The 288,358-nt window shown below is 42.9% G+C and overlaps 3 protein-coding genes and 2 long non-coding RNA genes across 12 annotated transcripts; 2 read left to right on the forward strand and 3 right to left on the reverse strand.

The window, feature by feature from the left end:
* Nucleotides 37,064-43,270, forward strand: LOC110396921. The gene is made up of 3 exons (XR_002437366.1): nt 37,064-38,262; nt 39,268-39,410; nt 43,155-43,270. It is a non-coding gene; the product is annotated as an uncharacterized LOC110396921 (long non-coding RNA).
* On the reverse strand, nt 39,843-44,907 carry MCFD2 (multiple coagulation factor deficiency 2). 2 transcript variants are annotated; one of them, XM_021392823.1, is made up of 4 exons: nt 44,777-44,907; nt 43,605-43,753; nt 42,738-42,897; nt 39,843-41,528 (listed from the first exon to the last, which is right to left on the reverse strand). In XM_021392823.1, exons 2-4 carry the CDS (start codon nt 43,742-43,744, stop codon nt 41,397-41,399), a joined length of 432 nt encoding a protein of 143 aa, XP_021248498.1. In that variant the 5' UTR covers nt 43,745-43,753; nt 44,777-44,907; the 3' UTR covers nt 39,843-41,396. The 2 variants fall into 2 exon arrangements, with proteins under 2 accessions (XP_021248498.1, XP_021248497.1); XM_021392822.1 differs by lacking the exon at nt 44,777-44,907 and adding an exon at nt 44,020-44,154 and having other exon boundaries at nt 40,012-41,528.
* TTC7A (tetratricopeptide repeat domain 7A) lies at nt 44,182-212,311 on the forward strand. 7 transcript variants are annotated; one of them, XM_021392818.1, is made up of 20 exons: nt 44,182-44,200; nt 45,193-45,356; nt 46,709-46,877; nt 62,737-62,867; nt 64,572-64,693; nt 72,541-72,619; nt 75,734-75,894; nt 76,330-76,393; nt 85,523-85,660; nt 86,096-86,179; nt 97,145-97,249; nt 107,586-107,703; nt 112,581-112,638; nt 116,582-116,654; nt 122,896-123,056; nt 155,358-155,474; nt 158,862-158,959; nt 163,791-163,925; nt 174,964-175,166; nt 208,632-212,311. In XM_021392818.1, the coding sequence occupies exons 2-20, from the start codon at nt 45,207-45,209 to the stop codon at nt 208,851-208,853; spliced, it is 2,388 nt and encodes a 795-aa protein (XP_021248493.1). In that variant the 5' UTR covers nt 44,182-44,200; nt 45,193-45,206; the 3' UTR covers nt 208,854-212,311. The 7 variants fall into 7 exon arrangements, 5 of the variants coding, with proteins under 5 accessions (XP_021248493.1, XP_021248494.1, XP_021248492.1 ...); XR_002437364.1 differs by lacking the exons at nt 44,182-44,200; nt 174,964-175,166 and adding exons at nt 44,256-44,597; nt 161,381-161,510 and having other exon boundaries at nt 208,632-208,762; XR_002437363.1 differs by lacking the exons at nt 44,182-44,200; nt 208,632-212,311 and adding exons at nt 44,256-44,597; nt 161,381-161,510 and having other exon boundaries at nt 174,964-175,101.
* On the reverse strand, nt 101,051-104,262 carry LOC110396922. The gene is made up of 2 exons (XR_002437367.1): nt 103,472-104,262; nt 101,051-101,940 (listed from the first exon to the last, which is right to left on the reverse strand). It is a non-coding gene; the product is annotated as an uncharacterized LOC110396922 (long non-coding RNA).
* On the reverse strand, nt 248,705-260,734 carry CALM2 (calmodulin 2). Its single transcript, XM_021391909.1, has 6 exons — nt 260,595-260,734; nt 256,458-256,488; nt 251,990-252,133; nt 251,808-251,914; nt 250,810-250,945; nt 248,705-249,586 (listed from the first exon to the last, which is right to left on the reverse strand). Exons 1-6 carry the CDS (start codon nt 260,595-260,597, stop codon nt 249,558-249,560), a joined length of 450 nt encoding a protein of 149 aa, XP_021247584.1. The 5' UTR covers nt 260,598-260,734; the 3' UTR covers nt 248,705-249,557.

The raw sequence follows: 288,358 nt of genomic DNA on the forward strand, positions 1-288,358 counted from the left end.
AGATGGTTATCTGGACCTGCAAGGGGAATGTAATCAGCATCAGGGATTAAATTTGCCATTAATACACAATGATCTGTTTACATCAGCAGAATTACATCTGTGCTTCCTCACAGATAAATTTCTTCCAAGTTTCCACTACCAATGTTGTCATCCTTGCACTGCGGGTTGTGGTTCAAACTGGTAACAGAAGCCCTGGAGGATTTTGCTGGAGCAACGCTTCAGCCTTTGTGCCCAACATTTACTCCGGTGTTCGTGCCATCCTGTATTTTAAACAATTTGTCATCATCTGTTCATTTTCTGTGCTTGCACCAGAATGAAACAGAATGAAAGGGAAAATAATTGTGTTCATTGTTTGTTTGTTTTGATGGATGAACGCAATAGTATGGAAATGCTTACATATATGTATATGCACACGCATATTAATGTCAAAGGAATGTTATACAAAAGGGTTGCTTTGTATGGCCACCAGAAAGACCACTGGTATGAACAAACTGGTGGGGAAAGACTCGCTGAGAATGCGTTCTCATAAGCAGGGAAACTGTTGCAGCCTGTAGAAGTAAAACAAAACCTCTGATTTACGAGGACAGAGGAATTGAAGAATTTTATTCTTCTTAGTTTTTCTCCAGTGACTTTGACAGTTCCTCTGGGTTTGAGGAGATACAGATTTTCAGGCTGGCAGAGTGCAGCAGACTAGCTGTTCTGCAAAGCTGTCACCGATCTTTGATTTGTATCTTCAGTATTTTCCTTTTTGGACCAGTTAGCACCATTAAGCTCTTGCCTGTCCTGGCTTGGTACGCAGCAGCCTGTTGCCTCTTGGGTAATTTGAGGAGGGCTTGTTCTACCTCTTCTAGAAGTGGTTATGGTTCCTCTTCTTTCTTAACCCTGAGTGAGTGAGTTCTAAGACCTAGAGAGTCGTTAGAGTTGTGCCTGGACCTTGTGCCAGTGTACATGTTGAGCACCAAGCACTTGCCCTACACTTTTGTTAAATCTGTGTCTTTTGCAGGTGAGGGACTGAGCGTGTCAGTTCGGGTTGGTGCTATTGGTGAGAGTGGATCTTGCCTGCCTGAGTACCATGAGCCTTTCTTCCACCATAGCATTCAGCCCTTTTCTGTAACAATGTCAGTTATTTATATGCTTGAAAATGATTTGAAATGATTTAAAATAATTAACATGGTAAAAACTGTCTAGGATTTATAATTTGGTATGAACAATTTAAACTAATTTTAGCAGGATTACGTGGAAACATGCTGGTGGTTTTTGTTATCCATGAAGCAAGTACAATCACACTTGGCCTATCTTGCAGGGAAATCCTTACATGAAAAGAACTAACTAGCATACGTCCAAATAACTGAGATAGAAATGTAGGTGACCACTTTTGTGGGTAGATTTTATGTGAATAATTTGAAGCTGCATTTGTTGAAGACAATGATAACTTTTTGAATCTATCAACAAAAGCAAGGATTTGGAGTCTTGTTCTTCCTGGAGTACTTCTGCTCCCTTATTCCTAGGGAACAGGAGAGAGAGCTAGCTAGCATAAATATCTTTTTCATCCCCACTTTTCCTATTTGTTTTCTGTTTCTTCTTTTCTCTATACCACCCTCCTCTACTGAGCAAACTGAATGCTAACACTTTACCAAGGCAAATCAAAGAGTAGAAGACAAATCTCCAAGCTCTGAGATTATTTAATGTTAAACTGTTATCAGAATAAGCTTTTAAAAAAGAGTGTTATCCTAACAGGTCAAGCACATAAAGAATTTCTGGCTGAATCTGTAAATCTCTGCAGGGCAATGTTGATCGTTTACCTGAGATATGTTTTATCTTCTGCCTACCAGAGCATATTGCTGGTATGCAAGTAGACTGCTGTCATATGGCCCCAGATAGCTGCTTAGTATAGGAGTTCTACAGATCCTTGGGAGGGAAGTTGTATGTGGTTGTTTCAGATAACATCAATTATCCTTGTAATTTGTTTGAGGGAGGTTGAATTACTTGTAAAACCATTTCCACAGTTACTATTTTTCCAAATTCTGCAGCTATATTAACAATATTAAGGGAGCCACATTTTCTCATATTCACTCTCTTTGCTTGGGTAAAGCACTTGCTGAGATGAAACATTGATATGAATCTGAAGTAACTTTAGGGAGTTTTTTCATAGTAACACTATTTTAGAGAAACTCCTGGAAATGCTACCTTATGCTGCCTGCTTCTTTATCTTGCTCAGAAAACAAGAAGAGGAGCATAGGAGAGGAGACAGCACTGCTGAAGTAGGATGGGAAGCAGAAGTTTTCCGGTGTGGGTGGAGAGCTGTGGGTCTGCAACACTAACATAGATATTGGATGAAAATGAGTTTTAGTCAGCCTTGTAAATATTGTCATAATTCCTGCAACCCACATGGGGTCTTGACCCTGAATTTGGGAATGACTAGATCTGTGCTCAGGGAAAGGAAGTATCTCATGCTGCCTAGGCCAGCCCTTCCAGTGACTTGTAGGTGACCTGGCGTAATTCACTGGGACTTTTTGATGCAATACAGGCTGGGCTAGAAAACTCTCACTGCTCTCCTCGCAGAGTGACAAACCTTCCCTGTCCTTGCAGAGTGACAAATCTTCTCTAGCCTAAGGAAGCAGGCAGCATGGGTGAAGGTGCTTCTCCTGGCACAGGTGTCCTTTAGTTTTCTTAATGTTATCAGTTTACCAGTTGTGCTTGTGTTATAGCTTCCCTCTGGGAAGGGAGGGATGTCCCCAGAGGTCTGGCACATCTCTGCCTCCCAAAGGAAGATTTGGAGTGAGTGATGGTGGGTCCCACAGGAAGCCATGGCAGTCACGGGAGGCCCCTGAACACCTGAGCCTGCTGTGCTGGAGTGAGGGCAGCAGAAGGGCTGTGCAAGGTGTGCATGCCCTGGGCTCATGCTGCTGAGGTCAGGGGAAGTTATACTCATGGCAGAAAGACTTGGTCTTGATGCATTTGAGATTAGGGACGTTGCACAGTTGTCTCCTTACAGGAACTCTGGCCTTATCCAGTGCTGTGCTGTGTGTGCCAATTAACCTTTTGACAGAGCTTGCTTGCTTTCTTGAACAAGTCCTGCTACCTTTCTGCTTGAAATGGCTAATTACACAAAAGAGAGCTTTTTAAGCATTAATAGGATTTTTGAAGATCTTGACAAAGAAACAAGAGTCCTTTAAATGTCTGCCTTCTTGCAGCAGTGAGGACACAACCTTGGGAGTTATTTAAAGTAGTATATTTTTAATTGCATCTTCTAGCTGAAAGAGGCACTGGGATCTTCTGTATAATACCTTTCAAGGTGACCTTTGCACAGCTGTGTTGTCTGGACGAGCCACAGCGTCACTGTTAATAAGGGCATTCACTGGAAAAACAGCGTCACCCGTGTTAGGTCTGTTAGCTCCCTGTAGAGCTGCAGCGCTTGGGAAGGTGTTGGTGTGGCTGTGCCAGGACACCGTGGTCCTGTGGAAGGCGCTGGTGAAGTTGCTATCCTTCTTTGATTAGCCTTAGGTCTTCCTTGTGTGGTCTTTGGTGGAGGAGAGAAAGAGATGAAAACAGGTGGGAGCTCCACTTCTTCCCTTGCCTCGTGCATGCTGAATGCTGTGCTTGTTGCTGTCCTGTGGTCTTCAACCAGAAAGTCACTTACAGTGTTCTTGGGTGTAAAATCAATGTGTCTGTTGCTCCAGAGTCTATAGCGTGGGCTTAGAGACTGACCTGGAGGCAGAGTTACCCCTCTCTATTAACCAGTTTTATGTACCCAAGCTACATCAGCGCTGATGTATGCCAGTGAGGGAGCCTGGTTTTCCTCAGCTGCTGTTTTTAGCCAACTATTCATCTCTAGTTAAGGCCATGGAGAGGTAACCAACCGAGAACAGTGCATTCCCATGCTTTGTAACCTCTCCTACAGAAAATAAGAGTCAGCATTAGGCGAAGTTTCTGACCTGCAGGATCCTGGCTGCTCTCTGACCATGCTTCCAGCTGACGGCTGCCATAGGAGCCACTGGGAAGTGAGTTGGTGAGTGAGCCTGGTTCCTGCTGACAGGTACCTTGCAGCCTCTGCAGCTGGCAGCCTCAGCGCCAGGCATGGCTCTGAGCTCCAGGGCTGAAGGAGCAGGAAAAACAAACAGCGCTCACATAACGGGATGTGACTGCCTTGCTTCCATGATTCATATCCTGAGCTGCAATCCCCTGGACTGGTGCAGCCCAGTGGCCCCGATCCTTGGCCCACTGATTTCTCTTTGAGGTCCAGGAGGCTTTCTGATATTACTGCTATTTATAAGGAAACTACTTCTGGCCTGATTTTTCTGAAATTCCAACCTCTGGCTCTCTCCAGAGATGAAAATTTCTGCCTCATTGAGGGCTCTGAAAGGGGCTTTATAGCACTGGCAGTTTTACCTAGGATTTGGATGTAAAAGTCATTTAAAGTGGAGGCAGCCTCATCTCATAGCATTTCCTGTGGCACTGATCTAAGCATTCATCAGGGAGAGATGTCATGAGACTTCTGGTGGAAGGTTCATCCAGCATGCGCTTTCACTTTGTGCAAATATCTCCTTTCCCCCATACCCTCTTTTCCACAGGCTTTTCATCCATCTTTGGCATGTTCCAGCTGCTGAATCATTAAGGAATTTTTTCAGGGTGCTTTTGGAATGGGGCACCTTTGAGAGCACCAGTTTCATGCTAGCCTGCTAACACATCTTACTTTCCTTCACAACATCTGGGTGCCATCCAGGTAGACTTAGGTTCCTTTTGAATAACCAGAAAATTCTTAGATGCTGCCATGCAAACTTGTCTGCCATCCTGCTGATCTTCATGAATAATAGTCCCCACTATTTATGGAGCAGGGAACATGCTGAGAAGGATGAAGGTGGATGATGCTTGTCATTGATGCCTGCGAAAAATGAGTGTTTGTGGTATATTCACCACATCAGAAGACAGCAGCTTTACCTGGTGCATCACTATCCAAACTCAAGTTCTAAAACAGGCAGCTGTCTTTTCCCCACATCTCTGAAACCTGGAAAACTGAAAATTTATCCATCTCCCTGAACAAAAAGATAATGTTTTTGCCATTTTTCTAATTTATTGCTCTTCTTTCAGAGAGACTAAGACCCTGCAGCTCCCAAGAGTTTTCTTTGCATCGGACAATGGTTTTTATAGCCTATTTCCTTTCCCTCGCTAAGTTTAGCTCCTGGTTTTCCTTTGTCTTATCCCACAAGCAGATCTCACAAGAAGTTAAGCTACTTGTGTATTCTTTCAGCCTGCATCAAGTAGTTTATAGTAATAAAGGTTTATATCAAATTGATGGGAAAAATATCAAGGAAAAAAGCAAAATTCCTTTCTGAAGCTCTCATGCCATTGAAATGCTCACAGCAGAAGGCTGGATGGAGATGCTAACCCAGACCAGAGATGGTGCAAGGGCAAATCACACAGTCTGTAGGGCTGTGGGGTCTGCCTAGACCCCTGGAGAAGACTAGAGCCTTGATAAGGTGATTGTATCTGCAAAACAATAACATGGGAAAAAATTTTGGTTAACAAAAAAGTTCAAGAATGCCCCAGTGTGACTGCACAGCATGGGCTGAAAACAAGCCTGGAGCAGAGCAGCAGATCAAAAAAAGATTTGAGCTCTCCCACCATTTTGCTATCTCAGATAATCTTCTTCTATGACATTAATTTCCTTGGGCAGAAGATTAAGCACTTTTGAATGAATTATAGTGATTTTAGTTTCTGCTGTCCTTGCATATTACTGCAATTATCTGTGCAGTCTCTCAGTTGCCCTGCTGCCATCACAGAGCCTGAAAGGTTAATAATGGTTCAACTAAAAATTGCTAGGTCTGTTAAGTGTGTGAGGTATGTCAGCAGCCCATAGAATGAGCACCTCTCATATTTGTATGGAATTAAAATCATACACGTGCACAAACAAGGTCTGGTCACCACTTTGCAGGGACATTTTGTGGTAATTTTTAGATGAAACTTCTGCTGTTTTTTTTTCCACAGGGTAAATTCACTTCCTCTGGCAGTCTATTTAATGGACAAGGGAGCATCTTAAACATTACATGCTGCATTACTGAAGAAAAATGTGTCTGAACTGTGGTCAAGGTGTGATAAACCAAGACAACGTTCAGACATCCTAACTACCACGTGGGCTGAATAGGTAAAGCAAGGATTTTTAATTCCAAAAGCAGAGATCGAGCAAAGAAGAGCTTTATTAATTTTTCTCATGCTATGATATACACCCTTTTCAGATTGCACCCCTTGAAAGCAGTACCACAGTCTGGACTAATACTAGAAGCAGCTCTATCAGATCTTACTAGAGGGCCCCATGTTAGTATTGCAGCAAGTCACTGCGCTGTGGGGATCTTGTTTTTGCTTGGCCCCAGCACATGAGGGGTATCCCAGTTGTGCTGTCTGGAGGCCCTCAGCCCCAGGAGGTGCTCTGACACTCATCAAGGGTTTCAAAGTTCTGTTAGTTGACACTCTAAACCAATCAAGTTTAACAAGAGTCTTTCCACTGACATCATGGCTATGATTTATACCCGTAATACATAACGCATTGTTTCGAATGTGAGACTTAATGCCTTCATCAAGCCTGCAGCTTTCCAAGTCAAGTATGAATAAACAGAGAGAGAGGAGGGGAAAAAAGACACAAACCACAAGACAAGTTTAAAACATTTCTGCGAATTCATTAGAGGCAGATCTTGACTAACGCCAAGAAGCAGCGGGAAGGGGTGTCTTTTGTCTTGGAAATGGGAGTCCACAGGTCTCCTGCAGCCAGAACACCGCATCAATGTGTTAGCTCCTGCCCAGAGAGGAACATGAGCCTTGCATGCAACACTTGTACCAGTAAGAAGGTTAATGGACTCGCCTTCGCTGTCAGAAACCTTGCCTGCTTACGTTAATTAAATCTGTCAGCCCCTGTATTTTCCATCTATTTTTAGTCTGCTTTTCTAGGGAACTGAGGCTTATACAGTCACAGTGGCTGTCTGTCCATCTGTTGGTTCCCCCTGCTCCTCCCAGTAACTTTCAAACTGTCAGCAAATTTCAGCCAATCTGGAAAGACGAAGAAGCATCTCGGAGATGATATGACGCTTATGAATTTCATGAGGACTGCTGGAAATTTGACAAAGACTCGATTAATGTCCCCTCAAGGCAAAGTGGTGATCACTCAGCCATTGCCCTTTCTGTTTGTCCCGACTAAGCGATGTACAACAACCATCTGCCCCACCGACATGTGAGTGGCTTTCAAACCAGCTACAGCATGTGCTGCCTCTTGCTCAGCCCAAAGCAGTGGGAAAGCAGAGGTATTGTGTGAGATGTGACTGGGGCTTGCAAGGGATGTGAGGTACTGTGGGGTGTCGGGTGGGAAACAGAAATCAGTGAGAGCACTGTGGTGACGATGGCAACGAAGCAGGGGTCTAGAAGGTACTACATACAGCTCTTCAGGGATGTGGCTGTTTGAAGGAGTAGCAAACACCAGAAAAACTGGGAATGTTGTGGCAAGGGCTGAGGGGTGTGCAGTGATCCTGAAGCTGAAGGGAAAAGATACTGGGAAAAGTGCGGGTTAAGGTCGGTCGCAGTACGAGGGGCATAGCAGCAATCCATTGGACACTGAGTAATGTTATCTCAGCTGCTCGTAGAACAACTCACTTTATCAAGCCCTTTGTTGGCAAGGTTAAAATAGGGAATGATTGAACTTATTCAGAAAATATGTTCTTGTGATTTCTTTTGGGCTTTGCAATTCTGCTGATAGAGATAGCAGCTCTTTTTCATTATATGTTATGGTCAGAAAACATACCTACCTCCTGTGTTACTCACAGCACCCATTGGATTTCTTCGATTCCAGAAGTTCGTTTTTCTTAAAAGGATGATTGTTTTGCTGTGCCCACACCACTGAGACAGAGCTGCACTGATTGAATAGAGGCTTTATGAGTGTTCTTTGTACTGTGTGAGGAGGAGCCTTCTTTACAGCTATGTGAAAGCTTACACTCACTTGGATGGCAGTCAACATGCCTTGGTAGATGAAGCATTGGCTGTCTGTATATCGTTAAGGAGCTCGAAGAGTCAATTCAGTCCAGACAGTAAACAATGAATTGCTGACCCTTTCAGCTCTGCTGGGGCTAAAAAATACCAGTGCACACATCTGAGCCCTATCACTGGAAACACACAAGGATTAGATTATTTTGGTGACAGTTGCATTTTTATTGTGAATAATCTGATGGGAGCCTGATGGTGTCCAACGCATCCATTCTTGCCTTGTGATTCTTTTGCCATCTGAAATTTTGTTAGTTTTAATGACATGATTATCCTTTATATATTCAGTTAAACGTGTGGGTTGGATTTTTTCTTTTTCTTCTTTTTTCTTTCTTTCTTTCTTTTTTTTTTTTTTTGAGTTATAATTAATTTCCCTGAGAGGCAGCAGCTTTAATGCTTGGGTAGTTTTCTGAGAAGCTGGGACCGACAGAAGCTTTTGGGAAAAGACAATTCTATGTCCATGTTTTTTTATTTGGTATGCTTTATTTCAGTCTTTGTCTAAGCTGAAAGCTCTTGTTGACTGATAGAAGATACATTGATTCAGTGAAATTAAGCAATTTCAGTCCTCCCTCCCAAACAAAAACATACAAAGATCTGAAATATTGACTGAAAGTAAAGTTCTCTTCTAAATTTGTACAACGTACTTAGATGGAAAAAATGAACACCCGTTCCCCCTATCCCCAGGGCACTAACTGGCCCTGACCTGAATTTTTTTTGCTGAACTTTACTGGAAGTTTATCTCAACAGAAAATTTTGTAATAGACGTGTACTGTGCAAGAGCACAATATCCTACAAAGCAAGAACAGTATAGGTTATTCATTATCAAGGCAATTCTAATATGGTGAGACTACTTAGTCGGTGTATCTTGAAAAACTAAAGGGGAGGATAGGAGGAGAAATGATTATTGGCTTGTAAATGACTGTGTAGTCTTCTCCTGTTTTCCCTGCTCCATGGTCTTAGGCTGACCATGTCTGACTCTAAGACTACTGCACCCACACAGATGTGGAAGGGCTCTGTAGTGGTCTTATAAGTGTTATCCATCAAAACTTGTGACAAATCACACAAGTGGTTATCTTAAGAAGCTTAATACATGTGGTTATGTACTGATTGTGATATGTCCTGGTTTTATGCCATTGTTAGGAAAGAACAGAGAATGATTTTCACGAGCTTTTCGGAGGCCTTGTGGTAGAGATGCACAGAGGAAGGGGCTCCCTCAGCACCAGTAGAAAGAAACTGTGATTTTGCCTGTAGGTTATGGTATCATTGTGAAGCCAAAAAAACTGAGAAGATAGTTTGGAGAGCATGTGAAAAGTCTTGTATATTCTGCCTGTGTGGGAAGTTTCATTATTATACTGAGGTGGTAATGGTGATTATGGTGGTGTCACATCTCACCCGCATCCCCTTACAGTGGATGCTGGGGAGCATCTTCTTCAAAATAAAGGGAAAAGAAACCATCACTTGTTTGGAGTTACTCTGCCCATCCAGTTTCTCCCAGCATCAAGCTATGCCAGGGCTGAGAAGCCAGGCCTTCATCAATTCTGGGAAAAAGCAACTGGTTTCTCTCCAAGGAAGACCATAGCAGGTAGAAATGGAAAAGTCTTGGCAGGTCCCTTAGTCTCTCTCCCTTTTTACAGTACTTTTGAGAATGATGCGTCCAAGCTAGTTTAGCCTGTCTCTTGCAAAGGACTTCCAATCCTCTAGTCTAAATGGAATGTTATTCCCAGCTGGAAAAGCTCAGCTACTGGCACGGTCAGAGTTATAATTGGTTTGTACAGATTTAGTGCAAGTAGAAAGAAGAAAGAAAAAAAAGAAAAGGGAAAGAGAAAAAAAATCCTTTGCCATTCCATACTTGTTATTTGTCAAGTTGCATACGTTGTCAGTAAAGCTGTGCTCTTGAACAGTCAGGAGTCGTGTGGCCCCAAAAAACTATTGGTAGGAGTGAGGAGACACAGTGTCTGTTGCTCTGGCTTGGGCAAAGTGTGCTACATAGTTTTCATTTTCTGCATGCATGATTAAAATTAAAGACCAAAAAAAAAAAATCTTGGCTCTAGGAGTGGGAATCGCGCAGATGTGAATTGAGTGGAAAGCTTATTTTTTTCGCTGCTATGTCACCACTTCCTGTGACCTGAGGACAGATTTGTCTCAGAGTTTTCTGCAGCACAGGCAAAGATATGAGTTATCTTTTTTAGAAATAATGGGAAAAAATACAGTGTTCAGGGTCTCATTATGTTCTTTCTGTGCCTGATTTTGGGTGGATGCAATAGCTTTCCAGAGTTCCGGATCCACTGGAGATTTTCTCCCTTCTTGTGACATTGATCTGATGGTCTTAGAGGTCTTCTCCCACCTTAATGATTCTATGCAGTGTTTTCTCAAACTGCCCCATGCAGCCTTTCCTAAAGCCAGGGAAGGTGCACACACACCATGAGCCCTGTGTGTCATGTGGAAAATGCACGAATGAACCACATATGTATTTGCATGCTCCATTTGGTCATGAGATTCACCTATCACGGAATTGTCACAGAATCTTAAAATGGCTTAGGGTGGAAGGCACCATAAAGCTCATCTAGTTCCAACCTCCTGCCATGGGCAGGGTTGCCACCCACTACATATTCTATCTTCCTCGCTTGTCAGGGGTCTTATGTGTGTGTGCGTATCGCCAGGTGATGTGATCAGACATATGTCAGCAATACACATTTCCTGAAGAGGAAAGTGAGCAGCCAGGCAAGGACAGTGCATGTTCCTCAGTGCTGCAGCTCTGCTGAGGGATGGAGAAAGTCACTGGCTGAAGATGCAGGCACTTCGCATGGAGCCTCAATGCAAGGTTAGTGGGGTGAGTAGAGTTTCACTTCCAAAGAGCAACATTCACATTTTGGTTTTGGTCAAAGAGGGGATTATATTTAAGGGGTTTTTAATCCCTTTGGAAGCCTTCTGGTCCCTGGGGATATCACTGCTTAATCTTGCCCCAGTCCAGTGCGAGGTCATTCTTTCTCAGGACAGAGCTTGTCCAGGGACTTTATGGGATTTTGTTTGCTTGCTTGCTTCTCAAGTGAGACTGTTTTCCAACTTAATTTGGAATTGTTTGTGAAAAGTGTGTGCTTTCAGGAGGCTGTTGAGAGATTTTTGGTGCAGAAAAGGTTGGACATCCTCCCTTGAGGTTAAAAGGTGCATGGCACCAGAAAATGCAGCACAGACAGGAAGCCAGGTGTGCAGTAGGGGATGGGAAGCATGAGGGACCGGAACCACAGTTGTCATAAGACTTTCAGAAGAATTTCCAAATTAAAATATTTTGCTTTTTATGTGAGTATCACACATTTCTTAGTCGAAGGAGGGAGGAAAGTGTCTGGCAGCGTGGGCCCTATAGCCTATCTCCCACACTGAGAGGCTTGATTAGTCTCCGGAAAAGGAATTCACCCAGATACATAAGGAATGACACATACATCAACCCTGCATGGACCTTTACATTTCATCTACAGACTGAGCAGTCCCACACTTTTGATACAATGGGAACCTATTTAGTTCAGCTCCAGTAGCAGCACTGGATTACACATTACTAGCTTGTTAGGATGATCTGCCTAAAGCTTTAGGCAAGGGACACATTTCTTAAGCAAGAATGGGGTGTTAGAATGATGCCAGCAATAACAATCTGTAAATTACAGATGAGGTTCATTGAGTGAGCAGTGTGTTATCTCTATGAATGTTTAAATTTTTGCACATTTTGGCAGTTTCTTTAGAGAAGGCAAGACCTGGACTGTCAGCACTGATTTTAGTTTTGCAATGTTATGTCCTTCTATTTATAATGGACTTGAAAGAAGTCCTGAAGGCAGTGTGCCTTGTCAGTGAATTAAAAATCCACTCTTACCTTCAGTGTTTGCTTTGAATGTTTTTTATGGTTAATGAAAGATAGTCTAAGCAAGAAGGAGCAATGCAAGTTTCCCAGGTCTCATCAATTCATTCATGTTTCCTTCCTATTTGCAGACAAAAAGAAATATTTTGTATGAATGGCTATGAAGCTCTATGGACAGAAAAGTGGGTCGTGCTCTGTCGCTAAGGGGGTTTCCCTTCTACTACCCTTGGATATTAATGTGGAGAGTCTGGCACATCTTATTACAGAGCTCTGACCGGGTTTCTAGTTGGAGAGCTGCCCAAGGTTCCTAGTCTCAGGAGACATGTCATTGCAAATATAAACCAGGCAAGCTCAAGTCACTTAATAAGCATTATATGCTCCTCTTATTTAGTTCTCAATGTATATCTCTGGGCAACATTCAAACTCTCCAGTGCCTGCTAATTAGTTTGTTTTCTTATACTTCGTTGAGATTTGGATTGGCACTGAGGCCCAAAAGGGAAGAATCTAGCTGTCAAAAAGTGAATGTCTATAGCAAGCGGAAGGTGTGGATGGAAACCACATAATTGTCACACAGCAGCTATGACATAAAAGATGCTGTTGCTTCCGTACCGTTTACCATAAGAGAGAATGATATTTTTGGAGGGCAGAAGATGTGATTACTGGAGACAGCTAAATGGAAGCTGTCATTGTATGCTCCATGCACTGAAATGGAATAGTGCACAGGAAAAAGGCTGTTAGAAATATTTTAATAAATATCAAGTACATGGATGAATAACAAAAATATCTCAGCATTAGTTAAACATGGCTGGCTAGGCTGTGCAGCGTTGCTCAGCTTGGGGAGCACAGGATTCAGAGTGGGCAGCAGAGGTTTTCCTCCTAGCTGCAAAACTAGCTTTCTCTAAAATCTTGGCAAGTAATATTTTCCTCTGATTTCACACCCTTTGGACCAGGTATGGTCAACATATGATAACAATATGATCAACAGCATTTCCAAAAATACTGCTTTTGGCTGGCATAACTCCCAGATCAGTGTCAGATATTATTTTTAAGTTATAATAGGACCATAGATAGCTGTGGTAAGTGAGGGATGATAGTCAATCACCACTGGATTCGTGCTCCAGGCCCTTTACGGGGATGGCAGACTTTGCAGCCCACATAGAGACCGGGCTTCTCTTCCTGCGCCTGGGACTTGCTCTGCCTGCAGTTGTCCCACTTCTCCCAACACAGCAGACTTCTGCCCATGCTCTCAGCTTAGAGCAAGTCTCCCGCAGGGAGCCTGAAATACCTTGGTAACAAACTCTGGGGTAACCACTCCACAGTACATTAGTTTTAATGCAGTTTGTTTGGACTTGATGATCTTGACGGTCTTTTCCAACCTGAGCAATTCTATAATTCTATGATGACCATAAAGAGTAATTCTAACATGTAGCATCTCTGTGCACACCAGCACTGCACCACTGGGTGCCTTTGCTCTCCCTGCAGTCAGTACACTTGGTTAACTCCACCCAGCTGCTCTTGCAACATCTTATTTTCCCTGTGACACTTCAGGGAGTCAACCATGTCTTCAGAAGTGCCCTTGAAAATGTTCAAGAGAAGTAAGTAAATCTATGCTTTAAATAGGTTACATTACCAAAATTGACTTGAATGATGAAGGAAGAGAAGGAGTGTGCAAATGACTAGTAGATGGTGAAGGACAGAGAAGAGGAGGCTGATGTACAGCTCATTCAGCCCCCATGAGTCCCTGGTTGTGCAGTGAAGGACTGTGCTGCTTGTCAAGCTGAGGTACAGAAACCAACACCTTAAGACTCCCTGTAGCCAACAGAGTTTCAGGGAGGTGGTGACAGTCATGTGTGTGACAGACTTTTCCAGTCCCCCTTGTGTAAGCACAGAAATACCAAGCTATAATCTCCAGGCCTGCACTGGAAATACAGCAACAGCCTTTTCCCGGGATGCAGTGGGAGGTGTGGGGGCTGCCTCCTGCTCCTTTTTAGCAAGAGAACATCTCTACAGCTCCCCATACCACCTTCTGCAAAATGACAACCAGCATATGACTTGGGTTTGAAATCCTTGCAGCTGATGGAAAAACAATTAAGATCTCATTAAAATTCTATGTAGGGAGCCAAGAAAAGGAAGATAATGTCAGAGGAAAGGTGATACGTAGGACAGTATGGAGAATTCTCTTAAGTTAAGCCTGTCATTAGACAGGAGCACAGAAGGTGCTAATTGTACAGTGCATTTCATTCAATCCACAAAGAATAATTAACACTTTCCCTTCTACCTTTCCTTTCACTGAAATGAATGGATTCGGTACATATGCGCTCTTCTTAAGGCAGGAGTTGTCATAGTCTGGCTCTGAGTGTGCAGAGGAATTTTACTGCTGGGTTTCTTCACCCATTTAGTCATGTGAGGGACTGCTGATTTCATTAATCTCTTTGTGGCTGTTGCTGTTACAGAAATTATTGACCTGAGATGCAGAAGCATTGGAACAAGCGTGCCCTTGCTTACAGGTAAGCACAAAGCTTACATACTGCCTTGAATAAGGAAGGACTTGCCAGAGGGAGCTCCTACTCTGGGAGTGTGGGTGGGGATGGAGCACGATGCAAACAGGCACCGCTTTATCCCGTGTGCGCCGTCAGCAGCCTGGCAGGGTGCTGAGGATTTTTCCTTAAGATCTATTTCTAGGCTGACCCAGCTGTTGACCGAGAAACCAAAGCTCTTGCAATGGGTGGACTCTGACCTGCATTGCTGCCCTGACCACCATCAGCCCTGAGCAATGTTATTGTAGCAGCTGTCTTGCAAAGCAGATCTTAGCCATACCAGGCTTGCAGATAGCTTCCTGACCTCCCACACTCCTCATGAAATTTAACTAGAGATGTTAGTCTTCACTTCCTTTTAAACTGGAGTGAGATATCACTGCAAGTTACAATGCAGCTGATGTTCTCCACTTTATTGGTGACTGCACTTCAGAGCTGGAATGAATGGATCCGTGTCCATTACAGCTTTTCTACTTCACAGAAATAATTCAGATTAATTAGCAAAAAATTACAAAGCATTCTGATATTCCTGTCAGAAAATGCTATGTCTAAACATACATAATAATGTCACTTTACATCCTCTGATACTTTTACGGGAGTCTCTATAAGAGAAGTTGTGCTTGCACAAGCTATTTACTGAAGTTCTTCATCCAAATTCATATCAAAGACAGCCAAACAAATTCTCTACTCTCCTCCCTCAGTCTAAGTGTCTTCAAGGTTTTGGGAAGCTTGCCTTAGGATTCTGTGTTCTTGATGCCTATAAGTGGTGTAAGTGCATGGTTGCCTGAGGCTCCCTGGAGCTGCAGTGCAAATGAGGGATCTGCACAGTGACACAATCACCCTGTGTCCTGTGACTCTCACTATGTGCATTGCACCAGTGTGCCTAAAGGGTGTCCTTTCACCCCACAGTAGCTGTGCTTCTTGTTGGGACTCTGGGCGTACAGGAGTAGGCAGTGAAATACCAGCTTATTTTCAGGTTAGTAGACACCTGCATTTACATAGCATGTGGGCTCTGAAAGTGCTAAGCCTAGTTCTTTCAAAATGTTTGCATGAGCTCTTGAGGGAAAGGGGTACCATGCTATCACATCTTTTTGTCCTTTGACACAACCTGAGGCAGCAACATCCCATCTTCAATCCTGACATTTTCACCAAGCTGAAGCATCCTTGGCTGCCAGGGACCAGGGGACGTCTACACACTGACACCTCCTCTGGCATGTACAGTCCTTGGTTTCCCTGTTAGCCCCGTGGCTAGGCCGTTTGTGTTATACTGTTTCTGTATGCCCTCTCCTGACCCAGTTGCACCCAGTTGAAGTTGGCGCACAGGTAGTCTCTGACTGAAGCTGGGTTCAAGGGAGAAAGGATAGAGCTCAGTGGCCTAAACAGGGATGTGTCAGACATAGTCTCTCTCATTTCTCAAAACACTGAGGCTATTCCCATGCTAAGCATGACCAGCTGTACCTGAGGTCACTTACAAAGGTCTTTGGGCCATTCTACCTGTGGCTATGTAGCCATTACTCTGACTTTGCCCAATTTATATTTTCATTTATAGACTCTTCATCACCCATCTGTGAATCTTATGTTCATCTGACATGAACCAGAAAGCTAAAACATAACTAAACACAATAATCAGGCAGGGAAAAGAGGGGAAGGAGATTCCTTTGGTGCTTTGCTGAAAGCTGATGTGGATATGGTTGCTGATGGTGTAAGTACTGACATGCCGGTATGCCCAGAGGGACAGGAGGTCACCAGCTTCCAGCATTTCAGAAGTGTCACTGATTTTGCATGCCTAACAGAAAAAAATTCTCATGCTGGGCACCCAAATCTACAGGCTACTTTTAAACCTTGTTTTGTTTTTCCTGGTTGAAATGGAAGAAACATTTCTAATATGCAGTCCATTCTTAACAGGCACATTAACTTAAAAGTTAATCATAGTTCTGGCCCCAGATGGTTGCCGTGCATCTGTTCTTCCATCTGTGGGAGTCTTTAAGGATAGCTGTCCAAATAAGTGCTTAAAAATTGTATCGTATAAAGGCAAAATGAGAAGATAGCATCATCCAGAATGATCCCAAAGGAAATTTTAAGTTTCAGTGGTGTTTCAAGCCCTCAGCAGTGCCCTGTGAATGTCACCTGAATGCAGACTGTCTTATGGCATGCACAAGGCATTACTCGTAGCAGGTGTACTCTGAAGATGCACTTACCTTTTTTCATCAGGAAAATGTTGTAAGAAATACAATTCCTGCATTGCCATAGACAGAAATCTTACTACTCAGTAATTTGTAAACAAATGTAAGCAAAATGTATTTCAGCCATATTATATTTATTATATTATCTATTATACTTCATTGATACTTGGTGTGGTTGCTGGTAAGTATACTTAATTTGTGTTTTGGTTTCAAACCAGCCAGTGATTTTTTCCATATCAGAAGTCCCCGATAAGTCAAGAAGAATGGTGCAAACTATTTACAGTCTCCTTCTGTCCTCCCTGTAATCCCAGGCAAGATAAATATAGAAATCTCTAGGGCTGAGATGTGAGATACACTACTGACGAGCAAATGTGGAACAAGCCTCACTCAAAACATCGTTAGATCAACTGTTGAATTAAGAAAGGAGATGGAGCTAATTGAAGTCGTGCTTAGGGGAGTCTTGCTGGGTCCCATTCAGTATTGCAGAGAGTCCAATAATGATGCGGTTTGAGACCATGGGAAGTTGAATGTGATATGAAGCTTGATCCAAAGCTCAGTGAAGCTGAAGAAAATCTCCCACACTCCGTGAATATTGCATGTGTTATGGGACTTCCTTTTTTTGAAGCACAATTATCTCAAATGCAGAGGCACTGGAATTCCACTAAACCTTAGCCTTATCCTGCATGAGGGTTATGTCGGATAAGAGAGGGGAAGGAGGTGCTTTTCTTCTCAAGGTGAATATAATGACAAAGTTGTTTTCTATATTATTTCCCAAAGTCATATCCAAGGGGACAGAGAAATCAGTAAGGCTGTTTATATTGGGTGGTGAGACAGGAGGAAGGCAGGATCCCATTACGCCATACTTGCAGTGAAAAAGCATAGGAAGAATAGGGGGAGATGGACATGCCTTTTTGCCTCATTCTCACCAGTTCTGCTCATGGGAAGAAGGCCATCACAGGCAGTCAGAAAAGTGCATGTTTGTCACGGGTTCTAAATGTTCCCTTTTTTCCATAGCAAGCTGTGAGCACTAAGTTTTGCACTTGAAAGCTTTAATCATGGTTGTGCTTTACAACTACATGTATTAAGGCCCTATAACAATAGTTTACAAACAGGAATCAAGCATTTTTCTTCATGGTCACAATAATCAGTGGTGTTTAGGAGCAGTTCTACCATCGCAGAAAATCACTGCTGCAGCCTGAAAAATCCTTCTCTTTCAAAAATGACTCAAAGAAGATCTGCTAAGCATGTATATGCTTAGCAAAACATATGGCAGAAGTCCATTGAATAATAAGCAAAGAAGCTACATAGAAATCCAAAAGAAATAATATGCCAGCTGGGAATAAATACTTTGGTATGTGACACCACTGGGGACAAAATGTTAGGGCAAAATGTGGGCAAGATGTGTAAATTATACTGTGAGGAATACTACTGTGAGCAATACTATGGGATAAGCATCTGTGTTTGTAACACTGCTAACATTACTAATGCCATACTCAGCAATTCTGTATTAAAATTGGTGTTTGTAATTTAACACATTGTTGGGACTGATTTATGATTTGATTCCAACTCCTAAATGAATTGCAATTATTCTGTCAGTTATTAATTGTGTAAATTGATGTGCTGGAGTTTATCTCATAGTATCCAATCTGTTTTTTATGGCTGCTATTTTATTACTCTGTGATTGGTCTAAGATGGGCTATGCTTGCCAATACTTAGCGATTAAAAACATGTTTTAATATATTTCTTGGCTTAAAAGCAAGATTGGCGGCAAGGGTTTTTTCATTTATAATTTGAGGGTTTTTCCTCTTCATCTTCCTAAGATTTTTTTGTTGCTTTCTAATCTGGTTGCTTCAAGTCTGTGTAATATTGATGTGTTTAATATAAAAGGAATAATAATAATTTTCCCTGAATATGTCACAACAATCGGTGATGGATCTTCTATTTAGGCAAGAATCCAAAGAGGAACAGTACTCCTCAGTGAGCAGAAGTGTCACCAGAGCAACATCTTAGCACTGCTATGAGCATCTTCTAATGGGGTCGGGGGAGAGAAAGACTTTGTCCTTTGCTAGCACTGTAACCTCCTGCTTTGAATCTCTTTCTCCTGAAGGGATGTCTGCTATAGTGAGGACAGCAGTCAGATCCAGAATCAATATCACAGATCAAGAAAGCCCTGGGAAATAGGGTACTACTAGTCTGCCTTCAGCAAAGTGAGAAGAATAGGACTAGCTGCCCAATTTAAGGTCGCTCACCCTCTAAAAAAGCATTTGATCTTAAAGATGTTAGGTATCTCTGAGGAGGAGAAAGTTTTTAAGCAAAGAATGTAAAAAACAGAGCTTTTCTAATTGTCATAGCAGTGACAATCTAGAGCCAGTAAGAGAAATAGGAGGAAGAAAGCTACCTGGTTTTAATGTGCAGCTGGAGCAGATAATCTCAAATCTTTCTGGACACTGTGCTCATGCTAGAGCATGGACTCAGTAGCTTGTTCACTCTGGATGAAGTTCATCCAGAGTGCACAAGGCCAAGTGGCCACCTGGCTGTGCTGCTTGATGATCCTTAGCAATAGCTTTATTATGATCAGTGGATACTCTGAGGAGAACAGTGGGGTGAGCCTCGTGCACAGAGTCCTCCCAAGTGCAGGCTCACCATGAGGCATGGCAAGCTGCTGGCACTTTGTACAGTTTTCGGCTATCCTCCTTGGGCTAGTGGTGACAATATCTGGCAGAAAGAATTACCTGTGTTCCATCTTGCAAGGATCTTGGCCTTTCCAAAGGTTCTGGAATTTTCTACATGGGCTCAGACTGAACTGAGCCTGAGTCAGCTTGAGTTGAGACAGATTATCTTGTCATCCAATGCTGGAGATCATCATCTTCAAAGCACCGTAGAAGGTGCTAGACTAAGTCTGTGACCCTCAGTCCTTTGTGAGCTTCTCAGAGAATTGCTAATGGTGAGCTGATGCTTTAGGTCTTGCTAGTTTCCATGTACTTTTCCAGTCTAAAGTCTCAGAAATCCATGTGTTCAGCAAAGCGTATAAATGGCCTTGGGCTTCACTGAAATATGAAAAACTTCAGACTAGATTAATGCAATGCTGTGTGAGCCTTGCTTTACTCCTGTGCCTCTACCCCAGTCATCAGCCAAAATTTATGTGAGAAACAGGACCCTGATGTCAGCATAGGGTGCCTCGTGATTATTTCATGACTTGGGGTGAACTGCGGCTTTGACTATGAAGCCTCATATGTTTGAGCTGCCAAGAAAGGAAAATACACTATGCTCTTTCAAAAGGTTGCAGAGTTTACTTATTATCTTCTCTCTGGAACTGTGTGTAAATGTAGTAAAGTCACTCAAATGCTTTCCAGATCTTCTGTGGCATGGAAGCATCCTCAAGACTGTAATGCAGGACTTGTCTTATTGCCAGAATTATTAGTTCCAATGATAATAAGTTGATTGATTACTGCCATCAACTCCTGGCTGCAAGAAATGGTAAAGAAAAAGTATTTCAACTATTTATCTAATGAAAGGAAAGTATACAAACCTTTCCATTCTGGGATCAAAATATGGGTTGGGACAGTCCTGAAAACTTCACTGTGGAAGATTCCATATTCAGATACTGAAAATTTATTACAAAAATATGAAGACATTGTGTAAAACATGATGAGTTCAGTGAACCTAATCTTAGTGGCTCAGAGATACAGAATAAGCCTGTGATTAAGTGATTGGGAGCAGCTCTTTAGGTAGGTGCTACTTATCTTGTGCCGTTTTGATGTCTCCACTAGGCCTGAACATGTTATACATGACATTTCTCTCAGAATAGATTACTGCAGTAGCTTTTCCCCTCAGGACATGCAAACTTCATCCTACTAGCTCCACCATAGAAAAAAATTCCTGATAGGAACAAATTCCCCAATGGGTACATCAATACTTGATCATAACTGCAGTGTCAATAAGCAGAACATTGAGAATGTTCTGTAACTCTTTCATATCACCAGGCATGCTTTCATTTACTTGCGTTTATAGATCTTTTTTATATGGGGAGGAAATGGGTAGGAGTCTCATATTTTGTTGAAAGACAACAAGACATGAGAATATTTATACCTTGTTTATCTAATCTGATGCAGAGTAGCATTTCAGTCCTAAATGAGCTCATACTCTTTTGCCTTGAGCCAAGGCAGTCTCATGAAAGGAACGCTGGCATTGCAGAAATGTTTCCCACTGGCACAAGCTGCCTAGGAAACAGGCTGAGGAACTGTTAACAGAGAAAGCAAAAGACAAAAGAGTGAATTTGAAATGTCTGGAGGAGAGAACAGCAATATGCCCTCTGCTGAAGGCTTCATCAACTTTGGCCTGGGCTTTCTGTCTCATGGAAATTTGGATCCTGCTACCCAAATGGCTGGTACGTGCATTTCTTCCAGAAAAGTTTGCCTAATTGTAGGGCAGTGTTGATTTCCTGGCTTGTTTGAAAAAATGAAGGCTCTGTTTCAGGGATAAACTCAGATCACAGAACTTCTGCAATCAAAGTAGTGAACTGAGAGTAGCTACTGTAGGGGATGAGGGAAGACTGCAAATCATGAAGGAGAACGGTAACAAGTAGAAACCTGATCATCCTGACTGAACATTTTGGAGATGCAGTAGGTCGTCTGAGGATGGAGAATGTGAGGAGACTTTGATGGTGAATGGGCTGCAAGAAGAACAAGCCCAGGTACAAAGATGGAGCCGGATTCTTCTAGGAGGAGCACAGTGACAGGACAAGAGGCAATAAGCACAGGTTGCAGTGTTAAAGATTCTCATTAGTTATTGGGATGTTTTTGCTGAGGATCGGTCAGTGTGAAACTCTGACTCATGACTAAGCTGGAGTGACTGAAGAATTCAGTGTATTTCATGACAGTATGTCAAATTTTACATGGACCTGGCAGCTGCAAACTTTTTATTTCCTCTAGACTGAAATGATTTGCTGGCTCATACAAATAAATGCTAGTATATTTATCCTCTCCAGCACTGGCACCTGATCCCTTTGACACTTTCATGATGCTTTGGACCAGGGCAGGAGATTGATTCCCTTGAAAACTGCTTTTTCATGCAAGCTCTGACCCAGACTTTCAAAGCCTCCAGCTCCCTAGCTGAACCTTAACGTGCAGGTCAAAAGCTTCAGTAGCAGCCAAATGGATCAAATCGACTGCTCGGAACTACACCCTGCTCTTGAGGGTTGCTCTGGGGACAAAGTTGTCTGTTGCTGCTTCTTTGCAATGGTAGGCTCTAAGCTGTAGTGGGGGAACTGCTGGATTGCTGTTTGTAGCAGTATACTTTGGAAAAGCAAAATTCAAGGAATATCTCTGGTGCTTCATTTGTGTGGGGACATGGTCACAGATGTCCACAGCTGATACTACATTATGACTGGGACTCTGATGTGTTACACAGAATTACAAAATTGAGAGCAAGATCTTCAAGAGTTAGGTTCAGCTGTAGATGTGTTTTGTTAACAATATAATCCATATACAATGGCTTCCTGTGGCTAAAGAAGGAGACCTCTCATTAGCTAGCTGGACAAGTGCCAATAGCAAAGTGCACACGTACTTTTATCCGGACAAAAGTCTACATTTCAGTGTATTCAAAATACAGAATTGTATCTTTCCTTTGCATCTCCATAGCATAGAGAGGAGTTTGGAGGTAATAACAATAGCACCTCAGATTGCTGCAGCAGCTGCTTGTATGTTTGTGCCCCAAAATCATGGTTTTTTTTTTGTCTTGGCATGAACAAGTGCATGTTTGTGCAGCATTTGCAGACTGATTACTCCTGTCATGCATAGCCTGGCAGAGACAGGGTGTTTCCTAAATGAACTGTCATCTCTTCCCAGCTTATGAGTGAAAGGCTAAACATTAAGCAGAGACTAACAAGATTCCAGTCCTGAAGCACATTTTAATTCTCAGCAGTTTGTGTTCTGCCATATATCCCACACTATCTCTTAAGGGAAAAAGCAATATAATTAACATGGGATAGATTTGGTTCAGTGTACTCATATTTCATTATGAGTATTTGTCATTGTCATAGTATTATGTATGGTTTATTTTTTGTTTGTGTTGTTGTTTGAAAAAAGTACTATTTTAGAAGATATGTTTTCAGAAGCCATTGGATTTCAGCTATTTTGGATATGTGGAGTGAAGAGAGGAGATGTTAAGTACTAAGAATTTTAAAACACAATTTTTTTCCCATTACCAGCAGGAACATCCTCATCTGAGTCCCATTAGAGAAGTAACTGCCTTCATTAGTAAAATAAACCAATATATAATCACTACCAGTCTAAATGCTTGGGCTGAATGACCTAATTTAGAAACTTATCTATGCTGTGTTTGAGTAGAGTGGCCTTTCTCATATTATCTGAGTAAACAGAACAGATGCAGATGCTTGCCAGGGGTTCTGAGTCTCACAAATTGTTTCTACAGACTAGCTTAAATATGCCTTATAAATTCACCAGTCTTCACTTACTGTACTCAAGCTTCAAAGCGAACATGAAGGCTAGAAATGCAATATTAATACTTACAGATCCAGCTGCTATAACTCAGAGCACTCAAACCACAAGAATGACTCAGAAAGAGAAACAAGAATAGCACATAAATCATCTCTTTTATTAATAATTTTCCACTGGCTTTACCTGATCCTGTCTTCCTTCAGTGTCTGAGACATGGTGAAGACAATCATCTTGTTATCATTGCAGAGGTGTTTTCAGTCTCTTACAGATCTAACTATCTAAGCGAGGAACACCAAGGCTGCCATAGTTCTCTCCAAGTCCATGCTCACCCCATGAGCAGCTGAGCATCAATTCAATTTTTCCAATTGCCTTTTTATTAGTTTAATTAATTTTCCTCCTCTTCCCATCATCAAACACACTCTCCCAGATGACAAAGCGGTTCTGTGCTGGAGGAAATAATTTCTTCTCTGACACAGAAAAGGTTTTAAATCAAGATTTTCTAAGTGCCTGGTGATTACGGGGTCCTCAATATTTCAAGTGCTGAGACTGAAACATTGTAAAGTGACAGAAAATACTGTGTACTTACGCTCTGATCCCTGATGCTATTTATTTCAGGTGTCCTGAATTGGCATAGAAGATGACCATCATTTTTGGCCCAGACCTTATCTCAGACATTCGAAACTCTTGTTCCCAATCTTCTACTTCTTGCCCAGATCAGAAGATTGGCTGAAAGGTGCCTGCTATGAGGTTTAAAACAAACAAACAAATACTTGGATCTTTAAAACTGTTCCCTGTTTTCTGAGCTTTCCTGGTTTATGTTTTCAAATGTAATCACATGGAAATCTGATTGTTCTTGGCGTTTGGATAGAGAAGACTTCCTGCCTATCTAATCTACTAGGCTAAGGAGATAAAATATTGCACAGCTGAAGGAGCTTTCCTGAATGGGATATAGCTACAGTAATTCAGGCCAGGTCTTCTGAGCTCACCTTAACTCTCTACAGCCATCCTAACACCAACAAGCTGCTACACAGGCAGGGCTGCAGATCTTCTGCACTCATCCAATCTCCCTTCTGTCTTTCTGCACAGCATCTCCTGTGATCACACATGCAACTGCATTGTGCTCAGCTGCTGCTGCTGTGCCCAGCCATTCCACAGGGTCCATTATCTCCCTTAGCATCCCACTGGAAGGGACTGGGGGAGGTAAGGGCCATGCTTCACATGAGAGGTATGAATCATGTTACTCCTGTGCTCTCCTGCTTAATATTATCCATATATTTTCATACTTTAGCTTTGCTACTTAGTCTTGTTAGAAGCTGAGGATGTTAGCACAGACTTCCTGTCTCCCTGGACTTGAGCACCCAAAGGCACGGTGACTTTTTACCAAGCATTTCTCAAAGACTACTGAAATCCACTCAACGCTCTCACAGAACCCACAGAAATACATGCAATCAGCCCTGCCAATTCCCTGCAGACTGCAGACAGCTACAGACAAGATTCCAAACAGTTAATTTCAAATAGGTCCTTGTCTCTCATCTCTGCACAAATTCCCGTCATGTAGCATTACATGTAAACAACTCAGAAACTTAATGACATGCCTTTCAGTCAAAAACTGGTATGGTTTTTCCATCTGAGCAGATTAATTGCAGTTTGTAACAATATAGAATGAAGCAGTCTCATTAGGGTTGCTATTGCTTTTCAGGGCTTTACGTTTTATGTGAATGTAAAGCCAAAATTCCTGCTGGCACAACTTTATTGACTTCTGTGCAAAAATAAAATACTCATGTAAAATCCATAGTACATTATTCTTAGCATGCTGTTACAGTAAATAACTTTTATAACTTTCTGTAAACTAGATGTCAGATCAGATTCCAGTCCCTATGGAAATGGTGTTGTCAATGAAGTTGGGCAATTTATTTTAAATTAGGAATATTTTGCTGTGGAGGAGACACTTCTGAGTGAGTCTTTTAGCACTTTGTGGATTTGGGGGGGTTTTGTACTTCCATTTCTCATGGCCCATCTTCTTCCCAAATACGCTGCTCTTAAAACTGCTTGTCATTCCCTCTGCTTTCATTGCTATGTACTCTTGAGTTCTTCTTCTATTCTGTTTGCAGGCATTGCTTGTGTTTGGTAGCTGTCCTGTAGATCCAGGCTGAGGAGCTCTGCAGCACAAACCCTGCTAGCTGTCAACGGGATTAGCGTGAGGAACTCCCTGAAACCTCTCTGAATGCATGCCTTGCTGAACAATATGTCTCTCAAAGCTTTAGGATGGGGTTTACCTCTTCCTTTTTTGGTCTCCAATTCCTTTTTCCTCTCTCTCCTTCTTCCTCTCCTTTTAAAAGCAAAATATTATAAACATTAATTCAAGAGGATAGAAGCACATTTTGGTTTGTTTTTTTTTTTTTTTTGAGAGAGAGAGAGAATGGGGTGGGGAATCTCTGTGGCAAGTATACTTATGCCTAGCTGCTTGACTCAGTCTCTCCCTTCAAAATGTTTGTGTATTCTTGTCTGTTGGTCTGTCAAAACAGCAACAATAATTTTCTTAACTTGCTGTTCATTTTTCGAGTTTGCAGAATGCCATGATCAGGGATGACCACTGCTCAGAGAGGTCTGAAGAGTTTTGTGATGTTTTGAATCCCATGCAACCATACCAGAGGGGCGGAATTTTTTGGTGAGTGTGAACTTGCCAGTGTAATTCCATCCTGTCTGTGCTGCTGGACTGAAAATGAAGGTCACAAATATTCTATAAAAACTGTCAGTGTCTGGTTGTTTTGTTATCAGGATTCCAACAGAACTTCACTTTTACAGGACTAGTGCGTTTTTTAGAATAGGAGATATTTTTAATGTAATACTTGCGATATATTTTAGTATTACATTACTGCCTGACAATGACAACCAAAACAGAAGTACTGCATGGAAAAGTAGCCTATCTGCATTAAACCATCATTCCTTAGGCACAAACATAGAGTTCCTATCTCAGATTGCGTGCTTGCATGTAGCTTTTTCTTGCTATGAACAACTTCAGATGAAATACTACTAAATTGTTGAATAATTGTATGCAATTGTAATACCAATTAATTGAGTGAGTTTAAATCCTTTGAGTGATGAATATTGAGGCATGGTACACTATGTTCCTTCTATGAGAATGCTCAGCAGTTCACAAATCAGGGGCTGTTGGGGTTATAACAAAGCATCTGACAAATCAGGTTTTCATAAAACAAACAAACAAAACGCACACACACTAATTCATTCTTCATAAAGACTTTTCAAAAGGAAACATCAATGTCAGCTAAATATTACTGGTCATGTGTGCAGCTGGATAAAGTCAGTTCTTCTCAACTGCAGTATGCAGATCATGAGGGAACTGGTAGTACCAAAAGAAAATTATTTTCTTTAACTGAGCTTTCCCAAAGCAATGTGAGTTAACACACTGTGAGTTGGCTGCATGTGGAAAAAGAAGATATATAACCTAAATAAGAAAACAACAGAAATCAAAGCTACGAAGGATTTTTTGAAGCCGCTGTGCTTTCTAAACCTTGTCAGGTAAGAACTGTTCCTTGCAGTATAAACCAGATTTACCCATAACATTTATTTGTTGCAATCAGTAGTTGTATGTATCAGTAACTTTGAAAACATGAGGTTAAATTTCTTTTCTTCAGATTCTGTGTTGTTGTCTGAATGGGAAGTGGATCATTAATGGAGTACAAATAACCTCCACACCTGGCTTACACATAGTTTCACCAGCTGTAGCCAAATGTTTGGTGACCAAACCACACTGTGAAGTCCCATGTGAAGTAGACATGAATGCAAGTCTGCACTGTGAAATCCTCGATGGTGGGCAGCACTCAGAGCTGTCCTCAACAATTAGTCCTTTAGGACTGCAGAGGCAGTAAGGACAAAGAGGGCCACTAAAATGATCCAAGGGATGGAACAGCTCTCCTATGAGGACAGGCTGAAGGAGCTGGGGCTCTTCAGCCTGGAGAAGAGAAGGCTGCGATGTGACCTGATAGCAGCCTGTCAGTATCTACAGAGTAGCTAGCGGAAAGAAGGGGACGGATTCTTTAGCAGGGTTTGTGGTGACAGAACAAGGGGAAATAGCTTCCAGCTTAAAGAGGGTAGATTCAGGTTGGATATAAGGAAAAAGTCTTTTAAAGTGAGGGTGATGAGGCACTGGGACAGGTTGCCCAGCAATGTGGTTGATGCCCCATCCCTGGAGACTTTCAAGGTGAGGCTGGATCAGGCCCTGGGCAACCTTATCAAGCTGTGGATGTCCCTGTTCATTACAGGGGAGCTGGACTAGAGAACCTCTAAAGGTCCCTTCTAGCTCTAAGGATTCTATGATTCTACAGGTGGCCCTTCCTCCCCTGTACAGTAGAGCAGACAAAATGAGTTAACTTGGTAAGCCCAAGTTTCAGGCCAACACCTTTCACAAGCAAATAATATGAGAAGGGCCCATCTGAAGCAATTGCTTCTGTACCCTCAAAGGAGAAAGTGACAGAAGAGAAGGGAAGGAAGGAAAGAAAGAAAAACAGAAGTAAATGATCATTTCTGTACTAATTCACAGGTCTGCTTACCATCAAATCTAGCATTGTGGTGTTGACATGAAATAGAGGCAAAGAATGCAGAAAATAATGGGTTTTGACCCTAAAGGTTGAAATACTCACAGGTTTAGTGTTTTGAGCAAGGCAATGATCCAAAGCCTATAAAGCCAGAAGAAAAACAGCCTTTGGCTGCAGTGGGCATTGCGTCAGGCTTTCATATGACTAACCATCAGCAGACTTCATTAAGCCTAGGAGGAATAAGACGCTCTGTGTGTTTGCAACTTTTCCTTCTGGTGAGCAGAATTTCCCACCACTGAATGCAATGGAGATGTCCTCACACAACTGGTGGAAAGGGATCTAGCTGTGCTTTGCAACTGCTACTTCTCACTAAGCCATCACAAGAGAGAGAATTAGTAGAGACTCCCTTGTCACATACCCCAAGTCTGAACTCTAGTTTATATTTAAACAAGCACAGGAAAGAGTTGAGAGACTCTAAGACCCCAGTGAACCGGGGATCACTTGTTCTAAATTGGAAGGCGAATGTCAAAAGATCAGATTACAAGTGTCTACCAGCCTGTTTTCACTGTGTGGTGGGTCAGCTGGAGTTCAGGCTCTGCAAATACCAAGGAGGTGGTTCCAGAGCAGTAAGCACATGAGCAATTCCTAGCACCGGTGGTCTGAACTTGGGAAGGATTTCATAACATATCTGTAAGCCAAAGCTTCTCCAACTGTTAATTTAATAAAGAAGAGTGAACCACTGAGTAAGTCCCTGGAAGATAGACTAAATCAGACTAATTTGTTATATAATCCCTTTTTAATGTGGAGAATTAAGGTGACGGCAAGATGGCTGTGTTTAATACTCCGAATAATTACTGGCAGTCATTGACACTGAAGATGGGAGAGAGCAAGTTAATTTCTGCTTGTTGTTTTCAACACGTGCCAAACTCTTACTTCACACTAGCAAGGAAAGGCTAGAAGTTGTGTATTCCATATGCATGAAGTAACAGTTGGCACAAATCACTGAGGGGAGAAAAATAAGAACCACCAAAGCCCAGCAACCCAAACTGTCACTTGCTGACAAATTTTTGACTCTCACTGCTGAAGAAAAAATAACATAAAGGCTTCACGCAGAATATTCCACCTGAGTAAACCCAAGTTTCTGATCTTCTTTGAGGTAACTGTTTTGCTGAGGAAGCAATGATAGCCTCAGGTGTCCAACCTTCTCCTTTCCCCTCCTGGGAAGGACCATCACAGCCAGTCCTAGAGTGGGATGGGAATGAAGCAGTGGAGGCTGATGAGAATGCCTTTCTTCAACTGTGGGCATGAAAGAACTACTTTCCATTGCTAGGAATGGAGGTGCTGGGTTAACACCAGCTTTGTTGGTAACGATGTCTCCCTGCCTGGGACAACTCTACCATGTAGATCAAGGGAGTTTGCATCCTCCCTTCCCTGGCACTGCTGGTTTTGCTGCCAAACAGCTGGAGACAGCACAAGTGTCCTCTGACTCTACAAATGGTGTCATCATGTAGGCACTTGGGCTATGGCTGCCAGATCACTGGGAGTACTACTGGGCCCTGATGTTGCTGCCCACTCTCCAGGGCACCCCAACCAATCTGGGCCCCACCTCAGCCCCAGGACATCAGCTTCTGACCTAGAGAGGCTACAGCAGGGCTGGGCTCCGGCTCCTCACATCCCTACCCAGCCCAGCCATAGGCCCCACTGAGCTGAGCCTATCCACACTCCCATGGCCTGTTCCAATGGCCCACGGCCTGTGTGATGCTCTGGCAATTTGCATGGGTTACATGACTTTTCTTAGGTGTCTTCTGTATGAGAAGACATCCTGTGCTTGTTGATGATGGTCTAAGTTTTCCCTGTCACTTTTGGAAGAAAATATGCAAATAAACAAATGTTTAGTGAAAGTCAAAATATGTATGATATAATGTGATATAACGTAAAAGCATTAGGTACTGTTCCTCTGTGATTTCCTGCCCCCTCACTATCCTGTGATATTTCCCTTTCTCCTTTTTCTCTCTAACTTGATGTCTGCTGGGGATGAAACTGTGCAGCCTGGAAAGTAAGCAATGACACTGGGCAAATACATATCAAGAGTTAATTTCAGCAAGTTTCATATCAATTTTTTCCTATTTTGTTGATGACTTGTTGATGTACCTACAAGCCAAAGCTTGCTTGTTCAAATCACTCTCTCATTTTATTTTTAAAGTAACTGATTTTGCATTTTGACACGTTTCTTGTTTTCAGACTGTGTTGATTTTCTGTGTGGTTCACTCTAGGCTTCCTACAACAGACAGCTTATTATCTTGACTTGTGAAAATCATACTTGACTTCTGGGAGACGTCTATCAAAAGGAAAGAATAGACTGAGAAACTGGTACTTTCGATCTAATTATCTGGGTTGGTGGTTGTTCAGTGAACCTATTAACTGCTTGAAGTGACTTGCATCTTCACAGGTACAGTATGCACAATCATTCTGTGCACTATTTAAATGGGAAATGCTACAGCTATTAGGTGTCCCAGTCTATTTTCTCCTCTGGACTGTTGGTTCCCAAATGCATCTGGTTTCACTCATGCTGAACAGTAGAGCCTATCTTGCACCTTCTGAACTAATGACTCTAGGTGAATGTTCCCAAATCCCCTTATCTCTTAATCTTCAACAAACCACCTCAGTTCAAGGTTTATGCCTTTCAGTGAAGCACTCAAACACACTCTTAGTTCTAAGCACATCATTCCTGTCATTTCATTGAATAGGGATGGATTTAAGTGCCTACTTGTAGTCTATGGCTTGTCAGCACTTCAAGTTTCCTGGCCAACTGCCAGATAAGTTAAAAGTTAGGAACCAGCCCTGACAGTTCTGCACCTTGGTGGACGGTGAGCTTTCTGGTAGTGACAGGCAACACCGTTCAAGCCTTTCATGATACTCCAGAGTAGAGATGCATAGGACCTTGGACCCAACTGCTTGCTGGGAATGGAAGAAAGGTGCTCCCCGAAAACCTAATTGTGACCTGGAAAAAAAGGGAGAGGAAAATATTTCCCAACTTTCTCTGGCTGTGGCAGCATACTCTACTGGGGAAAGACACCATCAGTGCAGCATGAGCCACGCCTTTGTGCCCTGGCTTTAAAATCTTGCTTCTACAGATCAGATCTAGTGGAGTCAGCTGTGCCCTATCCCTTTAAAATCCAACACCACCAACACAGTCAGCCCACACAAATCTGTTCTCTTCTGTGTCTTCCCCCAGGATCAGCTCACCCTTAAATCTCAGGAGTACATATGTGTAAGGACAGCTCAGGAAATGGAGAGAGAGGAAAATCATCATTTATAGTGTTTAGCTTCTGACTGAAGTCTAACTTAATGAAGTTTGAGCGCTTTGTCCATAGTGGGATTGAAAGCTAATAAATAACTCATTGCAAACATAAGAGAAAAATAAATAGGTCATATTCATGTGAATGGCAGAAAACATCTTTGGATGTGGTGCCAAAATGAAATGGAATTCACACCAGTTGCAACACAGATGAGTTTAGAAGGAGTATGTGCCTTGTGAGTGAGGTGTTGTAAGGTCGGTAGCATGTAGTAATCCATCTCAGCCCTGGTAGGTCTAAGCAGCGTGGTTCTGCCCTGTGTCTGCAGTTATCTTCCCGTGCCATCCTGGTTAGAAGTGTGACCAGCATGAGTGGCTTTATCTGAGGCCTAAACCAGGCTCCATTGTTGATAAGTTGCATAGGTAATGAATTTGTGGGTGAGGGATGCAATCAGCCACCCTGGAAACCATATTTCTGAATGTGGATGATGTCTTTTGTGGCACTGCTTTGGATAGCCATGTTGTGCAAACTCCTGGCTCTTTAAAGATCCAGTGAACTAATAGACAAAAAACCCCACATCGTATGTCATTCTGAGAAAGAATACAAAGATCTATTCATCACTCCTAGTGCTCACATAACGGACAGATTAAATCACTCTCTGGCTATGAAGATGACAGTGGCCCAATAGCTACAGCTGTGCAACAGTTTCCATTAGAAGGCCTTGTTTCTGATTGTTTATGATTTTGCCAGGCTTCAGCTCCTTGAGCTGAAATTTTCCCTGCCATATGTCACCACAAACTGAATTTCTGTGTGTGGAAGGGCCGAGATGAATATTCATGGCATTTCCAATCTTGTGTATCAGTGAATAGTCTCTCAGACACCATTTTTCAGAGATAAACTGTACATTTGTCTTTTCTTGAGTGATCAGGAAAAACATCTGAGGCTTGATGCTCCCCAGTGGTCAGTGCTCAAACTGAAGCTGGAATAGCAGCTAAACAGCCTGGGTGCAAGAGGTTTCATATCCAGGTCTCTCAGCTTGGTAGATAGACTTGACAGTTTTAACCTTTTCCCAAATGACCAACCCTCTGAGGCTGTACTTTGGTATCCTGATATACTTAGTCCAATATTGAAGCCCGTGGTGCATTGGCAGAAGTTGCTTCAAGTGGACTGAGATTACACTAATAGGGAGTAGAATTTGGGAGGGTGGCATCTACTGTTTTGTGGTTGAGCACATCCTCGGTTTGGGTATGTATGACTGCTTATAGCTCTCCTTATCTTATTCTTTACCTTCTCCACACTTGTCCATGTGTTGCATTCCTGACCTACGTTCCTTGTCAAGTGGCAGCAGGATCATCTCCATGCTGATCTGAGCACCAGTATGAAGCTGCTATCTCAGGAGATGAGTGAGCTTGGTAGCGTTTAGGAAGAATTTCTTCTGGTCCAGGGAAACTGTTTTTCTCCTGCACTTTCAACCAGTACTTGTGATGTCAGCAAGAAGAGCTTTCAGGCTGGACTGAGATGCCTCCAGATTAGTTTCTTATGTTGGGAAGCTGTTTGGTGACCAGCAATGAGTGGCATGGATGCGGGTCAGAAGTGGCATCAGGTTTAGTGGACAAAGTAATTTTGAGGATGATATACTGTTTCTGGGTGTAGTATCTGCAGATGGAGCTCAGTGTGCTCTCTGATCTGCAGCCAGTATACGCCTTTCTCTTTCCCTAAGCTGTTTTTACTAGAGGGAGCTTTACAAGCCCCCAGAAAGGACCTCTAACTTCCACAGGAATCTGAGAAAGCCTGTGTTAAACTCCTTAGGGGAATTCTCCCTTAGCCATTGCACAAGCTAGAAAATTTCCAGATCTCGGTAAAAACTGTGTGAGTGCTGTTTTCCCAAACCAGGCATCAATGTGAATTGTAGGAGCTATTGGATAGGAATTACCCAGAGGCAAATTTTACGAGCACCCAGGATATTTTCATTTAACTACTCATACCAGAGGACATTCGGATGATGTAGAGCTTGCTCTGGGATACCTAAATCACCATTAAACTAGCTACTCTGGGTCCAATTAGTAACATTGTTCCAGGAACATGGTGTTCAGCGTGGCCTGCAAAAAGTATAAGTTGCTTACTTTACTCAGCATTTATAATGGATTTTGCTGTTGTGCTCTGTTCTGTAATGCCATTAGTAAGGTGTTAGTGTCTTAGCTGACTAATTTAAAGTTAGCTGGGTATCTCAGTGACATGTTGCAGTCTTAATAAGGCCTGTGGTAGAGACACATCTGCAGTCAGAACTTGTCATCATTCTGCACTGCCAACATGGGGTAATAGTCTGCAGAAATCCTGAAGCCAGACCATAGGAAATGAATCTGGATCCTATAAACATTTAGTGGGAGGAAGCAAAAATATTTGCATGACCTGCCAGGACTTTTAATCTCGTAGGTTGGACGTCACATGGGGGAAGTGGTCTTTTCCCTTGTTGATAATAAAAGCACTTTATATTTTTGCTGGAATGGAAAGATCATGCATTATAAAGATCACACTGAACAGTATTCGGTAAACTGCAGATGTCCTTAAGTTTCCATTATAAACTTGATTTTATTCCTATTCTTGTCTCTGCCAAAATTAGCCCTATACACCTACAACTTCACAGGCATAATCTTATTCTGGGACAGATTTTTTGGAAGAGTTGAAGGAAACTGGTCAAGGTGTTTAAGAGATATGACAGCTAAAAAATGAGATCATCTGCTTGGAGATTTTCCTAAAGACTTTTTGACTTGTCATATCCTGAAAATTCATTTGCCTAGAGTTTCAGAAAAATATTTTAAATCTGTTGATCTTGGCCAGAAATGGTGCCTTTGAGTAGTTTTAGGCTGTCTGGTGACAGAATTATTTGGTTACTGAAAGTGATTTCCGCCTTGGTGTATGTATACGTGTTATGTGTTCTTTGGAGATCTTAACTTCACTAGTCAGTGCCAACATGTTCATAAATTTATGGTGGCAAATGTGAGGTTTCTAACCAACTCTGCATGCATCCTAAACATATACGTTCCTTCTCTTAAACCAGTCTTATATGCACGCCCTGCTTCCTAAAATCCTCACCAGTGCATTTCCTCACTCCCTCTCCAGTCCATGCTAAGGCTGACAGCATGATTTTACAGTCACTTCTGTAAAGTCCCCAAAGAGATCTCCCAAAGGGACTGGTATTCAAATCTTATTCTTCTAATCTCAGTTCTCTTTCCTGGAACAAAACATCATACCTGCCATGATTTGTGCCAATATGTCAGTCTACAATGGCTGCAAGCCATAGATGATGACACTTAAGTCAATAATTTTGTGTTTGTGGCTTATTTCTGTTTTATGACAAAGTAAGTTCTGAGGCATATTGTTGTGCTTCTTAAAGCACAATTTATTTCAAAATACAGGCTTTTGCCTTCTCAAAATTGGGTAATTTTAAATGTGGTTCTTGAAGTGTGACCAAAACCAGAAGTAAACAGAACTGTTAGATAAGAAGCATGTGATATCTAGAAACAGTATAGTTGTGCTATACTGCTGCATTAATGTGGTTCTCTGGGATCACTGCTGCATCATGCACTTAGCTTACACTGAAGGTCATGGCTTAGCAACGTCAACAGTAAAGTCTGCCCAGTACATATCACTGACTGTGGGACATTGCCCATGTTCCATAAGACCTGGTTTGCAGTGAGTAGTGTTGCCTGACTTCAACATTTAAGCCTTGATCTTTCTGACTTCAGTGGTTTTTTGTTGTTGTTGAAGTCCCTGAGCCACAAATTGCTGGAACCTGTGAATGTATTTGTGAGAAGTATGACCATATGCTTTCTCTGTTCCTTATTATTCCATCAGCATCTGTTCTTGGCCACTATTGAGACAAGCTGTTGGGCTAAATGAACCTTTGCTTTAACTCAGTGTGGATGTTCTTCCACTATATTCTCAGTCTCAGCAAAAATACTTCACTATTTGCTAAAAACAGGGCTAGGAGTTCACTTTCTCATTTAAAAAACTCTTAATAGCCTTTTTATTTCTTTTTTTTTTTTTTTTCCTTTTCTAAGAAGCAGCTTTAGTATTTTTGTGCTTTGGAGCTAGGGCTCGAAATCTAAGTGAAACATTATCTTAGAGTCATGGCTATCTTTCCATCCCAACCTCTTTCTGACTCAAAGAGTCCACTTCTGGATCTTGACAATCACACCTTGAATGTGCTCAGTAGAAACTTGGCAGGACTGTGCACTTGGACTTAGTGGCAGTGGGCATACTCTGCCAAGACCGAGCAGGAGATTCCTGGTTGCAGACTGCTCTGTCACACAGCACAGGAACTGAGTGCAGCAAGACTGTCCTCCCAGCTGTCCTCTGCGACCGAACAACTGACTTTACTGTTGCTACTTGAAGACTATTAATCTTTCTTTTTAAACGTTATTCCTTTAGGAAACAAAAACAAAAACAAACCACAAAAGAACCACAATTTTTTGCATTTTTTTCTCGTGTTTTCTGGACTTGTGTCTGTTTCTGTCGATCTCCTCTGGCTTCTTGCCATCTAGTTCATGTCTTTCTTGAAGTGCAGTGCACAAAACAGAACTCTATCTTCCAGCTGAGTCTTTAGCAGTGAGGATAAGACCACAAGGACTCTATTCATTGTCTTTAAGACTCTTTTAGACATCCCAGTGTGATATCTGTGTATTATGCAAAAGCATGGCTCTGCCACTCGTGTTCACCTTGTGTTCCACCACTGTCCCTAGATTTTTGTCTTAAGAACTAGACAGATGAGTATTTCTGCTTAAGCATGACATTTTACGCTATTGCCTTCCATCCAGTTTAGATGACTTCTCTAAATATATCAAGATCATTTGAATTCTGATTCTGTCATTCATAATATCTCCACTTGTATGCTTAATAGTCATACTTCTGTTACACTTCTTCATACTTTCATCTTCTACGCCTTCAATGAAAGCATCAAATAAAACTGGATACGGGACGAATCTCCACAGAATTCCTTGTAGAACACATCTATTTTGATATTTTAATTATACTGTGAATACTACCATCCAACCAGACTTGACCTCCTGCCCCTTCTCACAGCAGTTTCATTTAAATCACAATTCACTAGCCTGTTTATGAGGAAGTATTCCAAAGGCTTTGCAAAAAAACGTAAATTAAATAAATAAATTCAAGTTATATGACACTTATGACCATTACTTCACCCTCCCTTTAAGACTCCTGGAGTGAAGCTAATTGGGCCTAGGCAATTTGAAAACATCTACCTTAATGGGTTACTTTCTAGGCAGGTTTCTCTTTTTTTAGGCTGAAATTTTAACACATTTTTTCCTTGTGCTCATTGCTTTCTTGCTGCTGACCTTTTTAGTAGAAAGGGCAAACCATTAAACTCTGGTGCCCTTTACACCCTCTGCTGACAGTTTCCCTTATCTTTCTTTTGTTTTTCTCTTATAACTTCACTTATAAAATTCTACCACTTTTAATGTTTTGCTAGTTGCATCTTGTGCACTTCGTCTTTACTGACTGTATATGTGAGTACACACTGGGAGAAGAATTCATAGAGAGCAGGCCTGTGGAGAAGGACTAGGGGGTCCTCATGAACAAAAAGCTGTACATGAGCCAGCAGTGCGCCCTTGCAGCCCAGAAGGCCAACAGTATCCAGGGCTGCATCAAAAGAGGGGAGGGCCAGCAGGGAGAGGGAGGCGACTGTCCTGCTTTCTTCTTGTGAGGCCCCATCTGGAGTACTGTGTCCAGGCCTGGGGCTCCCAGCACAGGAGGGCTTTGGAGCTGTTGAAGCAGGTCCAGAGGAGGGCCAAGAGGATGATCAGGGGGCTGGAGCACCTTTCCTGTGAAGAAAGGTTGATGGAGTTGGCCCTGTTTAGCTTGGAGAAGAGAAGGTTCTGGGGAGATCTCACTGCAGCCTTCCAGTGCTTGCAGAGAGCTTATAAGCAGGAGGGAGACCGACTTTTTATGCGGTCTGATAGTGAGTGATAGGACAGGGAAGAATGGCTCTAAACTAAAAGAGGAGAGATTTAGGTCAGATGTTAGGAAAGTGTTTTTCACTCAGAGGGCAGTGAGATGATGGAACAGATTGCCCAGAGAGATTGTGGATGCTCCCTCCTTGGACGTGTTTAAAGCCAGGTTGGATGGGGCCCTGGGCAGCATGAGCTGGTGGGTGGCAGCCCTGCCCATGGCAGGGAGTTTGGAACTACGTGAGCTTTAAGGTCCCCTCCAACCTAAGCCAGTCTATGATTCTCTGATTCTATCATATATACATATGCACTTATGGATGGCATATTGTGCTAGGTTCTCCACCAGCTGACCTAGTTTCTTCTTTACAGATATATCTCTCTCATGCTTGTGGTCAATTAAAATGTTATAAATTAGATGACTAGTGCTGAATTGCCTTACATTCCTCCAAACTGGTATAGCTTGCAATTGGTTTCTTATTAGCATTTGTTGAAGGAACTGACAGCTCTCTGTAATTTGTTTTTCCCCAAAATTTGCCTTCTATGAGATCTTCCCTACCCATTCTCTGGGTTTATTAACACCTGCCTTCTTGACATCTATTGCTGTCAGTCACTGGGATTAAGTGGCAGAGGTTGACACTGTAGAACTGATTTCTTGTAAAATGTCATATCTGACAGTATATTTTGAGTTGTATGTTACACTGCCCTCTACCTAAGAGCAAAACTGCCACTCAGCTGAGGAAGGTAGTGACAATTATAGCATGTATTAGCTCTTAAGATTTAGGATGTGTTTCAGAATTTAGAATGAAGAACAGGACGAAAAACGTGACTGAACTTAAACCTTCTGTAAGGCATAAATAACTGCTCTTATAATAGATCTCATTCAGTGCAGACAGCAATCTGTGCCAATGAAACATTTAGAGCACAAACTCTTTATGATGGTAAATAATGCAGGCTAAGGCATGAAATGATCCTTGTCCTAATTTGTTGGCTAAAAACTTAGAATTGTTTCATGATGCAGTGGGCAGACAGTGAAAATGTCATGGGGGAGATGAAGAAAGTAGTAGACTGTACTTCAAGCAGAAGTTTAAGCCTAGGATCAGCTCACACTGTAAGCATGCCTCATAACGAGAGATTCTTACTAACATGAGATGCAAAAAACAGTAAGGCTTCAGGTCCTAGTAAAATAACATTCTTTAATGTTGTTTGAGACCACTGTCGATACCTCAGTGGTCCCTCTCATAGGTCAACTAGCGATAGTCAAGCCAGGCCTGGTGCTCGCTTCATAAAGCCTTCCTGTTACATCATTGTTTTTAGTGACCGTATTGCACTAGTTGCTTTACTGTCACTTCAAGCAAGTTTGAGCCCCTAAACAATGAAAATGAATTAGCAGTAACCAGTCCTGGGTATGCATCATACTGGCAATGTACTGTTGTTAGAAGACAGAGGAGCAGGCCTTGATGGTATTCACAGTAGTGGTTGATACTATAAAGAAATCCATGTATGAATCACTCCAAGTTGCATACTGCCAAGAACAAGTACACAGTGTTGATACGCTATCTAGTGGCTGTACAGAGGATAACATTATACCTGAATTACTGTTTCCACTCTCGTGAGTTGCTAGTATTAAAAAACGCGGTGGATGAGATGAGGATTTATAAATGTAACTATTTTGTAATGAATCTAAGAGATTTTGAGGTTATTGGTGATGAGCCGAAAGAAGATACTAAAGTTTGTGTGAGTTTGCAAACAAAACAGTTGCCACAAGCATTTTTGTCGTTAATAATTTCCACTCTTAAGACGTTTCTCCTTTTGACTGTGATCTAAGCAGACTAGTAGCTAATAGCTCCATTTATGACTGGTTTGAGAATCAGTTCGAGTATTTTCTTTAGCTGCTAGATCAGGCAGCATTGTTAAAGTCAAAGCAGACAATCTAGATACTAACTAAACTAGACAGCATACAGTAATGCAAGGCCAGATGTATTCTCTAATGGGGAAAACTAATTCTAGTTCCCTGAGATCATAGACTTGGAAGAGGTGAAGACTATGCACAGGCTTCTCCTAGTTTTCTGTTTCTGACAGGGATGCAGTTAACATTCAGTAAATCAAACACCTCTCCTGCTTTACAATCCATTTATTATCCTAACTGACACAGTCAGTAATGTGCTTCAGAAGGTAAAGCAGCTTTTTAGCTGGTGAGTACTTCTGTTGTAAAGGCCCTGTTTTCTATATTATATACCTAAGTTGAAAAACACTGTATGTCCATATGACCTGTACCAGCATATTTAGGGTACTGCAGAAGTTACAACTAGCACACAAATTACTTAAAATACAAAAACAAAAAAGAAAAAAAAATGGACTCAACCTTTTATCTTTAAGTGCACTTAATTAAGTGGACGTATTTGTTTTAGGAAAATGACTAAAGACATGATGCTGCAGGTTTCAGCTTGGATACTTCAAGGACTGTACATCTTTCTAGGAAAGCAGAAATTTTACTTAAATCTCTCTTCATGCATCATGAAATGAAAGGTGCCAATTTTGTTCTCCATTTCTGGTAAGCAATTTCTCAATTTCTACAAGCTTCTGACTCCTTAAAAACATGTTTAAATTATTTGGTGAAAAAATGCTGTCCACATTACCTGCATTTATCATTACTCCTGATACAAAGCTTCCCTTGCCACATAGGATAGCTGTTACTAACTATGTACATAAATACAACATTACATAAATACATGCCACATAGCTGGTTGCTAGACTAAGTTTAAGCATTTACAGCTTAGTCTCTAAGACCCCTGCATTTGATAAGGCAACCATGATTTTTAAGAGCTGGACATAGGTTTCTTGGTCCCATATAAGTCAAAAAAAGCTTATAAAATAAACATGTAAGAGTTGCCAGGTCTATGAACAACCTTTAAATGTTCAGAGCTGATGATCTTAACCTCCTCTTGTCTCCCCTCCCTTCCTACCCACAAACAATTCTCTGTACTTTCTTCAGATGCAACTTTTACTCCAAATTTATTACCATGGAAATAATAATAATAAAAAAACCAAAACACTGTTTTTAAGACAGCTGCTAGTAACACAGATGGGCTTTGTATTGGAAAATCAAGCACATGCCTCACTAGAACTTCCCACATTAGATGCTGGCTCTGAAGTGTTAGAATCCCAACTTCTTTTTATTGCTTGTACAACCAGCACGACCCTGGCCACATAGTTATTACAAAAAAAAAAAAAAAAAAAAAATTAAAAAAAGTGTCCAACACAGGATCCATTGCGCAAACATTTAAACGAATGAAATAATTTCTTTTACAAATGTGTTTCTCTTGTATAAGAATAATTTTGTACAGAAAATAGCTCTTTATGCATTTTACAGAAATGCTAACATTTAGATTCTCTATTCGTGGACAATGTTTGAATGCAATTTAAGATTTCAGCTATGCCTTATAGTTACCAAATACCAATAAAGCAGCAGTACATCATTGTCTAATATCCTTAAACTGCTTGACCTAGCAAGTATTGAGTCAGGAGAGTGAAAACATTCCTAGAACCATGTTTGTTCACAGACATTCAAGTATCTTGAAACAGTGATTAAATACCTCCTGAAAGTAACACTGTAATTTATGTGTAAAGAAATATGAAATTAAACCTCAACAAGGCAGCATTACTTGCTCACAGATTATCCTGCTGGCTAATACTTTCAGAACCAAATTGAAAATTCAATATTGAACTGGTTTACAGTTAACGTGACCTTCAAAATGGGATAGCAGAAGGTATTCTAGTAAATGTTATGCAGCATTAATACAACATTGCGTATGAAATAAAAATACTTTCATTTTCTTAGGAAGAGACCACGGAAGGTAGAGAAAAATTTAGTAAAATACAATATAAAAAGTAAATTTCTGAAAGATGAGAAGAAACTGAAAATCATGTATATTTATATATAATGTGTAAGGGTACGCTAGCAACTACGTATATTTAAAAATACTCAGATTCTTTGAAGATGATAGTGTAAAAGCCCATGTGATATCACAGGGAATTCAAACACAAACCACCTTCAAACACTTTTCTTCTACAATTGCTGTTTCAAGCACCTGTACTTGTACAAAAATTTCTTCTTGATATACAGCTTTATGCAGTCATCCTCTTTTCTTTCTTTCTAGGTATTTCATAAGTTAAAACAGAAGATGTAAGCAAACAAGTTTTATATAATCCAATCAAAAAAAAAGGAATTTAGACTGTATTTGATTGTATTAAGTATTAGCACAGAGCTCCTTAAGAGTTTGCCAGCTGTAGCGTATGGAAATATTTTGATGCTTCCAGGATTTGAGATTCAAATATGTACCTACATTTAGTCAAACATGGCTATCACTCTGAGATAGCCAGCCTCTTAACACATACAATTTGCAAACAAATTCAACTGGGACTGGTGCACCTCCGCTCACTAATACCTCAGCACAAAGGTTGACATGATTAATAAATCACATTATACCGGGTCACATTTCCATTCAGTTAGACGGAGAAACAAGGCCCCTTCAAAACCTCATTCCAGTGATTTTGCAAATTCTGCATAGTCAATGTATCCGTCATTGTTCTTATCATCATCTCTTAAGACGTCATCTATTAGACTAATTAGCTCTTCTTCTTTCATTGCCTGGGTATTCTCACCACCTTCCTACAACGACAACAACAAAAAAAAACAATACAACACAATAAACAGTTTAGCAGTGTTTCCCATGTAGTGGCACATTTGACAGATTACTAACAACTAGTTTTTGTTAAGCAGTTCATGTTTGATATTTAACGTGGCATTAAGTTTTATGTAATTATTTATTTCAATATCAGCAAATTTTACCAGACGCAGGCTACTTAGCCTAGGTTCTCTGTCTTTCAAAACAAGTACTTTGTATCTGCTATATCCAGTTTACATTCTCGGCCAAGAGACCTGAAAGCTAAATAGCACAATGTGCAATGATAGTTACTAATCTAACAGATGTATTCTTAATTTGAATCTTGATGTAGAATGGACAATAGAGTTCCTATACAGCGTAGAAACACCTTGCTTCACATCAAAACTTGCGCAACACGCTGATCTTGCAGGAGAGTGAGTAATGAAAAAAACAGCATGTTAAGTACATTGTAGCTTAAAGACGGTAAAATTCTTAGTATCAGCTCTTGGGAACAAAGGGGAATACAAAGAGGGGCCCTTGCACAAGAAACAGCCACTATTCTGTTCTTGATAGGGTTTTTTTTTTTGGCCAGAGATGTACATATGAAGTTACATCTTGAATTTTAATTTTCAGAAGGTCATTGTGAGATACTGTGTTAGCATTATTTTCCCAAGGCAATTGTATCTCCATTTGTCCTTAAATGTTCATAGCTGGGAGGTAAACTTGTTTAGAGAAAGGTAAGGAAAAAGGCACGCCATGACTGGTTCTTGTTACACTAAGATTGTGCAAGAGGTCTCCTGCACTTTGTGTATCCATAGCAGTAACATTTTGGAGTTGAAAACAGCAGCCTTTGGACCTGCTATAGCATCACGACATGCTACTTCTGTAACCCTGTTTTAGCCTAATTCCATTTTGGATAATTTCCCTTTCTCCTCTCCCCATCTCTGCCTATCAAAGTATCTTTTCTGTCAAATCACTTCCACTCTTCACTCACACTGAAGTTTACACTACAACAGAATCTTATTGAAAAGTGTGATGTGAAATACTGTGATGAAGCCAGGACTTTTATAAATTAAACCAAAAGGGAGAGAGTCTCATTTCCATGCCAAACTGTTCTACTGTAACTGCCCTGAAGGTGTATTGTAGATGCTCTACATTAAGCTGTTTTTCAGAACTGTTTTCTAAACACACAAGCTATTACAATACTCATCTACCTCTTTGTGGACATGTGATATAGCAGTAGCAAGCTCTAACCCATCTAGCAAATTATTGCCATCGTAATCATGCATTTTGAAGTAATGAAGCTGCAGCTCTTGCGGAGACATCTCAGACTCTGGTTTTTCAATAACACCTTCCAAATGTTCCATGATGTGGCTAAGGAAAAAAAAAAACATGACAAAACACAGCATAACAGTTAATTATTAATTCTCTGTTTACATCAAATTTAGTCTTAGATCAAGCAGCCAAGTACATGGCAACTACATATCTCTAAAACACCCTGCACACTCCCTGCTGCTGAAAGGTAGTTTTATACTGAAATGAAGAAGGTGCAAAGGTTGTTTGCTACAGCTGCTGTAGTGGCCTCTGGTATCTTAGATAGCTACTCTTCTTTCTTTTGGCCTGCTTAACAGATTATGGAACCAAGCGAAGCAGTGCCCTGAATCTCCTTCTGGCTGTCTTCCAATGCCCAGCAACCGGAGGAAGATCGCTCCCCGTCAAACATGAACCAGGGAATGTTATTTGCCGCTACCTCTCTTCTGTAGATGAAGAAGCAAGGAAGAATAAAACTCTTCCCTACTTCTTTAAAATACAGCTTTGTTTATATTATGTTGATCTAAGTAGGCAAGATGTCTGTAAGGTATTATTTACACTGCTAACAGGGCTAAAGGTCCAGAGAGGCCTTCCCAGACCACACAACTCTAGTAAACTTACTGAGCGAGTGCCTCATCTCCGACTCCATCTATTCATACAACACCCTGAGGACAGAGGGTGCCCCGGGCTGTAACCCAGCTCACGGAACACGACTTCAGAGACAAGCAAAGCACTGAGAAGCTGACACTGGCAGAGCGCAGAACACCTACTCTTTATCCTGCACCAGGTTCTTATCGAGGCGGCTGTGTGAGGGCGGGCTGCCTGCCGCGAGCTCCTCAGCCTGGACAGGGCCGAGGCACGCGGCCACCAGGCAGAACAGCAGAGGGCTCCTAAAGCTCCCGGGTGTCATCGTGGCCTCCTGGAAAAGGAAAACACACACACACACACCCCTCAGATGAAAACGGGATGGATCAGCCCGGCCGAACTCCGGAATACAGCCCTGCCCGCGGTGACGGGGCCAAAGGTCGCGCTCAGCACCGCGGTGTCTGCGTCGATCCTGACACCATGAAGGCAGCACGGCCGTTTACATTTATCCCCCACCCTTCCCGGCGCCCAGAGGAGGGAGCCGTCACAGAGGCCCTGCCAGTCGGCACCGCTACACCGCGACCCGGCCGCGTTACGCACCCGCCGGCGGATGGCGGCCGCCGCGCCGTGCCCAGCAGGTGGAGCCGCCCCGCGCCGGGCCCGCCACCATCTCGCCCGCCCCTCTGCCACTGCGCAGGCGCGGCGCGCGCGCCCCCACCCATTGGCCACCCCGGACGTCACCGCTGCCGGAATTCCACGTGGAGCGCTCGCTGACGGCCAGGTGGAGCGGGCGGGAGATGGGGCGGGGCTTACAATGAGGGGCGTGACTTACTTACAGCGAGGGGCGTGGCTTGAGGGGAGAGAGGCGGGGCCTGCCTCGCAGCCCCTTGCCTGCCCGACGGCGTCCGGGGGAGCGCGTTGCTCCCGTGCTGTCTCGCCTCGCCGCGTCTGGGCGGCCTCCCGCAGGCCGGGGGCTGATATCGGGCCGAGCCGGGTCGGGCCGGCGCGCGCTAAGATGGCGGCTAAGGGCCCGCTGTCTCACGTGAAGCTGGAGGGGGAGATTGAGCGGTGCCGGGCGGAGGGGCACTGGGGGCAGCTCCGGCTCCTCGTGCAGCAGCAGCTGCTGCCGCCGTCACGCACCCGGCGGAAGGTGCCGGTGGGGGGCACGGAGGAAACGGGTAAGCGGCCGCGCTCGGCGGGTCGGAGCCCTGCTGTGGAGGGAGCGAGCGGGGCGTTCCGTGCGCGGGTCCCTGTGCCCGGCCCGGCGGCGGGCTGTGCTGGAGCACCGCGCCTCTGGGCTCCGAACCGGCTGTCTTCTGAGGCTCCTGCCTGGGCTAAAACGCGGGCTGCGCCTCACCTGTGGGAGTGCCGCCGGGGAGCGAGGCCGTGCCGCCTGGAGCTGGGACCTTCACGTGCTCCCTGAAGTATAGCAACAGTTTGGTTGCTCTGAAAGCATTGCCTGTTGGTTTGCAGCCATGTCACTCTAGCACAAGAATGAATAGTGCTGTCAAAGCTAAAGGATCCTATCGGGGGAAATTTTCAAGTTAAAAGGAAGTGTCATAAGGTTTCCAGTAGCTCAAAGTTACTGCAACTTCCCTTTCCTCTCCCCTCACCCCCCAACTAGTTCTTTCTGTCTCTAGGGGTTACTGTTTCTGCGTCTTGAAGGTGGTGTGTTCTTTAATTGCTAATGTCATGCTAGTTATATTACAAAAATAGTCTTCTTAAATGATCAGCAGTAAGTGATGTTCCTTGTTGATTGGTATGTGCTTTCAGAGGACTATGGGAGCATGCTGCTTGCAGAAGCTTTGCTGGAAGAATGTTTGAAGGAAAACTTTGCCAAACTGAAGGACTCCATTCCACTGACAGAGAGGGGCGAGCCAAAACTGAGCGAGGCAAAGCAGCATCTGACCAATATCTTAATCAGAGGAAAACTGCGAGTAAGTGGGCTCTGTCGTCGTAATTCCCGTTAGTCTGGTGCTTTTCTCATGCACTTGTTAGCCTGATAGGAGGTGGTGACATTGCCTTATCATGTCCCTCTGTGTACCATGGTATATTTATAGGTATTACTAATGTACTGGTAATTCAGTGCCCCCTTGCATTGTCTTCTGTTGGATGTAGTGCATCCAAATGGGTGATGTACTACAAATATATAGTGTTTATTTTTGATGAGAAAGGGGTGGAGCTCTCTGTAGTGTCGGGGCATGGCCATAGAACAGTGTTGCTGGGCTAGCCCATCTGCAAGACCTTCTGCTGCTCATGGGCTGAGAAGCAGAGTTTCAAGTCTGCATGGATGGTTGCTGGTGTCCTTGAACACATAGTTGCAAAAATAGTTTTAAGAAGTCTGTGAATTATAACAGTCTGAAGTTCTGGACTTGTATTACCTTCAGTTCTGAAACTTAAAGGCTAGCTGTCCTGAAAGCTTGTGTTATACTCAGATTGCTTGCTGTGGAGCACATGCTCAGTGTTGGTTTTTTTTTTTTTCTTCCCTGGCAGTGTTCCTTGTTAACTTCTTGATAGTCAGTATATTTAAAAAATAGAAGGTTAGGGAAGGAAGCATAATTCATCCAGTTCTGTAGTTCAGCCCCAGTAACAGACAGAACCACTGAATTTTCTCAGGTTTTGTTGTTAAGTTTGGCTTCAGGAATTGCAATTACTCTTTCTTCCTTAGTGATAACTTAACTACTCATGTAGGATTGAGCCTGTGTTGACTGCATGCGCTGAGAAAAGGAGGGCAAGGGGTTAGGAACCACTTCATGCTTTCTGTGGCATGAGAAGGGCCTGAACACTGGTATTTTACTGAGATTTTTTTTTCTTCATCAGTTTGTATTGATATTCTCAATCCTTAGGAAACCAGTCAAATCTTAGAAATGGCAGGCATGCCTTCTCTTTCCCTACGTTGAGAAAATCTGGGAGCTTTCCTGCTCTTTAGTTAAATGTACAGAGGAGAGGGTAGCAGTTGACTAAACACTGTCTCCCTAGTTTTAAAGCAAAGGAGTTACGTGATGTGTATGTGGCTAGTTCTGACAATGGTGGGCTTTTATGTGTTAGCAGTGGCTGGTGAATCAATAGCATAGGGTCAGGTACTTTAGAGTAGTTCACTGATCTTTGTGGTTTGCTGCTCTCACTGTCATATCCCAAACATCACTGGACACTTAAATCCTTCCTACTCCAACCTGTGAAGTTAGCAAGGTTAAGAATAAAACATTTTCAATTTGTTTTGAAGTACCTCATTTTTGCTATCTGGTATTATACCATGTATTCACTCTTCTTTCCCCCACCTCCTTTTCAGCCTAAGTATATGACAGAAGCTATGTTGATCCTTGGAAAGCTTCATTATGTAGAGGGATCCTACAGAGATGCCATCAGCATGTATGCAAAAGCAGGAATTGATGACCTCTCAACAAAAGATGAACCTTTGTACATGCTGCGTCTGGTGGCTGAAGCCTTTGTTATTAAAGGTAAAGGATCAAGTGTGCATATTTGAAGTGTGCTGTTGAGGTTGAAGGTACATTTCCAAGATTGGAACAGAATTAGGGCAGTGCTGTACCTTTAGAAAATCCTACTGGCTGTGGTCTGTGTAGTTTAATTTTAAAGGCATTATGGAGTCTTAGTCCATGGTATTTAAAATTGGCTGACTTGCAAAGAAAAGCTTGACGTTGGAAATCGTGTGGTAACTGCTGGCTGCGAATCAGCAACACACCTATGCTTGTGCTTTTGGAAAAATCTAAATCAAGCTTTCAGCTTAATTGGGGCCTGTGTTTTCTCTTGGAGTTCATCCACTTGTTTATTTCACAGAAATCATTAATATTTACAAGGACAGTGTTACCAAGTTTTAAACTCTGGACTAATGCAATATTTGCTTTCAAATCAGATAGTGTGTTTTTGCAGTGTATATCACACAGTGTCAGACCTGATGTACAAAAAGGAGTCTCCTTTCCTTTTTATTTCTACAAATCTTGCACTGAGAGATCTTAATGCAAACTGCCTCTGTTGATAGTGAAAGTGCATTTCAGTTTTGAGTGGATGAAAGGAAGGCTCTAGTTGGTTATTGGCTTGGGGGGGAGATCAGTAGCCTTCTCCTTCATTTGCTTTCAGTTTCTTTATAAATGTTGCTCAAGTACTGCTACCTATCTACTGCTTTCTACTCTTTTCAGCATGTCCACCAGCTAATTAGGTGAATGAGAACTCTGTGATGATCAGATACCTTCAACTGGTATGTAAAAGAGTGATGCCAAATCAACCCAACATACTGTTTGACTGGGCTGCTAGTATTACTGGTAATAATTTGGGTGTTATGTGATCTCACACATCTGTTCTTTTTTTTTTTTTAAAACCTGTTTTTGCTGCCTTGCTTGCTTCCCTTATGTTTGCTGTGGCACTGGTTGAATCTGCTTTGTTAATGAGCTTTTGTGGTGTAGGACTAATTTACCTGTAACTTGCACTAATGCTTGCATGGTACAGAGGAGTGAGTGACTACTAGTCCAATTATTGTAGGGTTTTTTGTTTGTTTTTTGAGACCGACTAACAGTGCACTCAGCCTTCCTGGGAGTTGGCTAAGGCCCTTGGTGAGATGTGAGTATAACAAGGTATGCACAAATGTGATGGAATAACATTGTTCCTGGAAGACTTCTGTGACAAATGATGACCGGGCTTCCTTATGAAGATGCTGGAGGTGGAGGTGTTTACCTCAGAGGATCAGGCTTTAGTTTTTTTTTTTTAACAGTTTAGTGTTGAATACAAATATTTTTTTTGCACCTATGTGTGCGTATAAACCATAAGGTGCTCCCACCACTGCAAAGTTATCTCTTTGCAGTCCTATTTCACAGCGTTTGTCCTCCATGATGACTTTCAGATTAGCCAGGATATCAGGGATATATAGGAAGTCACCTGATGTTCTACCAAAGCTTTTGACCAAAATGTACAGCGGAATGGAGCTTGCTCAGCTTACTTTGAAGAAAGTACTCACTCCTAGGATCATAGTTTCCGTATTCTGTGTGCTTGATGTACCAGTTCTACAGAAGCAGGTGTTAGAAGCTTGCACAGGAAACTGTCACAACGGTGGCGTGGGTTTAAATTTTCTTTTCAAAATGTGTCTGCCCAGGCTACAGCTGCAGGACAAGTAACAGAGTGTGAATTTGCATTACTTAAAATTTGCTTATATGTTAGTATAAATACTTTTGATTCCCTTTTTGCCCATTTGGTGTCTGTGTAGAAATTCTGTCGATCCATAATGCCTTTGATTGAACTACTCTTAGCTTATACAGGCTGAGACCTTCTCTAAGGTCGCTCTTGAGCATCACTGACAAGATTTCTGCAGGGATCATTAATGCAACAATCCAGAAAAGCTAGAGCCCTATCTTTATTTTCTGTCTTTATTTCAGGAACTTCAATTCCCTGCTTGATTTTTCATTCTGATCTTTTGTAATGGGAGGAAGGGGTCAGAATACCCATGTTCACCCAGTAATGCACCAGAGCTTATCAGTTCTTAGTATAAATGTGAAACCACCTTGGTTTTTGTGTGGGTAGTACTGTTCTCAAAGATAGTGCTGGAAGGGTCGCTGAAGAAAAAGAGTCAAATCAAAGGCATTCACACTTAACCATTTTAATGTCGGAAGCAAACTAAAATGCAGTGAGAAAGAGATGGATGCACTGGCAGGAGCTGTGCAAATCCAGCATGTGGTAGAAATGAAACATCAGACAGTAAAACTGAAGTTGCTCTTTTAGAGCACCTTTTGAATTCCACAATACTTAAGGTTAGACACTGAGCTAAATCTGAAGCACTTCTGAAGATTGGTGGCGGGTGGTAGGTTGATGTTGTGGTAAGAAGTAATACAAATCTGCAGCCCTACAAATTGAACTGTAGAAGTTGAACAGCTGGATAAGTTTTCTTGCTTGCCTTGCTCTATAGGCTTCCAGCCAAGATGAATTCACCCACTAAATCCTGACGTTGTTTATGAATACTAGGGCTTGAGCTACTGACAAGTTAAAGGATAAATGTTAGGGTAAGCTTCTTTCAGTATGTAAGCTGGTGGCTTCTGCTTATCCTGTTCCTAAATCTCAGCGTTGATGGGAGAGGAGTGGCATGTCGTAGTCCTCGTGCTCCACTCAGTGCCCACAGTAACAGTTTGATTCTTAGCAGTGACTATTAACCTCTGTTGTGAGTTCATGGGTGGTTGGCCTGTACATCTCTCTCTCCTTCCTCCTCATCTTCCAAGAGGTTAATTCCTGCTTAAAACCTCTACTTGGTTCACAGTATGGCAGGTAATTGCTGTTGCAAGCAGTTCTGCCTGTTGCTGGAAACCATATTGAGTAGTAAAACTTGCTTGTATATTGCTTCTTATTCATTTGGGATGCATTGTGGCTTTGTTACTTGTGTTGTCCATTTGAAACATGTGGGCAGAACTACAAAACTGCTCATGTAAGTGTAAGCCCGTTGGCTTACCTTCCCTCTGGCTGCACTTGCTGCAGAAACTCTGCAGTGATCCCTGTCTGCTCCCAGTGGATAGATCTCCCTGCTGTGGTAGAATTAGTCACAGCCTAACCCCTTTCAAAGCAAAGTGCATCTCTAGCCAGGACTTAAGCTCACCTAAATTCCCTGTTTGTAGAGAATAGGCATGTCTAAATAAATTAGTTTTTGTAGTTCTATGGTGTCTAATATCAAATATATTTCAATAAATTAGGGTTTAAGGTTCCTATATTTTTGTGTTTGGAAGTTGTCATTCCCTAGCTCACATCACTGATCTCTGCAGAAATGTGAGTAGAGTAATTTCTTGCCTGGTGATATTGCTGCTTCTGGTATTTGGCTGTCATGGTTTTGTGATTTTCGGTTATTGGTATTCCACATCATAACATCATGTAGTGGACATACCTAGTTCTCAGAAGAGAAGGACTACTACAGTCCCCACGGTACTTTGCTCCTTTGTTACCATTTTCCAGCCGGAGGGAAAAGATAGAAGCTCGCAGTATAAAAACTTGCAGATCACGAGACCGCGTCCCTTTTTCCGCCGTCTCTCGTCTTGGCAGCACCTCGCTCTCCAGCCGTCTTATCGTCGGCAGTAGAGTAAGGCCTACCTTGACTTTGGGACATTCTCTCTCTCTGTATTGGATTTATCAGCTTAAATTGTAATTATATTGTATTATAGTGTGTTGTTTTGCATTCCGATATTTTATTTAGTAAATTAGTTTGTTTCTCCTCAGATTGTTGCCGCTGTTCTTTGCTCTCAGGGCCATCTCCCTACCCTTTTCCCCTTTTCCCGGGACGTGGGCCCTTGGGTCCCCCGTCCCCTTTGTCACGGAATCGGGCCTAACGCCCGTAAACCGTTGACATTGGCTTTGTACAGTGAGCATCATTGAAATATACTTTATGTACTACTTTATGTAGACAAGGTTCAAGCAAAGTTCATGAAGCTGGTTGTACAGATAGGAAGTTTGAGTTGTAGAGAACTGAAGTGAGTTGCTTTCTGTCATGCTGTGAGTCAGTGGCAAAACTGAAGAAAGGAAGAAGAAAAAAGACCTCCCATAGCTAACTTGTCTGTTGAGTCAGTCATTTTCTGTAGCATTAGAGCCATTTTAAGCTGTTCTAGAGTAGGTTTTGTATATATATTTAAAAATATGAAAAAGATATAATGTGAATTACATGTGCTTCTTATTTAAAAAAAAAACTTTTGGATTATTCCTAATGGAATTGTGCTCTCTCTTCTGTTGCTGGAATACTTGGTGTGAGTGCGGGGAGGTGGTACACAGAGAGATCCGAAGCCTCTTTTGTTTGGGAGCTGCATGGTGCCCAGCCTTTCTTGCAGCCTGTTGCCAGCCTGAGTCATAAGGGCGTGGGGAGGGCTGACTTGGCATGTGGACCCTGGCTCTGTCATGACTGGCAGTTCTTTAGATTTCTGCAACACTTCTGATCGGGATGTGGAGTGTCAGAGCTGCTGCGAGGTGAGTCACCCCGTAGGGAGGAGTTCCCTGCATCCAGCAGACCTGCTGCCAGGACACCAGTGGACTTCCTATCAGCAGTGAAATAAGACTGCAAATGGTTTCTAGCTGCTTTCATGGGAAGTAGGGCATTAACAGTCCCGCTACCTCTTTGTCTTCCCTTGTCCATCCTTCAGTAATTTTTGTGTCGTTACTGCCAATTTCAGCTCATTGTGGGAGATCTGGTCTGAATCTCTGTACAGTCAGAAGCTGGCAGTGCTGGGGTGACTCATGGCCTCCTCAGTTGGTGCCTGATGTGGATGAAATGAAGGCCTGGTTCAGCGGTGGCTGGAAGGAGACTGCGGGGTAACATGCTTGTGGGAGGCTAAGGAGGGCTGAGGTGGATCCTTAGTACATTGATTTCTAAAGGCTTGAGATATTTGAAAACCTTAGAAAAGAGACCTACTGTATCAAAAGGTTTCAGTAAGAGTTCAGCCTTTTTAGATCTCAGGAAATTCCTTGTGGAAGCGACCGTTAAATGATGTTGTGACTGTGAGAAGCCTTGGTGAGTTTGCATTTTGTTACAAATGAACCGCAAATCTCGTGTATAAGATGTTTTTAGTCCAGTGGCTTGGAGCATTCTTTATTTTGTTCTTTACCCCACCTTAGCCATTTGAAGATGTTCAAGAGCATAATGTGACACTTCTGGAGAACCATAAGGTCATGACGCTAATACTTCTGTATTGAGCCATGCACGTGCTTCAAGCTAGCCACTTTTTTCAGAGCCCCTCCCCGAGAGCTGTGAGTTACACTGATGGTAGCAGAGCTCTGAGCCAAGCACGTGAGGGCTTTTCCTGAGCTTGGAAAGCCATGCAGGGTTCTGGGTTTAGATCAGCTTGTTGTGGGTTTTCAGGGTTTTATGTTTGTTTAGTTGCATTTAGGACAGTCTGCTGGTCTCACGTTTTCATGTTTTGTCTTAAGGTTGTGTCTTTTGAAACTTCCAAGATGGGGTCAGTATTGCTTGAAAGGATATTTTTCTGCTTTCTCCTCATGTAAAATCTCCGTCTTGGATTTGTGAAACTGAAGTGATTGCTTGCAGCTTGTAATAGTGTAAACTTTTAAGAAATAATAAACAGGAAGATGGGTCTCTTAAATAATTTGAAAACTACGCACTTGGTTTTAGCTATGCTTTTTAGATGGACCAGTTTATGCCTCATTTTTTTTAATCATCTATTTTAAAATTCCTTTGTGCTTCTTCATCTAATTCTTATGGCATTTCTTGTTGGTTTGAGAAGCTATTAAAAACATGTGGGTTTGCATTCAGTAAACATAACTCTGGTATTATCACTTTTTCTTTCTAGCTAATAAGGAGGTACTTCACCTATTTGTTCATATGCTTCAGTGAAGTCTTTGACATTTGCTTATGTGTCATTCACCATTTTTAATACTGTTTTCTACAGCATGACTAATTTCCTAGGTGAAATTTGTATTCAGCTGCATTTGTTAGGAAACTAGAATAAAATGTCCATTTAAAAATGGCTTTATTGCAAAGCTAACTTCTGATAAATCTACTTTTTTCTTGCTCATTACATAAATTAAGAAAATATTTTCAGTTAAATGAGTTTCACTTGAACAGACAGCGTTTGAACTCAATGCTTGTGTTAAGTTAGAAGTGGTAGACTTCTGATCATGTGTGCATTTTTTTAATACATAGATTAAAAGTGGAAAAAAATAAAGCCAAATGGGAAAGGTTAAATCAAAGCTGTACTGATTCATCAGCTTTGAAAAGCTGTTCATTAGACTAAATGAATGGAGTGAGATGAAGGGAAGAAAGAGAGGGGCTTGTGTTTGATTTTTATTTTTTTTTTCTTCCTTTGCTTCATGGAAGAGAACCTTTATTTTCAAGACTAATTTCAGCATTTCATCAAATTCTGACTTCAGTTTATTTGTTTTACTTAATGCTGCCCATCGCATACTACAAAGATGAGTTTTGTTCAAATAATTAAGTAGTGCATGTTGTGGGCTTAACTCAAACAGCCATATTTTTTAGGAGAATCTTTCCAAAACCTGAATTTCCACTTAGCTTCTCTGGTGTGGCACTTCTATGCGCTTGGTCTTTGTTGAGATGGCGATACCCAAACTATTGAGTGTACTGGAACAGTGGCTGGAGTAATTTCAAGTGCCAGCAGTTTGAACAGTTGCAAGTGCAGATGAGCTGAGTTTAGAAGTGCTATGTAGTTTTGCAGAGTCATAATCTATTTTGTAATCCTCTTTTTCAGAGGGAATTGCACTCCTAATTTCTTTTTAGTAGAAACATGTGTAGTCCAGGTGACAGTTTACAAAGATGTTACAGGCTAATTGTATACTTTCTCAGTTCACCCTTTTTTCTGAGGGCATAAAAGCTTGCAAGGTGCATTCTCCTTTCCTGGACTAGCATTTAGAATGTTATCCTGACTGCTTGATGCCAAAAAAAACCACCACCACCACATCTAGCCTTATGACTATGCATATTTTTGTGCTTGGTATCGTTCCATAGGCTGATCTTAAGAGTTCAAGTTCTCCAAGAAAAGCTTTGCTGTAGTGCATAAGATTCCCACATGCTCTCTTTTTGCTATGTAAGGATATGACTTGTCTTGACAAGTGAGACAAATGTAGAAGGGGATTATTGAAAGGGTGATGACACTTTTCCTTGTTCAAATAAATCATTTTCCTTGTCCTTTCTGGGCAGTAATAAGGGAAAGTAAAAGCATGTTGTAATTGCATGTGTCAAGATAAAGATGATCCATTCCTGCTTTACTGTTTGTTAGCCCTTTGACTGTAAGGAAGTCTTACAGTTCTGCTGTGATATAAAGGGGGAACCCAGCTCTTCCTCTGTCCGTTCAGCGCTTCTCCTCATCTTATGTACATCGTGCCTGCATTGCTGCTTCTGGCTGACAGAGGGGCAACTTGCTGTGATGTACCCATAGAGCAGAAATGGGTGGTAGGCTGTAAGGGGAAGGGAAAATCCTGAGAGTGTGAATTCCCTCCCTACTTCCCCCCATTGATTTCTTTATCGATATGGCTCAATTGACAGCATGGCCTGCTTACTGTAGGCTTTTACTTGAGGGATTCTAAACGATCTCTACCCTAATCATCCAGTTCAGACCAGGAGAGCTGTTATCTTCACATACACTGACTTAGCTGGGACCCTCATTCACTGCTCTGGAACTTGCCAGGTTTGCAGGTGGCAGTGCTGGCTAATGCAAGAATGTGTGGTGCAGTCTGACACTGCAAACTACATAACTGAGCACAAGGCATTTTGTTAGCAGAACTTGTTTTCACTTTTGCTTAACAAAAACTGTCTCTTTTAAATGCTGATCCACATCAGAGGAAGAGACTTTGTTCTGTACCTCATGTATACTTCAAAGTGCTACTGCTTACAATTATGTCAACTAGACAGGGAGCACGCGGTTTATTTGTGCTGGCATCAAGGTAGCTGTCTGATAGGCAGAAGCCCTGGTTTGTAGATGCAGGTGCTTTGTTAAGTTATAATTCCATTTTCTCTCTTCTGCTCGGAAAGTACACATCGAAGTGTACTCTGGTTCTGTGACTGCAGTTTTACAGAAGGACTTTCTCACTGGTGCTGCTGCCTGGCAGTGATGCAGTGAGCCCAGGCAGTACATCTCAATGCTAGGTCATCAGGACAATTACTCTGTTGTGCCTTGTCCATTTGGTTTTTCTACTTCTCCACTTCTGCCTGCTGTATTTAGACCAAAGAATGTAATTCTTCACCCATGAAAGTACATGGATGATGTTGACCAAGTCAACAAGTTGTGAGGGAATGCTGCTCTCATCTGTTTACTGTAGTCCAGCAGAGCCATCTCCTTCAATGTAGTCAGATGTGTCATGGAATGGAGGTGTCCTAGTACAAACCAGGGATATACAAGTGCTCCATTGGTGTTCAGAAAGAAAATATGTAGATCACTCTGAAAGTAATGCCTTCTATTTATTTTCCTGGAAACTACGACAGATACAGAGAGTGCAACAGTGCTATCTAGTGCAGCAAATTCTCAGCGGCAAAGCACTATTTTTCAACATAGCTGCCACCATTAGATGTGCGTTTTCCCAGCAATGAACAAGAGCCCACATGCTGTGCTCATGGAAATCTGCACCTATTAAAGCGATTCACTGTTTCACAGCTGCTATGTTGTCATCATTGGTTAAATGCATCACTCACTGCCTCACTATGCCCACATCCACTGTTTGGTCTCCATAAAGATTCAGCAAATGTTGATGAATGTCAGTGGGACCTCCACATGGAGGAATTCAGATGCACCTTTGCTTCATCTGCACTTCAATGTCAGATATCATTGTGTCAGACTGCCCTTCTGCTGCCATCTGTCGTACAGCAACAACATGTAGCAGAATATTGGCAGTAAGGTTCCCTCTCTACTGCCATATCATTAACACCTGCAGATTGCAGAAGTGGCATCACAAGAAATTTGTTATCAGTTGTAGGTAAGATTTTGCAGCAAAGAAGAGAAACCTAGAAGTGCACAGAGTGATCCAGGATGTTATCAGTTCAGTAGCTCTGTAAACACAAAACCTTTAAATAGTTGAATTTTTACAGTACTTTGCGATGCAGGCGCAAGTGAGCAGCAAGAACATCTTTCATACGCAAGCCCACTGGTTTTCTTGTGGCAAAGTGCTTAAAAGAGCTGTTGAACTTAAAGATATTTTAAAAAAAAAGGTGAGTGTTCCAAATTTGCTCACCTTTTCTGTGATGGCAAATGGCTGTCAGTAGCATGCTACCTAGCAGATATTTAAAAAAAAAAAAAAAAGGCAAAAACCCGGCATATTTTATCTGTCCATTCAAGGTAGAGGCAATGTTTTAATGATTGAGGAAGTAACTGAAACTGTTTTACAGCAGATGTTTGCAAATGTTTCCTTTTTTTTTTTTTGCTGTAATTGCTGAAAATGCTACCTACAAAAACTCTTATCTGTGCATAAATTTCTAACCCATTTAAAAATTGTCCACATAAAGAGTTTGGGTGGGTTTTGAAGCCATTTGTTGTTTATGTTATTTGCGTGACCAACAGATTGACACTAGGAAGGTGGAAAATATACTAGATGAATTTAAAATTAAGAGGTTTAGTCAGTGCAGCCGACAGTGCAGTTCTTCCCTTTGGATCTGCATGCCTGTCAGCTATGACAGCCATTAAAACTGAGCATGAAATTAAACCGAAGTTAGAACTGGACCTTTCAGTCTTTATACCAGTGTTAACCAAAGATTTTTTTACCAAAAAAAAAAAAAGCAGAAACATAATTCAGCTCACCGCTCTCTCCAAAAATAGAATTCTTATTTTTCTAATGACAAAGTATTTTGTACTGTTCATGAAATTGAATAATATTTTTCATTTTTCTTTATTTCATTCTTTATATTTTTCATATGTTTTATAATGTGTACTTTATAGTAGTTTAGTGGTGTGTATATAATTTATAAATGTACTTATTGGGATGCTTGCTCAGTACAATAAGGATGCGTGATCAAAAAGTTTGGAGACTGCTTTGTTGTCGGTTAAAGTCCAGGTTCAAAGATCTGCCGTGAAGCTGTAGAGTAACCAGCTTGCAGGCGTCACATCTTGATATGCTTGGGAAAGCAGGCGTCCTTGGATTGAGGTGGCTGACTTCTGCATTGCAGGGAGGTGTGCAGAGCCAATGTGGAACTAACTGGTCAGGCGAAGGTGACTGAGGTGGCTTCTCAGAGGAGCGCTTGCCATTCCCTGGCTACACATGTGCTCAGTCAGGAGGTTTTCCTGGTTTTAGGGGTCAGCTAGAGCCGTAAGTGCAAGTCTAAGCAGCTAATGTTCTCCTTTGCTTAATGAGAGTAACAGTGTTAGGATTGGGTTATTGCATCCAGGAGTGTAAAAGCTGGGAGTAGGTGTTGAGTTCTGCGTTGATGCAGCTAAGCAGGCTTGCAGAGGCACCTTACATTTTCCTGTTTCATTTTCCATATTGTGGGTCAAAAGGTCTTTGGAGGATTTCAGCTAAGGTCACTGGAGTTCTCTGCACTTCTGCCTTTGAGATTTTTAGACGAAAGATGCCCCAAGACTATGACAGATTGCCATGAGTATGCAAGGCTTTTTTGTGTACAGTAATTTGAAGCAATGGCACAAGAAGTTTGTGCTGCTTTCTTGCAAAACAAAACCTCTCTCCTCCTTCTCCCCTTCCACAAAATACAATATAAATGAATGGATGTATTCAAAACTTAGAGCTTCTAGGCCTTTCTTGCTCCACTTCTGTTTGCGTTGCAAGAAAATGCAGTTGAACTCATAGGTCAAATTGCTGAGAAGATGAGTGTCAAGACCCATGGTGTGAATTATTTAAACTGCTGTGAATTGTGGCAGAAATAATGCATAGCACTGTGTCTTGGTACGTCAAAACAATCCAGAGTGCTGCTTTGTATTGTTGTAGTTTAGGCCATTTGCTTTCCAAGACCTCATAGTGTGATTGCTTGGTTGAGGGCTGTGCTCTGAAGTTGGACTCTTGACTGGCAGAGTGGGACAGGCTGGCCATAATACCAATTGTATAAGGTTTTCGTTGTGCCTTTCAATTCTGCTGTCTTTGAAAAAGTGTTTAGTACACTGCTGAACTTTAGTTCGTGTGTGTATGTATTTGAGGAGCTGGTCTTGTTTTGGTGTGGGCTGACTTCCTAGAGCCATGCTGTGGTGGCTGCAGGCTCCCAGCAAAAGGCATCCTGTCTTGGGAGGGCTGTGGGATTGAGGATGTGCAGTTGCTGTGCCATGGCTCACACCCTCGCTTACCTTAGGACAAATTATTTCTGTTCCTGTAACAGCACTGCATGTCCTTAGCTTAGCTGCTGGCTGGCTTCTGTCCAGGATAGCCTGTCTGTGCAGCTATGAGCATGGGTGTGCCCTGCATTTCAGGCTGGGACTGATGCTTTTGGTAGAGTTGTAAGTCCAGCGTAAGCTCTTTTTTGAGTTCCAGTAGATGTGCTCTGGCAGCCCAGAGGGCCAACTATGTTCTGGGCTGCATTAAAAGAGGAGTGGCCAGCAGGGAGAGGGAGGTGGTGGTCTCCCTCTACTCAGCTCTTGTGAGGCCCCCTCTTGGAGTACTGTGTCCAGGCCTGGGGGCCCCAGCACAAGAAGGACGTGGAACTCTTGGAACAAGTTCAGAGGAGGGCAACTAAGATGATCAGAGGGCTGGAGCACCTCTCCTATGAGGAAAGGTTGAGGGAACTGGGCTTGTTTAGTTTGGAGAAGAGAAGGCTCCGGGGAGACCTCACTGTGGCCTTCCAATACTTGAAGGGAGCGTATAAACAGAGGAGGGGGAACGATTGTTTACGAGGGTGGATAGTGATAGGACAAGAGGGAATGGTTTTAAACTGAGACAGGGGAGATGTAGGTTAGATATTAGGAGGAAGTTTATCACACAGAAGGTGGTGATGCACTGGAACAGGTTGCCCAGGGGGGTTGTGGATGCCCTGTTCCTGGAGGTGTTCAAGGCTGGACTGGACGTGGCTCTGGGCAGCCTGGTCTAGTGGCTGGCAACCCTGCACTCAGCAGGGGGTTGAAACTAGATGATCTTTGAGGTCCTTTTCAACCCAGGCCATTCTATGATGTGCTTGACACAGATGTAATATCAGGCCACTTGAAAGCCTGCGTTAAAATGAAAGTGACAAGAACTGTGAGTAGATTGATATGTCCCTCCTAGTTATTAGGAGTAATGCTGCTATTTGGGGAACTAGTTTATGAATTGGAAGAAGCAAGCTACCTTAGCCTGCTCTTCTCCCTAGCAGTTGTGCAGTCTCCATCTATTCACAGAGGCTTAAAGACCAGCCTGGGTAAAGCCTTGATGAGCCTGTGCTGACCCTTCTTCGAGCAGCAGATTGGACCGTAAACCTCCCAGGACCCCATCCTGTGATCTCTGTTGCTGAGAATAAGTCCTCATGTCTGTTTGCAATGTATTTTCCAGTTCTTTTAATAACGTCACTTCAGAGCATTGGTGCCACGTGATATGTTTTCTTCCTTTGGGAAGGACTGGGTAAGATAAAACTGGAAATAAGCCTTTCTAAAATGTTCTCATTCAGGTTTCCATGAATGAAAGCAGTGTATTTCAGCTCTAGGAAGGAATTCGTTCAGTCTGTGACAACTCTTATATGCCTTATGGTGTGGTTTTTTTCTGGCATAAATGCAAATTAGCTTCAGAATGGCAGAAGAACAATCAAAGATTAGAGAGATAAGGAGCCAAAGATAATTTTTTAGAGAACTAGAGGAAGTGGATGGAAGCCTTTCCTTTATTCAGGGAAGAAAAGTAGTGCTTCTATACATAGAAAGCTGCTGCCTCTGAAGTAGGTAGGTAGAGTTTATTTTTTTATGAAAGATCTTTTTTTAACTTGAGCCATATTCACTGGAAAATGGTATCTTCTGTACATGAAGTGTTTTTGTGATATGTATGTTCATATGTTTTTTAAATCTGGGCATCTGATTTGTGTGAGAAAAATCTTAATGTAGGTAAGTTACAAGTTGGTGTTCTTAAAGTAACTGGTTTAAAAAAAAAAAAAAACTCCTTAACCAGCTACCCAGAAAGCATGTAGCTTTATGCTTTACCCAGAAGTTAATTCAATCTCAGCAGGAGCTACGCTTTGCTAAGTCCAGTGTGGCAATACTATGCACTTAGTGGTTTTCTGTGTCTTTTGGGGAGTTAAGTTGAATTAAAAATGCATGCAATTCTGCAAAGTTTTTTTTTTTTTTGCTGATAACTGGGGAATGGAGAAGAGTTAGTGGAATTTGTGCTGTCAGGGCTGGAGGGTATCCACACACAACTGCACCTCAAGAAAATCTGTAATTGTTCGGACTTTGCACTGTGAGAGCTGAACTGATGGCTGCAAAATAAGGAATTTGTTTTGTTTTGTTCTTCATTTTTGTCTGCTGCATTTGCTGTCTGCCTGCTCTGATTTTTCTTCTTGTATTTCTGTGGTGAATCTGGTTCAGATTCTGCAGAGGATCTTACACTCTGATAACATCAGGTCGGCACACACAGTATGAGCAGGAAGCGCTATGACTAATTTCACATCATGTGGGTCATTATTCCTTCTTGCCCTTTGCAAGTGGAAAAATGTGTGCAATGTAGCATACTGTCTCCTTTCAGTATGCTATGCGTTGCTCTGTGATTACTGTAGCAGAAATCTTTTTGGAAATGTTGGTATCCCCATCTTTGTTCTGCCCCACCTCTGTTTTTGTGGCTTTGCGGATGGGTATGTTTGTTGTTAGTCACTTGGTGCTGGCAAAGGCTGCTTGCTTTCCTCACCCACATCAGAGCTTAAAGATAGTAGCTCCTTGCAGTGGGCGGCAGCGTGTATGTGAATGGTTTTTGTCAGCCTGTTCTCTGTGTGACATCTCCCACGACAGCCGCCCCCACACAGACGGCTCTTGCAGCATCCTGATAAGATGCTGCATGTGTGCGGATGTCAGTGTGTTGTACTGGGTTTCTTTCAGGGTTCTCATCCCCACTTTGTACTTAACGGGTGGTGACTCTGAAATGCAACACTTTGTTGAATTTATTTTTGGTGAAGGTGGATGGCTCAAAATTCAGAGATGAATAAAACTGAGACAGATCTGGGAGTAATGTTTGTAAGTTGATGCAGCTTTACCACTAGATGTTTTCTCTTTCTATATTGAGTTAACATCCTCTTTTTCCCCCTCAGTACATAGCAGCAGGGTGAGGAGAAACTTTGAGATAGTAGGGAAAAAATCATGATGTAAGCCAGAGGCTTCAGAAATGGTCTGTAGGACAAAATCTGTTGGATTTCTGCTATACGAGGTGGCTGTCAGTAGAAAGGAGACAACACAGAATGGTTATTAGTGAAAAGCAGCAAGACTATCATCCCCCAGGATTTTCAAAGGTGCAGGATACTACTGTGTGCTTCTCCTCGGCAGATCCTTGAGGGGATGTGCCTTGGATCCCTGATTTGGGAAAGGGCAGTGGGGAGCCACCCCCTGAACTCTCACGTCTGGGGCTCCTTCCACTGAAGTAACTGCTCTTGTCTGCCTCAAATGCAGAGCATGAGATAGGGAAACTCCTAGCACAGTTACCAAGGGGACAAAACAGAAACTTTGAATGTGAAAAATAAACAAAGCTAAGACTGTCTAGGAGTCTCAGACTCCTCTAGAATGAGTGCTTCTGCTGCATCATTTATCATGGAATAGCCTGACTCCACTTTGCCATTTCACAGTGGTTTGCCATGGAGTCCTGAAGTGAGCTCTCCAGGGCTGCCCAGTATGTAATGCAACAAGAAAGGTGTGCTTCCTGGTATCGGCTGTGCCTCCTCACATGGGACAAATTCTTCTGGCATATGCTGTGATGGTCCACATCACTTCCTTGGAGAGCCTGTGCAGACAGCTTGTCCTTCAGACCTCTGTCATGAAGGCTAGGATTTTGTGTTACATCTTACAAATTTTTCATTAGTGTTGGATTGTTGTTATATATAAAATTTCCTGGGAAATGTGTACTAACAGATTTGCAACCTATGTGGACTACTGGGCATCTGTGCAGTTGTTTACTGTTTGGAGTCTCCCACAACAATGTGTTATGGGGGATAAGCATCTATATAGATCAGAATAAAATCAGTGTGCATATATATTTAGCCTCTCCAAAGAGATTTGGGGAAATAAAGGATATAGTAGTGGGTGGCCAGACAAGGACTGGACAGTAAGGGATTATTGTGTAGGGGCAGTAGCTATGGGTCTCTATTTACGTGCTGTATGTTTGTTAAAGGAGCTGGTTGATGATAATGTTTTTGTGGTACAAAAAAAAAGTGGTTTTTTTCTTCTCTTTGGAATAGAGGGTGTCTTTGTAGTTATTCTCATGTGCTTTGCCAAGAGCTCACTGTATGTCCATGTGCAATTTGCAAGGGCTCAGATTTTCCACAAAAGGCTTCAGATCTTCCAGTTCTGTTTTGGTGTCTTTCTCCAGGTTTCTTCCTCAAAACTGCTGCTATTGAAAGCTTCACTTGGAATAGTGGATGCATAGAAATTCTCAAATCCATTGCTAGAGTGTTTCTGAAATAGCACTTATATTGAAGCACCCAAAATCCATAGCCATCTTTGGAAATATGAGCCATAATTTGTCTGCTTGCTCATCCCTGACAGAGGATTTGTATGTCCTTTCTTCATAAAATGTTTGAAAGGCACTGGAGAAGCATGCAGTGGTACCATATGTTAGAGCAGCATGACAAAAATGCCTTGCATGTGTAAGAATTTTATTTTCCCGGGATCCTTTCCTAAAAGCCACTAAAACTAAGGGGAAATCTACATATGGAAAACTTTCCTGTCAGCAATTAAACAGAAGTATAACGTGGCCATGTTGCTGTTAGTGGACTCCAGTTAAGGTGCTGCTGTTTTGCAGGTCTGTCTCTGGAGCGCTCAACCAACTCAATTGCCTCACGTGCTCGCCTGTGTGAAAGGGAGGAAGAAGTCATGACTTGCTTTGAGACTGCGTGTGTCATTGCCCAGGTGTACCTGCAGGAGCTTGAAAAGGTAAGAAGAAATGTGCTCAGGGTGTTACTTGGTGGCTTGAGTAGAACATCCAGGAATTTTGACTGCAAAATGAGGGCGGAAACATCAAGTGATTATAGACAATAACGAGCGTGAGAACAAGTCTGTAGGACCAAGGTGTCTTAGCGTTTCTGTAGACTGAGTTTTTCACTATACGCAGTTGCAAAACAGCTGTTTGTCTGGTCTCTGCCGGTTTCTTTTGAGAATGACATGTAGAAACTAGTTTTGCCTGGGGCAAAGTACTGAATGCTTCAGATATGCTCAGGTCTTTATCTCAAGTTTAGCTCTTACTAAGAGGGATTACAGACTTTAGGTAGCAAGTGCCACCATGAAGGAACCGTAGGCATTTTATGTATCTGCCATGTAAATGATACACAGTACTGGATATTGAGATCCCTAACAAGCTGAAAGTTACTTTTTGGCTTGATCATAGCACCTTAGTTGCCAATGCTTTGCCATTTCCAGGTGAAACTGGAGGAACCTGGATCAATAGCAAGTAACTGCGTAGCCAGATGTTGGCTAGGGATGCTGAGTAAGATGGGTACTGACTTCTGCACTGAACTGTAATACATGCCAGTTCCTGGCTGGGTACATGCTTAGATATCTCTATCTCTGTAACTTTGCCTACCAGCATTTAACAGAGATGCACTGTAAGTTTTCACACTCTGTCCTCTGCTACAAGTTAAGCTTGACATGAGCAACACTGAGGCAATGGACATTATCTATTCTTCTGTGCTTTACTGGCTTAGACCATCTGACCAGATATTTCTCCTATCAGCAGCAAGTCCGCTGGTTTTGTTTTCAGTTGCGTTAAAACAAGAAAAATAATGGATTTTTGTGCATGTTGTAAGCTTAAATAACCAGCTAACAAGTTGTTTGGTCTGTTTCTTTGCAAGAAAAAGATAAATGACCTTTTTATTTAAACTGAGATGTAGCCTTTTCATTGCAGAAGGACCAATTCCTGCCAGTGCTGGGCACTGGAAGTGTTTTCACTGACAACTGTGTCCACCAAGAAGGGAAAAAGTTTGAACAATCATTTGTTCATTGTCTGGACTCAGAAGGATGCAGTATTCCTGATTCACACACTCAGAGTCCATAGGTCCTTTTCATTTCTGGAGATGAAATACTGCTTTGGAGGGTCTATGCAGTGCAACTTCCAGCAACGAAAGCTGTTTGTTAGCTGGTCTGGAAGATAGAGCTTCTAGGGAAGCCAAAGCAAGAAGGGTTTTTCATTTTGGTAAAACTGAAAGAGGAAAGGCTAAGATTCTGCCATCAAGGCTCCTTGTAGTTTATTAACTCTTACAAATATCTGTCATGTTAAGTGAGGTATCCCCACTTAAACATTGTGTTTCTATTTTTATGCGAAGTGCTGGCTCTGTCTGGTCAGAGTAGTACTTCTGAAGCCCTCAGTATTGATATGTAGATTTGTTTTATTAAGAGTGGAAAGTAGCAGATCTTGATGTTTCAAAGCTCACATTGCACACAATAAAATAAACTATACAGCAACTTTTGTGAAATAAAGTTGTCTTTGGAAGGTTTGTGGAATAGCTAATGAAGGTAGGTTTTCAAATAACCTGAAGAGGAATCTGATGACAGGAGCTAACATTTTATTATTGATATCTTGTGAAGAAGTGGCTAGTTCCAAGAGTTGTCTGTCTGTAATTCCACTGATTTCTCTCCTCACAGACCTTAAACAACACACATTCAAGGAGTATAAAGGGCAGCAACATGACATACTCTGAGTTTGAACTGTCCTACTTCCTGGAAGCAGCTCTACAGAGTGCCTATGTGACTCATTTAAAAAAGGGGTAGGTGGATGCAGATGTTAGGAAAAAAAAAAGATAATACTGTGTATTTTGTCTCAGAACAGGTGAGATTTATGTCTTCGTGTGTTCTGTTGTGCCTTTTTTTTTTTTTGCTGCTGTTGACTTGCTTCAAGTTTTCTGATATTCTACCCCTCCCACCCGCCTCTCCTTCTCATCCTAAGCCCAGACTCACAAGTAGGGTGGAGTACAACTGTTTTATTGTCTTGACTCAGCTCTGTTCCCTGTGGAGATGTGAGGAGTCTGACCATAGAGATTGTGTGGAATGTAAATACTACTGAGATCTTTTTGAATGTTCAGCCCCAAGGCCTGCTTTAGAGCTCTTGAGTTGTTTCTTTTATTTAGTTACTGAAGGTCTTAAATGTCTTGATCAAACCCCCAAATTTGTATGATTTAACTAGAAAGAACACTGGCTTTCAAAGGCCGTAGTTTAGAGTACAGTGACCCCTAAAACAGGCAGTATCTTCAAATCTGCTTAGCTGACGGAGAGATTGCCATGTGGAGAGAATGTCCTTTTACCGTATGTAAACAATACTTGTAAGAGTTCATCCTTCCGTAGTCCTGTGTTTGCAGCAGAGTACCACTTCTGTTTTTAAGGAATCATATACTGAATTTCTCACCATTCTGTAGAGCATAATTGGCCAAAGTTTTGTAAACTTTCTTAAGCGAACCATCTTGGAAAGTATTTCATTTTGGTGGTTTTTATAATCTTCACCCCCAAAGATATTTTCTCTCCTTTTCTTCACTCCTTTTTCCTTCTGAATGAAATGGAGAAGAAAGGGAAAAAGAAAAATATGTAGAGACGGAAAAGAAGAAAACGAGGAGAAAAATCACAGCAAAAATCAGTTTAAATTCTTCTGTAAGGAAAAAAAAAAAATATTTTGATTCCGTTGTTGGAGGAAGGACTGCTTCTGTTCTGTTTTTTCTTTTTTTCCCCAGTAATGATTTAAATGCATCTATGAATATCCTTAGCGTTCTCTACTGTTTTATTTGTAGCCAGGATTAACAGCCTTTGTGTACAGTGAAGTTGTACCTACTGTAGCATATCCATGCAGAGTGCCTTGAGCTAAGCCTTATTTAACCCAAAGGCTTTATCAGTAAAGACCAGGTGTCGTGGAACGACCCCTTTAGTCAACTGCCTGCAAGTTTATGTGTAAGGAAGTATGAGGTTCCAAGTACTAGGTGTAGTCCCAATGATACAGGGTACATATGTGGTTTTCCCTTGAGAGATGGTTGTTGACCATCTGTAGCACAAAGAGTGGGCTTTGCTGGCCCTTTGCCATTTTGGTAGCAAACAAAAAGCTCAGGTCTTGCCAGTAAACTCATTAACTATGTAATAAAATAAAATCTCATTTAGAACATATGGCACTAATGTCCTCTAGACACCTTTTGAATAACAAACTCACTCATGTTCACTTATTCAGCAGCATTTGAAATTCAATCTTCATCACTTCAATATATCCAGTGGGTTGTTTTAGCTATTACTGTGAGCCCTGCTTGCTCCCTTCCCACGTTATTGTAATGACAGCCTTTTAAAAAAGAAAAAAAAAAAACTCTATGGGAAAACAATCGGGAATCAAAATACATGTGTGAATTAAGCACCACTTTGATTATACACTGAATCGCTGCAATAGCAGCAAAATGTTCTCTGTAGCTGTCTCCTGATGAAAAAACAGCCTCATTACTGCTGTGGAGCTGACATGGTTGTGACAAGAACAAAGCCCAATTCGTTTTGCACCTCTTCCAGTGCAAATCAGAGGCAAAAGCCAGTGAAATTAAAGGACGGGAGGGAGGAAAATGAGACAAGTGGGAATCCCCTGTTTGTGCCCTCTGCTTGTGTATTAATGTGCCGTTTCTGCCACGAGAGGGCATAAGCAGCATTGGGATATATGAAGGAAAAGGGTGGGAGGGTGAGGGAGATAGAGGCTTTTTCAGATATTTCATGCGTAGATCCTAGGAGGTGCCATGCCCTTCCCCTGGGCACTTATGTACAAAACAGCACTTCCTTTTCTACAGGGGAGGTGCTGTGTCCCTCAGCAGATGAGCTGGGAAAGGGGTGGTACTGTCCTGCTTTGTTCCTGCTGGCAACCTCTTGGAACATGATCAGGCATCATAGAATCATACAGTGGCTGGGTTGGAAGCAACCTTAAGGATCATCTAGATCCATCCTCTTCGTCACTGGCAGGGTTGCCACCCACTATGTCAGGTTAGGTCAGGGCCCATCCAACCTGGCCTTGAATACCTCCAGGGATGGGGCACCCACAGCTTCTATGGGCAGCCTGTGCCAGTCCCTCACTGCTGTCTGAGTAAAGAATTTAATGATCCTTATGGTCCTTTCCGAGCCAAACCTTTCTAGGATACTGTGATCTGACTTTCCTGTGTACAACTTTAGACAGTTCTCTGAGGGGACAGTCGCCTCTGGAGAGCAAACAAGGCAGGAGGCAGCAATGTCCGTTCCTCTTCTAGTGCAGGGTGAAAAGAAGGCACCTCCCTCATGCACCCATGCAAAACAAAGGTGCATGCTGCTAAGGAGCAAGCTGTGAGGACCAGCAAGTCCTACAGCTGTGGTAGTCCTTCACTCTGTCAACAGACATTTACTTAAAAATACTATGTTCTGAAAGCACGTCTCCTGCAGTTGCTTGCCCTACTGCATCCTAAGAAAGCTTTATTTTATTGGTCCAGCATTGATGCTGTGGGTGCAGAATATAGGCAGATGTTGTCGTTCTGTAGGAAGCATCATTTTGTCTTTCATGTTAACATCCGCGTGGGATTCTGCTTTTTTTCTTTCTAATGTCAATGTTTGTGTGAAAATTAGGCTCATCTCTGACTGCCCTTCACTTGTATTGCATGGGTAACATTATTTTATAGTGTTCTGGATGGTTTGTTCTAAATACTCTTATTTGCTTACGGCAAATGGGATTCACCTGTGTGAAGTAACAGTTATTTCTGTGTGACACTTTTAATGGTACTTGAAGTATGTATGGAGTAGCAAAGGAAATGAAAATGGCAGGGCATTTCAGAGGAAGCGGATGGTTTTGGAAGCTCTAGGTGCTTCAGAAAAAAAAAATGGTTTTCTGAAAAGTAAGTATTAAGCAAGTAGTAAAAATCAGATTTCCTTATGATCCCTCAAGCTAGGGACCTGAGTTACTTTGGAAAGCCCTGGTGAAATTGTCTGCTGGGAAAGCTTACGCAGTTCTTTCGTCTTCTCTTCCCTTGTCATTTTTGCAGATCCCTCAGTTCTGTTTTTTGGAATTTTATTGGCTTCTGTTGCAAGGGCACTTGGAAAGAGTAACTTCATGTATGTGTTAGTTTTACAGTAGAATCTAATGAAAATTTTGCTATAATACAAATCTTTTTCTGAGGAATTTGTGTGGGCTGGCTTGTCATTTATCCTTTCTTCAGTCCTCCTGGTCTAGCACCTAATAAAGGAAACTCAGGACTCCGCAGCTATTAATTCACAAGTGAGTCTTACTGCCTACTAGATCAATCTACGAGGGCTGCTCTGGAAGCAATGCCTCCTGTTTTGTTATGTTGGCCCAGGATGCCAGAGGCAGGTACTGGTGGTACGACATTAGCAGTTGAACCTTCCCACCAATATCCCACTGCATGTTGTTGTCATGTGACAGAGGGCAGCAGAGGGGCAGTCTGACACAATGGTGTTTAACATAGAAGTGTGTCTGAAGGAGAGGTGCGTCATTGAGTTTCTCTATGTGGAAAAAATGGCACCCACTGACATTTATCAATGCTTGTTGAATGTTAATGGAGACCAAATAGTGGGTGCAAGCACAGTAGGATGGTGGATGGCGTGTTTCAGCAGTGGTGACAGTGGGTCACCTCTGCTGGTGCAGATTTTTGAGTGTGGCATGCAGACTCTTAGTCATTACTGACAAAAAAAAAAAGTGATTTGTAGCTGCAAGTATGCTCTATGGAGTAGTGTTATTGTGCTCTTTGTATCTGTTGCAGTTTTCATGGAAATAAATATGAGACATTGCTTTTGGAGCACCAACATAGATAAGTGCTAAGTTTTTTTGTTTAGTTGGTTGATTAGTTTGGGGGGTTTTGGCTGTTTTTTTTGTTTGTTTTGGTGGGTTTTTTGAGTCTAGCTTGTTAGACAGGTTGACACTGGGAAACACTAACGTGCTTTGTTGTAGTTAGTTGTCTTGTATCTTTCATAAGAATCTAAGGTCTAGTTCAGTGAGTGCTTTTTTTGCCTGTGCATGAACAGCTGCTTAAGGAGAGAGTATGAATTCATAGAAAGCTGGGAGAGATACAAAAGGAGCTGCAGAGAGGCCCTGGTATTGCTGCTGTTTGTGTGCTTTCCCCTGGAGAAGTGACTCTGCAAACTGCCATGTAGTCATTTACAGACGATCTCTTCCTTGTGTTACTGGCTATTTTCGCAGTTAATGGATGGGGATAAGAACATGATCTTTTGGGGCCCACTTTGGCTCATTATCTGTTTTTTTTTTTTTGACAATTTTGCACAGAAAACAATGTATTTCTTAAGTTTCTTGCCTTAAAATTTTGTGTAGCATTAACCAAACAATGTGACATAAGTATGATGTGACTATTTCCATTCATAGTCTGGTAATTACTCTATATTTTACAAAAAAAAAAACCAAACAACCAAAAAACAGTTCACAAAGAACAAAAAAACACAGCAGAAAATGTAACAAAAAAACCAAAAAACTGCACAGATTTTCATTCCATGCTGGACTAAGTCCTTACTCAACGTGCTCTCAGTTACTGTTTGCACTGTTGATTTTCTGTGTTCTATTTTATTAAATTAGCTGTACTTGAATTCTAAAGCACATTTCATCATGGCTTTTTAAATGTCTCTCTTGCCAGCTCCGTGGCTAAAACCACAGCAGTTCATTTAATGGCCAGGTGCTGTTTCCTTCCGTTTCCTCTTTGTTTCTTTCTGTGGCGTCTTAGCAGCGCAGTAGGGGCCTACAGAATCTTTTGGCTCATTTAATTTCCATGATCTAATGTTGGCTTATGATGCCTTGACTTGAACCAACAGTACCTGGGATTTCCACGTAGTCTGTTGAAGTCATGAGGTGCTCAAGATTGCTTAGTTACTGATCTAGACAAGATCAAGTGGATTTGCTGTGGATTGCCAAGGGTTGTGTTTACATCCTCATCCACTCATCTGCATATGCTTATTTCTGTTTAAAGACATACTGTTCTTTTTTGTGTTCTTCAGGTTCTGTTTTCAAAAATCACATCAAGTGCTTGCATTATGTACAAAAGGCATCTGTTAACAGAGCTGTAAGTTAGTTATTGTTATCAGTAGTACTCGTGCTTAAAGTGAAGTGTGTGCTCCTTGGCCTTCCAGCATCTTGGAGTGCTGAACGGAAAGGCAAGGTCCTGTGAGGTGGATTTGCCAGCTGCTGGCAGATGTGCTCTGTCTCCTGTGACTTCTCAATAATATTCAGTAACGTTCAGAACATAAAAGCTGCCAGAGCAAAGCCTCGGTCCTGTAGAACTGGTATGGCTGTCAGATGCTTTGTGTGTTTCAGAGTTAAGAGCTCAGAGCCTGGTGTGGCTATTCTCGGAGAGGCTGACCACTGCGTGCCTGTCTGACCTACCATGCAGGCTGCCTTTTCCAGCTGCCTGCCGTGCGCTGCTACCCCTGCGAAGGTGCTCTGGGTGTTTGTCTTGTGATCCGTGTTCAACCCCAAAGATTTGCGGAAGGGCAGCAGCTTCTCATTTATTCTTTCATTTACCTGTTTCATATTCCTTACTCTTCCTTTCCCCATCAGTTCAGAACTTGTTGGTCCTCCTGTGAGGCATTGACATAGTTTATGGCCTTGTCTTAAAGCTGGAAGTGAAATGGTGCTCTGATGGTCTGAGGAGGAAACTGTCTCTTTTTTTTTTTTTAGCACATTCTCTTGGTTTTTAGTCTCTAAATAAAAGCCAAGCGTGGAATTAATTGGCTTTGCAAATGATCACTAATCTTTTTGTTGCTAGTGAATGGAATTCATTGATGCTTTTAAGACAAATACCGTTATCATAACAAGAAATCTAAATGTATGCATTCTTGAAAATGTCATGGAAATGTCATGTACAGCCTTTTTCTTCTTCGTAGCCTCTTAAGGAGCTCAAGGAAGCACAGGAGAGGCCTGTAATTTTTTTTTTAAGTAACTGAGGGGAGCAATTGGGCAGGTGCTTTCTATTCAATTGAGGGAATGTCTTGTTTTTGATTCTTCAGCATTAAATAGCTTGTGAACGATTCTGTTGGCTTTGGTGTGACTACTCGTGTGTGGACGTCACCGTGTGCCTAATTGCTTTCCTTAGTTTAAGATCCAGAACTGCATGTATGTGTGTGTATTCTTCCCTGAGCCCACAGAATGCACCAGGTATCTTGGCTCTCAGATTGGAGCATTTGCTGAAGCTTTAATGTCCAGCTTATAAAAACTTTCTCGAGGAGGCTTTCCTTGAGAAATTGAGAACATCTTTTACTTAGGAGAGAGTGGAAAGGGGAAAAAAAAAAAGAGACGACATCTGGTAAAACTTCCATTGTTTTTTTCCTCTTGCCTCTTTAAATGTCTGTAGATCACCCACAACTGGGTAATTTTCACAATTCTTTTCTCCAAGTTTAAATCTTGGAGATCAATATTGGTTGGAAGGAAGGCCACACACGTTTGCATTGTGTGACTTGACGACTGCAAGCCTTAGGGTAGCATTTCATGTAGCCAAGACTTAAGACAAACAGCATCAACTTACATTTTTTTTCCCAGAAAATATTTTCTGATGTTTCTTAAAATGTTTACCATTGATTTTAGAGTACAAGAAGATTTGCAGTGCATGAAAGTAGGCATGAACACATTCTGTACAATTACCTTCAAAATTTAAACAGATTCACAGAGGTGGCTGTTATGGTGTGTGGCTTTTTAACAAAACCAAGATGCTGCCTGCACAGAAAATTTTCCTGGAATAATTTGAAGTGGCAATTTAATATACCAGAACTATTCCTGTCTGAAAGTCTTTAATTCAGGGCAGCATTGCTCCTTTTCTGGTGGCTTGTATTTCTTTGGATAGCTTCCACCTTTCAGTGAAAATGAGCTAAACTATTTTGTTGTTACTGTGGTGGTAGGGCCATCTCCTTAACCTGGAGGAGCTTACAAGCTTCAGGTGTGCTAACTGGTATGTCCGGTGTTTAACTGTTCCTCTCTCCATCTCTTTCAGCACTCAGACATGTGGTTAAGATATCGTTTGGCAACTAGACTGGTTTAATTGCTCAGGAGTATGCAGAGTAACGTGATTTTTTTTTTTCAGCCTAACCCTCTTTCACCGGAGGTTAAGCTGTGCTTGCAGTCAGCTACTCAACTTAGCTGCCTGGCAATAAACTCTTTAAACCACTGTAATTTCGTTACGTGTCTGGACCACCAGACACAAGATGCTTAAGCACCACCTAAAAGTCATCGTCATTTAAAAGAATCACGTAAGCTCGGTATAATTCATACCAGTCCAATCTGAGTGTATGAAGAGGAGATGTGGATGCTTTTAAGAAGAAGCATCTGCTTTATAAATATGAACTATGAAAAGCTTCCAAATGTCCCCTCTGTTCCTCAAATGTGAATGTGATCTTCTCTGAGGAAGCCATCTGGAGCAGACATGCTACAGTCACTGCCTTGTTCAGTGCCATTGTCCTCTGCCTCAGAGTGACTCGTCTCAGTACCGCACACTCAGTGTGAGGGGTTCCTTTGTTGGCATCTATGAATGTCAAGTTTGTTGCTCAGCTTTAGTGCACCATAAAAATATTTCCTCTCAACTGTGCTGGTTTGCTTTTGCTTTTTGTTTTATGGTGTTTTTTTCTGCCTCCCCCTTAGCAATATTGTGAAGGGAATGAGGAGCCTGCGAGAAGTATTACGGACTGTGGAAACAAAAGCTACTCAGACCTTCAAAATGGTAAGGGGAATGAATGGGAGAAGGGAAGGTGGACATAATGTGCTGTGCAGGAGCTCTCTGTTTCTTAACGATTGCAATAGGACAAAAATTTGTCCTCGCTTAATTGCTTGGATTTTTTTTGTTTGTTTTAATACTTCTGGGAGTGATATTTCTAGTGATGCACTTCATTCAAAGTGCTATCCAGTTGAAACCTCTGAGCCCTCAGATCTGGACATGTGGGTTACTTTTCTCTCACTCTCTTCTTTCGATTTTGCTTTTTTTTCCTCCCAGTACATTTTTTGGCTGTGGAATAAATAGGAATAGGAATGTATTTAGTTTGACAGTGCTGTCCCTTGTTTTCTTTCTCTCTCTTGTCAGCGTGTGCATGCACAACTTTTCAGATTTGCATGTAGCAGCATTAAGTACTTCTGGCTCTTGCAACAAATAAACAGGGCTTTTTTTAGACTAAAATGCTTCCGTATTCTTCATATAAAACTCCCTTCAATACAGTGTAGTGCAGAGTGATTATTATTTTTTGTGTTGTCATTCTATGTCCTGTTAAGCCTGGGTGCCTCTGATAAAGAAATCATGGAGAAAGTTATTTATGTGCCTCATTTACTGAGCAGTTTAACTTTGATGGCTCTTTCCTACCTCCACTTTAAGAAATTTTGTCATGAAGTTACTCAGGATGTGATGAAATCAACAGCATGGAGAATAGCAGTCTTGAACATGAATGAGAACTTTGCAGCCTTAGAAGCATTGACGCTGATACGGCTAAACTTGTTTTGTGTTTTGTTCAGCTTTTTCGGTGTTTTGCATAATACCAGAGTAGTTTGGAGAAGGAGGTACACGTGGTTTTGCTTAATGTTTTGAACATGGAGAGCACTGGGTTCCAGTGAATGGGACTGATCTGTGTGTGTCTTCCTTACATGCAAATGCAGAGCTGAAATGAAAGTGCAAACAAAGGGTATTCTGAGTGCATTTTTTCCTACGTTTCTCACATTTTTGGAACTTCTCTTCTAGAAATGAATCTTTTCATTGCCTTGGGATCACCTTCCATGCTTAGTCGAGAGTGCAGATGCATGCCAAAGTTTGTGCAGGGAATTAGAAGAGGTGACTTAATTGTCACACTCAAATGTTCACATCCTTTCCCAGAGTGAGATCAGGACTCGGGGGATTTTTTTGCTCATCTGTTTTATCGCTATGCTGAAATGAATGTAACCATCTGCTGTTCTTATACAGTGACAGAATGTGGTACTCAAATGCTCCTGTCCCAGTGCAACTGGGGAGAGCTATACAACACCCTCGGGGAAGAATGTTATTCCTTAAGGGGAAATTTGAAGATGTCCATCCAGTAGTTTTTCCTGGGATTTCCATTTTATTGGAAGTTGTGTTTTCATTTTCTTATTTAGTTTTGAAGAGCTGTCAAGAGGGCAAAAGGAAGAATGTGCTTAATTAAACAAATTTTTCATGCATGAAAATGAAACACACAATTTTCTTTTTCCTAATCTGTGGGATCACAGTGTTCTCCAAGCATAATGATGCTTTTTTTAGTCAAAGGCAGTAATAACGTAGATCACAGTCTTGGCCTGTTCTGGTTTATTTGGTCTTATTCAAAACAAGAGGGAAGCTAATTTACACAGCTACTGTACTGTACGTTAAAATCAAAGAAACTACAAGTATTTGGTTCTTGCCTTTTGAAAGGCTTATCACAAACTGTATTCCTTCTTTTGTGTGAAACAGTAAAGATCTTTCTGTTGCTGGCATAATACTCTTCCTTCCACTCTAAGACTGCAGGAAAAAATACAGGAGAGTTGGCTCCTCAGGGTAAAACTGACTAAATAATTACGCACCGAGATGATAAAATGATACTGGCTAATGCTGCAGTGCCCTCAGCCATTCCGCCTATGGTTGCTTGCTATAAAAAGCATAGAAAAGCTTAGTTAGAAACAGAAGGCTTTCCGTAGGTTGTCAGTAGGAGTGTGGGGAAGGTCTTGGGGTTTCCAGGGAGTTGTATGTGACAATATTTCTTTGAGGCACTGCCATACAGCCAAATCAGTTTGCCGTTTGCTAGGCACAGCTATGAAACTTGCCTTTATCTGATGTTGAAGGAACAGCGCATGCTAGTGTGGCTGCATTTTAGACTAACTCTGTGATTTAATGCGTGGTGAGGTAGATGAAAATAAAGAATCTTGCGTCAGAATAAGTTATTTTTCTGAATCTGATCACATGGATTTTTTTTTTTTACCTCAGGTTGATTTATTTAATCCTACAGATGCAACAGCTCAAGTGGAGTAATGTTTCAGTTTATCGATCATACCTATGCTGGTATTTAAAAGAGAATAATTCTTGGCAGGCTCATAGCATGTCATAGCACATAAATTGCACAGAAAATAAATATGCAGCAGTCAAAGAGAAGTTCAAAAATGTTTAGTGGTGTTAGGGCTGAAGTTTCAGACTACCTCTGTTCTGTGCTGTGTTTGCTGTGATGTAGGATACTGTGCTACTGAGAATTCCCAGAAGACAGCCCTTGTTTTGATTTCTGTGCTTGTTCACATGCTCATGTATTTACAATGAAAAAAAAAATTAGAGCTTTATTGGATGAATCTAAACAGAGACAAATGCCAAAGATAGTTTTGCAAAGTCAAGTTAACTGGCTGCCTTTTGGGCTCAACTTGACAGCTATAGATATTAACTAGGAAGCAAGTATTTAAGGACACTCAGTGGTCAGACAAGGGCATGTGACATTGCTGTCTCAATGTAAAGTTCCTAATCTTCTTCTCCCTTCCTGCCAGTATTAAAACAACAAAAGAGAGAGAAATAATACTGAGATGAAGCTGTAAAGAGCTGCAGTCATACCAACAGCTAAATGATTGCTCTTTTAAACCTAAGACAGAAGTAAACTCTGGGCTGAGACTTACTCACAAAATCTCGATGCTGGGAAATCACTGGAGTACCATTATACTCAAACGCAGTGACATTTGTGAGATTCTCAGCAGTCCGCATGGCAATCAGTTGTCTTCATTCACTAACTTGTCCCTTGTTAGGCCTTTGTGATACGTATATTGTTGTTAGGTGTGTGGGGTGTGTATGAAGGCTTCACTGATGCATCTTTCTCTGTTTACTGATCTCTAGACTGCAGCCAAACAGCTAGGCCAAGTGCTTCTCCATTCCTTAAGCGAAGACTGTTACTGGAGCCCTTTATCTGATCCTCTCCCTGAGTACATGAACAAGGAAGATCAGTCTTACATTAGCAATCTTCTTTGTCGGAAGCCCGAGCTATACGCAGATGAGAAGTAAGCATTTTTTAATTTTGGTTTATTGACAGAAGGGAAAGAGGATGTTTGAATGCTCTACAGTATTGCTAATTATGTTACTGATTGATGTAGTAGCTTTGTGAATTCTTGTTTTTGACTTCTCATCAAAAGGCCTGCTGGAAAAATAAAGCATTAAACCTAGAGTATTTGATTTCTTCCTTCGTCCAGAAAAAAAAAATCCAACCAAATAGCTGTCTTTGCGAAGAAGCGGAAATAATCTATTCATGGTTCAGAATAGCTCATCTTGGATATGTTTCAGAGCTTTTAATTGTGTAAACCTGCAAAAGAAGGTATTACCTAGCAAATGAATTATGTATGAGATGTTTCAAGTTACTGCTCCTCTTGTGAAATGAGAAAGAGAGGCTGATAGGATAATTCTTGACCTTCCTCAGAAAAATGTGTTCTGTCTTTCAGTGTTTACTGCCCTCAGGACAACGTAGAAGAGGCTCTGCTTCTCCTCTTAATCAGTGAATCCATGGTAAGCCAAAAATGAGTTTGTAATATTGATAGCACAAAACGAATATCTAGAATTTCCATGTCAAGTCTTCCGGTTGGTTTTGTTTACAGAATCTTCCCTAAATAAAGAGAAATGAGGATTCTACTAATGAACAGGAAATGCTATTTCTTCCTTTACTGGTGATACAACTTCTGTTAAGTGAAACTTCAGTGAAGGATTTGGGGAATTGTCAAGAAAAGGAAATGCCTGCATTCACCATAGCTGCATGCAGTTTCTCTACATTGCCTCCGCTTTGCTTTTTCAAGGGCTTTTTCTGCAGTTAGGTAGGGCTTTTTGTAATTAGAGACTGCTGGAGCTGGGGCTTGTAGAGTGCCAAGTGCAGTGTTACACTTCTGTTAAAATCAGAAGAGCTTATGTCAGTGTGGCTTGTCTGGGCTGATCTGTGTAGGAGGAGGATTTGGAGCAGCAATAATACTGACTGCTGCAGCCATCTCTAGGGCTGGACTTTGCAGTTGAACAGTCTTATGGGACCTTGAACACTACAGTCTTGTTCTGCTGAGGGGAATACAGGTTATCTCTGTTAGCCAGTAGCGCACAAAATGATGAACTGATCTTGTAACTGTTATGGATGAAGCAGTGTGAAAACGCTATTGTTAGAGCCTGGATTGCTGTGCTGACTTCAAGACTAAATAAGTATGCTTGTGTTTAAGTACTGTCTTCTATATATAGGAACTGTCTGGAGGTAGATGCAAGGCATTTTGATCTGCTGCATGGAAGGCACTTAAACAAAGATCTGTAGTGGAGTACTGCAGGAATGATAACAGACTGTTTTTTGGGGAATAGAACATCTGAGTCTTCACCTTCCTCTTGTGTTTACAGTAGGCTTGCCATTAGTTTATTATTTTAACTGCTTACTTTATTGTTTCTACTGCTGTAGAAGGGGGAATTTTGCTTAATTTATTATATAATGAGGCATCTTTTCCATTACACCGTTTTCTTGTAGGCTAGTGAGTTTTCTCATATACAGGTTTGTTGTTCATTTAGAGATTTTTGTTTTGATCTTTTTTATGTTTTAAATCTTCTGAAGCTTATAAAAAAAAGTTAACAAGAAGCACATTTCCAGTTGAGGACTCCCTTGTGATACAGTACTAATAAACAAATAAAGCATATTCCTTCCTGGAGAGAGTATTGGTGGCAAGTAATAAGGATAAGTTTCTGTAGGCCTGTAAGCAATGTGGTTGGTGATCCTAGGTTTTGGCTGGATTGGTTGTTCTTTTGGTATTACAATTAAGAACCTCTTAAAATTAAACAGAAGTTGAACAATTAAGTTAACCTTTTTGGAGCTGTCCAGCTTCTCTGACACTTTGATTGCTCTGTCAGAGCAAAACTCACCAGAACAGTGCTTTTTCTTTCTGATTTGTAAAGAGGCGAAGGAGCAGACATGTCACAATAATTCTTATGCAGGACTGTAAAGCTGAAGGTCTGTTCCACCTGCCTATTTCTGATTTTAGCCACTCCAGAATGAGCTAAGATGGGACAGTGTGGGAAGGAGTGACTGGGAACAGGTGAATATGTCAGCACACTAAGGGGACATGGAACAAAGACATGTCCTGTGCGAGAATGTTGATCATCAGAGAACCACAGAGTAAATATGTAAGAAATTGGCTGAAAGGAATATGGGATGTGGTAGGTTTTTCAAGAAATACGCATTTTGATCACCCCTTTATTTCTTTTCCTAGACGTACAAGGAGGGAGTGAATCATTGCTAGGCAGTTTGCTGCACCAGCTAAAATGCACCATACACTTCTGTTTGTCTCATGTTCCGAAGGTGAAGCTAACACCTGCTTTACCGGAATCAGTGCAGCTCCACAGAAGATGTTATGGGCATTACAAGAACTCTTCCCATAAGGGGGAAGTGGATAAAAGAAAATGCATTTAAGGTGTTGTAAGCCTCATCCTATGTTCCAAAAAACCTTCTCTGACTCTCAGTGGTGCTGAATTCCAGCTTATCATACTGTCTACGCTGTTTTCCTTCTTGCCTCCACTTCCATTGCTTTTGAGGGGAGCAATCTTGCGTGTTCTGATGGAATGAAATGAGAATAAGGTGGGAATAAAGTGCTCCTTCAGTATTTCACTCACTTAGAGCCTAAATATGTAAAAATCTAGTAGTGTTGTAGACTCTTCCATAGCCTTAAAAATGTTCCTGAAGGTTTGTTAACACTTGCAGTAAAAGCTTTTTCCTAGTGGCCCTCTCCTTAGTTGCCTGCTGTATTATGTCTGTCCTTTTGATAATAGGAACCTATTTTCCCGAGCAAAGACATCTCAGTAAACAATGAAAAACATCCGGTTATTGTGTTTGGCCTGCGCTCACCCTTTGTGCAACTGTTTTTTAGCTGCTGTGGCTGGCTGAGGAGCTCTCATGGAGGAATCTAGAAAAACAAATTGGGCACCCTGAATAGTACCATAGTCAGGGCTGTCTGTAGGGGAGTTAGAAGCCTCATGGCTACATTCTCATTCCTTAAGCACAGCCTGAGCTGTGGGTTGGACAGGTGGACTGTTTGTGAGAGGAGAAAAATGCTCTCCCTCTAACCTAGGAGGAGGCCAGCTCCTGCCGCCTCTCGCAAGCTCAGGCTGCTTTAGAATGATGGGTTCCAGTCATGCACTGGAAAAATGGATCATCCTATTTTTAAACTGCTAGTCCCATTTCTGACTGTATTTAACCCATCAAACCCAATGGCACTGTCTCTGGGGAGGGCTGAGTGCATGCCATGGCTGCACACGGTTCCTTGCCCTGCGCGGTGGGTGGGAGCGGTGGTGCTGGTTCTGCAGGTCCTGTCAGCACACTGGGCCTGTTGTGCTGCTGGAGGCAGCAGGGGAGGTTTGGCAGGGCTAGTTCTTAACCACAGTTCTGTTTGTTCCAATAACTGTGCTCAAGAGTGTTTGCTGTGAGTAGGTTGTGCTGCCCCTTAAGATCAGCTAGAAGTCTCTCAGAGCAAGGAATGGAACACTTTCTATTCCTTTTAGTGTGTATTTTTGAAGTAAAAGAAAAAAAAAGCAAAACCAAAAATATTCTTTATTTGTATTTAGGAAATTTCCCTTCTTGAATCAGAGGTCTAAAATACAGCCTAGAATCCTTTATTTAGGCCTTGGCAATGCTGGCTCCTACAGCTAGGGACTCTGGCTGGGTGTGGTCCACCAAACATACCAAGTAACATGACATTTTTTTAATTTTTTTGATTCTGTGTTCACTTAATTCATACTGGAAATAAAGCTCCTTGTGTCCAAAACTGATAAATTCTGTTCCTGTGTAACAAAGATTAGAAATGTCATCCCCATCTTATCTCTGATTTGAATTCGTAAAGGCGATTTGACCTTGGAAAGCCTGAGAGCACAGAGCAGATGGTGAGGGGGGAAGTAAGATATTGGGACTCATCCTGTTCTTTTAGCTGGTGAGAGCAAGCTCATGGTTCTGAGCATGCCTTTAAGGGACTAAGATTCAACACGTTTATTTTTAAACACAGAAATAATTAAAATCTATTAGCTCTGCAGTTCCTTACTTTATAAAATAATACCATCCCACAACTGAAAGAAAAAACTCTTATTGCCTTTATGGAACCTTTTTTTCCTTTCCTTTTTTTCTTTTATTATGACACCAAGCCTAGTGATGGTGCAACAGCTGCGCAACTGTCATATATTTCTTTGAAGACTTTTGGACTATAGCAGATGAAGGAGACAACTGGGGACAGGATTGCCTGTTCTATTCGTTCCTGCTAAATTACGGTGCTGTGCTTACAATAGCAAGGTTGACTGTCTCTGATCCACAAGGCAAAGCTTTGCAGTTTGGTCCTGAGAAGATGGATTGCCAGATGTTTCTAGTGGGAAATACGCCACCCCTATTAGTTTATTCATGAATAAATTGTCATTATGTGAGTTACAGAAGGTTGTGTAGAGCTTTTCTTCTTTTGCTTTGCAGTAGATTGTCTTATTTCTAGAATTGCAGGGAGGATGCAAATTCTTGGAAGACAACTCTCTAAAATGCAGATTACTAATAGTAGTTACATGACTTTGGTGCCCAAGACAGATCCCATAGATAACCCTGCCTTTGTTTGTCACATTATTCTCTCCCTTTCCTTTGCTTTTGTTGAACTGCTTTGGCTGAGAGAGGTCATACCTGTCTTGCTTTCGGTTGAGTTTTCCAGAATTAGTTCTGCTACAATACCAGCCATTAGAACATACCTGGTGAGAAAAATGACAGTCACATTTTATAATCAAATGCCAAAACAAAAGGAAAACGGAGAAGAGTGTTCATCTGTCCAAGGATAATTTGAATCTCTTATATACTTTGTAAACTGGCCGTGTGGTGGGGGTGGAAAATAGCCAGTAGTTTTTACTTATTTGGACTGCGATTCTCCAGCAGGTTGTAGTAGCTGTCTTTCTAATTGTCTGTTGTTGTGAATCACTGATGCATTTTTCTTGAAAGTGCTTACATTGAGGGAAAAGAGGAAAAAGTAACAATATGTAGAATTAATATGCTCACTCATCAACCAAACCCTCAGTAAGTTAGACAGGGATTGATTTGTTTTGAGGACGTGGCTGGCTTGCTTGCTTTGTCTTTATGCCTGCATTGTGCCTCCTTGATGTTCATAGAAATGAAGTTACTTATTCATTTTAAGTGAAGTTGCTGCTCATACAAACTAAGTCCTTTACCGTGCTCTGCTATGTTTGAGTTGTGAGTGAGAGAGAAACTCAGCCTTCCAGCCTCTTTGTATTATGGGCTTTTTTGCTGAGACAGTTAATGGGGTCTTGTAATCTGTGAGCTATTGCCTACCAGAAACGAGACAGATGCCATGCAGTTCATACAGACACTAAATTTTCATTCTCTGAGCTGCTGCTCTGAAATCGAGCAAGTTGTGGCATCTCAGTTTGAGCAATGGTGGGAGTAAGGTATTTCCTCCCTGTTCTGCCTGCTTCCTGTTCTCACAGCAGCCTTGCGGTCAACCTTGCATATTTTCTTTGTGTATGGTAGTGCGGAGTGTCTTCGAGTGCTATGTAGAGAACATCAGTAACTTAGGTGGCAAGTCAGTAGCCTTTTACATGTGAATGCATCTATGCCACTGTAAGGAATTCATTCATTTTGTTGGCAGTACAGGCAAAGCAGACAGAATGGAGACCCAAAGGATGTGGGCTAAGTATTTCCCACCTCTTAGCAGAGGCGTCAACTACCCGGTTTCAAAGGCTTGTTGTCAATCTTAACCACATAGCATTTGTTTTTCCTCTCTTTAATATTAGTATTGAATCACACCAATTACATTATTACAGTACAATTTAAAACATGCTGCAGTTCTGTATAGATGGGTTGCAGTGGATCTGGCAATTATGTCTCTTTTGAAAAGACACAAGTTGAACATTAGAATGCCCATGAATTAAGGGGCAGGCAGCAGGCACTCATTAAAGATTTTAATTGCTTTCTTTTTCTTATTTGAAACAAAGCTGGGGGAGCCATCTTTCAAAGTGAGCAATTAAAGGATACTTCATAGCTAATTGTAGTGTGAAGGGACTGCTACATGGAATATGCTCTATTGAAATTCATATGATTGCTTGATGTTTTATTAAGAAGCACATCTCTGTACGGTGGTAAAATTCAATTTTCTGCAGCATAAATGCGTATGTAATAACTGCTGAAGTACTGGCTGTTTGGATTTGCTGTAGCCCTTCTCCTTTCTAAAGATGCATGTAATAAACATAAATAAGCTGCAGTTATCATGTGGCTGTGGCATAGCAGTGCCAGTGACGTACAGCAAATCTCTGTGGATAGATGGGTTATCCCGATGCAGGTATGCTGTACATGCGGGTTTGAAAATGCAGGCTGTCGGTAGCTCAGCAGGGTTGTTATACAAACTGCCGATCTTCATAAAAGCAGACCTCATCCCTGCTGTAACATGGCTGGGTCTGTGCAGCTGCAGTGCCTGTGCTGGGCCAGAGACATTGTCATGGCTGAGCTCCGTGAGCTCATGGCACCAGCCGCAGCCAATTGGGTGCATGCAGCCTGCCACTGCTGGGAGGGTGCTTGCTGTCCTGTGTTGGTGTCGTGTCTGTAATGAGTCCCAAAATGTGCAAACACAATGCATCTCTGGATTGCTCTGTTACCCCAGATAGAGGGGGATTGATTTTATATTTTCCTCTGTGAGTACAAGCCAGTCCTGTTGGTAGTGACCTTCTCCGTCCTACGTATTCTTCTTAAACAGAGGGTCTCTTCTGCTGGTGTGACTCACCAGCTCTCTCCATCCTGCCTGTGTGCAGTGAGGCATGCCTGTGTGACAGTGGCAAAGGGAAGAGTCATACTGGGGGTGTCAAAAAATGTATTTGTAGCTCTTCTGATTCTGCTTGGAGTGGAGGAGGAAATAATGCAGTGGGACAAATCAGGGAATTGTTGTGTACTGATGCTCTGTTTGGAGATCAGCGTTGGACAAATAACCCTTTTTTCCAGTTGTGTTCAGGAAGATTAGTGTCCTGAAAGGGCAGAATCCCAGGTGTTGAAATAGCATTGATGGCTTGCACCTGTGTTGACCAGTGACTGTCAGGATTTCTGGCTGCCCCAGTGAAATTTACACAAACATAAAAAAAAAACAGAAAAAAATGGTGACCATGATTACAGCACCCATCATCTTGAGAAGCCAAAGAAACATTTGCATTTCCCTGGGGGGATTTCAGGAAGTGTTGATTCACACTTCCCTCCTCTACCCTCCTGTATGTAACATTGCAAAGGTAAATGGTACCCTGAGGCTTGGAATGATGATTTATCTTATTTTACGTACACACTCCATGCTCTTTTTACTGCTAATCGGTCAGTTTGTGATCAGATTTGTGTTATTTGGTGTTCTTTTTATAGCTCTGCAGTAACGTAAGGGTTTCTTGATTTTTGAGCGACTGGAATTAGCAGTTGGAGATCGGGCCATATTTACATAACCGTAAAAAAAAAAAAAAAAAAGGCTAGGATAGAAGTGACTTGATGAATTTGCTCAGTGGCAACTTTTATATGTGGAAGTAGAGTGATAGATCGCAGAGACCTTCTGTGGCATTGAGATTTGAAAGATGGAACAAAATAAGGTTTATGACCTTGTAGAGAATATTAGTCATGCCTATGCATATGTTGTTTTTAACTACTCTCTGCCTAGGTGAAGTACAATGTGTACGATGTGTTCAGTATGACTGCAATTTTAGAACATTACCTCCTAGTAATACATCCCATTCCTGCTTATTGCAGAATTAGAGCATGTTGTTGCATCTAGTACCAACATCTGTTAGTAGATATTAATGGGTACTCACCAGTTCTGGTTAATTTTCTGTCTGTGCTAATGCAGCAACTTAAAAATCATAGCTTGGTGCTAGATGGATACCCAAAAAAAGCTACAATTGATTCTAATGGGAAGCTGATCAGATTACAGAACATGAGGGTGCTATTTTCTATTAAAAAAAAAAAAATATCGTCATTTAACTGATGCAGAAAATTATGTTAATGCTATTGTATATATGTAGGAGAATTCACATGTCAATAAGGATTGTTCTGTATAAGCTCCAACTCTTTTTAAAGTAGTAATCTCACAATCTTAGAAGCATTCTGTACGTGTTTGTGGTTTTTTAAGAGCTTTTTAAATTTTTTAAGTAGTCCTGGAGTTAAATCCAAACAGATCTGGAACATTTCTTTAGTTATGCTAGTAAAGACAGATAAGCCATGCTTCTCAACTCTGGTTGCAGAATTTTCTCTTTGAAGTTGGTCTCATTGTCTTAAACAGAGTCTCACATATTCTTGTTCTGAACTATCTTTTTTTAATCACAAATTGTTTTTTGCAGTAACATGAAGATGAAACCACTTTTGTTGCTACAAGAGGTGGTCTAAGTTTTTGTACATGATCCAAACACTGTACTGAGTCTGACCTGTCAGTTTGACTTTAAATGCATTCGCTCTATGGCTCTTGGTTGTGATTTGATTGGTTGTCAGTAATTGTGTTTGCTGTTTCAACTCTGATAGAGTGCTTGGAACTGGGTACTGCACAGATAATGTAATGATGAAACAGTTACAGGTTAATCATACTGAATTATGTGTGGGCTTAAAGGGCTGTATATTCTGGAAATTTTTATTTAATTCCCATGTTTAACCTTTTTAGGAAAAAAAAAAGATCTCCCTGCAATTAAAGAGAAATAGATGTAAGTTTATAGTAGTGAATATTACAAAATAAACCTCATAACCTCCTTGCTTTGAGGTGGGAATGTTTTGTTTGTGTTTGCTTCGGGTGAAACTGCTGGCAGTCTCCTAATTTTTCTGATCTTTTAGATGTCAGACCTGAATGTTTTCTTATGTTGCACCCCATTCAGCTGGGAAGCCTGAGGCACTGTATCTTTGTGGTCAGTATGCTCAGTAGCATACAGCACTGCCTTTCTCAGAGATTATGCAGGCTGAGTGAAGGCCAGCCTGCATGTTTGGGAAAACAGAGTGAGTTTTCTCTTTACTCTAGGATCAAGATTTTCCTCATTGTCCTCAGAAAGCAGAGGCTGGGATCTTGAGGTAAATTTCAGTCTGTGACATATGATTTTTTTGAAACATCACAATTGTAGGCAATGGAATTAATAAAGAACGTAGATTTAAACAGGTCGTCAAAGAGGTAGTGAATGTCCCATCTCTGGAGACGCTCAAGGTCAGGCTGGTCGGGGCTCTGAGCAACCTGATCCAGCTGTAGGTGTCCCTGTTCATTGCAGGGAGTTGGACCAGATGGCCTTTAAAGAGTCCCTTCCAATTCAAACGGTTCTATGATACATTAAGGATAGCTTTGGATTTTTAATTATGGAGGATCTGATCTGCTAGGTCTATTTCCTAACTTTCTGATTCTGTGAAACAAACCAGATGTGGTATTCACGCAGATCCTTTGTGTATGTACAGCTTTCTTCTTGAGTTTACTTTGTGTGGGTAAAAATTAAGTCTACTTCTGTATAGAAACATCTTCTGTATTTTTGGATATTTTTAATTAAAAAAAAATTAAACCCAAATTTGGTGATTTTATTTGGCGTGCTATAGATGATAGGTAGAACTTCTTACGAAGGAGTGGGATCTCTTGCTGTGTTGATGTCTGATGCTCCGTTTGTATTTGTACCCAGGCAAACCGGGATGCAGTGATCAGCCGTGCCCCTGACCAGCAGGATGACCGTGCTGTCAGCCTTCGGGATGCTTCTGAAGTTTACGACCTTCTCAGCATCACTCTGGGCAGAAGAGGGCAGTATGTCATGCTTTCTGAGGTACCTCTGGCTTCTTTCAACTTCCACTTGAAATGTGCAAGCATAACCCATATATTCAGTAACTGGCTCTTCATCAGAGAGGTGAAAATCAAGCATACTATTTAACAATTAGTAGAAACAGCTGCAGACCTACGGCCACACAGGCCAGAATTGTTTGAGACATTAAGCTAATTTATATATAGGCACTTGAACAAAGCAGTCCTAATTTAAAGTGATGTTGTATGCTAGCAGGCCCCATTAACTAAGAGGAGGAAGATGATGTTATCAGAAAAAAAAAAAAGAAAAAAGAAAAAAAAACCCAAAGACCTGATCTTCTCCACAACTAGTTGTCACCACTTGTTTGATTACTGAGCCATGCCAAAGCATCAGTCTTGACAGAAGATGTATATTTAAACCAAAAAAAAATCTGACTGTTCTCCAACATTTGTTTCTCAGTGCCTGGAGAGAGCCATGAAGTTTGCATTTCATGAATTTCACCTCTGGTATCAGCTTGCCCTGTCCATGGTGGCTTGTGGAAAGGTAAAGTTCTAACCAAAGGACTTTAAAAGGGCAGTTCTTCCTCTAGTAGAATGCGTCTAGCTTATCTTTTTGAATGTGTTCAATTGTGTTTTGTGGGGGTAGGTGCCACCAGATAGTGTACGTGAAAGGACAGTGCTCTCCTTTGAGACTCTGACTGCGTTTCATGTCTGTGCATTTCATATATTGTACTGTTCTTTCCATGTAGTGTTTGATCTTCATTATCAGAGGAAAAATGAATTTTACACATGGCTGTGGATTGAAAAGCATTATATTCCTTTCTATTCCATGCTGTTTTAACATAAAGAGTCTTAGCAGAAGATGGCTACTGATGTCTCACTATCAGCAGCTCTGTGTCTTGGGGCAGTTGACTTAACCTCTCTCTAAGTTGTTTCTCCATCTGATCAGTCACTGTGTCACAGAATGACTATGAGTGGAAGAGACTTTAAAGATTTTCAAGAATATGTTGATGCTTTTTCTGTTGAAAAACAAAGGATGTTTGAATGCATGTACTTTGGTCATAACATAAGATTTTAAAAATTGATATAGTATTTGTCAAAGTTACCAGCAAGCCACTGATGTGCCTGAAGTCTGGTTGCAAAAGATAGGCAGAGGCAGTACAAGCTTTTGTTTATTACCCTTATAAGAGGAGATTTCCAGCAGGAGAAGTAGATAATAAAAAAAAAAATAGCTGGTTTGTGCTGAGTCTCTACCTACAACCTTTAGGATTTGTGAGCAGATTAATGCTCTGTGGTAAAAGACCATGTATAGCATGGTCCTATATTCCATGCCCATGGAGGTGTAGGGGGTCCAAGTGGAACTAGGCAGAGACCACCAGCTAACTGTCATCGGCCACGTGATACCTTCTTTTGGCCTTTCATGGCCTTAAGCTGAATTGGAAACTTTATATTTGTCTCCAGCTCTCACTTCAAATACAGTGTCATGCTTTTGCAAAAAAAATTGTCGTCCTGCAATGTATAAGTGGCAGTAAAGCTTGGAAGATATCTGAAGGGATTCCTTTATTTTTATAAGCATAGACGAGGCCTTATCCATAAGATTGGTTGCTGTTGGGTTAAGAAAATGGCAGACCAACAAGAGAAAGTTTACTAAAGAGCATCGAGGATAGCTAAGGGTATAGTTAACAAGACTGGAAAGAGGAAAAAAATTTTTTTTAACTATAAAGGGAGAGGGAAAAAATGATCAAGATCTTTCATCAATATCAAGATCATGTTTCCAATTAGGAGGGAAAAAAATGGATTGCAATACACTGGAAAAAGACTGCCTGTGGAGCTTGTGTGGAGCTTTTGTCACTGGGGATTTGTGTAACACCCTGGACAATTACAATTGGATATGGAAAATGATAGCTTGACTCACGTATAGGGAAACGTGAAGCCACTGGAGGAATAGTGGAACAATAAGCTTGGTGCCGTGGTGGTAATACCTTGCATTGGCCTATGGCAGGTGAGGGCTGTAGAAGTTGTGTGCAGCTCCTCTTGACATGCAAATGGAGTTAGCACATAGCTGCCCTCTCTGCATTTCCATATCCTCTGGGTACCTGATCTGTTGATATTCAAGGTAACAATGACTAGATGTGCAGTGATGGAAAGCACAGTATCTTCCCATAAACTCTCTTGAATTGTCTGGAAGGTTTATTGGCTTTAAAGGTTGTACAGCCTATTTCTGATGGCAAACGATGCTGTAACCCTTATCATCTGCTATAGAGCAAATGTGGATTTTAATTGCTGATTGTTACTCATCCAAAGAGTAACTTTGGCTCATTCTTAGGCTTGTCTGAAAAAGAGAAACGGAGCTTGATCTTTAGCTTCTAACAATTTGCGTGAGAAGTCTGTCCTTCTCCTTATATGCTTGCATACTTCCTCAGCTTTTCTAGAAGTTACTGTATACGTGAAGAGAACAGCATAAGCATCTATATCTCTGTAACTGTCCCATCTTTTCAGCTGTTCTATTATGTCATGTCTTTTTGCCTGAACTTCAAATATTTAGTAGGTAAAGTGGCCTGAGCTTGCCTGTTAATGTAAAAGCTCTCAATTTTCTGAGCCTCCTATGGGGCAGAGGGGATTCCCTCACACAGCAATCTGGTCTGTGCAGTATTTCACTTCTAATCCACAAGTATTCTCTGAGGATTCCTGTCATATACTCTGCAATGCGTCATCTTTCTAATGGGAGATACAGCATACATTTTTATTCTTCTTTGCAGCTTGATAGCAGAACAGATTTCATTTACATGAAAGTGCTCCAGTGTAGCAGGAGGAACTGATGATAACTGTGTAGTTTGCCTAGAATGCAAAATGCAGAGCACACATGAGCTTTTATAAGTGAAAGATCTATTTTCACCTGTCTCAGTCACAGCCAATTCCTGATCTCATTTCTTGGTAATGAAATCTCACATCCTGCAGTGTTACTTGTCCTGCAGTACAGCAAATCATGCTCACAAATCTTGGGTATGACAGGAACCCTTTTACCAACCTGCAAATGCTGGAACTTGGTCTTTTTTCTTTTTCAAACACATTTTTAGGATTTGCAAAATCTGATCTTCTTAAAAATGCTGTGAAAGTCTGTCTTGTCCTCTGTTCTATGCTGTGTCGAACTAGCCAAAAAATTGCCAAATGTAGACTCTAGTTTTTCACAAGTGATCGCTGTGAATGTCAAGTCAACCAGTTAAGCTCATTACTGTGTGTATGCTTGAGTTTATGCATTAGTTTAAAAGGGATGTGTCTTAATAAAAATAGGCCCGTCACTTCAGAAATTTCTTACAGGGCAGACAAGGCCTTAGGGATTCATAAAACAGTGAATGAGAAAGCTCAGAGAAGCATAACCTTCCTATTGTTCTTTTATCCACTTAAAGCAGTAGAAATAATGGAGTGACAGCAATTTAACTTGCCTGTGCTTCTCAGCAACTTGCATAATGAGAAAAATGGTGTCACCTGCTTTTCCTTGTTTTCTTTTTTGTTTCATTTGTTTTTAAGCCTGTTCTTGGGAATGCATGTATTGTGTATTTTCTGAACAAAAGGAGCACATTTCTTTTAAATGATTGAAATCCAGCTTGAAAATTGAAATACTTTTATAGAGAATTTTAAATGAAATGCTGGAAATGCGTAGACGGTGGCACAAGACATACTAACTGTATTAAGAGAATACGAAGATGTCCTGTGTCACCAAGTGTAGTTCTGGATAGGCAAGAGAAAAGTTTAAAGAACAGACTTGTTCTTCTGGATTGGTGCTAGAAAACGATACTGAACTCTGCACAGATGCTTTGAGTTGCTTCTGCTGATAGTAATCTTCATGATTTGGTGATATGACAGCCAGGAGTGGTGTGGGCATAGCAGCTCCCTGTGCCTGCCATGCACAGACAGACTGAGCCTGAGTGGTGAGCAGTGTGATAGCCCGATCCATCTGGCAGAGTCCTCGGGCTGTGCAATGAGCCACTGTCCTGCTGCCAGCCTAAAATGAGTGCAGTAGGTTGCATCTGCTTGTCTCGAGACTTTCAAAAAGTAAAAGTGACCTGTATTCAGCAGAACGGGAAAGGACCAAACTTATATTTACAGAGTAGAAGACTGTGTACAATGAGAATCTGCTGCTTTTCGGCAAGTATTTTGCACTGAAAGCCATGGAGATGACCAGCACACAACACTCTTCTGAGATGTCTGAAGTTGGAGGCAAAATTGTCAGGGTATAGGTGATGTATTGTAGGCAGGAGGGATGTGAAATAGGGTCCTTGTGCACTTGCAAGCATTTCTCTGGCCTCAGACCAGTTGAATCAGTTACATGTTCAGAATCAGTTACATGTTCAGACTCTTGTCCCTTTCTACACTTCACAGCCCCACACAGAACCCAACCCGAGTGTCCCAAAGTGTCACTGGAGCTCTTTGGAATTAGAGACTCTGAAGTACATCATGGGATTGGATTCTGATTTAGATCGACAGTACTTGATGGTCTTCTGGTTCTGCATCACGTGTCTTTTTTGTGCTACAACTGAAGGGAAAGGTGGACCAACGAACAATGCACCTTGTAAAGGCACACATAAAGCACTGTTGATGCTTCTCTTTTAAGAGAAGAGAAGCATCCAACCCAAGGAGACAAGATTTGTATTTCGTGACAGTGATGTGCTGTTTTCCCAAGGGTGGTGAGGGAGGATTCTGCTTCAGGAATAACTGAAATTGTTAGGTGAACAATGAATGTGCTTGGTCTATGAGTTCTGGGTGCCCTAACTGAACCATTCAACCTGCAGCAGTCTTAGTCATCTTTCATGTCCAGTGGATATTTATTATTAGTGTATTCAGTGCATGAAAAAATTTCATGCTCAAATTTAATATTTCTGCTCTATTTATTATTTTTTTCATTACTGACTTTAAAGCTTTAGAATTGTTTATATGTGTTTCCTGGCAGCAGAGGTAGGGAGTGATACAGTCTCAGACTTTGTAAGGGATGTCAGGAGTATCTGCTGCGAGATGATAGTCTGCCCTTGCCCCTCACCCCTTATACTCATTTAGGGTATGAAGAGCAGCACAGTGTGTGTGAGGGAAGAGGTCTGGAGCTGGTGGAGGGGCTGTAGGGAAGAGCCGCTGTGATGGGAGTCCAGTGGAGCTGGAAGCAGTTTTCTGGAGGCAAGGGCTGCGATCAGCAGGCCTTGTGCTGGGGCTGCTGGTGGTGTTCCTAGGGTGCCTGGTGCTCAGCTGTCCAGGCACTCATCCAGCACCTGCAGAACACCATCACGTCTGCCTTTGGGACGGCAATTGCGTGAGTCCAGAAACAACTGAGTGGTTGCTGATCCTCCTGTTCTGAATGGCTGACAGAAGAGGGTTTGAAGCCAGAAGTATGGCACTTTGCAAAACCAAGCAGAGAAACCTGATTTTAACTACACAAAGTGCACCTGTCTCCTCTTAGCCTTCCTGTGTTTGCTCATCTTTAAGACAAGAAGGAAGGAAGAGCTGTGCTCGTCTACCTGAATGGTTCTTAATAACAACACTTCAGGAAGTGTCTGGTGCTGTACAAAGGGAAATAATCGCATCCTCCTTGGCATCTGTGATTCAGCTGGTTTTCGGAGGGAGTGGGCTGCAGCTGTCCCGGAGCCGGGCATGCAGTGTCACGGTGCTCCCTTCAGCTGCTCAGCAGGGGAGATAATGCAACCCTACCCAGAACTTGTGCCAGCAGCACTTCTAGGGCTTTGAAACCAGCCTTACACAGACATCAACTTTGATTTCCAAGCCCTTTGAGAGTTGCTGATATGTGCTGGTCATAGCCAAATAGAGACTGCAAATGTCTGAGCTGCTCATATCTGTGTTGCACCCAAAAAAGGAATACTTCTCCTTATTTAAAACAGTGCAGCAGAAGCAGATATCTCTGGTAGCTGCAAGGAGCTTTGAGTTTGACTCAGCCATGTCTGTAATGCCAACATACAACTTTCCAGAAGGTTAGAAGGAAAGATATAAATACATTTGATACATAATTCTGCAGCAACAGCAGACAAATTTTCTGATTTAGACTGCTCCTTCTGTTGGTTTTCTTGCTAAGGCTTAGGCTGGTTGCTAGGCAACTGGAAAAAAAAAAGTAGTTCATTTCTCTTTGCATTGCAGGCAGGAATCTTGGGAGCAGCAGAGGCCTCGGATGGCTCCTTAAATAGCATTGCTGGGGACTGGAAGTTAAAATATTGAACAGTCATTGGTTAAAGATCCTGTTACAAAGGTCAGCCATCTCAGGGGTATGTAATAGTTTGATTTCTTTTGTTGCAAAAGAAAGATCAGAAGTGTATGTGTGCGCGCTGTAGATAGTGCTAAAAATGGAAAGATTCCTGCCTGTTGAACAGAGTACCTGGGTGGGCTGCGGAGTTGCCTTGAGGCTTAACTCTCTTTTCTTGACAGAAAGTGTGAAGTGGGACGTTCATCACATTAGCATGGACAAATTCGTTCTTTAAATCCTAGGATTTGAGAGGTACTTCCAAAAATGAATATTTGAAGCTGCTTGACTGCAGTATTCCAATTTGCAAAGCACAGGGTAAAAGAAAAGGGGAAGATTGGTCCCTGTATTGAGAGAAGTGAATGTCTTTGGGGAGTAATGTTTATACTGAGGGATTCACAGAACTGTTGAAATTCACTGAACAGCTAACATCAGAATAGCTAATTCCCAAGTTCTCAATTGCTGTATTCCTCTTATGTCATCTTCCCTTGCTTGTTCAAGGTCTCTTAAAGCTAGATGGCTATGAATCCCAGGATATGGGAAATACTTATTCTTGCATACTAATGAAAGACCTCTCCCAGCCCCCAAACATCGCCTTCCCCCCAGATCCCTTTCAGATAGTGTAGTTTTTAAGATTGGGCAGGATGGTTCTAGAAATAAAGTAATGTTATTTGTAGAGATTCAGCTGTGTACTGAGCTGCCTGTTGAATTGGGAATGAGGCTATCTACCAAGACCACCTTCTTGAGGAACGTTTTTTTTTCTCTCTGGCTGAAAGGTGTTACTGAAGAGACAAAAATCTAGAGTTTTGGAACCTTTGCAAGAGAAAAGCAGCTGTGTATGGTGTGTCAGGTCTGCTTGGCACAATTTATTGTCTAGAAATTCTTGTTCCTTTTTCTTACATTTTTTTATTTATCTTCTAAGTATGAAATTAGTTCTCTGACATCCTTCTCTTCTTGCTCTGGTATAGTGGAAGAGAAGAGGAAAGAAAGATAAATAGTATTGAAGTGCACTAGGAAATCCAACATCTGGGTATCATAGTGCATTTACCTAAATGGAATGCAGAATCTCTTGAGCCTTTTCTAAAAGCAAGGAAACTAGTAGTAAACTATTCTTCATTCTATACTGGTCATGTGCAAACATTTTTCAGGAACATGCTTTTGTACTTTGTTATATAGTTAGTAAATGGGGAAGAAGAGTATTTAGTATTTGAATAAAAGTTTTTTGCTGCTTTATTCCCTTATAGTATTCCCTTATAGGATTCAAAATCGTGGTAGCTTTAATTACTTAAGTGAGATGTCTTCTCCATCCATCTTCCCAATAGCTTCCTTGTGAATTATCACTGCAGATCAAGAATTGCACCCCATATATTGAATGCAGTGCATGGAGCTCTTTCAGAAGTTAGAACTGAAAGCAGCTATTTGTCACTGTCGGCAGTTAGTTCCCAGCAACTGCCTTTCCTAATTTTCCTCCTAAGCAGAAGGAAAATAGTGTTTGCAAATATATTAGGTGAAGAAAAATTAACAGAGAAGAATGGATTCCTACAGATACTGGATTTAAACATGAAACAGTAGTGTAATGTCCTTCCTCTGTGCAAAAACCTCAGAGCTGGTATATGAAGGATGAAGGTGCTCAACTCTTGTAATAGAGGTTCTTAAGTCCTTTATAGAGTTCACCTTTTCTTTTTTTTTTCCTCTTTTGTGGCTGAACATTGCCATTAAGACAGTATTTTCACTCCATAACCTGTTTTGAGCAATATGCCTTGCTGGACCTAACAAAAAATAGAATCGTCATGAATCTCCTTAAACCTGGTGAGGATCCCAAGTCTGAGAACTCCTGCATTAGACCTTCCATAAAAAAAAAAAATTGAAACCCACATGAGGCAATTGTTGGTGGGGTTGCCATTTCTTTAAATTCTGTCTTTTCAATGAGTTTGTGTGTTTGGAGGGATTTAATAGCCTTTTTCCCAGTGAGACTCCATATGAGACCCAGAGGCAAATCCCTTTTTTCCTGAAATCCTTGAGAACTGATTCCAGTGCAGTCATTAGAATCCAGCAATTAGAAATCCAAGCAGAATTTAATTTAAGCCAGGGTTTTTTTTTTGTGAGCTGCTCTGAAGCTCGGAATTATGAGCAGGAAGCACGCAGTCACTTGCAGTTCAAGCTCTGCTCTTCTCGACACATGCCCCACAAATAAATCTAATAATTACTGCCTTGTAGGGAATCTCACAAACAATGCTCTTGGGTGCCTGGTCCACCCACACTAAGTGAAAGAATATGTACATTTTAATTATCAGATTATTTCAGTGTTACACAAATGCTTTTTCACAGTAAATATTTTTACTAACCAGTGATGTCCATATCCAATACTGAGCGTATGATGATTGTTCCCCGCCAATTGGTGCCTGTAATGAATATCTGTGTTACATCTTAATAGTAAGTTTCTCATCAGCATCCCCTAAGTAAGGTAACATTGGGAGTGGGATATTCTTTCTGCAGTTATTCCTTGTCTAACAATTTCATCTAGTTATGACTTCTGCTGGGTAAGGTTTTCAAGTTGAAATGATGTAGATCTCTTGAATTTTTAAAACGTAGCTGGGTAGAAAGGTTTCATGTCACCCTGTTTCTGAAACCACTTCTGCTTCCCGTGTTTAATTGCAAATTTTATAAACTTGCTTAAAATGACCTATCTTTGTAAATGTTTTAAGAGCAGCATGGAAGCAGCATCTCTCCCTGTCTTGATTTGCATTCAGAAGCTCCTGAGTGCATGCAGTAAAGCCTCTGCGCAGAGAGAGGTGTTTGGGTGTGGACACAAGGCAGGATTTTCTGCTTAGCTGCATTCAGCAGTTGCTGTTGTGCCGTTGGCTCCTGAGCAGTCTCTGGGCAGCTTGCAGGAGCACTTCTTGGGGCTGTAGGGGCTGCAGAGCTGGCATGCATCCTGGCCAGCCTTACTCAGTGGTCTGCAGAAGGGCTCAAGAGCTCAAGAGGAGCTGGAAGGGAGCCAGACTGTATTGGTCCTCTTCTGGAGTGGTCCCTGAAAGGTTTTGCAGCTGTAGCTCAAATTAGAACAGACGTCTCACCGCTCTGATTTGTGCTGGCTGGCAGCATGGCTGTAGCCAGTACTCAGGTGCCTACTGCTTTCTCCTGCAGGGAACTGAGAAACCAGCACCCTGTTCAGTCAGTGTCCATTTTCTAAAAGCAGTGGCACTGGGCAGGGTGCACTCTGCATATACCTGGCCTTTCAATTTCAGTTTTGCCAGTGGGACGGCAAGGGTTGCAGGTGTTGTTCAGCTGCACACATGCTGGCTGATGGGGTGGCATGTGGTCCTGTGCTTGGGTTTTTGGTCTACAAACACCCATGGGCTGGAATGGAGGCAGGAAGGCAGAAAGATGATGAGCTGGGCGAAGACCCTTCTGGACAGCAACACGCCCAGTGGTGGTACTGGGAATGCCAGCTTCCTGCAGTGCAAGCAGCCTTCTGTAAGGGGAGGATAAGATGCCATTAAAACCTGAGATACCTACTTGTTCTAAACAAATAGGTGTCAGGAAGGTTCGTTCTGAGAGATGAGAGTCATCTAGTAACAGCAGAGTGTGTGTTTCTGCCTGTACTTCAGAACTGAATCACCCAAGTCTTTATTTCTGAGAGGAGTGAGGTAGCAGTTTAAGTTCCCATCTTTGCTCTTAGACAGGCGTCCTTCTGGCTTTGGACAAGCTGTTGAATTGTGTCTGGAACTGTAAAACAGCGGACATTTCATTACTTGTACTGATGATATTTGATGGCCCATGTAGGCGGGGAGCAGCCTGGAGAATGGAGGGCAAGCTTTTAGACCATGCTGCAGGTACCCAAGTTTTTCAAGCAGGAGGCTTCACACTGTGCCACTACAGAGCCTATATTCTCTGTTATAGAGCTCGTCTTTGCCTTGACTCGTGCAGGACTGCTGTACATCCCTTCTTCCCTTTCCAGGGCTTCCTTCCAAGCCAGTTCTTAGCCAAGCTTTGAATCCCTTAGCAAGAGCTGGACCTTCAGTTCTGTGGAGAAAGGAGGAGGCAGGCTGAGCCAGATCTGTACAGTGTGAGGGAGGGAAAGTGCTGATAGCCCGTGGGAGTGTGAAGCTGTCATGCAGAGCTGCCAATTCCTTGGGATTAGAGCAGACTCCAGACCCAGTGGTGTGCACTGACAGGAGCTCTGGTGGGGAGGGCTTTTGTGGGTCAGGGTAGGGGGGAGATGGCCATGGCGTGATAGGAGTAGCCATTAGTTTAGTTCTGTAAGCTTAGTAGTGCATTTACTGCTCTCCTGTAATGTAGAAAGGCCATGAGTATTTAATATGGCTGAGAGCAAAGGGGCACGTAGGAAGAAATTATGAGAAAATTTCCCCCTCAGTTCATGGATGAGAGAATTAAAGGAGCTCTGGGTCGTTAAAGATCAGAGTTGGAAATTTCAAAGAAACCATGTTTCCAGCAGGATGGGGTGGGCTATGAAACTGGCTGAGCTGAGCAGGCCTTCTCACCAGCCTCTTAGACCAGAGCTTTCCTTATTCCCCATTCAGCTTTCTGAAATATGGCAGCCATGAATGGCATTGCTGTAGAAAGCAGTGTTTATAGAGCACATTGAATATCAGAAGGGCTGTGTAACTGCTCAGCTTCATAAACACCATTCATGAATGGTAACCTAACACCAGGAAGAGTTCTATGGGCTTTCTTTCTAATACATGCTATTCAGGCCACCCGCTGAGCAATGCAGTGCTCTGCAATTGCCTGCTCCACCCTTTGCGTGGTGGGATCCCAGTTGTATTCTTTTATGTCCTGGAACTAGGGGAGTCAGAAAACAGTCTACAGAACAGATTACTTTAGCTCTCTGAATATAGTTGGCCTAAAATGTAATGTACTGGAGGATAAGCTCTTTATGATCTTCTTTGGCTTACTAGAAGATGATTGCACACAAGGGAAACTGTGGCAGAGTTCCTGTGAGTTGGAAGGGCAGAGTTAAAATTACCAGCATGTTAACAGCTTCTTGTGTAGTGCACAGATTGGGCTGGTTCTTTGGTATATTTCTTCTGAGCGTGGGAAGTGTGTGTTCATATGCGCACATGTATGTCTCTGTGTGGAGGTGAGAATAAAGTTGCTAGCTTGCTGCTGGTGTGATTTTTTATTTTTTATTTTTTTACTAAATATCACTATTTTGTATGTTTCACTGATATACTGCATGGACCCCATAACAGCATTGTCTAATCAGCCTTTTTTTATTTCTTCCTCCTCTCTCCCCTCTTCCTCCTCCAGTCAGCGTATGCTGTATCAGTGCTCAAAGAGTGTGCTAAACTGCGACCAACAGATCCCACCGTTCCTCTTCTGGCTGCCAAGGTCTGCATTGGGTCACTGCACTGGGTAAGCAAGCTGATGCAATTCTTATTATGCAATGTATCCAGTGCTGCAGTGGCAGTACCATTGTGTAGCTGGACTGGGGAGAAAGGAAATCCATGTTAAAAATCATACACACACACGTTTTCAATAAAAGAAAAACGCTAGCAATAAATACTGCAATAAGACCCAGGAATGGGTTTTGCTGGCCTTTTATCAAAAGGAGGGGAGAAAGCCAAAATGGCTGTTCTGGAGACTGCCTCCAGAGAATCAGAATCAAGGGTTGGATCTGCCACCCTGCTAGCCCCTGGAAGACAAACGTTAATAAGTGAGTCTGACCCTTGAACTCTTAGATAGCTGAGGCCTGCTGGATGACTCAATACTTTGTTCTTAAAGTTCCTGTGTCAGTGTTTTCTGTTCTGGATGTGTTAATGTATGCCCCAGAAGCAGAGTGGGAGTTGAAGTCTGTGCCTGTGAAATTCTGATTATCCCAAGGAACTGAAACATCTGTCAGTCCTATACTGTTTGGTTTAATTAATTGAATTGCAGCCTGCTGTTTTCACCTGTCCTCACCACGAGGTGTCCCTGCAGTCAGTGAAGGATTATAATTGCTAACACCAAGTAAAAGATACAAGGGGGGAAAAAAAGCATGAAAGAAAATACCAGAAGAATCAGCTCAGATTTTGGTGCCAAGATCTTCTGCTGCTTGCCCCAATCCTCAGCATCCCTGTATGGTGAAAATTGGTACTGAAATGAACTGAACTGAGTGATATCAATTTACATGACTGTCAGTGAGAACACTTGGTTATGTATGTTTTTGAATCAACTCTGATGATGGAAGTCATATGTGAGTCAGCAGAAACTGGGAAGCATTGTGTTCTAGGAAAAAATCTTTCAGGTCTGAGGGCTGTGGGGAAATCCTTGCGGACCTACATGACTTATAGAGCAATTTAGCTCTCTTGTAACCTTAGCTCAGTATATAAGTTTTGATGACTGAAAGTTATTTGGCAGCTTAAAATAAGGCAGTAAATATTTTTTTTTAAATAAAGCAGATACTTTTTTTTTTGATTCTTAAAGGTTTTAAAACAACATGTGAGCCAGTCATTACAGTTGTATTGAAGACTGTCATTAGCATCTCTGCCGATGGTTTCAAAAGCAAGATCAATTTAGTATTAGACTAAAACATCAAGTATGTTGAATTTTTTTCTCTGTGTAGGCTCTGAAGTTGGAGTTGTTTCATGGGCTAAATTCCTACATTCATCTGGAGCCATAGTGTGGGGGACTTGGAGCCTAAGAGCTTACCCTAGCAATTCTACTGTCTCAATGATTGCCAGGAGGGAAGAAAAAAAAAAAGCTGGCAGGAACAGTCAATTTAAATTTAAGGAAAATCATTTGGAAGTCAAGCTAGGTTTTGCCTACAAGCCAGAACTTTAGTATCTTTAGTATGAGAGACAAACTTGAGATCTCCTTTTTGCCCATAGTTCTTCAACTCTTCTGATTTCCTGCTCTGTGAACAAGGTGGGGGGCACTGGAGCCAATAAGGGAAGGTGCTCTGTAGGGCCTGATCTTACAAACAAGGAAGAACTGGTTGGGAATGCAAAAGGTAGGCGTAGATTTGTCTGCAGTGATCATGAAACGTTTGAGTTCAGGATGCTGAGAGGAGGGAAGGAAGAAGATTGCAGAATTGTCCATTCAGATGTGCAGGAAGTCAAACAAGAGTGGCAGGAGCATGGAAAGGTGACCAGGGAGGAATATGAAGACACTGTCCAAGTGAGCAGGGAAGAGCCCAAAGGCCACCTGCAATTGAATCTGGCTACCATTCAGATGGATGTTAATTGGCTGGAGAAATGGGCCTACACAAATCTTACTAAGTTCCACAAAGAGAAACCTGGGGAGGAATAATCACATGCTGGAGTGCCAACTAGCTGGAAAGCAGCTTTGCAGAAGAGGACCTGGGCGTTCTGGTAGACAAATAAAACATGAATCATCAATGTCAGCTACTTCTAAACAGAAATAGTGGCTTCAAAAAGGCTGTGGTCTCTCAATATTTGCTGGGCATATGACTTCTGCCTTAATTAGCCTTCAGACAAAATTCAGAGACGGTGTATTCATCTTGTAAGACTCCGTGCTAAAATCAAGATCCCTGTGACGATCTTACATTTAACAGAAATGGTGAAGTTGTAACGAAGGCACTCTGCTAGACGCTAGTTCACCGGTGTGTGTTAAGGTAAAAGGACCAGATTCCTGTAATGTGAGAAAAGAAATGTCAGACTGCTCCTTTTTCTTATGTTACCCTGGTGTTTATGCAACTCTTACTAGTGAGGGCAAAATCTCGTATGGTACCATTAAAGTCTGCTGGCTATGATGGATGAGAGTTGAATGCGCAATTATTAGCCCAAATTGAAGATGCTGCTTTGCCAATAAATAGGCAAAGGTAGAATTTGTTCTTTTCCTTGGTGCTTCTCCCCAGCATCATTTTGGATCCTCCATTGCAGCTGACAAAGAAAGAATACTTTGCTTTAGGGACATTTAGAAAAGAAGGTGAAACTGTACCAGTCACAGCTCTGTCCTCAGGCAATCCAGTATGTCCAGAATTTCTCATACGTGGCAAAAATGTTAAAGCAACAGTCTAACCTTCAAAAATAGAAGAAAGAAGGGAGAAGTGAACTGTTTTTGACTATTTCGAAGAAAGGGTTTTTCCCTTAACAGTTGTTTTTTCATTGCTTGGAATGCTTTCCAGTGTTTTTGGATCAGAAGTGGGATTCAGTCTGAAATACAAACATGTTTTCATAAGAGCATAGTTTTACTGCAGTTATTTAGAAAATAACCTTATAAACTTAAACCAAATCCAGTAATATTCCTTTCTCCTCTTCCTTTGTCTCAGTGGCCTATACTCTACCCTGACGCTAAACTTTAATGATACCATAGGATAGTTTTAATTAAGGGGAGCCAGAGAGAAATCCAAGCATCTTAGCATGATAGGTTTCTGCATTTCATGGTTAACGGGATGCTTCTGATATTACTGGCGAACTCCATTGTCTAATAAAAACCTTCCTGCTTAGCAGAGCTGTTTTTCTAAATGTCATCCTTACAGTAATTATTTGCATTTAAATTACATGGCAATCAAAATAGAATTTAATCATTTAAACTGGAAGTGAACAAGTTGCTCAATGGCAGTATAAATAGAAAGAAGGATAGATGTAGCACTGGAACAGTGTAATGGACAAATATCAACAGTAACAAATACTCAGATGCATCTTCCTTTTCAGAACATATAAAATGAATAATTTCTCAGTTAGGAGGTAATCTATGTACTTCATTGCTAGCTAGGCAGGAAAAGGGCAAAACCAGATCACTGTTCATACAAATGAAACACACAATTTATATGTCCTGCATCTGTCTATTGTGTGCCTTTGGTGTGATGCTGTATTCAGTTTGTTTATAGTGCATGGACTAGTTTAGTCTTATTTCAGTTTACTAGCAAAAAAAAAAGACAATTTATTCTGTCAGATAAATGCAAAATGGTATGGGGAACACAGTACAGTTCCTTTCTTAATTAATACGATGGTCATTTTAACTTGTTTTCCTGGCTTTTTATGTGGTATTTCCATAAACTCTGAAAAACAGGAAAAAAAAAACCCAACCCAAATAAACTAATTGAAATGTACCATTTTGATTTTGAACACTGAGGATACCCAGATCTCATCTATGGAAAAAAAATCACAGTGCAAAACAAATTAAAGTACAAATATGCATACATTCATACTGTGCCATGCAAATCAATGTATACCAGAGCCTGATGTGGAAAAGAACTGAGTGCCGTCAGCGTCTGTTGTGACAGTATGGCTGGTTTATTAGCTGATGTAAACTGGCACTACTCCACTGCCATATTACTAGCACCATGCTGGCTTACATCAGCAGATGATCTGTCCCCTCAACCACTAGCTTTCAGAATTTGGCCTGCTTTAAACAGCTCAGTGGAGTAAGGAATGTTTTGGTTGCCATTTTCAGAATTATAGGCTTTCACAAATTAAAGGAAAAAAACCCACAGAGTGTACAGCAAATCAATACTTAAGTTGTTCTAAAGCTTATGCCAATTGTCTTAGAGGACCAGAAAAACTTCAAAGTAGTGTACCTGTACAGACCACACTCGTCTGGCCAAGATGCAGTTGGACCTGTACTTAATAAAGCTCATCGCATACGAAGTTGGAGCTTTTATACTGTATTTAGCCCATTACCCTGGTGTGTTTTAAATATGTTGTTGTAGTGAACTCAAAATCGCTTTTGAGGTGCCATGCTGCCTGGCATTCCAGTTTGCCAAGGTTTCAGCAGAATGGTTTGATGAACTTCAACGTGAACAATTGTAGCAAGGGAACACAAAGGCCATTTATGTTTAACCAGCTGTGTTTTAGCTTTCCAAAAATCACAGTAAAATTTTGGACTGCTGAAATTCAGAATGTTATTTTGAATTTCCATAAAGTTCATGTAGCTTGGAGTGGAATGTTTGTACTGAGGTTGTCCTGTCTTGATCCACTGTCAATTCAGAGTGCCACTTCCTAAATGACTTGCTGCAGTTTCCTCCTTCACTTGGCATTCCTTCTCAGTTATACTGGCGAAGATTTTGAGCTGCAGCATGAGTTGTTGTTCTTAGTATTTTAAGAGCACGGTACTGGTAATTTTACTACTCATCTAGGTTCTTCAGGACTCTGTTGTGGCAGCTGTTGTAGGAATACAAAAAAACTTAACAGTTAGTGTCAAATACTGACTTTATCCATTTTATAAGTATTATTTAAAGGCATCTATGGTTGGTTACTAGGATGTTTTCTTTTGTGTGTCTTTTACTCCATTGATTTCAATGGAGACACATTTGAAATTTTGTAGATACCCATGGAGACGAATTAAAGTCCTAGGATAGGCTTGAATCTTCTAGGGCAGTGGTCAAACAAAGTGTAGGAAGACATGAGACATGCTCTTACTGTTTTCAGTGACCCACAATTGATACCAAAGAAATAGTATTGTAGAGTGAAACTTGTGTAGTATCCCATGATGCCAGAGTTATCAGCTAGTATGAATTTTTGGAGAGACTTCACCCCGTGGCAAAAACTGCAGCACGATAGGGTGCTGCACCTCACAACCACTTCCCTTGCTTCTTTTGACTCACAGATCCTAGTGTGGGAAAACTGAGATTGTGCTATCTGTTAGGGCAAAGGCAGAAGAACAGCAGGGTCAGGCCAGGCCAGGTCATGCACGAAATCTGTAAAGTGTAAGTTGTACAGTGAGGTCAATACACAATGGGGGTGGGAGGAAGGCTTGGAAGGTTGGCAGGGTGGAGATTTAGAGCTGCATGCTTCTGAGGTAACGGCTTATCGTTCATTACTCTTACAGACCGCTTAATCCGAAAGTGTTTCTCTCTCTCCTTTTCTCTGTTGTTGACCCTGTCATTACAGATGATAAATGATGTGCATGTGCTTGTACCCTGTCACCTAGGAGCCCTGGAGTTGCATGGCAATGCATAGGTTTTACTGTGGTATGAGTAACATTAAAAGATCAAATCTAGCCTCATTATCTGAGTTATTTTGCCTGCTGAGCAGACTCTGTAAAGAACTAACATCACTGTGTGGAGAGGCTACTGAGAAAACAGTGAATGGTAAGGAGCTGCTGAATATTTCTTCCATCTTTTAAAATATATTCTCACTGACATCACAGCTACTGTTATTGAGGTAATCCCAAGGATTTTAGATGTTAAAGGCAACCAAGAATTTTGCTGTTTATACCTTTTCCTTGTGAACTAACCACTCTTGATACACTGGAGGAAAGGCTCAAATATTACTAAGTGCAGTGGGCTGGGCTTATGTGCTGAGTAAGTTGACAGGCTTAGCAATCGGCAACGTTGAATAGACCAACAATAGAAAGCAGAGGAATTTTTATTTCCTGACATATGTAACATGATTTGTGTTGTATGCTGTAAACAGCTCTGGGACAGAGCTTTTCTGTTACGCAGCACCTTACTGGGCACTTTCTTACTATATAGTTTTCCTTCTTTTCCTCCTAATTTTCCCATTATTTAACTTTTCTTGTTCTTTATGTTGGCCTCCAAACCTACAAGCCTGTATAACAAAAGATAAAAGCCTAATCCAAGTAGTTAATAGTATATAGCTTTGTGTGAAACCCCTTCCTATAGGATTTGGATCTCTGAGATACTTGGGTGTTTCTCAGTCTTGTGAGTGTCCAAGCTCCCATTTCACTAACCTTGTCTGCTGTCCTAGTCCAGTGTCACTTGATGTGTTTCCTGCCTCCTCCCTTTTGCACTCCCCTTCTCAATGCAGTAGAACGTCATTTCTGTGCTGCAGTATAACATCAATTTGCTTGTCTTCAATTGTTCTAAATTCATACTGGTGGGAACTGAAGTCCACTTGCAGTCCTGGAGGGTGTAGATTCAGTGGGGTAGGGCTTGAGCTTTGCTAAAAAAGTACTGGGTGGTGGTTGGAAATCAGCTGGGTGGCGATAGGCCAGGGGACAGCACCTGCTGTTCCCCACTTGTCAGTGTGCCCCTGGGCTTGGCTGCAGCACTCACCTAACCTGCGGTCAAATAACAGGAGTAGCTGGAACAGCCACTCTCAGAGAAAACAACCCTCAGGGTTGTGCAGCTAACAACTGCGCTGTTGTCATCAAAGAGGATGGAGGAGGTAGAACGGGAAAAAAAAAGACCATCAACAACATAGCATTACAATCTTATCAGTGTCAGCTTGTGGTTTGGCAGCCTTTTTCTCTCCAGGTGCCAGCTGTGTGGTCCTTTTGTGGTGTGGGGGAAAGGTTGTTTAGCTAGTGCTTCCAAGTGCCTCCTGACAGGTAGTACAGCTTCAGTTCAAAATATGGTAAGTTCCCTTTAGCTTGTTTTCCCCAACACCTGCTTTCTGCCATGCAGATTTCAGAAGGCAGGGAGCCTCTCCCTGCAGCCCTTTACTCAAAAAGCTATTCAGTGTGAAGTATTCAGAAGAATTCAGCAAGAGTAAGGGCCAAATCAAAGACCCAAAAGACTTTGGGTTTTATTGCTTCTGAGGGAATAGCAAGTAATGATTCTAAGGGAATTGAATTCAAGCTGTTACCAGCATACTGCTGACCAAAGAAATTTGTTTTTCCACATTTTTGGGAGCTGCTGTTGGCACTGCTGGCAACCAGGTAATAGCAGTACTTGTGCATTTCCTAATGATGATGTGATGCTGTGCCGTCCCTCCTGTCTGGGGGACATGTGGCATCCTGTGGCCTAGAGTTTGCTAGCAATGGCCTGTAAGTTGCAGCAAGTTTTGATCCATGTTTCTTGCCCTCCCAATGGGGCACTGTGCCATTTTAAGTTGGAGTCGTCATTTGAAGTGAGGAAACTGTTTGAGTTCCCTTCGTGTTGAGGCTGGGCCCCTGATTGTGCAACTGAAGTAGGAATGGCTGTCTTCTCCTGCAATGCCTTCTATTTCTTAGCTGACTTCTGAGAGTCCCACAGAGTGAGACTTCACGTGCCTATCACCACATGAGGAGAGGGGAATGGAACAGTGGTTCCTGCTGCTTCAGGACATGTGGCACACCACAGAGCTGTAGCTGGGAATAGTCATACCTAGTGGGATCCAGAGGGATTGAGGCCTGGTTTGGAGGCTTTCAACTCCCTGTTTCCTGTTGTTACAGCAGAATGCAGGCACCTCATGTGAATAAGGATCCCCTTGGACACAGCTTGTCTGACAGATCTCAGCTCAGGCTGGCTCTTGGTGCTTCTGTCAATGAAGTGCTTAGAGAAGGATTTTTCACTGAGAGTGCGGGCAGGTTAGGGGCAGCTTGCACTGGGGAGTTGAAACATTGCAGTGGATGATTTGAATGGAAGGTTTTGCTTTTCATGGTTGCTCAGAATGATTGAAGAGTAGGCAAATGGGAGAAGAGGGTGCAGATGGCAGTCACAGCAGGACTGGCAGGGAAAGTGGCTGAGTACTGTAAGAAGGAAAAGTAAATGTTCTCATAAGCAGAACCAGCTGCTGGGCTGTGCTGGTGTTTACAAGGCCTTTTTTTTTTTTTCAAAGCAGCCTTCAGCTGACCAAAGTTTGCATTCATGAGAGCCTTTGTGGCTGGTCAAAGTGCCATTAGTGTTAGTATGAATAAATGTTTACAAGAATTGTTGTGCTAGAAGAGCTCTTTCAGCCATTCTGAAAAGTTGTGGTTTTAATTGTTCATACAAAGATTAATCTGACACTCACAGGTGGCCCTAGATAACTGGCAGGCAGGAAAACTGAAAGGTGTGCTGCTGATTTATGTAGTGTGGGCCATCGGTCAGGAACTAGAAACACCATCAGGTGACCATTCAGAGAAACAATGGAGCAAAATCTCATCAATTTTAAATGTCTCCATTTCAGGTCCAAACCTTTCATTTAAACTTTTTCTTTCCACAGACTCCACCCCCTACCCCCCTTCTTGTTTGCTAGGCATTAGAATTCCTTGCATATCTCTTTTTTTTCATCTGATGGAGACTTCTTGGCTGAAAGTGCATGTGAGGAGAAGAGGAGAAACAATGAAGAAATATAGTGGCAATTTAGCTGTTTATGGTAGCAAAAGAGGTGCATAATTAAATTTCTGGCTGCAGAGATTTCATGTCTTACGTAAAAGTTCCTGAGAGCTGAAGAATTTAGTTATTGTTTCATGGGAAGGGTTTTTTGTTCTGTTTTTTTTCCCCTCTGTGCCGAGTCATGGGACTTTTTCTTCTTCCATTATCCTAGGCTCTAGTCCAGAGCATGCTTTAGTATGTGGCAGGGAAGTCAGTAGAGCTGCCTACAGGATTAAAAAGTATCCTGGAACAAGCTTCAGTCTTCCTGTTGTGATTGGGAGCTTAAAAGGTAGCATCTAAGCATCACTGAAGTCAGCAGAATTATTTCCAGTGTTTGCAGTAGGCTTTGGATTATACTATTAAAAATGATCCTTGCAGTTTGCTTGGTGTTTGTGAGAGGTACTCCTTTTTCAATTAGTAGTTTTCAGAGTCATTATTGACTAGGTAATCAGCGACACTATGACATCTCGTAGTGCTTTCAGTGAAGAATTTGATGATAAAATACATGTTGGTCCTTGGATGACTGCTGGTCAATGACTTGTCAGAGGTTTCGGAATTTTTGAATTACGGGCCTGCTTCTAATTTAAAGTGTTGTGGCCTCTGGGAGCTGCACAAGTGAGGAAAAGACCCAAGCAGTGGAGACTGTCTATTCATCTGCAGGCTTTTCACCCTTTTTCCATTCACAGATCATCAGGTAAAGACTTCATTATGTTTGATGTCATCTAATAAATACCAACTCCTCTGTTTACGTAGATGCTAATTCATGTCATCACCTGAATGTCTGCAGGGGCTGTAAATAAGAGCTCCCTTGACAGGTGTGGTATATCAAGTCAATTCTGTTCTTAAGTAATACATGCACAGATTGCTGCAGAAGGGAAGTTTCTGGTCTGCTGGTACATTTTTAATTCCAGTTCCTTACAAGTTTTAGATGTCAAAGAAATATGAGGTGATGAAGTCTGACAAAGCTGAGTATTAAGAGAGCACACTTGCATTTCTACTGCAGTGTTTGCATCTAAAACAGCTGGATTTCAAACAAAAATGTTTCCTTCAAACAAAGTAATTTGATCCCAGAAAACTAGTTGTCCTGTCACAGAAGTTTCCAAAAGTAGGATTTCTGGGGTAGTGTAATGCTGTCTGGTTACTGGTTAAAGATCACTCTGATTTTGACTGACAGGATTTGCAAATCACCTTGCACACACATGAGGTATTCCTGTAGACTCTGTGTCTTTCAAGCTTCACGTACAGCTTTTGCCTGTGCCTGTCTAACCTTGACCTTTCCAGATATGTACAATCTACAAGTCTTAGTCTTTTCTACTTATTAAGGGTGTCATAACACTTAAGATTCAAAGTGAGGAGTACTATTTTAAGTTTTAAAGGCAGTGTGGAGCAAACCTAGGTCTTAAAGGAAGACACTTGATAGATCTTTCAATCTGCTGCCATAATGGAACATAAGTAGTTAGTTCACTGATATTTAAGATTACATGATTTCCCCGGAGGGAAATACAAAACTAAGATATTGTCCTTCCTTAACCTTAAACATCTGGAAATAGTTTAGGACAGGTGCTTAAAACAGAACCAAAACTTTTCTGAAAACTGTGGCTGTGCGTCAAGGTCTAGTAATCTGGCCTTCTGTGTTCTCCTTTCTGTATGTATGGTCGCTGAAGTCACTGAAAGCCCCGTTGTGAATGGCTCTCAGATGACTGTATGGGTATGTATAAAAGAATAACCTTATTGAAGCAGGTATAGTAGAAATACCTGTAATTCTCAACCTGTGGTCTTTTGCAGCTGGAAGAAGGAGAATACTTTGCTAAAATGGTGATAGACCTGGGTGAGGATGCTGGAGAGTCCCTAGCAAAGGGTTACTTGGCACTGGGTCTGACATACAGTCTTCAAGCTACTGACGGTGAGTTATCCTGTTTGTCAGCTGTGTTGTATGAAACATCTGTTCTGATTCTTGGGTGCAAGCAGTGGGAAATTTATTAGAAACTGTGCCTTTAGTGATGGCTGGATTTAGAAAGTAATCAGATCCCAAGACAAATGGGGACTGTTCACTTGCCCAGAAAACGGTCTTCTATGGTAATAAAAGTGAAGTTTATAAGTAAAGGAAGAAACACAAATCATTGCTTAGGAGATGTTTATCTGACTGTATGCAGTGATTCTTTGTGTGATTCATTTGGATATTTGTAATACATTTATTTCACTTATTTGCACAACAGAAAATGGATCTTTTGATCTATTTTCATATTTTTGTCACCCACTCCTAAATCACATAAAGAAATTCAGTCCAAGAACTGGAGGCAGAAATGCCTGACCTCAGTTCCTGGCATGATACTGATTCCCTGCAGAGATTCAACCTCTCTGCGATGTAGTTTCTTTCTCTGCTTAGAAGTAAACAAGATAAAAATATCTGTCTCATTGGTACATATCGATATTGACTAGATACAAATTACCGAAAGTAAGAATTTAATTTTTTAACACTGATTGCTTGGTTTTTGAGTGATTAGACTGTGCTTCTGTAGAGTTGGTGCTTGGTAGCCTGAAGGGCTGAAAGTCCTAGTGTTTGGGAGAGATCTGGATTTGACCTTCATCAGGCTCACAGCTGGGGACATCCTTCCTTTCTCTATGAATTCTAGCATAGGTAGAAGGCCTCCTAACATAGTTTCTTTAAATAATGGCTGAGCTGTTTTGTTTCCTAAGTAATTTGGCAGACCAGATATTGTGCTTTTGTGTCAGATATGTTCCACATAAACAAATTTCTTCAGGCAAATGAGCCTGAAACAAAGCTAAAGTGTCATTTTGTATGGTGTCATGGAAGTGCTCAGACCTTGCAAGTTACACCAAAATTCTACAAGGCGTGTGACTGAAGAAGTGGCTTGTGCTCTTCAGTTGTGCAGTGTGTTTTTTTCACCCAGTCATCAATCAACTCTTCTGAGAACAGCTTTTCAGCATGGAGGGAAACGTGCATTGTTGCTTTCTGTAGTTCTCCATGTCTCTGACTCTGAGTAGTTCCCCCTACAAAGATAGTGTCCTTCCCAATCTGAACTTATTTTTTGTTTTGTTTTGTTTTTAAATAGTTAATTAAACATTGACTTCTGCTTAATAGCCTAGTTCCTTGGGGCATTTTGCCTAGATTTTGTATAAACTGTCCCTAAAGCTGTATGAGATCCCAGAGACTGTTTTCAGAGATAGATTGTAATGGACTTAGGACAAAAACCTTTCTATTTATTATTCTCTATGTAAAGAAGAAGGTTTCTAAAGAATGGAGTTGTAGAGGCTTGTATTATGGTCTAGCTCTAAAAATACCTTGGAAAAGCAAAATGCAAGTTGGAAACTCTTATGGAAGAGAAGTCTTCCAAGTATACAAGTGTTTAGTTCAGAAGTTGTAGTAAGTGTTCCTTTTAACATAAAATAAACAGTCATCAGAACAGTTGCCTTGCAATTTTGTGCAGATTAGTCTGTGATTTTGTTGTGAAACACTGGAATACCTGCCTTCTCGTCCTCAAATCTCTAGCCAGTAAATCAATAGAGCCGCACGTGGAGTTATTTAGGAAAAATCTGAAGAGTGTATTTTCATCTTCAGGCTACATTTTATTAATTTTAATAAAATGAATCATGTCCTTCAAAAACATGGTAATCACTAATACATAACATCATTTTATTAGAAAATATCAACTTTGCACTAATGAGAGATTTTAAAAAAGAAACAACAACAAAAACACAACAAACTTGCATTAGTGAGGAATCAAGAATAGAACATGTTGAAAGCAAGACAACTACTCTGCTATGAATCTTGCTTCATAGTCTTATATCACTGTTTTTGCCAGTTCATAGTGATATATGAAGACATGCAAACATCTGTATATATATATTTATGATTTTCGTAGCTTCCCACTTAAGCTGATAGTTAATCATCATTTTCAGAGATATTCAACCAATTGTCTTAGAAAGCTTACAGCAGTAATATAAAGCTGCCTTCCAACCAAGGTTAGGTTTTCTCTCTTTAGTATAATTTCAGTAAATATTTACTGTCCTATGTGCCAAAGGCACTGAGGAGTTGTATTGGAATCCTTCCTTTATGACACTTTGTAGCAAGTGCATTTGCAGAAATGAGAAGATAGAATCCTACTGAATGGTGATTCAAAGAACTCATGGGAGCGTTCGACAGACTCATTTTACAAATATTAGATTTACTCCTGGATGAAATAAGATTTCCTGAAACTTGTGCTGGCCATAGCTATGTAGCTTTGCAGTGCTTAATGTCTAATTATGTGGTTTTTGAAAGAAGACTATGAAGTTGCTGAAAGATGTGTCCTCAGAGGAAGTCATTGCAGTAAACATGTTTCCAGTCTATTACCTATTTCAACATACTGCTCTTATGTCTGCCCTTCAGTACCAGTGTACTTGGAAGTTTTGTTCATTTTATGCAAAGGTAACTTAAATATGCTAAAAATGGATTCAGCAACTGCTGAGCTAAATGTGTTAAGGTGCAGCGTTCTTACAACACAGGCCTTCCAAATTCAGCTCCTTGTTTCTCTGCATTTTGTTTGAAAATTTTTGCCGTGTTGTAGTAACGATCAATGGCGCAGCCTGTCTTGCAGGCACAGATTTTGTGTAGAGATATGCAATTTCAAAAGAGAGGGAAGAACTTAAGAATTGCTGTTAAGAGCTACCTCTTAACTGTATGTGGCCTTTGTACTTGGGATTGGTTGTGAAGACTGTGTGGTAGAACATTGGAACAGAGCCTGTAAATCACATTTTGAGCTCAGTTTTTGTTTATAGTTAAAATCAAGTTGTGTTTCCACTAAACATGTTTAGTCGTCACTTCAGCTTTCGTTCTCTTGCATCTCTCCCAAAATCACTTAGTTGCCTTTTTATAAAAATGGAAAAACTCAAATTTCAATTTGTTTGGACAAATCGAACACGAATCTAGAGACAGACAACCAGATTTGCAACTTCGTTTCAACTGAATATGTAGTTCATTTTGTGGGAGGTGGGACTTGTATGTCCTCCCTCATCAGTGCAGACACAAAATTGACTGTAATTGTAGAATAATAACATCATTTCCACAACATATTGGTACTCTTACTTTCCAAGTTGAACAACCATTCAGTCAAGTCATACCAAACTGAACCCAAAAGTTAAATCTCTATCTTCCTCATTGTGTAATGTCTCTGGAACTACTCTGTTACTTATGTAGGGAATCTTGTAGTTTCCATAAGAAGCACCATCTGACATATTTGAGTGAATGTTTACAGCTGTGATCAAATCCTTTCTAGTGTCTCCTCAAGTATTTTTACATGAATGTCAATCTTGATTTCCTAAAATATTTTTCTGTAAGCTTTCCCCCTTCGTTATTTTTCAGTATTTGGCAGCAGACTGGAATGTTCAATTTAAGGATATTGAGTGAAGTGTTTCCAGCTTTTTATAAATACTACGTTTTGCATGAAAGCACATATCTTCAAATTTATTCTTTGAATTATGTATTTTTGTTCAGTTTTTACTATTTAGAACAGAATTTATGACGTAAGCTATTTTTTATCTTCATGATTTGAGAAATCCTGAAGATTGCTCTTCCTCCCAAATAAAGTTGAGGTTTAGAAGAGCTATCGAAAGGCATAGGAGTAAAAAAATGTCCAATGACTACAACTACTTAGGAAAAATAAATTATTTTTAATGTTTCACTTGCTGGCATGTTGGATAATCTAAAGAAACTTATTACCTTTGCACAGCTTGTAGAAGAACACAACTCTTTTCTTAACTTATGTGAATATTTGATTTTGGGGGGGTTTTGTTCCTGAAATATATATTATTTACTGTCTTTCTTTTCTGGAGCTTACACTGACTTGATATAGGAGGTGAAATATCTTCATAGGTGGATGTTTGTTAATTGATTAACTACTTGTGTGCTTGTTGTACTGTTGATCAGCAGCTTCCAAATTCAGAGCAGATAAAACAAGAAATAACTGCTGTGTAAAATCTGAAAACTAAGAACCAGAACAAGGCAGCCAACCAGTGTACTTCTGAACTTTATTGCTAGGTTTCCAGGTATTCTGGATTTGAGAGCACTGCTTCTCTAAACTCTTCCTCCTTTGATGATGAAGGTATTTTATGATACTCTGGTGTAAAAAGAGATTGATGGTTCTTGTCATCAGAGCTTGAATTAAACCACACATTGAGAAGTGAGCCTAGTGGGTAGGATCCTTAGGCAATTAGATGCACCAAGGAGGGCCTAAGTGGCTCATGCCATATCTGAAGTAACTTAAAGGTTTGTTGTGGTCCAAGGGAAATGTTGTCAAGGGATGTGTCCTGGAGTTGTAAATCTGGCTCCTTGTATTCCCTGTTCCACCTGCAACATCCTCCTACATGAAGATAGATGGTGTTGGAGGCACTCTGTATCTGAGTCAGAATGCCCAGCTAGTTACTGCCATTAGCGTGTACGCTGGGCTGGCAGAGGTCCTGGTATGCTTACTGTAGCTAGTTTGTCTCCTGCTCCTTGCAGACCCCTTCAGTGGCATATGTTAATAAAAATACTTCGGGATTTCAGACAAGAGAGTTTAAAGAGTTTTTAATAGAATAAAATTGAGAATTTTAATTAAAATATGATTTTTGTGCTGTCCATTAAAAACAAAGACACATTTTTGAGCCATGAGCACAGACCCCATCAGATTGCTACAGTTTTCATGCTTCTGATTTGAAATACTCTATGCATATGTAGCTGTTTTTTATTGAATCTGAAACATTGAATTCAACTCTTATATCTCATTGTATATTGCCCTGCAGCTACTCTGAAGAGCACTCAGGATGAGTACAACAAGAAAGCACTTCAGACTTTGGAGAGGTAAGTAAGAATCCTACTGATTCCTGCATTGTGTAGTTCCTTTGATGAATCCAGGATAATTTTTTTTAATTTTTTACTTTCTGTATGAGGTTACTCTGAAATTTTAAAAACACTTCCATAAATTTCAGCAGTCGCATGTCAAAAACATTCTTGTGGTGGTGAATTGTGGCAATTATTTGGTTGAAAATCCAAGGTAAGAGTACTTGTTCTGCCTCAGAAAACATTGTGCAGGTGTTAGGACAGTTAACATTGGTAAGTGTTGTTGTAGTAGGCGTGTCACGGAGCTCGGTCTGTAACGCGGAAGGTCCTTCCCCATATGCTTGTTATTGGTTCACCTACTTTGCTTGAACCTGTGTCGTAGACACGAGGGGCCGTGCTTCTTTGTTTTCATAACAAAGGGCACAACAACTCCGTGTATGGCTTTTCGGAAGTGACAGGTCAGAAGCAGGAGATTCAATATGATTGGCCAGGAGCCCCGTGTGAGCTTCTGGAACAGTCTAGTAAAAAGATAAGAAATACTATATAGTTCTGTAGCTTTTACCAATAAACACCATTTTGCTGCTCATCATATTGATGTTACGTGCAGTTGCTGGCCAGGGACCAGGTTTAGATTCTATACGTGCAAGAATAATACTAAAAGGGTTGCCGGAGTTCGGTAACAGCGTAAATGCTTACAGATCTCAAATGGCAACTAAATGGAAGCTTATGTGGTCTAAGTCTTGGACTGAAGTATCTAATTCTGGTTTTGTTGTGGTCATAAATGCATTACAAAAAGTGATGAAAAGTTGAATTCTCTGATATCTGAAGTACAGACATAGCAAGTTGAGCACTTTACTGGATCCTAACTGTTTTTCTGATGCTGACCAACAGGTTTTTCTTGCAGTGATTGCAAGGAGCAAGTGGGAGTAGAAACTTACTTTTGCCAAACTGAAACTATGAACGTGATTCTTGATATTTACCCCATGAGGATCTGAAAGATTAGAAAGTGTATATTTTAAAAGCCATTTATACAGTCGCTATTTAGGTCAGGAGTATACTTCAAGTCACACCAGTTCCCAGGCTCCAACGTAATACCTTCACTACTGCCCATTTTTTTCTGTAATTGCAGTGCTGCAGTGCTTTTAAAGTGCATTTATTTTTATGCTTTGACCTTTCCTACTGGCTGTGGTTTGTTTTCATGGTATTTTAACTCTACTAGGAAGCAGACAAGCTTCTAGTCAGAAATAAGGTACTCAGATTTCAACCAACAGGAGTGTTCTGACAGTAGCTACTAGTATCTTCCTATGTGCCTGGGTTTGGTTTGCTTTTTTTTCCCCTTGTTTTTCACCTCTTTTTAAATTTCTGCTAGAATTTCTCAGACTGTGGTTTGGCTTGTGGCCATCCTTATCGGTGGCCTTTTCAGCTGGAAGTTTGAATCAAATATTTTTCTAATGCATTTTGAGGAAACTTAATAGTAGTGTAACAACTCTCTCTCTTCAAAAGCATCATTAATCTCTTCTCCCATGCACCCATGTGAACTTTTCCATTATTTATTGTTGGAGAGGATATTGAAGATCTCACTGGAGCTTCTTGCAGAAGAGTTGGCTTATCCTTTATCAGCAGTTTGGAGTAAAGCTGGGCTCTATGTCATGGATTTTTATTTAAAAATAAAAAAAAGGCAGTGGGGAGTAGGTCAACTCCAACAGGTTCGTTCTTGCTCATACGCAAAGGTGTCATTTGAGAGGTGGCTGCCATTAAAATGGTGTGCAATTTATTCCCTGAAGCAACTCACAGAATCTCAGGGGTTGGAAGGGACCTCAAGAGATCATTGAGTCCCACCTCCCTGCTAAAGCAGGTGCTCTACAGTAGGTCACAGAGGTAGGTGTCAGATGGGTCTTGAATATCTCCTTAGAAGGAGACTCCACAACCTCTCTGGGCAGCCTGTTCCAGCGCTTCGTCACCCTTTCTGTACTGAAATTCTTCCACATGTTTGTATGGAACTTCCTATGTTCAAACTTTAGGTCATTACTTTTTGTTCTATCACTGAGCAGCACCGAGAAGAGGCTGACCATGTGCCTCCCACCTCCCTTTAGACATTTACAAACATTAATCAAACCCCCCTCGGTCTTCTTTTCTCCAGGCTGAACAGACCCAGCTTACTCAGTCTTTATATGGGAGGTGCTTCAGGCCTTTGATTGTCTCTGTGGCCCTATGCTGGACGGACTCCTTCCAGGAGATCACTGTCTTTTTTTGAACTGGGGAGTCCAGAACTGGACACAGTACTCCAGATGTGGCTTCACCAGGGCAGAGTAGAGAAGGCTCACTTCCCTTGACCTACTGGCCACCATCTTTTTGATTCACCCCAGGATTCCATTGGCCTTCTTGGCCACAAGTGCACACTGCTGGCTCACAGCCAACCTGTTGTTCACCAGAACATCCAGCTCCTTCTCTGCAGAGCTCCTCTCCAGCAGGTCATGCCCTGACCTGTACTGATGCATGTGGTTATTCCTCACCAGGTGCAAGACTCTACACTTGCTCTTTTTAAACCTCATCATTTGGTTAAACTAATTGTTCCCTTCTCAATTCTCCTGTCTGTCCAGGTCTTGTTGAATGGTAGCACAGCCTTCTGGTATGTTAGCCACTCCTCCCAGCTTTGTATCATCAGCTTCCCTTGATTTTTATTTCCAAATTCCTTGGTTTTTGTTTGTTTATTCTTGGCAAATGAGTAGTTTTGGCAGGGTTTCTAACCAATAGCCTTGTCAGCTCGTCATTTCTTCCTCATAAAGACTTTTGACTGTGGCTGTTTTGGGCAGTGCAGTGCAGGTGCAGGCTTTTTTGTCATCCTGGAGCACCACCCATGAAGAGGTCAGGAATGTTAACTTGCTATGAGGGACCTTCCTTTTCTCCATCTCTCCTATGCTCTCCTGCATGACAGAGCCAGAAGTGAACTCCTTGCATCTGCAACTCACTCAGCAGGGGAATAATTCACAGGTATCAGAGATGGGCTGCTCCATGGCATGAGCCAGTGGCCAATGTTGCTGCTAGGTTAGGTGCCTGAAACTTTGTCTCATAGTTAGCCTGGTTAAGGGCTTCTCTGCGGAGTGGTAAACTCAGGCTGCAGCTTCATGCTGAGCATGGCTGGGGAGGAACAGTTTTGCCCTGGCTGTCCATTCCTGCTTCTGGCCTTGCAGAAGCCACACTGAGTTCTGGAGGTGCTTCAGTCTTCACTAGCCAAGCACTTTCTGCAGTATGCACTATTGCTAGCCATTGACCAGAAGGTAATATCTGAGAAGCCCAAGCTGGTTTAATGGGAGAAGCCCTAGACTGAGATGCAAAGGCTTTGGTTCTCAGCCAGGTTCAGTTTCTGCCATCAAACCCTCAACCCTCCCACAGTGTCTTCCTTTTCCAAATTAGAAGCGTGCTGTCAACAGTTAGACAAGGAGCTGTAGGGTAGAAGATGCTTTGTGTTTGGGCACTAGCTGATATCTTGGGCTCCTGATCCTGCTCGTAGTCAAAATAGTAGCAGAAATAACGATTACTTTTCGGTGCCAACCCAACCCTCTCTTATTGTCTGAAAAGTGGTAATACAGGAACAAGTCAGACAGCTATCTCCCTTTGCCTAAATTACCTATAATAATGCCTTAAAGAACTTGTGTCATGAATTAAAAGCTACTTTCTCAATCAGATATGTAAGTTCCAAAACAGTTAATGATGTTTAATGAATGAGCATGTAAGTTAGATAAATCTTGACAGTTGTGTTTTTCACGTGTGTTCCTGTGAGTTCAGCTTATCCAGGTGAGCATCAGTGTACTTTTTGTCAAGTTTCAGTATGCTACCCCATCACTGGTCTAGTTTTCTATTGGACAGGACTGGGCTTTGTTCTGTTTGCATGTGAGTCATGGTAAAGGAGTTCTGGAAAGTATAAGCTAACAGTCACTTTTCTTTTTGTGTTGTGTTATTAAAGAGCGCGGGAGCTGGACCGGGAAGATCACCAAATCATCCTCTACCTGTCACTGCAGTTGGCTCTTGTCAGACAGGTATGTGCAATAATTAGCAACCACTGAGGCATTAAGAAGGTGGGAGAAGGACAGTCAAATTGTACAAGATCAAGCTGTGCTAAACAGGGTTCGTTCCTACCTTCGTTGTAATCAGTAACAATCAGATTTTGTGTAAGATTTTTATTTTTTTTAAAGCAGTAGTTCCACAGTGCTTGTGGCCCTGGGGTATATACTTCCCTGGGGTATACTTTTAGCCCTAGCTCCTGAGCGGTGCTGTTCCCACTCTGAGCAGCTTTGTCTGGGTAGGGTGAATGAGAGGTATTTATTCTTGTTCCCTGGATATCATGCTGTGTCCTGCCACAGGCTGCTCTTGTTACTGCCTGGTTCTGTATCATACCAGATCTCACGTTCTCAGCATTGGGAACTGGTTTATTCCATACTTGGGCACATTTAGCATTAGACTTTGACGGGTGCTGGAGCTCTGCAGTGAGTGGGATTAGTTGGCATTTGAACGCTGCTGCAGGTGTTAGTTCATGAAAATCAAACCGATCAGTAAATACACTGCACTGTCTTATTTCTCTGTCCCTTCTTTTTTAAAAGCCAAAGACTTTATTAGACTCATCTCTATTTATTAAATGCTCTTCTAGCTAGATTTCAGATTTCATGGCCTTTTCCTTCTTTGGCAGGCTTTCTGCTTGCTGCAGTTTTATCTTCTTAGTCCAGAGTCAAACAGTTGGATCCTTTTTACTTTCCTGAGATAATTAGGGGAGCTGTGTGTTCATTAGGTTAAACTAATTGTTCCAGGAGAGCATGCTCTTGATAATGTCACTTTTGTAACCCTTTAATAATGAGAGCGGTGCATTGCGAGGAAGGTTGCAATAAGAAAGGATAATTAAAATGGCTTATTTAACTTTGTCATCAGCCTACTGCCTGCTTTATGATGCAGTTTGCTCAGGGTCTTTGATTTAAAAATATCCACCTACCCCTCTTTCAACCACAGCTTCTGCCTCATAGGGAGGTTGTCTGATTTGCTACCCCTTTTGCTTCTTGCCCAGAGTAAAAGCATTACAGCTTTTCAACTGCTATTGAGAATAAAAATTCAAATATTCAAAGTAAAAGAGATTTTTGTGGTCATTTGTTCCTTCTTGTCTTTATCGGACTACTGCAATTTAACTCATTATCTTTTCTTTTTCTCCAGTTATAGCCTGTCTTTTTACTGCTGTTTCATGTTCATTGTTTCATTATCCCTTACCCCTCCTGTTCTTCCCTTCAATCTCTTGTCCTCAAGTTCACTTTATCTTTTGTCTTCCTCACCTGTATATTCTCATCCTTGACATTTTGCCAGTTGCCCCTGCTACCCTATATGTATGATCTAAGTGTGTTATGTAGTGTCTGCCTGAGCCCTGCTATGCTGCTCCTGCTCTTCTCCATCTAGTGAGATATAAATCTTTAACGTGTGCTTGGAGAGAGAGAGGAGATACCTGAGATATCTTTATTTTTAGACTGCTGTAAAATATCCTACTCTTCTTTTTCCAGTTTACTTAATGATAAACATTTGATAATGCATTTTTAATATGCTTAATTATTTAAGGTATCTAATATAGTCTCTTTCTGATTAATGGAAAGATAAATGATACTTTTTTTGATAGATTCCATTAACTATTAAATGTCACAGTTAGGGTTTCCATCAACATATGCTGCAGTACCATACACGAGATAATACCTGAATGTTATTCTCAGCAGTTGGCCTTTTTGTTTCTGTCACCAAGGTCGGTAAATGAGGTACCTTACCCAAATGAAAAATCTAGATATCGACTTGCATAGATAAGAGAGCATTTTCATGGAACAAAGCAAGAGAGGCAGATGACTGGTAGAGTGCCGAGTAAAGTTTGAGCAATTCATCTTCTTTGGAAGACTGAAATATTTCCAATAGCAGTCGTTTCTGTCAGCACTGGGCACGTGAAAGGAGAAATGGAAAAGCTTAAGCCTCCCTCCAAAACATGATGAGGAATTGGCAAGAAGGAGAATGGTTATAAAAAGTTTTCATGGAGTTGGCTGTGGAAGATGACCATTAACCAAAATGAAAGGTGGTGTTAACGCTTGATGTTCATGTTTGTGTGTATGACTCTGCCTTAAAGTACACCAGAGTAACTGTAAGGACTCCAACAGTTCTCAGAGAGTCTGGGTCAGTCCCAAGGCATTTTAAAGTGGATTTTTCAGCAAAATAGAGTAAAATATCCTCTTCTGTGAGGAGGATCTCACTTTGATTTTCTCTTAAAGTGGCAGCGCCATCACGCTGAGGTTAGCAGGTGCTGAGGTGGGTATGTCCAAGTACAGGTCTGGATGACGGTTGGCCAGGCCCATAGGCAAGCCAGGCTCCCAGCTGTGGGCTGCTGGTTCAGCTGCTTCTCCTGTTTCTGTGGTAACAGCATTTGGATCAGCACAAACAAGGTAGCCTGAAGATTTTAAAGCTTGCTGGTTTTAATGCCTTGCCTTGTTTTTTAGCAGGCCAGTTTCCATGGAAATGATTCTAGAGAGTCAGAGCTCTTGTTAACTTCAAGTGCTGATTCCATTCTCCTTTTGGGGATGATGTTGTTTTTGACCTCAAATGCCATGTAAATCAGTACTGGATACATAAAAACAACACATGGGTTTTCATACCATTTTAATATTTGATTTGACCTTTCTTTGCATGAAAATAGGAAGGCAAAGACAGCCGGGGCCAGCAGCTGAGAATTAGAGGTCTCCCTTATCAGTTTCATCTGTGGGCTGCCACCAGACCTGAAGTTTCAAGTGGCAATATCCAGAAAACACTTACTGCCTTCCTTCTAGTACATAAAAATAAGAAATAGGAGTTATGAGTACCAGAGAAAACATTTCAGCTGTCTTCTCTGCAGTTTTTATTCTGGTTTTAGGGAGGCGAGAGTGTTGGCTTTTCTTTGCCCCAGGGGAGGAACTCTGTTTCCATTCAGTGACTGCTAACAGGGATAGCTCTGCTCTCTGTTTCTCCCAGCTCTACTAGGACCTCCTCTGCTGAAGAGCAACATGCAGCTTTTCTGTTGAGGTCTTGATTTTTCCAGTGATCAAAAACAGCTTTCAGTGAGAATTAAGTAATGACACAGCTCACAGATTTGTTCATGCTTGCTTTCTGATGGTCTGCAGCAAGTCTGTTTTGAGCAGACATTCTTGACAGTCAGTGAAGCTTTATCTTTTCTATAATCCTTGTGCTATAAAGACAGATGGAGGAGATAGTTTTAGTGTTTAATTAACTGTAACTCACAACTGGTATGAAAATGTAAGGCCTGAAAACTCATTTGGATCAAATACTTATGAGCTCCTATTTGATTTAGCATTCTAAATATGTAAGTGCATTCTACCATTGTGAAATGGTAGAAAAACACTCATACTGTTTTCCTTTTCATACCTAGAGTTATAACATCCCAACGTTTTTAAGGAAGCATGTAGCATTATCAAAATAAATCCTATTATAAGGGGCAATCTGAACAATCCACATTATTTTGGTAGTGCTGCAGGATGCTATTTCTGGCTTACTGCAGTATTTTTGCTTCCTGATTGATGTGATCTGAACGTACATGTGTTCCATGCAGAATAGATGTGGTATATTTATTAGCAGAAAGATGAATTAGAGAAGGGTAGCATAGTCTAATTGCTGGCCCCACTTGGACTTGTGGTCCAGCTGAAATAGGATTACTTTAAGGCGTAGCACTTGTGGGGAATTTAAACTGGCAGCCTACCTCTGAGTTTCAGAGTACCATCTGTGCTGCCAGCTTCAATCTTTCTCATATTACGTAGTTACTTAAATAAATAAGCTTTGGCTTCTTCAATAGATCAATGATCTCTACTTTTGAAAAGAAGTTTGTGTTTGCTGCTGCCAAGTATCTTGTTCTTATTGTTCTAGAAATTCAGTTTGAATTTTGTTGTATCTGTTCTGTTGAAAGTTGCTATTCTGTGTAATACTTTCTGTAGTTGAAAAGAATCTCCTGAAATGATTAAAGGGTATTTTTTCTTTTATGTGTTGTCCACCGCAGCAGGAGAACTGTAGTCTACTAATGGTGTTACAGCACTAAGGATTTTGTGAGGACTCAAGTTAAAACAATTAGGTGCCAGGGAGCATAACTAATGTCCAAAACCTGCCATTCCCTGCAACTCTGATGGTACAAAATTGAAGAATTGTCTTCCAACACTGAAGTTAGATGTTATCATTGCAAACTCTTATACAGAACAGGGAAAATTATTTTAGATTACATCCATTTCAACTGCATGTGACTGCCTGTTTAACTGACAGACTTGTAGGAGTTGACTTTTGTGCTGCTTTGTGTAACTTTTTTGCACATTCACATGCTAGTAAGGTTGAGTATCATTATGATTTCTATGGTCCCTCATCAAAGATACTAGTTGCAGGTAGTAGTCTTCATCTGGTCCATAATGGCAAATTAGGATCATCTTCCAAAGTCTTTGAATCACTGAATAGAATCAGAATTAGCTGCATTTGGAAGGGACCTTTGGAGACCACCCAGTCCTGTCCCTGCGCAAAGCGGGGTTTGTTGGAACAGGTAGCTCAAGGCCCTTTCTGGTTTCTTCTCTTCTTTTTCTTTTTTTGTCTAATGAACCTGTGTGTCCTCAAACTTAAAATTTCTTAATGACCACTTTTGCAGGTCTGAGGTAGAGAAATGAAAAAATGAGAAATGTTTTTAGACCTGAGTGTAACAAAAGTCTTGATAGCAGCCTAATTTTAGTAAGCCAAATTTATACATCCCTGGTGTACCTCCTGGAGACTTTCACAGACTGGCAGACCTGGACCCACGACAGTCTCACGTCTGTTGTCCTGCATCCAAGTTCTCTTGTCATTGATAGTGTTTTTACATAGTAATGAGAAAGTGTCCTAGGAAGCTGCTGAAGGAACATTAATGATTTCAGTCAATATGTTTACTTTAGCTTTGCAGTAGGCTATAAAAACGCATGACAAACAGTAGTTCATTAACGCTGAGAACTCAGTTGTATATCCAAACCTGAACATAGGCCAAGACACTCAGCAGTGGGCCAGATACCAGTTTGGGGTTACATCTGTGGATCAGTCAATCCCTTACCTCCAGGCTTGCATGAAGTCACCAGTAATGCTGTAGTTAAGTACTTTAGCTTGCTTAAGCACAGTAAGAGTGAAAAGTCATTTGGACATTAGCACGAACACGATATGGACTGGTCTCCCAGAAATATGTCTGGGATCTAGATGTTCCACAAAGTTGTAACTGCAGGCAGTGTAATGGCTGCTCTCCATTGTTATGTGCAACCTCTTTTCCTGAGTGATATGTGGAGGTGGTGGCAATTCCTCACTGATGGTATGCCAGGCCAGAAGAACTCTGCAACGCTTTGCAAGATGGGAAGTTCTTGTAGTAGGAAAGAAGGAACCGCATTATCCATTCCTTGAGGAGAGAAAGGGGAAGAAAGGAGGAAAAGAAATCTATAAATTTTTCTGTTCTGCTTGCTCCAAGCTTTAAGGGCAAACACAGCTCTGGAATGAAGCAAATAAGAGTAACTTCAAAACTAGAGGGACTTAAAGAAAATTCTCTATGTAAAAATTACTGGTAACCAAAGGAAAGAAAATCTAGTAAAAAATTCCTTTTTGAATATATAGCTTAAGTTAACTTACTGGATCACTAAGATCATGTGATATAACTGCATTTGTTATAGAAGTTTTCTGCCAAGTGGGACTTGATTCTAAATGACATGCCACTGATGGGTCTAGACTACTCTTCACCTAGCTGCTAGCAGAGATATTTATTTTTCTGATCACATTTTGAATCTTGCCTCTTTTACCTCTAAGCACTCATACTTAATTTTTATGTGCCTGATCCAAATCATGAAGAGACAAAATGCAACTAAGATCTGTAATGCTGTCACACTGCTGAAGAGGCAGCTGCCCATCCTAGAAAACTGAGTTGAGAGTTGGGCCTGTACAGTGTGTTTTTACAGTGTAGAAATGCCATGGATTGATTGGATCTGGACTGCTGCTCCTGTTTGTAAGCAGTAATTTAGTAATGCTGCAGACTTTTTACTAGAATGTGTGGGTTTTCTCAAGCAATGCAGCCTGTTAATTTTGGCAAACTGTTCAGATAGTAGAACTCTTCCTCAGAAGATGCCTGAATAAAATTTCTTCAGAATTTCTAATGACTATACTTGGTCTTATCTTTGGGAATGAAATACCGTGTAGGACTGAAGGAGAAATATGTTTTCTTTTTATGTCTACCCCATTTCCTCACAGATTTCTGATGCTATAGAACATCTTCAAGAAGCACTACAACTGTGCAAAGATGACATGAACTCGCTACATCTACTGGCCCTCCTCTTTTCAGCTCAGAAGCACTATCAACATGCACTGGAAGTTATCAACATGGCTGTTGTTGAATACCCAGAAAGCTTTAGGTAAGAGTTATTACACATTCTCTTACATGATACATCCAGTCAAGAATGATCTTCATACTAGCTCTATTCTTCTTGGTTATACATCAGAAGCCTGTTAAATTAGGTGTGCTGCTGGTATGTTACTCTGCATGTAGGTGTACTGTAAAGCTAAAATATGTGAGGCTCAGTGTATTTTTTTTTATTATTATGCGTTCATAGTCTTTATACCTAATGCTTGTGTTTGCTTGCTTTTCCACTGTCTTTCTGTATTGTGCTCATGGTGTTTTCTCCCACATATATTCCTGTACATTTTTGCATGTAACTTTTCACACGTGGAGGAATGAGTGGTAGACACCTATGATGATGTTAGTCTGTATCAAAAATTGTTTTGTAATTTGCTGAACTTCCTGGTTAAAGAGAAAATACTATTCATGTATTGACCATTGGTTTGATTTTCATGTATGACACTATTTGCTGCAATAGTGCAACTGGGGGAAAAGAGCAGTTGAATGTCATAAACTGTAATAATGTGTAGTTGAAAAGATGGTTTGGCTGCCTGAGACCAGGTTTCAACCAGCACAGATTTCCTGGAGCAAGAATTTTCTACTGTTTCCACTACAGACACTCAAAGACAGCTAAGCCAGTGATGGGTGAGGAAGAGGAAACCGGTTATATGATGAGCAGAGTATTTGCTGTGTAAGATGAGGCAACTGGTGCATCAAGTCTGGGATCCTTTCTCCAGCACTCATAATTTATTTTTCAGGAGGGGGTCAGAACAAAGAAAACATGGTGTGCAAAATCAGCTTGATGGGCTGCTGGGTAGGTTGCTTTGTGATGTCTGGCAATCTGATTTCTCTAAAGCAGGAAATAACATCTCCTCTGCTTCTCGGTGCCAATCTTCATGGAAAAAACTTGCAAGGAATAGCTGAATAGTTGGTTTCTGTGAGAAGTGTGGCAGTGAAAACCACAGGTTCATACTTACTCCTAGATGCAAACGTGCTAGAATGTGTGCTCTTTAAATAACCCCTTTTTGCATATTGCATGAGGTGTTCTACATAACACAGCTGGCAATGGGGCTCATTTACAGGTATGCTGGGGTGCAGGAGCAGGGCTGGCTTTGTGCTCTGGCCTGTCTCCATGGGTCTTTCTCTAAACTCACTAAATGATGAGTGAGAGAATGGAGAAAGAATGTTAGAGTTGCAAGAAAGAAAAATGAAAGGAAAAAGCATTTATAAAGATAAAAATTGAAAAAGAGCAGGAATCTAATGGAGAGGGAAGCAAAAAGAATAATAGAATGCATATACAGTTTCAACCAAATATTGCAACTGTTTCAGACTTTGAAAAAGGATCTAAGTACAGCTTATGATAGGAGAGCTCTACTGCTTTGTGAAACTTCTTTGTAGGGAGAGAGACCTGATGCTATTATGTAGCTCTAGTTGTTACTGCCTTGAAGGAAAATTGTGGTAAATTGAACTACTGCATGGAATAACTACAGATTACCTCATGTAAACTGTATAGGCAAGTTCTACTGCATCATTTTAAAGCTATATTTAAAAGTGGTTGAATATTCTTCCCAGTTCTCATTGATATGAACCAGGCAACTGTGTAATCTGGTGCCCAAGGGTTCCTTTACAAATGACAACTCTTTTTGGAAGTGTAGTTTGATTGTATGTACCAATATACCAATAAAAGAAGAAGAAAGCTGCTTGAAGGGAACCTTAGAGCACTATGCATGGCAAAATATTGGAAGTATTACCTGAATGTATATCCTAAACAAAAGAGAGAATAATACATAAAAATTAAGTTCTCAGCTAGCCCAAACTGCAAACATCTACTTTTACTTGGTCTCTTGCTGTATGTAGTTAAGATGAGTTTGCTCCTGCTTTTTTTCACATTAAATTGTTTCATTATGTATTTTACAGAAATACTAATTCAGAATCACATAGTTGGTTAGAGCGGTTCTCTACACTGCATTGCTAAGCTAACATGCGACATCCTTTGGCATGAGCCCCGTAAGACTGACCCAGATGTGTCTAGAAGTGCCCCTTGTTGAAGTGTTTAAATTTACACATTTACTTGACAGTTCAGTGCTCTGTATGGTGCATAGTGAGCAGACATACAAAAGTTAGACTCTGAAAACAGTGAGGGATGAATTGAATGTTTTGGATCTAGCTGATGGAGAAGAATGTTCAAGAACAGCTGAATATCCAAAAGCTCTACAAGAAAGATGTAGTTAGGAAGAGCACTACTGCTTGAAAAACTGCATGTCGTAACAAGTGCATTACATTACAGTCAGCAAATGACTGAATTTGAGCACCTCCATGTATCTTCAAGCAAGACAGAAAAAGACTAGATAGAGGAAGAATGAGAGCTACCTAGGTTGGAAACATTGCGAGGGGGAGTGAACCAAAATACATACACTGCTAGGCATGTCATATTTGCCATTGCTGAAAAAGACAGAGATAATAGCAATCTTTATGTGGGAGATATCTCCTGAAAAATGGCTGACTTACAGAAGCAGTCCAGGAAAAAGCCTTACGTTTTTATATCCTGCTGATGTTGGTATGCTTTCAAAATAAGTCAGTGAGTACAATACTACCATGTGCATATTTAGGAGGAAAGAATCCTGCTAGCTTCAGGTGTTTTCCATATAAGTCACTGATGCTGATTAGAAGCCTTTCTTAAGACAAATTCCTTTGATTATTTTCCAACTCAAAAGTCAGTGTTTCACATGGGATTAGCTGAGGTTACTTCCCCAGGTTTGTCATAAGGATTGATCTTTTACCCGAAAGAAATAATGTTAGTGAGCATCCCTCACATCCCTCAGATGATCTACTTAAAATAAAGCACTGTTTATTTAGAAAGAATTTCCATTTTTAAAGCCTGTATTCACATCTCACAAAATGTTCCGCGCAGAAGTCTCATAGGTCTGATAGCCTGCAGAAGCTACCACAAAGACTGGATGACATGTTTTTTTGTTTTTTTTTGTTTTTTTTATCTTCAGATAGCAATATTTTGTCCTTCCTGTTTTACTCATGTAAAATTGGTTTTGTCATTCTGACTCTCCCACTCTTCCAGAGACTGTTTTGTTCTTTGGTCATCCTTTAACTCTATTTGGTTAGCTCCCAGCACTGGAAAAGAAAACAATTGTTAGAAAGTTGGAGATAGGCTATCAGTTTTACAGATACTTTATTGCTCCGTAATTGTTCCTGGGCTGCTTATCAAAACCTTTTCTGTCCTTTGTTGGCATGTTTTTTCCCTCCTACTTGGCACCCTATGCTACAATCTTAAGGCATAACTTCCAGCAATTTCTAGTCACTGCCCAGCGTGACACTGCATGTTTGGTTAAATGATCCCATCTTCATAGCATCTGATGCCTGAGTTGTAATGCTTTTAAATGAATAGCCTCTAATATACCTTTTCTTCCTAAGCTATAAATCACTATTGTGCTTACAGTCTCAAAACTCATTGTAAAGGGAAATAACACAGAACTACACAAAAAGAGGCAAGTGGGTTGCAGTTTGAGAGCAGTACAGCTGTCAATTGCAGATGCTTTTGTTCTGTCAAGGTACTTGATACTACAGAAACAATTACTGTAAGTGTAGTGCAAAACACTCAGAAGGCAAGAGATATTAAATATGTATCCTGGATACTACCAATAAAAAGGAAGTAAATTTTGCATGGAGAATTGCTAGTGATGGTGTTTTAGCAGAAAGCATTTTTTTTGTTGTTTTGGAAGGGGCGGGGTTCTTTCTTATGGTCAGCCTTCAAAATACAGTCTTCTAGATTGTAAGTGGTCTACTGACAGCAAACATCCTTGGTTTCATCACTACTGCATCGATTTCATTAAGGATGTGTAAAGTAATCTTCTGGCGAGATTTATTTGTCATAGTCTGTTGCAGACTTACTGTTGAGAGAGCAATTATGTGGTAGGTAAGTGATGTCACTGACCAGGTGCTTTTGCTCACTCCAAAACAAACAAAGCCAACAACATATAATCAAGACCTCAAAATGCATTATTAATGTGTCATCTCCAGTTTTTCTGTTACTTCTAAGGCTTTGTATTTTACTTGGAAAATAAACAATTCATGCTTGCTTTGGGCAACATATTTAGGGGCACTGGTGGAATACTACATATTGTTGACAAACCGTAAGTTAGAACTGTCTTTTTGCCTTTAATCTTCGTAGAGAATAAGGAGTCAGTTGTCCCTAAGTTGCTGGTTTGCAAACCTTTGTGTTATACCTAGTCTGTATTTTTATTTTTATTTTTTATTTACAATTTTTATGTCCGCATAGTTGTAGCCCATTCTCTACTATCTGTGCTGTAGAAGAGTTTTACCACTTTTCTCCTGAAAGTGGTGGTGGCCTCACTTAGCTTTCAAAGTATGACTTTGGAGAATCAGATCATCATGTTTATATGACTCCAGCTCATCATTATGCAAGAGGCAATGAAGCCTGGTACATCTTGTGAGCAGTCATGGTGATTAAAAACAGCTTGTTAAAATTCTCAGAATATTGTATTGTATTCTGAACTCCTCAAGGGCACAAGGCCTGAGGATCTAAAGCAGCAATAAATTCATATTTTTCTGTAGCATCTAATCATGTTACACAAGTCCTAGAATATTCAAAACTCCTGATTGCGGAGCTTTGTAAGTTGACTTCTTGTAGTGGTGTGTTCGCACTGTGGTTCATGAGAGTGACCCACAAATGTTTTTATCTCTGTATTGATGCCTTAGATGACAGTACAGAGGAATACAAAAAAAACAAAAAGGAATCTGTTCTTGGTATGATGTGACCGATCTGTGCTATGAGAATACAAAACATTTTAGGCATCTGTGATTCACTTAAACAAAAGAGATATATCAGAAGGGTTGTTTTGAGTTGAGTTTTTCTGTACTAACCACTAACATTTGCTTTTGTTGGCTTGTTAGGATCTGTTATTGTTTTAATTAACATTAAAAAAAACAAGTGATATATTGCAATAATCATGACTGTACTCTGGGGAAGTGGTAATGATACTGAGCATTTGTATGCTAGACATATAAAGGAAAGTCTTTAAGCTAGTCTCCTGGCTCTTATTAATGACACTTAAAGCTAAAAGAATTTTAGAAATACGAATCTACTTTTTTCTGTTTTGGATTTATTTCCACACTTTTAGCTTGTTTGGGTTTGCTTTTTGCCCTGGATAATTTTCTTTTCCTGGTTGAGGAGGAAACAGAAAGCACTCTTGTGTTATCCGAGGTCAGATTCCCCTTCTGGTGGGTTTTAAAAAAATACATGCACCCTTTTCTAAGGATGACAATCTTATCTAAGACAAAAATTCAGCAGATGATCATGATAGCCTTCTAACCACTGTGGCTTGGACAAATACACCCTTTGCTGGGTAAGGAGCTGGCTGGAGGGCCGGGCCCAGAGAGTGGTGGTGAATGGAGTTAAATCCAGCTGGCGACCGGTCACGAGTGGTGTTCCCCAGGGGTCGGTGCTGGGGCCTGTCCTCTTCAATATCTTTATTGATGACCTGGATGAGGGCATTGAGAGCACCCTCAGTAAGTTTGCAGACGACACCAAGCTGGCAGGAAGTGTCGATCTGCCTGGGGGTAGAGAGGCCCTACAGAGAGATCTGGACAGGCTGGATCTCTGGGCTGAAGCCAGCGGGATGAGGTTCAACAAGAGCAAGTGCCGGGTCCTGCACTTCGGCCGCAACAACCCCAGGCAACTCTACAGGCTTGGGGCAGAGTGGCTGGAAAGCTGTGTGGAGGAAACGGACCTGGGGGTATTAGTCGATGCTCGGCTGAGCATGAGCCAGCAGTGTGCCCAGGTGGCTAAGAAGGCCAATGGCATCCTGGCTTGTATCAGAAATAGTGTTGCCAGTAGGAGTAGGGAAGTCATTCTCCCTCTGTACTCAGCCCTAGTGAGGCCCCACCTCGAGTACTGCATCCAGTTCTGGGCCCCTCACTGCAAAAAAGACATTGAGGCCCTGGAGTGTGTTCAGAGGAGGGCGATGAAGCTGGTGAGGGGTCTGGAGCACAGGGTTTATGAGGAGCGGCTGAAGGAGCTGGGATTGTTCAGTCTGGAGAAGAGGAGGCTCAGGGGAGACCTTATCGCTCTCTATAACTACCTGAAGGGAGGTTGTAGTGAGCTGGGGGTCAGCCTCTTCTCTCTTGTAACTAGTGACAGGACGAGGGGGAATGGCTTCAAGTTGAGCCAGGGGAGAGTTAGGCTGGACATTAGGAAATACTACTTTTCTGAAAGAGTGGTCAGGCGCTGGAACAGGCTGCCCAGGGAGGTGGTAGAGTCACCGTCCCGGAGGTGTTCAAGAAATGTTTAGATATAGCGTTGAGAGACATGGTTTAGTGGGGTTATTGGTGGTAGGTGAATGGTTGGACTAGGTGATCTTGTAGGTCTTTTCCAACCTAGCTAATTCTATGATTCTATGATTTTATCTGCCAATTTAATGCAGCAGGAATAAACATCCCCCTAGCTGGTTTGTGTCTGTATATGCCGTGTGTTAGCATACATCTCAATTCATTTTACAATTTTATGGAGATATTTAGTGATATCTGGGGGTACTTCCATGCCCACACAGTACAGGTTTCAGAAAATTAATAAAAGACATTTGACAGAGCTTAGGGTGGAAACCTTCTGCAGACTTACTTTCTTGGTAGAGTACAAAAGGAAGGAGCCATGCTATTTTCCAACCTTAACAGCAACAGTTTGAGTCTTCTCTTGGATGAAAAAAAAGGTTTCTAGTAACTTTTTTTTTCTTCCACCTGAGTCAATGATTGCTGTCACAGTTCATTGAAGATCTTTGTAGAGAACAACAAGGCTTCCAAATACTGGTTTTTGTGTTGGAGAAGTAGCACAAGTTCTGCAGATGCATAGGCATCAGTTTCAGAATGCAGGAATATGATTTGAGACAGCATCCACAAGGTTCTGTACTTAAGAGCAATTTCTTTGTGTAGAAGCAGGAAATTCCATAAGGAAATGTCACTAACTTTGTGTTTTAGATTTCAAGTTCAGATTTTGTGGGCTTCCCTGTTGATTCCTGCTATGTGCATGTTGTTTTTAACGTTTTGTTGAAGGCTTAGTGAGTACTGATTAGCTAGAGAAAAATTAAACCTTTAAACCACTTTGTGATAGTAATAACTGATGAACTTACTCATGGATCTTAAAATTTGTGCTTCTTTGAAGGGTCAGGCCTTAACAGAATAAATTTTGACCACTCAGCACAGCTGCTTTTTGAAAGAGCAAAATGTCAGTTCTGTATTCATCTATTCACAGTTAATTTCTTTCCATTAGTTTCCTACCTGAATAGAGAGATGGATGTTTTTCAGTTCCTGCTGGCTCACTTTGGTGCGTTGTATATTCTGCCCTATCAGTTCCTGCCCCCACACACTTTTCTCCCTGCTAAATGTCATTTTCTTTCAAATGGCTGTAGGGTGTTCTGTTTTATATTCAAAGGAAGTGTTTAGGAGCCCTGACTGTCTATGTTGAATGCCAGAGTATATTGAAAAATAGCATGTGTGTGTTGATTGGCAGCAGTGAGCGAGGTTGCCACCAGGAACTCTGTTGGCTGGAATTTGGCTATGGTGTGTGCATACGTGTGTTATCCAAGGTGAGGAGGGGCTTGGTGATTGGGATCGCTGTGTTTCTGGTAGGCACCTTTTTGAACCTCAGAGGCACACCTGGGTAATGGAAACCAGAATGAGGACCTGAGGCTTTCTTGCTGCTTGGAAATGAAATGGAGAAACAAGGGACAATGGTAACGGCTGCGCAGGAAGCCCAGCTCTGACCTTACCTGCTGCCAGGCTACATGGGGAGGCTGCATATGATGCCATCTTTTACTAGCAGCTTCAGATATCAGTTTCTGCTGACATCATAATGACAACCTTTCTGAACTAAATACTTTCAAGGCTGTTCAATTATATACATGAAGGAGAGAGCAAGATGCCCTTGCGTGGCTATTTTTCATCTTAATGCATCTGGTGAAGGTGAAGGAAAAGGCAAAAGAAAGTATGTTGTCAAACATACAGATCTGATATCTGAAAGTGTTTCTTGAGGTTCCCGGAAGCCAATCATCAGAGGTATACAGGAAGAGGTGTTGGTTTTCTTTTTCTTACCAGACAGTTCTGTTTTTACTGAAACCTTTGAAAATGGATGAGTGAGCAGGAGTCTCATTTTTAGACTGGGAATTCATTTTTCGGAACAAAGAACATTATCTTTATTAGTGTTCACATCATCTTTATTAGCATTCACTGAGAATGACTGTTGCTAGAAAGCACAGGTGCTCAAATACATAACGGCATTGGTGTTATACTTAGCAAATTGCCCTTTGGTGTAGTAAATGACTTTCCAAGAAGTTTACAATGCACTCAGGCTTTGTTTTCTTACAGATGATTATTGTGCTCTGATCACTCAATGAACATGTTTTTTCATATCCAGCTGGAAATTCCAGACTTCAGTTATTTCTACTGTAAGGTCCTAGGAGTATTTATCTAATGAGAAAAGCACAAAACAGTTTGATTTTTATTATTTTCTGTGAAAAGAAGGGAGAAAGAAAAGTATCTAGACCTTCCAAAGAACTCATCAGGGAACAGAAACTATGCATAGCAATCTTTCAGTCACAAGTGTTTTTTGTCTTCTGAAAACAGAGAAAGCCCTGCTCCTCATTCTGTCAGAGTCACTGGTAATAATTGGTTCTTAAGTGGTAAGTCTGCTTCTGTTGCCAATATCAGTAATGTCTGCAGAACTCAGTATGTAAGCAGACACAGTCATCTTATTCAGTATTAGTCAATATTCGTGTTACTTAATATTTTAGTCTCCTTTAGGAAAGAAAATAATGAATGGAGACACTATAATGGTGAGAGAGGGGCTGCAGTATAGAAGTTCTGCGTTACCATCTTGCCTTTAAAAATTAAAATGTACAGACATATTCCTCAGTATGTGAACGTTTTACCAAAAAAAAAAACCCCAAACCAACAGATAATGTGAGTCATTTTAATCTTTGCCTTTTTCATTTGTACCTTAGCTTGAAGTTTTCTATTATGTATGTAGTTCAGGAGTAAATTTGTCTTATTACCGTATTTTTGGAGGAAGGGCAAATATGAGGATGGAGAGCTGGGTGATCTAACCTAATGTCATTGTCATAAGCAGAATACTTGCTATGTATTTTCTCCTGGAAATATGAACTGCTGGAAGTCTAGGAGTCTAAGAAATGAATGCAATGACCTCTACTCCATATGTCTCTATCAGCTGGAGAAGTGGCAGGAGGCTGGTAACTAGCACCTCAAATGAGGATCATAGCAGCAAGCAGTTGCATTGAAATTCATAGTGAAAGGACTCCTGGATATCTTTTTTCCTCTGGAATCTGGCCATCTGAGCATTTGCAATGATTTGAAGTTATTTGGTAGTTTTTCTTGCATTTTCTTAGAACAAAGTCACTGTCTTTCAGGTGTTGGTAGAGCATACTGCGCAGTAGGGCTCCAAGCCCAGCTGAAAATATAACATGCCACTGCAATGCATACGATGAATAGAAGAGACAGCCAGTTGGTCCTTCCACAGGCAGACAGGGGAGCTGTATGACTAACTAAAGGAGGAAGCCTTGCCTCTCACCCTGTGAGTTTAGCCAAAGAGTTGTTTTGTACTGTTCAAGAATTAGATATTTGCTGTGTTGGAGTATGGAACGGAAAAAATCATTTGTTTGGCGTACTATATTTGTTAAAAGTGGAAAAAGCAGTGAAGTAGAAATGTTGTAACTCAAGGTGAAACGGAATTGATGGGACATATGTGCTGGGTTTGTCTTTTAAGGTTAGCAAGCCTCCTTCAACCCTTCCTGGATTATTTGCAGAGGAAGTGTTTGGAGAGGTTGCTTTGGCACTGGGTGACAAAAATGGCACTTGTCATCTGCCCATCTCCAGGTGTGTGTGCCTGGTGCCTTGTCCCACAAGGAGAGTGCTCCCTGCCAAATTATGGTGCAAAAGAGATGTGCACCAGTTGCAAGACCCTCTGAAAACAGCTGTTGTGTGCAAGGGAGTACCAGTTGCATGGCAGATATCTGCACTGCTGGGACTCCTTCCCACAGGGATCTGCAGCCCAGCTCTTCAGGACAGAGCCATTGTGGGGACGTTGGCCTATTAGGGCCATCTACCCAGCTGTTTGCTGTTGCAGCCTTGAGTCTTGCGGAGCCTACAGGCTGCTCTGAGCTTTATAGCATCTCTTCGACTAGACGTTGCCAGTGACTGCAAGTTAAATGGGGCAAAGCAGTCAGTGGTAACAAGGGCTAGTTAGCTGACAAGAGAAAAAGGCTGAAGGTTCTCCCAGCTAACACAAACCAAATATGTTTGAGTGCACAGAGAACGTGCCTGAGGCTTAAAGCTCCTTGCAAACACTCCTGCTCTGTGCAGCCTCACCTCAAGCATTGTGTGCAGTTTTGGGTTCCACAGTGTAAGAGTATTACACTATTAGAGAGTCTCTGCAGGAGGACTACAAAGATGTGAACAATTTAGAGGGCAAGATGAATGAGGAGGGGCTGAGGATTTGCTCAGCCCAGAGCAGAGGAGGCTAAGGGGTGGCTCATGGTGATCTATAGCTCATCACAGGGAGCAGAGGGGCAGTGCTTTCTGGTGACAGCAACAGGGCCCGAGGGAATGGCACAGAGCTATGTCAGGGGAGGGTCAGGTGGGCGTATGGAAAGGTTCTGCACCAGAGGGCGGTGGACGTGGAACCACCGCACAGCCCTGGGCAAAGCTGTCAGAGTTCAAGGAGTAGTTGAACAGCGCTCTCAGGCAGAGGATTTGGGTGTTGGGTGGTGCTGTGTGGAGCCAGGGGTCAAACTGGATGATCTTTGTGGGTCCCTTCCAACTCAGGTTATTCTGTGATTCTGTGCTACGTATTGTTTTATAACAAAACAAAGCCCCCTCAGGAAACCACTGGTGAGTGGGGACAATGTTCACTTGAGATGGTTCATGCCACTGCCAACCAGCTGTGCTGATCTCACTCCTGGGGGGGGACTTTTGATCAGTGTGGGAGGTCTTTAATCTGTGCTCTTCCTATACCTCCAGGAGGAGGAGTTTCTGTGACAAAGAGTGACCAGACTCCCTCTGCTTTCCAAAGCTGTGGCTCTCTTGTGTGGAAAGGCTTGTTCAGAGCTGTGCACTCTTATATTGGGAGTTTATTGCTTGGAGAGGGTGGTTTTTTTTGTTTGTTTTTGGTTTTTTTTGCATCAGGATTCATTCACATAAAACTGCGTGTTGGAGTTGGGATACATATACTGAATTACCTTTCAGCGAGAAAAAGTTTGTCAGAAACTATACTAGATGGTACATTTTCCTATTCCTCTAGTGGTAAAGCAGGTGGAAGTGTTTAGAATTTCCTTTGTTGCCAGGGGTATAAACAATGTCACATCTTAATCAGGAGGTTGTACATTGTCTGTTTGGAAATACCAACTGGAAAAGGGTTTCATTTTTAAGTCCACTTAAGGAAAAAAAGGAGGGGAGGGGAGGGGTCAATATATGCATCCTTTTCAGCCTTCACACTGGATGATTTTCTGCTTTAACTTTTATGCAGCAGATATTTTCTGTACCTAGTTTAAATTGGCAAGGAACATAGAGAATCCTAAGTGAAAGCCTGCTCTGCCAGCTACCCTGGGGCTGTTTCACATCCTTCTCAGTGGCAACCAGCAATTGCCTGCTCCTTTCCTGGTCACCTACAGATGTCAAGAGTTTGCGTACTAGGGGCATGATCCTGTGCAAAACAGCTGTGGGGAAGAGGAAGGGAGATCCTGTAGGGATCCCTGTCTGTCTCTGTATGTTTGCTGGATGCCATCTGTAGTACTGCAGGGAAGGAAAACTTGCATCTAAGAACTTTTGATGCTAGAGAGTTGCAGGGTTTGGAAGGGACCTCTGAGATTGTCTATTCCAACCCCTTGCTGAAGTGGTTCTCTACAGCAGGTTGCATGGGAAATGTCCAGGTGGGTTTTGAATATCTCCAGAGAAGGAGACTTCGCAACCTCTCTGGGCAACCTGTTCCAGTGTTCTGTCACCCTAAAGGTAAAGAAGTTTTACCTCATATTCAAACATAACTTCCTATGTTCCAGGTTGTTCCTGTTGCCTCTTTCCCTCTCAGTGGGGACCACTGAAAAGAGCCTGGCCCCATCCACTTGATTCCCACTCTTTAGACTTTTGTAAGCATTGATAAGATCCCCTCTCAGTCTTCTCTTTTCCAGTCTTAACAGGCTCAGATCTCTCAGTCCTTCTTTATAAAGGAGGTGTTCCAAAACCTAATCACCTTTGTAGCTCTAAAAACATGTTCTTCTCTCTGTATCACCACAGATACTGTGTATTCCTTGGGTTTGCTGGCCCTATTTTGTGCTGCTTATCTATACTGTTTTTGAGCAAAGCTCACTTACATTTCTTACAATACTCTAAAAAATATATATATAAATTTCTTTCTTGCAGACGCAAACCACATTTGTATCAAATCTTAATTGTTTTAAAAAGGATTGAATTGCTATAGAAAGGAAGAGAGCATAGCAAGTTTGACTTACCCTTTCAGTTAGATTTTCTGGAGATTTAGAAACATACGCATGTTAAACTTCTGCCGTGCTTATTTGTTACTTAAGCCCTACGATGATACTGTGAAGGGTGGTAGCTAAATAAGCTACAGTTGGAGGGTATTCTATTCTGCTAATTAGCTGTAGCAGTTACACTGAAAAGTATGTTGATAATTCTAGTGTCTTATAAGAATGAAATAACTCCTTAAGATGCCTTACCATCTCAGAGCTAGAAACTTATCTAATCCTTACAATATGTGTTGTCATTGCATGTGCATTGGGTATTGATTTAGACTTTGCTTATTTCTCCACCTAGATCTCCTGCAAACTTTTGATTGTAGAAACTCCATTTTAGATACAGCAGTATCCAATTCTGATGCCATTTAATTGATCTGTGCACATGGCAGAGCTGGTGTCTCATTTTACAAGCACAGTAGTGTGTACAGTGAATCTGGGAATTCTTTATGTAAGCAGCATTGTAGCTGAACGATAATTTGTTTCTTTTTCTCTAACACAGTAAAGCAAGGAGGTATTGTAAAGTTGCAGTACCAGGAAAAGGTAGAAGTAGTATACACAAATTATGTATTCCAGCAGGTACTCATTATTTGCCTACATGAAGTACACCATTAGTCTGGGATTAGCTGGAAGATGTGGAAGAGACAGAAATCATGGTTTTAGGTGTCATTCTGAGCACTATTATTACAGGGAAGAACTAGTGAAGCAGTTCTGTATCCAAACAGCACCTTAAGGAAATCATGTTTCTTATAGGGTAGGGCAGGTGTGCTCTTCAGCACTGATGGGACTATAATAAGCTGTGAGATGAGTTGCAAATAATGCTGTGACTGGGAGAAAAAAAAAAGTGTGTTTCTGTATCATTAAGGACAAAACCTTATACAGGTTCTCACAAATGAATGAATAAATTCTGAATGTTTCCTCTGATGTGTGAACTCCGAAATTAACACCACTGATTTTTGCACTCTAAGAATAGTACAGCATGTCAGCAGTGAGGGAGGAAGGAAAAGGAAAATCAGAAGAAATATAAGCTTCCAGCCTTCCGTAACTTCAGAATTGCTTGAAGCTTAAGCTTTGGAGCGTACATGGTTGTGTCTGTCATTGCAGAAGTTAACTAAATAGCCCTGCATCAGCACTGTAGTAGAAAATTACTAGTGATTGGCTTTGTCCCAACCTGAGAGAGATGCTTACTGCAGGAAAACAAGTATACAAACAGGACTGTATTTTCTGACCTCAGCACTTGTAAGTGCTTATCTTTGCTTGCAAGCAGGATCTGTTTGGACTGATGGCCTTTTAATAAAAAGTATAGTGTCTAGGTTTCAAGCTAAGGAGAAGGAAAGCCACTCTGGTAAAGCTGATATGCCCTACCCAAGTAGGGGAAAAAATACACCTGAGAATAGTGTAGATGGCCTGAATATGACTGGAACATAGAAGCTGAGTGTGAGCATCCACTGACTACCGTAGAAAGTAAGGACTTGTCATCTCATCTCTGTTTCCATTGGGGAACTCATAAGCCGCTTTTCCAATGTTATACATAATAGCAGTTTGGCTGAAAATACTCCCCCGAAGAAAAACAAAAAATGCGAAACTAGAATATATTAAAGGCCAAGGGAGAGACCATATATATTTTTTTCTTACTGAAATTAAACTTTATCAAACTACTTCTATCAAAAAAGAGGCAAAACAAAAAGTCACAGTGCTGCAGTATGTGCCTCTCCTACCAGCTGCTGCTCTTCAAATACGTTACATGCATTTTTTCCATGAAATTCAAAGGCCTCTCAACAAATCTTATTAAACTTTATTGCCACTTTCTCTTGTACATGACAGCCTCTGCTAACAGCATAATTGGCTGGGGAGGAAGTCGCTGTGTGTCTTGTTCTGTGCACAGTCCCTCTAAATTCCTTCTGGCACTGACAACGGCTTTGGTATGTATTGCGAACAATGCTGCTTATGCTTGCAGCACTTTAATAGTGCCATTAAACTGCTTCTCCAGAGTACACAGTAATCATCATTAAAGCATGTAGAGTTTGGTCTTTGAATGGAGATTGAAGCAGGACCAGTAGTTTCTAAAGTTTAAGGCTGCAGTTGCGTGGAGGTTTTATATAACAAATACCTCCAGCCTTAGTCAGGGCCACTTGTAGTGAGAGTAACTATAGCAACAAAACAAAGTTTCTGGCTAATGGAGGAATATTTCCAGCCAGTAGGACATCAGTCTGTGATCCAGCTCCTGAAATACGCTTATTTATCAATTTTTTGTGGAATGCTATTTTGATAGTTACTGCCGTGTTTTCAAAGACTTCCTTAGAAATTTTCATTTCTTTGCTTTCAGTGTGGGATTTTTTTTTTTTTGCCTAAAATCTGTGGAGGGACTTGTTCCATTTTTTCCCTTTGAATTGAAACATTCTAATTGTTTATTTTTTAACCTGTTTTCGTAAAGAAATGGAGATAATGCAGGTGGGCTTTCTATAACATTAAACACTTCTGAAAATACTGTCTGATTTGAAACAGGTTTTAATGGAATGGTGACATCCCATTAACTAATACTGTTGCCCAAGTTTACCAGGAGCAAGTGGCTGCATGGGGTAACCCAGACAAGGAGATGCAGTGCTGGGCTGTGCTGTGCTTAGGCTGGCAGCAGAACAGAGAGCACACGTGTGGCGGGAACTGCCACCCGGCTCATGGCTCTACAGGGATGGACAGGGAGGGGGAAAAGTTGTAGGGAATTAAATGCCACTCGGGAAATGGGCAGTTTATTGCATTTAATGATGAGTCTTGTAAATACATATTGTCTCTGTGTCTTATGTGGTCATTGGCATGCGTAAGAGATAATAACAGAATGAGTAAGGAAGGTAATGAGGGATGCTGCAAGAGGTGATCAGTGCAGCCGTCCAAATTTGCACATGCTGGAGGTGCAATAAAGGCTGGAGACTCAGGAGAGTCCTCAGGTATCAACCTCCTTTGAAGATGAGGGAATCAGAGCTCCTCCTAGGTTTTCACAGAAATCCTAGCCTAAAGGTGACAGCCATTTATGTAATGGCAGAAAAAGTTATTATTCCATAAATAAAAAGGTCTCATAAAACTTCGGCTGAGGGCTTTTCTTCTGCCAAACCAATGTTATATGAGGAGCAGGAGTACATTTTTAAAGGAAGAATGGCATTTGCTGAAGCAAGCTGAAATTGTGGTACTGGACTCTGGCCTTGCCACCTCAAAGCTGTAGTGGCATTTGGACAGTCTGTGTGCAAGTGTCCTTATCCCAACTTAATAAACCAAAAAAGCACTAGTTTTTAAAGAGATCCTTGACCCTATGCTAGCTTGTCTGAATAACTGTCTTTTCTAAAGTTCAGCAATTTTCTGTTCAAGTGGCTGAGAGAGAGATTCAGTGTACGAACGTCCAATAAAATTATTATTGCACTGGAGTGTATCTCCTCTTTCAAGCAACAGCTTCTTGCTCCTAATAATTATCTAGCCATTCAGCAGCAAGAGCACCATGCAAGCAAGTGGAGATGTGGAAAACAAGGGGAAGCAGAGAAAAACATAGTCTGTTATTTGCTTTGTGAAGGACTAGAAAGTCTGTCTCGTGCACTTATGTAGTTTTATGAGGCTGTTCCTGCATAGAATCGTAGAATCATTAAGCTCGGAAAAAAACACTAAGATCATCTAGTGCAACTATCAACCCATCACCACTGTGCCCACCAACCAGTGTCCCTCAGTGCAACATCTACACATTTCTTGAACGCCTCCAGGAATGGTGACTCCACCACCTCCCTGGGCAGCCTGTTCTGAGAGAATTAGAAAGTCTAGTAATGCATCTTTTCTCCATGGTAAGAAAGATGCTGTTTGTCCACCAGTAAGCTTGAAGGAAACAGTTGTTCTCTTGCAAAACTGCATTTCCTAGATAGTATATTGCTATAGTAAACCATATCAACCACACACCCCAGCTCCTCTTTGTCCTTGCCAACATCCTCGTGATGCATCACATGTTTTGTGATCACTTTGTACACCAGTGAAATGCTGGGGCAGAGCGGAGCACCACTTTAACAGGGAATAGCATAGCAAATGTCAGATTAAGCTGTAAGGAAGAATAATCTGCCCAGCTCAAGTTGGTGAGATGGTTGTAGAGAGGCAGAATGTAAAGGCCAGTGCTGGAGTTCTACCGTATCATATGATTTAACACCTGCGTTCACATAAAAATGTGACATAGATTCTTTAATATCTTCAGTTAATTAAGACTTGGGGTTTACATTTCATCTAAAATGATTTAATGGTTCTAACAAAATATGGGAGCAGGTATTAAAAAGGATGAATCTTAAGGGGATGAATGTAATCTTAAAGACCCAAATAAAAGCAATTTAGTTCAATGTATGAAGGAAAGCTGACCAGATATTACTGAATCCATCTCTTTCATTTGATGGTTGGAATTTTTCTTTTACTCCCCCTAAGTCAGCTGCAGCACTAAATCCTATAATAGAAACCTTCTAAAATTAGTAGAACTGGCTGAGCTTTCCATCTTGCTGCACTGTTCTGGTTGGGATTATTAATGAAAACCTGAACTTTTGCCTTTCTCTCTCTGTTTTATAAATTAATAATAGAATGAGTTAATGCAGGCGGTAAGTTTCAGGCTTCATTTTATATCATATCAGCTTGTGTTGTTTTCCCAAGAGTATTTAACCTTGTGTTGTTCTATAGCAGCTTTAACAGTAGAGGGTTTTTTTTGGTTTTGTTTTGTTTGACATAACTGCAGAACTATGCTCTTGATTTCTGGCCCACAAATTAATGCTTGTGGATTGGACAGGTTCATCCCTTGGATTCTCTGGAGCAAAATTCCTAAAACTGTAGATCACAGCTTCCTTCAGGATTGTAATAGCATTAGCAGATAGCGTTGCAGCAGTCAGCAGTAGATCAGAAGCAATCGTGGTTGTCCCTTCCTTCTTATCCCAGCCCACTATGCTTGTAAAAAGTAATCCTAGGTGCTTTGGAACTGGTCTGCATTCTAAAATGTCAGGAAAAAGTGACTGAGGACCCAAGCAGAGATGTAACGCGGAGTGGTTATGTTGTTTCTTTCACTCCTGTAATTCAGACCTCCTTCCTGAGTAGCAGTAATAAGCAACAGAATTGGTCATTTGGCAAAGTGAGTTGCAGTATGATTTTTATTTATGGCAGCAAAAGAAAAATTTGTCACATGTCCTGAGGTGCAACAACCCATGGGAGAGGAGAGGGAGGAATGAATCCAGCCTGCTGTGCTTTTTCAGTTGCAGTTTTGCAGCATAGGCAGTGAGGACTGGTACACCTGAACAAAACCTCTTGTGTCTGCTGCTACTGGTGCTACCCACAGGGCCAGTGAAGCATGGTATCTTAAGGTAGGGGATGGTGGTTCACTGTGGTGCAGAGCTGTACCAAGCTGTGCCATGCAGCCACATCAATGCAATTAGCTAATTTAACAAGAGAGCACATGCAGCTTAGGGGAGAAATGTTTCAGTGGCTTAATCCGTTTCCCAGGGTTGTCTTTGCTGGAATAACTTCAACAGAACTATACTATGAAGCAAATCAAGTAGATTATGTTTTACAACTTAAGTAGTATCTAGATGATAACTTTTACGGGCTTGGAAATTTATGTGCTAGGATTGTTGCCATGCAGTGGCTTTGCAAAGGTGATATTTTTGTACTTCATGGGCTTCAGATGCCCATTGGCTGTAATCCTGAATATAAAGATCAGAATTTGTATCCCTTGGAAACAGCAAACCACGCTTAGAACAGATGGTAGTCTGAAATACATGGATCTGCAAGGTTTACTGAAGCAGACTTCACCAGATTTGAGTGAATTAAGTGCATGACGTTATTTACAGTTTTCAGTAGAGAAGCTTTAGGATAACTGGAATCACACTAAAAATCCTGCGCTTAGGCTGACTGGATAGCAGGTATTACCTAGAAAATAAGTTCGTAAGTGGAGAGACCTGACAAACAAAGCTGTGAGCTTGGCATAGAGTGGGAGCAGAAGGGAACTGGGGAAAATTTAGCAGGAAGGCCTATATCTATAACAGATCTGCCAAATGCAGCTACTGTGGAAGTTTATTGTAAATAAGGAACAAAGTGGAAGAAAAAAGCACAAGGAACAAATTCAGTCATGCCATAAGCAATCACAAATCTGACACATCAAGGAATCTGTCAGCTTCTAACAGAGATTGTGTTTCTCCGAATTTATCTGTTCTGTGTCTCATTCATGCTAGAAGTGCCCTGAAGTTCATGTGTCTGTGCTTTTAGTTACTTCTGCAGAGACTCCTGGAGAAAGATACTCAAAACTGTTGTCTTGAATACTCTGTACAGGAATTGACCTCAGAGACATAATTCACAGGACTGTACAGTTAGCATGTTCTAACTTATGCTGCCGTTTCTGCTCAGGAAAATGACTTGTGCAAGCTGATGCAGGATTTCCTTGAGCCACTGGGTAGCAAATATCATAGTTATCCTGAGGAAGGATATAGTTGCACGGTGATGGGATTGCACAAGTAAAATGCTCTCACATGCCTCCTGAGGCAGGATGGCAGTAGGCTGCACCAGCTCTTTATGTCACCCACTGACATCGTCTCTCTTCTAGCTGTTTCCCTGGGTAGCCACGCAGAGTGGGTTGCGGCTGAGTCAGAACCGCAGAGTACGTGGAAGCATTAATTCACTGCTGCAGGTTTGAGGAGCTGCCTCACCTAGGCAGCATCCCTACCCACCCCCTTTTTCCTCCCTCCAAAGGTGCTTTTATATGGTAGATGGACTTGATACTTTCACATGCTCATGCCCTTTCTCGTACCTGTAATTTAGCGTAATTATGACTTGACAAATGCATGCAGTGTGCTCTCATCACCGTTCAGTTTGGTACATGTATCTACTGAGGTTTTCATAGCTGGCTACTCCATTTCTCTTCTGCTTAGGGTCATCTCGTGCTGCAGCCTGATAAACAGGGTAATTACTTGAAAAAGGATTACAGCTCTGTATCTTTTCCAGTAAGGCTGAAGGAAGCTATTACTTCATATTCTGTTAAATGGCACGTGGTAATTCTAAACACCTTCTGGATTTCTAATGAAGTAAATTGGATCTGTTCAAGAACAAAGAACGCTGATTTTTATCTGTATGTTTCAAGAGTTTTTAAGCCCTTCTCTTTACAACAGGATTTAGTTAAGGACATATAGCTACAGTCAAGAAAAATAAAAAGTGTCACATTCTCCCTGGATGCATCTTGGTGCTGGGGATCTGATGCAAAATGTCAAATTTCAGGTGCACGCTATGTATTTGAACTGTGCTTCCTCTGGATGTCATTCCCTGAGGGAATTAATTATGGTAGGATATATCACATGCACGATGACAGGCTCTGTTAAGCCTTCCCGAGGCAAAGCTGCCGATCAGGTCAGTAAGTGCCTGAGTGCTTTCAGTTGCATTGGAGTGAATAAGGAGCTTTGAACAGTGACTTTGGGTATCCTTTCAGCAAGGTACTTCAGGACACAATAATGCAAGTACAATGCCCTTATTGTGGTGGGAGCAGGGAGGAACACTCGCCCCGTGTTTTCAATGTATTGGTTTAGAAAGGAAGGGAAATAGGAATTAAATTCTGTGCTCTGGGTTATAGTTGGCTTTCCTGATGACCTCATTCAAGAGGGAAAATAGAGGCATACATAAATGTGAAGTATTTTTTATGCCTAATGGTAAAACACAGGGCAGATATGATACTATTATACTTTGAGGTTGACATCTGTTCCTCCCCTTCAGACTTATTTCAAGGAAACACTGGTACATGCTGCTAGCTTATCAGAAGGCACAGATTATAAATACACGCATTTATCCTAGTATGCTCAGTTCTCTTATTCTGCAGAGAGCTCTGTACTGAATTACCAGGATACATGAAACAGAATAAATGCGGGGATTTCATTATGTCCTGACAGCACAAGCTGGTGCGAGGGAGCTCAGTCCAGCCCCTTTCTGTCTCCGTCTTGGTTGGATTTGAAGGTGCAGCATCTGCCCCCAGGCACCTCGTAGATCAGCTGCAGGGCTGCATCGCCAATCCGCGTCAGCAGCCCCGCAGAATAAGCCAGGCATTTCCATGAAGGGCTTCTCGGCACAAAGGGAAAGGGAAAATATAAAGCTTTTCCGCGTGAAAGGCTGGGGCTTGCTGTTTGTCATCGCTTCTGTTCCTTTCCTTTTTTCAGTTGCAGTATCCTTATGGAAGATCTGAACAGTTGTGGGTTTGTTTTTTTTTTTTTTGGTGAGTCACCGAGAGTCTTTTAAGCAGCTCATTTCTTTTTTTAATTTGCGGGCTAGAATTCGGAAAATCTATGGTTTATTTAAAGGGATAAGGGAGGAAGTCAGCTGGTACCAGCTGATCAAATTGCACTGACGCTGTACTTCACTTCTGGGTTTAACTGAGGCGTGCTGGTTTTAGGGAGATGAAGACAGCCTGCCTCAGCTTTTCTGACTTGAAACTTGAGTGCAGATCCCCAGCTAGTATGAAAAGATGAAAATCATTCATTTCAGTAGAACGGAGCTGACTCCCTTCAGTTCTCTTGTCCTGATTGTTCAGTTCCTTGTACCTGTTTCACTGCAGCTGTTAGCTCCAAATTATGGAATAGAGCTCAGTTCTGTAAAGCACTATGGTGTTAAAAATATATGAAGATCAATGGTTGCTAAGTGCTGGACCATTTCTCCAGAAAACAAAACGCCTCAGTAACCCGTGAATGAAGAATCACAAAATGAATCCGAAACCACTAATCCTGTCACCTGTACTGTATCAATGAGACATTTTTTCAACAGCCAAGACTATTCTACTCTCTTTAGTATTTAAACTGTATTTATGATTGGAGACTGAGGGGTGTTTTCAGGCTACTACTGTTAAGAAGGCCAAATGTTGCCATTTTTGAATGCTTAAAATGTAACTAACTATGCATGTTTTCCCGCAAGGATTTTTTTAATCACACATGCAGTGCTTGAGGTCTACAATACTGTGTCATCTTTTATCAGCACATCTGGAAGACCTGTCATATTGGGAAGAGAATAGGTGTAACAGATACTGCAGAAAAATAAACCATTAATCTGATTTAAGGTTCTATCTGCCATGGATTATCTCTTTTTTTTCTTTTTAAACCTTGGCTGTGTTTCTCACCTTTCTCTTGAGGTTTTCTGTTTTTGTTGGCAGTTCTTAGTGAAATTTGTTGGGTATCTCTGACAGGCTGAGAGACAATGCTGGTGTTTCTTTGTTAGTCAGGAGCAGTGACTCAGCTTATTTGTACAGTGTAATGTGCACCTGCTGAAGTCGTATGTGCAACACTAAAGTTTCCAGCAGAGCTGAGACATGAATCTTCACCTCTATAATAGAGCCTGCAAGATTCTGAACTCTATTTGTGTTCAGCGGGACTGTATGCAGCTCTCTCCTAAGAAAACCTTGTGCTGAAGTAGTTATCAAGGAGGCAAGCTGTGAATATGCGTTCTGTGAGTAGGCTGATGAGTACAATCAGGATTTTTTTTTAGGAAGAACATCTAAACTACTGTTTTATGCTTAGTTATATGTTTGTGTTGAGAAAACAAAAACTATTTAAGTTAAGCTGAAATGCTTAAAGGGCTTTACATGCAATGCAGTGTCTGTACATAGACTGAAGAAACTGGATTTATTTAAAAAAAAAATTACAGTTGATTAGACTGTATTTCCATTGTGTGCTTAAATCGTCACATCACAGAAGAGCTTGGGCTGGAAGGGACCTTAAGGCCCACCCAGCTCCAACCTCTTGGTGTGGACAGGGCTGCCCCCCACCAGAGGGCTGCCCAGGGCCCCACTCAACCTGGCCTTGACATCTCCAGGGATGGGGCACCCACAGCTTCTCTGGGCAGCTGTGCCAGCACCTCACCTAATTGGAAGCATACAGGGCTATTTGCTGTATGTCTTGAGTTTGGTTTTGTCACTGGATAATGGGTTGTAGAAAGGTATGAAGATAAGATGTCAGCCTGTTGTTGCCCATACTAGGAAGGTAACATGACGAAAAGTTGCCAAAGCTGCTGGTCTGCATGTTCTCAGACCTAACAGAGATTAAGACCTGACCTTGCAATTAGCTTTGTGCAGCGTGAAGAACAACCATAAAGGAACTTCAGTAATATGTCTGCAAAAACAAGCTGTGGTGAAGAAGCAGCCCACTGCTGCCATGAATGCAGTTTTATCATTTTCTTAAGGCAAAGTGCTGTGCAGCACCAAGTGGTAAGCACAGGTTTTGTTAGGTTAACTGAATCTCACTGGTAAAGGAGGGAGTGAACGTGCAGCAGCATGTTCCATAGCACTTCTGGCTGCTGAAGTCTAGCCCTAGGTCTGCCTTAAAGGTCATGTTCCTGTGTCTTCCTGCTGCTGTGTTCAGCTGGCGATGGTGCTAACGCAGAGTGCAATTACATCATGGCTTTGCTTTGCAGATGTAGACAAATATTCCTGCTGGTAGCAAAATATCCATTTCTTTCTCTCAGATTTTCTGCAGTGAAGTCAGCAGTTTTGTATCTAATTACCACAGTATGGGTTTGTTCTAGATTCTGTGGGGCTTTCTCTGAAGTAAAGGAGCTTTTATCTCCTTGCTTCACTCCTGTAACTTCCTTCACCTTTCCAGCATGCCTTTGCCTTTTTTTTCAGGCTAGCATAGAAACTTTCTCTCCCATAACTTGCTGAATGACATCTTCTCACAAAAAGTACTGTTTCTGAGCTGTCATACTATATGGTGGGTTGCCTTAGCCAGAACACAGGCTGAAACTTGCCCACATGTACCTCAGAGACAGTATCCTGTAGTGTAAATCCTTGGCTTTTGGCAGATTGATTTCTGTCGTCACCTCTATTGAGAGGCATGGACAGTGAGCTCGAAATATCAGTGGACAGGCTCTGGCCCCTCTAGTGTTACTCATGTTTACACTCTGTCCTCTGCGAGGGACTCTTACAGTCTTTCTCCTCAAAAAGAGTTTGATCTACCAAGGTCCTTAAGCACATGCTTAGTTTTAAGTGGAGGAGTAATTGACTTGTTGATTTCAGCAGGACTACTCATGCTTAAAGATGAAGACCTTTTGTAAGTGCTTCTCTGGAGCAACGCCAAAATGGAGTAAATCATATTGCCCCAAAGCAAAGTCATAGAAGGAGTGAGGTCTATTTGACAGCAGTGCATAATGTATTTAAAAAAGAAACAAATGTTTTTTTTAAACTAAGGATACTGTTTTCATAGTAAAGCCGAATTTTGTGTGGCTCTCATTTCCTAATACAGTGGATGTGTGATGCAGTTTTGCTGTTAGCTCCAAGCATCACTGATATGCAAGATTTTGTCAGGTTGGGTAGAGATGTTTAATTAATCCTGTGGGGAGAGTTCTGCTTTACTGTATTTTGTTGTATGATTTATACAACTGTGAGTATGCTATCGCTTCTTATTACTTTGACACTAGGTTAATTAGAAGGTATTTCACTCTATTTTAGTGATGTGACTCAGGATTCAGACTTACCTTCTCAGGCAGAAGACATGTACTTGGTTGCATTTTAAGGTGACTTGGAGGCTGATGTTGAATGCTACTTCAGTAACTGGAGTCCTGATGTCCTTTCCTCTAAAAGCTGCCTAAACTGCATCATCTAGAAGCTTTCCTGAAAAACACAACAGTTGAGAAGTGTAATTGAAGCGTCCAGTTCTGCAGTCTTTGGGGAGAGGAGGAATTGGCAGTGTAAAAAGTACTTCAGCTTTGTCCTGTAAATGCTCTTTTCTTGTCTGGCAGGATCTCAGCTCAGCAATTAGAGAGCCTAGGCCTGGTTTCCTTTTCCATTTCTGCAAATGGACAGTCTGGTGGTTGTGACAGCATGGTAACTCTCAGTTCTGCCCTTCCAAATTAATTCCCATTTAATCAGAACTGGCTGGATTTACCCAAGGGCACATCTGATGACATCCTGAAGGATCAGGCCCAAGAGATGAGAAAATGTTTTAAAAGTGACGATGGTTACATGGGGTCCCAACCTCCTTTCCTTCCTGTCCACAGATTACTCTGAAGTTGAGAGCACCAGCGTTAAGAGATTAAATAACAAAGACGGTAGGAAGATGATGATGAAGAACCTTTACAGAGGTCATTCCCACTGTCTGCCCTGCAGGGAGAAGAACTGAAGTGCAGGAGCTGAAGTGACTTGCCCAAGACTGGCCCTGAGGCTGTGCCAAACCAGGGAACAGAGCATAGCTCTTGTGTGTTATATGGGCCATATGATTGTGGCCCCACTGCCTGCCCTCAGTGCAATGCAGTGCACCGAGGTTTCCGGTACGCCCCTGAGATGGTGCTGCTAAATGCACATTTTTGTGTAGCTCCTGGCATTTGGAGGCTTGAGAACTGTCCCTTATTTTCCAAGGTGCTCATGCAGTGTCCAGTGCAATGGCAATTATTCCTTGTAGTTGGGCCTTGTCAGAGAAAAAAAAACAATTCACACACAAAAAAAACCACCTGCAAATTAAACCTCATTTTAAAACCTTTCAGAATGTTCCAAAGCAATGTCTAGTATATAGTCCTAATGGAAGAAGTTGATGTCAACACTCCGCATAGCAGGACTGTAATCTTCTTTTTCTGTTTAGTCTGAAGGTAGTAATTTGGCTGTACAGTCAATTAACATCAGTAAAGCATTGCTGTATCTGCATGATGGAAACCTCCATCCAGCATCTTGTGGCAATGAAAGTAAACAGAAAAAACGAGCAGCTTAGACCTGATGGCCCCAGGCAGGTCAGATAATCCTGGTGAGTTCTGCCAAACTGTGACTTTGTCACACCTGTGCGTGAAATGCAAGTGTTATGAGCAAGGTTGGTGCTTTTCCTTCAAGTGACAAAGTTGACATTTCTCTTCTATGTAACAATGGCATTGATAGTATCGAGATTGAGCCATGGCCCCGGTCTCCAGTTCTGTGTACTCATATCACCTGCGCTTTTGGAGAGCAGCTTTTAGTCAGACATTTCTTGTTTCCTGGTGAGAAGGTTTGTGGGGATCAGGGTAACGTCTTGGTTTTTACCAGCATTTCTGTTCAGCTGAGCCAGATGCTTTCATTCTCTCAGGAGTTTGCTTTCAAAACCAAAATGAGAAAAATTCCTTTGTGCTTAAGGTTTCCAGGTTTTGCTATAAACAGTTGTGAAAATTACCTTAGTCTTTACTCAGGCTAGATATAGAGTGAAATGCATGTGATTTTTGATGACACAAAATCATTTGCTTGCCAGTTCCTCATCAGAGCGAGAGGAAGGTGGAAGTTCCTTTCAGATGTATCACCCAAAGGATCCTACATAATACAAAGGGATAAAAGAGACCAGGGCTTTCGTCAGCTCTCCTAACAGCTAGCTCGATTCCTACGTTCTTAACAGAAAGCAAAATTTTGCGAATCTTGGCTTCAAAATGAATGATCTAATTGAAAGGAAAAGGAAAAAGAAAGAATGCTGGTCACCCATTTTTGTGCCCCGGATTTTGGAGTATAACCAGATATGGCTTACTTCTAAAGAAAGATGGAAACGAAGACTTTCAGTGCTTTCTTTTCCAGCAAATAATTGTGTTGTTTCTTCCAGTAGACTATTATTTGCTTTATTGTAGTTTTTTTAAGTGATGACCTGCCTGGGGTTAGTGGATTAAGGGGTTCTGTTGCAAGACCTCTTTCTAACTGTAAGTAGCAGTTTCTGGGTGGACTCTATTAATGTTGAATCATATTTGCACTCTGCATCACAAATGAACCTTAAGGAACTGAACGACCAAATAGGACTGGCTGCAGACATGTTTGTCTTGAGAAGTAACGTTTTGGTCCCTGCATAGTTTCCTTTCTACGCTATGTGCAGGAACTTTCTAGGTGCTTTTAGTTTGGGGCTAAGTCTCGAAAATTACCTTCATAATCTAAACATTTAAATAGGCAAGAATCTACCCCTCTGAAAGCTGTCCTCATCCTGTGCACTGCTGTTGCAGTTGTAGCTTGTGGAGCAGCAGTAACTGAATTGGTCTTGTGGAGAACCTGGGCTCTGAACAGGGCATTCTTCTAAAGGAGATGTCATCTTTGAATCTGCTTGTTTTTGTGGGCTGAGGCTTGTGGTTCTTGTCTTTATTTTTTGTTGATATTGGGGGAGAGGAGGGGGATAAATGGGCAATGAGCCCATTTGTATGTCTGTAAAAGTATATGACCAATTTATTTTTGTAGGGAAAGTGATAGATTGCATGGCACAGCATGAAGTTATAAAAGGAGGTTGCAGTCAGCACTGCTGGCATTAATTTAACTAGAGAATGTGCCCTTAAATGTCAGGAGACTGCAAGAAGCACTGAGTTATTTGAGAAGACAGCAACTTTGATGTTGATGCTATCGAGAAGAATGTAGGAGATGAAAAGCAGCTTACCAATTTTGCCATTTTTTTCATATTGATAACGTGACAAGAGCTTTAGCAGGTGCCCTGGGAAGGTTAATCGTTGTGGTAAAAGAACTTGAACTAATTGGCTCATATAGGTGACTCACAATTGAAGCTAAACTCAGCAGCTGATGAACTCAATAGCTTATTCGCTGTGAAGAAACTGGAGTTGCAGATACACTTTCCTCTTGTACTGGCAGATAAAACAAGACCAGACAATCTGGGTTATAAAAAGAATTCGAGCTGCAATTATATATATGCTATCTCAAAATGTAAGAATGGCCGTTCTTGATCAAACAAAGGGCTTCTCTGTCTTCAGCAAGGCATCTGGTGAATGCACAGGGAAAAGCATGCAGAAATGTGGCAGGAGGATGATCCTTCCCCTTATGTGTTATCCCTGCTTCTGTCCGCTGAGTGGTTCAGAGGCTTTCCGAGCCAGACGTTGCATTAGGCTGTGTTTAATGCCTCTGATGGGTCTGTCATCCATGAATTTATCTAATCCCTTTTTGAACCTGTTTGTGTTTTCTCCCAGAACATTCCTTAGCAATGGGTTTTGCATTTTTACTTTTGCACTGTATGAAAATATGCTTATTTGCTCATTTAAAATCCACAGCTTCACTGCTTTATTGGATATCCCCTATTTCTTCAATTAAAACAACACAGACTGCTTTTATTTCCTTATTTTCTTCATGCTATTCATGATTTTATAAATCTGTCATCTCTTCTCCCGGTCTCTTTTCCAGGCTGAGAAGTCCACTTACCAGCTCCGTGCACAAAAAGCATTCCCAAACTTTCATCATTCATCTCATTTTCTCTGTCCTCTTCCTAGATCTGTTAAATCAATCTATATTCTGTATCCACTTGAGCCTCCTTTTGCATCTGCTACCTTAATGGGGAAGAAGCAAATTTAAGAGTTCAGTGCTTGGGGAGCATCCTTGGGCCATCTACCCACTCAGGTCATGGCAACCCTAGGTTTTCACTGGAGCTGGAATGGTGTATTTCTTTGCCTTTCTTTATGGGAAAGGGCCACATGTAATACTAAGAGGTAAGGGAGGGTGAGCTAGGCTGTGCTGCCCAGTGGCACTTGCTGTTCCCACACCCCATTAATCTGTCACTGGGTAAACTGCATTTGCTATCCTCAGAGCTGCGACCAGGACTCTAGTTTCTTTCTCCAGGCATAAGGCTGTAAACACACACAAACAGACATGCACATGCATCCTGTCAATTAATGAAGGGCACACGCAGACTGCAAATATTAGTTGCAGAGGTTCAGTATCTTCATCCTAAGGTCGATAATCGTCTCCATGAATTGGGATGTATTACTGCTGTGCTTGGTGACCGAGTTTTGTTTGCCTCTTTTTCCTCCGTATGCAGATTCAGAAAAAAAGTCAGCAGTTGTGTGTGTAGGTGGGCAAAGTCTGGGTCAATAAGGAAAGACTTTGGGGAATTATGAACTTAATCTGGTAAAGCTCAGAGACATTGATTAATTAACTTCATTAATTGACAAGCTCTGATGAACTGGAAGGGCTAAAAGCAGACAGTGAATGACAAAACATATAGATAAGTGACAACATAATGCTCGTTATTCCTAATTTAGTCTCTCAAGCTCAAAATCAGTGGAATGTGTTGTTGTTTGTTATAGTATTTGTATTGTTTATTGCTTGTAATATGATAGGACATAGAGATCCCATTGTGGTGCTGTAAAAATGTATCATTACTACAGTTGAAATTAAAAACTCCATCTTAAAGAAGCTTTAAAATCTCTTAATTAACCATTTTATAAATCTGAATATATTTTTAGAGCATCAACAGAGTCAGTAGGTTACTACTAAACATAGCATCTCCCAACTTCACCCACAGATGTGCTCATAACCATTTCACTGTAATAGTGAAACCTAATTTTCCAAGCTTCACAAATGAATTTATCTCAACAATGTCAACTATGTACAGAGTTAATGTTGCTGGGATCGATCAGTATCTTTACTTGTGGCAGTTACTTGACCTTATGGCAGAGAACAGAAGCTTTTGATACTGTCCACATAAATGTTAGAAGAAAACCTGTGTTGAGAGGGAACTTACCGAGAGTAAGGGCTGGTTATTTTCCACTGTTGCTGTCCCTGAAATTGTGCACATTACAAGAATGACTTGGGGGTTTTTTGCTATCTTTTCCTATGCTTATGTACCAGTAATTTATGTATTTGTTTTAGCCCAAATCTCTCTGTTTTCATTTTCAGAGGCTAACAGAATTACCAATGACTATATTGATAATCTCAGGGCTATTTTTATATGTGGAATCTCTTTAAGAGTCTGCTCTGCTAAATATTACAAGCATCATACAAAAGTACAGTAAAATAATATTAAGAAAATACAATAAAGTGAGATCTGTGCATACATAACTTTTGTTTATGCCCCTGAGAGTTGTGTGCAGACGCTGATACAGCACAATACCCATTAGATTTATTTGTAGCAAGAGTGCTATCTCAGTAATAAAATGATAAACTTGAGATACAAATGATACCGTGCCACCTACTTCAGTGATTCTCTGTATTTTTATTTATCTATTTTTACTGTTACGAATCTTACTAGAAGCTGAGAAATGCAAACAACATATAGCACATACAATGCAATGATTTTCTTTCCAGCTTGCAACTGTCATGTTTAATTCCATCATTTACTACTGTTGTCAGTACAGCTTGATTCCTTTTGCCACTTGCGGTCTTCCTGTTTGCCTTCTGGTTTTGTTCATTATATTATTGCATGATAGCATGAACAGCAGTATTACACAGTCTAATTACCACAACAGCTAACTGTGCTTGGTATCTCTGAGATCTGGTATTGTTCCGTTGCAGAGACCCTTGTTAAAGTTGTGTTATTTCTTTCTGTTATTTTTTTAACCTTTGAGTGCCTGTGTCTTACAACTGATGATAATATTCTGCTGAAATACTGTTATGTTTTTTGTTAGGGATTTGCTCTTTTCCTGTATTTCATTAGTTGTTCTCGCTCTTGAGAAAGAACTTTGCATCTTCATCCAAAGAAGTTGATACGTACTCAGTGTAAAAGCAGCAGAATGATGGAAAGAAGAATGTAGTATTCATCTTCATAATGTTTATCTGTAACGTTTAAGTATACTGTGTAGTGATTTTAATTTCTGCAGATAACTAAGCCATCTATATCCATACAGATACAAAATTAAGGAGGAACAGTTAATGTATCCCTCCTGCATAGTAGTTTGACTGTTAACAGATTATTCATTCTTATATTCTTCTATTTCATTAATGTTAAGAGTGTTATCCTTTAGCATCCATGATTGTGGTGTTATTTGGGGGTTTAATACGAATATTTTCTTCTCGAGGCCCTGGGGTCCTTGACCAGTACTCCTCTGCTGCAGTGGATGTCATACATTGGTTATGAAGGTCTTTCACTTTGAAAGTTTGTAGTGGTTTAAAAATATTCTGTACTTGTAAAATAGCATAGATTGTTCATTGTATTAGGTGCTTGGACTAGTAGAATATTTGTCAGAAATGAATTGCCAGAAGAGGAATGAGTGATGGTGCAGGCCCATTCCTTCACAGAACAGCGTCCAAAGAATCTTGTGTGCCTCTCCACCAAGCCCATAGCTTCTGTTTGTCCAATATCATTGCTTTCCAGAAGTTATCCTGTCTTGCTGAAGAAACTTTGAAGACTACCAAATTTACTGTGTATGCAAGGTAGATGTTGCAAAGGTTATTTGTTTTCATAATTGCATGTTTACATTTACTTATCATCTCCATTTGGTAAGTTTCAGCTTCCAACAAAACCTTGAATCTTCTGATTTTCTGCTAGATCAAACCTCACAGTTAAGTACCTTTTCTCCATTACAGGCTGAAGCAAAATATTTTTTTTGCTGTTTGCTCACTGCAACCTCCCTTCAGGTAGTTAGAAGCAATAAGGTCTCCTCTGAGCCTCCTCTTCTCCAGACTGAACAATCCCAGTTCCCGCAGCTGCTCCCTATAAGGCTTGTGCTCCAGACCCCTCACCAGTTTTGTTGTCCTTCTCTGGACACGCTCCAAGGTGTTGATATCTTTATTGTAGTGAGTGGCCCAAAACTGAGCACAGTACTCGAGGTGCGTCCTCACCAGTGCTGAGCACAGGGGGACAATCTCTTCCCTACTCCTGCTGGCAACACTATTTCTGATACAAGCCAGGATGCCCTTGGCCTTCTTGGCTACTCGTGCACTCTGCTGGCTCATGTTTAGGCAAGCATCGACCAGTGCCCCCACATCCGTTTCTGCCACACAGTCTTCCAGCCACTCTGCCCCAAGCAGGTGTTGCTTGGGGCTGTTGTAGCCAAAGTGCAGGACCCGGCAATCGGTCTTGCTGAACTTAAATGAACTTAATATGAGGTTGCACCTGCTTTTGTCTCCTTCTGAAGTTGTTTGGATTCCTGTAGGCCCCACTCACAGAACTAGTTTTAAGGTTTTTAGCATTCACCTGCTAGTGTTATTATATCTGTATATACACATATATTGCATCTAGTGGATGGACGGCTAGCTCTGTGGAGCTGATTCAAAATAGATAGATCTCAGACTTTCTGAAAACATTTAAAGCAGAAAGATACATTTACTATAGTACATAAGAAGTAAATTCAGTGATCCTGGCACTTGAAAATGTAAAGCATGTTTGTGAAAGATAGTGTTAAAAGCCATGCTAGCAACAAGTGGTGAGTTGTGTCATTACTGAATCTGTCTTCTAACCTGAGCTTGACCTAATTCTGCTGAATTCCCATGGTCTGTGCAAGTATGTATTCTCTAGGTACAAGAACAGTAGCTATGCTTACACTATCTAGAACAGAACCATACCATTGCTATCAGCTGCCTTGCCTAGGGTCACAAGATGATGCCAGGTGGAGTGAAGAGGAAATATTTCCTTCCTGTGAAGCATTACATAATTGTTTGAGTGTATGAAGTGTGTTGGGTTTTTCCCCTACATATTGTATGAAATTTGTTATGTAAGTCGTTGTCATAGGAGGATGGCAGACTGAAAAAGCATTCTGGTTTCTGTGTTCTGACAGTTCCTTTAAATTTTGTTTTTAATGCTGTCCACAATAAAACGAGATTCAGTGTATTCTTCACCTTCACCTAGCATTGTAATGCATTGCTTTTAACACTGTCCTGCCAACTTTGTGACACAAATTTGACTGTTGCTGAAAAATACTGGTAATCCTCTCATCTCCTTGTTTGGAATCAAAGTTGAGCCAAATGAAATGTTTTGTGTTTCAGTGTTTTCTTTTAGAGCTGGACGTACTAAGAAAGCAGAATTGCTTGCTGCCAGGATCTTACTAGAGTGATACTGATTCTCAACGTTTATGAGGTGCCAATAAAACAGAAGTTGTTCTTTTTCATCTTGCAGCTTACTCTTCACCAAGGTAAAACTGGAATGGATACATAAAGGACCTGAGGAGGCTCTGGTGACATGCAGACGTATGTTGCAGATGTGGCAGATGGTATATAATGTTTTACAGCACAGGTAGGCTTTCTTCACTGTCCAACAAGTTCAGATTTCACAATGGGGATGTAGTTATCTTCTCTAATTCTTCTGATACTTAAATTACTTTGCAAAAAGGGTAACAAACAATACTGTTAAAACAGGAAACAGAAGTAGATTTTTAGCCATGATAAAAAAAAAAAAGCATTTAACAGTGCTGGATTATCTATGTTCTCTTTTTCTCATCTGCTTCCCCTCCAAAAAGACAAAAGTTTAGAAAGTGTGAAAGTTAATGGCTTGGATTTTCTTCCTTCCCTCTTCCTTTGTTTATTGTCACAGTCATTATCCCAGTGTACAGCCCTTCCCCCCCCTTGGAAATATTATCCCAACACTATACTTACCTCTCAGCTGTAATTTTCATAGAGGTTGTGTTTGGAAAATACAACATGCTTGACAGCAACAGTCATGGCAGCCAGTTGATGAAAGTGTTATTGTTCCCATTTGTGAGTACATTTACACAGGCTTTATAAACACCAGAATGGTGTTACAGAATGATGCATGTCTAGGTACAAGTTGTCCTTAAGGGATTCTTAGTAATTCCATGTTGGTTTAGCTAATGAGCAGCAGACCACACACTAGAGATATTTACACAGCACTAGAAATAGTCTCTTACGCACTGGAATCATTGATTTCCATAGGCCTTAGTCTCTTTAGCTGATGATTCAATCGAGTACTTCTCACATGAATAATCTTTATACCCACAAGTCGTCCTCATGAAACTGGTCAAATCCACACCGAACAGATGGAACTGGATGTGACTTACTGTTGTGAGGTGGGGTGTGCAGTCTTGAGACTGAAGGGATTGAGTTGGAGAACAGACAAATACTTGAAGCATTTGGATCTCAAGCTGTGCTTTGGCTGTTATATTTAAAAAAACAAGATGTGAGAGCTTTAGGGGCTTTTGATAAGCTTTAGCCATAGAAGCCTAAACAAAACAAATTGTTCTGTTTTTGCTTTTAGGACCTCTAATGTGTATATCATTGCTATTCCCAGTGGTATTTTTTGGCTTTCTCAAAAAATTTCTTCAAAAAGCATCTTGTATTAGGAAATAGCGCTTGAAAAGTAACAGAAATTAACTTGGTACCTGCAGTTTTTGACTGGATTTAGTGGTGCAGGAAGTACCTTTTTTTAATGCAAATTGCAGCACTATCAACTAACAAATATTTAAAATATTCTGGGTTGGGCTTTCAAAGGAACTGAAGGGGAATTCTTATCAGTGGGACTTGGAGGCAGACATTTTTTAGGGCCTCTTGGAAAAGAAAAGCCTGTTTTTATATGAGGTTGAGAGCTGTTACGCCCAAAACTCTTTACTAGTTCAATCAGTAGCTAATCGCCCACACAGTTAAATTGCACTTCAGTTACATTTGCTTGCATTGTCTGGCCCTGGTTTCCCAACTGCACAATTTTACTGTAACTTTGTTAGACTACAGAGGCTTTTAGGGCCCAGTACTTTCTCCCCTGGCAGGTATTCATGTGCCACGCTAAGTGCCCTTCTTCTTCTTCATGATGAACTGAACTGATGGTGCCCCTGCAGTCTTTCACAGTCAAGCATTTCCTTCACGAATTTTTGTGACCGTTTTATCTGCTGTCTGAACTACCTTTTAAAAACATGGGCACTTCCAGTGCCGCTTAGGGAAGGCAAATCATCTGGCTGCTGTGCAGTCTTTGGTACTTGGGAAGGCTCTCTTGTTTGAAGGCCTGGCACTGCTGCTTTCAAGGAATAGTTCACTTTCAGCCCTTTTTCAGAATAAACAATCTCCTTTTGTTGGAAGCTGCTTTTTCACAGAATACAGTCCTCTTGCCACTGACTGTATTGAGATGCATTTTGTTAGCTGAAGCTGCGTTGTCAAGACTTTTCTAAAGGCTGCTCTCCTGTTGTCAGACTTCTTGCCTGTCCTTTCTGTAGTAATCTAATGACTAAACCAGTGTTCCGCCATGTGCCTAAACACTGACCTTGTGGTGATAACTGCTGCATCAAAGCATCACCTTAGTAGTATTATAAAGCAAAGCTGCCACATCTGTGTGTAGCTCTGCCATTCCACCAGCATCCTCCAACCGAAGCAATGACACTTGTGTCAAGGATGGCTGAGCAAGACAGAGGTGCAGGAGTAAAAACTGGATTTTCCCTTCTATCTTTCACCACATAATAATTTCAAATGGGATATCAGTGTGGAAGCCAGTATGTAAAACGGAGAGGCCTAGTCAAGGCCAGAGATTTAGATAAGCAGTCAGTGGCCAAGAATTCATGGTCCACTAACAAAAACTGTAATGTTTAATTCTGAAGCCCTAGTAAGAGGTTAATTAGCTATTATAAATACGATCACCAGTATGACAAATGACAGTAAGTGGCTTTCAGTCTTAGATTGTTTGTTAGCAAGGGCAAGACTTGGTTTATCTTTTGCTGTTGTTTTCTGTGATAACAGCATAATCATGTTTAAAACCAAACTCCAATCCCAGGGTAATTCTTCTGCTAGAATAATACAAATCCAAGGGAATTCTATGCAATCTGTAGCATAGGACTAATTAAACTGGAAGATTGGGCATCCATAGCAATCATGATTCTGTGACAGCTCCTTTCCTGGAAGGAATATTATCCAAAGGCTGAGCTGCAGGCTTGGAAGTGCGCCAGAAAAAATAGCCAGGGCAGTCACTTTTCCTTTTGATATTTTGTCACTTAATGGATGGTGAGAGGAGATATCACCATCCATCTGATCCTAGAAGTGCGGCAGTCCTTTGGTGACAGGAAGGTTCGGGAGATCAGCACTAAGTGATTGTCATTAGATACAGGGTTATTGTCGTTTTGGAGTTCCCCTTTTGAAGAACTGCCTTAGGGATAAGGCATAGAATAGGAGGATAGAAGTCTAGAAGAGAAGCAGACCAAACAGGCTTTGTTTCATAAAGTGGTACTATGTGGTAGCTTTTATCTTCCTTCTCTGTTGAAATAGAACAAAAGTTGGATAAGAGGTAATTTTGAAATAAAGAAATTTGGAAGGTGGTAATTGATCTGTTTCAAAAGGATTAGTGCAGCAGAGTCGTGAATCAATCTTTCTACAGAAAAAACCAAGGGGCAGTGGTTGTTGGCTTCCTCTGATCTGGCTTTTTAGCTGGCAAGATGCTCCTCGTCCAGTAGTTGGCAAAGATTGCAGCAGTCAAATAAACTGACAGCAGCACACAGACTGGATCCCTTGCTGGGCACAGTTTCTCAGTGCCCGAATTTCACATCCATTACTGGGTAGATGTTAGAATGACACGTTCAAGAAACACCTGAAGTTTTCAGTTCCAGAAGACAGGTGAGATTATTGCCTGCTTTGAGGAGAACATTGTTTCCCTACTGAAAGGTGGCCAGATAACAGTTTTGTTTCTTTACAGTGGCTCTGAGAAAGGAAGCAGTGTGACTGAAACACCAGTGATCAAAAAGCATAATGGACTTCATCTCACGCTCCCAGATGCTCATGATAACGATTCTGGTGAGGAGATGATTTGTGCTTTCTCATCTTAAATACGTCAATTTTCTACTCATGTGCATGTAGAGAAACACTTGGGGGGGGGGAAAAAAAGCTTACTTTTAAAAACATATTTTAAGTAAGTCTCATGCTTTCAGGCTAGGGAATTAGTGTTTGTCCAAGAGTATTAAAACTGAAGTCATGTCCTCAGCACATACAGCTGAAGAGGATGACAAATTCTTAGTTATTAAGTATGTGACTTGTATTAAATCAGATGTGTTTGAAGATGTGGAAGAACTTATTTACATAATGGCGATGGAGCACTGGGACAGGCTGCCCAGGGAGCTTGTGGAGTCTCCTTCTATGGAGATATTCAAGACCCATCTGCACACCTACCTGTGCAACCTATTGTAGGGCACCTGCTTTGGCGGGGGAATTGGACTCAGTGATCTCTTGAGGTCTTTTCCAACCCCTGCCATTCTGTGGTTCTGTGTGTTTAGCCCCCATTTACACTCATCAATGGTTAAAAAAGCATTACAGGGTTAGGTCTTGAGTATGCAAACACTCAAGCATCAAAACGTTATTCAGTGTGTCTGCTCTTGCTTTTGTTCACAATGTCGAGCCCTGAGGGATTGTATTTATGACATTGTAATCTTACTGGTTCTATACGCATATATTTATGTAATTCTTAATCTGTTTATTCCCTTTTGCTTGTAACATCCTTTGCTGCAATATGTTTCTATATTTTGTGTAAGACTATTTTCCTATTGTATGTGTGAATCAGTATTTTTTAGATTTTTAGATTACTTAAAGAGAACAGAGAAAATTCAGCACAGATAGATGAAGAGGGTTTACCTAATGAATAAGGAATGAATAACTGCTGCTTGGCATATTAGAAGTGATGGAAAAGGGAACAAATGTGAATGTTTCCTGGTGGTTGGTGCAAAATCATTTGGGATAGTCATAACTTGAAGGTCACTGAAGATTTGCAGAAGTATACCTTATGATCCCTGATGCTGGGCAGTCAAATCAGCCTTCTCTCCCTCGGTTATCTCCTCTACAGTCCTGTGCTGGAGGCAGCCAGGCGTGTGTCCCAGTCGAGGGCCCTCTTGGAGGAAGCAGGAGATGAGAGAGCAGAGCTCTGCTCCAGCCTCTGTCCCTTGTGCCTCCTACTGCTGCAGCAAGAGGGAGGGAGGAGGCCTGGTGCTGGCTCCAGTTTCCATCGTGCAGCCTCCAGGGAGTGTGCAGCAGTATCGCCTCAATGCACAGTGTTCTGTGATCCCTCCGTGACTGAAGGGAGATTACTGCAGCTGGTCTGACACCGGCCTCCCCCTCGGTTAGGCCACAATGAGATTATTTGCTGTGCTAGAATTTAAGGTTTGCTGCCAGGAAGATTAATTCCTCTTTATTTTCTTCATCTTCCCCAACTGAAGCAGTGTTCTAACTAAATTCACTGATATCAGTCAGCTGTCTTGCTATTTCATTCTTTCTGTGATTTAGTCTTATCTAATAATGTTCTTGCCTCGAGTGATTTAGGCTGGGGAATTCTGTGTTTCTTATAAGCCCAGTAAATCTATGGAGGTGCATTTCTATTCTCATAGCAGTTTTTTCATAAATGTAAAATATTAAACTTAGTCCTTCTTGGTCTTATAGCAATGCTATAGCAAGATTATTTAGGTATGTTTTTGCATGGTTTCTGTGTGGAGCTCATCATTACAAAATATTTTTTTAATCATTTCTTCCAAAAAATGCGTAGAGGGCTTTGTTGTAAAATGCAAAGTTTATATTCTGTCTGGTGGAGCTGTTGAAAAGAGAAAGTGCACTAAAATAACAAATTGAGGTGCTATCTTCTTATGACATTTGCATGTATTTTCAGGCTTGACGTTGAAGTTCTGTGAGACAGGTTTTGTGGGTGGTTTTTTTTTTTTAGCCTATAAAGTTTTACATTCCTTTAGGAAGAGACATTTTGTGTGAGAGCTGTCACTGCTACTGGCGCTGGCAGCGTTCCTCGCTGCCCTCAGCCCACCCCCAGGGTCACTGGTGCATGCACCTGAGGGTCAGGTCTGGCTGGATGCCTTTCGTCTATAGAGGCCAAGCCAGCAAAGTCCTGCCCTTAAAGTGGGGGGGGGGGGGGGGCTGTGCAGAGACGAGGAGGAATAGCAGTAGCAAATATGTGGGTTTGGGCTGGGATGGAGCCTTTCCATCTATATGTGTGCTGAGAGCAAGGAACATATCGTCTGAGACCATGCAGGGCTGGGGACGGATCGGCTGATCACTGCCTGGTGTGGCTTGCTTCCTTGTTTAGGCTGAAATGGAAAAGAAAATAAACATCAAAGGACTGTGACATGAAAAGGAAGCCCAAGTTACTTAGCAATTTACAGCAGCGGCTCTTTGCGTATAACTGCCAAAGGCAGTAAATTGCTAAGTAACTCGTTCCCTTTTTAGGGCTGCGCAGGCTGAAGCACACACAGCAGTGGACAAAGATCAGTGTCACACTGTGGGCTCTCCGCCCCCAGCAGCTACCTGCCTGGCTAACAAGGAGAGGAGCAGCAGGCCTGTGCTTCTTCAAGTGCAAGTACCTCGTAGTGATGTTCTTTAAAGCCTTCTTTACGAGGGAGGGATGCTTCATTAGACCTGACATGGCTGTTCAGCCCCGCAGCAATGCATGAACCTGTCCAAACTGCACAGAGTTCCCTCACAGTGACATCATCCCCATGCACTGACTTGTAGGGAAAAGAGGATTTCCCCAAGTGCTGAGGATGTGAATAAGGCGCAGCCCATCTGCCCACTCACTGCAGTCAGAACAGCGTTAGGTACAGGTGCTGCACAGCTCCAGAAAGCCTCTCTGAAAGAGGACAGAATTGGCAGAGAAATGTAATGCTGAATGTTGCTTTCAGAGCACACCACCGTGATCGGGAGTGCTAATGCAAGAATCTGCTTAGGCTGACTACCAAGTCTGCAAAGCACGTGCAACATGTTTGAGTTTGCCAATCTAGGTCTGCCCTGACTTTGAAGTACTCCTAAACAGCATTGATAATTGTTCACATGGCACTTTTCATGTTACCTCTTCACTGTACAGATGCTGCCTGTGCTCTGGGTGGCTGGGGGTGAGTGCCTGTTCGTTTTCCCTGTGTTAAACAACATTCTGCCTGTGAGTTCCTGGGAGCCCTGTTGCAGAAAAAATTTTCCTAAATGGAGGGAGGGGGATGAGCAGGAGTGGGCAGGGCAGAGGGAGGAATTCCATACAGTGAAACAGGCAGAAGATTGATCTGTTAAATAAACTGTTAAATGTAATAAATTCTCCATACAATGAGGAATGGCTTTTACTGTACCGTTGAAGCCATAATTACTGCGTTACTGCACTGTCATCTCTTGGAACGTTTGGCCAGGAATGTCTTTGAAAATATGCAGGAATGTTAAAAATGCATCTAGGAGGAGCACATTTGCATTTTGCAAGGGAGCTGTGGGAGGCGCCTGAGCTGAGCACTGTGGACCTGTTTTGAAGTTCTGCTGCTGGAAATGAATGACATTAGTTAGCGGTGAGATAACGGGACAAGCATTTCCCATAGCAGTTTCAGGCTCTGGCTTGCAGTTGTGGCCTCTCCCTAGAGAGTACGCTCCCAGAGGCTTCAGCTTGTATGAAAGCTGTGCGCCATGTTCTGCCCAGGCTGCGCAGTCTTTGCAGAGCATCATGGGGTGCACTGGGACCTGCAGACACCATGGCCCCCATAGGTGATGCTCTACTGTCAAGGAGATGTGCTTTAGCAGCTCTCTCTTCAGCGCTCTCCAGCTGGAAAAACATGCCACTCCTCTTAAAAAGACTGCTTAACATATATATCCCATGGCAGGCTTTTTGCCCTTCTCTCCCCTCCCACGCTCAGAGCTCCCCCAGCTTCTCCAAATACCTGTTATGGTGCTATTTGGAGGGCTGCTGTGAGAGAACATGGGATTTTAGCTCCAGGGTCTTGTGGTCTACAAGATCAGCCCAAGTGCTTCAGTAAAAACAGTTCTCTACAGAAAGAGCTTATCAACATTAAAATCACATTAAGCCTATATATGCTAAAATATTTAGTTCGCAAAGCTTCACAAAGCCAGCTCTGAAGCCTCGTTTCTTAGCTCCGTGCTTTGTGGCAGTCCTCTTGGTAATCCCGCAAAAGGGTGGCTCACCAATATACTCCTGCACACTGCATTTGAGAGCATGGTCTCTGTCTGTACCTTCTTTCTGGGATCCGCTTTTGATGTGATGTTTTCTTCCCCGAGCTGTGGGTGCCGAATCCTTTATTCTTACATAAATGTTACAGTGCATACTAAAGGTTAATATAGTCGAAGCGCTGAACTCTCTGCTCCCTGAGGTTAAATGAAAAACCACGCTGTCTCTAAACCAATAGGACAATATTGATGTCACTTGAAATCTGTGCGTTCTCTGAATGCTGCTGACCTGCTCTGTACTTCTGCACTTTACATTACATTTTACATTAGTGAGCCACGTTTTGCAGTTGTATAGTGACGGTGTGCTTATAAAACAGGTTACTAATTAATATTCTTAGGAAATAACTTTATGATAGAATTCTGCTTTCCAAATAGGAAAATACAGTTGCTTCCTCGATGAAGCTGATAAGCAGACTTTTATAAAATTACTGTCTCTTGATTCACTTGCTTAAGGTGCAGCCCATGGGTAATATAGTCCTTTTTCAATAAAATAACCTTTTATAGGGCATATTTCTCCAGTTCAGAGTTCAGTGTAATTCTTACTACACAAAACTGACGTTTTGAAGACAATCAGACCTGCCTAGCTAGTGAGCCAAATATCCCAAAGTATAAAATGCACTGCTGTTCTTGTCTGTTTGGTCCATAGGATCACAGCGAGCCTCTTCCCTTGCTGCATCAAGAATGGAACAAGCTATATCTGAAATAACAATGCGGAGCAGCACGATGAAGCAAGGACCTATGCAGCTGTGGACAACTCTTGAACAAATCTGGCTACAAGCTGGTAAGTTTTGGTATTTATGGACAACCTGGAATTCCGTTACCCTCCAGTGGTGAATAAGATGACATGAGTATTAAAGGAAACCAGGGCTATTTCAACACCTTACACCAACAGTAAATCTGCCCATCTATCCCACTTGGTTTTTAAAATGCTGCTTGATTAAATCTTAACAAATAAAACGTTGGAGTAATGTGATTTTTCAGCTCACCTCTATTTTTCCATGACACAGAAAACTTCAAACATAACTAAAATATGTTTCTAAATGAGGAGAGGAAGCAGTTCTTCATTAAGAAATGTCATTTGATAGGAGCAATTAGTTTCATTTTGCTGAAAATGATTGGGCAAACAACCTATTAAATGTTATTTAGGTTGACAGCATTCCAGTTTTTCCTGAGTTTTAAGAGAAAATTATTAAACAAGAAAAAGTCCTGCAGTCATTTTATCCTTGGCCGCTTGAATCTCCCAAGGACTTGTAAGATTTGCACGTCACTTTGAAACAGACATATTGTAGCAAAGCTCAGATAGGGAAAGAATAGTGAGAAGGAACTCTACGCAGTGACGACCTCCAAACTCATGAAGGGGTTTTATATAGGGCCCTTGGCGAGGAGGAGAGTTGCACAGTACATTCTACCATTTGCATTTCAGGACTGGTAGAAGGAATTCTGACCCTGCAGTTTTGCTTTTAAGAGACACAGTTTTTCTTCCACAATTGGGCTCCACCGTTGTGCGCCTGAAATAACATTTGAGTGCTGTGATTGCTTCTTAGATGTCTCTGCTACCACTTGCAACAGGAAAAAAAGCAGAGCACACCAGAATGTTGCTGATAATTTACTGTTATGCATGTAGGAGAACCTGTCAAATTTTCATTTACCTAATCTACAATTGGCAATTCTCAAGTAAAACCCAGTAGTCTCACCGCTACTTCTCAGCAAAGATTCTTACAGCTGTTTTTGTGGGGTCATTTTCTACCAATTAGACCTCAGCTCTGGTACAGACTATGTGACATTCTGCTTCTTGCAATTTGGCTAACTACTAGGAAAAAATAATTTACCTAATGGAATGCATCATCCTTTAAGTTAATCACATGTTCTTTCATTTACTTATGATTTCACTGTTGTACTATGGTCCTCAAAATCGCTAGCAGGGTTCTCTTTTATTCTATTTATGCTTCTGGTTTAAAGGTGAAGAGGAGGAGGCTGGTGGGGTTGAAAAAAAGGAGGAGTTTATTGTGATGAGAAGTCAGGTGTCTGTTGTCCATCACCCTGCAGATAGCTGGGGGCAGTTCTTATTTCTGCTGCTGTGTGAAAAGACAAAAGTAATAAAGACTTAGTGCCTGCTGTGACCTAGCTGTGAATTGCTACAATTACTTTTCAGTGTGCCTTCCTCAGAGATGTTAATTCTTTCAGACAGAAATTATAAGCTGTAACTTTTCTGTCCCATTGGTTTATTTTAAACATTGTTTTGCTTCGTGTTTACTTTAACTGGATTTGAAACAGGATTGATGTTCTGACAATATATATTGTGACTGCTTTATGATTTCATTACTAAGGCCGGTTACTGTTATGGATGCAGCTTAGTGGTCTTGGAGGGTTTAGTGGCTCGAATAGCCCAAAAAAGCATCACTGACCCTCTGTGTCAGAATCTCTCCCATCAGGAAGGAGGGGAAGACAGGAATAGTTACAAGGTAATAACTTCCAAAATAGAAATATTTTGTAAACAACAGCTAAGGTCATCACATGCTCTTGTGCTACAGCTCACCACAAAATTAACAGCAGTGGAAAGCAACAAGCAATTAGCATAACCTTCTGATGCCTGCATCTGGAGTCACTTCATGTTTATGAAAGAGCCACATCAGTGTGCTGTAGATTCTATCAGGTTTAGCTGGGACTTGTCCTTTTTCAGTCAGTGACTCATCTTGTGACTCTAGGCAAGTTGCCTAGCTGTTTTGTACCTCAATCTGTAAATGGAGGGAAATGTTTGTCTGCCTTTGGGAGAAGACTTGCATGTTGCTGTTTCTACCATTATTAACACTTTAACCTTTGTAGTGTTAATCATAAATCTCTAGATAAAATCATTACCCTGATACTACAGTAAATTAATAACAAAGCATCTGTCTTTCACAGACATAAGGAGGATGCAGCCGGTCATGTCTCTGTGTGTGGGTGTGGTATGGATGCAGAGCACCAGGCTGTGAGCCTGTCAGCCTGGGCTCCATCAGAGCCATTTCAGGTCCCATACCCCTTCATATCCCAGGGCATGAAAACTGATGGATCCAGTCAGAGTTCTCTGGGCCTCCACTGGACAGAGGTGCACTAAGCAAACTATCCCACAGCTATATGAGGCTGTTTTTGCAGCCCTCAGCAGCCAGACCCCACTAAGGAGCTAATAAGCAGCTTATAAGGAGGACTGCTAGTGTGTGGTAGTCATCAGATGGTGCCGGCATAGGGGAATGGTTACAGCATCACCATCTACCCATAGCTGCAGTAGATATTCAGGGCTAGCCTGCCTTTTGCACAAGCATCCTTAGTCTCTTGGAACTGGGGAGCTTTTGTTGGCCTCTTGACGCATCTCTTAGCACATTCCGTAATTAGTGCGCAAGAACATGTGCAGTTAACTGCAGCTGAAGAAAAGGCTGTGAATTCTGCCCAAATAATGACCCTCTTTTGTGCTGTGCTAAAAATACTTGTGCGTAAGAGGGCATAGACTTGTGGTTTTCATCTGCAACTTTTCTGGGTTTATGGACAGCCATGTAGGAAATAATAAAGCAGCAGCTTTGGAAGTGCAACTGCAAAGTCTGCATGTGCTGCACCGTTGTGGTTGCTGCTTTTTGTCTTTCCCTGCAGCAGTGCTTCGTGAACTTCATCTTGGCCATTTGACAAGCTAACTTCTTGTAGCTTCTGGTAAGCAACAAGATTGATGCATTTATGGTCTCTAGAACAAGTCCTCTTCTCCTTTTTCACAAATCCACATAAAACTAAATTGTCACTGTTTATCTTATGTCTACCCATCTCTTGTAGGACCAGTGGGGAATGCAGTCATCTGCAGCAGGGAATTTAACACGTTTCTTTAGAGGGCTTCCATACCCTCCTGTCCCCTGCAGGCAATCACAGTTAGCTTAGGAAGAGTAAGGGGTCTGTTGTCTTCAAAGACCAGAGAGGTGGTCCTTGGAGCAGGTGTGCTTTGGGGAATACTACTAGGGAATGCTGTTCTCAAGCTTTCTGCAGCAAGGACTGTGATTAATATGGCTTGTCTGGTCCCTTTTAAAAATAACCCGCCCCCCCTGCAGCTTCTTGAAATGTAATGGCTTTTTAAAAGGAGAGAGTCATCTCATTAGGTTTTACATTAACAAGCCTAAACGTTATTCTTGGCCCAAGTCTGAAAGCAGCCCTGTGTCAGAGCCCTACTTCAGGGAATATTTGGAAAGGGAGCTGCCAGCAGTCCAGAGTTCTGCTGTGGTGCAGCTCCAGGTTAGATGATCTTTATGTGATCCATATGCCCATTTTCTCTCTTTTTTCTGCTTTTCATGACTGATAGGTTAAATCAGCCTTGAGAGAACTTCCATGGCATTGGTAAAAGCTTGTTAACACCTTCCACCTCTTGTTGCAGAAGGAGCTGCGAGGAGAATCCTAGAGATTACTGGTGATAACAGTGCTTCTGCTACCAAGACGAATGTCTGACCTAGTAGCTGTTCCTGTCCTTTTTTTCCTTTACGGAATTATGGCAGTACTCCTCCTTTCTGTTTAGAAAATACAATCATGCTGTTTGGCTAAGGAAAACATGTTTGGAATGGTTCCGATTTATGACCAAAACTTACTTTTGTTCTGTGTTTTTACAAGATCTCTTTTGACCTGGAGAGCAAAGCATGTCATTTCTGAAAGTAAATAGTGTTAGTAGTTTTAAACTCCTTCGGTAATGAGTGATTTCTTGCCTGAAGTATGCGTGAGTGTATTTCCAGGCAGTAATAACAGTATACTCTATTTATGTGGAGTATTTTAGAATGCTGCAAGTCAGTTTAATAAGAGTTCAAATACTCCAGCTCCTGTTGCTATATTATTTTAAGCTTTACTTTTAACTACAATGTCCACTTTGTTTGTCTTTGCCAGTACTTTGTATCTGACAGTTGAGCTTCTTGACTAGCCCAGTACTTTACCAAATATGGCCACTCACAGCAAAGTAGGTCTGGTAATTTGATCTTAGATTGGCTAAATGCCTGCTAAGCACAGTCTGCAAACCTCACCAGGTAGATCTAAAGCTTATTTCAAGGAGCATTTAAAGAAAAATGACCCTGATAACTGTTCTATGTAGTCACAGTGGGCTGGAGAGAGCTACCTGCTGGCTCCCTAACATGCTAGATTAGAAAAAAGATTCTAATGAACATGCCATAAACAAGAAATGTAAAGAGAGCCAGTGTAGCAGGGAACAGTGAGCTAATGGAAAAACATCTGTTCCCCTGAGTTATATACAGCAGGAATATTTTTCCCTTCACAAAATGCTTGTGATTTATTTATTTTATTCAGCGTGGGCCAGTTCCTGGGAAAAAGCTGTGTGAGAGGAGATGGGCTTTGTTCCACGAGAAAATGTCATAGGAGCCAGTGGGCTGGAATCTGCAACCCCAACTGGCCCATGTCCACAGCCGCACGTGGGCAGGGGCAGCCCAGGGACAGCAAAGGGAGCAGCTCACCAGCACAGCTTAGGTTTGCACAGCTTGCACATGTGTAATTAAATGCGCTCCCTCCCTAAGATTTTAGCAATCCTAATCCCCCCTCAAATTATAAACTCAGATATTAAAGATGTCTATCAGGTTTGGGAGACATCTTTCCTGATGTTGCAGAATAGCTGAGGTCAGATACTCTCCTGCAATGCAGCAGTAGTTGTGGATGCCATTCCAATATTTTACTTTTTCTTGGGTTTTTGCTTTTAGTGGTTTTTTTTTAAGTTCATTAAAATTTTAGAGCTCCCCATTTATTGCTTGGATTCTTGAGCTCCATAAGCACTGCTGATTTTTTGGCTCTTTACAGTGATACAGGGCAATGCAAGAAGCTGGAGGCTGGCAAGGGGCAACAGGAGGAAATGTTTTACTGTGAAGCTGTTGCTGAGAGAAGGCATACTGCAAAAGTGGTTGACCTACAAAGTTTACTTACTAGTAGGGATTAGGAGTGCTTCATACTGGAGGTAGAAATGATGAAGTGAGGTGGTTTGGTCCCCTTTGAAATTCTGCTGGTGGAGTTAGCAAGCCAGCAGTGGTTCCACTAACGGTTCTGGGTTAGCAAGCTCTGGCCTGGTCTTTTAGTGCAGGATAAAGATGACCAAATTCCCCACTTCTCTTCAAGGAAGCAGGGAGATAGTAGGTCTTCATACACACTCTGCAGGTTGGTTTTGTTTATTTTCTATCAACAGTGAACTAAAGAAGTCAAAAGCATTCTTGGCTTCTATCCATACTGGGCATTTTGGATTGCTTCCCCTGTTCCTGAGGCTTCTGGATACTTCTTGTTGCTGGAGCAGGATGTGAAGCTTTGCAGACTGATAATCCATTGGCATGGGTGGTCTTCAAAGCATACGTGGCATTTCTTAAAATCCGGGCCATGCACATGCTCACATTTATGAACGCTCACTTGTTAGAGAAGTAGACAGCAGCTCCTTGTTAAGCATTCTCTGGATCCTGTGCCAGTGGATGGAGAGGAACCTGCTGCACTGCCAGCGGTACCCACAGAATGGCACAAGGTACCAAATACTAACATTTTGCAGTTGCTCAGAACCTTTTGGGCAAGTGACAAAATATACTCAGTCCTGAAGAAAGCAGCAGGACAGTTATCCATATGAGGGACAGAAGACAGGAATTTATCCTTAACTGGGCTAGAATATGGAGATTTAGGAGTATTTCCTTTGACTATAGCCAGTAATAAGTGTTTTAAAAGGGCATACAGAAAAAAAAAGATGCCCATCCAACAGTATTTTATGCCACCCTTATCAGTGGTGGTCTTATTGCCTAAAACATGGTAGTTTCCCAGCTCTCCCAGGCGAGAAAGAACTGCTTTGTCACCACTTAGCAGTGAGCACCACCCCACTTCATGTAGAGGAACCACATGTCTTGGGGCAAGTTTTGTTGTATTTCAAATAATTTTTTGACTGCACCATTTAGCATAGAGACTAGCTTGTGATAGTTCTGGGTCTCTTCCAGAAATGTTTGCTCTAATGCTGCATTTGTAATTAAAGAAGCCCGTTTGGCATTTCAGCCCCTGGGAGACCTGCAGCTCGGAAATTTAAATCAGGTCCCTGGGCTCCAGTTAACTACCAACTTGCTTGCAGGGATGACTTTCAAGAATGTACATCTCCTGCCTCATTCAAAAGAGCAAGTGGTTGAGCTCACATGGATGGGAACGCGTGGCAGGTTCTGTTCTCCTTCATTTCTGTATTGAAGGCTTCATCAAATGAAGTGATTATAGTTGGGATACAGTGTGAATCTTCTATCTGATCTGCCTGCAAATTGCTGCATGCATGGTTGTGTCATAATAAGGGACGATGACTAAACGTCATCTGACAGCAAGAAAAGACAGAGGGAGAACCCTTTGTCATGGTAATAGCTCTGCATTCACTGATGAAAGAGCTGTCTCAGAGGAGTGGGTCTTTCCAGCTGGCTGTGGGCTGCTGCAATAACAAGTATTAATAGATCCTGCAAGCAGATGGGTTCCGTGGAACAAAAAACACCAAAACACCTCTCTACACATCCTCGCAGGCTGTCTCACCTTCTTCGGGTGTGAAAGGCTGCTCCCTAGTGTGCCATCCTGCTGGTCATCTGGCTGTGTGGCATTGGCCATGTCACCGCAGTTGTATTTTTGGGGTAGGTGAGAGCGGATGATCAGGCTGACACAGAACAGTGATGTGGAACAGTCTGCTTGTGGGAGTAAGTGCTGCATCTTGGATAACACTGAACGTGATTCACAAGGAATGAGATTTTAACTCTTGGGTGTTTCACACTGCAGAAACATTTCAAATCTATTTGATTTTGTTGGCTAGAATTACAGTCGTTGCTGCTTCTGTGGTGACAAGTACAATCACTCTTGACACTGCTTTGAAATGCTTAGGAAACAGGAATAGAGTCAGTGTTCAAGGTGATGGCAGACAACTCTGTTCCTCAGACTGGTGCTGTGATGCAGACATGACTAGATTACACTGCCTTGCTGGTCAGATGGACTCCTCAACAGAGCTCTGACAAATAATTTATCTTGGAGACAAAAAGAGGAGACTGACTGCAGGAGACCCAGCTTTGTCAGAGTCTTCTGTGAGCACTGTTGGTCTGTGTATCTGTTACTGGTCCTTGAAGACTCAGTAGATGATATACTTCTGAAAGTTCTCACTTGGCTATGGGTCCTTTCTATAGATGAGCTAAAGGTGCTAGCAGACACAAATGGAAGAAGTAGAAGGTCATGATAGGAGCCAGTGGCACATGTGGAAGGAGCTGTGGTCTGCTTGCATGAGCTGAGGTCAGCCTTAAGGCTGGTATATAAGGTGGAATTGGAGTCACAAGTCAAGACGAAGGAGGTTGAAACCACAAGAAGTGATGACAGCAGAGGAGTATGGACAATACTGCAGGAGAGCACAGGTGAGAGGCATAAGGTAGATCTGTGAACTGTGCGAAACGTAAGGAAACATGTGGATCTGGAAAAGAAGTGAATCACACTAGGCTGGTTCTTGGAGTCAGTTGCATAGCTGCTTGAGGCCTCAGTGGATGCAGGTTCAAGCATTAAGGGAACGAAAGGACACCATGCGCAGTTCATCCTACCTCTGTCTGTCCGCACAGTGAACTCTGTCTCAGCCCACACTTATGGCAAAAATGCTCAAATTCTCCCTGATAGTCAACTGTGCTCAGTTTCTGGCATTACTCCAGAGAGGCTAGTAGAGGAAGTAGTGCATCCAGGATGATCATTTTTTTGCTTTGTAAGCACTGGGGGAGAGCCTTTGGTAATACTTAGTTCAAAGCAGTATGTAAACTTATTTAAGCTTTTATCAAGATGATGTTAAGTAAGAGATAGCAAGAAAGCCTGTAAAGATAGCCTTTGAATTCAAAGCTGCAAAGAATGGGCAGCACCAAGAACAATGTAATCCAACAGCTTGAGGTTGATAAACGGCTTCCCTGAAGCAATGAACCTTTCATGGAGTAAGAATCCCAGATCCTGTATACCAATTTCACCCTGAGGAGATGCTGTCTGCTTTGGAGTGGCATAGAGCGCCCCGTCTCTTTGATAGTACTGCCTTGTGAAGGCTGCTTAATTGGTCAGGTTTCTATGTACAGCATGATTAGGTGATATGGGAAGATGTCCTGAGTAACCCAACGGACAGGAAGCTGCCATCTCAGGTAACATAAAGGCAGGCATTTCGGTACTTCCAGTACTGTTAAGGAAGTGGGAGTGGTAATCCATGATAAATTCATTGAATCCTTGGTTTTTGGCATTGATTTCTGCCTCTGTTTTTATTCCATGTTGCGTAAGCGTATCTTGTTCATCTGTAAATGAAATGAGTATGCAATAGCAGTAAAAAAATGAGTTTACAGAAAGCACATTTTTGAGCAGGCCTGAATGATTTCCCTCAGTGTTTATTTTTAGCTGGGTGGGTAACCCAGCTTGTGGCTTGTAACCCACAAGCACCTCTCATTCTTTTTTGATGCAAATTAGGCCTCCCACACCATTAAATCGTTTTTACTGACTATTGAGCCTGCAAAGAAATGGATTGAACTTTAATATGCTACATTACTGTGCCATAAAATACAATTTGTAGATCTTATTCAGATTCTGTGTTGCCGCACTTCCTCTAAATAATTGTTATTACCGAAGAAGATTTACAGGCACCGTTGAAAGAAAGAATAAGTACTCCCTATTTTCTATGCATTGAATCACAGGCTGTGCATGATTTCACATCTAAACCACCTTGCTCCTCATGCTTTTTTGAAATTAAACAAGTCACATTATGCTGTTAGTTGCTAATAGAGATTATAATGCAGCAGTAGCCAGAACTTCTGCTGCCTTCAAATAGTGCTGGGATTTCACCCCCTTCTTTTGCGCTGCTAGGGCTGTGCTAACTTTGCAAATGAAGTGTTTATCTTCAGGCTGTGAATCGTCACTTTGCACATCTCCATCCTCATTATTACCACATGTACAGCATCAGCTGCTGTGCAGCTCTTGGCAGGAAAATGCTCTGTTCTTTGGGAAGCACAAGTAAAACACTGTCCTCCCACAAACTCTTGAATAAGGCTGTGCGCATACTCAGCTTGACAAGATAGATGGCCTTCCTTTCTGCAGTTAGATGGCTGTACCCTCTTGGAGCCGAAGAAGGGGATACATACTGAGATTTTATAATGATTAACCAGACAGAAATGCATATGAGTCACTTTTTAAGTACATTGCTCTTACCAAGGAACTGTTGTGCTCATGTTGACAGCCTGAGAGAAGGACGTCTATCTGGAGTACAACTTTGGGAGGGCTAAGAAATATACCAGCTTTTTATCAACGTTGTCTCACCCTGCTGTCAGAAGGAGCACCTAGATCTGGGAGTTCGGCCATGCTGCCACCTCAGTGGACATCGTGGTCAGCATGCGAGCAGCAGAACTAGCTGTGCTCCCAGGCTCATGTCTGATGGGCCAAGGAGGAGCCTCTCCTGTTCAGGCAGGACTGGCGCTGGGATGCTTTCCTGCTTGCCTCTTGCCCAGCAAGCTCCATGTCAGCATGCCAAGTCCCCAGAGTCGTCTGGCCCTCCCAGCGCTCCAAAACTGGCAGTTTAAGAGCTATATGAGAGACCGAATTTTTCAAGCTACTTTACCCTCACAGAGACTTTCTGACAACACTCACTACTTCAAAAGTAAGGGCATTTAAGGTTGGGTCTAAATTCAGAATTGTTTATCTAACTCTGGAGTCTGAACTTGTCATTTCAAATTGAACTCTAGAGCTGTCGATACCTACTGCATTACCACATCAGTTAAAAAAATAAAATAGACTTTGAATTTTTCCAGTGATAAGGGATAGAATACAAACAGGTTATGGACTAAAGAGCAATGGCTGATGTGCAAAGAGGAAGTTATCTTATGTGCATACGTGGATATACACACACCTATATGTATCTGTCTATAAAAAACAATTTCCATCTTCAGTTATGTGTGTGAGTGAAAATGGAGTATCACTTCTAAAGCCTTCTGCTAGAATTAAATGCGTAAGAAATCCTGGGAAGTTCTAAAATCTAACAATGAAAAACACTGAGAAATTTGTTTAACTTGAGAAGAGATTTGATTAGCAAACAAATTGACAGTCAAACATCTCAGTATGCCTTTGTAAGAAAAATGCTAGCATCGTTGCTGAGAGATGAGAAAGCAGATTGCTGAGCAGTCTTTTCCAAAAGCTTTTTAATTTTCTGTAGAATATGTGCGAGGAGGTAAGTTTGTGAACATGCAATATATATAAGTCTCCGTGATATAAGCCTTTTGATTTTAATGGAGACTTTGAAAACTTCAGAGACAGCTATTTCATAAACTAGACAAGTAAGCAGAGGAAAAACACTTCTAATTATTTTTTAAAATATGGAAATATTCTTTTGAATAAGTTATTTAACATCCAACTTGGTCAGATGTATCCTATTACTCTGACATGTTTAAACTACTCAGTAGTCAGTAATGGCTTATTCTGTTCTCTTTTTCCACAGATTACTTGGAAACACGCATGATGGCTCCAAGTGGCCACCAGCCCTGCTTCCTCAGGGCTCAGTTCAGCACATGTTTACATCCTGACTGAGGAAGCACTCCGGTGTATCATTAAGGCCATCCTCTCTCAGCACCTAAAGAGGTCCATGAAAGTCTGTGTAGAGACTTTAACATTACAAAATATCCATTCACTGTCTCCACTTGTGATAATAAACACTAACCAGTCGTAGTAAGCACTGTGCAGGATGGTGACCTCATGGTTTAATGTGTTTAAGGGAGATGATACGCAATTAATATGAAGAAAGGTGTCTGAATTATTTCAGCTAATGGTAGGGTGTTTTTGTGTGTTTTTTTTTTCAGCTGAACTTTTCATGGAACAACAGCATCTCAAAGAAGCAGGCTTTTGTATCCAGGAGGCAGCTAGTCTTTTCCCCACATCTCATGCTGTACTGTACATGCGTGGGAGGCTTGCAGAGATGAAAGGCAATTTGGAGGTGGCTAGGCAATTGTATGATGAGGCGCTCACAGTGAATCCAGATGGAGTCGAAATTATGCACAGCCTGGTGAGTTTGCAGGGGCTCAGCTCCATTATAGTATGTACATTCATGATTAACTATAATAAGGTGGAAGAAGGTTCATGCTAGCTCTGAATTCCATTGACTTCCAATCCTTAGAGCAAGTGACTGTTTCAAGAATAAATGTGGTAGCCTGAACCTCTATTTTAAGACTGGATTGAATGTTTTTAACTGATTAGTACTTGGTCAGAAATAAATACTTTAATTGACAAATGCTGATAGTTTTGGAAGACAGTTCTCTGCTTTATTGTCCTTACTGCTTTTTCTACTAACTGTTGGGCATTTTAAATAAGGAATGTATTGGTGTTTGGAAGTAGATCTGAACTAAATAGCTATAGAATATAGGTATATATGGGGTTTGTAAACCTTGAGCCAGAGTCTTGTGTCTACTCAAAAGAAGACAAATTATGAGTTTATGATAAGCCTCAGCTTAAGACAATAGTTTTAACTCTAATCTTCTATAAGGGCAGTGACTCTACGTTTGATTTTTATGGGGTTTTCTTTGTAGCATTCCTGTCTGGCAAATAATTTTTTCTGCCGCACCGTCCCTAGAACAAACTTATTTACAGACGCAGGACCTATAGCTTTCAGGTTGTTGTTGCTATCAATCCATTATTATTATTGCTGTTGTTGTTATTATACAAGATGCTCTGTGGATGCTTAAAACCCACTGAATTTATGAAATCAGAACTTCTAATTGTATTTCATCACTGATGTATCTTGTTAACTATAGCCCTTATTGTGTCTCTCTGGGGTTTTAGAAGACCTTCTTGACCAGTTCAATTTTTACAGGAGTTGTATTTCCATGCAAAATATATAATTCCACTACTTTATGTCATTGCTAGCAGATCTGTATTCTCTGGCATAAATTTAAGCCCGATAAGGTTTGCAGGCAACTCCAAAACTGAAGGGCTATTAGTGCACAGGAGGACAAACATACAGTGAAGTGATGATCAAGAGAAAATAGTAGCACCTACAGGCAAGGGAGGAGAGAGTTGTAAGAACGTATATTCAGTGCAAAACCACTAAAAGAATAGCTAGTACATTTGTTAGGAGGAGGTCACAAGACAGTTATGCACATACCATACTCGTATGCTTAATGGGACAATAGTATTTACTTTGTTTTGATCCAACCTTTGCACAATCCAGAAAGACAGATTATGTGCTTTGCTCAGTTACTCTCATGATTTCAGACAAGTAACCAATATCAAAGCAGCCACTGAGTTAGATGCCAACATGGTATGAATATCTCTCATTTTTGTCTTATTTTATGAGCAAAGCCACATACTGTGTCTTCTCATTTCAGTTACTTGCAATTTTCTGAAACTATAGTCATTTGGAATAACATTTTCTGAGATGCACATCTGCTCTGGCCCAGTTTTCTTTGGAAAATGTCACCCAGCATGGCTTAACTCTTTCTGAAAGTGAGGCTAAAGAAGAGGCTTTAAAGGATTCCACAATGCCGCCTTTATTGTGCTGTGATGTCCCCACCTTTTGTCAGATGTGAGTGGTTTTCATAACATATTAATGTGCTTTTTACCATTCTTAAGAAAATCCTTCCAGCGTCATCAAGTTACAATCTTTAATAAACACATTTTGTATATGCTTAGTAGGTATGTATTTCTAAAACCTATGTAAATACTCATTCCTCTCAAGACCCAGTAAGTTCCACCATCTCTTAGTGCAGATATGGGAGTAAAATCAAAGAAGAGACAAAGAAGACAGAGAGATGTGGAATTTGGGTTTAGAGACTGAATTTATGAACAAACAGGGAAAAGGAAAGACAGCAGGCAGAGGATCAGGCCTAGCCAGCATGGGTTCGTGAAGGGCAGGTCCTGCTTGACCAACCTGATCTCCTTCTATGATCTAGTGACCCGCCTGGTAGATGAGGGAAAGGCTGTTGATGTGGTCTACTTAGACTTTAGCAAAGCCTTTGACTCTGTCTCCCACAGTATTCTCCTGGAGAAGCTGGCAGCCCATGGCTTGGACAGGTACACTCTTTGCTGGGTAAAGAACTGACTGGAGGTCTGGGCCCAGAGAGTGGTGGTGAATGGAGTTAAATCCAGCTGGTGACTAGTGATGAGTGGTGTTCCCCAGGGGTCAGTGCTGGGACCTGTCCTCTTCAGTATCTTTATTGATGGTCTGGATGAGGGCATTGAGTGTGCCCTCAGTAAGTTTTCAGACGAGACCAAGCTGGCAGGAAGTGTCGATCTGCCTAGGGGTGGCAAGGCCCTACAGAGAGATCTGGACAGGCTGGATCTCTGGGCTGAAGCCAGTGGGATGAGGTTCAACAAGACCAAGTGCCGGGTCCTGCACTTCGGCCGCAACAATCCCAGGGAATGCTACAGGCTTGGGGCAGAGTGGCTGGAAGACTGTGTAGAGGAAATGGACCTGGGGATATTGGTCAATGCTCAGCTGAACATGAGCCAGCAGTGTGCTCAGGTGGCCAAGAAGGCCAAGGGCATCCTGGCTTGTATCAGAAATAGTGTTGCCAGCAGGAGTAGGGAAGAGATTGTCCCTCTGTACTCAGCCCTGGTGAGGCCACACCTCGAGTACTGTGTCCAGTTTTGGGCCACTCACTACAAGATGTGGAGGCCCTGGAGCGTGTCCAGAGAAGGGCAACAACACTGGTGAGGGGTCTGGAGCACAGGCCTTATGAGGAGCAGCTGAGGGAGCTGGGATTGTTCAGTCTGGAGAAGAGGAGGCTCAGAGGAGACCTTATTGCTCTCTAACTACCTGAAGGGAGGTTGTACTGAGCTGGGGGTCGACCTCTTCTCTTGTGTAACTAGTGATAGGACTAGAAGGAATGGCCTCAAGTTGCACCAGGGGAGATTCAGGCTGGACGTTAGGAAATGCTACTTTCCCAAAAGAGTGGTCAGGCACTGGAATGGGCTGCCCAGGGAGGTGGTAGAGTCCCTGACCCTGGAGGTGTTCAAGGGCCGATTAGATGTTCCGTTGAGGGACATGGTTTAGTGAGAAGTCTTGGTGATAGGTGGACGGTTGGACTAGATGATCTTGTAGGTCTTTTCCAACCTTGGTGATTCTATGATAATAGTGACAGAGAGATAGAAGGATGGATATTAAAGTAGATACAATAAAGTAGGTGATGCCAGATATGGCTAGATAGATGAGAAGAATGAAACTGTGTTAAGGAACCAGACTGAGATGCTCAGGTTGAAAGAGTGGGCATATTGGAAAGTATGAATTTGAAGGGGTCAGTGCTATGAGAGGCATGTGGGAACATGAACCTGTGAGAGTACTTCTACTCCACAGCCCTTGGTCTCCATAAAATCTTTTTGTTCTGATATCAGTAAGTATTGGTGAAAATGACTTGTTTAACTGTGTTCCTCATCTCCCTTAGTTTGGTAATGCTGGCAGCTGATGGTTTACACCTGCTAGCTAAGATATTAAAGGTCTGGTCTATCTCTGCTGATACGAAGCACGGCAGTAGTTCTAGGATGCCACATAATGGCTTTCCTTTCTGTGCTTTTCCAAAAGTGAGGAAATTGCACATAGCAAGTTTGAAGCATCTGATGAGCACTACAGAAAAGCCTATTCAGAAATTAATCATTCTGCCTTCAGAACAGAGCTTGAATAACGCACAGTAAACAAGGCTTTTATGGGCTATGCATTAAAAAGAAAGGGCAAAAATAAAATATTGAGAGACTGCTAGCTATGTGAATTTGTCTTGTGTGCTGAATGAGGCAGTGTCCCCATGGAGAACTTAGATGAGGTTTAGGTAACTGAAGATGCAATGAAGCAAGTGGTAAATTCTGCACCTCTTTGAGGCCATCAAAAGAAGGCTGGATACCTTTCTGAAAGGTGTGTGTTAGCCAAATACTAGCCATGCTGTTACTAAAAAAAACAGGTTCTTGAGCATAGTTGGTTCTTCCACCTACTTGAGGGAAATGTGTGACTCAGATTATGCTAAAGGCCAACTAAGTACAAGGTACTTAAAGCTATCCAAGCCGAATACAGGGACAGCTGACATTAAATTCACATGCAATTTCAATGCTGGTCTCCAAAAACATTTTAGCACTTAGTTTTCACTCTCTAATAATGCTGTTACCAATGTGTAATGATTTAGGGAAAGAGAGACTGGTTATGAGAACTACTGTCTGACTTAGTGCAGTTGCCATCCAACTGACCTAGTCCACTTTACGGGAAAACTCTGCTGTAGACAGTGCTGGTTTTCCCTGGTGTACCAGCATCAATTAGCGAAGTAGTAATGTCTCTTCCCCTGGGCTCTCAGAACTAGGTTGTCAAAGCTATATTTGGAAAGTTCCAACTTGAAAAGCATTGCTGGCTGTAAATGAAGGGCACAGATGTAGCAATGAATGCGTCCATCGGGTGTTGATAACTTCACTTTTACACAGGGCAGAGTCGCCACCATAATAAACACAAGCTCTCTCTCTGCACAGCTGAAAACAGTTGTGCTGTACTGTGACTGTAGGTGTTTACAATAGCTGTCAGTTTGGTGTGCTTTTTGTATGAAGCTCCCTTCTGCGTGGGAGCTGCAGGTGCAGAAGAGCTGTGGTGCTGGGTGTCTCTGAAGGGATGGGCAACACGCTCAGCCTCGCTGCAGTGCTGTTGGCAGCTCTGGTGTCTGATACTGCGGTAAGCAAACCAGGGGCACATAGAAAATACTAGGTAGTGGTGCTGCTTTTTGCCAGAACTTGCAGTTTGTAAGTGGTGCTGCAGGATCCTTAAGCTCCTGTTACCAACCCACCGATGGCCTTTACAAAGTAGATACTAAAGAGAGCTCTCGTTGAGTAGTTGTTGTCATTTGGAAGAACATATACAATCAGGTTTTGGGGCTATTTGGAACTTACCGAAGAATCAAATTATTCCTGTTGAGGTATAGAGTTATCCTTTGGTTTGGTTTGCTATCAGAAACAGGCTGGCTTGACACCTAGAAACTGTACGTGCTATAGGATAGGAGCACAGCTCTCTTCAGGAAATAAGTCTTCCACATTTTTCCTCATTGATACATTTCCATCTTCCCTCCCATTTCTATAATGGTTCTGTTCTTGTCAAAATAAGACTCTTTCTGGGACCTTGCCTGCAAGGATCACAGAGCATTTCCCACCCCGTAGGCAGGTTGGTGAAGTAGATGTCTTCACTGATCCACAAGCAAGAGTTTATCCCATACCCCCTCATACTATGCAGTGACTGGACAGCTGTGCCATATCCTAATCTGTTTGCCGGCATGTTTCAAAACCCAATAGCAAATGCTTCTTTCTTTCATTATATGCCCAATACATAATTCATTACATATGTAGCTTTGGGACAGTGATAACAAAACTGATGTGTGCCCAACCAAGTCAGAAAATGAAACATAAGCTGCAACAGATGACACTACCTTATAAGGTAATATATGAATCAGTCTACCTATATGTCACTGGGGAAGAACATTGAAGTTTGCAAGTTCCCAACGCTGGTGCATTGAGCACTGTTCTCCCTTTTGATTCAGAGAAGGAAAAAATCAATGCCAGCGTGTCGAGTTTGAGTCCAAAAGCTCAGTACATAATATTGCAATATAAACTAAAAACATTTTGAGATATTCGGAAGACTCTTGCCCAGCAAACATCTCACGTAGCAGAGATATTTCACAGGGCTAGAAAAAAATTTAACTTGCTTTAATTAAGGGAAGGAGAAGGAGAATCATGTATTTAGAAAGGAAGGAAATGGGCCCTATCGTCTCCCTCTGTACGTCAGATTTAATGAAGACAACTTGGGACTTCCTGAACTAGATGTAGGTTTTATTTGTTTAGTAATCCACAGTACATTACTCCTTTGTGAGCTTGTCTTGTCTGGAGCCCGTGTTAGTTTTCAGATTCACAATACCCTTCAGCAAGGAGACTCACGGGTCTGCTCTCTGCTGTGTAACTTTGTATGTCAAATTTTGTATGTTCCTGCTGCAGCTCCTCCCAGCCGCACTGATGCATTTCATGTTCCCTGTTCTTCCTGTGGAAGACATTGCGCGCTGTTGTTTTTCATCCCCTGCTGCCGTTACTGATTTCATAGATAACTAACACAGAACTGATCCCGTTTCTTTCAGTATTGCTCTTACTTCTCTCTGGACTCTTTTCAGTTAAGATGAGAAAGCTAAAGCAAATGGCACACTTACAAAAAAATATTGTGTTTCATATTTAGCTTAACTTCAAAGACAGTGTTATAGATTTAGCGTTTAAAAAAAAACCTCTTATTGTCCTTTGGTCTTCTACTCATGTAAATTATTACGTATATGCATTTTTATACGAATACAGCAGACTATTTAAAATGTTTCGTATTAACCTGATCTCATTACTGAAGCTCAGTTTCCATCTCCCGTGCCTGCTGGGGCTAGTTTTGTGGATTTTCTTCTGGAAGGTCAGCAGCTCTAATGAATGGATTGTGATTTATGATAGCTGTGAGCAGTGTAACAGTGTTATCTTGGGTTTTGCAAGTGTGGGTGTCCCAGTCTGTGAATACAACATAACCAGCAAGCATGCAGTCCTGGTCTTTGATAATATTTATTCTGCTTGCCAGAGACATCCTTTTAGCTGTTCGTCCACAAATTTCTCCCTGCTAGTAATGCTAGAAACTGAAGAACTTGACTGAAAACCATTTTTTTCGTATGTTACGGTCCTTTTGCATACGATAAGTACCTTGCTTTTGGTTAGATTTCAGCATTTAAAAACTATCCAATGCTTTGTTTAAATCTTCTGTTCTTAATTGTTCATCTGGATGCAAGGGCTGAATAAAAAGAAACAAACTTTACGAAGAGACTCGAACTGTTTAATTTGGCCTTCATTGCGTACTTACGATGCAATTTCATGTTCACTTTAGTAGAAGAGTCAACCTATTGTTTCCAGACTCGTACTTGGTAGTATCAGGATAATTTGAAGACTACAATTTCCACTGATTAGAACATGGAAATGAATTATTTCTGTTCATTTATTTCATTTTAACTCCCAGTATGGTGCATGCATCCTTGTTTTCAAAGGCATCCATTCACATAATAAAAACATGGCTTGATTGCTTAATATTTTTAAGGATGACATGCGTTGCTTCCTAGGGGATTTGCTTCATGCTGGCATGGAGTAGTCATATAAATCACGAGGCAGGTTCTCAGCAAGGGTAGATGATCGTAGCTTCATCATACCAAGGTCTGTATGTCTCACATGGTAACCAGGATAACTAATTAAAAGCATTTTTACCTCGAAAGCTGAAGTTGGAATGCTTAAATGTGGGAACAAAACAGCGTAGCTTTCATATTAATGTGGTTGCTTATAATCTAAGGAGCTGCTTTGTGTGTACAGATGATCCAGTTTGTTTGCTGTTGTGTAGATAAGTATGCCACGGTCTGTTTCTATTTCCTAGTGACATTTCTTGCTCAGGTTTTTTTTTGTATTTGTGTACAGAGAATTGAACATCACAATTAAAATGCATCCCTCTGCAGTTAGGACTACTGTGCGTTTGTCCACCTAATTGTAATGAGGTGGATAATTGTGCCTAGAGATGCAAGGAATGACCTACTTTTATCTGTTCCGGAGATAGTTCTTTCTAGCTGCATTCGATGCCACCCTGCTCTTGTTTGGCACAGACGATAAGCACAGTTACAGACCAGGTAATTTCAGTTTAGAGGACAGTTGTACTGCTTCTGTGATAAATTCTGAGAATATTTTTCTTTTATGACAGCTTCTGCATTTATAAATATTCAAAGTGAATCTTGGAGAAATTGCTGTCATAAAAACTTGAATTCGAGTAGATAATGACTACAGAATGAATTTCAAACCTCTTTGCGTCTCAGAGAATTGAGGTTTTTTGTTAAGTTTTTGGATACATGGATACACTTAATTTTCTTAAACAATGCATTTCAAAGTTGGAAGCGCTTCACGGCATTCTTCTTTTAAACGTCTTTGGATGGTATCAAATGTGTTTGTCACTTACAGACTTTCTGCTTTTTTTTCATAGCCCTTCGGGCCAAGTCCTTGCTACCATAGTGCAGCGGGGTGGGTGCTCCCTCTCCCAGCACAGAGAAGTGCAGCTCAGCTGTTTTCCATTGAAGGCAGTCCATGGAGCTGGAGGGGGAGCCCTGGCGCTCAGCCACTGCACGGCCAGCTCCAGCTCCTCCTGTCAGCTGTGGCCATGTCACACTTTGCTCTAAACCTCTGTAAAACAGGGATGAAGCTGCTAATCTACTTCATCTGGAGTTAGAGAGCTTAATTAATATCTGTGCATACTTTCAGATGAGAGGCGCTCTGTAAGCGCAAAATCTTATTTATTCTATGTCTCGAGTCCTGTGGTGCTTTATTCACTTGGGCTTTTGGATCCCAAATTACTTTGGGCAAAGTGCTGTGACTGTTCATACCCTCCTGTCCCTAAATGTGAGCAATGCTGAAAACATTATTGCAGTAGGAGTGGGTTTCAGCAGGCAGATCTGTGAGCTGCTTCATCCTCTCCTAAGGATTTGTTTTCACTAGAGGACTCTGCCTAGCCTGCATGTTACCAGTTGCCCTCGGTTGTATTGATAAATTGTTACAGCCATGCTGTGAAGGACAGAGCAAAAGGGAGCGAATGTGAAGCTGAAGACTTTCTAGCACAGCCCTCCTCTCTTCCTGGGGATAAGATATGACAACGCCTGTGAAAAATAGCTTTTTGTGGGGGGAGGGAGGAGAGTGCTTCCTTTCTGCCCTGACAGTGAATATATCCTTCTGCTCTGCAAGTTCAGCGTGAGCAGAACATTGTTGTGCCAGCACAGCTTTGCAGTTTCCCCTGGTGAGAAGGTTCGGGATTTTTAAGGAGAGAGATGACAGACCTAGAGGTGGAAAAAGCATTAGAGTAGACAGTCATTACAGGCCATTCCAAAAATGGAGCAACCTTAAACAAAGTGCCTTTTTTTTTTTTTAAGTAAGTAAGTAATAGTGACAGCCAACGGGAGATTCTAGCAACCCAAAGGAAGACCTGTGACGTCCGCTGTGATGCTGCTTGGAGAGCTACAGACTCGTGGACTCTTTTAGGTCTACCTGATATAGAGTGTACAAGAAAATACTAGAAGGGTGAATTACAAAGCTGTTTAATTAATCTAGTCTCCAGCAGGATATTTTTGAACTGTGCTGCTAGTACAAAGCACTCGAGCAGTTTAGCCCACCCCATAAGTATTCCCTCGATTGGGAAAATCCTTACATGCTATAACCAAGTTTTCTTACAGTCTTCTGTTCAGTACTGCATTTCTCCAGTGCACGTGGAGAACCAGCAAATGGGGATATATAGGTGCGTAAAAGGGAAGGGGAGGGGAAAGAATTATAAGGGATGTGGAAGAGACTGCTTACTTTAAAATAACAAGGTAAAGCATTGACCAGAGACAATTAAAATCACTTGTTTTCTCATCCATTATTTGCTGTCCACGCAGCTGTTGAACAGATTGTTTCTTCCTTTTCTGTCCAACTCTGCCTTGTAGATTTCTGCAGATGAGCCCAACTTTGATTTGCCCCAGCAGGCTCTTTCAGTGGTATTTGTTTGCTGTTTCATCCAAGAAAAGCAAAATTCACTACAAAGAATCTGAAAGTGCACTTAGGATAGAAGCTTTTCCCAGTGGTGTAGAAAGAGCATCTGAAAACATACAAACAGACAATTCCAAACTCCTCAGCAGTTTGGAAAATTCAACTCCTTACCACAGGGACTTAGTATAGGTTTCCTGTTTGTTCTTTGTGGCATTTTTTATGTGTTGAGAAGACTCCTCTTGTTCCTTTTCTGTCTTCCTTCCCCATGCTGCTATATACCTCCACTCTATCGCTGAGCTGCTTTTTCATATTGCTAGTTGACTGCTGCCTATATTTTTCCCAAAGTGCAAAAATATAAAGGGAGAGAGGGAAGACCCTGTCTAGAAAAAGAGGAGGGGGAAAATTATACCCATGATGGTCAGGGACGAGAAAGACTAGAAGAGCCTGCTTTGTAAGGGTAGCACAACAAAGATTGGGAAGGGATATGTTTGTTCTCTGCCACTGTATGTGGGAGCATGTTCTAAATGTGGAAAAACTGCATCAACTAAAGGATTACGTTTATATTTATCTGCAATACATTGGTGCTGGAGATGTGAGTTCCCAGTCATCACAACACAGGTTCTGGAGCAGCCTTCCTACAGCTGGAGACATAGAAGGAACCATCTGACCCCTGTTATGCTGGGGCTTGATAAATTTATGAAGGCTTCATTGGAGGGAGGGAGTAGTCCCCAAAACCAAAGTAAATAGGACTTAAACTAACCCTCAGAAGTGCTTACCCATTCCAGTGTGCAGGCTAGGCTGCCTGAATTCATCCTGTCCTCGTGTGTGACCTGAAACCCAGAGTGTCCAGCTAAAAAAGTCTTGCAGGCCCACCTGCAGTCCTTTCTTTGTTTCCTTTTTTTCTGCTGAAGACATTCTATTCCCATATGCATTTTGTAATTATTTTGTGTTCTTTTTTTTTAAATTAGATGTGGAGTTTTAATGTTAGTAGTGCTGACCTCTATTTTAAATTGATATATTTTTAATGAGTTGTCAAGAGGCTCATGTGTATTGTGGAGTGGAATGATGAATGTAGCTGGAATCTCTTAAAAAATAGCCAGCATTGTGGCAGCTCAGTTTTATTGACAATAACGTCAAGTCGGGTTTAATAGCATAGTTCCTTATTGAATGAATCCTCCCTGTAGGAAACATTGTGACCTTCCTGTTTGTGTGCAAGATAAAAAAAAAAAAAAAATCAATGTTAATCCCTTGGGAGGAAAAATGTAAGATGAACAGAACAGTTGAGTGAGTCTAATGAGAATCAGATGGCAAGAATGTTAATTTGGAAAGAGATACTCACATAAGCTGTCCAAAGACACAATGCAGTAGTTTCCATATATCACCAACTGCCATGTATTCTCCACAGATACGTATCTACAAGACGTAATTTGATGGATTTGCGGCTCTTCTATGTCTTCCTGACAGAACAACAGGGGATTTTGAAGTTAATCACCTTTTGGTGGGGAGATTTATGACCAGTGTAGCTAGCTGAGCCTTCCCTCAAGGAGGGCAGGGCTGGAGGCAGTTGTTGGGCACAGCATGCCAACTGCGTGTGGGATCTGCATAATCAGAAACAGGCATGAGCATCTCTGTCTTGCGGTTGTTTTCTGGAGTCATGCAGCTCACTGGCATTGTCAATTATAACATTTGCCTAAATCCTTCTCATTATTAGTATTTTTGGAAGCTGGGTGGGTAGTAATTTTCTGTGTTGCTATACTTAATAGCCATCAACTTTGTAAAAAATAAAACAGTGGGTTTTTATTCTTCCTCTTTAATTCTGAGAGGCTGAGGTGGTAATTCCATTTTAACTCCTTTTAAGTGGTAGGTGAACATTCACATTGCCTTTAGCTTTGGTCGCTTCCTCAACCTATTGCCCATAGAAAGGGATTTCTGTGAGGCTGATGCAGAGCCCTTTTTTGTTAGGCACTGTCTCTGTTCTTCCTTGAAGGTGCAGAAAAACCATGTAATTAAGGATGTGCCTGTGTTTGTGTAGACGATCTTCCTCTTCACATCCTAGTCACATGAGGGTGCTGAGTGTCTCCTAGTGCAAGGTTTATGGCAGGGAATAAGGTGAAATTACCTTGACTTGTTCCAGAGAAATTACTGCAATAATGTTTAGCCCGATTCTCTTCTTGTTTGCATTCTCCTGTCAGCATTCCTTTCAATACAAAGAATAGGCTTGTAAAAACATCAGTTTTCCAGTTGCATCACTTAGTGGGCTGCATGTGCTTTCCAAGATTGTCTGCAGCATCAGGGACTGCGAATAAAAATCAGCTGGAACACAAATGGCAGCATTGCTGTAGTGCCAGGCTGTACAGTGGAGATTATTTATGCTTTTTTTTTTTGCCAGCCTTGACTAAACAAAGCTAAGAATGCAAATGCTGCAGCAGAGCTTCCCAAACGGCATTGCAGGGGTGATAGGCACTAGCACTTAACATTGCAGTAATAGATACCAGTGTGGGAAGGATGTCACTGCCTGTTGCTCCCCTTACATCCTAAGAGCAGAACAATGGGAGGAAGAGGCAGGTCTGTGGAGCTCTGAGTGAGATTTGCTCCTAAAAGGCATTCATAGTCAAGGGTTTGATTCACTAGGTTTGTACTGTGTGTGCTTTGCGCTTATTCTCCTAAAATCCAGGTTGTGGTTAATGTGACTGAAGGAGGGGGAGGGCCCTATGTAAGTTTTGTAGCAAACCAGGCGAGCCCAATGTAAGCTCTGAATTGAGTAGGGAAGAGGCCTCCAAGTCAGCTAGTTTTGAATGTCAGTGTGCATGGTACAAGGCTAATTGAGATGCACAGAAACTGCCATGTGCCTTTCTAATCGCTTCTAGACAAGATGTACAGTATTTGAATCAGCTCGGCAGTGCTCCAGCTGATGAAAGCGCTGGCGATACCCGACACCAGTGATGATAGTGAAGTGCGCTCAGTGTCTTAGCATGCATGGCATGAGGCACGTTGGAGTCGCACAGGAATTCAGGTGAGGAAGGGCCTTCTCTCTGGAGGTCATCCGGTCCCACCTCCAGCTCACCACGGGGCCAGCTTCATACACAGAGCGGGCTGCTCAGGGCCATGTCCCATTGAACCTTTAGTGTTTCTAAGGGTCGATATTCCTCCACTTCTGGGCCTGCGTTCTGATGCTGCACCACTCCTTACGCTGAATTTTTTCATAATATCTATCTGTTCACTCAGAATTCCTCTTACTGCACTTCGATCCATTGCAACTGAGCACCTACTCCCTTCTTTTTTCCAGTTGCCCGTTAGGTAGCTGAAGATGGCAGTCAGACAGCCCCTTAGCCTGGAGAGGTGAAGGCAGAATGTGATAATATAGCCTCCAGACACTGCGGTGGCCCTTCACTTGCCCTTCACCGGTTTGTCATCATCTTTCTGGCACTGGGGAGCCCAGAAATCTGGAGGCAGCACTCCTCATCCAATCTCACAAATGCCAAAGGGAAGGAATAATTCCTTTAGTCTGCTGTGATGCATTAACTACTGCAGCACAGTATGCCATCAGCTTTCAGCACTGCGGGTGCTCTGCTGGCTTGGTTCCCCCAGGGTTTCTGCAGAGGAGGTTTCTCTCCAGCTGGTGTCCTCCCGTACATGGGGTTATTCCATCCCAGGTGCAAAATGTCACCATTCAGCAAAGGCAAATCCTCACTAAGTTCGGTCAGTGCTTAAAATAGAGCTGCCATCTCTGTTTTGCTATCAACATAAATATTTTTCACTTACCCTTAGTGCCCTTGGTACAGATACGCAATGTTCAGTATTTCTTTTTTCCACATCATAGACAATGAGGAACGGTATTGGCTAAGGCAACATGAACAAAAGCAGAGCAATGTGAGGATATTTTGCCTGTTGGGAAATCACAAGCCACTGGACAGCTATTAGAGTGGGACACTTTCAGTAGGAGGGACCCTGATGGGACCATGTGGTTTCGTGCTCTCAGTGTTTGCTTGTAAGCAGCCAAGCTAGGATGGTTCCAGCATCCTTTGTGACCTGCAGCAAGTAAGTAAATGCACATGTATGTGTACACTCAAACATATATATGTACCTTAGAGATACAAGAAAAGTATTGTCAGCTGATTTTAGTAGACTGTGATGGGGTAGGGTTATGAAACATAGATAGAATGAGCATCTCGTGCTTCCCTTGCTCACTCTCTTCTGGTTGGAGCCGTGGTTCTTTATAGAAGGGCCAGGTCCCCAGTGCCATTTGCTGAGTGGGCTATGCCCCAGGTTAGAGCAGAGTAAGAAATGGAAGAACCAAGAGGATTTTTTCTGTTGCAGAATAAGCCAGGCAAGGGCAGGAGGAGTTTCATTTGTTGGAACCATGAAAGCTTGTTTGTAAGCAGGTGGTGATGCTGAAGCTGGCAGAGTGGGAAGCTCAGCAAGGGCAGTGCCAAATGTCTGAAGTGAAAAGCTTCTGGGAAACTACTGTGTGTACCTGTCTCTGGCGTGCCTGGGGTCATGAAAAGCTGCTGCTCCATTTATTGGCATACTTGACACCATTGCAAGCTTATCCTTATGGTTTTGATCTGTCCTTGCATTACAAGCAACAGCTCTCCCTTCTTCTCCACCACCTGTCAAGCCAATCTGTGTATTGCAGACCTTAACACCTGCACTGAACGTGACGTGAACCAGCTCTAAAGAGACAGCGTACGACTGAAATATAGCACTTGTGCAGCACATTCACGCATAACATGCCAGGCACGCCACACCTATTTGGTAGCAAAGGATGAGCTATGGATTGCATTTAGAATAAATTCTCAAGCAGCAGTGAGATTGTGATTATTTTTTAAAATGAGAAGAAGGGTTAGCTTCGTCCTTATGTAAATATTCCCCTGTGCAGCTTTCCAAAGCAGATGATGGCAAGCAGGTTTGGCACTTCCAAGTGATTGCATGGTTTTTAATAAGAGAGCAGTATTATTCCCTTGCACCTAAACAAAACCTCCAGAATTTCTGAACTTTCAGTTAACAGTCATTGTGCCAGATTGGCAGGCAGTGGTATTTTCTCTTTGTGGCTGTCACTTTGAGCTCAGCAGAGCACAGGAGTGACTAATACAGACAGAGGAAGGTAGGTCACATTAAACACGTGCCACAATGAAGTATTCCTAAAATCGTATATGATCCTGTACCAGGAAGGCTGGCGCAGTCAAAGCTTGATGTTGTCTAGACTTGTTCACATACAGCCAGACCCTACAGCATTTAAGTCATTTGTGAACTGAGACTATGCATGAGGATAGTGTGGGACGGGCTTCTGCCAGGTACAGGCTGATACTAGGTCCCCTTTTGGCTTCAGTAAGAGATTTTGCGCATATTTCATGCGTGTTAAGAACAAAATTGCCTGCAGTATCTTTGGCATGGGGTTTGTAGATCATTTAGCCTCCTCTTTGCCTGGAAAATGCCTTCCCTTCAGAGCAAGAAAAGTAAGTAAATATAAAAAGAGGCTGATAAAACCTACAAGTTCCAGAGATTTCCAGACATCGGAAGGGGCAGAAATTCTCAATTTAGGATTCCTTGCTGTCATTCCTAGAGTACTGTAAATAGGGCAGATAAGCAACATCGAAAGCTTGGAACTGCTTTTCACCAAGAATAAATGATTTGAGTAAATATGAGATCTGTTAATTTTAATTTTCTGCAGTGTTACGTTACTTTTGTTTGCATGTCACCAAAGTCGCCACTGGTTAGAAGACTATCTTTGCTCTTAGGTAATGCACTATTATATATTATTTGTTGGCTGACAGCAAACCAGCAGGCTGGAAGCATATACCATTTTTAACTAATTGCTCGCTTTGGATAGTGAATGAAGAACAATCAAAGGAAGTGGCTTGGAAGTAACCCATTGTTCGAAATCAGTTTTCCCAAACTAGCAAATATAAAATAGCAGTGTCGAAAATAGCAGCGTCACAAAGTAAAAATGGAATGTATAAGATCCTTGAGCCAAGAGATAGCCCTTTTTTAAGATTTATTTTTGGCTTTGTCAGCTGTACTAAGTGATTTTATCAATGTAGCTAGTCTCTGGAATAAGAATGTTCGCATAATACAGTGTCAGTGCAGGCAGATATGACAGGTCACAGTGTATACATGTAACGCAAACCTTTCCAAATCAAATTCATTCAACTGAACTTCTGTAAATGGATAAAATCTTGATTGTCCTGCACTACTCAATTTTGTCTCACTAGCTGGCATCAAACTGGAACAGAAGAGCAGCCTTGCTGAAGTGCAGCCCTGCTATTTTTGCATACTTAGAACCAGATGACTTAGAAACTTTTTCCGTCTCTGTGGTCATAGGCCCTGTCACAGCTTGAGAAGAACCAGAGGGACTGCTCCTCTGCATCTTGTATTGGAAGAGACTTCTGCTGCACAGATACTACAGAGATGATGGTGAATAGGGAGGGTTTTTGACCATCCTAAGTTTGATACTAATCTTCCTCTCTAGTTCTCTCCAGCTTTCAAGACAGGATGGCTGCAGGTCCATAGCAAGGATTCATTGAAGTCAGAATGGTTACATCTTCATTTCAGGAAGTTATTTAAGGCTGGAGAAAATGAGAGGGAAATCCAAGTGCAAAGAGATTAGGAAAAATGGCTTGGCATTAATCAGAACTTCTAGCTAGGGAAGAAAAGTGACAATTTCAGTGAATCTTTAATGAGAGGCATCTTTATCTAGGAAGTATATACTGTGAATAATTTCCAGAAACCTTCAAAATTAAGAGGAATTATAGTGGCCTAGGTATCTGTGGTAGCATATCCCAGTGCTTGGGGCAAGTAAGAAAAACCTATATTGTGCCTTTAGTATTGCTCAGGCTTTTGATTTTAGGATTCGTTCTCAGCGAAGGGGGCTGGGGAAGCAGTGGTGTAGGTCTGGAAATGTGACCCTTGCAGGGGAGGCAGTGGGAAAGATTTTTGATCTTGCCTCAAAAACCTGAAAACAGGTTCAACACCCAGCCAGCATATAGTTGTAAAGGCAAACAAAATTCCACTACTGTAAAGCAGATGGGCAGCGCATAGCAGGTGTAAAGTTAGTTTGAAAATAATAGGTTGAATGATTTTTATCTTACAGTAAGCGTATCGTATTTAAAGTGTTTGGAAAATTCCAGTTGGTGTGTCCATGGAGGAAGCAGCTCTTCTTTGAAAGGAAGCCAGCACAAGCTGCAGGGACTATGTTAGAAGTAGCTTTTCCTTTAGGACCAGCTCCCCCGTTGGCCTCTGATCTTTAGCCTTTTCTGCTACAAATTTAGATCAATAGCAGTATTGTCGCCTCCGTTTCCTCATCTTTACCCCTCCCTAGACAGCAGCAAGTGGCAGAACACGATGCTGGCATGTTGCTGGCTAAAAAGCAGCTAGCGGGTTGAAACCGCCCTGCAGCTTGATCTGAACGTGACCTGCTGTGGCTTCCTTCATATGCGTTGTGATATACTGCAGCGTGAGGCTGTTTATGAGCAGCACAGCCTGTTTATGTATTCAACATCGTCCCTGCTATCCTCCCTACCACCACCACCCCCAATCAATATTCGCATCATGTGTTTGGCACAGGCATCTCATGCTAGTTCTGTCTGGAGTTATTTTGGCTTGCCACTGACCTCGCAAACGAGTTTGCCCAGCCTTTCCAAACCAAGTGCTCAAGTATACCTTTGCAGGGTGTTTTCAGCCCAAGCTAACACCAGTGCAGGAGCAAAGAGGAAGAAAACAACTTATTTTCAGGCCAAAGTGTGGCCTTTCAGTGTGACATAGATTTCTGCTGAAGAAGCTCCTGCGGCTGCCAGCAGCTCGCCAGCAGCAAGGGCTGGAAGCAGAATGGAGGGGGAGGGATCTTCTTCTCCTGCTGGGCCAGATCCTCTGAACAATAAAGCCAAGTGGGTAAAAGCAAAAGACATGTTAACTGAAGCGAGCTGAACTGTTCCTTCATCAGTGCCGGAGGCTGACTTGCTTTATACTGCATTTAATTCTGTCATTTGGGGCCTAATTCTGCATTGATGGCAGGAGGGGGACTTTCTCCACCTATGCTTTAGTCCACTAAAAAATCCCAGACCTTAACGTTACAAAAACCAACATAGACACTCTAGAATTTCCTTTAAACTGAGCCTGAACTGAGGTGTTATTAATTCCCTTGAAGTTCCAGTTTAAAAACAAATGAAAATTCAGTATCTCACCCAGTAAAGTCTGGACAGTCGGGCTATACCCTAAAATCCACAAAATGGAGATGATGTGCAAAATTCTCCTGCAGCCTCACCCTGTTACAGCTACAGAAGATTCCCCAGAGCGTTCTCGCTGGAGCTCTCACCAAGGATTTAAGAGGTCCTTGTCTGCTTGAAAATGTCTCCAGACTACCTGAAACCAGAGGCCCCAGATTTCCCCAGAGCCATTGGGCATTGTTTTTATTTGTTTTCATCTGTGCATGAATTTCTTTGAAAATACCCAGCAGAGCAATAAGAAGGGATTGTTTTTAATCTTTAGAGATGATAGCATGCTGTTTTGCATCAAGGACATTCAAAAACAAAGCATCAGATAAACTGTACCGTGAGACTTTTTTTTTTTTTTTCCTCCAGGCTTTTCTGAAAATAAAACCCATTCTGCATTGAGCTTGCTGTTGATGAGGCATCTATAGGATTGTTTTGTCATCCCAGTAGCATTAACACCTCCGTGCTCAGGCAATTTACATGTGCGTGCGTGTGCAAATGTGGTGAGGTTGTGCTGAGAGCTAGGGCGGAGGGCGGTCATCGCCCTGCAGCGACAGCTGGACCTGGCCTTGATCCAGGAGCAGCTTAACACGATCAGAAGATTTGGGCGATACCGCCTGGATTTTAAATCGCCTCCTGCAAAAGAGGGTTGCTGAAGTCCAAATTCAGTGCTCCCCTTGCCCTACTGGCACCCAAGGAACTGGTTTAAAACCGAGCCGTGCGTTGGTTGTGTTACACAGGACAGCACAGTGGATGACAGAGCACCTACCGTCTAGATTTCAGTTAATATTAACAGCAATTATTTATGTAGCTGCAAATCTCCTGTTTCTGTTGTCTGAGGTCTCTTCTGCAATATCCTTTTGTGCCTGAATGAATGAGGTTATAAAACATGGTAATTATAAATCTCATTGACTGCCTCGCATTCAAGGGCGTGTTCCCTCCAAGCATTGCTCTGAAGCGTGTTACCCAGGAGACTGTCCTGTGCAATTCAAAACAGCATTATTCTGACCCAGAGAGCTCGTTGGAGGGGAGAACACTTGGGATGCTGACCCGCTGTCACAGTCCAGTAAATGCATTTTTCTCATTTCACAGCAGGGCAACGCCGCAATACGACAAGGCCGGTACGCTCAAGTATTCTTTTGAGGCATGACTTACATCTCAGTGACAAGTGCTGGGTCGCTGCAGATGGAGCAGGGGAGCCCAAGATTGCAGTGAGGAACCAGAAGCCCTGCTGGCATCCTGCACGATTTCAGCAGCCTTCTCTGAACCCTTGGTTGTGTCAGAGCTTTCTGGCAAAGCCTTAAGTATCTCAGGCAATATTACACAGTATCAATAAAACCCCTTATTCGCATGTCCAAGTCAGACTGTGCTAGTAAGACAGGCTAAAAAGCATTTAGTAAGTGACAGCTGGCTGTTCTGCCTTGCACTTGCAAGCCATAGCATGCTTCAGTACCATCTTTTCCCCATCGATCTGAACATAGTCAGGGTCTGTACGGGTGCTTTCCTCAGTGGTTTATTATCAGTATCAATTGTGAAGCCCTACAGTCAAGAAAATACACAATGCCCTGCCAATCCCCCGGCCTCGCAAAGGGATTGTAAAACCTGAGCAGTCTCATGCTCTCAAAAAATAAATAAATCCCAACCCAACAACAAAAAAAGAGAAAAGAAATATCTTCCCAGAAGTGTGCAAGCACAAAACACGGCTGTTGCCATCCATTTTCTCAATTACTGTCAATGTGCAAAAGGCACACAGCGCTTTGTGGTAGCCCAGGCAGATATGTCATCTTTGCGCTCAGTAGGAGAGGGAGCTGAGGTGCGGCGGAGCCGCTCCCAGCAGGTGTGCAAGCCAATTGAGTTTAATTAGAAACATCCTGCTGAAAATATAAATGTTTTACAAGTGCATCATCCCCATCAGGGGCTGCTGCTGGAGCCTGTGTTTTGCCGAGGCTGTGGCACACCAACAGCTGCTGATGCCCCTCTTCCTTGCTCACTCCGGTGCTGCCCTAGCACATGGGCGGTGGATTTATGTCATGCCACTGCATAGCATGTATTTTCCACACTGCTGCCTCCCTGAGCATCTCAGAGACACGGGCTGGTTCATCTGCCATCACTGTACCTTCTCCTGCAGGCACAGAGGCAGACCCACCTCAGTAAAGCCAAAGGGCTTTGCGAGTCACGGGAATGGGTGCAGTGCTTGGGGTTGTGCCACTGTCTAAATGTTCCCTCCACTCCATAGGGATTTAAAAGACTGCATAGTGTTTGTGATTGTTTGGGTATTTTTGCTTCGGTCTGTGAGCAGCACTGAATTGTCTCTTAGGTCGGTGTCTCTGTGTGATAGCAGGAGTTAACCAGTTCATTATATTCAGTCAGTTGAGTTTTTCCACTCTTCTGCTGAAAATGATGAACAATTGATTTTACCTTCTTTCTTGATGACCCAGTATTTTTCCTCTGGCAGTTCTCAAGAAAATTCTCCTCCAAATACAAAAGTTGTCATTAAACCAGTGCCAATCTGCGCAACCATGGTGTAACATAAAATAACCGGTCTGTAGTGCAGGCAGCTCTGCTTCCAGCTGAGCAACAGATACTCTACAGAAGTCAGTTCATATTGGATTTGGCTTGCTAATCGTTAGAAGTCACCTGTTGGTTCTGGAGAGGCTGCAGCCCTTTTTTCCATTCTCTTCATGTAAGTGATGGGCTTGTGAAGCCATGCCTCCAAAAGGAGGTATGCAGATGCTTTAGGAAATCCTGGTCATGATTGCTATAGATAGTAGGCTGCCTAGAGTCAGTCCTTTAATAAAAAGAGGTTTAGCTATTGCTTGCCACACATGGCTTGGACAGCGCTGTACTGCTTTAGTATTTGTCAGAGTAGCCACGTACCTGCCAAACTGGTGGCTCCTGTGGTGCTTCTGTAAGGGTGAGGACTTCTCCAAATGGTGCAGTGCAGCACGATAGTTCCACTGCTGGACCAGTACTGTACAAGCCACATGTGCAAGGATTTATGTAAGAATAATGTATTTTCATGGTATACCTACAATTCTATGATTACTTACAAATCTAAATAGCAAATATTAGAGTATAAGGCTGAAACCTTAATCATATTCCAACAAAAACAATTGCTGTTATATTTCAGTTAAATAGTCTGAGCTCAAGTTTCCGTCTGTAAAAGAGCATTGTATCACATTAGACATCTAGCCAGTTACAGAACTACAGCCAGATCTGGACAAAATATGCTCATGGCTTGGATGAGTAACAGCTTTTTTCATGCTTGACTTCAGAAAGATGGCTGCCGTAGAAGTGTCTGGTGTGCTTATTACATGACAATTAGCAGTTGTTTCTGACAGATGTCCACATCAAAAAGCACTGATCGTCTCTTGTTAGCAATTCCAGGGATGCTGTAATAAAGCAGCTCGGGCTATTTCCGAGAGACATTGTCCTCTGCACCGAAAGCACAGCCTCACTGCCTAGGTTAACAGCGGGGGAGGTCAGATTGCAAACCATTATAGCAGATAGTTTATGTGAAAGCTTAAGTCATTTATGGCAGTATAGAAATAAAAATTGCACTTTTTTGCTGGATAGATCTCTTAGCCAGGATAGTCAAACCTGCTGAATTTCAGCATTTTGTTTACTAATGAACGATTTAAACAGTAAAATGGTACACAATAGGCACACAGACATTGGTGGCATTGCTTGTCTGAGGCTGGATGACACACTAAGAAGTAACAGAAGGGAAAGATTTGTAAAGAAGGGGACAGTGACAGAGCAACACCTCACATGGCCACATTCTAGTGAACAAAGTTCACAAATTCTCTTATTGCACAGCTGTTGTGCATCCCAAAGCTTCTTAAAATGTTGTAGCCAAAGTAGTTGTATCATTCAGATAAGTCAGGGGAAAAATATCTGTTATACATTAGTACTGAAAAGAGTGCAGTGCAGACTGTGACCTAAATGAATTTCTCTGCCTGTGATCCAGAAGTCTGTCTTTCAAACCTTCCCATCATGCAGCCCACTGCAGTTAAAAGGAGGGCTTTTTGCCCTGAGGTAGGGCTGCACAGTGATACGCTGTGGCTGGCAGTGTGAGTTTGAAACATTTGCTAACAGGCAAAGGTCTGTGGGAGCAGACATGAGACTAGCAGGTGGGATTTGATAGCGGAGACTCTGTGCAGCTGCCAGAAAATCACAACCCAGATGCTGGAACTGAACACATGGTGCCTGATAGGGCTGGTGTTCTGGGGAAAACAGCGAGGCTGCAAGTGTCTGCCAGAGACTAGTTTGATTCTGATTCTAGTGCTGCCTTACCTAGTCCTTCTCTTGTGGTCAGACAGGACACAGTGTCTCCTGTGCGTAAGTAACTGGCTGGATGTGGAGATGTACAGCACTTTTTCATTATCATGCTTCCAAAAAGTAGCTTACCAAATCAGACTCCTTTTTCCCTCTCCAGAAACTTGCTTAAATCTCCTACTTACCATATGCATTTCCCTGTCTCTCTCTCTTCTTGGCAGGAGCTACCAACTCTCAGCTCCCTCTTTTCCTCACACATTCATTCTGCAAGGTACATTTCTACTCTTGCTCCTCAGATCATGCTCTTCTCAAGAGACTGATCTTCCTTACTTTTTCCTCCATCCTTGCTCTGTTGCTCCATTGCTCTCTGAAAGGCACCAGCACAGAGAGAGCGTGGATGCACTGAAACCAAAGCAAAGCAGCAGCCCTGCTGTCTATTACCTACAACCGCCCTGGTCAGTAAGAAGCTAGGACCGACCAGAGGCTAACCTGCTCCCAGACCCCTTAGTATGTAGGAGCTGGGCAAGCCCAGCAGCTTGCAAACCAGGCTAAGCATTTCACCCTTTCTGCCCAAAGGAGGAATTTCCTAAAAATACATGTCCTGACATACCACTGAGCCACATGGCACAGTGAGTGCAGTCCTATTTTCAGCCTGCTCTGCAGGGTGACATAGCTAGTTACACCTCCTCCCAGAAATGGCACGTCAGCAGTGCAACACTTGCTGGTGGACCATCAGCAGGACTCCTGTGGGACGCTGCTCTCCATTGGAATTCCCTAACTAGCAGTGGCATGCTCGTCGTGCACAGATCAGTCGTTACAGGAAGCATCTCCGGGCATGCTGAGTGTCCTCTGGACAGCTGCCTCCTGCCTGTCCTACAGCAGTGGTACTGTGCAGGTCACAGGGAGGTGGGATGCTGGGCTGGGAAGGAGAGTGAGAGGAGCCACGGTCACAGCTACTTCTTGTCTGTCCTGAGAGGAGCTCTCCTAGCACATGTGATGCCTGCCTGGCACCTACGTTTTGGAGCTCCACCAAGCAAGACAAGGGTAAAGCAATAACATTTGGCCTCAGAGATGGTTGGTAGCATCCTTCCAAACCATGGCTGATTAGCAGATTCTGTTTTCCCAACTCTGAGGCTTATTGCAGAATCCCAGGAATGTCTCTGTGCTCCAGATATCCCAAAATAACTGCTCTGCACTCTCCTTGGGGAAAAGATCCTTAGAGCAGCGTCTTAACTCAGTTTTTTTCTGTTGAAGCAGCTGAGCTTGAGGGAGAGAATTTGTCTTTGTCTCTGGCCACTGTGGCTCCCACAGGATATGGGAGTATTTTGTACACTCACTCATATTAATAAGTTTGTGTGTTAGCTCACTCACTGTCCAAGGAATTGCAAACACTTTGTTCTCCTTGTTTCTGTTCGCTGCTGAAGAAAGCTTCCTCCTCCCTGCAAATCCACTAGTTAACTGGCAGCTTCAGCAGCTGAGCCATTGGAGCAAATCCCTGTCTGTGCAGCAGGATCCTGGCCCCCAAGACCACTTAACAGAGCTGTTTTGCAAGCCCGTTGCCTGCTCTCTTTCACTACAGCTGCCAGGCTTCTTTCCTCCATTCAGAGGAGATACTGGAGCCATCACAAACAAAGTGATAAGTGGTTGTCTGAAGCCCAAGCCATCACTTAGACACACTGAGTAGCCATTTCCTCTCCTGGGGGAACTGCGCATTTCCTCATCAGGTGCTTGGGGTTGTTGGAAGGAGCAAAACTGATCCGCTCTGCAAGCACAGAGATGTCAGCAAAGGTCCATTAGCGGGAGAGCTGGTGTTCTGCTTCCCCGAGGTGAATTAGCCTGGTTCCAGGGAATCTGTAGCTCCTGTTTATTAGTGGCAATCATTTGTGTTCCTTTGCTGGGGTAGGTTATTCTCCATGTCCCTAAGGTGCTCATTACTGCATTATTCAGGGTGTGTTTATGTATCTTTGGAAACCGCAGTAAAGTTTCTGAAGGACAAATCTCAACAGCTTTTCACTGATCCCCTCTCTGAAACATGTGCAATGTTTTACAGAAGAATCTGAATATTTCTGAAATTCCTTGAGTTCTTGGAGTGGTTCATTCACCTCTGGAGAATAAGACTTGCATCCAGGCCTCAAGACATTGCCCTTGGCCTGATCGCTCCCTGTAGCCAGTTCTGCAGCAGATGCCTCTCTGCAGAGCTCCATCCTGACCTGCCAGAAGATTATTAGCTTTCACTGCCATAGAATCGTAGAGCTGTTTGAGTTGGAGGAGATCCTTAAAGGCTGTCTAGTCCGGCTCTTCTGCAATGAACACAGACATCTACAGCTAGCTGTGGCTTGCCATCCACGGCCCTCTAGAGACCGTGTAGCTCTTCTAATCAGTATTATCCTCACGCTGTCCTTTGCTATGAGATCAAGTTAAAGCCTAGAAATTGTAGGAGTCGAGTTGCTTGTCTACAGATGAACTCATAAATGATATTTTGGAAGGTGCTCAGGGAATTATCAGAAGAGAGAAGGGGTGAATTATGTATTCAACCTTCATACACTGTTTTTCACAAACCAGGAAACCAGTTGTAATTAGTTTAAATTCTGTGCTATGTAGCTGCCTGTTATCACACCAAAGACAGAAGAGAGTGATAGACTGTAGTACTCCAGTATATAAAATAGCATGTAGTATAGTAACAGAATGTATTTCCTGCTGGCAGATAAGACACAGCTCACAAAGTGGGACAGGAGCTAGCAGGAATCCCAGGTTTTCAGCAGACTGTCCCCCTACACTGAATTGACCACTGTCAAGAAGGAAGCAGAAGTCCCTTCTTGCCAGACAAATGGGAAACATGAAAGTTTCCAGTGTCACGGGAACTTAAATTAATGCTATGTGCAATACTTAGCAAAAGGCTTTGATAATGTATCTTCTCAGTGGATTTCTTCACACAGTTCTCTTTTAAACATGTAACAGAAAACACAACTCTCTGTAGTACAGCAAGATCTCTTTGGAAGGTCATAATTTTTGAGACACATTGGGTTCAGACGGTAGGTGGACATGTTGCTGGTTGGGTGGGAGGCACTGGGCAGCAGGGGGAAGTGAGAGCTGGCACATGGCAGCACACTCCTGCCCGATTTCCTGGCAGCTCCACTAGCCTAGCGCTGGGACTGCACTCCCAAGCTCCAGCTGTGGTTGTGCAGAGGATGTCATTAAAAACTTGTTATCCCAGAGACCGCCAGTAGTGGAAAAATAAGCAAATGAAGTTTTTGTTTTTACGTATCTCAGCTCTCCTTCCAGGAGATTCTGCTGTAATCTGCATTGGCATGCCGAGGTCTCACTGTGCTGCACCCTTCCCTGGAGACATGCTAAGTGCAGTGCTTGCTCTGGCAATTAGTTCAGGCAAACTCTTCTGAGGGACTGAGCTTCGCAGGGACCCAGAACAGAGCTGAAGCTGCTGTGTAGAACTTGTCCATGACTCGTGTTCAGACAAGATTTACTGTGTCCAGAGAGGCAAGGATAACAGGCATGGGAACAGAACACAGGCACCGCTTGCTATCAAATAGAGGTACAGGATCACTCCCCCCCAGGGGAAAGTGTGCTCAAATGCTGCCCTGATTTCTTTAAAATATTTGCTAGAAGTTTATGTGCACACCCTGGGCACAGGAGAGGCAAGTTCTGTCGCCTCCTCAGTCTGAAAACATTTAAGCCTGGGACTTCTACCTCCCAACATTTGAACCCTGTCCCCATTCTCTGAATTGTTTCTGAATATTGTCAAATTACTCAGCTTAAAATGCATTAGTAGCAATGAACTAGAAGCAGTCTAGAGCAACTGCTTTCTAATCAAGTGCTGTAGCCAACAGGTTACCTACTGTCTGTCAGCTTCCTGCATGTACGTCTTATGCCTTTTCTCTCATTGCTGAGGCTGATCAAGAGAGATGCTGCACATTTTGAAATACTTGGATGTACTTAGGCTGAGTCTCTCTAGCTTCTGCAAAGCTTTCTGCCAAGGAAGCAGGGTATCGCTGTACACTGAGGAACAAAGTTGGGACCTTAAATTATGAATTACTTGGTGAAATTGCTATCAGTTATTGGGTTTGGACCTTCTTCTAGTACGTTTTTGCAGACAGCACTGTGAGGTGGAGTCCTCAAGTCCTAGCTGACGCTACTGTGCGCTCTACTGCAGCATTACTATGACAACTGCTATGATCAGGGCTTGGAGAAATCTTGCCTTCCCTAGGAAAAGAGTGTGTGAAAGTGATGCTGCACTCTGTTAGTCTCAAGCATGTGGTCAAGACATCCTGCTAGATTTCATTGCTTGCTGCTTCATCTCCATGTAGGTCTCTCCAAAGGAAGAACTATCTAGAGAATATTCGCATGCAGCAAGCAGTTCTTTGAATGAAGCTTAAGTGATGACAGTCCAACAAGGCAGAAAAACATTACTGTCTTCATGCTCCCTAGGCTTGTATGAGCCTCCCTGTGAAGAGATCAGAGCCTCCTGGTTTGCAACGCCGCCTTAGGGTTTGCTTTTTATGTCAATAAATGTTTTATCACGTCTAAGCTTCGAACACAGTACAAACATCCCTGCTAACATTTGATGAACTGCAATAGAGGCGGCAAGCCTGGGCAGCAGGCAGCACGCAGCGTGGCACAGTGCTTCCCTTCTGCCTGGATTGGGGGCTTGCCATGGCCTTGCTGAGGGGCCCCGAGCAGGGCCGTCTCCTCACAGTCATGCACTGCCTTGAAAAACAGCACGGGGCAAACTAAGGAAGGGCATGTTACTCTCTTCACATCGTCATCTCTTTGGATCTTCTCTGTCTTTTAGTCTTTTTTCTCTCCCCAGTGATGCTGCCCTGCCAAAGATTAGTGCTAAGCTCCATATGATTGGTTAGGCCCATGTGATGGGCCTAAGACATCTCTGCCTTCCCTTGGCTGGGCTGTCCCTCCTGATGCCTCTTGCAGTCTCATCTCTCCTCTGGGCCCACCTTCCTCCACAGCACACAGCAAGGGAGGTTTGGGTAGCAAGTAGCTGCTCAGCCACCCTTGGTGACTCAGGCACCAGAGCTGAAATCTCTGGGTCAGATCTCCTGAGTTGAACCCACAGACAGTGCATGAGTGCTGCAAATCGTGGTGTAAACTCTGGTGTCCGCTTTTGCCAGCACTGACCAGCCTTCCTCTCCTGTGTTCCTTCATTTTCCCTTTCTGTGTGCTGTGTTTTGCCGTGACCCTGCCTGCTTCCATTCCCTCCTCTACTCTGTCCAACAGTGATGAAGCACCTCAGCGTCACTGACTGACAGGGGATGTGGTAGCTTCAGCCAGGGAGTCAGAGAGGGGGAAGGCAGAGCAGGAAAGGCTGCACTCAAGAGAAGGCACTGGAAGAAGAGCATCTTCCTCCAGATCTGAATCTGGTCATCCTTTGTCACGCAGCAAATTAAGATGTATTCTGTAATTCAGTGCATTTGGTGAGCAACCCTGACTGCTCACACAGCTCCTGTATTCCTACAGTGTATTTTCAGAGAATAAAGCTCAGATTTACAGCTCAGATTCGACACAGCCTGCACTGAATCAGCAAAATGGGTGATAGCTCCCCTGCACACTGCCAGCTCCTGAACGAGTAAGTGACAGCTTAACAGAAACTCACTCCACTGCTCACAGCTGACAGAAAAATCCTGGATCCCCAGAAATGCAAAGGCCATGAATGCAGAGGGAAAGAATGTGGAGAAATCAGCTGGTTGCATGTCTGTTTATGTTCTGGGAGACCTAAGGTTTTCAGGATTAATCTCCATCATTTTCCAGAAGGACTGTCTGATATTTCATGGCTTATGCAACAGATTTTGCTTACAGCTTACTCTGATTGCTAAATAATCACGGAAGCGTCTGCTGCCCTGTAGAAATGCACGTTTTTCTTTTACGTGAGGCTGTTATCACCAAGTGCCAAATGCATCTTGAAAGGTTCTTTGTAAGCGTCTGCTGAGTAAGCACACTTTTGAGTGAGCACTTTTCTCCAGTATGCCCTGGTTTTGCCAGCTGCTAATTACCCTCATAGTAACCACTAGTAACATGTCCATATTACAGACTGTAATAGACAGTCTGTAGGAATAATACCCCATTTACCTTGAAATCCATTAACTAGTGCACTAGCAGTACCCAGCAGCAAAGTCTGCAAAGTCTAATTTACTCTGGTAGCTTCTTAGGGTATTTAGACAATAATGGGCCAGAATACTCTGCTCAGTTGAGAAGAGCAACAGAGACAATCTAACTTGGGAGTTTAATGCTCATGCAAAAAGAAAGAGAAATTGCATTCAAAGTAATTATTAAAACCAGTATGTTAAGGGTAGAGTATAGTCCTCCTATGCAGATGGTCCAAAAAAGAGATGACCATACCAACAAAACAAAGAGCAGCCATCTTGGAATGAAAAAAAAATGTTTTTCTGGACTTTTTTTTCCAGTGCAAGCCACAAAGGAAAGAACAAATAAATCTGTGCCACCTTAGTGGAAGGAGAAATGCTGCCAAGACTTGGGAGAACTCCCTGCTGCTCATCAGGTGTTTGAGCTAAACATTTGCAAAGGAAGTTTTGACTTTCATTACTAAAAATAACTCCTCCTTCTGCATGAGGCTTATTCTGTGGTCTTCCACAATGCCTTTTCTGAACTGTTTTGTGGGAATTTTACAAGCTAACAGCTTGTAAGGAGGTTTCTTCAAACTCTAAGAAAATAAAGGCACAGGTCTAGAATTTCAAGACCTACTGAATTAGGCCTTCAAGTGGGAGTTTTGCTCACTTTCTTTATTAATAGAAATTGAAAACAACTCACAGTTTTGCTCATCTGACTGAAGTTGAAATATGGGTCTCCTCACTCAAGTATCGGTTGCTGAGTGAGTATTGCATCACTGAGGGCAAGGGAGCCCAGCCCAGCATCTTTATATGTGGTTTAGTTTGTGTTTGGTTTGGGTGGAGCTGAGGTCTGAAATACCTCTGGAAGAGCTTCCCAGAAGCACCTCCCCTGTGATGAAATTAAAAGAATTAATGCAGGTGTCCAGTTACCAGCGGAAGGCACCCTAAATCGGCAGACTAGATTCACTGTCCCCACTCTGCCTTCATGCACTGCTAGACTGCACCAGTTTCATTTTGCCATCACCCTTCACTACAAATGAATTTTCTCCAGTTCTTTCAGTGCCAGCTTTTGGACTGGCTTGAAAGCACAACCTTCACTAGTCTGCCTCTTGTTTACAAGATTTGAAGAATGTCTTCAGACCTAAAGAAGAAAATAAATTAATTTAATCTGCAGAAGTTGCCCTCAGGCCTCCTTCAGAGAATTAGCATTCAAGCTCTGTACAGCTACATTAATGCACCTAGCCCATGAAATGCCTATGTGTGGTTAGCAGAGGGCTGATGTGAGCCCTGCCAACATGCTGCCTACAGAAGCTCAAAAGCAAAGTGATTGCCACACACCCTTTTGGGCTGGTTGGTGGGGTTTTTTTGTATTTTTAGTTGGTTGGGTTTTTTTTATACTTATATTATGCTTGAGTTCAAAAAGAAGCTAACCCTTGTTGCCCCTGAGGGCCTGACAAGGTGCTGCCAACAATGATGGAGAAGACCATGCTTAGAGGTGCTTAAAGAGCTTTGGGAGGAAAATAACTGGGCAAAACCAGAAGTGCCGGTGATAGCCAGGAGGTGGCAGAGGAGCCAGGCCACTTTGAACACTGGTTTCTGCATTCATTTGGCAAAATCGCAAATACAGACCAAAGCAAGACAACAGAACCCAGCCCCACCCTCCCTCTCCAAGAATAAGGGGATGGATGAAACCCTTAATCATTTTCCTGCTTGTATTTGTACTAATTGCTCATCTTCCTGAGATCTGACTTTATGAAATTATGCATGCACACCAAGCAGATGAGTTTCCATAGAAACTCAGGAACTGAACTTTCATTAGAAAAATCTTTAAAAAAAAATCTTCCAGATAAAAATGCAAATTGCCTGTCAGTGGGTGGCTTTCTGAATTTATATATAATTTTTTTCTTTTGCGCTGTAGGCAGATTCCAGCTGGACCTACATAGCAACAACATGCAGGCATTGTTTATAGCAAGCCAGACTCTATGGGGAAATAAGAAATTCAGTAGCAAGGAGAAGCTCTCAAGTGCAAATACCTTAGGGAAACAAAAAGCTGAAGTGCTCAGTGCTGCGTGTTAGTGAGGCCTGGGGACTGTGCAGCCTCCAGCTCTCAGAATGCTGGTGACTTGCAAGGAGCAGGGGGCAGGGAGAAGGAGAGAAGAAACCAAAATGAAGAAGCTCTCCTGCAAACAGAATTAATGATGTGCAGTCTGTGCTTTAAACACTTAGCAGCATCTGCCCGCTCACTTAAGCTTCACGGGAAAAGCTGACACTGCTGTTGTTCACTTTGGGCAAAGGAGTAGATCTAAATTCTATGGTTTGGCGCCATTTGCAGCCTGAACTGGGGAGCAGGTTGGCCACAGCCTGACTTCTTGGTGTGAGGCCTTGGGCAGTCTTTGGCACAACCATTTGTGCATGTCAGCAAGCAGGCATATTTAGCTCCTTTAGCAAAAGTTACTTCCTGTCAACAAGAGTCCTTCCACTGGCTTTGGGGAGCCTGAGACCACCCTCTCTGTGGATTCACAGATGTTTTTGGAAGCCAAACTGGCATTCTTGAAAGCCCTGAATACCAACATGCAAACATTCACGTGCGCTGTGCTGGCTGGTGGGCTGTGTTTCAGCATCATCCCCAGGTGAATATGGTGCCTGGGGTTTGCATACAGCTCCTTCTCATAGTGCTGCGGGGACCACTGGATGAAGAGCTCTGTCCTCCTCAAGCACAGCCGAAATAAGATGCAGAGAGTCCGCGCTGGGGAGCCATAGAAGGAGCCTCACCATCCTCCGCTTCCAGTCCACCACGGGTGCTGGAGCGCACAAGGGCACTGAGCTGCACGAGTGCCGCCAGAGTTTTACGAGGAGGTGGATTTCATTCTGGCATTGCTGAGAGGCGCGAGATGTCAGGCAGGGAGGGAATTCCCCTCCTCGTTGGAGAGGGATGACAGGCAGCAGCTGCATGGGCTCGCAGCTGGTGTGCCGGCAGGGCTGTGGCCCTCTGGGAGCGAGGGGAGGCTGCGGCAGGCCCAAAGGGCTCGGGCTGCTCGCTGTCAGGGTGAGGAGAGTGGCAGGGCCCTGGCCACCAGAGAGCAGAAGCAGCTCTGCTCAGTCAGCGCAATGGGAAGAGCTTTTAGGAAGAGTGGTTTTGTGGTTGAGGACAAACATGAGCTGAGATAGCTCCCGTCTATTCTTGGCTCTGCAGCAGACTTTCTATGGCCACATTACTTGCCCTTTCTGTACCTCATTATCCGTGTGAAGCAGGTGACTCAAATTGTATTTGAACAAATTCCTTCCAGTCTGTCATTACATGCCAGTGGTCATTTCTGGGCAGTTACCTGCAGGGGAAACAACCTGTCCCATGGGAGCATCTCCCTTCTGCCTGCATCTGCTTGCAAGAGAATTCAGACCGTGGCCTCATCATCTTCCAGCTGAGAGAGAAACCTGAAGGGAAAACATCCCCACTGAATCCCTAAATTGAGATTTGGCTCTGAATTGAATGTTCAAGTCAAAGTTATGTGCAAGAAGGAGGCAGTGAAACCTGCCATAGTATTGCCTATATTTGATTAAAAATGTTTCTTAATTCTTCTCTCTGGTGAACTTGTGTGCTTCTGTCAGTATTGGTAATATCACTGGCTAGCAAGTCTTAGTCATGCTGATGTACTTTGCACACATTGGCACTTCTTGAAAACCAAACAAAACAAGACAAAAAAATCTTCATTAATTCCAAAAATGTCACCATCCTTTCATCAGAAATTTGGTTTGGGTTCTAGTTGCGAGAGTCTTCGGGTTTCTAACATCTTGAAAGGTAAGTAGACCCATTAAGGGCAGAGCTTATGCTTCTCTTTATATATATATATGACTGTGTCCACATATTGCTTAGTTTCAGGAAAAGCAAAAAGTCAAGCAGTCATCTCCCTTACGGCATTTCTGTGTGTTTGCTAAATTAAATTGTAGCTTAGTACAGAAAAGATTCCCAATACATGGTATTCGATTACTGCACTGATAATATTCATGACACCATCCCTTGAGTTATTCTGATATAGAAACCTTTGAATTGCTGAACTCCTTGATTGAGATACCAGTGAAAGGAGCACATGTATAACCTGCAGTCCCTCAGCCAGCATGGAGGACTGTTGTTTCTGCATAGGATGTGGACAACAGAGATGTGAGCTCATGCGCTGTATAAATTTGACACTAAGAGAGACCCTTCTGAATTTCAGAGTGCCAGTTACTTGCACGGTGGTGGTTGCTTTGGTAATGTCGCAGGTATTTGATGCGTCCTGCCAGGGCATCCCTCACCCTGTAGGATGAGGCCTTTAAGCTCGCCCTAACCTGAAGCTGCCCAGAGAGGTCACCTCATAGTGGTGGTGGCACCTGTGAGGTTTGGTGCTGCAGCACTTGAATGTACTGAGCTCTTGGCAGGCAACATGAAAGTGCTGGCAGCTTCTTCCACAGGCCACATCTGGGTGGGACTGGTGGGACGTCCATCCTGGTGTGTGTACCTTGAGGAGGAAGCAAAAGAACGCCACTCACACATTGTGGCATGCAAAGCCCACGTGACCATCTGGGCTCAGTGTGGCTGACTGCTGTATAATTAAAAGGGAGCCTGGCTCATTAGATGCTTTGTGGGTTCAGACGCATCTATGCAAGCCCTATAGGAAAACATGTTCTTTCTACCACTTCTTTCATCCTTTCCCTCCTGTTCCTTCCAGATGGTTACACCCACTTGTGTCTTTTCTTACCCTAAGGACAGCTTTTTAAACAAGGTTCCTCTGTCCTTCTCCCCCACGCTGCTTTAGGCTCTGTATTGGAATGCCTCTAGTGGGAGGACAGAGGGCCCAGTGATGCTACAGCCTGCCCCTGGAAGGGGCCTCATCCCTCTGGCCCCCTTTGTCCTGAGGAGAGGGCTTTCTATACAGTCAGGCTGTGGGAGCTGAGGGACTTTACCTCAGTTGGATTTTCCAGACAAGCAAGAGTTAATTTAGCTACTGATGTAATTGAACCTGTCTGTGTTCGTGGAGATTAGAAGCTGGTATATAAGGGAGAGATGCTTAAAGGGCCTGTAGCCTTTCCCCACTTACTGGCATTGTGCTGGATATCAGTATACCATACCAATATATGCTTTCCCAGTAACACAGCAGGGGTGCTTGCAGGGCTGGATCCGTCTCTGCTTAGTCTTCACAGCTGTTGCTTTAAATTACAGAATCAAAAGGATGACCATCACAAAAAGCAGAGCTTAAAAGCTGGTTGCTCCCCTCATCTCTCCAGCAGTGGTGGGAGGTCCTCCTCAGATGGCAGGGTGCCTGCATGCTGGGGACAGCCCTGCCCGCTGGGAGCTTGGGCTCCTCCTGCACCAGTGCTATTGCTTACCACTTGTCTCTTGTTTGTTGGCAGGGCCTGGTGCTGAACAGACTTGAGCGGAGGGAGTTGGCCCAGAAGGTCCTCAGAGATGCCATCCAGATCCAGAACACCAGCCACAAGGCCTGGAACAGCCTAGGGGAGGTCTTGCAAGCTCAGGGGAAAAATGAAGCAGCCATCGAATGCTTTCTCACTGCTCTGGACCTCGAATCCAGCAGTCCTGTCATCCCATTCACCGTAATACCCAGGGAGCTCTGAAGTGCCTTCATTCCATGGACAAACACTGAATAAACAAACAAAAAGACTTGCAGAGAAGAAACTGGATTCAACAGAAGTGCCATTGTAACCTGGAATTGAGCAAAATAATTCTAATATGGGGCTCAGGGGAACATGCTTAGCTGAGACGAGCCTAACTGCGGAGGAGCTTGCAAGAGGCAGAGAGAAATAATGCCTTTTTTTTTCTTCACAAATCCCTGGTTAAACTCCTGTTCAAGTTAATAGCAAGACTTATTTCAAAATGTTGGTTCAAGGTGATTGACTGTAGAAAAGCTCATGCTGGAGTACAGTTGTTCAAAGCACTTGCAACTTTCAGTTTTCATTAAGGATAAAATCCCAAATCCAAAGATAAAGCCCCCAAGCCCTGAGCTAAAGCCCAGACCAGCTCTGAGCAGGAGTAAGTGCACCAACGAGTGTACCAAGGTTTATTTAAGCTCGTGACTGCCTCCGCACAGACCTGACAGGATAGGAATGACAATTAAATCATAGAGACATGCAGTATATACCATTTACAAAATTATTTCAGCTATTCCAATCGTCTTTCTTCCTGCCTTGCTCTTATATACTGCATATACTCAGTATATTTAGTGTGGCATTTGCCTAGATCAATTTAAATTAAAAATGCCTTTTTTTGATAAAGCTGCTATAGTAACATGATTCACTAAAGCAGAAACACCAAAGGCCCAGTTGGTTCACATTTGTCCTAGTATTAAAAGCATGTATTTATCTCCAGTTACATATTTATTGAAAGGCCTCTCTTAAAGCATCATAACTATAAACTCTGTGAGCTTCATTCTTGTTAATCACCTATTCCATCACTTTCAGTGAGGAGTGAAGTGATTACCAGCATTTAGTGCCTGCAGTTTGCGCTCTGCTGAAGTACTGTTCCTGGCACCATGCACATTCATATCTGCCTTTTCGTGATGTAAAAGCTAGCAGCAGTCTGTTAAGGGGAAGCACGCTGAAGACAGTGTGCGTATATGAATAACTGCTTTTCTTCTACAACCAAATGCTTGGATTTTCTGCAGGCATTTCACATCGGAGTCACGGAGCTGCACCTTCAGCGGGGCGGGCTGGTGCTGAGCGCCGTATCAGATGAAAGAGTGATCTCAGAGCTGTCTGAAGAGCCCCTAATCCACTCGCCTCCCGCCGGCTGGCACAGCCAGGCTGCAAGGCAGCTGCCACACCTCACACTAAGCCGATCCGCACGGCCCCGTGTGACTGGCCTGGGGCCCTGCAGCACAGCACACCGAGCCAGCCCCACGGTGAAGGGGATGTGGAAATGAGCTGTGGGTGCTTTTCTACACAAAAAGCTGGGGACGCGTGCCCATTTCTGACCAAAGAATGTTTTGTGACTTTTTCTTAAGTGGGTTTGCACTGAAACATGCTGCGAAAGGTAGTTCCATCCAGTGTTGTGGTTCTTTCCAGAAATCACTATATCCTCAGACAGTAAATGGACAGGAGTTACTCCTCCAAGACCCTGAGGCTCAGGAGCAGACCTGACATCAGCCATTTTTACAGTTGTTTGGGAGCCGTGTTACCCAGCCACATCACTCGTTTGCAATAGCACCAGCAGCAGAGGAAGGAGTGGGTGCTGAAGTACCACAATTAAATGTGTTTTGTGGAGCCAGAAAGACACAGCAGAGACCCATTTTGCTGTGAAGGATGCTCTGAAGTTGGCTCTGTGCTACAGGTGGGAAAAGGGGATGGGGAAGAGATGTTACTGCTGACATGGCATGTAAATTGTTATCCAGGTGTTTTAAATCCGGTTCCACTGCTCGAAGCAGTCTGACAATAGGTTTCAGTAGATATATATAGATTGGTATTATACTCTGATCCTTGTTCTGGTCCACAAGCACAGTTCCAGGATGGGAGTGAGCCTTCTGTATAACACAGAGTCACTGTGGTCTGACATCACCGCTCTGCTCTGCTCTGCAACATCTGTCTGTCAGGCACTGCCATAGTAACGCCTGTGTACCAGACATCCATTTGAGTACACGCTGTGCATGTCTCAGATCAAGGAGCTGTTTGCAGAGGTCTGCAACGCTGCCGGTCCAAGCCCTGGCAGGAGGTTCCCATTTCCCCAGCAGCAGCTGAGAAGCAAACGCTTACAGACCCTGTTACTGCTGCATGCATGGCTTCCATGCAGCCACCAGCACGTCACGTTTGCTGCCACCAAAGGGAGATACTTGACTCCACAGCAGTCACCTTCCTGGGACAGGTGCGTGGCATGCATCAGCCGTTGGAGCTGCAGTGCTGAGAGGCTCTGCAGCAGGTGTGGCAAGGATGACATAGCTCCCATCAGCACCAATAGGAGGCACACTGCACAGCACACACCACAGCCCCCGCGTCAACTGCAGGCAAAGTTCTGCCTCAGTGCTGTATTTGGACTCAACCCCGAGATTTTCTGGGCACTTCCCAGAGGGTACGAAGTACGTTCGCTGGAACAGTGTTGACATTGCTGGTACATTTCTGTATACTTCTTAATACTTAGATGTTTAGAGCTTGAGATCACGTTGACCTGAGATGCTCTGCACATGGCAGGAAAGAGGGTGGTATTTACAGACTTACTTGTAAGTGTTTTGAAGTAGATCCTGTGTCTGTGTTTGTTCTTTGCTCATACTTCCAGGTACAGAAAAACAAAGACTACAAACAAGCCTATGTATTGTAGTATTTAGATAACAACATTGGTACGTCTAATAGACCCACTTCTCTGAGGTGATGAAGTAATACTCCTTTGCATAGCAGGAAACCCGGCATCTTACTGCTCAGGATTTTAGACTAAGCACATGAGGCTTACATCCCATCCCTCATCAGAATATTGCAGATGATTATAAATAATGGAAGTTTAGGCAACAATAAGGGAAGTACTGATTCTGGAGCCTTAGCACTGACTGGAGTTCAGCAGTTTTCTCATTAGTTTATAAGGAGGAGAGGAATATTGTGTCATTGCCTGAAGGATCCAGGTACATCCCAATCCCTTACCCTCCACCACAAGGTTATTTTCCTTTGAGTCATCAGGGTGCGTGCAAAAGGAAGATAATTAGCTCCTGTTTCTCTGTTGCACAGTGAAGGAGCAGTCCTTGCCATTGCCTTTAACCAACAAGGTTTGCATCTGGTCACAAAAAGGAATCTGCCTGCAGGTGGATGGAAGGAGAAGCCCCACAGCCAAGGAGCAGCCCCCTCCTTGCCTTAGCCCCCATAAGCTGGCACCAGCGCTGCCAAAGTCAGTGGTGTTTGTGAGAATTCCTCCAGCAGAGGCCGTGCCCACCAGTGTGCTCACTGTGCAGAACACAGCAGCGCTGCCATATTCCTGCCCTGCATGAGTACCCCAATCCGTTTCTATTGGTAACAGTTCACGCTACTGATTATCACAATCTTTCAGAAGTGCTAATTATCTTTTCTTGGTAATGACTAATAAATCCAAATGGAGAACAGTCCTGGAGGGTGTTTACTTTAAAATTCACTGGCTGAGAACCAAAGTAAGCACGGCACTGACTGCTGCAGCTTGAATTGCAGCTACTTTATCCCTGAGAAGTCTCATCTTTGGATTTTTGGAGAGTCTCAGTAAAGATGGGGTTTGGCTATTTTATTTCGTCTTAATGACAACAGCACGGGAAGCAATCCTTTTCAGTGAAAAGAGATCGCTGCCATGATCTTTTTCCAACCAAACCAACTGAGATTTGATAGTTGCAATTCAGCCGAGAAAAGCAAGGCTCCCCAGAGCAGCGATAATTGCCTTTGGCTGCATTGTGTTACAGGCACATTGGACAATTATGCAAGGAGTGGGTGTAGCTGCTGCTCCTCTCCCTCCCTGCGCCCCTTCGCTCTTGCCCTTAGCCTGGCTGCGGGCGATGGTCTCTCTGATACTCTGTTGTTTGGTTCTGCAGGATGTTAGCTCATTCTCCTCCCAGAAACACACCAGTCTGTAGGTAAAACCACTGAAGGGGACCATAGCATGACACCACTGCAGAGCAGTGCGAGCTGGTGCAGGAGCCTCTCCGACCAGAGAGTGCACAGAGAGGCACTCTCCCTTCGACACATAATGGGTGTTTCATACTCAGTAATGCCACCCGAATACTGTTAACGTGGTTGTGGCCGCTGCTTTTCCATGTAACCTAACATTTCTTCTTGTTGTAAGATATTCTCACCAGATGAATAAAACTGACCCTGTGGAAAAAAAGAAAAGCTCCTCATGCATAGTTATTTCCTGCCGATTTCAGTACTTTTAATATATTCATGCCGCTGCTATTTCAGGCCTTATAAAACAACTATTTGTTACATTAACTGGAACCTAGTGTGCCCACCAAGTTACCAGTTGCAAAGGGCATTTTGGCCTACACCCTGTAGTTCATGGGAAAGCCGGGAGTGAGCATGCAAGTAGACTGCTTTCAGAGAGGAACAGAGCCAGGAAAAAGGACCAGTGTGGCCTCAGTGTTTGAATTTATGCAGATTTAAGCGAGCATCATGCTTTTCTTGTACTTCTTCCAGTAAAAATAAACTCTCACATCGAGGTCGTATGCAAATACGATGCCATCGAGTTAAGGGACTCACCTTACTTTGGCCGTGATGCCATTAATCATCCTTTTGCTACAGTCAGTTATTCCTGTGGCTATTTGGAAATAACTGTCTCCATTGAAGAGCTTCCAGAGCATTCTTTGCATTTACACATCAGTCTGTTGGGCGGGCTGCGAAGGGCCTTCTTAAAAAGCCAGAGCCTTGGTTTCATACCCGGATTAAGGAAAGAGATACTGAAGAACAGTTCTTCATAGCTGGCTGCTCCAGGTTCCAAGTGCATTCAGTACAACTCGAGCAGGACGAGGTTTCTCTACAGCAACAGCATGGTTAAGTCCTTCAGTGGTTGCAACAAAGCCTTAAAAACTGGAAATTGAAGTCATTGATTCCATAGATTTCCCCAAATGGGAAAGACTTATTTAACTCAGATACTACACCGGAGTCCTGCCTGGTGTGATGCCGGGATGCTCAGCAGTTCCATGAGCAGTGAGAGAGGCGATGGGAAGCACTGCTGCTGCCCAGGTGCTCACTTGCACCGCGGCTCTGGCTGTGGGGTTCTCATGGAGTCACAGAAGCAGCAATGTTGGCTCTGTCTTCAGCCACTCAGCTTCAACCACTTCAACTAATCCCTCAGAAGGTTCCACATCCTCCTCAGTGTGCCTGAGCCATTCTGTGGAACAGAGAAAATAAAATGCTCCTAACACACTGAACAGAAGACTGCTGTTAGAGAAGGTAGAAGTAGGTATCTGTCACTGGTTTATGTAGCTGCCATTTGCAGCCATGGTAGCATTTAACTGAGCTCTGGCTGTCCAAAATTAAGAGGGACATCTCCAAGCCAAAAACGTCTCCATAGGTCCACCAACTGAAGGGCAAGACCCGAAGGTTTTCTCAGTGCTCCAGGCCATGCAAGTGTTGAATTACAGAGGAAATACCCTTGCAGATCATTCCTGTGAATCTGCCGAGCTGCCCCCTCCGGCTCTGATCCCGTGTAAAGCTGGTGTAGCAGCTGGATCCTTTGGCTGGAAGGCAAGCAGGTAGGCAGGGCCAGCTAACCGTGCAGATGGGACAGAACATCTCACATTTATAGAGCAGAAATGGCATGCGTAGAGATGTGTCCTAAAGAAGCAAAAGAGGAATCACAAAACTGTAAAGAAGAGAGTTTCTTTACCGTAAAGATCTCACAGAGCCAAAGCCCGGCATTACCAGCACTTCTGACAGAAACACTCGAAACCGGGTTGTGGAGCAGCCCCTTGACAGCATCCTGGCTGCAGTGGCTGCTCTGAACCTGAATTCTCCACCTCACACCACGGCCGGGGAGCCAAATCCATTGTGACAGCACTGGGACCACACTCCTGCAGCGTGTCCGTGGTGATGCCAGTGCCACACCCAGCTCTCATTAACTTTCAAAGGGCAGCACAGTCCTTGAAGCAAAGATCCATTATATCGTGTGTGGCAAATCAGACATCTTTTTCATTAAGGCAGCTGCCTGCGATACCAGACTTATGTCTGGAGACTGGCATGTTCACAAATTAATCAGCAACGAGCAGTCCTCTGTTTTGTTGTTCCGTGAGAGAGGCCAGCACACGCCGGCTGAGCGCGCGGCGCCGGATGCTGTTTCAGAAGGATGGGAGTTCAGGGCTGTAGTGATTTTCTGGGCAGCGTGGGTTAGAGGTGGTTCTGTCGATGTAAGTGGCATTGTCTGGAAGGGACAATTAGCAAATGGGCTGCTGCCACACGAGGGGGTGTGCAGCCCTGGATTCCCTTCTATGCTGACAGCAAAGAGAAATTGGAGCTGTTATCTCATGTTTCCGAAACAGGAAGCTGCCAAACCCAGAAAGTAACTAATTCATTTCCCAGTCACAATGGTGCTGCTCTTACACCTCCTTGGAGGATGTGAAGGGTTTTTCCAAGGGCAGAGAGAGAGGCACCACATCCTCCTTTGAAGAGAATGGAAAACCTAGTCCTTCAGGAGCTGAGGGGAGTGAGAGCTGTTTCTCTCTGCAGAATGGGTGAAATCGCTGCTGCTGGGTTTGCGGCCTTGCTCCTGCTCCAGCGCAGTGCTGCCTGCCTCCGTGACGGCCACGTCATGGTGGGAATGCAGCCATGTTGTGGTGGGAGCATGGCACCGTTCCCCCTCAGGCCACATTGTGTGCTTGTGCCCTGCCGCTGTCTCCTCTCCTCTGTGGCAGTGGAGCTGAAGGGCACTGGCACAGGCTGCCCAGGGAGGTGGTGCAGTCACCATCCCTGGAGGTGTTCAAGAACCGTGCGAGTGTGGTACCGAGGGACATGGTCAGTGGGCATGGTGGGGATGGGCTGGGGTTGAGCTGGATGATCTTAGAGATCTTTTCCAGCCTTGATGATTCTATGGTTCTACGAGGGAGGTCCCCACTCCCACATTACATCAGTGCAGACTATATGCCCTCCTCCCCTATATATATTATATATATATATGTACATACATATCCCCAGAACAGCCAACTCCAAATCCACGGGTTGGTGCCACCAGGGAGGCACAGGCAGCTTGGCACAAGTAGTCCTGTCTGGTCCCTGAGCACTGCCGTGCCGAGGGGCTCGCTTACCACCACTGAGGCTTTTATTTGTGGATTTCTTCTCTTTTTGAACTTCCCATCATCCCCTTTGGGTACTTGCAAAGCTCTTTCTGTTCAGACAGCTAAGTGAGAACTAATAAGCTGAAAGGAAATTGTTTCAAGCTACATTCCAAAGGAAAACTTCAGAGATTTTCAACCAAATAGAGCTTAAACAAAATTTCCAATTAAACAAAGTATTGTTCTGACAGGAGTCCTCAAGCACTATCTTCAATAACTCAGATTTATATGACCAGAAGTTTTGAGAGAATTGCCAGAAGGGAGAGCATTTTGAAACAAAAATTCAAGATGTTTAATCCTGAAACAATCTACAGAGAACATTTAAATTTTCCATTTTGTCTCCCAGCCAAGAACTATTCACCAAAGCTATCTCAAGTTTACGCACAGCTCCAGTTCTCTGGGTCTTTGTTTCTCAGCATATACTGTGCTTGAAGGAGTTCAAAAGTGCTTTCCAGTCCCACTCCTTCTTCCCATATGCGGCCAACGCTCAAGTTCCTGCTGTGAAAGCATCTCTGAGTGCTGCTGCACCAAACACTGCATCCCGCCGCTGCAAGTTGTTTTCTGGCAGTCAGAGAGAGCTGCTGGGTAAACACCAGCACATACTGCTTCACAAGGTGGGATTGTTCCTGCCAAAATAAATATGGACCAATACCAAGCACTTTTGGAAATCCCATCCGTGCATACATCTGCAGTTCAGGTGACAGTGATTAAAGCCTGGCCTGCTCAAATGCCTGCCGGGACACACTGCAGCATCACACACAGCCACTTCTGTGCAGTCCTGCCTTCCCCTCACTGCTCTCCCGGTCTCTACCACTGCTCAGCAGCAGCCTATTACAGAACTCTTCAGCTTCTTGTGATCCCTAGGAATTTTCCAGCAGATGTCTGGATCTGCAGGATATACTTACGTAGATTTCCATGTAGGATATGACCTTTCTGAAAGAGACATGTTTAGGGCCCCTTGCTAGTTGGCCAGAGACTCCCCCAGGATCTGCAGCTCTCAGCCTGAAGACCAGTGACTTACACATTGTTGTCCAGATCCTATTAGAGCTTCTTAATTAAAAGTCCTCTTCAGAGACCCGAATTGAATAGGAAACCATGGTGATCACTTAGGTCAATCATGCACAGAGATGATTGAGTTTGGGAGGGTGAGGTGGAAGATGAGAATGTGTGTGTGTGGAAGAGCTTTAAGAAAAAGAAGAACACAAAACCCAAGTGTCTGTAAAAACAAGGAGCGTGCATGGCGTCTGTTCAAAACTTGAATTCTGTTGTTACAATTAGGAAATACACATTTGTGATAAGAGAACACTGGTAAGATGTACAGAGCTATGTTTTAGCTTCAAGTTACTTAACTGCAGGACAACGGCCTCTGTTTCAAGACGAAGGCTGATCTGGTTTCACTGGAAGAACAAGTCTAAAACCGGTGTTTGCTTTTTCTTACAGAAAGGATGACATGCCGCTAATCTACCTTAGTACCATCTTGTTCTCTCTTGCCTCTATGGAAGGAGTCTTAGTAGGAGCAATGCATGTTCTTGCAAGCCTCCACCAGGAATAAATAACCTCGCTCTGTTTGTCTCTGCAAATTACAGCTTTTGGATCAGGAGCTTTTACAGACTCCACACTTCAGTTGTTCAGCCCGTACGTGAAACACTTCATATTGCTCTTGAGAAATCTCCTGATCTCGATATACAGAGTTAACCTGTTATAACCTACAGCAATAAACGTGAATATTCACATCATTTGCAGGAGACTGAATCTGTTGATCCACAACCTCACTAAATTAGCGGTTTCTTACAAGCTGCTTTCTTGCAGCAAGTGAAATGCCATTACCTTGCCTCCCCCTGTGCCCCTTTTCAGACCTGCTCCCTTCACTGGCAGTGTCTGTGACACCCCTGTACCCAATCCTCCTTTCCCTGCCCGCGAGTATGCTGCAAGGAATTCACAATGTCTAGATATAAAAGTTAAAGGATTAAGTGACAGATGACGCTGGTGTGCAGAAGCAGCAAATACTGGCTTTTTCCTACTTACTCTGTCACTCATTAGTCGCAAAGCTCGGTGATGCTGACAGCACATGCGTGCTTCAGGACCAGCACCACCCAGGTGCCACCTTTTCAGGCAGCTCAGGGCTCTGGCCCTGTAAGGAGGCGGGGGGCTCAGCCAGGTTAATACTGCCTGCCTGTTCATTTCAGTACGGCTCGGCTTGTGCGATTGGTGCTATTACTCCAAGCAGCCTTCTGCTGAAGCTTTCCCTCAAGGCCAAAGTTTCATGGCATTTGTACCATGGTCATCTAGAATGTATCAGTGGGAGTCAACAACCTTCGTCCTCCACTAATGTGCTCTGCAGGGTTGTAATTATAGCTATATGATATAAGAGTGATAACATCCAGCAAACAATGACTCGCGTTCTCCCAGCAGAAGTAGAATCAACTCTGTGTCACAGAAGCAGCACCAGACCCCACAAATTGTGAATGCAGCATTTTCAGGGAACATCAGTCCATATCAGAATTGCCATCTGCTTTTGTTTCCACAAGCATGTCCCTGAACTAAGTCTGTAGTTGCAAAAACCTATTGAGCCAGTTTTTCTTTCCATTGCTTTTGTTTCGCAGCCCCAGTGCCTGCGTGAAGCTGCCAGCAGCACGCTGCCCAGCAAGTCACCCCGCTGACATGCAGCCGCTGCTCCCCATTGCCCATCGCATCAAATGGGACAGCCATTGTGGTGCTGTCGTCAGGGCACCGCGGAATTGGCAGTGAGCAATCACCAGCTGAGCAGCAGTGAGTACAGAAATACCATGTGAAGCCCCAGGGATGCGTTGCCGCTGAGAGCACCTCCCTCCCGCTCAGGTCTGCTCACACACAGCTTCCTGCGGCGGTGTTTCCACACGGGCTGCTCAGCCCCGAGCATGCTGTTCCTGATGCATCCTGTTTGGGACTCCTTGCAGAATTAGCAGAGTTGCCATGTTCCTGCTAGCTGTCTTCCTGACAGAACCCCATGCACACGGAGCATTGTTCTCTAACCAAAGCAGAAGCTTTGCCGAAGAAGTTACTCTGTTCTTTTCCCTCATCTCAATTTGCTGCTGGAGAAATATTTTCCCCAGCAAAACGTTAGCCACAGAGCCCTGCATGAGGGCCATGCAGGGAAGCTTTCTGCTCGCCATCAGCATTTACCCATGGAAACCAAAGCCCTTCATCTCATTTCCTTTTATCTTTTCCTCCCCAAAATACACTTAGCCCTGCATTGTTCGGTTCTGGTTTTGGAAGTCTTTGCACGCGGCAGGTTTGGGAGAGCAGACAAGAACTCACATTTTGCTTTCTATATAATTAGCATCTTCGGAGGCAGCCTTAATATTCTAACATTAATTTTCAAATCTGGAGTGTGTTTGCAGATAGCACGGAGATGTTACCTCAAAACAAAGCCACGGCATTAATAAACACGGTACCGGGAAATCTGCAAAGGTTAAGTGATTTTCTTCAGAGTAATTCATTCTGCTAATGAGTTTGCTGCAGACAACGCTCTCTATGTGCAGCTATTGCATCTATGTCTTTAATTTGTGTGTTGGTGTCGTTCACGGTGGCGTAAAATAGATTTCTTTGTAAAAAACGTCCTAATAGATGAAGGGAGGCTATAATGCTCTTCCAGAGCTTGCTCGTTACAGCATGCACTGGAACGGAGTCCAGAGGGAGAGGAAGCCATTAAACATGAAGCAAAACAATTGCTGTCATCCTCCAGAGGGACCAGCTTTGTGAATGCTCGCGTTAACGCTATGCAAAAGATGTGAGCATTAAGGTAAAATTACAATGATAAAGGGAGGCCAGCTCCTCGTCCTCAGTTCCGTGAGATGTGGCCAGGCAGCGAGCGATAGCTGCGCATCTGTCCTCCTCTCCCAGCTGCAGACCAAGCACCCCTGAGAAATAACTGTCCCCGGCAAGCAGAAATGACAAAACAAAACAAACACGTTTCCAGTGTTTCCGATCCACAAAGCTGAAACACTCCCCTGTGTGTGTTTTCAATTTAACTAAAATAGATCACTGTGTGTAAACAGCCACTCTATCTGCATCATTCATATTTGATGGACTAGTCAGTACAAGAGATACTTTTATCCAGCCCGTAAGTGATGAGAAACTAGACGCCTCAGTGTCCTGTGCTCCTCTCAGTTAACACGAGAGGCAGCAGCTGCTATTCCGGGCTCCAGCACAGAGCGCTTGAGGTGGAGAGAGGAAAATTGGGGATGTATTTGGAGAGACTGGGTGTAGAGAAAGTAACTTCCATGACCAAACCTTCCCGGGAGAACGCAAAGGAGAGGTCTTACAGCCTAAACGTTGATGTTCTTGGGCGTTAGAGGCCTTAAGATAATAGTAGTATTACCAAGTTAAAAAGTAACTTACAGAAGAGGCAGGGCATGATCAAAGTGCCTTCGTTGGCACCTTGACATTGGCAGCAGAGAGCAAAGGTAGTCCTGAACCCTGCGACCAGAGATTGTAAAGCACACACTGCGTAATGAGCCTGTGCTTCAAGTGAGGTTTTACATATGACCTCATACGATCACAAGAATATGAGCAGACATTTAAACCTGTCAGAAGCCAACCTTCTGCCTGCAGGAGGCACAAGCAGCCAGCTGACATAGGGACAAGCAGCACCAAGGAGCAGCACAGCAGGAAGGCAGTCCTCCTCTGCTCCTCTGGCCTCCTGGTGTGACTCAGATGTGGGCATGTTGGTGGTGGCAGTGAAACACAAGAAATTCCATTTTGTCATAAACCCAGACTTCTTGCAGTGAGGGTGGAGAAGCACTGGAACAGGTTGTCCCAACAGGTGGTGGGGTACACACCCCTGGAGACAGCCAAAACTGCATGGGACCAGCCTGCTCTCAGTGACCCTGCTGCAGACGAGTTCGGGCCACAGAGCTCTCCCATGGGACCTCTGGACATCAGCTATGCCATGAGCAAGTGGGATGATGCCACTGTGTCTGCGTTCCAGCCCAGGCTGTGAGCTCTGACCCAAGGAGGGAGCTGATGGAAAGAGCTGTAACTTCTGCCTTCTCCTCTGGGAAGTGGCACGGGCAGGTTTGTGCAGAGGTCATTTTAATATTAAGCCAAAGCTCCGAGAAGCACCAGGCCAGCAGCGCTGTTCTTCCAAATAAAGCGTTACTAACCGCCTGGATATAAAACTTTCTCCTCCCATTTTAGCCGGGTTGGTCCTTCCTTGCTCCCAAGGGAACGCAGTCATTTCCCAGGCATGTTTCCCTACACGCTGCTGGGAGCTCCAAGAGGAGCCAGCGCTCAGCCAGGGCCTGCAGCACGGGGCCTCTGAGGACAGTGGGCACAGGGCCGAGCAGGACCCAGGCCTTCAAACCCTGCTTTGTGGCCAGCACAGCCCCCAGCTCTCAACAGCCCCTTGGTGGGCATCGCAACTCGTAGCTAAGGTGAGAAGATCGCTTCTCCCCGTTACTAAGAATACAGTCGCTGGAAACACTACCCCCCGGATCGCTTTAATATGCATCACGCTGCCACATATACTTTATGACTCTATTTGCATCCAATGTGTCAAGTCAGTTCAAACCTAGTGCTGCTGCCAAGTTCATGCAGCTCTTAGCAGAAGCTTAGCTCCTGCCTCTTGCATGGAGGAGGAGCTGGCAGAGCGCGAGGGCTCTGTGTGAGCCTTCTGCTGGGAGCAGCAGCGCGGCTCACCTCCTCCCCAGCCACATTGCTTGGAAGCACCACAGACAGAACACAGGCTAGAGAAAACTGCACAGGAAGGAGGAGTGAAAACAGGTGACCTACGGCTATGGGACAGAAGCAAGTTCCTTGTTAGGTGAGATCAGCCCCAGCTGTGGACATTGTCTGTGAATTATAAGCAATGCAGAACCACCACTGGAAGGTTCCCCTTGGCTCATGAAGTGATCAGCAACTGATGGTCACCAGGCAGCGTGGGTGACAGACACAAAGTCAATTCTGGCTACAGGAGCTGCACGGATTACATGCACAGAAGCAGAAAGAGCTATTCTATTATAGATTCATTAAGGTTGGAAAAGACCACTAAAATCATCCAGTCCAACCCCAGCCCATCCCCACCATCCTCACTGACCATGTCCCTCAGTGCCACATCCACACGGTTCTCAAACACCTCCAGGGACGGTGACTGCACCACCTCCCTGGGCAGCCTGTGCCAGTGCCTCACTGTTCTTTCTGAGAAGAAATTTCTCCTAATATCCAACTGAACCTCCCCTGGTGCAACCTAAGGCCATTCCCTCTCATCCTAAGTAATAACAAGTAAGAGTCTCCGGCTCCCTCCACATCGTCACCCTGTGAAGGAGGCCCTGTAAGTTGGAGTCACTCTTTCTGCACCTGATCTCCAGGCAGTGAGCATGGCTGGTTGTTCACCCTATCTGCTTACACTGCAGCTGGTTGGATGCAGGGCGGGACATCTTGCAGGTTCTGACAGTTTGATACTGTTCCTGACTAACAAAGATTAAGATTGTGTTTGGGTGCTCCAGACAAAAGCACGACTGTTTTACTCTGAGCACCCGAAGACCTGAAAATTGAGCATTCAGGGATTTATATATTCCTTATCTTGAACTATTGCTTAGCAACAGACTTCCATCCAAGGACATGTTTGTGAAACTGCCAAGCACATCCATATCTGCTGAAGTGCAATAAACACACCTTTCCAGATTATCTCTGCAAGGATCACATATGTAGCAGATGATCCCACTGAACAGAAGGTTATCAGCAGTGGAGGCTCTTAGCATTTTAGCAATGCTAATAAAGCGGTCTGGACCTGGGTGAATCAAAGTCTTTTCACTGCAGAAGAGGTATCTTTGCATACCAAGTAGGTTGCTGACGGACAAGCACACAGCAGGGCTCAGTGCAACACAGCTTCATGACTGCTGCTCCCTCGCGGAGCAGAGCAATGTACGTGTGCATCCTGCATGCCCTGGGTGTTCCCCTGACACTGCCAGATGCGCGCTGACTGATGAAGAACCCTGGGTTGGAAAAAAAGCCCACGCTATCTTAAACATGACTTCAGCTATCATCTCAAGGTCTGCCAACCGAGCTATTCCATCAAGCAGTTAACAGGGCAAAGCTTAGCACAATTATCATGCCTGAGAATGGATTGCATCTTATAGTTCAAGGTTGAACTTCTCAGTGGTGTTGCATGGGAAGTTTTCTCAGCTACCAGGATGTAATCTCCCACTGTCAGCCACAATGTGATAACTGGGCTGGAAAGACAGGTGGGCACATGGGCTTCTCTCATCCTACTGCACCCTTCAGTCCCACAGCTGGCAGAGGTGCTCAGCAAGACTGTCCTGAGGAGCTCTCACCATGGATTTCTGGAGCTATGGGTTCTGTCCTTTCCCCTGTTCCTTTCATGAGAAGAGAAGAAGAAATGAATTTCATCTTTGGGCTCAAGGGAGAAAGACTGCTTTCCCACGCTGAGCAGGGCTGGATGCCAGAGGTGTAATAAGTCATGTAGAACCTGCTCAGAGCTACAGTTAAGGATGGAAAGCCCTACAAACTGGAGGAAACATGAAGCAGAGAGCGTAGAATAACGGAATCATTAAGGTTGGAAAGACTATGAGGATCATCTATTCCAACCATCAACCCATCAAAGGACATACCTGCTTAGGGCAGAGAGCAATCAGGAGCACTGGTTCTGCACCAGAAGGAATAAGCCCCTTCTGTTGGTGCTCAGCAAGCCAAAGGAGCACAGGAGATTAAAATCCTTCCTGAAACCCTGACAAGAGGGAACACAGTTCTCGCATTATCCTTGTGCAGATAAATATTTGAAAGCAACTATAAGGAAAACTCAGCCATGCGTCCCCTACTGACTTGAAGACAGCCACGTCAGTATGATGGGAGCCATGTCCAGACAAAGAGCAGCAGGAGGAGGTTGGAGACACCATGTTCACTGGTATCTGTTTATTTCTGCAGTGCTTCTATTTAATATTGATATCGGTTTATTTTAAAGCTATCAAAAGTTCCGTTTTCTCTACAAGGTTGGAATACCTGTACTGCAGTCCATGAGGTTTGTTGTCACTGGGGAGATGAGGGAGCAGCCGAGCCATCTCACCTACTCACAGGAAAACCCCAGGGTTACACCAGCAGAAAATAATTGGTTGCAAAATTACCCTATGGGTCAAGTTGTTGCCTTGAGATATTCATCAGCCTTTTCCTTCTGTTTGTTTGTTTGGGAGGAGGACAATGCAACGGCTTCTCACAGCACCTCATTAACTCAAGCACAGCAGGTCCATTCACAGCAAAGTAATGTGAGAGCAAAGGCCAGCCCTGGAGCAGGCACCTGCCAGGGTCTGCCTTTGGTGGACAGTGGCTGAAGGGCCTGTGGTGTGGCACCAGCACTGCTGCACACCAGGAGCTCCATTCGCAATCTGACATGGTATTGGTAAAGCAAGATAAAGAAACATTTGCATATCCCAAAACTAAGGATTTGCACATAATTCATCTGCCCAGAAGGGCACATAGGTTTAACCAGATTCATCTACATGCATCTTGCCCCTGTCATAAAATCATAGAATCACCAAGGTTGGAAAAGACCTCTAAGATCATCTAGTCCAGCCATCTGCCTACCACCAATATTTCCCAACTAATCCATGTTCCTTAGTACCACATCTACACATTCCTTGAACACCTCCAGGAATGGTGACTCATCCACCTCCCTGAGCAGCCAGTTCCAGTGCCTGACCACTCTTTTGGAGAAGTTTTTCCTAATATCCTTTCAATGGAGCACAAAGCAATCTATTACATACAGGGAACAACAAAATCCTGCTGTCACACACCTCTCATGTTACCACATGCTCACAACACAGAAGTGATGACCACTCATGTTCTCCCCTGCTTTAAGGCACAAGCTTCACCCAACTTCCACAGGAATGGTGACCATTAGAACTATGCAGACTCCAAGAGAGTCCAAAGTCACACCTGGGATTGGGTTACCTCTGAGCCAGGCACTATAAAGCCAAAGGAGTCTTTCTCATTGTGTTTGTCGTCTTAGCAGGTGATGCTTGGGCTTGCTAGCAAAGAATGGTAATGCAATTTGTCCATGGGTAAACAACAGAGCACAGAATGGGGGCTAAAATACGAGGGGTGTTTCCTTAGTATCTGCCCAGAACTGCAGACCAGCCAGGAAGAATGCACACCCCAACAGCAAGTCTCTTCCCCTACCCCTTCAGGAGCACGGTGCTGGAAGAATTACCAGCAGGGCACAGGCAGAGCTGGTTGCTATGCACAAGTCCACACTATTTCCAATATTTAAAATAGTTCACATGCACACAAGTGCAGTAAGCCTCTCCTCTATCCTTAGCTAGTTACTGATTACCAGAGCCAGTCACACCACTGTGGATAACTCACTGGCTGCAAAGGCCTTGTTTGTCCCTGCGGGAGGAACATTTACCAGACCCACCTGACACAAGGGTCAAGTCTGCTCTGGGTTGACCCAACTCTGTGGTGATAGTTTGAAGTAAGACATACTAGAAGATATTGCAGCTTTCTGCTTTGATGTGTCTCAATCAAAGGGAGATGTATCATGCCTGATAAAGGCAGCATTCCCACCCCTGCATTTCTCCATTTGTCTTCACTCTCCTTGGAGGCGACTCCACCTACCCACTCCACCCTCTTTCTGCCCATCTTTCCATAACAAAAAGGAGCAACACAGCAACATCAGCTTTCTTCTGGGCGTGGGGTGGCCTGAGGAGGAACCGCAGCCTCCAGATTTCATTTCTTCCAGTTTATTCCAGAGTAGCAGGCTGGGTATGGGCCATTTTCACATCTGCTGAGGAAACCGTGCCACCAAAGAGGGCTGTAAAGCATCAGCTGAGACAAGGAAGACTTTCTGTCTCTTGGAACCATATTCCCACCCACGAAGGGCCAGACTCACACACAGCGCTAAGCACACAGGTTCTTCTCTCTCGCTCCTCTCTTCTTCCTCCCCCTTTCACTACATTAACTACACCACCGGCAGCAGGAAGCAGCACAAAGCAACCCAACCCAAACCCCACAGGCCAAAGCCGCAGACCAGCAATGTGTCGTTAGGCCTCAAGTCTCCTTGAGCTAACAGGAATCCAGTTAACATTTCCACTTCCAGAAGTGTGGTAGAAATTACATACAAGGGCTGCACCAAAAGTAATGCCTCCTATTTTATTACATTGGCCCATTATGTCAGAGGTGGTTGATGGTGGTACGGCAGTAGAGGTTGAACCTTCCCACCAGAACCCATTACGTTTTGTTGCTGTGCAACAGATGGCAGCAGAGGGGCAGTCCGACAGAATGGTGTCTGACATGGAAGTGCAATATGAAGCAAAGGTGTGGAATTAGATTCCTCCATACAGAAAAAACGGCGCCCACTGACATTCAACGACTCTTGCTTGAATGTTTATGGAGACCAAACAGTGGATGTGAGCATAGTGAAAGCTGAACTGTGTGGACATTCTCCTAGCAATGATGCCATCATAGCAGCTGTGAAACAGTGGGTGACCTGCAGGTTTTCACAAGAATGCAGGCTCCTTTTCATCACTGGTGAAAATGTTCAGCTAATGGTGGTGATTGTGTTGAAAAACAGTGTTTTGTAGCTGAGGATTTTCTCTGTCAAACTGTGTTATTGTGCTGTAGTTTCTGTGGAAATAAGTAGGAGGCATTACTTTCAGAGTGGCCTACGTAATTGTAACATTTTTAAATTTCAGCAAGAGCAACAGTGATGAATTTAATACAAGGAGAGCTTACACGTTTCATTTTAGGAAGCTTATTATGTAGTTTACTTTGAATATATTCCACTTTGCTTTTAGTATTAAGGCCCAGTTATTTATCTCACTCACCTGAGCAGAAGCATAAAGCTTTATCCATGCTGGAAACACAGTACACCCTGTGAACAATTTTTAATATTTCTTCGAGAAAATGTCTAAAAACAAATGAAAAAGAGGTAAACTTAGCATGTATCCCTATGAAATTCTCAGTTTTAGGAATCTCAGGAAAGAGGGTCCTTGCACAATGCACTGTTGGCCTCTAGTTGGGCCATGTTATGGTTTTGAAAGCATTTCTGAAATTTTAAAGCCAAAAAAATAAAGGCCATTCCTCCTCTAAAATGGCTGAAATGGTTTTCCTCAGACCCCCATGCATGAAGCCATTCTCAAAAGGAAACCATCTGTAGGAGTTCAACTCGACACGTGAAGTATCAGAAAGTTATAAGCAATTGTGAAGTGCCAGAGACAGAACAAAAACAGAACAAAAAACACTTCAGGGACCTCAACCAGCACAGAGTGCCACTCGGGCCACAGCCCAACACAAAGACTCTTAATGCATGCACAGCCCTCAGAGCACAAGAATTCCCACTGAAGTCAGTACTTTAAATTATTAATTGACCTACGTACAATATGAGTTAGGGCCAGAAAGCAAAACCATACAAGCCTGGCTAGGGCTGTCCCCCACAGCAAGCCCCTGAGGCCAGCTGCCAACTCCTACCCACCTCAGAGGGCACCCACCTGGACACTTTGCGGCTATGTGGACCCTCCGACAGTGCTGTTTGGGACAGGCAGGAGAGTGGTGAATGGCAAGCACAGTGGGGTGAGAAATTGTCCCTGAATACACGGGCCATTGCCTTCCCCCCCATATTCCTCCCCATCGTTCATATGCTGAAGGAGGTGTGGTGCTCGTGACCCGAACTAGCAGCAGTTCATCGCTGCTTTGGAAACTACTATGTGGGTGTATAGTTTCCAGGCCCCGGTGTTTCCTGCACAAATGGAAAACAAGAAATACCAGATAAAGGAGGGAGGAGCAAATAGAAAACTCCCAGATTAGGGCTGTTGGAAAAAAAGGCTTCCTTTAGGAATAGTGTTGCGAAAAACACTTGAAAGCTCCAAACAAGTGCTGAACTATTTTGTGCCACTTATTGTTCACTAACAATTAATGCCTTTGAATAGTCATTTTCACCCTGAGGTCTTAAAAGTAGTCTTCAGAGGAAAAGTGCCATTATCTCTATGTATGAGTAGGGAAGCCAAATTGGAAAGACAAAATGACTTGCTGTGGTCATCATGCCTCCTCAGCTCCCCTGAGTGTGCTGCTGAGCCTTGCTGCCTGCAGCAGGGGAAAGCCCAAAGAAGACAGACCAGGAAGATCCCCAGATTTTACACATTTACAACCATATTAAATCTTTATTTTCTTTTTTTTTTTTCAGTTCATTGACTTAAACAGAAGCACAGGCATAAATCCCTGCAAAGCCAAGGGCTGGGTACGAAACAGAGGATGGGAGCAGAGATGACAGACAAGCTGGCCACTGAAAAACTCAGTGAGAGTGTAGGTATCTAGGGCAGTTTCCCTGAGACCATCCAGTGACATGCCTCACTCCTCTCTGCCCAGCCTGTTTCAGCAGCCTGCAGCTGCCATGGACCAAATTTAACTGTTAACAAATGTAAGGAGCAAGGAGTGGGAGAGACTATGGTTGGTCTGCACACCTGCAAGTATCCACATAGGCTGTTGTGGTTCTTCTCAGACTCTTCCTCTCCTTAAAAGCAATGAAGTTGAATAGCCTTACTAAAAGTTGTCTGCCTTCTATCTTGTCCACCTTTCTCACATCTAAACAGATCAGAACAATCTCTCAAGCTCAGCCATCACAGCTAACCTGCTCTGGCAGCCATGGCCAGTGCAGCAGGAGGAGCTGGGCTGACACGAATGCCTGAAGGGCTTGCACCTACGCTCAAGTGTCCCAGAGCCCAAAGTGCTTCTTCCCAGCTGACATTCCCCCACAGAAGAGTGTCACCTTCCTCAGTCTTAGCAAACGTTTCCCAAAATGAGTCTCTGCAATTGTTTCTCCCAGAGGCGACCCCAGGTGACTAACCTCAGGCTGCTGCGACATGCTGTTTCTCAGACGACATTTCAGATTACTCACTGAGCTGAACAGTAGCATCCTGGGAAAGGAACACGAGCACACGGAGCAAGATGGTTCCTTCTTTACTGGCAGAAAGAAGAGCAGCATGACGAATAACAGTTATTTCCCACTTTTGGGGGGATACTGCTTTTAAAAACGTGTTATCTCCTTTGCAGACAGTGGGCAGACCATGGAGCACTGTGTACCTGAGGGCCCACAGCATGCCACCATCTCTACAGAGACATGCACCAGTGTGGGGCTCCCGGGCTCTTGGCTAATTCAGTAAGACCCAACTCTGACAGCAGTTACTTGTATTTTTTTAAGTTATTTTCTTGAATGCATTCCTCACTCTTGGCACTCGTTGAGGCCAGGGTTTAATTCCTCAGCACTGAAAAGATCTCTAGGCCAGAGCTGGGGTTTTCTGAGGCAGTACAGCACCACAGCCTACACACTACTGGAGAAGATCCATCATCAGTCATCAGTGACTTCAACCAATTCCTAAAGAAGTTCCATCTTCCAACGAAGAAATAAACTTTCTCCCACAGGATTTGCAACCACTCAATCACTGAAGAGCTGTGCTAATACAGAGGGAGCCTGGAGTGAAATTCAATATGAAATAATCATAAACCATCTAATTGGTATTATCCAAGCTGAAAAGTAATGCAAGTAAGCAAGCACAAATAAGTAATGCTGGATTTCTTTTTAAAGCGCTCAGCTATAAATGTGCAAAGTCTTACACATAATACTTCTACATCTATATAGGTAAATAAGTATTTTTCATGTTATTTTGAATGTTATGGGGCTGTAAAACAGAGTGTCATTGGAGTAGGTTATTGAAATAAGCTAATGATCTCCTACAGCTACAGAAATTAAGAATAAAACAGAAATGTATATTCATTTTTTTCTCCAAGGCAGAAGTAAATGTCCTGTGATCATTTTTGTCTCCAGAGGAAGAATCACTGAGCTGCATTTTGTGGTTTTCTAAATAACGTTCATCAAAGAGAAAGGGTATTCAGAGGCACTGAGTACAGCACGTGCTGGTTGGCCCCAGAGCTAGCTGAATATCCAGACCCCCAGGAGGATTAAGTGATGGTTGATAAGGAAATCTTTGTGATGCTTACGCTTGGCTAAACTGAGAACAGTCTCCCTCCTCACTGACATTCCATTTTCACCATTGCCTAATTAGACTCAATCCCATTGTCACCAAGACTTGTCATCTTTGGATATATATCCTCACAGTTATTGTGTTAACCAAATTGCATGCATTTAAGATATTTTACATAGAAGATAAATGGCATCAGGCAAGTGATGCTGAGTAGAAAGTAGAGCAACCAAAGATCTTTTTTTCCTCCAAACCTGGGCAGATGGAGCAACAGATTACAGGAATCACAAGTGCCAACTGAGTTGCATACTGCTCTGCAATCGAAATTCTGTGATCCCAGTGGGGAATTCCTGCTCCCCTGCACCCAGTGCTCTCCTGGCAGACAGAAGTTTTCAGGTACCACTTCAAGGTGCTGTGATACTTACAAGTTTAGGCCGGTCAGGTTCTTCCCACAGAGAGTGAAGGCTGAAGCACTCTTTGGCCTTTGCAGTTTATGAGAGGCCCATTTGCCATGCTGTCTCGTGTAGCAGCATGTCGGGTGTTCAGATTTTGTCACCTCTCTAGATGTGTCTCTAAATTTAGCGGAAGACTTGGAAGATGAGTGACTTTGTTTTTTTCTGAATAATACAATGTCAGGATAAGAACAAACCAGTTGCCTTTGAAATGTTCTCAGACCCATTTTAGAGAGCTATTGCCTCTGTTTAAGAGGCAAGAAAATTGAAGAGCATAGATATTAAGCAACATGCTCACCATTAGGCATTTTGCCAAAAGAAAAACAGAACCCATTACTCAAATAGAGGAGCATATTTCCTACCCTCTCTATTCTGGTGTCAGCCAACCTTGGCAATATGGAACAATATTTTCTCACACATGATTTTGCTCTTTAGCTCTTTTTTTTCTTACTCCCATAATCATTTCCTTGAAGAGTTTGTTCTTAATTACAGTAAACATTTTTCCATTTCTGTACAGATGGGAAATGCACTGGAATAGAACGGGTTGGTTTAAGTTCATCATCTGTTCATCTCTTGATAGAGATCAATATAGATTAGAGGTAAGTCTGTTTATCCATATTCATTTTCAAAAAACAGAATGATATGCAACATATTTATAATTAAGCAGAAGTGATGATGTTGTACAGCTTAGTTAAATGGATTTGCTATCATCCATTAGAGAGGAAGATATAAAAACAGAACAGATGTTACAATTTTTTCCTCCTGGCTGCAATTTGAGTGAGAACCCTACATCCTAAATAAGATATGAGGTGAAAGTTTTCAGATCTGTAGTTCTAATATTAGACTTACTTCTAAAACCATTCTGGGTATCCTGTTGAATTCAAAGTTTCTCACGGATCTCCTGCCCTGTGGCCTGGATGTGACAAGAGCCAACGAGCCACACCACCACCAGGCTGATCTTACAAGCCAGCTGCAGCAGGAATCCTGCATGGTGTTGCCCTGCTAAATTAATGCGAGCCCTCCCGAGCACCCTCAGGACACACAGCCTCCCTGACTATACAGGGAGAAGTCAGCAAGGCAAAGCTTGGCACCTCTGCATGTCTGAGTGCAGTGGCCTGCAAGTCGTGAGCTTTGCTTTCATAACCTCGTTCTGCCCAAACTGAGGGACTGGGACTCCCATGGACTTTGTGGGAGTGCTTGGTTGAAAGCAGGACTTGGCCTGAGGTGTATAAAATCTAGATTGCATTAAGCAACACAAATTTTGAAACACAAAGACATTGACAAACCCCTCTGTACTGGAGGCTGATACCAGCTGGGCTGGCCCCCATTTCACCTCTCTCCCTTGGTGAGGACATCAGAGCACTCTGCCCCCATGACTCTTCTCTTCCAGCTGGCAGAGCTGCAGGAGAAACCATGTCCTCCCTGAGCTCAAAGGGTGTTTTGCCATCATCTTTGGTGGAGTCAGGATTTCACGATAATTCATATTGCGTTCACAATGTAGTCACCAGAGTAACACATGAGGCAGAGATACCAGGAGATAGCTCTCGTACCATGGAAAAGAATGGGCTCGGGTTAAAAGTAATATTACCCAACTGCTGCCATGGGGAGCTTGTTTCTCCCATTATTAGCCACAGTGACTGAGTGTCTTGGATGATTCACAGACCTTGTGTTGCCCATCAACAGCAAAAGCCATTTGGGGCTAGATAAATGCCCTTAAAGTGTATTTTTTAACATACAAAGCTTGAAATAGCATTGATAGCTGTGATGTGAATCATCTCGATGCACTGACACTTTGCTTGTTGCTACCTGGGTTTTTAAACAACCAGCTCTTACAAACTGCAAGGTGGCCCAATCAAGAACAAGGAATGAGCACTGATGCCGGCTGAGTTCTTTGCTTAATGCATTTGGTTTCTAGCAGCCTGGCCTTACAGCAAGCTCCACATCCAGCACTGCCTCGGTGCAGCCAACAGTGAGAGCATGCAACTGAGGAAAAACATTCTGACGTGTGTGACAAATTACTATTTTTAGAGCTAAAGGGAGATAATTATTTTTCGGTTCCAGGGTGTCTTTAATTTCCAGTTGGCTCTCTACAAAAATATCTTAGTTTTTGAGCTCTCCATACTACTTACAGTACTTTTACTGATGCAAGCACTTTTAAAGAGGGAAGAAACTTCTTGTTAGTAATGGTTTCAGAAAAACCAGGGATTTTTGAAGAAATGTGGTCGCTCACAGTACACTGGGATGTTAAAAAGGCCTAACTACATCATTAGCATCTCTAAGCAGCTAAATGTCTTTTTTTAAAACCTGTCCTTTAGGTCTCTGAGATTGATTAATGGGACATTCCTTGTTGTGAATAAGTCAGTGCTTTGGAACAGTATTCCAATCATAGCCGATTATAAATGAACACTCATTTTAACTGAGGTAGATAATCATGCCAATGCTATAGCAAATACATTACCAAGCATTACATATGGATACTATAAGGTAAACAAGAAGATGAGAGTTTCATCATCTGACAATGCATCACTGTCAAGTAATTTCTAAATATTTCACCATTGTTTAGACTGCATTCAGATTGCAGAGAATAGCTTGTTGCTGATAAACTGTTTTCTTAGGTATCATTAGCAACATAAAGGAGCCACGTTCCCTTTGTTACCAGTTTAAACACTTATATGTACACACATATGTAGTAACTCTGAGGAGAGGAAAAACACAGACATTAAAATAACTCTTAGTTACTGTAGCAGAAATGCTAAGTCACAGCTTGAACCAGTGGTTGAGCACCTGGTGGGAAGGCAAGGGGAGTTCAGGTGCATGCAATGCCCCTGAGTGACCAGAAGGAATGGAGCCAGGATCCACCCCTTCCCAGACCTCATTTAAGGGTTGGCAGTGGAGGTGAGGGTATCTCTTTAGAGACCCTGGTGTACCTGAGGCCTTCTAAAGGTAAGCAGTTTTTCTTCCATTGTTTCTGCATCCATGGCTGCTACACTGGGGCTTATTCTCCCTTGTGTAGCCTGGGATTGTGCCACTCCAGTATTACTGCTGTACTTTCCATCACACTATAGCATTACACAGACCAAACCAACTTCTACTAGTTAATTCTGAGTTATGATCTTCCATAAAAGGATTTCATATTTGTCTCCAGAAATAAAACCTTAATCTATAACAGCTGCAGTCCAGCCTAAGCCAGTTCATAACCATTAGGCATGGTAATATATATGTATTAATTCTCACCTCCCCTCTCCCTTATTTTTGATTGTCAGGTGTAGTCAGGCATGAAAATGAAGCTTTTGTGCAGTCAGAACCTCATGATTTTTCATGCGCGCTTCATTTTGTTTGTCTGGGGGAAGGATTGTGAAGTTGGGGTTGGTGCAGATAACAGGATAGTTCACCCAGCTCTCACATTTGGACATCTGATAAATAATTTTCTAAAGGAAAGAACAGCTGTTAAGAAAATGCTTAGTGGCAGCATGGACATTATTTAAGGCCAATCCACGAACCACACAAGCTCTGCTCAAATCTAAAATGTCATGAGATTCTTAGCAAAAAACTGCACGATGCCCTTCCTTTGCAGTCTAACAAAGAATTGGCCTTCATCAGCTTGAATATCTGAATGCACCATCAAATACCCCTGTTTTCTAGTGCAGGGAGCTTACGTGGCCATATGCAAAGACCATGTAACAACCTTATGACATAATAAATATGAAACACAAGACGTTATTACAAAAGAAGGGATCTTACCGGATTTCTTTCTTACACACCAGCTAGCTTTCACGTTACGATTTTTCTCACGTCAATGACTTAAAGAGATCAGATTAGAGTTGGTATGTTAGAAAGCGCAAGCGATAAGCTAATTGCAGTACTGGACAGGACGAAGAAGAGGTTAAAGAGAACAAGCAATACAGGAAAAGCATGACAGAGGTGGTAGACAAAACAAGACAGCAGGCTTATGAATGAAACATTTGGAGAGCTGAGAAGTCAGCTGACCCGTGACCAATAAAAGACTACACACAAAAGCACATTATTGGTTTGCATAATACGGATGGGAAATAAATAATTCTGCTTCTCTAAAGATACCTTCTGGAGGATCTTCTTACCTGGATCCTGGCCACAGTAGTTAGAATGATATTAATAGATTTCTCTTAGCTCCTCAAGAATTTTGACCTCAGATGGCTGCAGTAGTAGATAGGGGATATGCCAATCTGCAAATCAGCCAGCGTATGCCTCACCCAGTCATTACGAATTCTGCCATTCTCATTCTGCATTAGTTGCATTCAACTGCTTCATTGAGGGGTCATTATTCTAGGACAAGCATTCAACTGCAGGTGATTAATAATAGTTATTATGCATGCTTCAGAAGAGAAAAAAGAAACGAGGTACAAGCTCCTGAACACCACTCACCACTCTGTTGACTGAAACAGATTTGTCCCAGACAAGCAAGCAGAAAGGCTTGCTGTGTCTCCTACCTGCTTGCAGGAGACATTGCTGTAGACACCCGGCAGATCTGAGTGTCCTTGGTAGAGGAAGAGAGAAACACCTCCTTTTGGCTGGAGGTCATTGTGCATCACGGGGCTGGTTCTGAAATTACTGGTATGTTTTCCCCTTCTGTAAAAGAAAAGACCAGTTGGATAAACACTGCAGGGAGGAAGTTACTTCCTCTTCTAGAAATGAGGAAGAGTAAAAATGTTGTCCAGCACTAAACACAGAACCCTTGGGGAAGTACCAAGACGCCTGTAAACATGAGGTGGGGAGTGCAAGTGGATGAGCTACTGGGGAAAGCCACTGTGGATGCCATCCAAAACAAGTCAGCGTGTCACCAAAGTGGTAAAACAAATACTGAAACATCCAAGCACTGCAAGACAAAACAAGCATCAAAGCTTCACAGAAAGAGACAACCGTGCTCAAGGCAGAAGCCTCATTAGTATGACAAGCATAACTGGACTACAGGGAGTTGAAGGGATGCTAAATGCCACGGATAGAGCCTGCAGCTCACTGCAGTGGTAGAGATGTGCATTTCTGGGGCTGTACCAGTTCTGACTCTGTGAAGCTGTACTGCAGCCTCTGATGCCAGGTTAGACTACTGATTAGCAGTGGGGAAGGGAAAAGTTTCAGCAAGCTGTTGGTGGAAGCCTGTGACTTTCCTCGCTGAGCTAAAACAAAAAGCGTTGCAATGTTCCTGAGTAATTGCCAATAAAAGGTTGGATTCTTGATATGCAAGCATAGCAAATCTGACCTGGGGATGAGTGGCTAAGCAAAGGTGATTAATGGGAAAGGCATTTGCCAGCATGTCCAGGAGGCCCAAGAACCCCAGAAGAAAGAGGAGCCATTAATCTTGACAGTCCCAAGCCACTGGGATCATGAGTACTGAAAGAATTTCCTGTTTTAAAATGGAATTTATATTGGAAATATAAAATACGACAAAATATTCTTATACATGGAGAAGCTGACACTCAGTAATAGATGTGAAAACGTTCACAGCACAGAGCTTTCTCATGACAATACCAACTGGAAAGTAGGACTTGTGTATATTATGATGTTTATATTCAGAATTAATATAGAACGCAGAGCCATTGCTCCTACAAAATCCTTTTCCTGACCGTAAGTCTATTTTAAGCCATTCACAGGATGTTGCAATGCATTTATGAAATTGAAAAGTGAGCCCCCGCAGACAGCGGCACTGCGCTGGGGCCTCGGTTTGTGTCATCATTATTATGATGAGATTTAGAAGTGGAGCAGTTGCTTATGAGATTACTGAGGGTACACAACCAAAACCCTCCATATGGATGCCGTTTATAACTAGTTGCTAGCTTGAGGTCAGCTGAGAAGGCACAGCACAATTACACAGCAAAATAAATAGAAAGTGTAAAGCTGATCTACAAAACAGCAGCCAAACAGATCCCATCTGACACTACAGCATACCAGATTTGGGCTGAAATTCCAAGGCTGGAAGCACAATTTTAAAGGATGCTACAGAAAACTTATTGCAAATTATGGTGAAGCAGACACACCTGTAACCCATTTAAGAAGTTGTTTACTCAGAATGGCTCTCTTGCAGTGACAGGCCACCTGGCACAGAGCTCTTAATGAGATCCTAAAGGATTTTCAAATAAAAGTTTAGCATTTACATAACTGAGGCACTCTGCCCCGTGATGATTTGTATTAATACAGTCCTCTGCTATACTTTCAAGTAAACACTGCAGAACTGTGCTAATGTTTATTTTATTTCTTAATGATACCATTCTGGAGCACCTCTCCTAAGAAGAAAGGCTGAGGGAGTTGGGCTTCTTCAGTCTGGAGAAGAGAAGGCTCGGGGGAGAGCTCACTGCGGCCTTCCAGTAACTGAGGGGAGCTTACAAGCAGGAGGGAAGTTAACTTTTTACACAAGCAGATAGTGATAGGACAAGGGAGAATGGCTTTAAACTAAAAGAGAGGAAATAGGTCACACGTTAGGAGAAAACTTTTTACCCAGAGGATGGTGAGGTACTGGCACAGCTGTCCAGAGAAGCTGTGGGTGCCCCATCCCTGGAGGTGCCAAGGCCAGGCTGGGTGGGGCCCTGGGCTGCCTGAGCTGGTGAGGGGCAGCCCTGCCCTTGCAGGGGGCTGGAGCTTTGAGGTCCACTCCAACCCAATCCATTTTTTTCTAGAACTCTAGGTGTGACAGATACAGCATAGACAGCTTGCTTTGCAGGATAAAAACCCTCTTCTCATTTCCATCCCAGTATCTAGAAGTGAACGGTACCATGAAATTGTTGGCTAGCAAATAGATTCAGCCCCAAAAGGGAAAAGGGGCCTTTTTACTGTGAGACATGGTGCCAAGACCATGGCTGAGTTATGCATGAATTCCTGACAGGCAAAGGACAAAATGTATACAAGCGTTATCGTTGCTGATTCTGGTTTACAGCAGTGTATTAGCAGCTGCAATACATTACGTTTTCCAGTAGGTGCTTCTATACTTACATTTGTGTATATATTTTCCTAGAGACATTCACAAGTGTATCTCAAAGGCTCTTGGGAGGTATGTGTTAATGAATATTCTGTTTATAATTTATGAGAGGAGCCATCAGCATTAGCTGGAGCTCCCCCCCACACTTCTACCCATTGCAAACCTCTCCTAGTGAGAGTTGCCATACCCTTGGAGCACATAGAAGTCCTTGCAAGCAGCATGTTGTCCTTGAAGTGTGCCTGGCTATGCCAAGCGTGAGAGGGTCCCAAGAATGCACTGAGGGAAGCAACACCCACATTTTCATATTTCAGATGACATCCAGCTGAGTGCTCTCAGCAGTGTTGTTTCCATTTTTCAGTTGTGGTGGGGGAAGAACAATCTGCCAGGGCTCAGCCTACTCACAGCCTTCTCCCTGCCAAGCATGTTCCATGGGGAATATGTGGGCAGCAGCCCCTGAGCTCCTGTGCAGCCAGCCCTTATGTGCCCCTGGACTCGACGAGGGGCTGTACGCTGGACAGCAGTGCCATAGTCAACCCATTAGCGAATAGCAGTGATCAGTCCTCTTTGGAACATAGCGATTTTTCAAGCACGGCATGCGTTTTCTGTTCAAAGCAAAGCCTGGCACCAAGGGCTGCCTGGTAATGAAGGTAGCCATGAGTGGATGTGCAGTAAGATTTGACGTTTCACCTCTCTTTGAATTATCACCTTCCTCAACTTCAAGCAGCTCGCTGGCATCACTTGCTGTTAGACCAATGGTTTTCCTTTTATGGTTTACAGCTTTTTGTAGCTAATTGTGAAGAAGGCCATTTTTAGAATGCCTGGTACATGCATGCATCACAGCAGCGAGCCATTGCCTCTGTCTCCTCATCATGGCACTGTTTGCTCCCATCCTTTTTGTAGCACGGTACATTCTATGTTGTGAATCATTTTCATGCAAAAATAGAAACCACTGATGACTCTGTGTTCACTTCATAACAGAGAATCAAGAGCTGGCTCCCTGTAATTAAGGTGCCAGTTTTAGTGCCATCGTAACAAATGGCTGCACAGACAGGCTTGAGTGGCAGCTGTAGAAAGATGAATAGACCCCTGGACAAATGTTTCCTTAAAAAAAAAATTCAATTCTGGTCTTTAGGGAAGAGTCATAATAACACATAGCTATGTGTGCCAGGTCCAAAAAAGGGCTCAGATAATTGTAATACTTAATAACACCATACCTAAAGGCAAAATGAAATGCTCTTGCTCACAATGCTACGTTAGGTGACTATGATCCCTGTGTAATGAATGGGGGAATTAAACACCCAAGAATTGATTCACACTTGTCAACGGTTTATGGGCTGGTTTGGCCCGGTTCTGTGGGGACTAATGGAGACCACACTCCCACTCCGCTGGAGGTGGGAGGCGAGATGCTGAGGCCAGGCAGCATTTTGGCCATCTCGCTGCTCTGCAGACTGGTTCTGCTGAGCTGTTCCTCCTGGACACAAGCCACTCCAGGCCAAGAGTGCTGTCTTCATCAGCAGAGTGCCAAGTCTGAGCTAGTAATCCTGCTGGGAGGCCAATGGTATTAACTCGGGCTCACTGCCACCCCAATATGGCTGCTCAGCTTCTCCCCAGCCCGCAGCTTGCACCTGCCTTGGATGGGGGCAGAGAAGGCCCAAGCCTCATGCAGAAGATCATGGAGACATCCCCTTAGGTGCTTGAGTCGGGCCAGGACAGATGTTCGTTTTGTGAAATGTGGCACCAAGTGGAGACTTTACTGCTTTCCAGCTGCTCAGCATGGCTGTCATCTAGTCCTGCTGGAAGAAGAGGCTGCATCAATACTTTCACTTCCAATTTAGCAAATTCAGTCAGGTAAACTTAGATACCAGCTGTTTCATCTTATGTAATGCTCTGGTGGTAGAATAACTTGAGCATTCTTCAGTGAAATTACATCCAACTAGCTTTTTTTCTTTTTTCTTTTTTTTTCCTCCAAACTGGAAGTTGTATGACTAGAGAGTCATTTGGCAAAGTATAGAAAGCACGGAGGCTAGCTCCCCGGGTGGCATGGTTGTTGAATAAATGACATGCATGACATTCTGAAGGAAGAACTAAAATGGAGGCGCAGCGGCCTTGATTTTCATCTCTCTCAGTAAATCAGGAACTGTATTACAGAAGCTGGAGGAGTCATGTGATAGAGCGCTGCTACCAAAGCGATTAGGATCAGCCTCGACACTGTGAGAGCCTGAAGGCATTTCAAATTTTATAGCATTGTAATTTAAACAAGAATGGAATTTTATACATTATTTCTTATACGTCATATTCTGTGCACATGATATGCAATCGATCCACCTGCTCCTGCTTTAAGGTGAATAAACAGTCATGCTTTGGCTCAGCTTTGAGCTGAATTCATCTTTGCCATACTGCCAAAATAATATACCTCCTTCTGAACCTGGCAGATGCTCTTCGTTCTTCCAAACCCACAGAAGGTAAAAAAAACATATTGTTTATCTCATCTATTTTTATGGGATGTTTAACAGCAGCACCAACAGGGATCCCTTTTCAGTATGCACACCATTAAGTGCCTTCAGGATAGAAAAGCCAGAAGGAGAAGGCCAAGGGGTTTAGTAGCCTTCCTAATGTACCTTGGCCAAAATCCTGTAAACAGGAGCCCACGTGTCGCCTCCCAGCAGTGGCCTTACAGCCATTATAATGACACTTCATGCAGTACAGCCCCCTTCGTGAGCTGTGCTTAGAAGACTGATGCCCTCACATACTACAAAGGCCACAGGCATTGGGATAAGCGGTCATGAGGGTAAGAGGATATCACACACCAGCCGAGATGAAGTTACTGTTGATTGTTAGGGTGTTAATAGCTGAGCTTATTATGTCTTTCTGCGGTAATCTAAGGAGTCACTATCCCATATTTGTGGTTGCCACACTGAAGTTGAAATAAGAGAGCACTGTCAGTGCCTCCACAGCTTCAGTGTGAAGCCCATTGGTTCAGCCTGCATTTAGTGGCAGAGGTGCAGGCACACATTCTGCTCAGCTCGTTTTGCTGCAGACAGGCAATGACCAAGGCACCAACCACCAACACCTGAGCCAAGCTGACAGTTCAGAGGGCTCAGCTGATATAATTACGCACATGTGCTAGACATACAGGGAGCTCCTATGGCTCAGGTGACATACAGCAATGCGTACATTTTGCATTTCAGCTATCTGTGTGTGCTTTGTAAGTGGAAATCTCCATTTGCGTAACGCTTACTGGAATGAAGTAAATGCTTGAAGCCCTCCAGACAGCAGAATGCAGCATAAATTGTCTGGATTGCTCAGTTCAGGTACCACTTTGACTGCTCCAGATCTTGCAGTGGTTTCTATTAACTTTTACTTCAAAATTAGTGTTTATCATTATGAATACCATCAGCAGTACTAGAGAATTTACCATAAAACAAAGCACGTCTATGCCCAACCAAGTACAGAAAAGTCTGTGCTGGGGTTTTTTTTTTGCCTTCTGAATAGCTGGATTTTAGACAGTTCTGGTCTGAAAATGCTGCTACTACAGTGATATCTACCAAGACTACATGCCAGCAGAAGTCCTGTTGTTCAGGACGTGGAGTGGGGATAGTATTTAATGAAAATTACTGTTTAATTCCTCATCCAATACATTCCATGCTTAAATTTCAGCACAAGTTTCAACTTCTTACTCCAGTTCGCAGAACAATTGCATGGGGATGGACCTGAGCATACCCATTTAAATTTGGTGTACCCAGACCCACCCCACAAACAGGCAAGAAACTGAGAGCTTAGACCACTGAAATCAACTTCAGACTTCAGTGCCCTGTGGCTGAAGTGTATAAAAGGGAGTGAAAGGTGTGCTCCAGTGCTGAAATACATAGATCAGTCTTCCTAGCATGTGATTTTCACCTGATTTACTTACTTGCAAAGCTGGGAGCTAGAGAACTGAGGATATATTCTAGTGCAAAGTGAATAACCTTGAAGAAAAAGTCAGTATAGTCAGGAAGATGACAAGACCTTCAAGTTACTGATTCTTCCCCTGTTTCCACACAATGGATGCCAACAACACAGTGGTAAAATCTAACTCACAAATAGCGTCCATCGTTTTGCATGGACAACTTCCAAGCTTCAGCCCCCCACTTAGGCACAGTTTCCCATAGCGCTGAGGCTCTAATGCATTTCTAATGTACTGATAGTAATTGAATAATCTTACAAAACTTCTCTGCATAGTAGAAGAATATTTATTTTAAGTAAGCATCTTTTATCAGAGAATTTTGTGGGAAGGTAGAAATCGAGGCTCTTTCCAGCAGGGCCAAGCAACAGAACAAGGGTCAGTGGACAAACCGAAACGTGGGGAGTTCCATTTGAACACGAGGAAAAGCTTTCTCACTGTGAGGGTGACAGAGCACTGGAACAGAGGCCCAGAGAGGCTGTGGGGTCTCCTCCTCTGGAGATACTCAAAACCCACACGGACACTATTTGAGCAACCTACTGTAGGCAACTTGCATTAGTTAGCAGGAGGGTTGGACTAGATGGTCTCCAGAGGTCCCTTGAACCTCTGCAGTTCTGTGGAAAGAAATTAACAAATAATCTTAGAATCAAAAGAGAATACTCAAGTCTTCAGATCTAGGATTCTTCCATTTGTGCCTGAACTGGTGCTGTTTTCTGCCTGGTGACAGGATTACATCAGCTCTGTGGGTGTCCTGAGAAGCCTTCTAAGCATCACCAAACAAGATTTAAAAACAGAAACAAAAAAAATCTGTTCTTGCAAGGTCAGGAGCTTTGTTACTGGGTATTGTGTCAGGCATTGTTTCCAGCTCCCCATGGTATCTCAATTACAGGGATTCAGGACAGAAGTATTGCCCAACATGATACAGAGAAGACAGCCTTATAGTGGTAGAGTTAAGAGCAACTGAAGAGAGTCCAGTGCCTCAGCTTCAATTTGCCAACAAATAGAGCAATCTCACAGAAATGACCATGGATCAGAGTACTTCAGAACTGCTGGAGTTCAGCAAAGAACTAAATGCACCTGCTCCATAATTTGAACAGAATAAGAACAAGGCTCAGAAGCAGCAGCAGCACTTCTCACCAAGGCAAACTCAGAAGTTGGACATGCACTTTTATCTTGTGATTGCTTGCATTCACAAGCAGAAGATTGGTGGTAAGAACCGGCAACAGGGCAAGTAGGCAACAGTGAGAACCTTTAACTACATCACTCAGAGCTCTCTGCTGGGGAACGGAAAGATCTTAAATCTATGGAAAATTGTTGAAAAGAAACGAAAGTGTAATACTCTTAGTAACACTCTGAAGCTCAGGGGAAATAGATAATCCAGGTCATCATGCTGTCTGCTGAACAGATTGCTAGAGCCCTTACCCACTTAGACTCTGAAAGTGAGCTACAGCTACCGTCGCTCCCTCATTTGTATCTACATACGCGTAAATGCTTACCTCGTCTTTAAAACATAAGGTGCCAGGGATGATTCTTGGTGAATTTTGAGCACAGTTAGTATTTCTGCTGGCAAATCTACCAAAAGAGGAAAAATTCTGTGCAGAAATGCTTGGCAGCAAAACGCTAGCCTTCGGTTTGTAAATGGATACTCTCTGCCTCCTCCTTTAAAATTGCATGTGGCCTTCACAGGATTGAGCTGGGATTCTTGAAGGAAATTGCATACCGCGTGACTGATTGAGTTTCTTGTGTAGTTTATCCTCTGAAGATGTATTGGAAATGTAAGCATCATTTCAACTTCTTTGTTTTCATTAAATGTTCCTCAAAAAATGATGAAAATGCAAACTGACATTAGATCCTAAGTGTTTCATCAGTGAAACCTTTACAAATGGAGGAGAGTAGCTTCTTACAAAAATCATTGGAAGAGCTGATCATGAATAGTAAGTGTGACACCACACCATCATAAGATATGGAGTCTGGTCTGGAAGGACTCCAGACTCTTCCCCAAAAGCAGGGAAGAGTCAGGTCAGCAGGGAAGTTCTGCCTTCCACCATGACTGGCAAAGTAGAGTGTGCCTCTGCCTGTGGAGGAAACAAGGTGCAGCTTTTTATGGTTCCTCACTCTACAATACTAACAGTGACCAGTCGACTATTGGCACTCTCAGTGACAACATCCTACTTCTAGTAGGTACAGAAGAGAAAGCTGGATTACAGCGGAAAGAAGAAATAAATCTCAACACTGGATGCATTTCCCCCGTGCTTCTGGTATAAAATATAACCGCAACAGATGTTCTCTGAACACTGTGTGTTTGCTTAAGACTGTTATTCAGCAAATTACCTCTATAGCTGCTTGCCTACGCCTCATGAATTGCGAAGAGGTGCATTTTCTAAGATGCAGAATAAGGCCTTGAATTGATGTAGATGTTTCCAAGCTACTTCACTAAGCAATGACTTTACTTTCTGAAGTACTAACATGGCAGACACACTTATCAAACAGAGGCAGCAAAGAAAGTAAGGACCATAAAACTAAAACCATACGATTTCTACCAATTTTGTTGCTTTTGTAAGCAAGATTACAGCCAAATCATTTTATACCTCTCTTCCATAGCCAAATAGAATGGATCAGAATCTTGATGATAAAAGCCATCTTAAGCCTAATTTCTACCAGATAAATCCTACATCTGCTGCAGAGTAACTTGAGCTATTCCACGAGGGGCCACCAGCCTTCATCTGGAGGAGACTCCTTCAGCATTTATTCTCCTTGGATGAAGCATTCTTAGGGAAGGGTAGAATATAAGCAAGCAAAAGCTGCCCGAACGTTTTCTGTAGCACCTCTTCCAAAGCCCAGCAAAGAATTAGAGAAGGATTTTTTAAGGTTTCTCACAAGGTTTTCAGGGAAGCCACCGTCTGCAGGAATCCCCACAGCATCAATCCACTCATGATGTCATAGCATGAATGATTCAAAGGGACTAGAACTGCTAGCACTGAGAGGCACAACTTCCTTGCATGTTTGGCCCTGGCACCACAGTCCATTCCAAAAGCGAATGGAACTAGATCTAGTGGTAGAAAAACAAGTGCTTACAACAGCAGGAGGAATTGCTGAAAGTCTTTGTGTGCTTTCATTCAGATGACCTTGCAACTGGCCCATTAATCTGGGGACTAGGAGAAAGCAGAAGACAACCCCCCAGTACTTTTTATTTTGGTAATCTTTTCAAATGTAACATATATAAATAAATGTTTTGATATTAACTCAAGGAAAATGCTTAGAATTCTCAGAGCTGAAAAGGCAAATTACACAGTCTGAATCAGTTCTACAGTCTTAAATATTTCTAGTGACAGATGATGCTTTATGAATCAATTCCAAATTACTGGAAATTCATACAACGTAACGCAGTAAGCAGCTTTACTTTTAAGCACATTCAAGGCCTTCTGAATCAATGGAAAGACAACGCTGACCATAGAGCTTTAGAGCAGACCTTGAGTAAGTATCCAGAGTGATTTCCCTACTCAGTCTGGATGGTCAGTGGCAACAAGGCTGCCTTACCAGCCTTCAGAGGCTTCAGGTTGAGTTAATATCAGAACATTTTTAGAAAAATAATCATTTATTGCAGTGGCAGGCTTAAGCAACTTAGAGATGCTGGGGAACTGAAAAACTCCAAAGCCTTCCTGCTTGGGCCAATCCGATGATTCACAATTAACAAGAGCTTGGGGGCAGGGAGGCATGTGAACTATTTTGCCCTGTTTCAGTACTAGCGTGCTGTAGCCGAGAGTCAAGTTTTTTGTTAGTATTTTAAGTAAAAATCAAAATCCCAATGTATCATCCATCCCAGAAACAAATGACTCCTCTTCTAAAATCCTGCCAATGTAGAAAGCTACCAGCAATTAACTCCCTCAAGTGCTACCAGTATGCATGTTCCTGACTGCTGAAAAACACACATCTTTGAAGAACGTAGCACAGGACCAGGCATGTGCTGCTGTAAGGATACAGTAGAGAACTGATTGGTACTCAGGGCTCTGCTCTTCTTTTCAGCTCAGCTCTTCATAAGCTGCAGTACACTCATTACATGACACTGCATGATATCCTGCACTTGTTTGCATGGTGAGGTCTGGAAGCAGGAACTCTCTATTACTCAGCATACGTAAAGCATCCAGTAAAATGCAGACCCATTCTTGATTAGCCTACCGAAACTATGAACAGTTTATTAATCATGCAGGAGTTACTCCATCAGATACTGTCCACATAGTTTTGCACGGAACGCCTCTCACCTTAGGCTGCTTTTACCTAATCTTTTAGATACCTTGAAAAATCTCATCATAAGGTATTCAACCTGGACTAGATCTTCACAGTTTCCTTAACTGTATCTCAGGACTCTCAAGTTTAAGACACTGAAATAAACATTCTCTCCCCTACAGCTCTAACTGAGAAAGCAACAGTAGTTTCTTTTCTAGGGAGCAGCCAACGAAGAGGTATCACTTTCAAAATAAAAACAGCCATTTACATCACCTGACACTGACACTGTCTGACAGCAGAGTTGTACTTGCCGGCTATCAGAAAACCGGGGTTTCTCATCCCCATCTCAGTATTTCCTTCTGAGTTTTTCTTTGCAAACACTGTTCTTGGAAACCCATTTGAGCGTATACACAGCTATTATAAACTCAATTCTTCGAAAACACGAAGGAAATAATCTGGCAAATAGCAACTACTCTTGTTTCACAACTAGTAATTGGAGTAGATGCAGTTCTCACTCCAGTCACAAACACGTATTAAATACAAAATGCCATGTACAGACATACTTACAACCTCTCCACTCTCTCTCCTGGTTCTCTCTCTCAATCCCAAATGTGTCAATCTTATTTTCTGTCAAGCACAGGTTTATTATGCACACCCATATTATTTTGCCATCTCTCCCTTTGGCAAAGCAGGACAGTTTTGGACTCTGAATATCCCAAAATATTCACACGCAGTCATCTACTTTTCTCACTTTGCATTACTGCCAGTGGGTCAATCAGCTGCATTCCTACATTATGATCTTCTGCTTTCTAAGCCACATTCACCAGAAAGTTTGATTTGCCTTGTTAGTACGCTCCTAGCCTTTGTTTATTTTCACAGAATAACGGAACAGCTCAGATGAGAAAAGACCTTAAAGACCAAGCTCCGATCTCCCAACACGGGCAGGGTTGCCAACCACATCAGGCTGCCCCATCCAACCTGGCCTTGAACACCCCCGGGGGGGGGTATTCTGGGCGACCCTTATGCCCTTCTCCCTTATCCATTAGCTGCCCTCGATTTACTGGCTGTATCTTAAGAGGCTGCAAGCTCACCAGCTCCTATTACTTATCCAGCAATGCATACCCCCACCAAAAAAATCCACAACTTCAGGTGAGCGGGGAAGTATTTTCAGAACAACTCACAGCCTCAGTCCCTGTCACTATCAGGATGAGATGGAGACACTACCATTTACCAGGCTACAGCAGTGACTGCCCATCTTCCTTTAGGTAGGCAGCGGCCTTTCCCAGCAAAGGCAGCACACACACAGTCCTCCCACAAAGCTAGAAGGCAGCACGACGACTCCAGAGCCATTTAAATTGCAATGGACACTGAAATCACTTCACCCAAAACGCTATTCAAGCAAGGTCAGCTAGAACCCCTAGCCCAGAACTTTGTTGAATTTTGAATATGCTGAAACTTCACAGCCACTCTGCATGACATATACAAGTGCTCTCCTCTTCAGAGAATTTGTACTGACTACCATTAGTTTTCACTTATTTGCTATCCAAATTTGTACCTCCCAAATACATGCTCCTCCCATTCTGCAAAGCACCAAAGAACTACAACCTCCATTTTTCATTTTAACCACAAGACTTCAGTATTTGACCTAGAAACCAAGCATTTCATTGAGATATCAGTAACGTAACACTTACATTAATCAAAGAGCAGTTTTGATTCTAGTGACAGAATGCTCAACAGAGAGCAGCTGAGACAGTGTAAAGGCAATCTTCTCAACCCATTCCTTGTCTGCACCCATTTACTGTATGAATGGCAGCCACCTTGGCCAAGGCAGTCTCTCAGAAGAGGGAGGACCCTCCTCTCTCTTTTCACGCCAAGTCAGACACATCCAAATGCAAGCTGAGCTATAATAGAACACTGTGGTTCAAGACAATTCCTAAGCTGCTGAAAGACACTGGATTGGCTGATACAACTTCCCTGCTTGCATTCCTTACCTTAGTAGGACTACTGGAAGTGTTGCTTCAATTCAGAATCTCAAATGGTGATTCCAGTACACTGTCAAATTCTCCTCATCCTGTACCAGTTAGAAGCCAACACCTTATGTCCAGATGCTTGGCCACAGGATGAGTGCTAACTAAGCGGCATTTCCAGCTCCTCATTTTGTGGAAGGTAATCCTTAACTGTTATATTTGGCCTCCCTGAATTTTGTGAATCTGATTGTCAAGGTACAAACAACTTAAGGTGTTCCAATGTATGCAGTTTAAACACTTTTGATAAGCCTCCAAAATGGAGGTACTTGTAGCCCTTTGGAAGCTGTGCTTTTGGAGATCAGTGACCATGAGCATTTGATCAAGTATTTGTGCAATCAGGTAAACCAGCTGTCTTAATTCTGTAAGTAAAGAGACCTCAAATACAATTAAAAACATGAGGTAACTGCTCTGCTGGAACCAATGGGGGTAACCAGATGCCAGAATCCCCAGAGACAATCACAGAGCATATATAAAATCAGCCAATGCTCATCCAGAGTACAGAGGCAAAATAACGCAAATAGCCTCTGCTATCCTTCTGAGGTCTTGGATTTGCCCTCGGTCAACAACAGGTGTGTTTTCCACATTAGAACATTTTATTTTAATTGTCAGTAAAAAGGGGTACAAGCACAAACACGCTTACTAGCGGATCAATAGGAGAAGGTTTTCCTTACAGACTTTGAGTTGACCGCATCCTGAAAAGCAACAGACTCAGACACAGCAGTTTCAGAGAAGTCCAGGTGTGAGACTAAGTTACCCCAAAGTAGCAGCTGACAGGGAATAAACTCCAAAAATAATTAAAAGAAAGCAAACAGGTTTAGTTGTCTGAACAAGGAATTTTAATTTTAGGTCAACTATTGAACTAGGTCAACATCCAGTTCACAATGTCTACAGATAGTGGGCATAGCCAGTCACTATGGTAAGTATATTGAAGCACCAAGCTCCACACAAGACTGTAAAATACATTTTAAACTACTAGTAAGAAAGCTTCTTCAAGTCAACAATACTAATAAAGGGCCAGAGTTTACGGTCTAAGATTTCACCTTCCAAGCTCTTAAGACAGCCAATCCATTGCATAAGCAAATCAAACTGCTACATACTGAAACACAGAGCAGCAACTGTATTGAACAAATACTGTAAATAATTCAAGGATACATTGAAACAGTATGGGTAAATTGTAATTTTTTATTGGAAAACAAATATACAACTTGGAATGGATTTGAGGCAAATCGTGCCATAAGCAGATTTTTTTTTTGAAAATAAGTGGCTAAACAAAGTTTAAAAAGCATAGTAACAAGAGGAGAAAATGTTTTCTGGTACAGGACCAGCAGTACAAAAAAAATTGTGTACGAGTACCTGGATAATACACCCGTTTTGCATTAGTGCAACTTTTAAGATTCATATTGTTGACTGTCAATCGTCCACAATGTTAAGACTCCACATTTCAACAACATGTTACAGGTATGGCCACCAACAAGTTACTATGAAGTAAGTTAGAATACTTTTTACAGTGCATTAGCCACATATGCTGTTCATGTGGTTTTACCCTGCTGTCAACCGTAGGCATCTTTAACCTCAATCAAAAACAGAATAAACTCTTGCACACTGGAAAACTAGAGTCAGCATCTTGCTTTAAGGACCTGCTAATGCATGGTAAAACCTAACTTACTTTACGTAACTTGTTACACTAGTCATACCTAAGTCTCCTAGAGAAAGTTATTTTTAAACAATCCAGATGTTCCCTCATTTAACCAACTCCATCTAACTTTAGATGTGCAGAAGGGCTTAAATATCCAGAGTAAGCCACATGCAACATTTGTTACTTAGATCAATTTTCCAAAAATCAGAACAATGACAGTAAGATAAAGGAGAAAAACATGGAGGAATGGCCTTCTAATTACTATACATGCATATTCTTTTGACAGTAAGGGAAAAACCTTTTACAGATAAGTTACAAACAGAGAAAAGGCAAATAAACAATTTTGTACAAGAAATTTAACACATTCTGTACAACGTCTTCACTTCGCTGTCATCATTTGTACAAACTCTGCAAAAGGAAAGAGTTCATAAGTTACTGAGAGAAAAACACAAGTTGCAACATCTGACAAGTGACTTGCCTCATCACTGCCAAATAACATTTCAAAATGCTATTTCCAGTTACATTCAAAAAATCCAAGACATTTCCCTTTTCTACCAGTCATGCCTAAGAACTCCCTTTAACAGAAAGAAAATTAACAGTGAAGGCCTCTACTTTTGACAAAAACTGTCAGTTCAGCACTAAATGGGTCAACAGACTTCAAAAGATGACAGTTCAGGGTCATCTCTTGTCAACCTACAGTCACTCTTTGCATGCCAAGAGATCAACAGATTCTGCTGAAGTCAATCAGCTACATACATATACAGGTAAGATATGACACTGACTCGGACTTCACAGCGGAATAGCTTATGTCCTACTACTTTGCCTGACCAGCTTAAAGCAACCAAACCACTGCTTACTCACAGCATACAAGAAGTTAACTACTACAAAGTATGACTGCTTGCTTACCTTGCTGAACCACAGACTTAGTTTAGTGTCAGGCACAACAATAAAGTTTTAAAGAGAAGCCACACCTACACCTCGGGAACAGTGAAGTCATTACCTGAAAATACCCTAGCTTGTATTTCTAAGATGCCTAGAAAGCTAGCACGAAAGCAAGCTTAGACAGCTCGCGTGCTCCTCAGAAGAGGAAAAAGAACTCCTTTTGCTTGCATGACTTCTTTTAAGTTTCAATATCATAAAGAGAAGTAGAAAGTTAAGCTTTCACACAAATCAGCTGCAGCATTATTTTAATGTTTTCTAAAGACTGTGAAATTCATGGGTATTTCACAGGCTTTTCCTCTTAATTTTTAAAGTATTAATGAAAGATGAGTGACTTGCTAGAAGTCAGACCACTCACTTTCCTAATGTGGTTTTAGATCCACATTTGTTAATAAAAAGAACAGTATGTGAACAGCTGGACTAGCTTTCTTACACTAAAGGCTATTAACATTATTACAAAGTTTTTTTATACTGCACAGTTCACAGTTGCCTTAGGAACAAAAGGCAGCAGTAACCCACTGAAACTTACGTAGAGGTATACGTATGTACTAGACGATGTTAGCTTGAAGGGTCATTAAAACTGCTGAGAGGATCTCCCTTCTGAATACTGTCCTATTTAAACTTGGTGCAGTTACCAGCAACTACAATCACCAGCATGGAAAGCGCAACACAATCTGTTAACAGCTCCTTACCTTCATAGTTTACTTGACCATCACCATCAATGTCTGCTTCCCTAATCATTTCATCAACTTCCTCATCTGTTAGCTTCTCCCCAAGATTTGTCATCACATGACGAAGTTCTGCAGCACTAATGTAACCGTTACCATCCTGGAAGGGGAAAAAAGACACATCTATTCCAGTTCCCCTACGGCCTAGCGATTTGAAGATACAACTCTTAAGATCAGCATTAAAAGTTAACACTTCTAGCCACTAACATTTGCACAAGGCAATAGAGACCCATGAGTGTATCTTACGTACTGTCCACAATCTCAGAAGGTAACTGTGACTAGGTGAGATTTATGGTCTCTTCCAGTCCAAGCCATTCTATAATTCTGTGACTATGACCTTAAAGAGGTCTTACAGAAGTAGCTCAACCAGCACAGTCTACCTTGACTGTTCTATTCCGAAGCATTACCATCACTGATGGTGATAAATACCTACTCAGTCATAGGCCATTTGGTTCAGTTGCCTATTTCTCAGACCAGATGCATTTTCTCACTGTCCTGCTTTGTTGCAATCCAGCTTAAAACCACAAGGCCTTCACAGGCCACTTTTACATGGAATAGCAAAATACTAGTGTGTATTGGACTCAAAACTGCTTTTTCCTTCCCCATACTGCACGATATTTGTGTCCTCCGATTAAAATCGCACTTCATTTAAGAAGCTGATTAACAGTGGACAGTAATTTATGTAAAGTGAAAGATTCGAAATATATGCATTGAATTTCCCTGCCAGTCAACAAGTACTTAGGTACCACAGCAAGCAAAACCATACAGCAGATCACACTACTGTCACCCACGGTGACTCATCTGACTTTCAGGTACAGTCCCATCATACGCTCAACCTCAGCATGACTAGTTAACCCCTAAGTTCTAGATGGTAGGACTGCAAACGCCCCAAGTTCACTAAGGAATCTTATCAGAAGCCTGAGCTGTTCTAACAGAAGGATTTGAGGTAAACATCTTAGTACCTTGTCAAACACACGGAACGCTTCTCTAATTTCTTCTTCGCTATCTGTATCTTTCATTTTTCTTGCCATCATTGTCAGAAACTCTGGGAAGTCAATTGTGCCGTTGCCTGCAAGATAATTACTTTGTTAGAAAAAAACATCTCAGTACATTAGTAAACAATTACTTACTATTAAGATCTTACCATCAGCGTCTACTTCATTGATCATATCCTGTAATTCTGCTTCTGTGGGGTTTTGACCAAGTGATCTCATCACAGTCCCCAACTCCTTTGTGGTTATAGTACCATCACCATCCTTGTCAAATAGTGAAAAAGCTTCTTTGAATTCTGTACAACAACAAAAAGCAGTTAGTGCTTCTAGTTTTCAGCTGTAGAGCTTACTTCACCATTTCAGAACTACTGCTGTTTATTGGAGCAAATTTTAAAACCTGACTTCACATTCTAAAGATTCTGCGTATAGAACTCAGCCTGCTAGAACTGTAATACCAACAGGAGTTATGTCCTGATGCTGATGTTTCTACCAGTCTACTAATCACCACACTTTGGCTTGAAGGAAATGGAATTTCTTAGCTACTCAGATGCCTGCTACAAATCACCTTGAGGAGTCCCTGCTACAGAGCTCTTCCTTTTGCTATCAACTAGAACCACCCACATCCTTGGCAGGAGTTCTCTTATAAAAAGTAGTGGGAACTACATTAAGTTCGAAAGCAGTACTCAAAATGCAAATGCTACAGCTTAATAGCACTTTTATTACTACCAAGAGACTATTCAGTGAGCAGAGTGTAATTAGACTACACGCAGAACAGCTTCATTGCAATTCACTTCTGCTGGACATGCAACTCTCAACAGCGACTTGAAGCCACAGTAGCTAGCACCATGGTTTTCACATTTGGCCATACCTTCCTAAAAGAGGAACTACTTCCCTCCCACTGGAGTACTGCAGCTCTTCAGTCTGTAACGACTCACAACAGCTTCAGTAATCACTTGTTCAAGGGGAAAAGGTCACTGCAGTCACCCCGATTTCTGAAAAGCTGCTTGGAAAATAGCTTCAGCCCTACTATATCCTGAAACAGCCTTCATAAGAACTAGTCAAAAGCAGCTGCAAGACTGGCTGTTTTTCAGTGCTACCTCTCAGGCCCCTACAATAGCTGTACTGTTGCCAGCAATACTAATACAAGCATAACATGTTTAATTGTCTAGTCCAAAAATGGAGTTGGTTTTAATCCATGCCATCTGTTTGTCTTCAGCTACAGACCTTAAACTCTTTCACTAGACTGTGGTCGTTCACAGAAAAATTACAGATAAGCATGAAAAAGTCATTTATTCCCTTACACCACTCAGATCCTTTTGCAGCATTCAAGGCACTCGAGATCATGCCTTTGGGAAACTAGTTAGCTAAAGAGCATTAGAAATATTTTCAAGAATTAGTTCTTTTTCTCCCCCAACATTTCCAAGAAACCTCCTTTCCAGATGGTGGATCTCCCAGATCTGAATTAATCAAGTACAGCACAAAGCCTTCATCCATTTCCTACTCTGAAACACTAGATATGAGGTACAAACTGGCAAGTCTTAGAAATGCAACTAAAAATAAGCTTCTTACAGTTCACAGATGCAACTATGATACCAGAGCCATAGCCAAGTTCCATTCAGAAAAAACTCTTCAACATCTTCAGTTCCAGAAGCCAGCTCTTGCTGTTCAGCACACAAGACTTGGAGCAAGGCTACCTCAGGACCAGGTGGAACAGTTCTTTCTGCACCATGACTCCAAAAATATTCCTTCAGGAATCTACCCAAACAAGAAGCTGCAACCTGTACCTACAGTAACTTGCAAGCAGTCTTCAGGGCTAATTCCAGATAGCATTAGAGGCAAATGAATTTGCTAGGATCAGATTTCACACGAAGAAAGAAAAGGCTTTTGGTCAAGCCCAGCAGCAATGACCACAGGCTGTCATCATTCAAGAACCTCCGAAGATAAACAGTCTCCAACAAGCATCAAGTACTCAAATGCTGCTCCAAACAGCCAGCTGTTAGCCACACCTACAGATGAAGGTGGTTAACTGTCACTGTAATCCAAACGAAGCAGACTGCACAATACTACAGCCATTTCTGCAAAGTCCAAATACTTGTCTTCTACAATTCAGTGGTATATTCTGAGTACTTGAGATGAACTAAAAGACAACTTCATCTTTTTTATTCAAAGATGCAGCAGGCTGAAAGAGTTATAAACCACCATTCTACTCAACCTCAGCATAACATCACTTTCCTTCAGTTAACTGCTTCCCTCTCTCACTCTCCAGCAGTTTAGACAGCTATTTCCAAATCTTCAGGGGAGAATGAAAATTGTTCTCCTATGAACCACCAAAAGCTCATAACTTCAACATGATTATTTCTACTCTTTCTAATTATTTCTATTCTTTCTAATAGCTGTTGCGGTCAGATCCCCAGAGAACTACAGCACACTATGAACAAAGCACAACGGAACACCACACACAGGCCTACTTGTTCAGAGAGTCTATCCAGAGACCTCTGAGGTCTGGTGGAAGGAAGTATCGCTCACTACACCAGTTGCCTTAGGACAAGAGTATCTAAGTTTTCTTGGCCATCCACATCAAACAGTTCTGATCTATTTATCTCATTTAATGCAAAGCTTAACCAAAGGGTTATCCATTTGACTTGGCTGATTCAGCTCTGAATGAAGCTACAGCTACCGTTCACATTCTGTACCTCTTCAACTTGTGAAGGTAAGTCATTCATAAGAAAAATAGGCCCAACAAGTTTTTTTTGCCTCTACCCGTAACAAAAAACTCCAGCCTTACAACAAGCAATTTCCAAAGTCATCACAGAAAGAACATCTGGGATCTTGAATTGCACTGTGGTGAAAAAAACTGCATTTGAGCAAATCTTTTTAAACCTAGGACTTGCTACTACCTTACTACTTAAGTTGTACTGACTGAAGGGAAGGCTGTCTCTACCATTACTATTTCCTTAAGCCCACCTTCAAATCAAAAGCTGAATAACTTCTCAAACTGAAGTGGATTAGCAAGAGCTCGAGACTATCACATAACCACAACCCTTGTAGACCACCTGAACTGCACTTTTAACAGTTCCCCCATGCAAAGCACTGACCTTCATAGCAAAACTAAGCAGGATGCTTACAGATCTGCAACTGTTCCTAAACATTAAACCTAGTTCCTTAGTAGACCAGCAGTAGCCTTTTATATGCACATCAGAGGGTGATGGTTTACTTGCTGACATTTACTTCATGAAATACCACAGCTGAACTCGAAGTGACAGGCCATTCTTCTTTCCATGCAGATGAAAACTCTATTCTAGCATGACAAGCTTATTAATACTCACTTTTGGCTCCACGAACTACTATACTATCATCACTAATCCTGAGGTAGTGTTAATAAGCTTCCTGTTTATATTCCATAATCAGCTGGATCAACTAATAAAGCTTCAACAGTTAAGAACTGAAACAATGACCCATTATTGAAACAGCAGCAGTGACAATTGATAAAGCCTGCTCCCAAACCCCTTTAAGATATGCATGCAACTCAAAAAAATATGTAGCTGAACTAGATTTGACGTGTGCTTACCAGACAGTACCACGGCAACACATAAACAGACTGAGGCCTTTCCACAAAACCATAATAGTCTCTTATGAGTTAGAGCAAGCTTCTGAAGTCTAAAAGCCACCAGAATAATGTTCTTACTCTTAAGATTTAGCAGTTAAAACAAACTAGCTCACTTCTGTTTAACAGTGCCTTCAAGAACCACACTACAGCTAAGTACCAACACCTCTCAGAGGCTGTTACTTGTATGCTTGCATTGGTACCGCATTTCATCAGCTGAATCCTAACACGCTCTAAAATCATTTCATCTGATAGCTAGGCACACAGACATCCTAGTATTAGAGCTACACACCTGTTAGATCAGAAAACTCAAACTGGAAAGCATCCACAGCAAGGCTGAGTTCTGCATTACCAATGCATCGACGTGACTTCAAGTTACAATCACTCAAGCTGAAACCAATCTTCAGAGAACGCAGTGACAGATGCTAGTTTGTGCAGGGTGCACAAGAATGAGACCAGCCTTAGGGGGCCAGTACTAACACTTGGGAGTTCTGTCTCTGCTTAAGCATTTCAGAGCATGCACCAGACCTTCAGAGCAGTCCAAGTAGAAAATGCAGTTCCAAATATGGAATATCAACAGTTGTCATGGCAAAAGCACCGTCTGCTACTATCTGCACAGCTAGTCTGAAACACCTCCACTGACAGCAGGAGACTAGCAAGGAAATTAGTTTTGCCTTCTGCTAGAAGGCTTCAGATTCCAAGTCTTTACCACAGACTTCCTCCATTCTCCTGCACAACTCACACTTGTTTGCGCTTAGTTAATCCTCACAACTAAATAGTTCCAGCGCCTGCAGAGCTGCCTACAACTGTTTTAGCAGACAAAACTACAAATTCATTTTAGCCATTGCTGTTTTGCACACTGTAAGCCTTTAAGATTTAGGCAATAAATTACAGCATTCGCCAATTCCTCCTCAGTATTTAAGAAAGCTAAATAACTTGCATAACATGAACTGTCACTGGATTAAAAGATGTACCAGGTCAAGCAGGTGTATCAATACAGCGTAAGAAAACCTCACCTGCAATCTGCTCTTCTGTCAGTTGATCAGCCTGCAATAGAAGAGAACATTATTACAGTTGCTGCAAAATTTCAACGCAAAGATACATATTTGTAGTGGGCTCTGAATCAGGTAGCTCGTCTTCACAATTTGCCTTCAGCATTTGGAAATAATTCCGATGAACACAGCTCAGAAGTCATCAGGATAGCTTGCTAAGTACTGGCAGCTTGTCTTCATTTCCTGACCCTGTAAATATCTGATACACCCCAAGAATGGATTTCCATGCACAATTACCCAAGCTACGCTAGGAAACCCAAGGCCTGCAGGTCCCCCAGATCAGTTTAAAGGGCTCATTAACACACCAGGCTATCAGTACTTCCACTAGACACTTTATATCTTGCAGCAGTATCCCTCTACATTCCAAACTTAAAGTAGGTTCTTGTCTCTTCTCAGAAGTCACAATCCTGTAACTAGAAAAAAAAATTCTTTCCTAGAATTAAGTAATCCCTCCACTAACAGAACCTCAGGTCTAAGTCAAGACAACAAAAAACAGAGTCCATATAATTAGTACTAACAGCTTCTACCCACCCTGGTAGTTTCCATGTATTTGCATTTTGGTTGTCTACACTTCCTTCCAACTTATCTACAGGTGGCAGTAAGGTAAGGCAGCTTACAGAATCACCAGGCAAAGGCCCGGCACTACAAAGGCTTACAGGTGCTTACCTAACCGATGCAAAGCCAGTTGACACATTCTGTTATCTGGGAACAGTTTAAAGCCAATTGAATTTGACAATAAAAAACCCCAGTCTTCAACGAGAAATCCAACTAAGCTTCACTCTCGATAGAATACAAAGGTGTTTAAGAACAGCAGAAATGTCTTCCCTAGGTTTTCAAGTCGGTTGATTCTTCAAACAAGTTCGGGACAGCTCCATTTAAGGGACATTAACAAGGCAATCCACTTCGCCAAAGAATCTCCCTTGAGCTCTTTACCCTGTAAAACACTTCTTAGTCCAGACTTCAAAATACAAAGATACCTTCTCACTGCATCACTTCAACACTATTTCAGTTCGTTCCTATTGTGAACGCTTTATCAATAACCTTCCTATGATCTCTGCAGTATCAACAGCACTGTATTCAGTTGTTAGCTTTGCCTACAAAGGTTGCTCTACACATTAGCGTTCTGCTAGTTTAGTATTGAGAAAGGTATGCATCACCTGTCCATTTTTGCTAGTTTTGCTGTACATTACATCTCTACATCGATTAGATAAACTAAGCTCACGCTAACAGCTAAACTGCTTACAAGAAATGTGTATGGTAACAGCCCAAGATAAGGGCAGAGATAAGCAGTTTCTCAAACAGCCTCTGACTCATCTACTCCAGAAATCAAGATCACAATCACGAGCAACTTCTAAAAGACCAGTCAAGATGCATTCATAGCTATACCCTCTACTTGCTCCCACTTCAGCAGCTGTAGGAAGTATTTCTTTAATGAGCTTCCCAAGAGTGGCAGCAAGACAAGTAAGGAAATCATCGATTCCACATCAGGCTTTGAGAAAATGCAAGCATCCTGCTGGTCATGTAGCAGAAGCCTAACAGATTTCTGCTTGGCAGGAGGGTACCATTAACAAAGACTCGTACCTCTGTGTAGTATTTACATTTTTATCACTCAAGTGAAGAGAGTTATGTGCTACATTTCCACAGGGTATTTTTAACCTCAGAAAGCCGTAGATCAGATGTAAGTAGCAAGAACCTAGTTTATTTAGGTCAATACTTAAGGGTTACCAAGTTGAGTCACTTACTGTTTTATATAAACAGTTTTATGTAAAGACATGACATTAAGCAGTGTTTAAGCTGCTAAGTGTTCCTGAACTCTTCCAGAGACTTAGAACTTCCTATAGCCACTAGACACGAATTTGGATGAGCTCTGTCACTAGCTGTAATGCGTATGGCCTTTGTGAAGAGCACAATGCTTACTAGAAGCCATAGGTACAAGGCAGCTGAAAGATAAGTGAGGAGGTGGGGCAGGGCTGAACAAACACCATCTGCACTCCGCAGTGCTGGGCACTGCAGGGAGCACTGCGCAACAGCAGCCAGAGGCGGAGCCAGCAGGGCAGCCACCCACCGGGCAGCATGGAGGCAGCACCAGCCCTCAGCCCCAACACCGGATCCCTGCTCCGAGGTACAGGCCGCTGCATTGCTGGTGGAGGGCCTTCCGGGCTTCAGTCCCCAGTTCCAGCTAGGTACTTCCACATCATACTGGTGCCAGTATGCACGCCTTCAGTAACACGGCCTGACTCCAAGAACAGTCACATTATGACCATCCAATGCTCCTCACTTTAGCTCAACACGATCCTTACTTAAAGCCAACATCCACCCGAAAGCCTTCTCTGTGGAGGCTGGGGAACCTTCACAGCTTGAGAATTAGCTCCTCTCATCTACACTGCAGCATTTTTACTGCAGTACCTCCCCTCCCCCATTATGTCAGGGGCCTGACAACAAATCCAAGCTGCCTAGGGAAGAGGGAGCTGTGGTGTGCAGCAAATGCAGCCTCTGGAGGTAGTGTTTCGTTACAGCCAGAGCTGCTATGCAGTAACCCGCCTGGATAACCCTCAGTAGATCTGCGTCTCACTAACACCGCCTGACACGGAGCTAGAGGCAAATCACAGCAGAGATAAGACAGCTCCCCTTCAAAACCTGGCAGTTTGGAATACCTGACACGTGCCAGATCAGAACAGACAGCTCTGTTCTGGCACAATTAACCGGAGAACAAGAACCACAAGCACACAAGGGCTAAAATTACACTTACAGCAGGCTGGCTTATACTGGGCACAAAGCGTTTTGCTTCCCCTAACACATGCAGTACTGGCCCAGGAGCCCCGAGGCTCAACCCGCAGGGGCTGCCAGGAGCCATGACCGCGCCTCCTGGACACACCCATTTCCAGACAGCCCTCACTGGAAGATACTCCATTTTTGGTTCTGTACAGATGGCCACGGCCAGCCAGCCCGGAATTACTGCTCTTTACAGACAGCCTGCTGGTTATGCTCACAACCGAAGGAAAGGCACAAAATCAAACTACCATTCATTTAACTTCTTTAATTAAAGCAGCTGAAAAAGCTGTAAGCGCCCATCTTTCATGTTACGCAGCATGAGTCCATAGCAGTCCAATTCCTTAAAGGCACGTAATGAATGAAAGCAGTCAGTCCCGCCGCACTGCATCCTCTCTTAATGCAGAGATCGCACTGAGCGGCCATTGGTGTTGGGTGTGCGACAGAATCGTTCTTTCCTGCGTGTTTCAGCATCCACTTGTTTTAATACAATAACCAAACCCGTATCCTTTACACCGAATTTGAAACGATTCTCCAATGCCACTCTGTTTTAACTGCACAGAGTTGATTACAATCCTAAGTAAACGCACGGCTAAGAAAACTACACCGCGCTTGACCAAGAAAACGCAGTACCGTCCACCGCAATGACCAAAACGGGAAACCAGAACCGCTCAAAAAAAAAAAAAAGCCCTCGTACAGCAGTAGCAGGGCGGTACCACGGCCTCGGCCCCACCGCAGGGCCGGCAGGAGGCAGAGAAGGAGGGTGGAGGGAACGAGCCGCTCCCCGCCGCGCTGCCCAGGGCTGCGGGCTCCGCAACGCGCCGTGCCAGACGCAGCGCCCGCCGGCCAACCGCGCACCTCCGGCCCCAGCCGCGCTCCGCCGGGGGCAGGGGCAGGAAGCGAGAGGCAGAGCGGCGCGGGCGCCGCCGTGGCAGGGGCCCCCCCTCCCCGCGTTCTCCTCCCCGAAGGAACCGTTATCCGCCACCCCCTCCCCCCACCCCCCGCGCGCCCGACATGGCGCCCGAGCGCAGCAGGGCAGTTTGAATTTTGAATCCGCACCAACGCCCCAGGGCGGGAAAGGGACCCGAGCGCGACTCGCCCGACGCCACTTCCTCCTACGCGAGGGGCGCCTCCGAGCGGGACCCTCCGCCCCTGCCCGCTCGCCCCGCCGCGCTCTGCCCGCGGCCAGCGACATCTTCACCTCACCCCACCCCACCGCCCGCACAGCGCCTCGCCCCGCAGCCCCCGCCTCCCTCCCGCAGCCTGCGGGCGCCCCCCTCACCCGGCCCGGCCCGCCGCCCGCACGGCCCCGGCGTGGCCCCGCGGACTCACCATGGTGGCTCGGCCTGGCTGCGGGGTGCGGTGGGAGCTAACGGCTGCACGGGGCGCACCAGCGACCTGCCCGCTCGACGGCTCGCCTCACACTGAGCCCTGCCCGGCCGCCAGCCGTGCCTCATAAACCGCCTCACAGCCCGCGCGGATCGCTCCGCGCCTCTCCCTCCCCCCACCCCTCTCCCTGTCAGGGAACGGCGCCGCGAAACGAGTCCCGGCCCCCGGCGCTCTGCCCGCCGTGCCCTCCCGAGCCCCCGCCTCGCCCCCTTTCTGCCCCCAGACCCCCGGGACGCGGCGCTGGGAGGCGAGGGGAGAAGCGAAGAAGGCCGGACGCCGGCCGAACGCCGGCGGTGGGCCCCGGAGGGGCGGCCCGCGGGACTATTTGTCCGAGCGGAGGAGGATTCTAGAAGAAAACGCCTCGCTGTAGCAGGGACTCCGAGCGGAGGGCGCCGATTGGTGGATTCGTACCTGCAATGCGTCACTGGGACATGCACAGTCTGGGCTGGACGCGGCCCCATCCCCCCGCCCGCCCGCAGTGCGCGGGGCCCGACCCGGTGCGGCGGGGACGGTCGTAGGCCGGGGTGCGCTGCCGTCTGTCCCGGCGCCTGCCGCGGCCCGGGCCGGCCCAGCACCGCGCGGCTCTGCGGCAGGGCGTGCCGGGGGGCGCCGCAGCGGGCAGCCGGACCAGGCCGTGGGCCCCTCGGAGGCGCCCGCCTCTGGCAGCGGTGCTGGGTGTTAACGGCTCCCCGAGGGGCACAGGGCAGCCCCTCGAGCTGACAGCCTGCCCCGAGTCGTGTTGGGTGAAGGCAGCCGGGTTGTCCAGTTTTCATATCGCTGTGATAGCGTAATGCAACAGATAGCTGCCGGTTTTGCAGTATGAGCAAGGCTGCCCACTGTCTCAGAATCACAGCTTCAGGGCCATGCACGTGCTGTGAAACCTGGGGCTCAAGTGTGGTTGTTCTGACCCAAGTTAGAAAACAAATTACCCTTCACCGTGCAATAATAGCAATCTGCTTCCATTCTGCTTCTGTTGCAAAGATGGTTGGGTTGGCACTGGCACAGCGCTCACCAAGAAGCAGCCCATCTACCCATCACTGTCCCACAGACAGGGCAGCAGCTCTGCTCGGTGCAGGAGGGACACCTCGCTCAGCCCTATTCTTGTAGCTCCTCTGCCTGAAGGCCATGGGAACATGGTGGGGGCTGTGGGCCCTTGGCAAAAGCTCGGAGTTCTTCCCTCCAATCCTTAACCGAAATTCCTGGGCTTGCTGTCCTCATGGAGCTGGTGCCCACTGAATTCGGGACTGAAGGGAAGCACCAGTGGCAAGGGCTTGTTCTTGAGAGTGCACAGCCCTTCTATGAACCCAGGGCCCCTCACTCTCCACTTCCTCCCCACCTTGTTACTGAGAACACAGAAAACACCACAGTGTGCTTAAATTCAGCGTCCAGCCTTGAAATCCAAAGTTGTGCGACATTAGCTTTTAAGGCCTCTTTTCAACCTAATGTATTCATCGTCCAAAAATCAAGCACACTGAGACTGCTGTCCTCTCAAACCCTGGCAATGTTTTAGAAACGTGTTACATACTTCGAGATGAAGAAAAGTTTCCAGAGAAAGCAGTGAGTGCCACAGCCATCGCCATGTGCACCTCCCCATGCCTCTGCGGTGCAGAGCAGTGAGCCCTCACCTGCAGCTCCATGCGGATGGGTGAGAAGCGACGCAGCGCTGCTCCCCACACCACTTGGGAGCACCACGTAGGAGCGACATGGCCTCTGTGGAGGTGCTAGCACAGGTCCTGGGAAGGCAGCAGCTCCATCTGCATGGTGCCGTGTCAGGCAGATTGAGCTCTGTGTTGGCACAGGGTTTTGACACCGCAGCGCTGGAGCCACAACGATGCTCATGTGCTCTGTATGAGCCACCTGACAGCCTTGTACACGCTGGTCTGCACAACATCTCAGTGAGACATGCCATCACATGGGCGGGTTACGCCTCTAGTTCAAAGAACCACCTGAAATGAGGCGTATGGACATTTCCATGCAGTGGCCCCAAGGGTTTGCCCAAAGGGCCATGGCAGGACTGTCTGAGGCACTGCGTCCTGCCCCTGTCCTGCTCCCGGCATCTGCTGCTGGCCTCTTGGGAGCACTGAGGCTATGGGAAACACAGGGCCCAGGGCTTAAACAAAATGTAGGCTCGGTAATTACAGCCTGAGGGTCTGTGGTGCAGCCGGGACTTGAACACAAGTCCCTTGGAACCCAGCCACCGTAGCATTTCTTTCTGTATGTGTCCTTTAAACTACTGGGTATCTGTACTGTATTAAATTATTCATACCATTCAGTTTCCTTTAAAGGCTGAGGAAGTCATGAAGATAATCCTCTTTCTGCCATATGTTTCCCGTGCCCTCTGGTTCTCTCCTCTATTCCTCTCCCCTTTCCCTGTTCTCCCGTGTCTCCTGCTTTCCATCTGCATTTCCCTCAGCAGCACCCATTTCCTGTGGGTTTCATCACCACCCCCACCTCGACTCCATCTGTTGCAGAGATCAGCAGTGAAGTTAACTCGCGATTACACTCGCAGGGAATCTCGCCAACAGATAGTGTGGCATTGCCGGGTATTAAAGCGAACGCCGCGATGCCAGGAGGGGCACAGGGGAGAGGTCAGTCCTCTCCCGTGCAGCCACAGCAGGCAGGTGAAGCTGCAGCCTCCCATCTCCTGAAGCAGGTGCCTTTGCTCGCAGCTGAGCTGCCGAGAGCTGCTGTGCAGCAGCCGGGCTGGCAGCCCGTGGGTCCGTGCCGTGGGAGGCTGGCAATGCAGCAGTGGGCTGGGTGCTGACGGAGCAGCCCCGGGAGCTGCCTGTCATTGCCCTGTCACAACAGCCCGGTGACTGGGACTTGTTAATGTGATAGTTTCTCTCCCTGGTATGTAATTTAATAGATTTGTCGATGTTTGTGTGCTTTGCGTTGTGGTTTTTTGTTGTTGTTGTTGTTGTTTCCTTTTTTTTTCCACGTAGAAATATAGCCTTATGTAAGTCTGGTTCCAGGACTGGAGCAACAAATTAGGAAAGCAGTTTGTGGTAGGAGGTGAGGTGAGCTGCACGTGCCAGCAAGGCTCACAGCTACTTTATGTGGTATATTTAATATTGTGTAAATTTGATTTATTCTATAGTTCTAACAATGCTTTAATGGACTGTGGATTGACATATACAAAGCACTGTGCAATGGGATAAAATGCCAGGGCTGCCTCCTCAAGTTTTGCTATGTCATTTCTATGTGGATCATAGTAATAAGTTGAACAACCTAATTAGAAATTAATTGCAAATTTTGTAAGTGAATTTCTCAAGTAAGAAGAAAAAGGTTCTCCACTTAAAATGGGTACTTAAGCTTAGCGTTTAACTATCTGCTGCATATAGAAGGAAAATAGCTTATGGCTGATTTTGTGTAGTGGGTCTAATTTTATTTCAGCTTTGTCTGTAACAGAGAACCTGCCACCCTGAAAAAGGGCTTCAGCTCCAGTCCCAACTTTAAATCACATAGCCAGTGCCGTGGGGATGAAACTAAGGAGCAAACCAATATTTAGCTGTCCAGATGTATGTGGAAGGCCAGTTCAGCCTTCAGCAAAGAAAAACTTCTGTGCCGTGTCCAAAATTTCAAGGCGCTGAATGAGAAGTTCATCTTCCTGGCACCCTGACAGCAAATATTGATCAAATAACCCAGAGTGCAGAGAATTTGCAGGAACTAGGCGACTGCTCATCCAGCTAACTGCGCCTCACCTGGATGGTGGCAGCTGTTAGGAAAGAATATCGGTCTGTTGACCGTGTTAAATGGATGACACCGCCTCTAATATAAATATACTGTAGGGAAACAGGGCAAGGGATGCCTCCCAACACCTGTCTTTAATCTGTGGATACTCTGAGTCCCAAAGATAAGGGAATACATGAAATGCATTCAGAATATTATGTTGTATAGCTTTTTCAATACTGAAGGCAATACAGATATACCCAAATTAGTGTTTAAGCGACTTGAGTATGGACAGCAAAGCAGCTCTAGCAGAGATGAATCATCAGAGCCCCTCAAAAAGCTATTCAGTTCTGTGGTTAGCAGACACAGAGCTCTACTGCTGGGATTACATGGCTCCCCAACTAGAGGCTGGATGTTGTAAAGCTGATTTAGGTGACCTAGAGCTGAGACTTTTAACTGGACTATAACCAAGCACCAAAAGAAAACATGACAGGGGAGTCCAAAAATGTAGGTGGGTGCACTCACACAAAACTGAGGAAGGGAGGAGGACGATGTGAGATCTAGTCATAGGCTCTAGGCTAGGAGTAAGAGTAGAAAGCTAGTGGGACTCACAATCTTTCTTTTCTTCTTTTCTTCTTTTTTTCTTTCTTTCTTTCTTTAAAAAAAAAAAAAACACAACGAAACAACAAAACAGCTGCTTCAATTTTATGAGGACTTCTGATGAAACATTGCCCGTAAGCCTACAGTATCTTTTAGATTCCCATGAAGAAAACATAGCTGTAGGTCTTCATTACACCAGTGCATCCTTCTGGAACAGTCTCTCCTTGGAGGTGCAGAATGTGGGAGGGTAGCCCGGGCAGGAGAAGCAGACGCTCCCCTTTCCAGCCTATGTTCTTGAAATACAAGAATTGATGGCCTGTAACACTCAATTATGAATTAGATTTTGCTTTTTCTGTTTTGTTTTCTAAAATACCCTAATAGGAGGGAAAGCATAAGAAATGTATTTGCTCCAAGATAACAGAAATGTGCTAATTAGTAATCTAACAGTCATTATCTACTGGACAGTTCTGTTTTTCAGAGACTGAAGACAATAACACAAGAGATAGCATTAAATACAGAAAATGGCTGGGTGTGTTCTGATTTCTCCAGTTTCTGCAAAGGCTTGTCTTTTTTTCCTTCAAAAGAGATCTGAGAGAAAGTCTGTAGGAGTCACCTGCACTCCCACTGGTGGGCCAGAAGACTTCATCGAAGGGAAGTCCTGCATGGCCACCAAGTATGCCACAGCACTTGGGTTGCATGCAGCATGTCTGCGGACATTGGGTCAGACCTTCGTCTCCGTGGAGACTCTTTGGCTTGATAGGCAAAATACTTGTGAATGTTCAGTGGCTGGAATTTTGCCATTTTCAGTGGGAACACGCATAGGGATTAGTCTATTTCACCAATTAGACCATGCTACTGCTGCAGATTCATTTCAGTTTGCCTATAGCTAAGTCCACAAAATATGAAGTGAAGAAAGGGTATAATGGAGATATCAATCTTGACAAAACACATCCGAGCAGGTGGTGCTCAAGTCACTGCTTAAAATTCCCGGGGTGTGGGGGTGGGCCTAGGAAGACAGCAGTCAGGGAAGAGTTTAGTGGTTGCCCATTCTGATGAGAAGACAGAAAAAAGGAAATGCTTTTCCAGGTCTGAAGACAGCTAGCTTTGCTTGCTTTCTACATGGGAGGTTTTCATTGTAACATATTTTTTTTTCTTTATTAGCAAACCAAAATAACAGAATAATAGCTAACTCCTATTAAAAAATTACCAGGGGAGGCAAAGCAGTGCTTATAATAAAATTATTGCTACAACCTTAATTAGGGCATGCTGCCAAATACCTCTGTGATGAAAAACAAATCAATATAATGATGTTTTCCCGTTACCTTTTGTTTGGGGAATGAAATGTCACAAAATATTTTGCATATTTTGTCTTGGAGACCAGGCTGTATTGGACCAAATTACAGGAGAACATTAAAGGATTTTGTTTAAAATTGGTATAGGCAGACAGACAACTCCTGGAACCAAAGGTTGAAAACATTTTTGCTTTCTAATGAGAGCAAAGGATGCGGCACCAAGTGCTTATTGACTATAAAAGTTTCAAATATAGCACAGAATCTGACTGGACTAAACAAACACCATATATCTGGTTCTCTTTTTCACCCACCTAGACGTTGTTTCACCTAACCTGAACCTGCTCTGGTGATTCAGGCCCTGCTGTAAGGTCCTGCCCTTCTGAGGTGACTTCTCCCCAGGTACCTGTGGCGCTGAAGCCTACTGGTGCTGGAGCTCCTGGCTGGACATGCTGCCTCTCCACAGGGCATATCCCCTGCATCTGATTCAGTTTTTCCCTTATCTGCCATCATGCATGCTTTCACAGGGTTTAGCCATGTAAGAGCTGACTAAACACTGACCAAACAGTTCAGAATTTGGCTGTCTTTTATAAATAATGATTCCAAGGTTTGATTTAGCTAGAGATGAACCCAATCCACAAAACTGCAGCTGGTTCCTAACAGCATCAACTCACACAGCCAGAGATTTCTTTCCCCAATGTGTTTTATTTCAGCCAGAGCCTGGCCTGAAAGTCCACGAGGAAAGACAAACTGCGAACCAGACGCAGACATCAGCACCCGGGGCAGAGCACGTACCAAGATAGCCCGCAGCCACCTGCCAGCTTGCCACTGACCTTTTATCTGCATAAATAGTCGTGACCTTTGGGCCGCTCAAATTAGTGCTAGCTGCTCACTCAGGCCTGTATCGCAGCCCCATCGTGCACAGGCCTCTCCGCTACTTTGATCCTGTTGCCTTGTCTTGGTGAGCCAACAGGCAGGGGCACTGGGCTCATGGCCTCTGTAGGCTGCAAACACTTCACTGGAGCCTTCATCCACCGCTGAAGGGCACAAAGACCAAGGGAGGGGCCCTGCCACCCACAGTTGCATTGTCACTTCTCTGTAGGGCACGGCAAGCCTTCACCTGCGCTCTTGCTTGGAGTGTTAATTTGATGTGTCCTTCAGGAGAAGTCCTGAAAGAGTTTTAAAATCAACAGAAAGAAATCATTACCAAAATGGCTACTCTTTCAGTAAGCCTCAAAATGAGTTATTTTGCTTAAAACAGAAGTAGTTCTTTACACCACAGGTCTTTCTTTCCAGTAAAGTCTACATTTTATTCAGTGGACTGTAAGCTGTGTAGGGTTTAATGCACATTATTTTCTCAGCAGACCAAAGTTAGCATGCTCTCTCATGTAAATAAGCATTTGGTTCTAGTTCCAAATGCAGCATTTGTAATCCTGAAACCACAGCAGTTTTGCTTCTTTTTTTTTTATAATATATATACTTACATATGTATTTGCACAGTTTTACAAGCACGTTCCTTCAGATTGCTTAGAAGAGAGCCTCTGGCTGCCTAGCTGACAGTATTGACTCGGCCTGAAAAAAGAAGAGTTGGATACTTCAAAGACATAAAGCAGGAAAAAAATACGATTTTTTAGGTTCTTTAATTTGAAGACTGCACAGACAAATTCCAGAGAGACTTTACTATGCCCAAAATTTGCTCCAGAGCTCTTCTCTTCCAATTTCCTTTAACTAGAGCTTTTTTTCTCTTTCACTGTTCTAGTCATGGGATAGCAGATTCCAAGAGCATTTTTCCACCTGATGTCCATTGTGTGCACAATGCTTCAAAAATTCAGTTGACTCCTCTCAACATTCTGGAGACTTGTTAAGTTGCACCAAGGCAAACTGTCAGACACGGAATGAGAAGGTGCTGTTTACAGCTGCGGTCCTTGCTGCCTGCTTTTACCTATGACAGCTTTGGACAGGAAAAGGAAGCCCCACAGGGTTGGGAGGTCAACTTGTGTCACTTGGCTAGCACCCCCAGACTAGCACAAGTCATAGACTGGCTTAGGTTGGGAAGGGACCTTAAAGCTCATCCAGCTCCAAGCCCCAGCCGTGGGCAGGGCTGCCCCCCACCAGCTCAGGCTGCCAACAACCCCATCCAGCCTGGCCTTAACACCTCCAAGTATGGGGCACCCCTAGCTTCTCTGGGCAACCTGAAGCTCAGATGTACGATTGCTTGCAAAAAGTGAATTCCAGCTGTAGTGTTTAGCTCCTTCTTTTGTTTTATCTTTTAGAGCAATTCCAACGGCACATTCATTTGAAACTTCTAAACGCAATTTAGTTTGCTTTCACTTGTTCCTCATTTCAGCTATCTGGCCTTCCCTGTCTGTGGCTGTACCGGCAGCAATGCTAGCCCAAGCCACTCACAGGTAAATAAGAAGTCAACACGCATGTTTGCAAAGCATGTTTAACTTGTGCCTTTCATCTGTGATTAATATTAAATCTATTGAGCTACATAAATAAGTAATTCACTTACAGACCTGTCAAACCAATAGTAATTTCTTCCCCTCTGAAGCTCTGAGCTATCCGTTCTAATTGTTTAATTTCCTTTTGTGTACCTGGAGATAAAAACAGCCTGCTAGGCCACTTCCACTTGGAGAGAAGGGAGGGCTGCCCAGTCACTCTCCTCCTCCACTTCCATCCCACCACGTACAAGGTCTGCAAATGTCCTTAAAAGCCTTGAGTGGGGAGTAAAAGAACCATTTTGCACATCATTTCTAAGGTGGTAGTTTGTGCATGGAAAGTGGACTCCTGCTCAGCCTTCTGGCTTGGATCACAGCCCTGCAAAATCATCTCTCCACCAAGAGACTATGGATCTGTTTCTGTTCTCCTGCAAATGAAATTAGCAGAATTATACAAACATAAAACCAGGGGCAAATGAGAGGAAACTCTTGTTTGCTCTTTTGTGTTGATATGGAGTTGTGCTCCTTCAACACTAATAAGGCAGTGCTCTCGTGGAAGATTCATGCCTGGCCTCCCGGTGACTGCACAGCACTCAGCTCCTGTAAGTTTACAGGTAGTTTACAGATTGCTTGTAGAGAGGATTCCAAAGATGGTTTGAGGGAAAATAATCCCCAGGTAGGGAAGACTCTCTGAGCTGAAGAAAAGAAAGCACTAAGCACAGGGAGTCGAGAGGAAACCTCATCTCCTCCCTACCTCATCCAGGTGCCTATATCAAAGCAGGGGGGGAGGATCTTCCAACTGCAAGGGATCCTTTCCTAAACGCAGCTGTGTAAGACCTCTCTTTGGAGGCAATGATGAGAGAGCACTCCCTCGAAACCCACCCCAGCACCATTTCAGGCTGGTGGAGGTGGTGGTATTGGGCTACAGCTCTTCATCTGTGGGAATTTTCCTCCCCCCCAGCATTTGCTGCATATGTAAAGCCCTGCACAAGCCATTGTAGTCTCTGGGATCTGGGGGTGGAAAGAGGAATGGAAGAAATCTTGACGAGGAATATATTTAGCTTCCTTCTCTTCCAGGATGCTCCTTCACACCTCGCTGTTCAGCGCATCCAGCCCCGTACTGAGCAGGGGAAATGCAGCAAAACCAGCAGAGATTTCTGCAGCAATGAAGGGGCTTTCAGTAAAGCAGCCTCAATATTGAAAACATGAAAGGGACACCACAGTTATTTATCAAAGGACATTTTAATACAATCCATGTGAGGGATGCTAAGTTAGTTCCTAATACTATTTAGCTATACCGAAAGAAAAGGAAAATATTACAACTGTGCAGAAATAAAAAATGGGATCAAGATTACTGGCAAAGGGCAGAAATGACGTTTACTAAGCTGCCGTTTGCCTGTGATGTTTGTTCTTTACTGTTTTTCACTTAACAAGACTGTAGAAGACATTACTTGTCCTTAAAGATCGCTACTGCATGCAGAGAGGAAACAGACCGTGGTTATCTGCTGTAACCGAAAAGCTGACATTTTGAAGTGGTCATTATTCATTGCAACTGCTCAGATTGAGGCCATTTCACATGGAAACAATTAAGAGGCAGAATGGATATCATAACAAAGGAACGAGAAGAAAGATCAGGAAATACAGGCAGATTGGATAATTCTCTTAAAATGGATACCGTATTTACTGCTAGTGATTATAACAAATCTAAGACTTGTATTACCACCAGAGAACAGACATGACTGAATTGCAGATTTTCTCATGCAACCTCAGAGGAAAAATTTCAGATTATTGATTAACTTATAATTTAGGTCCAGAATGGAAGAAACTGTATCTCATTTCATAGGTGTGCAGGATGGAAGGAGCCTGAAAATGATAAATTACAAAAGTGGTCACAACTGGAAATTGCAGAGAAATGAAAACCAAATAGGATATCAAAACAATATAGTCCATGGGTATTGCTGTAAAAGCAAGGGGAAAATGTAAATGTTCATGGAAGGGCATCTACAGAGATTTGCAGTCTTCTCAAGATCAGTCTAAGTGCAACTGGAAAGAAAAAAAGGACAAAGAACAAAATCCACTTCTAGAGAGGCGTGTTGTCTTACATGCAGGAGATATGGGGGGAGGGTTTCTTTACACTACCAGAGAATGAGCGAGGTAATTACTGGAAGGCATATATTGCAATAAAGAATTATGAAACATCATTTTATACTTCTTTCTGGTTGAGTAATTAAACAAACAGAATATCAGCACTAAACGGTGTGAGATAGATGAGAGACCATGAGCCATATGAAGCCAGGAGCCAGGATGTCCATATTCCTCAGTCCTAAAACAGTCATCTGTGTTTGCAAGGAAGTTTGGAAATCACTTTTAGAAGCTGTCAATACTGGATCTCTTAGTGGCATGAATGCCACGCCTTTCTGCTGTGTACACATTCACACACAGAATTTCATTATGTCCCCCAAAATGAGTGACTTTAACTTAAACTTGCACAATTAAATGACAGCAAACTGCCCTTCAATTCCTTTCCCCTGACCACTGTCTGGGAGACTAATTTTTATTGCCACTGAAATCAATTTGAGTTTTATGACTAACCTCACTGGAGCCAGGATGCAAGCAGCTAATGGTCTGCTGACAATAGCTGGGAACTGGCACAAGTCAGAGCAGAAATATTTAATGCCTTGTGACTGGGTGAATATTGCATTTGCGCTATCAGCTTACCTGGCAAAGAAGATTTCAGGTGTTGAGGCATTAATTCCTTTTCAGATATCCAGTTTTCCCCTTTAAGTACAGAATCACAGTATGGCTGAGGTGGGAAGGGACCTCTGGGCCATCTGGTCCAACCCCTACTCAAACAGGGCCAACCTGTCCAAGGCAGGCTGTCCAAGTCCTCATCCAAGTGGCTTTCGAGTAACTCCAAGGAAGAAGACTCCACAGCCTCCCCGGGCAACCTGTGTCAATGAAAAACAGTAATTCCTATGTGGAAGGCATCAGATGTCTTCAGGAGGCCAAGCATGCACTAAACAAAATTAGCCAATACAGACCCCAAAGTAAAAAGGCTGAGGGCACATCTGAGCCTCTGCAGGGTCAGAGCAGACCCAGTGTGTTACCTGTGCTATCTGCCTCCACCATCCTCATCCCTGCACCTCAGCTGACTGCACAACAAGGGATATTTCACAGTTGTGCTTCTTTGAAAGCAGGGGCTGGTGGGAAGAGATGTGCTGCTGAGGCACGTGGTGTTTGCCCACACTGCTCCCCTCCTGCTGTGCCTGTCCTTCTGGGGGCTCAAGCTGTAATTATTCAAGGCAACCGTTGGGGTTTCCAGCTGGAAACTTGTGCCGTTTCCAGTCCTTTCCCAGCTTTCAGAGATGCTTTTGTCTGAAAACTAGCCCATCTGCAGCAATCAGCATCTGCAGAAAGAGTCATCTTGGGTGCCATTCTAGAAAGGGCTACGTTTGACATAGTTTATCCAGAAGATCCCTTTAAATAGTAAAACTTTCCCACATTTGTATTCAGAGCTGTTACAATTTTATTTTTAAAGGGAATGTAGGTGTTCGTGAGCAGTGGGTGTGAGACTGACAGCACTAGACCAGATCTCACCATTGCAGAACAACTGCTGCATAGCCTACTATACCGCAAACCTCTGTGATGAAGATACCAAGGTTTGGGAGGGGCTGTCCCTCTCAAGCCTGTTCCTATCCCTGTGCCTGTTCTCTCCTTGTCCCCCTCAAAGGGAATCAGCTAAGATGGCCTGTGTGTGTGCGCTTGCAGGAGCAGACACAAGATTACCAGGCCTTCCAGACAGTAATTACTTTTAAGCTTTAGCACTGCATTTGGATTTTGCACTCCATTGCCAAAGAAGTAGCTTTCTGTGCAACGTCACACTCACTTAACCACATGCCTGGGTCTATTTTTTCTTTATTTGTCAACTGTTTGTTCTTAAAAATAAACAGCTCAAACTCTGATGCAAAGGCTCTTACCAGCTTTCTGAGGGCTGGGAGACACCCAAAAGCATGCATGCTGGTCTCTTAAAGAAATCACCCCTAATACGCAGTTTTCCAGTTTTTCAGCATCGTTTAATGGGGACTCTGCAAGCCATCACACTGGGCTTCTGATCCTTTCTCCCACTCCACCCCACTCAGAAACACATTGTGAAAAAAACCCCGCCAGGACAGAACCCCTCTGAATACCTAAAAACCTCTTTCAGTTCTTAGCTGATCCTGAGCCGCCTATTCCACACATGATAAGGTCAGTGGTGGTGCCAGTACAGTGTAGATACTTCCTCTTTCTTCAGCTTTGCCAGGTATATTACTAAATTGAGATCACACATTTTCCTCCAAGACTATAAAAAAATTTCCTTCATGTTATTTCTCTGAATCTTGTAGCTAATGAGCTTCAGCATTTGGTTCAAGTTATTCAGAAGAATTCTTCTCTAGTCTATATTTTATTTCTTGGCTTCGTTTGAATAATTGAGGGCCAATTTTTAATTTTCTCTCACTGGCTGTAGTCTTGTACAGAGAACTCTGAGCTGCAAGCCCAAATACCAGAGTCAGGATGCTCCAAATTCTGCCCCTGCAGAGAAATTCTGGCTCTACACAAAATAACAACAGAGTCTCTTGCTGTGAGATCATCTAAGGCTTCTTGTTCATTCTCTAGATTTTATGGTAGGATCTTTTGTGATGAATTGCAGCCCTGCCTTCCCTCCTTTCATGTTTTGAAGCACTTTTGCTGTAATCAGTCCTCTGAAGCACCATTCTTTCCTTTGAATTGACTGAGAATTTGGGTTAAAGTGACTGAAGGATGTGACAACAAAGAAGTGATTGTCATCAGGTCTGAAGGATTTGATATGCTGTTGGTTACAAAATGCATGTGGACAGCCCAAGTTGTGTGCCAGATTAATATTTGATGTCATTGGACTTGACTGGCTGTAAAGAAAGGAGCTGGAGATGTTGTTGGGAAAATGGCCATCTCCCTTTCACCAAGGAGCTGGGGCTCATGGAATTTGACAGCCTGACAGCCCAATCTCCCATCCACCCATACGCGCTAGCTGGTGCAAGCCGTGAGCTGTGACAATGCAAGTTTTCCCATATTTAATCACTGATAGGTCAAATGATCCTTGCAACCCCTACGAACCATGCATACTTTATATTACCAGCAACAACTTTGCTTTGTGTGTTTTCTATCATTATTTGCTAAGTCATTAAATTACACTTAGAGTACTGATGTTTAATCTGTCCTTATTGCATATGTGTGGGACCCCTCTGTGTAGTCCATGAAGGTATGTAGTCACTTGATATGCTCAGGAATCCTACATTCACTCAAGTATGTCTTAGAGTTAAACAAGTAGGAGTAAATTTTGGGCTGTATCATTAATGCTGTTGTAAACGATCAGGTTTTGTTTGTCTTCTGATCCTTTATCTTAACTTATCCAAAATACTGGTAGGGTAATGAGGACCACGTGCCAGTGGCACTTCATTTAAAAAGTAAAAAAAAAAAAAAAGTTAGTGTTGTGGCACATAGATATTAAAAAAATAAATCAAATAAAACTTGGCAATGTAAATGGAAATCAATGGACTGCAAAATTGTATTTGTTCTAGCTGGATAGAGTACTTGCCGAGTTCCAAGCTGTTTGTCCCCTGCTGAGGAGAGGCAGGGTCTGCTCTATGTGTAGTGCAATTGCAAAGCTATTGTGTATAAACATGCATGTCTCCTCATGCAATGCAATTTATGCATTAAAAAAATAATAATTTTACAACATGCCAGGAGACACAAATATTAGTCCTCTTTTACAGAGAGCATGAAATGAGACTGGATATTTTGTCCAAAGCAAGTCTCTGTTGGAGTAAAAATTTTTGGCTCCTGGTCTTATTCTCAGGAAATTTGACTATGTCTGTCTTAAAATTCTTTCACTATCTATGAACTGCAGACAGCATAATATCTGAATAATGATACTAGGTATAGGGTTGCTCTGTAATTCCGTGTGACTTCTGGCTCACTCTGACTTCTAGCTCACAATGCCTGGTCGTGTCACCGAGGACAATGTTGTTTCTTAGCAGCACTACACTCAACTTGGCTGCTTTTCTACAAGTCTCGGCCTTGATCTTTTGATAAATCTTAAGAAAACCAAATATAACATGGAACTCTGCTAAACTGAAATACTTCCATTTTACCATGTAGAATAAATAAAAATATTTCTATTATAACCAGCTGATTACCGCTATGTCTACAATATCTGCTGTTTGTTTTCTTCCCTACTCCTATTCTGTAATGTTGATAATGATGACTATTCATATTAGGCATATAAACAACTGATGTTTCTCGTATGTTCTCATTGACTTACATTGCATATATTTACCATACAAAAGCTAACTTCTTCAAAGAATTTGTATTGCACAAAATTGCATCGGTCAAAATCCCTCCAATACTATTTTCCCAGGATTTTTATGTGTACAGTCCTGAGAATCCAAGTTTTTCACTCTCCAAAGACTGGGTTTTTAAGTTCATCACCTGAGGATGGAAAGCCAACCAAACATACCTTGAGAGGCTGAAGAAGATTGTTTTCAGGCTGGAGGATGTACAACTGGACAGGAAAATTGGCAACCAAGATAACACCTGCCAGCTCTGGCAACAGAATGAAAGCTAAATAGAAGAGAGAGGTAAAATGAGCACATCTCATTCTTTGAAGTTTGATCAGGTGATGCTTGACATTAGAATAATGCAGAAAAATATTATTAGAGCAAAATACTTTGCCGTCAAAGAACCTGGATGTTGGGACTTTCGGCCCTATCAAGTGCTAGTGTTCTGTCTGCAGGAACTGCCCATTCAGCTACCAGGACTGTCCTACTAAAGAGTCCTGTCCTCTAAAACTGTTCTTTGAAAATGTTAACCATATGGAGTATGCTATGCAAAGCAGTTATCAAAAAATAGATACCAGCTCTGTCCTTGATATTAAATAGGATCATTTGGATTACCGCAATCAAATATGAAAAAATAGCATTCATTATGAATGTGAATTTACATCCCTTCAACTGTAGAAATTATCAGGAGAATATCTCATTTAAAATTAGCATTATTTAAGGCTTAAAAATTAAATTGATTGGAGAATAATAGCCTATCCAGTTCTTTGCTGCCTTGAACTCCTGCATGCATTTATTGCCAAAGTCTACAGTAAGAACTTTTTCCTCAGAAGTATATAGAACATTTTTCTTTTCAGCCGATATCAGTTACACAGCCCAGATAAGTTTGGGGAAGGAGTTATTTTGGGGTGGTCCCATTTGGGTTTGAAGGCTGATGGAGTCAGGTAGTTCTTTAAGTGAACACTCTTGATTAACAAAGAATGCACAAAGCCCTTTTTCCTTGAACATTTAAAACAAAGGTCAAAGAAGAAGTGGGAGTTTTGCTTGCTGTTACAAGTGTCTGTTGCTTGGAAAGGACTGCGCCCCAAATCCCTCTCTCAGCCTTTGTTTGAGGTCACACTACTGGGGGTTCCCCTAACTAGGTCTGAGCCTTCCTGGCTCTCTGTCCTGTTTCTGTCCCTCTTCTATCCCACGAGGAATTGCTGCATTCAGGTTGATCTCTGCCTTAATGGGTATGCTAGCCCCTAGCCAAACCACCCTGCTGCTGGGTTCAGATTCCTGAAAAGCCTTGGGGAGCCTGTGTAGCACCAATTATTTCTGTTATATGTCAACAAAAGAATGGTTAATTATTTTTGTTCTCACTCAAATGGTTGGCATCCATCACCAGACCCAGCCCACAGGATATGATGCTGAATATTTTCTGAAAACCCCTAAACTCAATCACCATTTCAAAGGCTGCCCCACTACTACTGTTTCCATAAAGCTGGGGGTCGGGAATAGGTCAGCTCAGCATCAGGGGCTCCCCAGCATTTTGTACAACTTGCTGGTGTGTCCAGATGCTGCTTTTCAGAGTGAGAGGTGTTAGGCCATGAGCAGCTGTTTGGGACTTGACTTTGCTGCTCATGCTGTTATCCTGACTATAAGCTAGTGTTATCTGTGACGGCTTTTTCTCTGTGTATTCCTGACATGCCTAATGAGACATTAAGGTGGAAATGGTGTTAAACAGGAACCTACTCTATGGCTTCTTAAACCTGGGCCCCTTTGTTCCCAGACGCCATCTGCCTTGAACTTGTCCACTGAACACTGCCACTCCCATGCCGTGCTGCCCAAGTTGGGGGGCACAAAGCTCTCCATTGGTCCATGGTCTACAGTAGAATTTATTTTCTTCTTTAGAGACTGTCAAGAGGGAAATATGCATTTTCATGGTTAAAAAAAAAGGACAAGTCATCTGCAAAGTATGGACAAGTTCTGGCAGACAGCATGAAATGTTCATAGAGTATGTGCTGAAGGAAAGGCAGATCATTTCTTAGGGATCATAATCCTTTTTATTTCTGGGTTTTCTTGTTCATGTTTCTTGTCAGTTGGCAAACTAATTTTCCTTTTATTTCAGAGGAAATGTGCTGAATGGCATATCACAGACTGGTCACTCAGCTGACATTTGTATGTTAGGCTAAAACATGTGATCTTTGACCCTGACAGAAGCAAAAGCCAACCACATGTACACAATACATACATACACGCGGAGTGTAGAAAAAGAAAAAAAAAGGAAAAGACTAAGCCACACCACTGCAAAGGTTATAAGTAACCAAGCAGAACAAAGGTCCACTCTTAAATGCTGAAGATCAGTGCAACTCTTTTTATGGCTGATAACACTCCATGCCCCATTGTTAGGCTGAGAACTTTTTACAGCTGAACAAAAGATAACAACCAGCTTTTATGTGGCATATCTGGTAAAATAATAACTAACGAGAAAGTGCTCTACAAAGAAGGCCACTATTGTTATCTCCATGTCTCAGAAAGGAAACCTGAGCAGCAGAGGTAACTTGCTTAAGGTGCCTTGCTTACAGGCGCAGGTGACTTTCCATGTTCCAGCACAGAAATCAGAAATAAGGATGGAGAGGCCAGCCTTGCTTTGCCGGGCAGCTGCACACACCTCCCTGCTTATAGCAGGAAGGTCTCTGGAACACTGCAGGCATTGGTTCAGCTCCACGGACTGCACTGCAGGCACTGCAGCAGCCAGGCTCGGGCTGTGCTGGGGACACAGTGGGTGAAGGAGCCCCACATCATCAGCTGGGTGTGAAACTGCAGCACCTTGGCTACTTCAGTGAGTGGGACGCCAGCAACACTGGCAGGGCAGGATGCTGAGGAAGGGCAGGGTAGGAAGACAGCCAGAAGAGGGGATTTACTGAGGCTGTCACTGCTCAGGGATGCTGGTCAGTTTGGTGTCCCGTGTGCCCCTGAGGAGCAGTGATGGCACCCGCTGCCTCAGGGCCTCCACAGGATCGCTTGCCCTCCATCCTGCACACTCAGGGAGGGAACAACCTCTAGAATAACTCATTAACCCGAATTGCCTTCTGTTCTTATCTAGCTCTGCCACTGAGGCATAGCAACAGCTCTACAGGAAGCCTTGGAGTGCCCAGCAAAGGGCCTGCACGTGGCTCCTCGGGCCCATCAGAGACCTGCCAGTGCCTTGCCTCTGTGTGACCAAGCAGCTCAGCAACGAGAGCGCGAGTGCACGGCTCACTCTCTGACAAGGCTCCTTCATTTGCCACTGGTTTATCCTGCATGAATGATAAGCTGCAGTTTCCACATTAAATCCCAGCACTTTTCACTGCAGCAGCCCTTGGCCTGCCTTCAGCTCTGTAGTGGGAAAGCTAAGAGCAAGCCGTCTGCCCGTGTGGATGTATGGAGCAGAATGTGCATCTATACGTTGTCATGGAGATGCCATGGGATACATCTTCAGGTTTTGCTGGTTGGGCTTCTTCTGTATCATGCATTTGTGCAGAAATGAGGTTTTTACTAAAATACAGTATCCAAGATTTTCCAGAGCATAAGTGGAACGTAGATCTGTGTCAGATCAGATGAGGTCACCTCATTCGTGATCATTTGCATGGGCCTTACTTTTTATTTTCCACTTACATTGCTCCTGATTACATATGCATATAGCATCAGCAGGTCCAGAGAATTAAACAAGTCCAAAATAATGGAGGGGGGAAAGGTGCAGGCCATATGCTTTAACAGTAACAATTCAAAAATGCAAGATGAGGTGGCAGGATACAGTGGATTTTGCCAATACAGAGGGCTTGAAATAATCAATGGGGAATTGCCTTTAGAAGCTAACTTGAGATATATGAAATCTCCATAATTTTCCTAAATTACCTCACGTTTTAAGGTAATAAGTTTTATTGTTTGTGTCCATCTCATCTTCTGTTTTTCCTTAGTAATAGTCTCACAAATATAGTAACAGATATTTTCAGTGAAACAGGGCTTTTTTTTTAATAATCATTAAAAAGGAGAAAGAATTATCGATTTCTAAATTATACCTTGTCCATGAAAAACAAATCACTTGACCAGTGAAGATCACATTCCCAATATATGCAAGCAGTCAAGGCCTGCAATCAGAAGGACTGGGGCCCTGTCTACCTGATAATTACGTAAGCAGAAGCTGACTCCAGAAGACAGCACCAGCTCACAGCCTGCAGACCATCTTCCATCGAAGCACTGTTATAAAAATATCACCTTAGTCTTTCTACATAACGTGCTTCTGATATAAGCTTTCCTGTGTACCCACAGCTAAACCTCTATCCAAGCTCTCATCCAATTGTGCTAGATTTTTAAAAAAATTGTGCTTGGGAATGATCATCAGCTGTTGGCCTCTTTCTGAAGTTATTCAGATTTGAGATTACTCTGGAGAACCTGCTGCATTTTCATAGCACTGCTGCTGTAGGTCCGCCAACCGAGAAAAGCTCCCTCGTGCCTGTTGACATGAATAATCCCTAGCATTTTTAATACAGGCTGTCTTCGCCAGTTGGCTGACACTTGTGCTATGCCATGAATAAAAGCTATTTGATGACAGTTGAAAAATGGATTCAAGACACTTGCTGCTATATTTCCTGTGCTGTATGGGAGCTATTCCCTATTGTTTGTCATGTGCAGGAATGTAAAGATGCTAAAAGCAACTTGAACATATCCAGTGATGACATGAGAGTGCAAGGCAGTAGAGAAAACAAGACCCCATACCTATTCTAATAGCTTGTAGCTTGCATATGTTCCTTGAGCAGCTTTAAGCGTAAGTTCAAAAATGTGTGTTTTAATGTCTTTACCTAGCCAAAGTGTGCCTTCACATCAGCACAGAAAAGATTCCCCTTGTTACCTGGCTGGAGAAAGTTCAGTTTCTCCAGGAAAGAAGATGGGAATTCAGGATAGATTGGGTTGAAAGAGAGAGGGAATGTCTGGCTAATGTGAGATAGGAGATGGACCCAGGTGCCACGAAGAAGAAAGCAGCACTGAACCATCCAAGAACAAGATAAAATGAGCAGGAAGGAGAGATGACTGAGAAACAGAGGCAGGAAAAGAAGTGGGAGGAGCAAGTTCAGAGATGAAGTTATTGGGGGCCTCGGAGGCGAGACTGGGAGGTTTCACTGGAGATGAGATGCTGGTGGGCCAGTGTGTCACAGCCATGGGATTGTTAGCAGGAGCTTCCGAGCAAACTGATGGAAGAAAGCGTAAGGAGAGGAGGGAGGACAAGCTGCTGCAGCACAAACAGCTGTGACACAGGCAGGAGTGTTCTGAAGATGGGCAGAAAAGGAAAGGTGGGCTACAAAGGTTTAACACATACTAATGCTTTTGGAGACAAAGCTTACAGATAACCCACTGAAGCTCTTTCATAAAAACAAAACAAAACATGTCCGAGTTTTAAAGGGCTATCAGGAAGAGAGAGCGCACCATATACCCAGCCACCAACAGTTCTTAAAAAACACATCTAGTGGAATGCAAAAAACATCAACAAGAAAATGATCATTTTCTACCATTCACATGATTGCAGACCATGCAAAACCCATGTTGCCCTGGGTTTTGCATTCATGGATAAGGATTAATAAGCAGGCTTACAAGCCACTCTGAGTTTTCTCTCCCACTTCAGCCTCCGCCAGGGCTCTCTTGAGAGCCTCCCCCCTCTCCCTTATCATCAGCTCAGAGCTGGAGCTGGCAAAGCACACCTGCCGCAATGGCTTGCCGCTCTCAGCCCTGCGCCTCTAATATAAAGTTTCAAGCACCTGATATTAGTATGACGCAGGTGAGCTCTGCAGCATCTGTACACAGACCTGGGCTCTGCAGAGCCTTCAGCTGCTGCGGGGCACCTCAGGGCCGAGCAGTGCTGCCGGCTGAGGCCTCGTGCAGAAGGAGGAGGGATCGTGGTGCTTCATAGCCAGCTCTGCAGCAGTAAGGCCTCTTCTCTCCAGCAAATGGCTGAGCCAAGAAGCAGCATGAAAGCAGCCAAAGCAGCGTGAGAAACAGAGAATGAAAAAGAGAATTTCTTTCCCCCCAAAAGAGGAAAAAAATGGTATGTGTGAGCACACAGATAGTGTCCGGGTGATTGCAAGGCAAGACACAGTGACAGCATGATGGCATAATTTCCTGATGACATATCAAGCAAAAATGCTTTGGAAAGCTCTGTTAGCCAGATCAGCTTTGGGGATGTGTGACTAACAGCAATGGGCCATAATAATTATTTTTTAAATGTCACTTTAAGCACAGTTTTCTCCTGATTATCACTAGAGCACATTTCTGGCATGAAGTACCTTTGTACAGTATATCTTCATAGTATCTGAAGCTAGCACTCAGCTCCAGGCAAGGATGGTAAAAAACAGTGGATCATTTTGCTCTTGCAAGGGAGAATCTAACAATTTGGCCATCTGCTGCATTCCACAGCAGTGACAGCTCATGCTCGTGTTTGGTGCTATTGCTGGGGCTGGCAATGCAAGAGCAGCCCTTCCTCCCCACCCTCCTCCAGCCTCAGCAGCTACACCCACCCCCACCATGCCATTGCTCCTCTAGTGCCCTTCCCACTGCTGGTTTCCTTTTTCACCTGAAGGTGGGTGAACTGCTGTGCTCCCTTGCTGCATCTTCCTGCAGCTGGTTCCTGCCCCTCTTGCTTTGCCCAGCTTTGCCAGGCTATTGCTACTGCTCAAGGTGGGAACGCTGCAGAGGACAGAGCTGTAGCTGTAGGTCGCTGGTTGCATGATGTTCATTCTCATGTCATGGCAAACAGTCAGTCAGAAGAGAGCTGCTCCTGCCTGCCCTTGTGCAGCTTGAGTCTTCAAGCCTGTTTCAAAGAAGACTGAGAAAGCAATTATTTGGCCGCACTGATTTCAGCCTCCCTGAACTCACGACGAGGGGACCTCATAACATGACATCTCTGCAAATAACTGCACCCAGGCACGGAGATACCCACTCTACTTTGAAATACAGTGGTCAGCTATGGTGGCAAGGAGCTCGCCACAGGTGGGCTGAACCTTTAATGTCCCTGCTTGAGCAGGAGTTGGACCAGATGGACCCAGAGATCCCTGCCAGCCTCAGCCATGCTGTGACTATGCTGCAGCCCAGCTTCTCTCAGAGCCAGAACCCAAGCAGAGTAAATTCACATCCCTGCAGCGCTCCTCAGCCCTGGGAACAGCCAGCTCCTGCTGCGAGCTCCCTGTACAGCACAAGCACACAGCATGCCCACCAGGCTGCCACAGTGCTGCAGGCCCTCCCTTGCCCTTTCCAGCCTGCACCTAAGCAGACTGACGTGCATCAGGATCCCTCCTGTTCCTCCTGCCCTCCGTGTCTCCCCAGAAGACAGCTCCTACCTGCTGCTGGGGACAGTGTGCCTGACTCATGAGGGCTTGCTTTCTTTTAAAAAAGATGGATGTTTCTGAAGGTCACAATTTTTATGGCTCTAACATTCATAATCCTGTGATCCTGCAATAGTTATGTTCAACATCTGAGTTACTACAGCACACAAATTGTATTCGTGGCATCCTCAGAGGCTGAGTGCCAAGCTGGGAGCAGATAAACACATTGCACACAGCTTATGAGGCGCAGAGGCACAGAGCAGCCCCGTGCTCTCCGACACAGCGATTTGCCTTCTTGTGGTACATGAAACATATCAGCATGTGCTCGTCGGGAACCAAAGACCCAGGCACAGGAAGGCAGACTTAGGGCTTAGCTTCACAACCAATTTTCCTCTGGTAGTTTTGCAGAAAGCTAAATATTCATGCACACTAAATAACATGCGTTTCTTTAAGAGGGTTTGCTCCCTTAGCACTAATCTCTGCTGAATTGCTGAGCACAGTGGCATTTGGGATGCATTCACCTGTGGGGTTTAGCGCAAGGGTCTCCACATCCCACATGCAGGCTGCCCTGGGCTCCCCGGCCTGGGCAGGGATCTGGAGCCCGGGAGGCGGTCAGGTCGATGGAGACGATGCACAGTGCTCGTCATGGGGAAGAGGACGCGTGTGCTGCCAGGCAACGGCTCTGCAGCACCCGTGCCAATGGCTGCGAGCACCTCTGCAGAGGCAGGTCTGCAGCACGAGCATCCAACCCGAGCTGCTCGCTGCTGGGGGCCCACGGACACATCGCTGCCAGGCAGGGAGATGGAGCTGTGCCCCCCATGCCTGCAGGGAGAGGGGCAGGGAGGTCGGGCCCCTTTTAGGGGCCGAGCAGGGCTCTGCGGGTCCCGGTCCTGGTGTCAGCCGATGCTGCTCATTGGCAGCTGAGAAATAAGCCCTTGCCCCACTGTTTGTATCAGGGTGGGGAGGAACGGCAATCCAGGCTCATGGGCTCCGGAGGGATGTCTGATGTTCTGGTCTTCATCTGGGTCTTTAATTGCCTTCCCCAGGCTCTGCTGCAATCTGCCATACGCAGCTTAGAAAAGGGGGATAGAACAGATTTTAATCACGACAGATATGCATACATACATGCATTCATACATATATATGCATGAAAAATTCATTCAGTGGGATTAGGTAAAATTACCTTAGGGTTGCAAAACAGCAGTACCATCCACAGCAAGCACTCCCTTTGCTTATTCTTTTACGATGAACTACTTTGATTTCTCTAGTCCCTCACTCCAGGAATATTCTTGCAAAGGCAGTGCAGTGGTCTGCCTGCTCAGAGTTTCCAGAAGTTTTCCTGCAGTGACAGTTAGGCCTCTACTATTTGATACTGCCCAGGGAAATGTTTACTCAGATTCTTATTCAGCTCTTATTTTACAGCTTAGGGGCCAATACCTACAATGCTGAGGAATAAATCTCGCTCCATCCTGCTTTGTCCTTCCTGGGCAGGGCTTGGCCATAAGTACAGAGGGAGAGACATAAGTTATTCTGAGACATGCAGATGACACGCACTCTCGACACTCAGCACAGCTCAGACCCTAGAAATACCAATGTGAGGTGCAGGCAGGTGAAGAGAAGGGCGAGGCCAGATAATTTATTGCAGCTCCCCCTGTGGGAGTTACAGATAAATCTCAAGGGATAAAATAACGTTTGCGGAAGAAGTTTGCAGCTGGGGGATAGGAATTGCATCTCCTCCTGGTCCCAGGAGAAATTCCATTGCAGTGACAGAGGTTCCGCAGCAGTAGCACAGCGCCCTTCTGAAGCAGCGTTTGTCCCCGAAGCCCCCTCCTTTCCCCCTGAATCTCATCACTTGGGCTGTGGCATCGGTCCCAACGACAGCCAGGGGTGAGCCCCAGGGCTGTAAGTCAGCTGGGTCCTGCTGTGGCAATAGGGAGGGCTGCCAGCTGCCAGCCAGCATGGGCACTGCTGTCCCAGCACAGTGAGAGCACCTGAGTGTGACAGCCAGCATGCTGCTCTCCTATGCGTAATTTGCTGCGATCGTGTTATAAATCAAGATGAGACTGCTAAAATTACGTATGACCTCATTTGATAGATTATCTAATAAGGAATTTGCTAATGCAGTTTATCACTTAAAAAGCCATACGACTGTTAAGGATGAGTACTTTGCTGCAGCACATTTAAACCTAATTGTCAGAGGAGAAAAGCAAGCGGATTTCAGAGGTGAGTTAGAAGAGCATCCTTATGAGGATGATGTCTTCACTAAATCAGTGGTGCAATGCAGCAAGCAGGGTGGAAAGGAGTCTCCTCTGGATAAAGGTACAGAAAGCTGCTAGACGAGGCTGGCTGTGGGAGCATTCTGCATGCAGCACTGATCGGGAGAGCCTTCCTGCCTGTAAATACCTGTACCCCTACAGCATGCTTGATTTTATTGTTTGATCTAATGCAATCTTTTATCTTTATAACGTTTCAGTTCTGCTTCCCTATCTTGCAAGCAGATCGAAAATCCCTGGTATATCGAAAGGAGCTCTCTGCCCAGACCTCCAGCTCTAACTAGCTATTCTGGTTATTGTGCTTGTCAGAATGAAAAGAGTAATTGTTTTGCTGCTATATGTTACCATCCAATATTTTTGTTCTTCCAGTCCTGTGACTCATTTAAAAAGACTGAACACCACTTCCACATACACAAACAGAACTATAAAGCAGCTCAAGCCAATGAAACAAAGCTTGTTTCGCAGGTTTGTTAACCAAGTGTTCTGTTCCAGTCCTTGATTTATGATTAATATAGATGCCTTTTTATTTCTTGACAATTTTATAAAGCTCATTGTGGGGTCTGAATGCCTGCATACATTCCCTGGATGGATGATACTGTTCAAAGCCTCCCAGATAAACATTAAACCTGCTCACAACTCCCTCCGTGTGTGGGGAGGGGGAGGTGTTAGAAAAGCGATGATTTTGAGCTCCATTTTAGGCTTGGGCAGAACGAGGTGGAGATGTGAAAGAGCTCACAAAAGGCCACGTAGAAAATTGTTAGCTGAGCCAAGGCTAAAGCTCTTGACTTCCCCAGTCCCCACCTTGTCTCCTGGCTCCCAAGAGCAAAACCAGCGAATGTCCCCTTCCTACCCCCTGAGCACACCCTGTTTTATTTGCAACCCTCTGAAGTGGAGCTTGTTTTTTCTCACAGGAAATCATGTTTTATGGCAGAAATGGGGAAGTTGGACATTGCTTTGCAGGTAATAGGATGTGATCATTGGCAGAATAAGGCAGGGGGTAAATTTTGCAATATGCTACTGAGTCAATACGGTAGGTGAAACCTGCGTTGGCTTAAGTGAACAACTGCTGATTTGGGATTGTACAAGAGCTGCCGGTGTCACGAGAACACTAAAGCTACCCACAAAGCATTGCAAATGCCAGGAACAGTGACCAAGCAGCTGAAGGAGGATATTTTGGTAGAGTCATACATTGGAATCACGCAGGGAAACCCCCTATGACATTTGCATCGAGGCCCTTCTGACCACTGTAATGCCTCAATTAGTAATGCAGTTCCAGGTGAGTAGGTGGGGCCTGCTCCTGGGAGAACTGCAGTCTGTGTTTCTGCACGAACATCCCAACATGTACATGCATCTGGCTGGACTGATTTGTCCACAGAATAGGAAAACACAAAGTAATGGCAACATCATTGGCCTCATGGAACGGCCCCACTCTAATCTGGAGAGGCAACGTGAGGGCTGAGCGCAGTTCATCACCGTCCCGCATCAGTGCTTAGGGTTTCCCCGTGACACTAACTGATACAAACTGAGTCAGTGGATTTTACATTAAAGGCACATCTCTGCAGCAAGCTGGGTTCATTTACCCTATGCTGTCAAATAATGCCAAACAATGATAGTCTTCAGTCACAGTTGACATAGTTCAGACAAAAATTTCACCATAAAGCCCCCACTAGTCATTCTGTGAGCCATCCAGCCTCCAGAGCTCTTACCACCACTGAGATAAGACCTAGCTAAGATATAATGATGAACCTCATTCAAGACCAAGGGAAAACCAAGGAAACCAGGAAAGGTCACAGGGTTGTGACTTTGAAGTATAATTATAGAATCACAGAATCATTAGGGTTGGAAAAGACCTGTAAGATCATCTAGACCAACCATTCACCTTCCACCACTATTGCCCACTAAACCATGTCCCTTAGTACAACATCTACTCTTTCCTTAAACACCTCCAGGGCCAGTGACTCCACCACCTCCCTGGGCAGCCTATTCTGAGGCTTGACCACTCTTTCTGAGAATAAATTTTTCCTAATATCCCAGATGAAGCTCTCTCAGCTCAACTTGAAGCCATTCCCTCTTGTCCTATCACTAGCTATTACCTGGGAGAAGAGGCCAACACCCACCTTGTCAGAAACTCCTTTCAGGTTGTTGTAGAGAGCAATAAGGTCTCCCCTGAGCCTCCTCTTCTCCAGACCGAACAATCCCAGTTCCCTCAGCTGCTTCCCATAAGACTCACGTTTTTCCCCCAGTACACAGCTATTCAAAATAGATGTTTTTCATTCCTACTGGGCAGTAAACCCTGCCATGTAACTGCAGGCACTGTGTTTGGCCATACGGTTAGTAATGCACCATGAAGCTATACATATCATAAAAATAGTACTTAGTCAAATTATTCTTAAACATCACTTATAGGGCCAAAAATATCCTCTAGAAGAAACAGACTGTGAAAGTACACTTTGAGGTTGCTATCTGGCACAACAGGCAAATTCTCCTGCTGTGCAAATCAGGAGGTGGGTTGCTTTGAAAACACAAGGTAAACATTCCTAGAAGAACAGAACCAGAACGCGCGGCAGTGAGCATCCGCTGATAGGCAGCTCAAGACCTCTCAGGGCAGCCCAGGATGTACAGGAGAGCAAGGCCCCAGCTGTGGCCATACTTGAGGGCCACATTCTGCTCTTCCAAAGGATGGAAGTCCCACCCCATCATGTGTCCTCCGAGATCATCTGGGAGATCTGCAGCTGAGTCACCATTAAATAGCAATGCAGAAATTTCCAAGACTGTGAGCAGCAAAGTTTTACAGACATCCTATTATGTTCATCTTACGTAATCTGAGTGCTTAGCTGCTCAGATAATAAAATAGAGCTTCGTGGAATTAAAAAAAGAAACCGCTTCTCTCAGTTAGTAGTATGGCAGGAATGGAATTGCAGCGCTCCAGAAATACATAGAGTCAGTCCCACTTTCTTCCAGGATTTATTGGACATTTCCAAGAGGGACTTGCTGCAGCAAAGATGACACCTCAGCCACTATAGTCGTGACATAATTTACACTGAACTTTGGCTTTTCAAAACATTATCTTGCTTTTGGAAACAGAAGCCTCTGGTGACTCAGAAGTACAAAAGGCCAATGGTCAGGGTTCAAACAGCAGTCTAAAGACATCTGTTTTCTTCCTGCTGAACTGCAGAACTTGTCTTATCTTCTGCAGGGATTCTTACTTCTGCTTGTACACAGCACCAGCATTTTGCAAAAGACAGGCAACTCCTATCTCCATCTTCCCTAAAGATAAACACAAACCTTGCACAAGCATCTGCAGCAAGAAACTGCAGCTAATATGGTGGAGTAATGACGGAAACATACCTAGAAATATTCTTTGCTCACAAAGTTTTGGGCTTATCTATGTTAAATAAAATACCAAGGTGTTCGATCCTCCACTGGCTTAAGTCACAGCTTTATTAAAGCAAGTGGAATTATGCTGATTTGTATTAGATAATCACATATTTGAGAAACATATTTTGGCCTAGGTGGCTGATAGACTCTAATGGGGCTCTCTAGAGAAGGATAAAGGGAGTAGCAGGAAATCGGCCCTTTAGAAAGTAATACACCATGCTTTAGTAAGAAGCATGCAGGGTGAAAAATGCAGCCTGTACAAGACACACTGTATCCCCAGTAAAATAAAAACAACTTGTGATCCAGATGCAGCACATGCACACACACGGACAACACAAAGGGGTGCTTACTTCAGACATGTTTCCCCTGC

Source organism: Numida meleagris, chromosome 3 (assembly GCF_002078875.1).
Source record: "Numida meleagris isolate 19003 breed g44 Domestic line chromosome 3, NumMel1.0, whole genome shotgun sequence".
In the NCBI taxonomy this organism is placed as follows: Eukaryota; Metazoa; Chordata; class Aves; order Galliformes; family Numididae; genus Numida; species Numida meleagris.

Excerpts from the sequence above, each read along its gene's own strand:
- CALM2 (XM_021391909.1), bottom strand. Across the intron at positions 250,946-251,807 it reads CGTTCCGTGTGTTTGACAAG|GATGGTAACGGTTACATTAG; the intron begins GTACTAAGATGT and ends TTCCCCTTCCAG. Across the intron at positions 249,587-250,809 it reads TGGTCAAGTAAACTATGAAG|AGTTTGTACAAATGATGACA; the intron begins GTAAGGAGCTGT and ends TTCCTTTTGCAG.
- MCFD2 (XM_021392823.1), bottom strand. The coding sequence starts at position 43,744 with ATGACACCCGGGAGCTTTAGGAGCCCTCTGCTGTTCTGCCTGGTGGCC. Across the intron at positions 42,898-43,604 it reads AACCTGGTGCAGGATAAAGA|CCACATCATGGAACATTTGG; the intron begins GTAGGTGTTCTG and ends TTTTTTCCTTAG. Across the intron at positions 41,529-42,737 it reads TATCACATGTCCACAAAGAG|GAAGGTGGTGAGAATACCCA; the intron begins GTAGATGAGTAT and ends TTGTCGTTGTAG.
- TTC7A (XM_021392817.1), top strand. The coding sequence starts at position 44,435 with ATGGCGGCTAAGGGCCCGCTGTCTCACGTGAAGCTGGAGGGGGAGATT. Across the intron at positions 76,394-85,522 it reads TCTTAATCAGTGAATCCATG|GCAAACCGGGATGCAGTGAT; the intron begins GTAAGCCAAAAA and ends ATTTGTACCCAG. Across the intron at positions 155,475-158,861 it reads TATAATGTTTTACAGCACAG|TGGCTCTGAGAAAGGAAGCA; the intron begins GTAGGCTTTCTT and ends GTTTCTTTACAG.